The sequence below is a fragment of the Haliotis asinina genome, chromosome 16 (genome assembly GCF_037392515.1).
Source record: "Haliotis asinina isolate JCU_RB_2024 chromosome 16, JCU_Hal_asi_v2, whole genome shotgun sequence".
NCBI classification, from domain to species: Eukaryota; Metazoa; Mollusca; class Gastropoda; order Lepetellida; family Haliotidae; genus Haliotis; species Haliotis asinina.
In genome coordinates, this window is record NC_090295.1 from 39,078,449 (window position 1) to 39,366,806 (window position 288,358).

The 288,358-nt window shown below is 39.5% G+C and overlaps 1 protein-coding gene across 3 annotated transcripts; it reads right to left on the reverse strand.

The window, feature by feature from the left end:
- Positions 1-19,379: 19,379 nt before the first annotated feature.
- Positions 19,380-235,027, reverse strand: LOC137268463 (basement membrane-specific heparan sulfate proteoglycan core protein-like). 3 transcript variants are annotated; one of them, XM_067803028.1, is made up of 112 exons: positions 234,617-235,027; positions 196,689-196,845; positions 169,277-169,442; positions 156,407-156,558; positions 154,426-154,941; positions 151,049-151,171; positions 142,048-142,170; positions 139,079-139,186; positions 137,261-137,377; positions 133,134-133,256; positions 132,230-132,355; positions 131,171-131,284; positions 129,048-129,062; positions 125,765-126,043; positions 124,292-124,408; positions 113,528-113,635; positions 112,742-112,855; positions 112,322-112,429; positions 111,553-111,666; positions 109,486-109,602; positions 108,140-108,265; positions 105,844-105,960; positions 104,385-104,510; positions 102,151-102,267; positions 100,657-100,782; positions 99,659-99,775; positions 98,183-98,308; positions 97,206-97,322; positions 95,730-95,855; positions 94,732-94,848; positions 93,238-93,363; positions 92,224-92,340; positions 90,777-90,902; positions 89,388-89,507; positions 88,623-88,730; positions 87,875-87,991; positions 87,277-87,393; positions 86,004-86,117; positions 85,412-85,528; positions 85,095-85,202; positions 84,583-84,699; positions 82,556-82,672; positions 80,141-80,271; positions 79,532-79,673; positions 78,966-79,109; positions 78,589-78,708; positions 76,331-76,462; positions 74,992-75,279; positions 74,395-74,519; positions 73,961-74,134; positions 73,255-73,350; positions 73,002-73,085; positions 72,202-72,347; positions 71,746-71,857; positions 70,720-70,833; positions 69,667-69,794; positions 69,061-69,206; positions 68,808-68,881; positions 68,152-68,292; positions 66,987-67,169; positions 66,636-66,734; positions 66,112-66,198; positions 65,513-65,631; positions 65,205-65,316; positions 64,095-64,208; positions 62,983-63,110; positions 53,360-53,446; positions 52,872-52,930; positions 52,557-52,636; positions 51,099-51,239; positions 50,677-50,868; positions 50,299-50,394; positions 49,502-49,585; positions 49,009-49,239; positions 48,337-48,453; positions 47,814-47,941; positions 47,236-47,325; positions 46,810-46,868; positions 46,179-46,451; positions 45,701-45,807; positions 45,067-45,241; positions 44,164-44,448; positions 43,754-43,891; positions 43,504-43,644; positions 43,168-43,313; positions 42,373-42,496; positions 42,053-42,176; positions 40,717-40,874; positions 39,969-40,244; positions 39,300-39,407; positions 38,702-38,887; positions 38,177-38,437; positions 37,260-37,425; positions 36,773-36,870; positions 35,839-35,934; positions 35,403-35,582; positions 34,969-35,101; positions 34,402-34,529; positions 33,462-33,758; positions 32,917-33,066; positions 32,374-32,592; positions 31,543-31,641; positions 31,031-31,252; positions 30,498-30,614; positions 28,386-28,457; positions 25,475-25,608; positions 24,656-24,827; positions 23,882-24,016; positions 22,801-23,026; positions 22,435-22,518; positions 22,014-22,117; positions 19,380-21,046 (listed from the first exon to the last, which is right to left on the reverse strand). In XM_067803028.1, exons 1-112 carry the CDS (start codon positions 234,704-234,706, stop codon positions 20,886-20,888), a joined length of 15,504 nt encoding a protein of 5,167 aa, XP_067659129.1. In that variant the 5' UTR covers positions 234,707-235,027; the 3' UTR covers positions 19,380-20,885. The 3 variants fall into 3 exon arrangements, with proteins under 3 accessions (XP_067659129.1, XP_067659130.1, XP_067659131.1); XM_067803029.1 differs by lacking the exon at positions 137,261-137,377; XM_067803030.1 differs by lacking the exons at positions 125,765-126,043; positions 129,048-129,062; positions 137,261-137,377.
- Between the last annotated feature and the right edge of the window lie 53,331 nt (positions 235,028-288,358).

The window sequence follows — 288,358 nt, forward strand, 5'->3', positions numbered from 1 at the left end:
GCGTTGGACTGGGGACGGCGAACGGCCCGTTTCCGCCTGGAGTCAGGACAGTCAATGAACACGCATATTCCAGGGAGCATTGCATTATTTGTTATCAAAACGAAAATGTATGAACCTTTCACTGAATGTTTCAGATGTATGTAGTCCAGCTATGGCTATGAAACACAGGTACATATTTCAAATACAACAGTGCGGCGAATTGTGTTTGTCTTCGCTCATCCTTTTGTCCGAATGCAACGCAATTAACTTTCAGTTAGAGTACGCAATTTATTGTATCACACACGTGACGCTGGAGTGAAGACTGGACCGAACGCAAATGTTTCCTTGAATAGGCAATTACAGTATTTTTCCAGATGTAATAAATTCAAATGCACATTTACCACAATGTGACAGAATATATACGGAAGCCTATTAGGGCCACGCTCCGCTAATTTTAGGCATCTTGTATCTTGAAAATTCAACATCCTATCTTGAAAATTCAACTTCGTATCTTGAAAGTTCAACATCCCATCTTGAAAATTCAACTTAACTTTGTTGAATATTCAAGGAAATATCTTGAATCTTCAACTCGGTATCTTGAAGATTCAACATAGTATCTTGAAAATTCAACACCCCATCTTGAAAATTCACCTTAGTATCTTGAAAATTCAACCTACCTTTATTGAATAATGAAGTACGAATATTGAACATTCAACTTAGTACCTTGAAAATTCAACAAATTATCTTGAAAGTTCAAGATAATTAGTATTTAAGTGAAATGTTCTACATTCATTGTATGCATTTCAATCTTTCCTTTACATGAACTGTGCCGAACTTACCGATGACGATGGACCAAAGCAGAGATAGTATCATCTTCATGCATTTTTCCTTGGGATTTTCTAACGCCGAGATTCTATGCTTTCTTGCACAGTATCGTGGTATGATTATAACGGAGGCCAATCAAACAAACCAGCCAGTCTTTTCCCCCAAATGAAATTGATTTATTGAGTAACATTATTTCTATGAAGCTTGGAGGAACTTCACACGGTTTCCGAAGAAAAGTCTTCTACTACTAAGACAACAAAGGAAAAGGTACGTCTCCAAATTGTCGATTCTCTTAAGGCAAAAATACAAGCATGGACTGAAATATAGAACAAATGGGAAAAGACAAATAAATTCATAAAACAAAGTAAACTCTTTAGAAACAATAAAAACCAATTCTACAGGCAACTGAAAGCAAGCGGTGAAGGTGATCATGATAAACGGCTTCCCATGGATGATAATGAAAGGTTCTGGAAACAGTTGTGGTCTGTACCCGGCGACTGTAACTTGGATTCACTGTGAGTCAGTGATTATGGCCATGCAATGCATGAGAAAGTAACTAGGTCGTTTGTTACATCTCACCAGATTGCCTGAAACGTGTCATTAAAAAGGCCAAATCTAATACAGCTCCAGTGCCTGATGGCATTCGAAACCGGTATTCGAAACTGTTCCCTTGTGTTCAAACACCATTTCGTCACTGTTTTAACTCTCTTGTGGACACAGGTGATGTTCCTCCATGGTTCTGCAAAGGTCGCGCAATACTCCTTCCCAAAAATGAGACTTGACTGATCCCAAAACCTTCCGCTCTGTCACATGTTTGAATACTCAATACAAATTATTCACTGAGTGTTTATAAAAAACCTCGTGTCATCTTACTGCTCTTGCAATGACATAATTTACAGAGAGCAGAGGTGGGCGAGAAGGGGACGTTGGGAGTGCAGGGATCAACGTCTTGTACAGAAAATGATCACCGCAACCTCTCCATGTGATGGACTGACCACAAAAGAGCATACGACTCTGTCCCTTACTAATGGATTCTGAAGTATCTTTGGTGTATTGACCTCCCTGAGCGACTACTTGATTTACTCAAGTCTTTAATGAGTTGCTGGTCGACTCAAAATGAGATGTACTTGCAAGGGCAGTTGCAGACTTCGGAATTTATTCCAATCAGAAAGGGAATATTTCAGTGGGACTCCTTCAGTCCTTTGCTTTGTTGCCTGTCTTTGAATCCTTTGGGTTTTCTGCTCAATAGGGCTACCATCCCGGACCTCCTCAGCACAGATCCCCAACACCTCTTACTCATCTCGTCTACATGGATGACATCGAGCTCCTTGCGAAAGGAGATGCCAAGAACAGATTCTCCTTGTCGATTCCTTTTCTAATGATATTGGCATGTCATTTGGACTCGACAAATCTAATACTGTTCATTTGAAACGTGGTAAGGTAAGTAATGATGGATCGTCAGGTGACAAGGGGGAGCAGTTATTGAGCATCTTTTGGAACATCAGGCCTACACCTATCTTGGAATGCAAGCTCCAGAATGCCTAGATTCAAGATAAACTTCGGACCGAGTATAAATCTCGTTTAAAGAAAATCTGGAGCTCAGAGCTAAATGCTCGAAACATGGTCAAAGCCACCAATACTTTCGCCGTGTGAGTCATCTCCTATTCCTTTGGAGTAGTTGATTGGACAAAACAAGACATCCAGAGTCTTGAGCGCCTGACCAGGAGGATCATGTCTGATAACAGAGCACACCAACCTCGTTCTTCTCTTAATCATTTATATATACACCAATTCATGTCAAGAATCCCACTGAAAGCAACGAATTCCACAGCTACTTTAAGCGTGCCAGGTTTGTTGGACACAATCTGAAATTTGAGGTAGGTTTTGTTGATGGTGATGTACTGCTGGACGGCACGGCGATGGGAGTAAACCAGGTGAAGTCCTTTACCAAGTCTGCCCACAGTCGGTCATTTGTGGAGAAGCTGTCTCAGAAGCAATTGCATCGTGTGTACATGCAGTGTGTGGAATGAAGTCGGCTGGTCTCAAATGTGAAACTGAGGGCTTCCTGTTTGCTGCTCAGGATCAGTCACTTCCCACTCTCAATCGCCAGAATGTGATTCTTAATCAAAATGTTAACATGAAATGTCGATTACGCAATGAATTCACAGAGACTGTCCAACACCTTGTCAGTGGATGCCCTTCTGTGGCATCATGATGGCATGGCTTGCTGCTTTTATTATCGTCTTCGCCATGCCTATGGCTTTGACCCCGAGGTCTATCAATGGTACGACCCTGAACATGCCCAGGGCGTCCTGGAAAATGATGATTTCAAACTATACACAGACTGAGTCGAATTCCAGCCAACAAACCTGATCTTGCCCTTTTTGATATAGCCAATGAAATTATTTATATCATTGAATTTTTTGTCCCTTTTGACAGCAATGTGATTTGCAAGATTCAGGAAAAGCATGATAAATATCCGGACCTAGCCTTTGAAATGTCTCGCTTGCATCCCAAGAACACTGTCATCAGGCTCCCAATTGTTCTCGGAGCCCTTGGTTTGGTACCTCCTGATCTCCTTGCGCAGATCAGGAGAGTGCCCGGGTTCTCCACCGGGAGCACAGCCAATCTGGGTAATGCAGAAGGCTGCAGTGTTGGGGAACCTCCATATTCTCCGAAAATTACATGGTGGGTTCGTTTAGGAAGTGTTTCCTGGGAGACGTCCCATTCACTGTCTGGTCTGCGTGTAGAGGGGGCTAGGGCTCTGAACTGATGATGAGCATTACCGACCTGACTTTGCTAGGATCACCTGAACCCTCTCTGCTGCATATCAATCAAAGTCGGAACTGTGCCGAACTTGCCGATGACAATGGACATATCCGTCCACGTGCCAAGTGCATTTTGGCCAGCTGAAATAAAACGGCGGCGCGCAAGGCGGCGTTTCTTGCGATTCCTTACCCCTTCTAGGTCAGTTAGGTTCATAAGTATCAAAATGGTTTCCTTTGAAAATATGAGTCCGTTCTCCTGACATTTACGATGCATCCACCTGGAACCATTATACAATTTCCGAATGTATCACACTGTTGCAAAATGAACAAAGCCACTTCCATGATATCAGAATGGCCTTTTCTAGTGTGAAGTTTGCATTTGGACAAAATCCTTTTCAATATCCTTATATTTATCGACATGCCATGATACTGTGCAAGAAAGCATAAAATCTCGGCGTTAGATGATCCCAAAGAAAATTACATGATACTGTCGCTGCTTTGGTCCATTGTCATCGGCAAGTTCGGCACAGTTCATGTAAAGGAAAGATTGAAATGCGTACGATGAACATAGAACATTTCACTTAAATACTAATTATCTTGAACTTTCAAGATACTATGTTGACTTTTCAAGGTACTAAGTTGAATGTTCAATATTCTTACTTAAATATTCAACTAAGGTAGGTTGAATTTTCAAGATAGTAAGTTGAATCTTCAACAAACCGAGTTGAATTTTCAAGATATTTCCTTGAATATTCAACAAAGTAAAGTTGAATTTTGAAGTAGGGATGTTAAAGTTTCAAGATGCTAAGTGGAAATTTCAAGATAGGATGTTGAATTTTCAAGATACAAGATGCCGAAAAGTAGCGGAGCCCTAATAGGCTTCAGTAAATATAAGTATTCAGTTTAGCTTTCAACGTATTGCACTTATTCCCCATAAACCAATTCTGTCTTGTGATAGTACAGAATCCGTAATTTGAAATTTGAACGTTACGAAAAATCAAACTGTGTAACTATATCATATATATAAGTTTGTCTCACACAAAGCACATGTTATCGATGATCTGTTATTAACATAGTAAATCAAATATATCTACCAGAGATCAATAGTGTCCAGACACTTTAGGATGCGTATCTACGATATATGATGACATATAAAATAGATCAATAGACAACAGATGAAATCTCTCTGTGAAACGATTTTTTTAGGATTAAAAATAAAGATTACATACGAAAATATATTGTTTTGAAACACGTGGCTCTATTTATCAACTCTTGTTAATATTAAACTGAAATATACCTGGGATGTCAAATAGATAGACCTAGAACATACTTAAGAGGGATATATGAGAGTCATTATATATTAAACAATTCCACGTGTGTATTTACATTGCTAAAATGGATCTCAGTTAACGATTTGAAACCGCGCAATACAAGTTTGTTATATACTTTGTAATGTGAAGATGACAGTCTATATTTTTCACGATTATTAAACGACTGCATGTTGATTTATCAGATTCAGGAAAACAGGATAACATTCAGCCAAGCATTTCAGTCCTTACTCGAATTCTGAATGGTTGGTCGTATTCTCGCACAAGACATTGCTAGGGAGACGGATCTTCCTGTTTTTCGAATCCACAGTTGTCTTCAACGTTTCATGCATCATAGAGTGGACATTCCTGATATTGATCTGTATACGCATCGAACTAATGTCGCTGACATTTATCGCTATTGCCCCAGGGTTACCCTGTCTTCACAATTTCTGTTACTCCCGGCCGCACGTTTAGCGCCGGTCCGTGGATCCGCACATACGTGCGTATGAATATCTTAAGAACCATTCTCTAGATTCTTTTCATATTTGGTACCTATGTTCATCATAGAAAGAGACTGGTCTCAGTCAAGTTTGGTGACCTTTATCTGCATTTCAATGTCACACTGGCACTTGAACATTTTACCCTTGTCAGCCAGATATCTCAAGAACAATTCACAGGTTTATATTCATATTCAACACCATGCTTATTCTTGGGAAGGTGCAAGAGAATTATGTCACCTCAGTGACAATGCCATTTAGACCCGAGATGGTCCGGGGTAGAATAGGCCTTCAGCAACCCAAGCTTGCCATGAAAGGCGACTATGCTTGTCGTAAGAAGCGACTAACGGGATCGGGTGGTCAGGCTCGCTGACTTTGTTGACACATGTCGTCGGTTCCCAGTTGCGCAGATCGATGCTCATGTTATTGATCACTGGATTGTCTGGTCCGGACTCGATTATTTACAGACCGCGGCCATATAGCTGGAATATTGTTGAGTGCGGCGTAAAACTAAACTCACTCACTCACTGTCGTCCATTTAATGTGTAGCTATTCAGAACATCTAACTGAACCACTAATATTCATTTTAATTCATAGTGATAAGTCTGACATAAATGCCTGTGTTTCTCAATATGTAAATAGGAAACGCGCAGGTCAGTTAGCCAATTCGGAGCTGTGAAATGGAGGTGCTTCCTGTCCCCAGCAGTAGTTGTTATCGTAATTCATCATCCCATACTCTAACATCACTTTTCTTTGCTTCAATCAACAATATGGCAGTGGTTTGTAAATACTCGAATCTGGAACAATGTGTGAGCTTTGGGATATAGGTACGTCGAGCCAGACCCCAGATTCAGTTAGCCGCCTCTTCCAACACGCATGGGTGGCTGAAGACCAACTCTAATTCAGTATTATATGAAACTTGGTATATTTGTTCACTGTAGTGGTTTTACCGTTGAGACATAACTCTAAAAAACTGATTTCATTAGACGTTTGGATTATGTTTTCTCTTGTTCATTCCGAACCCCGATAACTGCTCGACCCACCTAGCAGGAATTTATTATGCTTACCGTTTCTAATAAACATTGTACAGAGACTTCAAGTCTAACTCAACATATGGCAATAATCCAGCTATTTAACGGCTATCGTATAAGACAATATAGACCAGACAATCCAGTGACTGACTTCATGAGCATCTTTCATGTAACGCATGCACTAACCGCGTCAGCATCGAGTGTGACCACCCCAGTCTGTAAGTAGCCTTCTACGATAACAACGGGTTCTTGAAGACCAAACCGAAACCGGATTTTCAGACTTAAGAAACATTCTACTTTTATGATCTTTTCACGTGCAGTTTCCAAATCTCTTCTCAAGAACCTTAAGGCTCAATAAGAAGAGTGAAATGTTTCTCGGGCATCGGTGCGTCACTTTTATTTGTGCGCGTAGCAATTTTTATTGCCATTTAAGACTTAACGGCGTCCCGATCACGCGGCCAAGATTTATCCAACATAAGAATGAGTGTCTGTAAGGACGAGTGTGACTGGATCTACAACTCATTAATACTTGCTAAACTTCCAAGATTTATTTCTTAGAGAAAATAAAAATGAAAATGCGTTCCTCCCTTGTCACTTTTTTCTATAAAATTGTTCTTAAAGTCCTACCACCCTCGTCATTTTTTAAAAAGAATGTGCCCGAGAAAAACATTCATTTTTTTATATGCAGCCTAATGCTAAATATAGGTTAAATAAAAATTCGACAGAAAGTTCAAAAGTACATTTTAGATCTGTTTTGCAGTGTTCTGTTTATTGTGTGTTCAAGTGACAGCATTCAAATATGTTAGAGAAACAATTTCTGCCACTTTCATTAAGAATCATATATAAAGAATAAAGAAAATATGACACCCAACAAGAGCAGCCAAATTCACAGCTGGAACCAATGAAAATATCATCTGTGCTGTGTAAATGCATAAAAGGCTGGCTTATGATCTACATAACGACTTGCCTGATAAGTACCCACACGGTTCAACATGAAGCTGTTCCTCCTAATAGTTCTAGGTAAGTTAGCCTACCGTGTTCCACCACTCTGACTTTGCATTAGTCTGTAGACCACTTTAACTTATTATGACCATTGTAGGATGTTTATACAACGCATATATCCATGCAACTAGTACACACTAGTGCAGTGTGTTGTCAGTATTTAAAGACCTTGCAAGTGTTTGACTGTCGGTATGAACCTAAAGTTTAATCTAAAGGGCCCTGATTTTCGGAAAGTGATAGGTGAAATTTACCATCGGCAGTATTTCAGACATATCGTGACTAGAAAGGTTCTACATACATAATATGTACATGCAGTTAATGTAGGATCAGACCCGTGAAGGTCCGGGGAAGAACATGCAACCGATGCTTGTCGTAAGAGGCGACTTACAGGATCGGGTGGTCAGGCTCGCTGACTGGGTTGACACATGTCGTTGGTTCCCAGTTGCGCAGATCGATGCTCATGTTATTGGTCACTGGATTGTCTGGTGTAGAATCATCTAAGTAACTAACTAATCTATCACATACATTTAAAATCCCATGATCTACACCGGGTGCAAGGACTTTCTGAACAAAACCTTCTTTATCTGAAACCCGCGATACAGCGGCTAGACTAAACCTGCAACCTGCAAGTTGATATGAGTGGAATGGGTTTTTTTTGTTTGTTTTTTTTGTTGTTTTTTTTGTTTTAAAAAAAAAGACAAAACATATTAGTTTATTCCGTTATTATATCATTGTTTACAAACACAAGTGTCATATCACCAGGTAAATGTGAATCCCTTATGTTGTAAGGCAACACCCTTGTGTAGATAAAACAAATAATTAAATAAAAAATAAATATAGAAAAAACTGAAAAAACAAACAAACAAGAAAAGTATGACATGTTTACTCTCTTCTATGTTTCAGTTATTTCAGTGGCTTCAGTGGTTACAGTAGCTCAGATGTGTAGAACTCGTGGATTTTCAGCCAGTGAGTGGACAGTACTCTACGTGTCTCGGTTAACAAAAACATTATCTGAGAGATATGGAACAATAATATGTCATTCACTAAGCGGCGTAACTGCTGATCACTCAGCATATAGTTCGAACAACATGGCATTTTAGAAAAGCCTCTTGTACATCCAAACTGGATATTATTTAGTGCACAGTTTGATGACGAGGACAGGTGTATCAGTATGCGTGCTGATGCAGGTTTGTTTGTTTTTCAGAGTCCGGCAATTTTCATTTGTTCCACAGCAATCGACCAACAAAAGGTATGTTAAGAAAAGACACACGAAATCACTAAATTTATGAGTGACAGTTTGGTTGTAAGCCGCTGTCACGACTTGGCACATCAGTGTGGGGAATCGAACGCGGATCTTCGGCGTGACGAGCAAACGCTTTAACTACTAGGCTACGAATCATTATCATATTGCGATACATTACGTACAAAATTCATTGTGTTATTATTTTTTTATGTGTTTTAGGGGTTGACAGGTGGGATATTGTGTTAAGTATTTAACAACGTAAGTATTCTCGTCACAATATGGCTGAAATATTGCCGATGCAATGTTACATTTTGACTATTAAATGTCTTCAGCTGAAACCGTAGATCCTCGAGTTGCACACTTTCCAGGCGCAACAGTGGATGTGACTTAACACATGTAGTTGGTCTCCTTCTCAGATACCGTTGCTCAAGATATCTTTTAACATTTTTACAATCAGCCAGGATATCACTAATGGATATAATACACCCCCTGAGTCAGGTTTCATTGTACGCTGATTCAGCAATTGTATGGGAACATTTGCTCGGACAGTTCCTAAATATCCATTTGGAGGAAATATATAATGTAATACATACAAGTGTCTTGAACAAGCTCGATGACACCAGGAAATCATGATTCTACCTTTTAAAAAAATTTCCTTGGTTTTCCTGTTCTAATAACCAGCTGAATCCATTTGGTCCGTTTGGTTTTATCAGTCAGTGATAGTTTAACTGCCAACATTCCTTTTTCAAAGTTTCCAAATATGCACGTTATCATATTACCTTGTTAACTTCTACAACCTTTTGGTGTGGTGGAGTAGCCTGGTGGTTCAAACGGTCGCTCGTAGCATCAAGGTTCAAATTCAGGATTTTAGTGATGACCAATTCTCTCTCTCTCTCTCTCTCTCTCTCTCTCTCTCTCACACACACACACACACACACACACACACACACACACACACACACACACACACACACACACACACACACACACACACACACACACACACACACACACACACACACACACACACACACACACACACACACACACACACACACACTGCTTAAACCGGTGTAAACCCAAATTCATGCATGCTTCATTCAATCACTCACACTTCTGCGCAGGTGACGGAGGCTTACCTGGGCCCGCTTGCACAGAGCAATCTTAGTTACAATCAATCTTAGGCCCCTACAATCAGCTTTACAATCACCATACAATTGCTATAATCCACTTGCACAAACACGATCTTAAGACAGCATGAATTTAAGATCACAATCTTAACTAGGATCGAACTCTTCAACGTTGGAGGTACAAATTTCTTAAACTCGACTCCTGTCTACAGTTGTCTTCAAGTGCGCATAGCATGCAGCGCAAATAAAACGTGGAACTGGTTACTGCACGCAAATGACACCCCTTCCTTACTCGCACCTTGCAGATTTTTCATGAAAACAAAACAAAACCCCCCTAAAACCCCAACCCACAAATCTTTGAAGGAAATGATAACGTTGAAGAAAGAAGCGATAACGTGGAAGGTAACATGTATAATCACTCGTACCTCAGGGGTTATTCTCTAACTTTTCTACATTCTAATTTTTTATGAACTAGACGTGATACTGCAACCACAGAAATATCATGTTTTATGCAAGTAATGAAATGCAAACAAATACGTTAACACATTGGGTCTTGAGTTATTGACATAATAATCATGAAATTAAAAGATAGCACATAAATAAAATTTACTTATGACATAACGCCTAAATGTACCATGATTTGTCAGTGGCTGTCAAACTATGTTCGGCATCTTGTAGGTGTTATTTGGAGTAAAATCCCAAATATATCCCACAAGCATTACATTTGTAAAGATATGAAAGTGTGACGTGACTGTTGGAGTGTTGTGAAAAATTCATAAAAGGGAAACATGATAACGTAACTTATTTCGTGTGTGTTGTATGTGTTGTTTAATGCTCATCCACAGTATATTAATTACTTTATGATATTTTGTTGGTAATTATTTTTTCGTTTTGTTAAAAAAACGTTTTATGCAAATTTCACATACCCCAGCATGTGTATTTTTCCCGTTTGAAAAATACTTATTTAAAATGCATAGTTTACAACTCTTGTCTCTCGTCAGATTCAATTTTCACAACTAGACAAAACATAATTCTGCACGTTATCCAACTGTAGATTATTTCAATGATAAACTAAGACAAAATCATTAACCGAAAAGAAACACGTGGAGATCTGTTCTGTCACAACAAAACATGCATTGTATCTAGGCATTGAGGATTTTACGGCAACGGCATAATATACAAAGGGAAACCACTCCCATCTTGCGTAAAAACTAAGATTAGCTGCCCTTGAGTTATTGAAAAGGTCATGGCCACTGCTAATCGCATGCAGACACCTTTCGTTACTATCCTTTCCTTGTTTATCAAAAGGGCGTGGTGTTCATACTTTTTCCAACACTGAATCGGGTGAGAATTGTACTCTATGATATCGACTCGATATTTCTGTTGTTCACTACCGCTAATAACGATATTTCTGACGTTAAATCGATGTTGCATTCTCCGTGTCGCTGAAGTGTCGAGGCGAATCATACAGTTTTATGTAATGTGAAAGCAGTCCCCAAACGTAAAGCTAATTATTTGCGTGAAATTGACACCAACGTGGACGCCATTTTGCTATTGACTACAATGATCTTAGCTCCTTACAATTGCTTCCGACCAATTGTAAGTTTTGATTGTAACTTACAATGATCTTAGCCTACAATTGCTTTGTGCAAGTGGATGGCGATTGTAGCCGAAGCCTAAGATCGCGATCTTAAGGATTTACAACAATTGTAGCTCTAAGATCGTTTTGTGCAAGTGGGCCCTGGCTTTTTTGGGGGGAACGACGTCAGGGAAATGACGGCGTAGACGAGATTCCCGAAGATGCTGACAATAAGAGATTGAAATAAAATTCTTGCTCCATTAACAAAATGTCGTTCCATGAATTCTTTTCCCGATGATACGCCTACATGGTGTAGAATAGCACTATTCAGTGAGTGAGTGAATTACAGTTTAACGACACACTGGCTAAACCATATCACCAGAAAGACATTTTAATAGATGATTTGAAATATATGTGTTAGACACGCTCTTCCCAAAGAGGTTACTTCTGTCATATCGTAACCTCTGTTCTAATACGACTCTTTATTGTGCAGGTGTTGATTCGTGATTGGCTGCAATTAGATTTAGTTGTGCAATCAGTGACGTTGTTTCAAAAAAGATCACCAGCAAAGCCTCGGTAATTTCTGTATGCTTCGGGATAACTAGAACCTCTACCCAGCACGATGCGCAAACCTTTCTTCTAGAAAGAACCCAGTCATGTAATGGAGGCCCATTAATGTCTTTCTTGTCACATCAACAAAAACTCTGCACTCTCAATTGCACTAGTGTCTGCTTTTCAGTTAAACACGAAATACCGGATCTATCCTTCGACCGATGATAGCTAACACCATGGCGGTCGTCATACTGGATCCAACACATGGTAGGATTGGCTCAAAAGAAGGGAGATAATTCGTGTTGCGATTTTTTTGCCAATAGGGGATGTTGCGAGAACTGGGAAATATGGCTGTATTAGAACGGAGGCTACGTAGGAAGATATGAGAGATATAACCTCTGTGGTAGTGAGTGAGTTTAGTTTTATGCCGCGCTCAGCAATATTCTAGCTATATGGCGGCAGTCTGTAAATAATCGAGTCTGGGCTAGACAATCCAATGATCTACAGCATGAGCATCGATCTGCGCAGTGGGGAAACAATGACATGTGGCAACCAAGTCAGCGAGCCTGACCACCCAACCCAGTCACTCGCCTTTTATAACAAGCATAGTCGCCTTTTTTGGCAAGCATGGATCACTGAAGACCTACCCTACCTCGATTCTTCACGGGTCACCAGTTTGAGAAGAGAATGGTGTTAGATGGTGATTCCCAAGTTGAAACTGAGGCTTTTTATTACTTGGTTTACGGATCCACCGACACAAAATGTGAAGAAGTGGAAAAAAGGTGGTTTTTTTATACATTTTTTTGCCATCATATGCCGCCGACCTGATATAAAACAGAGAAAGTGAAAAAGTAGCAGATTATACCTTTCAGATATTTTATTCGCTGAGCTTCAGAGAGCTATCATTAGTAGAAACTGTTTTGCTCTAAGAGATTCGTGGTGAAGTTTGTTGTGTGTTGATTGTGTTACACTGTATTTTGTGTGCAGAGCTGCTCGTTTTTATGGAATGTGTTATTATTATGTTCTGAAATCAAGCTGAACTTAATATTGATCTATGGTCAATATCACACCGTTGATGAAAATGGTATTATATGAAAATGTGTTTCCCACTTTTGAAAGTTTTTACTGTTATGTGTACTCTTCAAAAGTACAGGTCAAAATAGCCACACGACAAAATGGCCACACTGACCCCTAGTCAAAATGGTCACACAAAAAAGTCAAAATGGTCACAACCCCTAGTCAAAATGGCCATACCAAAAAGTCAAAATGGCCATACATTGTTTTATTAGTTTTTAATGCTCAAGACACTTGTATTACTTGATACAAAACAAGAAACTTGACAATTTGAATTTCAGGGAATTATTTGAGACAAAACCAGTCAATGCTGGATTCCAAATACATGTATGGGGGAATGGTTTGCCGACGATTTTATGCCGCTGAATTGTACCAGAATCATGCATCAAATTGCTGAAAAGTATGTGCAAATGTATGCGTTAGGGTGTAAATTCTTGTTAAGAAGTTGCAAAATTTCACTAATTTTCATCGTGAACTGAATTCGTGACAACGAATGGGTTTTACAGTACATCAGCTACCTTTAAACAGTATAACATATTTTGCACGATTCAATTTTGAAGAGCTGTCTGAAGTAAAAGGCTATATTTACACACGTGAGTCTAAACGTTTGATGAGAAATACATAACACCTGAACTGACATGTATACTTAAAAAGACACATTATTTTTCACATGAAAATGGACTGAAAAGGTAACATTTTTGCAAGCTATCAGTTAAGCGCCACCCAGTATATTTTGCACAACACACACACACACACACACACACACACACACACACACACACACACACACACACACACACACACACACACACACACACACACACACACACACACACTGCTTAAACCGGTGTAAACCCAAATTCATGCATGCTTCATTCAATCACTCACACTTCTGCGCAGGTGACGGAGGCTTACCTGGGCCCGCTTGCACAGAGCAATCTTAGTTACAATCAATCTTAGGCCCCTACAATCAGCTTTACAATCACCATACAATTGCTATAATCCACTTGCACAAACACGATCTTAAGACAGCATGAATTTAAGATCACAATCTTAACTAGGATCGAACTCTTCAACGTTGGAGGTACAAATTTCTTAAACTCGACTCCTGTCTACAGTTGTCTTCAAGTGCGCATAGCATGCAGCGCAAATAAAACGTGGAACTGGTTACTGCACGCAAATGACACCCCTTCCTTACTCGCACCTTGCAGATTTTTCATGAAAACAAAACAAAACCCCCCTAAAACCCCAACCCACAAATCTTTGAAGGAAATGATAACGTTGAAGAAAGAAGCGATAACGTGGAAGGTAACATGTATAATCACTCGTACCTCAGGGGTTATTCTCTAACTTTTCTACATTCTAATTTTTTATGAACTAGACGTGATACTGCAACCACAGAAATATCATGTTTTATGCAAGTAATGAAATGCAAACAAATACGTTAACACATTGGGTCTTGAGTTATTGACATAATAATCATGAAATTAAAAGATAGCACATAAATAAAATTTACTTATGACATAACGCCTAAATGTACCATGATTTGTCAGTGGCTGTCAAACTATGTTCGGCATCTTGTAGGTGTTATTTGGAGTAAAATCCCAAATATATCCCACAAGCATTACATTTGTAAAGATATGAAAGTGTGACGTGACTGTTGGAGTGTTGTGAAAAATTCATAAAAGGGAAACATGATAACGTAACTTATTTCGTGTGTGTTGTATGTGTTGTTTAATGCTCATCCACAGTATATTAATTACTTTATGATATTTTGTTGGTAATTATTTTTTCGTTTTGTTAAAAAAACGTTTTATGCAAATTTCACATACCCCAGCATGTGTATTTTTCCCGTTTGAAAAATACTTATTTAAAATGCATAGTTTACAACTCTTGTCTCTCGTCAGATTCAATTTTCACAACTAGACAAAACATAATTCTGCACGTTATCCAACTGTAGATTATTTCAATGATAAACTAAGACAAAATCATTAACCGAAAAGAAACACGTGGAGATCTGTTCTGTCACAACAAAACATGCATTGTATCTAGGCATTGAGGATTTTACGGCAACGGCATAATATACAAAGGGAAACCACTCCCATCTTGCGTAAAAACTAAGATTAGCTGCCCTTGAGTTATTGAAAAGGTCATGGCCACTGCTAATCGCATGCAGACACCTTTCGTTACTATCCTTTCCTTGTTTATCAAAAGGGCGTGGTGTTCATACTTTTTCCAACACTGAATCGGGTGAGAATTGTACTCTATGATATCGACTCGATATTTCTGTTGTTCACTACCGCTAATAACGATATTTCTGACGTTAAATCGATGTTGCATTCTCCGTGTCGCTGAAGTGTCGAGGCGAATCATACAGTTTTATGTAATGTGAAAGCAGTCCCCAAACGTAAAGCTAATTATTTGCGTGAAATTGACACCAACGTGGACGCCATTTTGCTATTGACTACAATGATCTTAGCTCCTTACAATTGCTTCCGACCAATTGTAAGTTTTGATTGTAACTTACAATGATCTTAGCCTACAATTGCTTTGTGCAAGTGGATGGCGATTGTAGCCGAAGCCTAAGATCGCGATCTTAAGGATTTACAACAATTGTAGCTCTAAGATCGTTTTGTGCAAGTGGGCCCTGGCTTTTTTGGGGGGAACGACGTCAGGGAAATGACGGCGTAGACGAGATTCCCGAAGATGCTGACAATAAGAGATTGAAATAAAATTCTTGCTCCATTAACAAAATGTCGTTCCATGAATTCTTTTCCCGATGATACGCCTACATGGTGTAGAATAGCACTATTCAGTGAGTGAGTGAATTACAGTTTAACGACACACTGGCTAAACCATATCACCAGAAAGACATTTTAATAGATGATTTGAAATATATGTGTTAGACACGCTCTTCCCAAAGAGGTTACTTCTGTCATATCGTAACCTCTGTTCTAATACGACTCTTTATTGTGCAGGTGTTGATTCGTGATTGGCTGCAATTAGATTTAGTTGTGCAATCAGTGACGTTGTTTCAAAAAAGATCACCAGCAAAGCCTCGGTAATTTCTGTATGCTTCGGGATAACTAGAACCTCTACCCAGCACGATGCGCAAACCTTTCTTCTAGAAAGAACCCAGTCATGTAATGGAGGCCCATTAATGTCTTTCTTGTCACATCAACAAAAACTCTGCACTCTCAATTGCACTAGTGTCTGCTTTTCAGTTAAACACGAAATACCGGATCTATCCTTCGACCGATGATAGCTAACACCATGGCGGTCGTCATACTGGATCCAACACATGGTAGGATTGGCTCAAAAGAAGGGAGATAATTCGTGTTGCGATTTTTTTGCCAATAGGGGATGTTGCGAGAACTGGGAAATATGGCTGTATTAGAACGGAGGCTACGTAGGAAGATATGAGAGATATAACCTCTGTGGTAGTGAGTGAGTTTAGTTTTATGCCGCGCTCAGCAATATTCTAGCTATATGGCGGCAGTCTGTAAATAATCGAGTCTGGGCTAGACAATCCAATGATCTACAGCATGAGCATCGATCTGCGCAGTGGGGAAACAATGACATGTGGCAACCAAGTCAGCGAGCCTGACCACCCAACCCAGTCACTCGCCTTTTATAACAAGCATAGTCGCCTTTTTTGGCAAGCATGGATCACTGAAGACCTACCCTACCTCGATTCTTCACGGGTCACCAGTTTGAGAAGAGAATGGTGTTAGATGGTGATTCCCAAGTTGAAACTGAGGCTTTTTATTACTTGGTTTACGGATCCACCGACACAAAATGTGAAGAAGTGGAAAAAAGGTGTTTTTTTTATACATTTTTTTGCCATCATATGCCGCCGACCTGATATAAAACAGAGAAAGTGAAAAAGTAGCAGATTATACCTTTCAGATATTTTATTCGCTGAGCTTCAGAGAGCTATCATTAGTAGAAACTGTTTTGCTCTAAGAGATTCGTGGTGAAGTTTGTTGTGTGTTGATTGTGTTACACTGTATTTTGTGTGCAGAGCTGCTCGTTTTTATGGAATGTGTTATTATTATGTTCTGAAATCAAGCTGAACTTAATATTGATCTATGGTCAATATCACACCGTTGATGAAAATGGTATTATATGAAAATGTGTTTCCCACTTTTGAAAGTTTTTACTGTTATGTGTACTCTTCAAAAGTACAGGTCAAAATAGCCACACGACAAAATGGCCACACTGACCCCTAGTCAAAATGGTCACACAAAAAAGTCAAAATGGTCACAACCCCTAGTCAAAATGGCCATACCAAAAAGTCAAAATGGCCATACATTGTTTTATTAGTTTTTAATGCTCAAGACACTTGTATTACTTGATACAAAACAAGAAACTTGACAATTTGAATTTCAGGGAATTATTTGAGACAAAACCAGTCAATGCTGGATTCCAAATACATGTATGGGGGAATGGTTTGCCGACGATTTTATGCCGCTGAATTGTACCAGAATCATGCATCAAATTGCTGAAAAGTATGTGCAAATGTATGCGTTAGGGTGTAAATTCTTGTTAAGAAGTTGCAAAATTTCACTAATTTTCATCGTGAACTGAATTCGTGACAACGAATGGGTTTTACAGTACATCAGCTACCTTTAAACAGTATAACATATTTTGCACGATTCAATTTTGAAGAGCTGTCTGAAGTAAAAGGCTATATTTACACACGTGAGTCTAAACGTTTGATGAGAAATACATAACACCTGAACTGACATGTATACTTAAAAAGACACATTATTTTTCACATGAAAATGGACTGAAAAGGTAACATTTTTGCAAGCTATCAGTTAAGCGCCACCCAGTATATTTTGCACAAATATAGGTTGGCACATCTGAAATCTTTCAGAAAAAAACCCAGCAATCACAAATCCATAATGGAAATTATCTTTTACTTTCAACAGGATACATACTCTTTTGGAAAACATGCATTTTGTTTTCCTCAAATCAGAGTGAGAAGTGAGAATCAGAAATGACTGTTACATGGTCACATGATTGTCACTTTTAACAAGTGAAACCTAAATGTAATTGTCTTGTATAAGCACAACAGGAAGAGTTATTTTGATTTAAAACTCAGTGCCTTCATATATTTAACAATATTTCCTTTAATTGTCAATACAAGTGATTATGACATGCCTAAAACAGTTACCAGGGCTGAATTGCACAAAGCGATCTTAGCGCTACAATGATTGTAACTCCCATTCTTCAACATAGGCGTAAGACAGTCATAGCGCTTGCTTTGTGCAAGTGGGCCCTGATGATAAGTCTCTAATTATGGATTGCTCTTCCCAATTAGTTCAGCCTATCATTTCCACAGCTTCACATCTTAGTTTTGAAATAGGCTGGCACTTAACTTTTTGTTCTCGGTATATCTATAATGTTAAGAGTATTTTTAAGCAACTGAGGCGTATAAGAAACATTAATGACCTTTTTGAATTCAAGATCTATTTGATTTACTAACGTAGAACCTAACCTAACTTTCAAAGATGTTTAATTCACAAACTGAACATGGGTGGATAGGGTTTTTTGAGAAAGGGGTGTGCACACTGTTGAGGAAAGAGGGGGGAGGGGGGATGGGGGAAGGGGGGTGCACATTTCATTTATACCAGAGTTTCAATGGTCATTTAACAAAATGTCAGGACAAAAGAGGGGGTACACACCCCTGCACCCCCTCTGGTTCAGCCTGAGACTGAATATACTCAAGGGGGATCTGTGAAGAGTGAAGAGCAGCCTCCATAAGGTGAGTGCTAGGTAACACTAGTGGCCATTTTTTTATGATGCATCTGAACTGGTGTTTTTTTCTTCCAAACCTGTGTCACATCTACAGGTAAGCTGAAAATTGACCTGGTGCGGTTTAAGCATCATGTTGAAGATCCATGTTCCATTCCCCACATATGTGAAGTCTATTTCTGATGTCCCACTGTGATATTGGTTGGTTGGTTGGTGGGTTCCAGTACATTATCAGCACTGTTGTATGTGGAGCGTATTGTAGTTGGTTGCAGCACATTGTCATGACTATTGTATATGGAGCATATTGCAATTGGTTCAAGTTGCATTCAAGGTTGTTGCATATACACACCAGTGTGCATGTATGTATGTGTGTGTGTTCTGGTGTGTGCTATGCTGTTTATACAGAGCTAGCACACTGAGATAATATGCAACTGTTTAGCCTGGATATCAACATTTAGACACCCAGCTGACCAATCCTTTGTCTAGTCCCTTAATGTGAAGCCCCAGGCAGGTAAACAACAAGCACTACCTCTCAACATGAAAGCGACTAAAACTATGATCTCTGAGCCAATTCACCCAAAACACATTTTGTTCAAAAAAGGAGAGAGAAAAAACATAAAATCATATTTTGTTATAAAAGTTTATTCGAATCAGATCACAGTGTTGACTTTCCTCTGTGTTTCAAACATTATGCTTCAACATAACCATAAGGACAAGTGCTTTTCTCACAAAACACTTAAAAAGCAGACAGGGGCCTACCCCAGGATTTGGCATTGTATATCCCTAACATAACAAAGACAACTACAGATGATGCCATCAAGAGGATAAGACTCTACAATCCAGACAACCATAGTTTTAATAATAAACGCCTTAGTTTTGAATGTTCCCCATTACGGATATATAGTGTATTATCACATACTCCCCATCAGGGATATATAGTGTGTTATCACATACTCTCCATCAGAGATATATAGTGTGTCATCACATACTCTCCATTAGGGATATATAGAGTGTTATCACATATTCCTTATCAGAGATATAGTGTCATCACATATTCCTCCTCACAGAGATATTGTGTACTATCACAAACAATACCATGAGAAAAATCTAATTGATATTTCCAAAACTCTGTACCTCGAATTCCAGACTGAATGATAACTGCGATGATCTGGCGTTTATTACCAAAACATGGTTAAGTCAAAAAGGGAATTATGCTATAAATATACAAAGAGTTGAAATCTGAGGACCACCAGGGTATTCCAGCAGTCATTTAGCACCATGAGAAAAGAGTATTATTACATGATTAAAATATCTAGACTTGTTGAGGATTTCATTACAAGTGGTTGCTATACTAACTCCTATGCAAGCCTTGTCATCGGGTAACTTTAGAAGCAAAATAACAATGTTAAAACCACATATGTTCAAACAATAGCTCCTTCACTCAACAATGCACTACAATAACCATTTATTGTCTACTTGACGAGTAGATATTTTGCTTAGGACATTCCAGCAGGTGTGCCTTAACAATATTTTGCTTTTAAAGCCAACCACATTTGATTACATTTTGCCAACTTGTGACAATATAATTTGAACAGATGACAGGTACGTTTGTATGAGTTTATACATTTCAGTGCTTAAATCTACACCGCTGAAATATGTACAGTCAGTTTCTATGCATATCTATAAACATTGTTTCAATATACTGAAGGGTCATAAATAGCTATATCAGGATCTAACAATATATGTTTTCAATGTTTCCATAGCATAATCCTTTAAATTGTTACAAATTCTTCCAAAAATCTTTTAGTCTTGTCAATAACAAGCATTACTTCTTAACCATTAAGATCGAGTAAAAGCTATTTTGAATTATTTAAATTCAATAATCAAAAGAACACTAACCAAGTTAAAACTATAAAATGCTGATTGGATTTATAAACGAAAATACAAAACGTATAAAATTGAGGTCCATATTAACACAAATGTCATAAAATGCCACCAATATTATGATAAAACATTTCGTCTCGCGTTCTTCAACTGAATAACATTCGACTGAGCAACAGAGCGTGTTCTCTCTCCTGTTCTACAATTTGAAAATACCTAAAATATGTCCTTCATAGACTTAGTTCTCCACATCATTTCTTACCATCTAGACATGGCCTAACATTGTAACCACCCACGGCATTAGACTTCACATCTAAGGGGCCTTTGTTTTGTATCCTAAGATCCAGAATGCAGCCGTTAAAATTGTGTTCCACTGCCCCGTCTGTCATGCCTTCCAGCTCGGGCAAACCACCTGAAACATCGAGGATGGAATTGTTAAAAGCTTGGATGATGAAGAGGAGCCCTTTTTCTGGATTGGCGACATTATTGCAACAGATGGGACATTTCAGTGTAGATCCAAACACTCTTACCATTTGCTTGATAACTGTTAGAATCTACACCAAAATGTATAGTATAGTTGATCTGGAATCATGTATTCTAATTAGGTTAACCTTTTAAACACATAATCAATGAATTCTGTGTCACATTTTCAAAAGTATTTCATTTCCTAATGCTTTCCACTTTACAGTCCTAGGGGCTAGAAACAGGTGGTGGAACAGCGCCAGCACGCACTTCAAGTGCCTCTCAGCACAGCCCCTCTACTAGTCAGGCTACGGCTGGTGCTGTTCCATCAGCATTTGTCATCCCTCCATGTGAAGAGTGAAAATAGAACAATATTACATGATAGTTTCTTAAACAACTATTTTCATGATTGATCATAAAAGAAGGTTGGAGCCTCCACAGAATTTGAGCTATTTGCAATGTCTCCAGGTGTGGTCACTATTGCTGAAAGCAGCGTAAAACCATACACACTGATTTTGGAGGAGTGAGTTTAGCTTATCCCATTTCATGCCACTTTAAGCAATATTCCAACAATATCCTGGTGGGGGAAGCCAGAAATGGATTTAACACATTGTATTCATGTGGGGAATTGAACACAGGTCTTTGGTGTGACTTAACTACTAGGCTTCCCCACCACCACTTATTTTGGTGGAGCTTACATACCCTTTTATGGTGAAAACAAAGAAACATAGCAAATCTTTTATTTCAAACCCAAGGTCAGCAGATCCTGGTACCACCAAGGGGGACAAGCTCTATGTCACTGATTCAACTGAAGATCAGTTACTGGGACCCCATTCAACCCAGAATCACCTGATGGGACAAAGATAGGTTGACAGGGTTCTAATTTCACCCGGAACTGGTTCAAACATGTGACGTACCCAAGTAAATATTGCCCTTGACGTTAAGAACCTGGAGGGGTCCGACAGATGCACCAATCACTGATGGGCCAGCATCTACTGTCAGATTTCCTGTTCGGCCAAGTCTGAAAACAAAGAATAGTCCATATTAGCGAAAGAAAATAATGGATACATTATTGCAGAGTTTAAATATCAGTGAAACCTTGTCCAAAACTCAGGAATAGTTGCATGGGTTCATCCAGCCCATACCTGTAAGAAGTTCTCTCACTACTAACTGGCATTGCACAGTTAAAGCATGTTCACGAGATCTTGTGTTTGCACATTTTAGAACCACAAATTCAATAACCATTAGCAGTCTTCCCACTGAAGGTTCATATATTTATGGACATTCTTCCCTGAATTCTTTGTCACACAAAGCCATTGATATTCTGAACTGACTTACCTCTGAGCTATGATTTTGTGTGAAAATCCATCATCAATTTGTGAAGTAGATCTTATAACAGCTTCTCCGCTACCTAACTCATACCTGAAACAGACACACACAAAAAATGTTGGACAGGATCATCCCAAAGGATTGAAAAGACAAATGACAAACTTAGATTGCATCTTATGAGCAGCATCTGAAGTCAGTTTCACCAACTGTCAACCAATTCAACTTGCTATCTGACCCTCTTCCTACCCACATAGGTACCTGGGGCTATTTGTAACACACCAACAATCAACCAATCCTGCTAACTGTCTGATTCTCGTAAATTACTGGATCCACTTCATAAAAAACATCTCCAATGGTTGTAAAAACTTCCATTACCTAAATTCTACAAAGCCATCTTGAAGCACAAGGGCCACGTAGTCCCCTCCACGGAGTGACGTGGTTGGCTCCTGGCCTTGCCAGAACAGCAGGCCATTGGGCTCCACCGTCTTGACCGTCATCTCAAAGGACTCCCCGGTCTGTCGGCCCTTGTGGAGTAACAGGTTCTTCGGGAACTCTACATACCCGTCACCAGTCACCTCAAAGGAGGTGCGCACCTCGATTTCTGGAAGAGATGGGGAATGCAGATAATGCCAAATGTAAACTGCAAATAACTGCACAAATAATACACCATGCTTAAAAAGTAAGTGAGTGAGTTCAGTCTTATGTTGCACTCAGCAATATTCCACCCACGTGGCAGTGGTCTGTAAATAATCAAGAATAACTATGGGAAGAAGAACAATAAACATAATTGATGTCCTGCCAATACTTAAGGATTCAACATTATGTAAAATTAGGCTAAAGGAATCTTCATTAAGTGACAGTTGCTGTTGATCACTGGATTGTCTGGTCCAGAATTGATTATATGCCACATAACTGCCGTATAGCTGGAATATTGTCAAGTGTGGTATTAAACAACAAAGAATCAATCAATGCAGCTGATTCAAGTAAACAAACTTGTCATATGGTAATGAGGTGGCTTGTGATGGTAATCTGTGCTTGCGATCTTAATCACTTCAATACTGACCAGTTGTCAGCAAACACAAGTTTTGGTTCATAACATAGTAAGACGTGGTCAACATTCATCAGTATTTGGCATCCAAATTATTTAGTGAAATTGTAAAAGTAATGTACAAAATAATGATCCATACCTTTACTGTTTGATGATACATGAAGCTATGTCATACCATCCAGTGATGGAAATAATGAGCACTCATTTATGCCTCCTGGCACAGAACCCTTTTGCAAGCCAAATAACCAGGGCTTCCTTAGTCACTTAGTAAATGACTAAGGTAACCTCAGTGCAATGTTAAAGAATGGGAGTTAAGGTTAACCTTAGCAAAAGCTGCTTCATGAAAGGAGCCCCAGAACTGAGGCAGCATATGCTCTGAGAACCTATTCCACTTTTTACCAAACCTACCTGTATTACAGGTGGTACCGAAGTATCCGAGGGGACAGTCACACCTGTAGCCACCATTGTACACACTGCAGCGGCCACCATTCTGACAGGGTGAAGACGTAATGCAGATGTTGATTTCAGTCTCACAGCTCTTGCCTGGACAAAAACGTCAGAGACAGATGTGACAGTGTATTCACACTGCATCCATTATGTTACAGAAAATATACTGGCATCAAGAGGATGTTGCCATATTGGTATTTAGACCCAGGTCAAGCTCTACAACAATAGCTGTATAATAAGAAAGGGTATTACCACTATGACGGTGTATAACTGTATAAAGTAGCATTTATAATTGGTTTCAGGTGTCTTATACAACGTATCCATGAATAATCACATGGTCCAAGTATGATATGAAGTATAATGTTTACCTATATAGCACATGAACAAGGGTATGTGGGATACGCTTTTGGGTATTGGAATCTATTCCATGTTGATTTTCCTTCATGGAATGTAGTACTGAACAAAACTCCATTGGGATCATATGCAGGAGACCTATATGGCTCTGGGCCTCCTACTGTGGAATGGGATGTTTTGATACAGATTTTCAAATGGGAATGATACATAAGAGGAGGAGATGCATATATACAGAATCATTCCTGCCTGACAACGGTACAAGAATCTGTATAGAAATGTCCTACTCATGAAATAAATAAGTTGTTATCCATAAAGTTTGCTCAGCATTGTACATCCCAGCTTATAACATGCCCCTCAATCAAGTTCCTCTAAAGAACTTACCTGTGTAATCAGGTGGGCAAATACAGCGATAGTCGGTGAGTGAGATCTCACTGCAGTCACCGCCATTCTGGCATGGCTTTCTGTCACAGATGCCCCGGTCCCCGCAGTCGTACACGTTGGCACTCTCAATAGCATCTTTCAACAGGTCGATGTTGTTGGTGTTGATCCTCAGCTGATTCAAAAAGAAAAGGGTTTAGAATGAAGTATCCATATGTAAAACTGACATATAATAATATGGACAGACTTTGTGACACAGCCATATTCTGAAGAAGCATGTCAACTCTTCTGAAGGAAGACCAACATGAGTGACCTGATTTTTACTCCTGTATTTCAGCTAAACTATGCCTTGATGTTTCAGTATGTGAGACGGTTTTATGACGTTTTCGCATATTTCCAGCAATATCACACCGGGGACACCAGAAATGGGCTTCACACTTTGTACCTATGTTGGGAACTGAACCCGAGTCACAGGTAAACGCTTTAACCACTAGGCTACCCCACCTCCTAGATGTTGGAATAAAGCCTGACATGACATTTGTCAGTGACATTGAAACATTAAACCCTGGCATCCATAGAAAAACCTATGTGATAATCAAACAAATTTCCAAAATCAGAGAATCAGGGTTCTCCCACAACTTGGCCCCCTGTTTTCAAATAATCCTTATGATAAAAGTGAACTTAGGACATATTTAAATGTAGGTTCCCACAGGCTACACATTGAAAACACCATTCCTATGTTCCATTAATTCCAGCTGTTCACAAGTGATTTTCACCTACAGTTACCTCCCTTCATATTTTCTGGCATACGATAAAACAAACCTCGCCGATACAGCCAACGAATCCAGGAACTTCTCCAACAAAAGCAGATGCAGGCAGTACTTCTTGTGGATCAACTCCACCAAGATATAGAGGACGCTTCAGGTTAAGTCCAACTGTACGGCCAGTTGCGGTGCCTGGAAGAAACATCATCCATTATCTTCTAAAAAGACCTTTCTAAACAACTATTCCAATTCCCACACAAGACTTGCAATATTATTTTCCTCAAATCTGAAAAAAAGTTTCAGTTTAATTTCCAGTTTTCATATTCATCATTTCTTATGACCTCAAACAACGTCAGATTTTAGATTTCCAATAATACATCTCTACAAAATCTTATTATATTAACTGCTATATGTATATATAATATCCCTTTACCTTTCATAACAAGATAATTCAAAACATTCATATAAAGGAATACAATGAACTCTCTCCTTCAAGCCAGTATTCATTTATTTCTTTTTCAGCTTAAGAAATCCTTACATTTTCTGAGGATATAATATGTAATAATTCACAAAATGTAATATTCAGAAAAAATCATAAAATTCATAAAACTTTCAAAACAGCTTTTCTGATGAAATCATTCAACTGGAAACACATGGGAGTGTCTTTAATGTAATCCTTCATAAATGTATAACGTCTCTTCAGGACTCAAATTGCTCAGATGGGATAAAACATCTTTCTGTTTCAGTTTTATGATGGTAAAGTTCAGTGTATTCTTCATAATAATCCAGCACCAGGTAATGGTGAAGATAGAGGAGATATTCATGGTGTAACAGTGTAGATACCTGATCACCAGAACAGGCTAAATATAGCAAGCGAAGCAGCAGCAGCAGCAGCAGTAGCAGTGGTTTATGCACAGATATCACGCCAGAACAATAAACACCATAACAGCAACATCAAGTACAATATTGACAAAATTTAACAAATTCATAAAAAAATACCCAAAAATCGCACGCAACAGTTTCACACCAAACTGCACAAATAAACTGTAAAAAAAAAAACGATGGCCAAAATAAATTTAAAAATTTCCTTGCCTGTGTAAAAAGTAGTGACAATTTGAACAGCTAAGGTAAAATATAATTGAAGCTTTGGATTAAATAAATTGAAAATTAAATGCGGTCAAATAAGTCTGAAATATATAATAGCTTGAATTAAATTCGTTTGAAACTAAAATATTTTTTATGAAAAAGTTGAAACTACATTTTATATCTGAGTGAGGTGACTGTGTAGACTATGAAAATAAGCAGTAGATGTTTCAAAGAAGAGGCAAGTGTAACTAGTATTACTTGATGGGTAAAGTCTTCATCTAAATGTCTATTAGCACCTAGCAACAGGTTTCAACAACATACAGGAGTTTCAGCGATGCCTGGCCGATTCCACATCTTTTAAACATCTAAACATGATTGATCAACTGGAGTTTTTGCCATTCATGCCTGGACTCTATTACAGGTCTTCAACATGTCTCAATGTGATAACAACAGTCAGCAATATCTCATTTACAGCATGGCATTCACAATGCAGTTCAGATTGGACCAGTTATATTATGTTGCAATAGAAAAGGCCCATCAGTCACTAGTGAGTGGCAACTGGCCAATGAACATTCCATTCCACTGGTATGTGGGTCCTTTGCCTGGATGTGAACATTGGCTTGAATTCATTGTAAAGTAATTTAGCCTCCTGTATGATGTTATGAGAGATGTAGCAACGTGTAGAGAGTAATCACCAATAGGAAGCAAGTAATGCACATATAACATACACATGCCAAGCAGTTTTCATGCTGGTTAATAACACCTGTATTGCACATAAAACCCATACCTGTACAGCATGCCCCAAAACATTCCTTAAGGTTATACATATTGCATGCGTTGGTTGGAATCCCAGGTAGTAGAATAATGAATGATGGGATTGTTCCAATGTCTGTTTTCGTCATATTGTATTGCTTAACTTAATTATGTATTATGGTATCATTTCATGCAATCATTAATTAGGATTTTGTAAGCATCATCATTAACCCCTTTTCCAAGTATACATTCTTATTTAGGCCAAGAAGAAAGGTATCATGTGTTAATTTCATAAGGCAGAGAATAATGTTCCAAAATGTTCAGAGTTCTATAGTGGCTGAACAGGACTCTTTATCGTAAGTTTTAAGAAAACTTTATCACAATTTTTTTTTCAAATTTCTTTTTTAAAGTTCAGGAAAAATATTGTAATTGTGTCTCTTGTGATTGGTCACAATAATAAATGTTACCACAATTTTACAAAGAACATTTTGACTAAACTGTTTGAAGTGGTAAAAGCCCCCATACCTTCTAAAGCAGTTTCATGCAATACATATAATTCTGTCTTGTATTGACAGATTTGACATCACTGACAAGTTAATCTATTAGACTTTGACACTTTACTATTCATGAAAGTATGAGACGATGATAGGTGTAAAGTATGCAGACTAATGTGAATGAAGTGGTGCCGATGTCCCTATTTGAGCATCATAATGATGCACCAGAAGAAAGGTTCATCGACAGATTGATGATCAATAAGCGACACATAAGCCTTAGTAAACAAAGATGTTGAGGTTGTCTAGCAGCCTGTCTATATTCTGCATGACACAAAGTGCTTGAGCTGTTTCCGATCTCACTCATTTCAGATACAACAATGATGTTCCCTGATTGTGCTGAATGTCAACGACACAAGGACGCAACAAGGGACATAATCTGGAATGAGTAAGACACTACCTTGATTTGCCCATCATTGCATAACACAGAACATAGGTATATTAGAAGTGAAGCAGAACAAAAAATCTGAGATGACGGAACATAAGTGACAGTGACGTGGACAGAAAAGAAAAATAAATGAAGCAGCAAAACCAAAAAATATTGCCTCGAATTTTGCCAGTGAAATTTGAAAATGATACCTCTGTTATAAATATCACCACGATCCCGTCTAGAATAGTAGGCGTAATAGTCGTAGCTATTCCTAAGGCGTTCTGCAGCGGTAGAAAATAAAATCATGGAAAGGATAGTTTTCATGAAGATGTAGCTGATCCATGAAATAGATGATGTACACTTGTAGCAGGAAGGGTGAATGGGGTTTTAAACCCTTGTCAGCAAGATCACAGTCATGTTGTTGATGGTGCAAGCATCATACAATGCTGTTGGGCACATACTGAGATGTTCACAAGGCGAACCCTCCAGGGTTCTGACACACAGCAGCCATGTTGACTATTTGATGCCCATTAGTCGTCTATTCTGACAAGCATAGAATATACCGGTTTACTTGGCATCAAATCTATAGCATTACAACTGAGGGATACTGAAATCGTTCCCAGGTGTACTCCCATCCAAGACCGTGAAACACAGCCATGTTGACCACATGATACCCAATTGTCATCTATTCTGACAAGCAGAGACCAAACATCCGAATCCCTACAGGATCTGCTGAAAGGAGTGAGTTGTACAACACAACATAAAATCTATGTTCCAATCTTTGAAACGACATCTGTATCTACACTGTACAAAGCAGATAAAAATATTCTTATCTGGAGACCCTAAATGCATTTATGCAACAACCATGCATCAAAGAAGGATGGAAATCTCAATATGAATACAGAAATCTTAAAATTATAAGAGAATTCTCAGTATTACAGAAACTAACTTCTAACATACATATTAATGAAATGATGAAAAAAAATGGAATTATTAAAAAGGAATTTCACATCAGGCCATAACAGATTAATTATTTGTTCTTTGTTGTTTCAAGGTCTAAAAGATTTGTGGGGTCTTAAGATCCTCAATGTATAAGTTATTTTCAAAATCTTGATAATGATGCTGCCTTGCAGATCATATACACTATTTAACCAAAGGGAGTTCCAGCTCGTTAATTGCATTTGTTTCAGAATAAAGGGATCAGCAGGGCTCTGTTTCCCAAAGCGATCTTAGGGCTATGACTGTCGTAACTCTATATTAAAACATAGGAGATACAACAGTTGTAGGCCTACGACTGTCGTAACTCTATATTAAATTATAGGAGATACGATAGTCATAGCGCCACAACTGTCATAACTCTATATTAAATATAGGAGATATGATAGTCATAGTGCTACGACTGTCGTAAGTCTATATTAAATATAGTAGATACGATAGTCGTAGCACTTTGACAGTCGTAAGTCTAAATTAAAATATAGGAAATATGACAGTCATAGCACTACGACTGTTGTAAGTCTATATTAAATATAGGAGATACGACAGTCGTAGCACTATGACTGTCATACAATAGTCATAATGCTATGATCGCTTTATGAAACGTGACCCTGTCCTAAAGAACAAGTAATTAATTAGCTGTCGCGAAACATTAGTAACAAAACAGTATTTGACAAAGAGATTTCCAGCCAGCGGCTTTTCCATGGAGCTTAGCAATGTATTATTGCGACTTCCAGCAGAAAGATGTCCTGTTTTGTTAAAGAATCACCTACTGAAATCTCAAGCTTTCTGCCTAGCCAAAGGCACATGATTCGAAAATTTCAACACAACAGCGACATCGTGAATACCCAACTTGAAAGATTCCAACTCCATTACAGAGCAGTCATGCAAAGCATAGACTATTAGTCAATAAACTTGTCATGAAGACATCTATTCCTGTTTCTAGAGGACTTAAGGCTATATATGGAGTCTTGTCTACATAGACTCAGGGTAGGACGGAGTGGGAAAGGCTCAACTCGGAACAGGGAATAGTAGAGGCTGCCCTAAGCTAGGGAAAGCTCCCACACTGCTGACTACAAAACACAATCCTGAAAATAAGGTTTCATGTCATATGTTTCGAGGTCAAACAGTTACCAAATATCTGTCCACTTTTTACACAGAAATACTTAACCTAACATATGTTCATGTTAATCAAATTATGATATTAATTTCAAAGACAATGACTACAGATACAACCGTGTCACGCCAAGACTGGAGAATACGAAGAATTAGTTCGTACGCCATTTGACCTCATTGTAACATCCATAGTAGCACAGATCAAAACTTACCATTTACAGGGTCTTCATTGTTCACGATCAGCATGCCCTCATTGCCCTTCCTCTCAGCTACAACCATCGTCCAGTCATCAAGGCGCAGAGGGTTGCGGCTCCTCAAGACAGCTGGGCCTAAAATCAGAATCATGTTGAAGGGTAAGTGTTTGAGGGCTTGTTGTTGGAAACAGATCAAAACTGATTTTATAATTTTGTGTGTTTGTTGTTTATGCCTCAGGAAGCATATTTTGCAATGAAACTTCTATGATTTTGTATAGGACAAAATATTATGGATGACAACTTCCCTATTTACACAACATTTCTGGGCTTTTCCTTGCTCCTTTGTCAGATAAAAGGCTGATGAATGTACAAGAAAAAGTCAAGAAATCTATATATGCCCCTTAGGAATCTTAGGAACATCTATATGCCCCTTAGGAATCTTCTATGACTTTGGTTTCAGAAGGCAACACCCAGAACAAATGTTCTTAAGCTGTGAACAATTCAGTCTCCATAATATCTAGAATATTGAGTGCCAGTAAATAGATTCTAACCTGATCCAGTGTCAAAGCGGAACTCAAGGTAGCCATCCTTGATCATTATGGCCATGAAGTCGCCACGTCCATCCTGCTGTTGTGCGTTGTAAAGGATGAGGCCGTCGTCCAGGGAGCGAGGTTTAAACATGAGGCTGAGCTGCACCTGCAGCAGACCGTCCTGGATGGTTGGGTAGGAGATGAAGGATGTCTTGTTGAATGATGGGTCGATGATGTCCACGTCTGTAGGAAACATTTGGGATGTGTGAGGTAGTGAGGATGGTATTTAATACAAACTAGGTTGCTGTCAAATATTACAGCATATGATACTAGCAGAATTATAATGGCACTTATACCATTACTGTATCATTACGTATCTCCATGCATTTACCTCCAAACAAAACAAAATGAAGAAACGGCAATGCTAAACAACTGTATTTCAAATTCTAGAGAATGATGTGTAAAAGAAGCAGTTTACAGAAAATAAAAACAATAAATCAGTCAAAATCTTTATAAATACAACATTTTCTTACACCGCTCGCAAGATGTTCCTACACGTCCAATTGGGCAGATGCAATTGAAGCCAGAAGGTCCAGGGAGGTCATAGCAGCGACCCTCAGATCCACAGCGGCCTGCAGATTGGAGTGAGAGCATGAGTATCTCGGGATATGGACAGCTACTAAATTAACGTAAAAGTTTGTACACTTGGCACCATGGGCCCATTTGACAATAGATGACAGATGTGACTTGTAGACTTTCCAGGTTTCTTCACTGTAAGAGTCTGTATACAAAATCCTCAACTGAGCAGACTTACTAGTCCAAGGAAATAATAAGGAATTTTTTATCAGAAATCTCTCCAGGACAACAAGGAGAGAGTACAGAGACCTAGACTGTCCTATTCACTTTGATAATCTCCAAAAGGAAATAAGAATGGGTACTTGAAGATAAATATGGGTTTTGAGAGGCAAGTATGGAGAAATCTCTCCAGGACAACAAGGAGAGAGTACAGAGACCTAGACTGTCCTATTCACTTTGATAATCTCTAAAAGGAAATAAGAATGGGTACTTGAAGATAAATATGGGTTTTGAGAGGCAAGTATGGTTACTGGGATATTCCATATAAATTCTGGTACTGGGGGATAGATATGGGTTCTTGAAGATAGGTATGGGTACTGGGACACAAATACCGGTATTGGGGATAAATATGGGTACTTGAACATAAGTATGAGTACTGGGAGATAAGCATGGGTACTGGGATATAAAATACTGGTACTGGGTGATAGATATGATTTTGAAATTGACATTGGTCCTTGGATCTTCTCACTGAAATCTCCATAGCAATATCAAAACCTGATAATGATTACCTGGGTAGCAACGTTCTCCAAGTAGCTGGCACCTTTCACCAGCCCATCCTTTAGGACACAAACACTTGTAGCCATATGGGTTGTTGGCTGGTTGGCAGGAGCCTCCGTTGAAGCAGGACAAAGTCTGGCAAGCCTGGTACTGCTGAATTCCATACACATCAATCGCATCACCGCCAATGTTCAGTGGGACACCCTCCAGTTTGACCTCGCTCACAGTACCTAGAGCAATTACAGTTTACACAGTCAAGTTCTATGGATGATACTGTGGTCGCCACAAAGGAAGTCACACATGTGGGTTCCCATGATCATCTAACTAAAGGCCAATTGCAACATAATGGCAATACCCACTCTTACATGGCCAACTGAATTAAAACAGTAAACATTTATCTTACGTCACCAAATGAATTAAAATGGCCAACATCACCTTACAATGCCAAATGAATTAAAATGTCCAACACCTACCTTACATGACCAGCTGAAGTAAAACAACGATTATCTCCGTTACATGACCAGCTGAATTGCAATGGTGGACCACTTCCTTACCCACAAATCCCTTGGAGAATCCAGCTGCCCTTGGAATGCTCTGGAAATTTGGTACACCACCGATGTACATGTTCTCCAAGAGATCAAGGCCCTCAAACCGCCCTGGTGCTTCACCATAGTAGGCCGGCTCGTCGTTTACAATCAGAGTACCTGGAGGTGAGTATGCAATTGTCAGTATTAGTACATCAGTATTTTACATATACATCTATCAGAGCCGGATACAGCTGTTTTGAGAAAGGGGGTGCACACTCTCGAGAAATAGGGAGTGAACACTTCATTTTCACTTATTTCAGTGGTCATTCAATAAACTTACTGGGCAAAATGGGGGTCCACCCCTGCCCCCAAACCCCTCTGGATCTGCCTATGGAATATAAAGAAGAAAAAAAATCCCCCCTTTCTTTGGTAATATCAAACTTCTGTATAAGAATACACATTAATCAGTTCTTGGTGAAGATCTGAAGATCTGTATCCTATGAACACCTTAAATATACAACTTAATCAGCTGTCGGTGAACAACATATCTACAGATTGTATCCCATGAGTACCATTCTTCCTGTCTCTCTTGAACTGTACAGTGTTCCATGTGTTCATCTGAACAGGGTTGTTGCCACGGATGATAGCAGGGCCCGAGCCCACGTCGAAGCGGAACTCTGGGTAGGCGCCGTTTAGTCCAAAGCACATGAAGTCCCCAATGCCTGTGTTATACTGGCCGTTATACAACAACATGCCATCTGTTGCCTCAGGACGGAAGGACATGACTATGTCAAAGTTGAGGTACACATCCTGGAGTGGTGGATAGCTCATGTAGGAGACAGGATTCTGGGGGAAGTATGGCACCAGCGCTGAAACATCCACAGAACATGATCATACACTATTTAATATCATGGAAATAAACTGACACATTAAAAAGACCAATAAATCACAAATTCTTACAAGTTTCCATATAATAAGGCAGTAAACACTTATACATAACATGAAATGTATGTTATTCCTGACACTGGCACATACATAGCCAGGTGCCTTCCACTGACCTTTGAAAGTATAATTCCTATTCTTAGCTCAAAGTGGATTGTACAAGAAACATAGATTTCTCTCTATTTTTTTCATGCTCTTTTGAAACATACAATATGCCACTGACATTGTAGGTTATCCAATCACATGAAGTTGTGAGCAAAGGTGTGAACGACCAAACACCTACACCCCACATCCCCAATCAATTTAATTCAGGTGAACTTAGAGACATGGTTGTTATGACTCGTAACATGCCACATACATAGGTTATAATGGTTCTCATAATATAGAATTGTTTCTGATGACTGATCAGATGTGTTGAACCAGTGAGTAAGTGAATACGGTTTTATGTCGCTTTCAGGAATATTCCAGCAATATCGCAGCAGGGTACACCAGAAATGGGCTTCACACATTGCACCCATTAGGGAGATTGAACCAGTGATGGTGGATCTGAGTCAGTTAGACAACACCTACCGCCAACAATGAGGACGACAGGTATCTGAGCAGTTCCGTATCGGTTTGCAGCCTGGCACATGTAGGTTCCTCCATCTTCTTCCCGAACTCGGGGGATTGACAGTTCACCATCTGTGATCGAGTGTTCTCTGTTCACAAAGCAAATGTACAAATTCAGAAAATATCCACCACTGGAGTGCTGACATGAGGAAGTTTCAATCTGCTTGGGAAATAACTTGGAAATGATGGTAAAGATTAATTTATCCATGGTTATATCTACAAAGTCTGATTTTTTTAACCCAAATCTGTAGCAAATGTAAGTATAAATTCCTACTTGGATTGAAATATTTGTCAAACAATTGTTATTGACATCGAATGTGATGGCTGTGTGGAGAGGATTCATATTTCAACTAATACCAGGACCAACAAAGTGGAACACAGTTACTGTTTAAGTTAATTTATTCCACTGAAAACTATCTAGAGATAAATTTTTTTAAATAAGTAAAAAAAAGAGTATTTCCCAGCTTGTCTGCAAATGTTATTTAGCTTAGAATCCGAATTAGCACATGTGCTGGGCCTTTCACCCACCTTGGCAAATCTCCGTCCTGCTTTGTCCAGGTAATGGCAGGGTTGGGGTAACCCTGGGCATCACATGACAGAGTGGCCGGACCTCCCAGAGCTGCTGTGTTGATATCTTGTGGGACAGATATCACTGGGCGAGCTGGAGGAGAACATAATATAATATACAATACAATACCCATGGAATAAATGCATATGTCATCCTGTGAACACTCAGATGATCAACAAAATATTGTAATAAACCTCAAGATGACATAGAGAACTCATAAGGCACATAGTTATGCATCTAAGTGTTACTGGGTGTACTATGAAACTCCAAAGGGAAATATCTGTCGTATCAATATGAAAAAGGTGAACACAACACATAATGCACTAATAGAAATAACCTGTGATATTAACTGGCTGTAAAGATGATATAAACTTGTATTGACCATCTCACTCACCTCTGACAAACAACTGTACTTTACTCTGTACGGTGCCAGCTTGATTGGTTGCAGTACACACGTATGTGCCGGCATCTTCAGGGCGGACTTCAGGGACAATGAGGATGCCCTCACCAATAACGGCACTGGCTGGGAGGGCGCCCTCCACCTTGGACCATTTCACCAGTGGCTTGGGTGTGCCTGAGCAAAGTAACAGTATAAATAAGATTAGGAATGATCCACTTGGTTCAACAGAAAGACAGAATGAAATGACAAGTGCTGGAACTGATTTTGTCACAAAGAAGGGCATATTTTGTGATTTAGCTATTCAATGAAATTGTATTACAAAATAAGTAAGCCATAGCGTCACCACCTTTAGAGTATACTTTCCAAGTGTATAAGTATGAAGCATGTACCTCCAGTCAGGATCAGTGTTTCATGGGACACATAAACTCACCTGACACAAGGCACTCAAAGTCCACTCTGTCGCCGACATTGACGGTCTGCACACTGCTCTGTCCTCCTCCTCCACCGGGAATGATGTCAGGACTACCTGTTGACAGAGTCAGGAGTGAGCGTTAGAGACAGTTATGTTATATATCAGCAGTATTGCATCAACACTGTGACTTGAAGAAAATCACATTGCACTATTTATGGAAACATATCACCAAAGGAAAGTATTATCACTAACAATATATCACAGATCTACTTAAAACAACTTCTGATACATTAACAGACTATAAAAATACCATCATGCAAGAATATCATACAGATTCCTGTATCACTGCCAAGCAAATATGTCACACAAGTTTGATAATGATACAAGTCGGCACCAAAATGTCACATCATCTAAGTATAGAAGTTGTTCATCCTGTGTGTCTGCACCACAGTTTACTATTTTATTTTACACTGCTCTCAGTAGTATCAAGACAGAAATTCCACCAGAAATGGTCATCAAACAATTTACCCATGTACAGAATCAAACACGGGTATTTGGCATGAATGCTTTGACCACTAGGCTACCCCATCACCCAAAACACTGAAACTGGTCACACACAAATTTGCCATCCTCCCTATCAATACAATGCACATTCCAACATTCCTTGTATTCTCCCTGAATGTCAGAGATGGGTGGAGTGAATGAGTATTTAAGTCATGGCATGGCAAGGCATCTTGATGAGGGGAGCAACCCTTGCAGAGAAGCAGGTCCTGTTTGTTTACTAATTTGTTGAAACCCACAAACACTGGAATGGTACTAACAAACCTAGAATGCTAGAGTTAAACCCATTTCTGTCATGCCAGAGGAATACAAAATGCATCACATAACAAGGCTTGGATGCATCCTAAACCTTGCAGCCATACCAGACAGGAAAGCTGACAGATATACTGACCCTGGACACGAAGGTAGGTGTAGTCCCTGTTGCTGCCAGCTTCGTTGGAGGCAGTACAGATGTACCGACCAGAATCTTCCTCTGCGACATTATAGATCCTGCAATAGGAAGCAACGGCTTTATAGTCTGTATATACCTTATATACTTTATACTTTATACTTTATACTTTATACTATATATGACAAATATTGGCATAGGAAAGCAATTTCTGCAGTCAGTGAAAGAAGTCGAGGGCAAAACAAAACACACTGTATCATTCAATATGGGAGTCAACTGATTATTTTCATCAAATATGTCCTTTCTTTTATGTCTGCAGCATCAGTAACGATACAGTTGAATCACAAAGAGCAAGAGCATATGGATAAGGAGACGCTTTAACCATGAGGTGACCACACTGCCCCAGATGTGTATGAAACACATGGAGGTATTGCCTCAGTCTTGGATTTGGTCAACTGATGACTTAACTTAATGGGTTGACTATACGTACGTGAGCACTCCGTTCCTGATCTGGTGCTGGGCTGGAAGTTGCCCTCCCATGTCCTTCTCCCAGCGGATCTGAGGAGGCGGGGAACCTGTCACGTCACATCGAAGCTCCACGGTGCGACCAGCAGTTATCTGCTCATTCTTGGGAGACACCACCACCGTAGGGGGAACTGGAATGGAACAGTGTGTCAATAACATACGTTGTACATGGACCTATCAACTTCACATAAAGGCAGGACCAAGATTATTACAATGAGGAAATACGTTGTGATTTAAGTTACATAAGGGAAATCTTGTAAACTAAAATGCAAAATCTTAACAGAAATCTTTCCCGCTTTCAGGTCATACACTTTTTTCCCTGTTTTAACTGTGCTTTACTATACTTGGCATAATCTACTAATGAGGATATAGAGAATTTCACCCAAGTGTCTACTGAGATATTTAGCAACACGTCTTGATATTTGATATCAGGCGACACGATGGTGAGATTCCATTTATCACTAAAAATTATCTGTCTTTAGCTTTCAATAAAATATGTAGATCTCTCAACATTGTACTACCAGTAGATTTGCAGTGCAGCGATATCATAGCATTGTGACATCATCAATCTCATGATGTCACAATGTTGTTCAAAATCTACTCCTAGGAGATATGTGATCTCACACAAGCGATATCTCCTGTTTTCGATGATAAATAACTTTTTGCCCTCAAATATTTGTACAAAATTTTACTAGTGCATGTATCAATTTTTAGTACATGGATTAAAGGCTGAAAGTGGGATAAACTGTCTGGATCAACTCATTGGTGCCTTTGAATCTGTACATCCTGAACATCGTGTGAGTTCACATTGAATGAATATGGAGTTCCGAGAACAATTACAAGGCCATAAACAAATATCCCAAGTCTGACTAATTGATTTACCTGATATCTCTATGACAGCGTAGCCCTCCGAGCTGCCAGCATTGTTGGTGGCGATACATCTGTACTGACCAGCATCGGCGGCTGTTATGCTGCGGATCTCTAGGACTCCATCACGCTCAATGGCAGTTGGAGACAGAACCCCATTGACCTTGGTCCACTCAATCTGGAAAGGTCCGCTACCACCAGGCTGGCAGTTAAGTCGCACAGTTTGTCCGGGTCTTGTGGCCACCTGGGCAGGTGTGATAGTCAGTTGTGGGGTCACTGGAAACAGTAAGGTGATTCATCTCTGAGAATGATTGCTGGTATAAAAATATCGAAACAATATCCTGGTATGAAAATACTATAACACTACGCTGGTTATCAGACTACTGTGTTCCTATACAGTTGGTAGTAAAACAAGTTTGGACTACTTCCAGCGTATATCACTCAGTGCATCTATCGCTGACTCAAGATACCAGCAAAAAGACTGATGCCGGTATATGCCTAGTGTCTGCCTTCATCAACAACAGAAGGAGAAAGGCCTACCTGACACAATAAGGATAACAGATGCTGAGAACTGGGATCCTCTGCCGCCTGTGACGATGCACACATATTCTCCCTCATACTCAGGGGTAATCTGAGGGATGTACAGCACACCCTGACGGATAGAGTGGTTGGGTGGGAGAGGCTGGTTGCCAGGGCGACGCCATCTAATCACGGGAGACTGGAGGCCTAGAAGAATTAAACAACAACAAATTAAGAAACTTGCCACAATGCATGACTCGAATACTTGATATATACTGAGAAACAAAAAAGGAACACAGGAAAATTCAAGCATTCCTTCAATATTTTCCAGTTTTCATCATCAGCCTTGACAAGCACTTTTGGAGGGAATCTGACAGCAAATACAGGAACACTGCCATAATGTGGTGTTCTCTTGTTTATTTCCCTCGGTATATATCATTTAGTTAGGAGTTTTCAGAATTTGAGTTTCTCAAAAAGTGTTACAAAAACACTCCTTTCACTATGAAGTCGTTAAAAAAATACAACACAAAAAATAGTAAAGAAAATGAATTGCAACATGTTTGCACACAACGTCTCAATGAAGGCCAGTCCCACCAGTGGTAGCCATGTTGGATCATACCTTGTGCAGAGCATGTGAGTTCCACAGACTGTCCAGCAACAAGGGACATCTGGTCTGGTCCTTGGATGTCCACTATAACATCAGGTCGTGGTCCACCATCAGTGATAACTAAAAAGTAATATGGGAATGTTGTATTAAAATTGTTCCAATTTGCACAACATCCATGGAAACTTTGAACAATGAATGAGTACTATTAACTTCTTAAACACTAGAGGTAATCAAAGAACATTCAAAGATTAATTCAATGGTTATTATTCCTTATGTGGCAATCACATTTTTCTTACTCCAGTGCTGTAATAAGTGAACAGTAACTCATCAAGTGAGTTTTATTTATACACCGCTTTTAGCAATATTCCAGCAATATCACAATGGGGAGGGGGTGGGGGGGGGTGGAGGGCACAAGGAGTGGGCTTCACACATTGTGCTCATGCAGGGAATCGAACCCAGACCTTCAGCATGATTAGCAATTGCTTTGACCACTAGGCTACCCTACCGCCCCAGTAACCCAATGAATGCCACAGATGATTAATGAATGAAGCTTTCTGAAGGATTTCTCGGCCCCTGCACTTTTACATTTGCTCACAACATTCACGTTACTAAGATTGCTTTTTGCACATGGCTCCAGCTCTGCTTGTGGATGCCAACAAGTCTAACTCATCCAATGTGTACCTTCTAGATCTACAGATGCCTCATCCCGGCCTCGTTCATTGGTGGCAATGCAGACATATCGGCCAGCATCAGACTTGGCCACAGAATCAAAGATAAGTCGAGCAGATCCTTCATCTTCATATGAAGCTTCTGGGAGGACATCACTCCTCCTGCGTGCATCACTGCGCCAGAACACATTGGGTGTCGGCTCGCCTTCTCCTGTACATTCCAGGGTGACCCGTTCGCCCTCCAGAGATGTCACTTTGCGGCTGGGCAAGATGGAAATTTTGGGAGGACCTGTAACAATGTAAGGCATGCCAACATTAGTATGTTACCATACCTTCGACATGCTAGCACTTTAAGGTGGCAATAAGCAATGCTCAAGCTCTACAAAAGATGCCTATCAACAGTCAGTTCTTGACCAGACAATCTGATGACTGGTATTGACAGCAGTGATCCACACCACTGGGTGATGATGACATGCAAACATCCAAGTCACCACACTGACTGCTACATACATTTTGTCATCTTTTAAGACAAACATAAACTGCTCGGAAGCACTTCTAACCCACCACCAAATCATGGTACACCCAGCACAAACTTCCAGGAACCAGTTCTAACCCACCAGCATATCTATTTGCTTGTTTTATCTGACCAGCATAAACTGCTAAGTACCAGTTCTAACTGGAACACCATTTGACAATACGCTAGCAGGGAAGCAACAGTCAACCCTTTACCCCAATATCACTCCAGAGTCTTCATTACTGACCTTCAATCTTGAGGGTGGCCGTAACAGTGACTGTTCCCATGGCATTGGTAGCAGTACATACATAGGATCCTTGTTCGTCGCCAGTCACTCCCTTGAACATAATGACTCCATTCTCATCCATCACATCTGTTGTCGAGGTGAAAGGCTCATCTCCAACTCTGGCAAGACAAATGATACAACACTATAAGTCATTATCCATATTTTGTTACATGTGGGCAAGGCTAGTCTGTTTACAACCAGAAAACAATTTCAGTAACACATTTCACAAAATCTAAATATTTTAGATATTTTAATACTTACCTTACCATAGGTCTATAGCATATTACCTCAAGCTTCGCTTAGTAGGAGATCTGACAGAGTTGAATTGCTATTCAATCTTGAATGGCTACATTGAATTCGACGACTGTAACGATACGGAAGTATCTGGATCTCCCTACTGCGCATGCGCACAGACTCCAGGAGAGCTTCACTTTTACTTCAAGCGTCGTCTTGTCTAGACGTGTTTGAGTTGATACCTCTTTTTTCCCAACTAATAAAGTTTGATTTACTACGCTATTTACACTGATTCCTTTTATAATTTCCTACTAAGTGAAGCTTGAGGTAATATGCTATAGACCTATGGTAAGGTAAGTAAAAAATATGTTGCTACTGACACCTCCATCTTGAATGATACATATTTTTGCATATTTATCATGTCAAACCACACTATCAAGTATGTAAGTAAGACATAAAGCACTGAATTTGATGGCAAGGATAAACAGGTAGATATTTATGGAAAAAATATTGAATAACAATTGTTGAACCTCTGGCTCACTTATCACGAGCAATGAATATCTGTATAATGTTATTTCTTAGAACAGTATAATGCTATTTCTTAGAACAGTATAATGCTATTTCTTAGAACAGTATAATGGTATTTCTTAGAACAGTATAATGCTATTTCTTAGAACAGTATAATGCTGTTTCTTAGAACAGTATAATGCTATTTCTTAGAACAGTATAACGGTATTTCTTAGAACAGTATAATGCTGTTTCTTAGAACAGGTTATGGACCCTAGTGATAGCAGTATATTAAGGGTTCACTGTCTTACTTTTAATTTGTATACAATGTAAACTGAAAGAAAAAATAGGGAGAACAGGAAAATTGAAGAATTCCTTTAATATTTTCCAGTTTTCATCACCTGTTTAGAACAGCACTGTGGGAGGAAACCTAAGAAGAAATGAAGAAACACTGCCATGAAATGGTGTTCCCTTATTTATTTCCCTTAGTATACCTAGAACACCACTTGACTATTGAGGCAGGTGTGTTAGATTAGACAGGTGTGCCACTGTATACCTGGTCCATGTGACTGTCGGAGATGGTGTCCCCCCTGTGACACGGCACTGGAACAGGGCACTGGCTCCATTCCTGATAGTTACTGAGTTAGCAGGATACAGCTCCACCACTGGCATCTCACGACCTAACACAAACAGGTGCTTGCTTAGTACATATATTAAGGATGAAATCAGTATTTCACAATAATCAGTACCATAATATACAGGATAAATTTAACACTGTGTTTAAACATTCCATACTGCAAATTACCGCTATTCTAGAGAATATAATATCATGAATGATCATTATACATGCACCATCAAGCACTGATATATACGTACGTTCAACATCAATCATAGCGGAGGCCATTGCTCTGCCAGCAACACTCTCGGCCAGACAGATGTAAACTCCACGATCGGCCATTGAAGCCTGGGTGATTCTAAGGATTTCTCCATTTTGACTGACCTGAAGACAACAACGTGAGTCTGTGGGTACAAAATTCTGTTCACTGAATGTCACTGTTCAAATAAGACAAGAAATATTGCATGTTACTTGTACTTAAGACATATTAAGACATTTTTCTGTCAGTTTACAAGTATACCTTTGCTTATACAAGTTTCTTAGTCTTCAGTAACCCATGCTATTTGCAAGAGGTAACTAATGGGATCAGGTGGTCAGATTCACTGACTTGGTTGAGATGTCATCATATCCCATTTGCATAGAATGACGCTCATGATTTTGATCAGTCTACTGGCAGGATTATTTACAGGTTGCCGTCATCTAGCTGGAATACTGTTCAGTGCTGTGTTGAACAACCTACTAACCAACCAACCAGCCAGTTGTGGTTGCAGTAGACTAACATGCAGTAAAACTGGACAAAGTACTGTGACTATGTGTCCCAGTCTTCCCAACTGTGAATGAGGAACTGCTAATGATGGAAAAGCCACGAACCTTGGTCAGCCTACATCGTTGCAATAGTTGTATGCTCCTAAGGGAGTTGAGGTTGAAAATTATGATGTGCATCCAGTGATCATTGGCAAGACATAGTGCATTTGCGCAGCTCAGCTGAGCTGGATCTTGGCATTCTACAAGTATCATATACTACTACTACTAATAATAATGCTACAGGTACATACCACATGGTTGCTGGAGAGCTCTCCTCGGGCCCTCTTCCAAGTGATGGTTGGTTTGGGTATTCCAGTGACAACACAGCGGATTGTTCCTGTTGTTCCAGAAGGAATCACCTGCATCTTCTCATCAATGGTCACAGTTGGAGCCTCTCCTAGAGAACAGCACATGAGTTTTAACTCATCCGATCAATAGTACTTGGCCTCCTAATTGTTTAACTTGGTTTGAAACCAACAATGATGTTTAACTCGTTTTAACAACACAAGTCTGTCCTATTCCATCAATTTGCTTTGAATCACTGACAAAATGGCTCCATACCACAACCAAGCAATAGATAAACTCACTTTCCACGCCAGGTTCAATTGTGAGGGTTGTGCGTCCAACACCTGTCTTGCCAGTGGGGGTGGTACCAGTGCACAAGTATGATCCGGCATATGATGGTTGGACATTGGGTAGAGTCAGGATACCATTGTCCTGGCTGGAACCTGCAATGAAAGTACAATACATACAGGGTTCACAAAGTCACCCTGTGAATGAATTGGGTTTAAAACTGCTCCAAGCTACAGTTCATTTTTATCAAGAGACAATACCTACCTGATGGGAGACCCTGGCGTTCCCGAGACCACACAAGGATCACATCACCACCATTCTGAGAGTAACATTCCAAGGTGACTGTTGTGCCCACGATGGCAGTCACTTGAGTTCTCCTGATCACAATTGTGACTTCTGGCTCTGAAAAATTATTTAAACAAGTGGATGAGAATCATTTTTATGGAAAGAAAACTCCTATGAGAACTCCTATGTTCCCTATCAATAGCATCTCAAAAGTCCTTGCTACGACATCCAGGGTTTACTTATTGACAAGTGGATCTGTGCTGTATGACTTTGAACACTGATCACTTCGACTTGCATTATGCGTGGAGAAATGGATTATTATTTTTATTATCTGAAATATTATTCAAGCTGCCATGCTAGAGTATATTATATGGAGCATGGACTCTCACCTGGAGCTGTTCCAGTGACGTACAAGATGGTTCTGACGGTCGACATGCCAGCGGGGTTGGTGGCCTTGCAGTAGTATTCGGCTTCATCACTCTTCCGTACAGAGGGGATGCGGAACACACCGTTCTCCACTGTGGCATAGTCAGGTAGGGGTCCGCTCTCTCCACGAGTCCACACAATTGTCGATGGTGGACTTGACTCAGCGATACAGCGGAACTCGATGGAATCGCCAACATTGACTTGCAGATAGCGGGGCTCAATTCTGGCTACTGGAGGTTCCTCTCGACCTGGAATCAGCACAATGCTCACATACAGTCTCCACGCATACAGTGAAATCCTTGCTACATATACAGCGAAATCCTTGCTTCATGTTCAGTGAAATCCTCACTACACATACAATGAAATCCATACTACACAGTGAAACCCTTGGTACACATACATTGTAACCCTTATTATAGTGAAACCCTTGTGACAGATACAGGGAAACCCTTGTTACTCATACATTGTAACCCTTATTATAGTGAAACCCTTTTGACAGATACAGGGAAACTCTTGTTACACATACATTGTAAAACTTATTATAGTGAAACCCCTGTGACAGATACAGGGAAGCCCTTGTTACTCATACATTGTAACCCTTATTATAGTGAAACCCTTGTGACAGATACAGTGAAACCCTTGTTACTCATACAGCAAAGAAATTATTACAGTGAAACACATGTTACAGTGAAACCCTTGTTACAGATACCATGAAACCCTTGTTACAGTGAAACCCATCTTATAGATACAATGAAACCTTTGTTACACTCTTGTATACAAATGCATCAAGCATTGAATTGTCTGAACCAGCTCTCCTTGTCAAAACGACTATGCAAAAACAATCTTTCCAAATGTAACCTCCTTACCAGCAATGCTGACAACCGCTGTGACTCGGTCAACTCCATAGGCATCAGAGCCAGTACATGTGTATGTACCCTCATCTTCAGGCTGGATGTTGGGGATGACAAGGACGCCATTCTGGTCAACAGCCTTCTCTGGCAGACCAGCGCCATTCTTGGTCCATGACAGAATATAGTTGGCCTACAGTGGAAAAACAAGTAGCGATCAACATAATCAATGACAGCAGTCTATCAACAACAGGGGGCAAAATTACATCAGAGAAAGTTACAGTGATTGACATGATATTTACTTTGTAAGTCTTTTGTATATATCCACTCTAAGACAAAATCAAAACTTTCACACATAAGTTTGTTCCAGTAAAAACATGCTTTATTCATATAAGGCATAATTGCTCCTATTACCTGTACAACTAATCAGTAGAAATAAAGCTTCTGATAAAAATATGACTTTTAAAGCATGATAATGACAGACTAAAACACAGGACACATAGTACTGGTGGTTTCCTATTCTTGTACATAATTTATACTCCAAAATGGTCCCATTGAAAACCTAAAGCCACAGCACATATTGAAAGACTATCAGAGATCTTCAACAATCAAATCCCCATAATTCAGAATGAGCAAAACCTGTTAGATGTACCTCAGTATTGTAGGAGATGGCGACACAGATGAACCTGACGCTGGCTCCGATCCTAGTCTCCACTTCTCGGGGCTCCTCGATGCGGACTCGGATGGGATTAGTGGGTGCTGAAGTGGTAATATGCAACAGACATTCACTTCTCCTGCTGCATTTTGTGTCAGTCATACAATGGGTTCATACATTTATTCTGTTTTCATTTATTATTTTCTCATGCCTACTCTTGGTCACATGTGAGGTTTAAGCATGTGATGTGTTTCACTTGTAAAAGAGAGTTACCTCCCCTAAGTCTTTAACACAGAAATGCCATAGTCAGTTTGAGTTCATTGGCTATGCAGGAAAAAGAGAGAATCTACTATATATGTAATGCCAATTGTAGAAAATAATCTTAACTATCTGCAGTAACAGATTCACCGACTAAATCCCTGGACCATAGGGGATGGTTTAACATAGCTGTCAGAGAACCCTTGTCTACGCTTACCACTGATCGTCAACTCCACAAACTCTCTGACACTTCCGTAGTTGTTGGTAGCAGTACAGACATATCGACCACCGTCGGAAGATTCAAGGTCAGGGATGGTCAGTTGATATCTGGCACTAGTGCGGACTTTCCCAGGCATTGGGCGTCCATCCAGTCGACTCCAGACAACGTTGAAGGGTCCTCGTCCTGACACCTGGCACTGGAAGGTTGCTGTTGATCCAAGAGGCTCGCTAAGACGGATAGGAGTCACAACAACCTGAGGACGGTTGTTCACTGAAACAAGTATATTACAGCAATTAGGTGATATGAAGTTTCCCTCCTATGAACATATGTATGTGCCGTGGACTGCTAATGCTACTGCAGGAAGAACAAAAGAGGATTTCAACAGAAAATCTGAAATACTGCAGAATGACTTCAGCCACAAATACAAGATTTATGGTAATGATGTAATAAATCCTGATTCTTGATAAATTTATTGAAAATACTTTCCTAAATCAAAGAAGACAACTCAAAATGTGTCTCCACAAAAATACAACCATTATTGCTTTCTTTGCAGAATGTAAGATTGCCACACGGCTTCATTTGCCAGTAACCAGATATGAAGGCAGGTTCAGCATCAAGTATCACTCACCATCTCTGTCACATGAGCCGCCAGGTTCCCTTGGGTTGCCAACATAGCCTTCAGCACAGCTGCAGAGAGAAGTGATATACAGGGGAATAAATAGTCATATCAACCTTCTCACACTTACACAGCCTTCATCACGGCTGCAAAGAGAGGTAACACACAGGGGAAGAAATAGTCATGTCAATCTCCTTTCACACAGCACAACAAATATTCAGCACCGGTGCAGAGGGAGGTCACATGCGGCTGATTGTACAGCCATCCTGAGCTTTATATAGCCACTTTGTTCATTATTTGGAGCGACCATCACAGCTTGACTACTGCTAAAGGTGGGATTACAAGAAAAAACATACAACATGCCTCTATTGAATAATTATCCACTTAGCAGAACAAACACAAGATATTCCTAAATTTTGTGTAGTTGTTTTCACTCACGTGCCACAGTCACGTCCGGTATATCCTGGTGGACAGCGGTCACATGTTACACGGTTGTCCGAGGGGTCCAGGAAACATGTGCGAGAGAATCTGGGAATCAAAAGACACAATCAGAGAACAAACATGGCTGACTGGAACACTCGAGTTGCTTTCATGCAAGAATATTGTATGAGCGAGTCATATAATAAGTACAGTCAAGTCTCGTTAATCCGATCTCTGTTTGTGTAACAAGACGCTTTATCAGACATATTTCTTGGGAAAAAATTGAATAAACATAACTTAGTCTTATTAATTTAGTCTGACATCCTTGTTAATCCAACAATTTGCTGTTAAATGGATGATGTCAGATTAACAAGACATGACTGTAGTTAACACGATATTTCACCAAAGGAAGAAAGGTAAATAAAAATTGTTCTTATGTATTTAAATATTATGGCATACACTTATTTAATGGCTAGGAGATATATCTTTGTATTAATAAATATATACCACCACTCCTTAATACCTCATGTTAACAACCACTAATATATAGCATGGGTATTTTTCATTGCATTGTCACCTGATATGTTTCTACTCACTGATTGGATGGGATGGTAAGAGGACATGGGCATGGTCTACAGTCGCTGCGAGTGCCGACTGTTGGATCACCGTAGTAACCAGAGGCACACCTCTCACACCTGTCTCCCTCAGTGTTGTCATTGCAGTTCTGTAAGTTAAGGTCAAGGTAAGGTCAAGGTAAGGTCATGGTAACATCAAAGTAATCATCGTAATGCCAAGGTAACATCCTGACCTAGCAGACATGAGGATGACTTTCTTAAAACAACCATTCCTGTTCGGATACACCATAACACAGCTGGATGAGCATTACTGACACAAGCCAATGATTATTTATTCCATCTTTTCATGGAGGACAGTGTTGGGTGTATTTCCTTAATTTACACTAAAGGAAGAGCTAGCTTACACTGAAAACTGCTTAGCGCATAGTATCTGTATGAGATTCTTGTTAATGAAGAAGCAGATATCACATTACTTACTGATATCTATTACAGGAGTACGCATATAAGAATGTAATGATCTACTTTCAGCTTGAACGGCACCTACCAGACAACGTCCTGTATTGGGGTCACATGACGTGGCGTGTCCATTACAGTTGCAGCGCACACATCGTCCACGAGGAGTTCCAGGTTCTTCTACACGCAGGAAGCCGGCAGCACATTCCTGGAAGAAGACGTAGGGTATCACTTACACTACTCATTAGGTATAAACACAGATTATTACATGGCATGACATACATGACTATACTACATAAGTGTTCAGGAGAATTCATAAATGATCATATGATTGACAAATACAAGTTTAATATGGTAAAATGTTGTAAAACTTGGAATTTAAACACAACTATGGCAATTTGTTTCAAAGATCTGGGTGCTGTTGTGCAATGCAATCTTTGCACAAAGGTGAATTTGAATCCAATACCTTATCATAGACTTACAGTAGTCTTAGTGCTATGGTGACTGTAACTCACATACCTTTACACAGGCATACAGAAGTCTTAGCACTAAGGTGGCCGTAACTCCCTTTTTATTACATAGACTTACAGCAGCCTTAGAGCTAAGGTGACTGTATCTTCCATATCTTTACATAGACTTGAGGTAGTCTCAGCATTAAGGTGATAGTAATTTATGTCCCTTGACATAGACCAAAAGTAGTAGGTTGTCTTGTACAACAGCATCCAGACTGTCAACAATTTTCAATGACACCAGTAAACCTCACCTCACATGACAGACCAGTGTATCCCTCGGGACACTGACAACTCTCCACCTCGTTTGCAAGACGTTGTCCAGTTGAGCGGGGCACAGCGATGTCCATGCTGATGTCACGCAGGGTAGCGGAGCCCATGATGGTGTGGTGAGTGGCACGGATGAGGATTCCGTCAATCATAGACAGAATGGTCAGGAAGGAGTCCCTTGTTGGGGAAGACCCATCGAAGGAGCGGAACGATGACTAAGAGGAAGAAAAAGACGCGAGATGAAACTCAGATAGGACGGAATGCTGTTTTCCTCATAACTATTCATTTTATTAATGGAAATGTTGCATTTGCAGAAAAAAAAACAACAAAAAAAACAATGTAAGTGGTACACAAAGACAACATAAACAGAAGCTCTTGGGTATTAAATGGAGGATTTCTGTGTCCTCTAATGGTTCAATTATTAATGGACATATTATATAATGGACATTTTTACTCTGTACTGAATCACTGTCTCACCTCACGAAGGAGAATCTCATAGGTCTGTGGTTCAACTGGTTTGGCAGATGGGTTGAAGATCATGTACAGTCGTTTGTCACCACTCTGAATAATACAAATATTGGGTTGAAGATCATTTACAGTTGCTTGTCTCAGCAGTTCATAACACAAATACTGGCTTGAGGATGACATATAATCACCATTCTGAATTGTGTGTTCACACCAAAAATAATGTTCCTGAAATTCGGAAAAAGAGAAAGGTCAAAGGGCACCTGGAGGTCTGTGCAAGAAGTGGTCTTCTTGTACTTCTTGCACTGAAAGGATCGAGATGTCAGACCTTACTTGGTTAATAATGAGTTTAGTTTTACACCACACTCTGCAATATTCCAGCTATATAGCAGCGGTCTGTAAATAATCCAGTCTGGATGAAATAATCTAGTATTCAACAACATGAGCCTTGATCTGTGCAATTGGGAACCAATGCTGTGTCAGCCAAGTGAGCGAGCCTGACCATCTGTTCCCATTAGTCCCCTCTCACAACAAGCATAGTCACCTTTTATGGCAAGCATGGGTTCCTGAAGGCTATTCTACCCCAGGTGAGTTGACTAATGCTCAAGATATCAATCACTGGATCATCTGGTACAGATTTGATAATTTATAGAACACAACTATATAGCTGGAATATTTCTGGAGAGCAGCATAAAACAGCCAAAGACATCAATGTTGCAGTGAACAGATCATTTGTTGTTTCAGCACTATATGAAGGTTTTAGAACAAGGAATGTTAAGTTTTTATACTGGATAGGTATAGAAACTTACAATGATTTCGATGTCAACGTCCATGTATGTTTGTCCAGAGTCATAGGCAACAGTGTACTCCAAGGTGAAGCGGAGCATACCACCATAGGATGAGACCTGCAAGTACAACATTGTACATCATTGTACACATCAACATGAGATCAGATCGAGGTTAGCATTGTGTATAAGAATGTCCAAATGCATATTGTAGACAATGATCATATGTTTTCTGCAGTGACTAGAATTGTTTTTCAGAAATGAAATCCAATTGTTCGAATCAACCTTTGTAATGTCCTCATTATTAGACTGTCAAAATAAGATGAAAATAGAGGTTATTAAACAAATAAAATCTGAAAATTATCTAAAGTTACACATTTCAAAAAATCTTTTGATACGGACCTTGTTGCCACGGAAACGTGGAGGCAGCTGGAAGAACAAGCTCTCTCGTTCTCTCTGGATTCCATCAAAGCCCTTGAAGGTGATCTGATCCTGACTGGCATCTACCTCAAAGCCATCCTTGATCATACGACTCAGGCGGCGGTTCGTCAGACCGAAGTTGTGGGTACCATCAGCGTTAAACTGTGGTCGGATCTGGAAATCATATAATCAGATTGTAGCTTGACTGCTGTTACACAAAAAAATCAAACATCAGAAGAACAAGGTTTAATTCAGCAACATGACAGACTCACCACATCCTGGTACATGTCGAATAATGCTTTTCATGGTCATTTAGAAGATGGACAAACATGAATACGTGACACATGTTATGGAGCTAATTCTTGTTCCTTCCTCAGGTGAGTGATGACGCTAATGACACTCACCACATCCCGGTAGTAGCCAGAACTGGTACACTGGTTGGTGACTCCCATACAGAAGCAGGACAGACATCCTTGGGGATTTGACTCATCCAAGTAGAAATATCCAGCAACACAGGTGTTACATTTCTGGCCCTGAACGTAAGCCTGGAACATTAAGAGTAGATGTAAGGACAGGCTGCTCTGTCAATACGGTGGCACCCTTGATCCCAGACCTTTGGCAGGTTTATAAATATATTCAGTCTTGTGACATCTACTTTCTGGGTCAATGCTTCAAAATTCACGATATCAGTTTTATCCAAAATGCATTTCAGAGGGGATCAGCAATAAATAAAGGGCATTGAAGAGTAGAAAATACTATCGTCATTTCCATGAGACATAGCTCTGAATAGTGAGAGGCCAGGGAGTTAGTTGGTTTGTTGTATAACGCCCTCTCAGCAATATTATAGCTGTATGGTGATGGTCTATAGATAGTCAAGTCTGGACCAGACAATCCAGTGATCAACACCATGAGCAATCAATCCATGCAAATGGGATACAAAGGCAAGTGTCTACCATCCCATTAGTTGCCTTTTCTGACAAGCCTAGGTTGCTTAAGACCAATTCTGATCTCCATGGGTGACAGGCCAGGTGACAGTGTCACCCTTGTCCCAGGTTTAACTCAGTTCAACAATTACCTGACAAAACATGCACACATAAATAAACTGCTTCTCACTATATATCAGGTCATCTCTTGTTTTTCCAGAATAACCGCACTTGAGGTTTTTGTTCTGGAGGGACAGGTTTTACTTTTCGTTAGTAAGACTGCTTCCCAGGTTTTACTTTTTGTTAGTAAGACCGCTTCACTTTTCTGAACTTTATATGAACATCAACATTCAAATGATCTTAGAGTGTTTGAAATCAACTGAAAAATATCGTTCAAGATTAAAGTCCCGAAATGGGATTGGAACCGCAATTCTCTTATCCATAGGCAGACGCTCTACCGCATGCCACCAGGCTGATGAAGGTGGACTGGTTAAATCATCTACTTATAGTTACTGTCACTAAATTGATTTTTCGCGCACTTCAGTTATTGTTATGTAGCTTCATTAAATGATCATCTACATTGTAATTACCCATCATTGACGGTATATATGTTAGAGAAAACACTTCTCCTCGGTTTTGGTAGGCAATGTAAAACCATCGGGTCGGGGTCCCTCCGAATCTGGTTTTACATTGTCTACCAAAACCGAGGAGAAGTGTTTTCTCCTATACAGCAATGCCAAGATAACATTGATTTTCTTGCTTCAGTAAAAGAGGAAGTCAAGTTGAGTTTAACAGCATTTTCTGCAAAATATTAATTTTCATTTATTCGTTTCAATTCATCATTTCAGCAAGCTGGGTTAGGACATATTTTCATCTGCAACCAATGGACAAGGCACAGTCATCAAATATCCCCCCACCTCATCTTTGAAATCCTCTTACCTTGCACTGACACTGGTCAGTTGTGGGGTCACACTGGGTATTGGGGATAGTTCCTCTCTGGTCACACTCGCAGTCCACACCTGCAATCACAGACAGGTATCAAGAAGGTAAGGAACCACTTTTATCAATCAGGGACAGGTATCAAAGAAAAGTAACCTCTTTTGTCAGATACAGGTATTAAACAGGTAAGGAACCACTTTTATCAATCAGAAACAGGTATGACAGAACCTATCTTGCATTTCTCTACAGGGAGCCATATTTACCATAAAAAAGTGTTCATGAAGTGATAAATAGTTTTAGGTAAATGGTACTTACCTCTGAGTTGACAGTAGTCTCCAGGCTGCAATGGGTTACCTGTGTATCCTGGGAGACATCTAGAACAAGGTAAAGGTCATTAGGGTCACAGTCAAGGTCATTATGATAACAGTCAACAACAGAGTGAACTTACACCAATAAATGCGGAAAATTTATGAAGTGCAGGTTCACACAACATAACCCTTGAACAAACATCCTAGTTACCTATCAGGTGACTACAATTAACTAGTCCAGTTTATAGAAAACAGCAATAACCTGCTTGTGGTAATTCAGGTCAAGTGTAACAAGCAACAGACCTCCTAAATTATAACACAGGAAGTGCGATTGCTACGAGAAAGGTTACAAGATCTTAAGTTTATGAGAGCTCTGTGTAACAGGGCCTTGATGATGTCCATCCTGAAAAACACATCATCACTTGTGTAAGGATCACTGTAGATCATTCACTGTTTCTGAATTGCAGAAATTTGACCATATCAGTCTTGACTTACGTTTCGCATCTTCGGCCAGTGTGTCCAGCAGGGCATGCGTTGCAGGTCACCTGACCATCGGTATCCAGAATACAAGTTGGACTGAATCTGAAATAAGGAGTAAACCACAATGAGTGATGAGGCCACCTTAACAAAACGTCAGTATATACATATAGTCACATTTATTTTCTCAGAAAGGCAACAAGTGACACATTATATTCTGTAAAAACCCACAAGCAAATGTGCAGAGCTGTAAAACTAAGATGGAGATTCAGGGATCTGGAATTTAAGCTCAGAACAAGTGAGTGAAGGTTGCTACAGCTCTGAATAGTGAGACATTACACCACAGGCCACAGAGTTGGTTGATTAAAGCTGCTGTCACCAATATTACAGATATATGGCAATGGTATATCCATTGCAACTGGGATACAGAGACATGTGTCTACAACGTCAGCAACCCTTTTCTGACAGGCATGGATTACTTAAGACGAATTCTGAGCTTCACAAGTGACAGGCCATATGACACTGTCACCCTTGCCCCAGGTTTAACTGAGTTCAACAATTACTTGACAAAACATGCCCACATAAATAAATTCATCAGCAAAGCCAAGATAACAGAGGTGTTTCAAAACATATAAACTTTGCATGGATACACTGATTAAATATTTGCAATGTGTTTTCATGGCTAAAGTTATGTGTCCATGTTTATAATCAGTGATGCTGTTTGGAGGCATGAACTCAGTAAGGGTCTCTGAGTTGGGCACCATCATTCTCATAAAGCCCAGGATTAAGAGCACTGATCACACAAACATAGATATATAATGCAGGTGAATCTTGGATTCAAACCTACAGTCACAGGTTTCTCTTCACTTGCAAACTGTGACGCTAACTGCCTTGAACATCAGACACCCCAGAACTAGGAAGGACACCTGCTGTATAAAGCTTAGAACTTTTCTAATGTGCCTACCATGTCAACATAATGAAAAAGTATTTTATGCTGAACATCTAAGCTGTGCATACAACATATCATCTGGTTATCAACAAACCATATTCACCATGATACACACATTAACAGGGAAATGCCATTGAAACCACTGACCCACTTCATAGCAACCTGCAATGCATTTTATCACAGGATTACCTTTACGACAAAAATATTTTTATCAGGCTGTTAGATACAACTTATATTCATCCTTGAAGCATCTCACAGTTTTTTCCCGAATTAGATACAGAACAAGAGCACATATTATGGCATAAAAGAATGTCACAGAAGAAGGTGCACTAATTTCTCCAGTGGAGTAGGTAATGGTCCAAGAGTACATCATTTACCTACCTGGGGAGGAACAATCTCACTGTCTGGTCCTGTTCCAGCCACTATATAGTGTTGGATGACAACTAAACACGTTAATCAGGTGCCTGCCTTGCCCCATATAGAACTGGACATATTTCTGACAATTGTCTGAAGCAACAAAGACCCTTGCACACAGGTACTTGCTTGAGGAATCTGTGAATTTGGCAGGACCCTAAAGGAGTACAAACATGGAAGACCCTACATGCAGGTAGGTACTTGGAGGAATCTGTGAAACAAGACCTCAAAGAATTGCTTTCACTCAAGGCCCCTTGCACAAAGGGAATCTGTGAAACAGGACCTCAAAGAATTGCATTCACTCAAGGCCCCTTGCACAGAGGGAATCTGTGAAACAGGACCTTAGAAGACTTGATAATGACTACTTTACTTCATGAATACATGACACGTTTTATAGATCACAGCTTCATCAGCTGAATAAAGGAACTAGAATTTTCTCTGAATCATCGTGTACAGAAATGAGACGTTGTTATCCATAAAACATACCATGTTTTCATGATCGTTCAACATCTAAATGCCTTTCAAAAACTGCTTTACTTTACTCTATTTCCTAATTTAAATACCACACCAATACATTCATATATTTGTTGAAAGACTGGCAAAAATACCATACATAAACTTACATTTATACTAATCTTTATCAATATTGAACACTTGAATTAAATCCCAAACATTTTCATGTCTCCACCAAGCCTAGTTTGGAGTCTGAGATATCTTCTCCTGACGAGAGATATTGATTAAGACTGACATGGGCTACACAGCCCTGATGGTAAACACAGTTAGATGACCAATTAATCTCTGACATGCTGACTCCATGCTTCAGTAACCATAGGCCTACAACATAATGGCTGAAATCCATGTTGGGAATCTGAGCTCAGATTTGTATTAAATGTTTTCAATACCAACATGAGACGATTTTATTCAAAATAGCTGGAAACTTTACAAATCAGATCAAGTTTAAAATATCTTGGATATGCAATTCAGGGATAGCACAGGAATTACACTTAAGAAATACATGCAAATGCAGGACATTTTACGATTCTATGAATAATAAATGTGTAATGTATAGGATTGGACATTGAGACTCAGGACAGAATTGATGCTTATTTAACTTGTGATAATCATTCATTTTAATCAAAAAGATTTTACGATCAGATTTGTTCATCTGATCATTAAATATGTTACATTTTGAAATACTTAATAGTTGACATTATGCCCAAATCATTTTTTCTGTAAGTGATAAATTAATTCAACAATTACAACATAATATAATTAACATTACCAGATTGCCCTTAACAAATAACAGAAACATTTCTGAAAAATTTTTAGTAGCAAAAGATTAAAATATTCCTGGAATTCTTATTTTCTGTTGTAAAATATTATTGCAAATCACAAGAGAAATGATATATCTAAATCAATTTTTTCTTAAGCACCTCAGTTACAATACAGGCATTTTCATCAAAAACAGGTTCTCCATCACAAAGAACTAGTAAAACAGCATTTCTGAAGATGAAGAAAGTCTTCAGACACTTTGACTTCGTGTTACGGACAAAACAAGGCTTGTGGTTTGACATACAGTTTACAGAATAACATTCATTATTTCCAGATTAAGATCCATATCAGTTTTGCATGACTGAGCAGCACCGAGCCATCACAGGTCTGAATACAATCTATTATCACTGAATTCCTCATCTCACTCTACACCATGTCTGATAGGATAGCATAGTCCTTGAAAATCAAAGAACGACAATAATATGTTTTCCAAAACAAACCCAGTTCATGTCCTTGTGTATGATCGCAGTACATGACATGATACTTGCAAACACAGAGATAGAAATTTAGGTGCCACAAATGAGACTTCAGTTAATTCTCAAGTCGTCCATCTGAAAAACAGTTCTTTTTGTCACACATCCTTCAACTGCTAGCTTATATCATGAAAGAACTTCAATACAATACATGAATGAAAGGTGAATTAACAGCATCCAGTCGATACAGACATGTCTCCATAAATACCTCAGTTCTACATTTGCACAGTTTCTGATCTTGAGACAAAAAGATCAGAACATCCTGGACTCATCCTAATGGTAAACCCACTGCTCTACTTCATTCTAATGATGTCAACATGGTACCAGTAAGTCACAGCTGGTCACCAGTTAGCTGACAATAATTCAACTTTTAGAATTAGATTACGAGAAACTGAGAACTTTATACAAAAACCACACACATCAAGCATGAACACAAAGGACAAACGTTTCTTGATAATTGTAATCTTTTATCTTTTGAATATTGCTAGGACATGTACCAGAAATCCTGACTTCTTCTAGATGCTGGATATATGAACATATATTGAAACTTACACGATTATTTCATCTGATGTCTTGGAATTATCCACAGAGCGTTGTTGTGACAGAGAAGATAGAAAAAGGAATATTTTTGACACATGACGAAATCGAATTCCTTCAATCATCGTTGAATATAATTAACACATACATTCCAACTCTCAGCTTAGTCCCTGTGTTCCAATCCAGTAGCCATCAGTGTAAACATAACAAGTGTACACAACCCTGCGAAGAGATCTCTCAGTCAGGGGAAATAAGCCTGTAATGTGAACTTGATTAATTGAAGAAGTTTATACGGAGGCAGCTCTACTACATCTTGGCTGTAGGTGTTCACGCAAGGTCGCTCTCGAGCTGAGCAATGTGAACTGACATTTAGAATGATCCTGTACAAGCTTGTGGGAGGCCTCTGAGGGTATGAGTTCAGGCCATGTAGATGAAGTATTGACAAGTGGAGAATCTTTAGACAAACCACAAATGTCTCTGAAACTGTTTCCCTGGCCAAAGCCACAAGTATGTACCAGTCAAGCTATGCAAATACGAATTCACCATGACTCATAACAGTTCCTCTGCAAAGTATACACACAGACACATCAAAAGAATTCTATAAATTCCTCTTAGCTGTAGAACTCACTGAAAAAAATATCATGGAATACATGTACTCCAAAACTAATTAGAAAAAGAACTCCACACACCATCATGACTCATTAGGCGGAATTCCTGTACTGTATATGCATAACTAGCTTAAATCATAGATCACTGTCACCATTTTGAATAATGGAATATTTTAACATACTTAAAAATAACATACAAAATTCATCAAATTTCTCACAAAACAAATACTAAAGGTTAATTTGAGATAGAGTTTGTTCCAGTTAATCATTTCATATTTCCAAAGCTAACAAAATGACAATTGTAACCATTAACCTCTGACTATCTTCAGAGAGATCGTTAACAAGTAAGTCACCACATTGCTGTCATCCAGTCAGGGGACACCCCCACAACTGACGCATTCCTCCTTTAGCTAGAACAAGTGGTTAATCATTAAGAAATGTAACCTACATGGAAGGAGGTCAGTGAAGAGGGCGACCTCATAGGGAGTATCATTCATCCTATACTATACAATGCACGCCAAGAGATAAGGAAGGTCATTAAGTGCAGAACACACTACACTAATATTTACAATGCCCGGAATCTGCTTGACTCTTGAAGAACAATACCACTTTAAGTCCTACAAGTTTCAAGGATTCTATCCATTTCATAACCTTATTTTAACCAATCAGTTCACTCTACATTCTTTTGTTAATTTCACAGGCTTGTTAACAACAAGGTCCAGAATCTGCTAAGATCTGGTAAATAAAAACATGTGATAAGATTTTATCAACTGCAGACTTATGGATGAAAATATTAACGATTTTTGACATAACATTTTCTATTCATTCTTACATTCATCCAATTAATCAGAGCAATATGGATGGGTTTAAAAGATACTTGCAACATTTCAGGGAACATTATCATATACGGGACCATTCCCTTTAATCCCCCTGTTGTAGTCAGACACAGGTATTGTCATTCTACAAACACATTAAATGTTGCTAATTCTTCTTTCTGTAAGAGCCACACATATTCTGAACATTACTAGTTGATTATTATTGAAGTCTGTATATTAATATCCTGTTGCAAATTTATTTTACTCAGTGATATCAAAACCTAAACATGTTTGATAGATCACAATAAAAAGTAATGACTGAGTATGTGAATAGTTTGAATAAAATCACACATTTTATATAACGAAATAATGTTTTTTTCCCTACTGTAACAGACATCTGTTATCACATATTTTTTAAAAATAATACAGACCTTTAATCAGCTATTAATTGCAACAAGAAAGTAGTGCTGGAGCTGAAGCTACAGTCCAAGAGATATTGAGAGTAGCATGGGTCACTACGACCTTGGCACTGAAGGAACGTCTCTCATCTTGGCATCTATTAACAGGGCCATACATTCTTACATCCCCCTGTGAATATACATTCTTATATCCCTCTTTGCAAGTAATGATGGTTTTAGGGGGAATATCTGTGAGGAAAGGCCAAACCCCATTTACAGTATCTCCCACTGATCTGGAGTTTACAACTTTCCCTGGTCTGTTTATCATCAAAATGATGCTCCCAGCTTGTCCTGACCTATAACCTCTATTGATCTGGCAACTTGCCATCTATTTAGAATCCAAAACAACTCTGTCAGTTTAAATGTGATTGCATCTTGTGGTGTAGACATCACAGACAAGTTTGTCTTGTGAACTGAGTTGGTTGACATAAGAATCAATATCAGAAAGAAACCTCACATCGGTGAGCCATGCTTCATCAGAGAGGCAGAAATAACAGAAATATAAATCGGCGAATGAAATCTCAGAAAGTGAGATGGTTCAAGAAGAGTGGTGCCATGGTCAACAACGTCTCCATATCATGGTGACCTTCAAAGACTTGCTAGGAGATAACTGTCACTGCATAAGTTGGAATTCTGTAACTGTGCACACAGTGAGTGAGTGAGTTGGGTTTTAGGCCACATTTAGCAATAATCTAACAATATCATGTTAGGGGACACCAGAAATGGGCTTCACACATTGTACTCATGTGAGGAATCAAACCCAGACCTTTGGCATTATGAGTGAACACTTTACCCAATAGGCTACGCCACAGCTATAATGAGCCTAGGGTTTAATTTTTTAGTTAATACCACACTGAGCAATATTTCAGATATATGATTGAAAACCAGCTATTGATACCATGGCAACGTCCCGTGCTGTCACAAAGACCAAGTAACAATGTCTGATTGATAAAGTCAACACTTCAAACTAATATAAAACCAGAATCCCCTCTTGAAGAATCCTGTTTGGAATGATAAATACAAGTGTTAGCTTAATGCTCATTCTAAACAAACAAGTGCTGCAGAAACCAGTGATTGATGCTATGGTCCCATAACAATATGCCAAGCCACCAAGATTGATAGACTTGCATCAGTCTCTACGATAAAAATTAACAGCTAAATGATCATTTCTAAAACATTATGAATAACAGGTTGGGATGCAACATATGTCATATTTGGGATTTCACTTTCTCAGTAAAGTACAAATTCCAGTACTTTTTTGGTTGAGTCCCATCCGAGATTCGAACCCGCATCCTCAGAGTCAGGCACCCAATCGCCAGCACACAAAGTCAGCCGCCAAGCCCAATCAGCCACCCAAATATGACATATATTGCATAAGACCACTTTCTAAATGGCATTGTGTAATCATAACAGGCTGGGATCCTTTTCACCTTACCTAGACTTGTCTCTTTGAAGGATACAATAACCATACACCCACAGGCTCAGCACTCTCCACAGCCTTGGAGCAAGGTTGCCTGCCTGACTACCTAATCCAATAAATCACCACTTCGAACTAACATAAACTCAGAATCCCTACTTGAAAAAGCCTGTTTGGCATGCTGATAATTTCCCATCCCGAACTCTGCATAATCTGGAGCCCAGGAGTATTCTCCTGCCATATTACTTGCATAATCCCAAAAGCACTGTATATCTCCTGACACCTGTTTCAGTGTATTTACCAGTAATAACCACCCTTACCCACGTGAAAGACAGGTTTGCTTATTATAACAAGACAGTTCCTATTGTTAGAGAATGTGTGTTAGAGAGCAAACTTAGTTAAAATGTTGCAAATTTCAGTCTGCTTACAGTATGACCACCATATTCCATAAGACACCTCTCACAACAAGCATGGGATACTGAAGACCATTTCTGACCCGGATCTTCATGGGTCAAATTGGACATGAAGATACAGTCATTCAACCATGTTGCACAAGGCTGATAACTGTCATGACTTATGTACCGATATCACATAATAATGTGTTTCCTTGTAAGACATGAAATCCACATATAAGCCGTGTTGAATGTGCAACCTCATTACCCAAGTCGCTTCCTACTCTCACATAGTACCTATGTGGGCAATCAAACCTAGGTCATATGGTCTTAAGTGTTCACTCATCACTCTCAGTGAAAACCTGATTCACTGCTTGGTGAACTGAGGCAGATTTCCAACAAAATCATTTGCTCAAGGTGACAATAAATGTGTTTTAGTGTGGGGCAAAAGTCATGCATATTGGACACAGTCTCCAAAGTACCTACTCTCCTTCACTGAGGTTGGTGGGGTGGTCTGTGTGTGTTTGGGGTGTGGAATGGGGGTGGGGGCTCCACATGTACATGATCTACATGACCTCACAATACATGGCATTGGTGAGACTGAATGAGCGAATGTCATCACATGGTGCAGTCTGCAGCAATATTCAAACCACATTATGGCACCTGCTGAACAATAGAGGCTAGAGAGGACAAACCAGTGATCTTGGATTGTGGATGTTAGGGTATGACTGCTTACACTGCTCCCAACCAATCAGCATAATCCTGTTTTTTGTAACATGAGTGAGTGAGTGAGTGAGTGTAGTTTAGTTTAGTTTAGTTTTATGCCTCAATGATATTTTGCTGATGAGTCATATTTTCTACATGGAAAGAAGTGACCGATATATCACAACATCCAAATTTCAACACAGATTATTGTTGTAGCGCTATTAATGATTTATGAATGGCTCATTAGTATCAGATTGGATTATGAATACACAATGCCACTTAGAACATGGTCAAATGTAACATGACACAATTACGATTACACTTTCTCATTAAAATACAGATTCTAGTACTTTTGTAAGGTCGAGTTCCATCAAGGATCTGTACCCACGTTCTCAACGTCTGGAACCTAATTCTCCACAAAACAAGGAAACTAACTAAAGCACTATGTCTTCCAGAAAGGAGGGTGGGGGCTCATTATCAGTGTATGTCGAGACACTGTCAGCTTTGTCATACACTGAGACTTTCCTTTCCCTACAACAAGCACCTGCTGAGCACCCATTCTGCTTTAAATAGCATCAGTACACAGTTTAGATTAAAAGCACAATCAAAGAACAGATTACATCAACCTTCAAAGAACAAAGAACTCATTATGCTAACACAGCACATTTAACAACATCTGAGAGGCATCATTACACATTCTTGCATAGAATGTGTGTGTGCATGCATGCATGCATGTTTGCGTGGCCTGACAATAAGAAACAATCAAACTGCCCCCTTCTGATTGAACACATTACAAAAATCAATACAATCTGCTGAGTCAGCTTCACTTCAGCAATGTTGGAAAAGAATTGTTTAATTATCTGATCATTTAAAAAACTAATGCCAACCATTTCGTTCATCATCTTTGCAATTTGCTTAGAGAGTTGGGAATTAAGTTGCTGTAAACAGCCTGTGTACACTTCACAGAGACAAACAACCCAGCGTGAAACAGTTTGTAAACATCGCCTTATTCATCACAACAATCAGCTTATCTTCCCCTGAACGTGATGCAGGTGTACCACTTTGGTAAAAACAGGAATAAGATGACAATAAAATATCTCATTAACACATACAGTTGAAATAAGGAACCCAAAACGTATACCTATGTTTCTGTTTTGATGACGACCCTCAATCTGCTGCCTGCGTTTAATTGTTTGATTTCTTGTTTAATGCCACCTTCAGCAATATTCCACCTATATGGTGGTGATCAAGATCCAGTGATCAATGGCATGAACATTGATCTACCCAACTGGGATACAACAACATGTGTGATCGAGTCTGACCACACACTTTCCAGCTTAACCACAACCCTTACGTTGTCTTTATGTAGTCATGACTGCTTTTTGTTGTGCTTCACTGCAGCTATGCTTAAGAGATAGATGCATTCCTACCCCATAGAAACATACCAAGTTGAAATACAAAACATCAACACTCCATAGCTGGGTGTCTCTGTGAACGTGTATTGATTGAGAGGCCTCAACATCAAATATCAAAGTACTTACTGGTTGGGCCTCTCTGTCAGTGGGCATGGGCATTTCTGACAGTCGTTGACAGAACCACGTGTGGCATCACCATAGTAACCAGCAACACATCTCTGGCAGTTTTCTCCCTCAGTATTGTGTTGGCAGTTCTGAAGAGAAAACACATTGATTGATTGATCAATTGATTGATTGATTGTATTGTGTTGGCACACTCATTCATTCAGTGAGTGAGTGAGTGAGTGAGTGAGTGAGTGAGTGAGTGAGTGAGTGAGTGAGTGTAGGTAAACTACTGAACTGCAGTTTCTACATGACTAACAAAGAACCTCAGGCCACCAACCATGACAATTTACCAAGCTTTTACATGGTGCTTTTGAAATTTTCTGCATTCAAACCCATCCAAGAAACAGAGTAAAACCACTGAATTCTGATATTCGCTCATTCAACGATAAAGTGGCAAGATACACTGCAAGCTATACTTTATCAACTCTCATGTGCAAGAGGAATTCTGTGCAAAGTTAGTTGTAAGAAAGAGTAAGTGAAATTAGTTTTATGCTGCTTTTAGCAATATTCCAGCAACATCACAGAGGGGAGTACCAAAAATGTACCCACACACTGTACCAATATGGAAATCAAAAACCAATCTTTGGTGTAACAAGCAAACACTTTAACCACTTGGCTACCCCACTGCCCAATGATAAGGAAGATAATAAACAGGATACTTTATAATGTACTTTCAATGACAATGTCCTGCTCCTACATACAGTATTAACTCCATTCTGATCTATCCTTGACATGGATAGAGTCTTGGTCCTATACAACCACACACCAATCACCATAATTCTTAATCCATATACAAAGTAAAGGCGATAGCACCCAGACAAGGCAGTTCAACATTATCTTATTTGTATAGCATATTTATATTATTCCACTGCTCTATCTCTGTATTTTTCTTATACTACCTTCTTGACCACTATCTGTCATCTTAAGTTGCGGGAATCTAAACTTCCTACGTCCGTACCAAGGAGAGGGAGAACCTGTTCCTAATTACTTTCTGTGTGATTAAAATATGCTTAAACAAACAAAAATTATCTTGTACAAACTGTGTGTAATTAACATGAATTACAGACACTCACCCTGCAGACGCCAGACTCTGGGTCGCACTGTCCCGAGTGTCCGTTACATTGACAGGGTACACAGAGACCAAGGTAGAGGCCGCCTCCAGACCTGGTGTAACCAGTGTCACAGTCCTGAAACAAACACAGTGACATGTCAACAGAGCAGCTCTGTACAATACCGATGGATGGATAAGTAACTTCCAACATGCACTTAGAAGTTGGAGCAGCAAGGAAGGATAAAAATATGCGTCCAACTTTTTTAACTGCCGTGACAGCGATGTTTTGGTGTAGGTTTTGACTCTGTTATCTAGCATGCATTATATTGCCATTCTTCCTTAGGATGGATGAGACTGTGAATGTTGTTTAATACAAAATTCAACACAAATAAATTCAAAATTTTACATCAGGACCTTCACCCAGGGCTCGATTTAGTGCTTTGTTACTTTGTGCAGTCTAGTCATTAGACTAACTTGCTTATGGTGCAAGTCAGTTTTTGCGTAGCTAAACTTCTGAATGAAAATATCTCAATAATTTCGCATGTGTCTTTCATGGCAATAAAAGCAGTTCATCTGGAATTTGGCCATGCAAATACGTTGTTATTTTAGGAGGATGCATTTAGTGCAAGTAGGTTTACATCTGTTAAATTGAGCCCTGTTAACCCTATGCTGAAAATATAATACAGTCGCAGCAATGTGTCCCACTCTGACAACTCAATGTCAAAGTTTTTGTTTTGCCATCTTTCATAGTGATATGTGATAATATGCCATATTTGAATGTCTTGAAGTTTGGATAACAGAGTTTTTATTCATGGTCCTATTAATATCGAGACAACAGTGTTTGACTGTATCTATTGGCATCATGGGTAATGACTCAGTATATAAGTTGACGACAGAAACCACTGAAGTCAGTGCTTATATAAATATACTGACCAAGGAAAGTTAAGGAATATGGAACTTTTGGGGGATATTTCTGTTGTGAAGTCTGACAACACCATTTCAAATACATACAGTAAATCTGCACATCAGCAGAAGACAGACACCTATCACTAATAGTTTCATTAAAATATAAATTTCCCATAATGCTCTGTGGCATGCAGTAACTGCGAGTGAACCCTGTAGATGACCTTACCTCACAGGACAAGCCCTTGTATCCCCGTGGACAGCTACACTGCTCAACAGCATAGGCGCGGTCCTGTCGTGTCTGACGGTTCTCGGCAATGTCCAGAGAGATGTCGCTTATTCTGAAAGGAACACAGAGCTAGGGCCAGTTACATTCTGCTCAAGATAGAAATAAATATTCTCCTATTCTACTCATCTTAGGCATCCTAACAAAAAAAAACTTTTGGACAGAAGGATTGCATCAAATAATTCAAGAAAACGCAATTCTCAACCTTTATGGTGTAAAATATAAGAAAGAACTAATCTTCTGGTACTTACGCAGCTTCATCTGTGGATTCTGTGTATGTTGCTCGGATGAGGATGTAGTCAAGGTCAGCAAGGGCCATCAACAAGAATTCCCTCATGGCAGGGTCACCATCCAGACGATACCATTGTTGCTGAAACAGAAGCAATCAGTCTCCAACATGTCACAACAGTGAACAAGATACACGCTTAACATAAAGGATCAAAACCAACTTTGACATGACAGCCCATGACAAAGGGAAATTGGGAAGGGACGACTTCTGAACCGACCAAAGACATACTTTAAATATGATTTCAGTATTTGGTATTTACTGCTAAAATCAACTCGGATGCAACAGGCAGCCAACATCTTGTCTTATATGTATTCTGCAAGCTCTACATATGTCCTGTTCATGCACTGCCCACACTATTCCACCTTGTGAGGAACACACAGTACATACCGACAAACAATCTTCTTCCTCTCAGCAATCCTTCTTAGCATGTTGGATAAAACTGATGATGACAGTAGATATAGGCTTTACTCTGAGGACTGTACATAACAATAGTGTATATACTGCCTACATGGGAGAGTTAATTACTGCAAGAATAAAAAACTACTGTGTCAGAGTACATACCTCAAACATGGGAATTTGGAAAGACTGTCTGGAGTTGGCCTGGAACTGTTCCCCGGAAGGTCGATATACCAGTGTGATGTCATTACCCTGCATAAAAGGAGAGAATGTCCGGCAATGAGAGAGTCAGCTTGGATTCACTGAATAGAACTGTGGCACTGCTGGTTGCTTGCTTCCTCTGACCAATCACATGTTGCGAAATATTTCTTGCCAAACGAGGTCAAGATTTTATCATATCACAGGACACCATTGAGAATGGTGGAGTGCACGCTATTGAGTAAAGAGAGGTGCACACTTGCTTTTCAGCCGAGATTCAATGGTCATTTAACAAAATTTCTGGACAAAAGGGAGTTCACATAGCTGCGCCCCCTCTGGATCTGCCTATGTATCACATCTATAGGGGATAAAAAGAGCAGAGTAAAATGACATACACTCAAGCATGTCATATGATTAGAACATGTGATCCAATTGAAGACAATCAAGTTGTTTGACCTTAGTCATCTCTCACAACATTAAAGTAGACTTACCGAGAGCTCGACAATGGGCTCCTCCATGGAAATTGGGGTGCTATCCTGACCGGGGCGATATCTCAGTGTGAAGCGCAAGTATCCTCCATAAGCTGTCACCTGAATATGAGAAACACGCTCATGAAACACAACACTGTTTTTCCAAATTGCACATAAACTTTGAAAATATTGGGCAATTCTCTCATTCTCAAAAAGGAACTAACCATTTGTGCTTTTATTTTGTGGTATAAATTGTTGGCAGAACCTGTTATGATAAAAGATTTTAACCAGGAAAAATAGAGGTAAAGATTGAACACAGCAAGATATCTGACACTGACATGACCAGCCTAACACAGCAGTTCTCTCCCCTACCTTGTCACCAAGGAAACGCTGAGGAAGGCTCCAGTAGTAGATGTTCTCCCGGAGGTTGCCAAATCCACGGTATGTCAGCTCACGGGAGTTGCGGTTGACGGTGAAACCCTGTTCAATCTTCTCCTTTCTCATCATGTCCGTCAAGCTGACGCCCATACGGTCCTGAGTGAAGGACACCCCGATCTGGCAACACACAAACAACATGACATTGAAGGAACTGCATAAATGGGCACTGGAATACCACTATATCACACCATTCTCTTACACTCCACTAAGAGTATATATGTTAAAGTATCAGGATTCTCAAGGATTCACTCTAATGCAACATGACTAGATGTCCTGTACTTGAGTGAGTGAAAACAGCAGTTACAGCATAGTTACAGCTATCCACATGATCTGTTGAATACAAAACTTATAACTACCTGAGCTCTGACTAGACTTGGTGTAGAGGTTATAGGTCAGGACTCACTTGAGCTCTGACTTATACTATACTGAGTGTATATTTCAGTTATTGCTCAGTACCAACCTGAGCTCTGACTTAAAATAGACTGTGTGAATATAGCAGTTATAGCCTGGTACGAATTGCAACCTAAGTGTAAGCAGTGGTATTAACATGTTTCAGCAGTTATAACTCACTCAGTTCAGCGCTATACTGAGACCAGATATCAAATTAGGATATTACCACCTGAGCTCTGTCTTGCGGTTTAGTGAGACCAGAGGTCATGTTAGGCTATACCCACATGAGCTGTCATGTGCAATATTGAGACCACGAATCATATTTGGCAATACCCACCTGAGCTCTGTTTTATGCCACATTGAGACAACGAATCATATTAAGCAATACCCATCTGAGCTCTGTTTTATGCCATATTGAGACCAGGAATCATATTACGTTATATCCACCTGTGCTCTGTCTTATGCCATATTGAGAGTGGGACCATACTAGAATATATCCACCTGAGCTGTCATGTGCAATATTGAGACTGGGATCATACCAGGGTATATCCTCCTGAGCTGTCATGCGCAGTATCAAGACAGGGGTCATACCAGGGTATACCCACCTGAGCTGTCGTGTGCAATATCAAGACAGGGGTCATACCAGGGTATACCCACCTGAGCTGTCGTGTGCAATATCAAGACAGGGGTCATACTAGGGTATACCCACCTGAGCTCTGTTCCAGGAGGTGCTGGTACACATCTGAGTGACGCCCATACAGAAGCAGGCAATACAGCCAAAGGGGTAGTTCTGGGACAGGTAGAACGTCTCCGGCTTACACTGGTTGCAAGTGTTACCAATCACATTGGGCTGCAAAAACACAAACCACACTCAGCTGCTCCTCAATTAACATAGGGATAACAAGGTAAAAAGCTGCTTTTGTCTTAAAGCTTGTCACCAACTAAAAACATATAATCAGGTCCAACTTGAGATATATTTCATCTTGTACCTTTTTCCCAGAGCACCAGCCCATTGAGGGAAAACAAAACTATAGGCATAGATTATTTTTAATCTTCAAATACTTAAACCTTGCCATGTGTTCATTAACACATCTTGTATCATTATAACCACATGTACCATGTAATTTGGTGCATTAACAAACATTTTCCCCTGCTTAATTTCTTATTGATTCCATCCAATTAGGAAGAAAGAACATATACTGTACAAACAACTTTGTGGATTATTAATATTTTGGGAGATATTTCTGTTAATATGTAAATGCTAATAATCCTAAAAATATTTATGCTAAAATAACGTTGTTCCTGTTCAGCATGTAAACCCCAAACCTCCAGCAATGGTTTTCCACAGACAGTATTGGCACTTACCCTACAACTACAACGGCCGGTGTCAATGTTGGGAGAGGTGGAGAGACTACCCCTGGGGTCACACCCTGTCTCAACTGCAACATAATAATATACGTATACAGTATGCCAAAACAACTCCTAAAACAGGCTCAATATACTATTTTCTCACAGAGATAAAGTGATGTCCATTTCCCTTTAGTATCTAGTGTTCAGTTTAAGTTATCATATATACTATACAGTGTGTATAAAGAGCTATTGGTGAGTGGAAACCTACTAGAGTCTGGCTTGCAGGAGCTTCCAGGGATGCTGGGGTTACCACGGTAACCTTGGGCACAGGTCTCACATTGTCGACCGGTGTAGCCCTCAGGGCAGGCAGTACAGCGAATACCCAAGTTGTCTCTCACACATGTGCGGCTGAACCTGGACAACGGAGGAATAGAAACTGTATCATAACATAGAAATGTGCTACTTTAATGACATGACTATAGAACATGACACAACCTAGCTAGTCATGATGCAACACAACATGTCCATTTCAGTTTTTGTAGCCAAGGGAAGTAACTGGATAGGTGATGAGACGCTCATGTCTCTGTCTATGCAAGTCACATGGGGAGTCTCTACTATTTGAGATGGACATACTGAGGGCAAGTAGCAGCTCTACCTTGCACACTTCTCATACATGAGTGAGTGAGTGAGAGAGTGGAATGTAATACAATACATCAGCAGAGCTTAATACATACAGTTGTGTGGTTGAGTATACTCATAGCTAGAGTATTGTTGAGTATGAGGAAAAAAACCCAACCAAAACAGATACCAATCATTGTGATATTTTAATTATTCAGAATTGTTCTGTCAAGTCATAAAACATGTATCTACTTACTGATTGGACGGGATGGTAAGAGGACATGGGCAGGGTTCACAGTCATTTGGAGTTCCTCGTCTAGCATCACCAACTGTTCCTTCAATACACAGATTACACAGGGGGCCCTCTGTGTTGTGTTGGCAATTCTGGAAATTGAGTGATTGAGTGAGTATTGTTTTACCCACTTTTAGCAATAATCCAGCAATATCACAGCAGGGGACACCAAAAATGGGCTTTAAACATTGTGTCCGTGTGGGGAACTGAACTTGTGCCTTTGGCGTGACAAGCGAATACTTTAATCACTATGCTACCCCACAGCCATAGAAAATGAGAAGGAAGTACTATTACAAATATACTCTTGTCAAGACTGTCAAGATACTCATATACAGCTGATCACAGAACATGCCTGTGATGCACAAACATATCCTATCAGTTAAAGGGACGGAAACACAACTGGTTGTTTTTAGTCATGCTTTAACAAACATAAATGACTATTCAACTGACTACAAAACACTTATGTCTGCTACATCCTGTATAAATTGGATATATCCCAATATCCTGCTTTAATCATAACTCTTAACGATAGCAAATGTGTACATGTATTATACAAGCAGTACTCAGGACTAAATGCACAGGTGGATCCAGGAATTTTCAAAGAGGGGGTGCCCCTGACACTCCCACTTTTGGATCTGCCAATAAAATGTTCATCAGTAAATGTGGAATAGCTACAGACGTGTATGTGTGTGCCTCCTTGTACTGGACTGGACTGTGCTTAACAGTGTTAAATGACTGAGGTACCACGTAGTCTAACAAAGGTGTGCCTCCTTTCACTCGTCTATCATAGATGTGCCTACTTTCAGCATACTGACTCCCCCCCATCAAACCAGTCCTGAACTTATCATCCCCTAATGGTTGTATCATGATGCCAGTGGTTGAACCAATGACCTTCCCCTTTCTGGGAAGATGCTCTGTATCAACAATGTCATGGAGGACGTAAACGTCAGTTCTGAGAACATTGTCTCCAATGAGTTGACACAGCAGAAAGCTAAACAATCACATGCTTTTACTCACCCTACATTCTCCAGTGATAGGGTCACAGTCGTTGGAGTGGCCATTGCACTGGCAGGGCAGACACTCACCAAGGTAGCGACCCCGACTCACACGGTAGAACCCGGCAGCACACACCTGGAAATTAATTAATTTTTTTAATTCATTCAGTAAACGATGATTTCATATCACAGACCTTTAGTCTTTTTCATTACCTTCTTTGACCATCAAATCCCATCCCTAAAATACCAAGGACTTCCCTCTCTCCAGTTTCATCTTTGTCTCATTTTCCCCCATCATGCATCCCTATAAAGCCAACCCTTCCCACCCCTATAAAACCAATGATTACCCTCCTACCAGTTTCTTCTTTGTCTCAAACTTAACTTACCCTTTTAATACCATGGGTTGACCTCCCTCCACTTTCCTGTTTGTCTCAACCCTTCCCCACCACTATAATACCATGGACTACGGTCCCTCTAGGTTCTTCTCTGTCTCAACCCTACCCTACACCTATGATACGATGGACTACGGACCCTCTAGGTTCTTCTCTGCCGCAACCCTACCCCCGCCACTATAATACCATGGACTACAGACCGTCTAGGTTCTTCTTTGTCTCAACCCTACCCCACACCTATGATACGATGGACTACGGACCCTCTAGGTTCTTCTCTGCCGCAACCCTACCCCCGCCACTATAATACCATGGACTACAGACCGTCTAGGTTCTTCTTTGTCTCAACCCTACCCCACACCTATAATACCACGTACTACAGACCCTCTAGGTTCTTCTTTGTCTCAACCCTATCCCACGCCTATAATACCACGTACTACAGACCCTCTAGGTTCTTCTTTGTCTCAACCCTACCCCACACCTATGATACCATGGACTACGGACCCTCCAGGTTCTTCTCTGTCTCAACCCTACCCCTACCTTTGTCTCCCCATTCCACATCTCCACTCTACCACACAAAGGACTACACACCCCTGAGTTTCTTCTTCGTCTCATCCCAAAGCCCCAGCCTATCACACCCAGGACTATGCAGACCTCACCTGACAAGACAGACCAGTGTACCCTGTGGGGCAGGTACAGTCTTCCACCAACTCAGCTCGGCCAAGTCCAGTTTCCTGCGAGACAGCAGTGCTCAACAGAACGTTGCTGATTCTACAGGACAAAATGAAAAACAAACATGTTTATATCTAACACAGACAGAAGCACAGGCATTTTGTGAAATTGTTCATATATGTAGGTAGCAGATATTTCAAATTCATGGATCTGGATGGTTGTGTGATTAAGCTCTCGACAATGGCAGTGGCAGCTGTATAGAGAACAGCATCAGTTAGGCAGCAAGAGTATGATGTTTAATTAAAACAACCCTAATGGGACGGGAAGTGAAAAAAAAAAATTGTCATCAGTCCCATGCAGATCTGGCACAGTAAGAACAATCAATCTTTGGAAGTCTCTAGATCCTGACGGTTAATACTATCTCACTCTCACAAGTCTCTAACCTGATAGCAGACTGACGGTCATCATATGTGGCTCGGATGAGGATACGAGTAACATTCTCCAGAACCATCATGAGATCTTCGCGGTTTGCATACTCTGAGATTGGAGTGTCTCCACGACGAGGTCCATCGCTCTTGTCCCAAGCAGACTATCAACAGTACAGACACAGCTGAACATATAGGGTTTATGAGTAGTGTTATGTTGGTGGCACCATACCCAGCATATACCATTATCCCATTCATACAACGATTTGGTGTATACTGATATAACTTCATGGAGAGTCAAACCCAGAACTATGGCAGGATGATCCAGTGCTTTAACCACTAGCTTACCAAACAAATGAGTTATTGGCTGTAGGACCCTACCAGACCCTTATCTGCTGTGGAACAAAGTAGCTCATTAATTGGGATAGAATGTGGGCAATATCAACTTGTAAGTTCACATTCCAATAATGTTCCTTTTCATTCAATTGTTATTATACATTTTCAGATTGCATATTTTTTGTTATACCACCCAGGTGTATTATGTCCACTGTTTCATTGATACATCCACAATTTACAGAGATTAGTGGTTCATGGTTTTGTATTCTTGAGTATGGTGTACTGTGAACACATGCTATAAGTTAGTAAAAGTCCCTTTCTGCAGGTGATATGGACATCAACACTCCCAGTTATTGCCTCGGGTGCTGAAATACCACCACAACCGAGGGACACCCCTACTCGGGGCCACCTGTGTATCAGCATTAACACTGCTTCATATTGTATAATCCAAAATCAACACAGTGACATCTGGTGGCACTTACCTCAACCAATGGAATGTCGACTCTGAAGGGGTCTCCAGCATTAGCAGTATCAGCTGTACGGTGGTACAGAGTAATTCCGTTACCCTGGCAACAGAAACAGGAAGATTTATGTAAAACCTCCCCTGAAAGGCTCAAATATTGAAGATGTGCAAATATCTCTTGTGATCCTCAATAAAGTTAAGCAATTTTTTACCTAAGGTGAAGACATCAAATATTCCAGTACAGTTCAATGTCCACTAAGGTTAGCACTGACCGTGATGATGACATCCTGGTCCTGGGTTGGACGAGGGAAGTTGCTGCGGATGTCGTATGAGATGGTGTAACTCAGTTTGCCTCCGTAACTTGTCAACTGTAACAGACCAGATGTAGTTGACATAGCTTAAATATAGAAATTATACTGAAGAGTATGTATGATATCCATTATGTATTTTAAACAGTATGTGATATATACATGGGTAAGTAAGTGAGAGTGAGTTTTATGTTGCTTTTAGCACTATTTCAGCCATATCATGGTGGGGAACACTAGAAATGGGCTTTACACGTAGTGCCCACATGGGGAAGTAAACCCAGACCTTCAGCATGATGAGCAAACACCTTAACCACTAGGCTACCCCACCACCCATATACATACAAGGCTTTTGGATGACATGATACACATATACTGTAGACATGATATTGTACAGTGTGATACACAGTTTCAAATTAAAATACGATATTCATGACATGGAAAAATACATGGGTTATAATCCCTTATGATAAAATGTCATTCTTAAAATAATCTAAGATTAAGCCATTGCTATTTACTTAACTTCCAAAAACACGAAGCAATACAAAGCCTGCGTGAACTGCTCCATTAATATCCAGCAAGTATGTTGGTTTACAAACATACTCATGTCACTTCATCCCCCTGACTGCTCATCTTGTGTCCCATGACTACTTAAAATGCAGCAGAAACCTACCCTGTTTCCAAGGTACTGAGATGGAAGGCTCCAGTAGTAGCTGCCCTGCTGCAATACACGGTCAAAGTCGGACACGGAGAACTGACGTGATGTGGGCAGGAACTGGATGAATCCTTCCTCCACAGGCAGGAGATCAGCACGACGGACCATCTTGATCTGGTTGCCAAGGGTTATCTGAAGACCCAACAGTGACAGTAAGCACAAAATGGAAGAAAGATGAATATTGACTCCTATTCTTCAGACAGCTGAGATTCAAAAACTTAATACCAAACTATCTGATATAGGGGAGATAATTCTGTTATGGGAAATACTGCCTCCATTTCATATAATTTCAAACAATATAAAATCTTTCAGAACCTGTAGTTTGTTAAAACAGGAGGAAATACAAGTGTTCTCTAACAGCACAATCAGCAATATCAAGACAGACTTTCTACCTGTGATTTCTGCAGATTTGAACTGTAACAGGTTCTGGTCTGTCCAAAGCAGAAGCACTTGACACATTCACCGATCTGTCTGGCACCAACATTAAAGTCTGGGGGCTGACACACTCCAGCTTGACCTAAAGAACAACCAGTCAGATGAGAGGCATGCATTGAGTGTGAGTTTAGTTTCCCCTACTTTCAGAAGAAATATTCTCAAAAACATAGTAGGGAACACCAGAAGTGGGCTTCACACATTGTACCTATGAGGGGTATGGAAACCTAGTCTTCAGTGTGATGAGTGAACGCTTTAACCACTTGGCTTCCCTGTTACCCCTAGAGAGGCATGTAAATTAATGAGACGAGGATGACATTTGCTAACTTCCTGAAGACAGCAAAACAGTCTATTCTTGTCTGTCTCAAAAAAACATTAATCTTACATGAGTCAAATAATCATCTAAATTCTAAATTCGTAATAATGTCTAGTAATAAAATGTTTTTGTCCCATGGTAAAATTTAAGTGAAACTATAAAAATCCCTCAAATAAAACTCAGTCTGGAGAATTCTATAATTTCTAAAGAACAATAACTTTCATAGTGATTGTCAACTTACGTCTGACAATGATTATAGCATCAGGAACTGCAAAGATGGAGCCCTTGTTGTTGAGAGCCTCGCAGGTGTAGGCACCAGAGTCTTCTGGGATCGCTTGGTTCACAGTGAGGCTACCGCGGCCATCAACAGACGTCACAACCACACGCTCGCCTGTTGGGATGTTGCCCCAGTTGAGACGCCAAACGATGAGTGGAGTAGGGACACCGACAGCCTCGCACACAATGGTGAAAGAGCCACCTACTTCGACCTCGACCTTGGGAACAGGCGGCTTCACAATGGTAGGTGCAGCTGTGGAAGAAAGTCACATTTGAACAGTGTTCCACAGATGAACTTAGAGCATGTTAAGCTTGACCTCAGCAACTCTACATATGCATGACCCAGAGGTCGAGTTAACTGCATTAAATAGGGAGCAGTGAATATTGTTAACGTTACGTTTGTGAAAAGCATGTTTTGATTGAATTGTTTATACAGTCATATGCTATCTATTCTGGTTTTCTAACAACAGACATCAGTTACTTTCACAATCAGATTCACTCTCACTATCACTCTCTACACCTACTGGAAACACAAGTTGCTGCTGCTGCTTGCTGATTCAGAAAGTTTACAACATCTGTAGCTTATTGTTTAAAGAATGTTTCCAAACACTGAGATGTCAAACAGTGACCTTGCCTCGGATGTTCAGACATGCTGACAATCAAGTGACAAAGGCATATCCCTTCACAAATTCAAAGCCTGAATCAGAAAGTTTACACCATCTGTAGCTTATTGTTTAAAGAATGTTTCCAAACACTGAGATGTCAAACAGTGACCTTGCCTCGGATGTTCAGACATGCTGACAATCAAGTGACAAAGGCATATCCCTTCACAAATTCAAAGCCTGAATCAGAAAGTTTACAACATCTGTAGCTTACTGTTTAAAGAATGTTTCCAAACACTGAGATGTCAAACAGTGACCTTGCCTCGGATGTTCAGACATGCTGACAATCAAGTGACAAAGGCATATCCCTTCACAAATTCAAAGCCTGAATCAGAAAGTTTACACCATCTGTAGCTTATTGTTTAAAGAATGTTTCCAAACACTGAGATGTCAAACAGTGACCTTGCCTCGGATGTTCAGACATGCTGACAATCAAGTGACAAAGGCACATCCCTTTACAATAATAGACCCAACCTGTTGTCAAGCTGAACAAGCTGTAGGATGAGATGGAGCTACTGTAAATAGGGTCATATGGGAGTATGGTTTGTGAATTTTATGATTCTTTCCAAAATATGTTCATGAGGTAGGTCGGTGTTCCACAGGTGCACCTTAAGACAAAAGGTTCACTTGGATTTCACTCACCACATCCAATCTCATCTGAACGATCCTGGCAGTCGATCTCTCCATCACATTGGTAACTGGATGGGATGCACTGGTCCCCAGTCAAACACTTGTACTCATCAGCACGGCATGCTGCTCCAGGCTCGCGGGTAGCTGAAAAGACAACCGATATTTGTATTTATATTTGTGTGTTCATCTGTATGTCATTGAAAGCTACACTACTGGATTGTCTGGTACAGACACGATTACTAAAGACTGCTGCCACATTGTTGGAATATTGCATAGTGCAGCATTACACAATAAACCAACTAACCACAGCTACTCCAGCTTATATGACAAAAGCCTGTAAATGATGGGCCAGATAATCCAGAGATTGGAGGAGAGTGACCAGTTAGTTGCCTTTTGAGATGAGAATAGGCTGCTGAAGACCAAAAGTGTTCCTTTGCGAGTCTGTCAGAAATGATTACTAAGATTACTAAAAGGGAACCAATGTATGCGACAAGTGTACAAGCAAAGTCCTCTAGCCAGGCCACGCTGACCACTTGTGATCTCAGAAAATAAAATTAAAGGCAGAAATCACAACACATGTCAGTTTGAGGACTTTCAAACCACTCTAAGTTCATATGGAATTTCCTTTAAAGCAGGAAGTTTTTTTTATTCACTGAAGCAGAGAAGCCACTGGATGTCGGCTGATACATCTGCTTACATATACCATAGGCAGCAATATCCAAGCTATATGGACGTAGACAATGGACATCAAGGTATGATACGACCAGGTGATACACTAGTTTACCCATACCCTTGGTAAGCATAAACCTGGGGAGTGATGCATCACATAACTTCAAATACTGCTGTTTCATGGGTAAACATCAAGTCAGGTAATGTATCACTGCCTTACAAAACCACACAACATTGCACTTTAACTGTTGAAAGATAACGACTCATGACATCATGATAATACGTACACAACACAATTCCAAGAAGAAGAGTGTACTGATAGATACATCCACATACCTCCATGGTCACATGCAGGAAGTCTGCGCTTATAGAGGTCAACATAGTATAACAATGTGTACAGGTCACGCACACATGAAGCATCGCCTTCAAACCGTGGAATATCTGCTTATAGGCTACAGACTTACCGTAATATGCCAATATGCTGACCCAGCAAGATTCCAGCTTTATGAACATTGATAACTGAACGTTTGGACCAAACAAACCAGTGACTGCTAAAATAGCCAAGTTGAACGTCTTTAAGAAAGTATGTGAAATAAGAAAAGGCATGTTCTATTCCCAGCTTATCCCTAAACTGTTTTTATCCCCAAACTGTTCATCTCAACTAAAATGGTGTATGACTAATGACTCAAAATCATTCTCTAAATGATGTCACTACCTTACACTGTAGAGAACAGTAGAGAACAGGTCAACTGAAACATCACAATTTCACAGAATTATTTTTTTTAACTCAAAATCAGCAATTCCTGAAGCAGAACCTTTTCCAACCCCCAAGAATGACAATGGCAATACTGAATAGAAAGAAAGCATGACTTGACTGCATGTTATATATCTTCAAGACAATGGCAATACTGTTAGAAAGAAAGCATGACTTGACTGCATGTTATATATCTCCAAGACAATGGCAATACTGTTAGAAAGAAAGCATGACTTGACTGCATGTTATATATATCCAAGACAATGGCAATACTGAATAGAAAGAAAGCATGACTTGACTGCATGTTACATATCTCCAAGACAATGGCAATACTGTTAGAAAGAAAGCATGACTTGACTGCATGTTATATATCTCCAAGACAATGGCAATACTGTTAGAAAGAAAGCATGACTTGACTGCATGTGATATATCTCCAAGACAATGGCAATACTGTTAGAAAGAAAGCATGACTTGACTGCATGTTATATATCTCCAAGACAATGGCAATACTGTTAGAAAGAAAGCATGACTTGACTGCATGTTATGTATCTCCAAGACAATGAACAGCTCAGTAGTTAGGTTCTGGAAACAAAATATGACGGACAGGCAAGACCTGTTCCTAAACCCAACAAAACAATTGGTCGATAGGAAGAAAATTATTATGCAATGCAGGAGTCTGTTATATTCCAGCAGCATGGTAGCAACTCTGACTTGACCAGATACAGCCACAACGATCGTGATCACATGCAACCATTGAAGTCACTGAGAATAACCATCAGATCATTCCAACACTATGTCTGAGACCAGTTCTGCTATAAAACCTCCATGTGCCGGATCGAATACTTACGACAGTTTGTCTCATCAGAGTCATCTCCACAGTCATTGTCACCATCACACCTCCAGATCTTCATTGCACAGCGTCCATTGGCACAGCGGAACTCATTAGGCTCACAAGGCAGAGCAAAATCTACACAAAAACATACATTTTTTAATACCATTTATGTTTCATCTCTTTCAAACATCTGATCACACCACTGTAAGCATAACACTGACAGATCTAATGGAAACCATCAGTTGGTCATTTTAAGAAACAAACAATCATTGCTGTTGTCTATTTCATCTTTGGATGTGAACAGAATATTAAGTGAAAAAAAAACCCAAATATTTGAAGGAATGTTATACAACAAATTTGAATGATTGTTCCTTGAAAAGCGATAAACTTACTGCAGTTGTTTTCGTCTGAATTATCAGTGCAGTCATTTTCTCCATCACAAAGGTAGTCGCGTGGAATACACTCTCCACTGGAACAGGTGGCCTCATCAACACCGCAGGGACCAGAGATTGGGGGACGCTGAGTAGGGGGGCCAACTAACAACAATACCAAATTGAGTGAGTGAGTTGGGTTTTACACCGCTTTTAGCAATACTTGTACGTGATGTTAGAAATAGGGTTCATACTTTGTACCCATGTTGGGAATCGAATCTGGGCCTCGGCATTACGAGCAAATGCTGTAACCGCCAGGATACACCACCATCCCTCAAACTGAATGATACTTCTTAAAAATCACACATCTGTGAGTGAAGATTTTCAATAAACAACGTAGTCAAAATGTTCATTTATCTGTTGAGTCGACGATTACCAAATAAATACATTTATGACAGAGAGACTTCTTTATGGAAGGGGAAAATTAGAAATATCAGAATAAACCAGATAGATCAGAAAAAGTTATCTGTTTAGATGTCTGCACAGCAAATGTTTCCATTCAGATACTGGGATGAAAGTATACTCACTGAAGTCCACTTGTAGTCTGGCTGTTGAAGTGTAGCTACCGGTAGTACCTGCGGCAGTACACACGTAGTCTCCAGCATCTTCCTGTGTAACTCCACGGAATGACAAGCGGCCATTCAACTGGGTTGCACTGGCAGGCAGAGGCTGAAATGAAGTTGATGCAACAGATGACTTGTAAAAATATGTAGACACATGGTGGATGGTTGACTAAATGGACGAAAAACTCCTGTGTCATCTTCGCTACTGCAAAGTGTGACAACAGAGGTGGCACTGATCATGGACGAGTGATACCAGGTAATCAAACCTACAGGTACCTACATGCAGCATTAACCTTTTCCTCTGTGTCAGACAACACTGGAAAATTGCATGGGTATGATGGCCAAACCCATAAACAGTTGGCAAACCCAGATTCAAACCCTCCATCATAGGTTCCTGGTGTTACAAAGGAAAGTAATTCTATCGGGGGACACCAAAATAGGCATTAATGAAATAATGTGAGGCCTTCAGCATGATGAGTGATTACTTTTACAAATGGGCAACCCAACCTCCCACTAAGAATTAAGATAAGACAAAAATCAAAAATATTAAAAAAAAACCCCAAGGTGGCTCACCCTGTTGCCTGCTCGACTCCAGCGCACAACACCGGATGTGGATCCTGTCACCTGGCATTCAAACACGGCCTCTCTGCCTGCTCGGACTCTCATTGTGGCAGGAACAACCGAGATGTCGATTCTCTCCACCGCTGTGGGAAATCAGCACAAATCATTACAGACACTCTCTCATCTCTCAGAAACTCATAGGATAATTTTCAGCTGGATAATTTCAGAAAAATTTCTTTTTGTCTTTGTCATGACATTGTTCAAACTTGCAAAAGTATTTCTTCCCAAGAAATTCTATGACACGATCATTAACTGGAGCAATGATATTTGCCTTCAGTAGACAAAAGAAAAACATTCACCACCCTCAGTTCCAAACTATCTTAAAATCATCTTTACACAGATTGAAGGCAAAATCCTTCAACACGGATGCATAGTTATTGACAAGCAACCAGAAACACAGCAGCCACTTGATGACCTAGAAATGCAAAAAGGCTTCTTTTGGTCAGGCGGACCAAAATGCGCTTGCAAAGGTGCCGCTGCTGTTGACGCAATATGGCGACTTTGTCGTTGAGCTGCTGCGTTCTTATAACCACTGCTGTGCGACAGCATATGTGTGTTGAACAAAGCTATGCAACTATAAGCATCGCACCTGGTTACAGGAAGTGATCTCTACACTGACTACAATGTTTCTGGGGATGGGTTTTAAGGCATGGTATTTTTTAAAGCAACATGCAATGTTTTATAACAAAATATGCAGGTATGAAGGGTTTAAGAATGTTTCTGTGACAATGTGAACACATTAGTCTTGTAGCAATCAGTTGAAACATCAGTTATTTAGCATGAAATGTCAGTATGGTTGAAGTACTAGCAACTGGCATTCTAAAAAGCTGAACTGCATGACATTAAATAAGCACATGATGACAAAAACTGCACCAAGGTACTGTTGCTCACCTGTAAATTCATGCTTTCTGCACATCCCCAACATATCACTGATTTTCACATAATATCTTGCTTTTTACAGTACAGATAATTTGGGCAGATAACTGAGACTGTCAATAAGACTTTTCAATAAAGCTCCCAGTAACTGTGTACAATGTCAGTAACAAAGTAAATGCATTCTATGGTAGTTTTGTTTGTATCAAGCTGGGATTGACATATTCTCCGTTTTTAGAATGTAACCTCTGATTGGACTATACCCACTAGGTTGACATGGTGTTCCTGTTAGACTGCCATATCAATAAGGCTGCAACAATTTACCCACACCTCAATTTGATTCCATTTTCAAGACCGGATCCTCGATTCAATCATTATCAATTTGATTCTTCATATAAGTGAAAATGTCAGATTTCATTTAACTCTCCAAGTCATCATTTTTCCAGTGAAATCCATCGTAAACTTGGCAATGTTTACTAACAACAATTCTCATTGGGTAATTAGCCCAATCAACCAATAATGTTTAACCTTATTCTAGCACCTCCAAATTGCTTGAGTTGAAGTCAAAATTAAATGCGTAAGTCTGCATGGAAATAATTTAAATATGTATTCAGGTATTCAAATCAAAATTGTGACAAAGGCGTCAGATTCGTTGCACCCCTACATATCAAGATGTTGAGTTATATGCTCTGTAAGAACAAAGATAGTGTTGGGGGGGGTGGGGGGGTAACCTACTGGTTAAAGCTTCAGTGCTTCAAGGAATCTGTCATAAACATGTTGTAGTTACAAGTATTCGAATAAAGACTTTCCCTTTTCGCTACTACATTACCTTAAATTGGAACATTTTTTTTTATTTTGATGCTCCTCTTTTAAAAAATTAAAGTTTCCACAGTCTGCTTAACAGTGCAATGAAATGGTGTGAGATTTAGCAGGTGGTTCTGGCAAGGTATTTCATACCGTCCTCAGCTTTAAATCATAAACAGTTTAGTTTGATAGTATGAATACAAATTCATCCCTGGGTATTTATTGTAAGAGCTTGACAATGATAATACGATGAATAAAAACAATACCCTAAACCCACAAGGACCTTGGGTCCTGGCGAGTTGAAGTTACTCCTGAGGATGGTCATTTTTGCATGTCAAACAGTTTCACCGATGTTATGATCTAGTCACTTTTTAATTTTTTTTTAAACATGAAACATTTGTTGTATACATAATTACTAGTTCCTGAAATGATTCATAGTCGTATTAAGCATATCTATACTTCAAAATGAAACTAGAATGCTGTTTGACATGAAACTTCATTTGTCTTAGAAAGTGCTGAGGTGTCACATATTTTACAATATCTTTTAAATCAAGCATTAAATGCTTGGTCCCGTCTGAAAATATATAAAATCCATAAATTACCATGGAACAAGGGTGAAGTGGTTCATGAATATGAGACATCCCACACACTTTCTAATTTACTGTCACCAGCTAGTGCGCAGGAACTTACGACAATCAAATTCGTCAGTGCCATCAGAGCAGTCGTATCTGCGATTACAACGATTTGCTTGGCTGATGCATTGCCCATTCCGGCAACGGAATTGGTCTGTACGGCAGCCAGGTGGCGCTGTCAATCAGAGAGTTATCTACCTCATGCAACAGTAGAAAGTCAAACGATCCCATAGCAACAAGACATGTTTCTGACTAGTCAGTTGAGTGCAAAATAAGTTTTGGGGTACTTTTGGGAGACTGAGAGAGAAAGAAGGGAAAGCAATCACGTGCCAAACAAATAGTCAAGTTTACATAGTCAAAATATCATCAAAGGATCACAAAACCAGTTTGAGCAAAGGTATTTATCAAGGCAATTCCAGATACCAGCATTCAAACCCAGGAAAGAGAATGTCATCACAATTTGGAATATAACATTTCCACCTAAAAATGTTCATTATTCTTTACTCCAAACTCCATGTTACCTCTATTCAGCAGTATCAATCCCTACTTAACATTTCAATTTACAGGTTATGGCCTGTCTGTTTTCACTTATGCAAATTACCTGTTTTTAGTTTATAATAAGAGATGAGTCACGCTAGAACTGAACACAGTGTACAAAAACAAATGAAACTTGTTTATAAATTAAAAATGTTACATAAACAGTCATCTCAAATGGAAACATCTTGTCTCAATATAATCCACAAAGTAGCACCAGTATGTCACGTGACTCATTTCTTTGACCAATGGGTGTTGAGGACTAGATCTTGGGTGTGATATTACAGTTATAGCACAAGATTAAAGCATGGGGAGGTTCCTATGAGCATGCAGAATACAAAACAGGTAATCTGCATAGAAAATATGCATAAATTCATAAACCACATAAAATATTTGACAAGACCTATTTGTACCCAGGTTATTGTTAGATACATAAAGTATCTCTTCAGAGTTTTCTGTGATATATTCAACTGTAGTTGAAGTAGTTACAGCAGATTCACAATAATGACTGCTCTTTTCTCTGTACAATCAGATAAATTCCTTTCATTCATGTATAGGTGCACACCCAAATTTCCCAAAGCTCAAATAAATCTTATTCCCCAGTCTCAGTGAGATGCACTTGGCATAATGTTAATGAATCATGGACTGATGTGGATAATTCAACCCTTAATACAATATCATGAAATTAAGTCTGTCTCTAATTGTGTGTCTCTCAAAAACTAGACACTAGACACCAAGGTACAGACCTGTACCAAAAGTTGTCATCACCTGACATTATTACATAGACTTACATGTATTTCAGTGTGGCATACATGATTTTTATGGAGTGAGTTTTGGATGGATTTTTATTAAATTTTACAAGAAAACTTGTAATCATCTCTGCTCTGTGTACACAGTTTCAGTTCAATTCTTCAAACATTCAACTAATGACATCACATGTAACAACTATTGCACAATCCCATTGGCTGCCATGTTAAAGGAGTTCATAGCACTGTACACACGTTGATTAAATTGATGCCATTCGATAAATAAGCAATAGAAAATTAGACAGAAATTATGTAGTATGAATAGGATGATTCCTGACAAATGTGCTAAATTTGACTTGGATCTTACAAAAATCAAAACACAAGAAAGTTATTTATGCTGCACTGAATTTACTTATAAGCCTATGGCAATGATGTCAAGTGATTAATACTTTTGGGACAGATCTGGATATCTATGCAGTGGTGATCATGGCATGTGGCAAAAATGAACATCCTGGAACCATAAGAAGGGACCGTGCTTGTTGACACTGGTTCAGTTTCTGAATAGGGTGGGGGTACGTCACACATAAATATCTAAACTGAGTGTTCGAAAAAAAACATCTAGCAGTTTCTCATCACAAAACAAAGTGTTGCAGGTGTCTACCTGTAGTTAGTGACTCAGGACAGAAACCAAGACGAACTTCGAATGCTCCTTAAATGCATTAGATGTTTGTTCCTGCAGATTCATTCATATCCAAGCCTAGATACTCATCCCAACATTCTTAGCAACAGGAAACATGCAACTTACGGCATTCCTGTTCATCGCTGCCATCTGAGCAATCATATCTACGGTTGCAGCGATCAGCTTTGCTGATACACTGACCATTCTTGCATTGGTATTGATCATCACGGCAAGGTACAGGTGCTGAAAAGTTCAAGGTCACTGATACAATTTCCAATTCCTGACAACACCTGATGGGTGACAGAAGTTATTTTCTCACTTATTTTCATATTTTCCCTAGAATCAGATAATTATTGATGCGCTATATTCTATATTTAAGTCAGTGAATAAGTGAGTTTAGTTTTGCTCTGCATTCAGGAATATTCTAGCAAATATTCAAGGCTGAATCAGACAATCCAGTGATCGACATCATCTGCATCAATCTACATAACTGGGATACAATGACATGTGTCAACCAAGTAGGCGAGTCTGACCATTCAATCATGGGTTACTAAAACCAATCATAACATGGATCTTAAAAGTCCATGAACATATAAACAAAGACTTCTTCTAGAATTGAAAATATTTGAAACACTTACGACAGTCTCCCTCGTCACTACGGTCACGACAGTCCGGACGTCCATCACAGAATCCTGACTTAGGAATACACTGGCCGCTAGCACAGGTAAACTGGTCCTCTCTACAGGCTGTTTACAAGACAAATACATATGAAAATCTTAATCCTTGCACATAATAGAAAGCCTAGCAAACTGAAAATGTAAATAATCTCTACTGTTAATTTACTTGCAAATTGGGTCTTCACTGACAAAACTGTTACATGTGCATTAACACAAAGAGATACCACGACACTTTTATACATGTACATGTACATCAATACAATCCTGTAGATACTCACTGCACTCTCGTTCGTCGCTTCCATCTGTACAGTCATATTTTCTATCACAACGTTCCTCGGAGCTGATGCACTGGCCGTTGTTGCAGGTGAATTGATTCTCAGAACAGGTAGGTGGAGCTGCAACAATATAAGGAAAGGGATGTACACATGAGTGAACAGGGAATCAGGGCCCCATTTCACAAAGCTCTCATAAGATCGTGTACCTGGTCCAGGAGTATTCATACCTCTATGTTGCAGTACAAGAGGAACAAATTCTGCGAGAAAAGCTACAAGTTCCAAGGCTCATGATTGCTTTAAGAAATGGGTCCCTGACCCATAAACACAGGTTTCCCTAGCGTATCAAAGCAAAACTTTGTAGCAGATGGAGACACATTTGACAACTAGGCTATGCTTGTCCTCAATATTCAAGTCCTTGGAACATTAGAGACATTAGAACATTGACCTTTTAACCCATGCAGGAACTAAAACTCTGATCTTTAATAAAATGAGGGGATTCCTTCACAACCAGGTTACTCACTCACTCACTACAAAGTAAGACAGAACATGCTAGGTTCAAATATACATGGATCAAGTGCCTTCTATAGTTACTCACTGCAGTCTATTTCATCGCTTCCATCTGTACAGTCATATTTTCTATCACAACGTTCGTCAGAGCTGATGCACTGGCCGTTGTTGCAGGTGAACTGGTTCTCTGTACAAGCTGGCGCTGCAAGAAACAAGTTGTTGTATCTCAACACCATGACTCACAGACTGACCGAGTTTCATTTGACACCATTTTGAGAAATATTCCAGCAGGATTGTGGAGGAGGACAACAGAAAAGGGCTTCACACATTGTACCCATGTAGGGATTTGAATGAAAGCTTTAACCAGTAGGTTACCCCATCACCCCTCAACACTTTAAGGAGGTCTTCAGCTGACGAGTTATTGACCCTAACATAACCCATTAATACTGCTATGGAACCCATATTTCATCATACCATCCCCTTTATTCTCTTTTCACAGACTGACCGAGTTTCATTTGACACCATTTTGAGAAATATTCCAGCAGGATTGTTAGGAGGACAACAGAAAAGGGCTTCACACATTGTACCCATGTAGGGATTTGAATGAAAGCTTTAACCAGTAGGTTACCCCATCACCCCTCAACACTTTAAGGAGGTCTTCAGCTGACGAGTTATTGACCCTAACATAACCCATTAATACTGCTATGGAACCCATATTTCATCATACCATCCCCTTTATTCTCTTTTCAGGCACTTGTTAAAGCTTCCAGATTGGTAAGGAAACACTCATAACATTCTCTCCCAGAGGAACCCTGACTGAGGAAGGAATACAAAACACCCATTGCAAAACTGTCCCCAAGAATCCTGATTGGAAGGGTAAAATGAACTACGCATCGGTTTGGGGTTGTTCTGCTGCTTTCTTTATCTGGGTTTAGCCAGATGAGCAAGTAGTGTCAATCCTAGCAGTTTTCTTTCCAAGTCTACTGATGTGATGACCAATAGATCCCACATAAGGAATGTCTACACCAGTGGGGGATGGTTCACGTTTCGTAGTAGGTTGGTCTGAATGTCTTCCTGATGGTGGTTTCTACTTGGTGTCTCGATTAGCCATTGAGGGTGAAGGTAGATTTGACGTGGGCTAATTCTTGTTGAAAGCTGGAAGGGCTGCAGATGTTTTGGCTAGTCTAGCAAGCATTGTACATACTTATAGTTTGCTCATAATCATATTCTGTTATTCACCTGATGAATGGGCAAGAAGTAGCCCTGTGTTGTAAATATTAAAGAAGTTTAAGTCCATTTGTTGTCATGCTACCTTCAAAACTTCAAAATGCCAATGATGTATCAGGGTATGATTCACTTACGACAGTCCTGTTCGTCACTGCCATCAGCACAGTCAAACTGTCTGTTACAGCGACCAGCGCTACTGATACACTGGCCATTACTGCAACGGTACTGGTCAGCGCGACAACCAGGGGGTGCTGCAATAGATAGGTGTAAATTAGTTTGTCAAAGATTCTCAAGATAGACATAAATTCACCCTTAATTGTGAAATTGAGATTGACCTGCCTCTTTCAGCTATAGGGTAACATTCAATAAAAATGCTTGCATCTTAGTTTAGTCAGGTGTTGGGGTGCCATGATAACTTTAAACAAAACAAGGAAAAGAAGCATTTACTCTTAATATTGATAAAGAAATATAACTTCTTCTCTGGCTTTACCTGCAAATAAAGTGCCTTGCTGGACTCTCTAATACAAAAAAAATGTTGTATATACCCAATATATCAGGGAAACAAAAATCGGAAACATCACTTCATGGCAGTGTTCCTTTATTTATTTCCTTCAGTATATAAAATGTCGGGTCAAGGCACTAAGGTCTGGGTATGAGGTCAAACCAGACAATCTACGTCAGCTGCAAGCTCTACGTCACCATTGTATGTGTGATAATTAAATGCTGACTTACGGCAATCAAATTCATCAGTCCCATCTCTGCAGTCGTATCTTCGGTTGCATCTGTCTGCCAAACTGATACATTCTCCATTGGTGCAGGTGAACTGGTCACTGCCACACGTTTTCACAGCTGTAACATAAACATACACTCAAAAATAATGAAATATAATTTGTAAAATGAAAAACGGCACATTACAATCTGCAAACACTCATCATCTTTAAATGCAGATATGATGCATGTTTGGACAGGGCCCCGCTCCTCAAAGAGATCACAGCGCTAAGATGATCATAACTCCCATACTTTAACATAGATTGCTTTGAGGAATGGGACAGAGGGTCTGGGTTTTTTAAGCTCTCTTAGCACTAAGACAGTTGTGAGTGCCATAGGTTAACATTATCTTATGACTATCTTAGCGCTAAAAGAATTTCGAAAATCAGGGCCCTGGCCATTACTACATGAAAAACACTTGGGCTTGCCTATGTCTGAACAACTGACTTGAATTTGCATGCGTTGGGTCCCATTGGTGGGGCTTGATTTGTTCACCTTGTATTATTGCTATTCACTACTGGCTCATAAACACAATCTCAAGACATAGACCGAGTCATACAATCAATTCTTTCACAACAGAATTGTCATGAACATGGAAGTCTTTTTCGTTGTATTATGCTCACATCACGGTAGATAATGACAATTATTGTTTTGTTAACAAAAAGAAATATGAAATGTCGAAACTGTTGACTGTCACATATAAAACACTTACGACAGTCTCCCTCGTCACTACGGTCACGACAGTCTGGACGTCCATCACAGAATGCAGACTGAGGAATACACTGGCCATTAGCACAGGCAAACTGGTCCTCTCGACAGGCTGAAAATACAGAAACCTTGATTAAATACATTCCAGAATTCACTGACTCTGAAGCTACCACCATCTCTGGCCTCATTCTGAGTTTTAGTGTAAGATGGTGCTGAAACCAATGTCAAGGTCATGGACAGTCAATCTAGAAAGCAGATGACCTCCAACCTTCTGACCTTCACCTTTGTAGTAAAAGGATCGGTCGTAAGTAAGGCAAAACTGACTGGGGGAAATTCTTCAACAGAATTTAGAAGAATTCCTCAGCCAGGGGAGGCAACAATGTTAATAGAGGAAAGGCAGACCACAACGATGTTTACAGACCGACGAACACAAAAGACATGGACATCATTTAAAAGAAATTTAAGCAAGATTATTATTTGTGCTTCATTACCGTTACTAGAAATGACAATCATGAAAAGAATTAATCTGCTTGACATGATTTGTGCACATTTTGTTACGCGTGAATTAACTTAGTAAGTGAAAGTGTCAAAGGGATTGGGAAAGCTGTATTTATCTAGACTACGATGCTGCGACCATTCAAGCATTGTACACTGGCATGGGACAAACACACCTGGACAAACTGTAACTGTCCTGACCTTGACAAAAGGGGAATATCTCAATGTTGCAGCACCATCTGGAGGGTTGAGAGCCCATGCTACCACTACTTACTACAATTTTGTTCATCTGAACCATCAGGGCAATCTGGCCTTGCATCACAAACCCTTCTATTGTCAAGGCAGTGACCAGTGCCACACAGAAACTGACCGTCTCTGCATGTCCTTCTAGGTGCTGAAATTAATTACTTGTTAATTAGCCATGATCCTTGGACAGTGTCTCAGTAGATATTTTCAGCTTCTTTTCTGCTCATAGAATGCAAATAATAAAATTAATCAAATTTTCAAATTTCAAGGTAATGTAATTAGGCCACATATCTACATACAAATATTTCAAGGATGAACAAATATAACATTCAAAAATAATACAGACTCAAAATATACATCAAAGAATAAACATCACAAGTTAGAAAGCTGAAACTACCTGTGCAAAAAGATTACATTAATTTCATGAAGAGCCCTGAAAAAAGCAGCAAGACAAGGAATGTTTGTGTAACATATGACACTAAAAAATATGTTCAATACAAAGAGAGATTAGTTGAACAATGAACACTAATTCAAGATCTCACTCAGTGCTGTGGAGTGTTGGATGTTAATGTCTAACACACATTGTTTTAGTAAATTTCAGTGAACAAATCTGACACAAAATCTAAAATATATCTGCAGCTTGGATTTTAGGACTTGATTAATTTCTGATGACATGCACATCAGGCAAATATTGAGGGCAACATGGTCAATAACAGGTGAATATTCACATAGGGACAGAAAACTATGGAAACAGCCAGTGTGATGAGGATATTGTAGAACATTGATAATATACTACAGATGTTGGACAGTGGGGCTAGATCTAGTGAGAGGAAGTGAAAGCCCTAAATTATCGCAAACACCTTCCAAGAATTGTTCAACGTCACATGTGGTAGTAGGTCATGTGTCTGTGAGTGAAGGAGTTTGATGGGAAAACATTTTAATCCTCATATCACAGCATACGGGTGAACATGTTCAGATATTTAACGCTAAGTATGATTATAAACTGCTTTCATTGTCATTCCAGCAAAAACCACAACAGGGGATATCAGATAGGCCTTCAGTATTACAGACAGTGACTGGGTCAGTCTTTAAAATATACTCTAGTTCCCTGACCAAAGGCTACAAAATTGAACTGAGGACATGGCAGATCTAATATTGGAAGTTATACTATTGCTCAGAATTAATCTTTAAAAAGACAAATCGTTTGTTCGGTGAAGAAGAGAGTACCGGTTCTAAGCTAATATTCTATGGCCATCATAAACTTGATGAACATCTACTGCTAGGGCTCTTTTATTGAGGCAGGAGGACCTGAGAACTGTTCCTACACCACCTTCTTCCACATGTGCAACTAATATCTCAATTTCTGGAAGTCAAAGCCACTCAGAAACTACCATTCTCTTGACACAAGGCTACTTACGACAACGACTTTCGTCAGACCTATCTGTACAATCAACTCGTCCATTGCACCTTAAACCAGCATCAATACACTGGCCATTTTCACATTGAAACTGGCCCGGAAGGCATGAAGGTGATGGGGTAGTTGCTGAAATTAACATCAACTCATGCTTTCAATTTCTGCACACAATCATCTTGCCAGTAAGGCTTGCATCTGTTATTTACAGTGCACTGAATGCTCCCTTCCTCTCCCTTCCTTTACACATACCCTTCTCAAAAGATTCAGGAACAAAAAGTGTGTTTTTTCAGAAGAAGTATGCTTTCCTCTGAATATTACTTTTGCTTTCTTCATGATTTTGCTATTTGAACTTCCGGTTTGAACTGAGACTTACTTAAAAGAAACCAAATTCTGTTGGGATTTATCCCAACCAAATTTGAGCTTTAGAGCCAAGAGCATTCAATACAGTGAATTAAGCTATGCAAAGAAGCCGAAACTGGTAGTTTGTTTTCAGTAAGTTGTTAAAGATATTAAAGTCAACTTAAATTGAAGTAGGTTTCTGTTAGAGTAGATGTTAAGAAACAAGGATTCATTAATGCATGCACAAATAAAAAAAATGCAAAGGCAAGGTGACAATGAAAATAATATAATTCTACAAGAAAAAATGGGTCTTTTGTATACATTCATACAATGTCTTTCATTTGAAATCATTGTCCAAAACGAGACTAAAAGAAAAAAAACACACCCAAAAGTAGGCCTTTTTCAGGTACATTTTTCTGTTCAAATGACCAAAATATGCTTCAGTAAATTAATACTTTGGACTTTCAGATAATGAGTGATATGAAAATGATGCACATGGCCATATTCTGAATGCTGCCTTGAAGAAATGGCTCACTACATGCTAAAGGATCCTGAAGCATCAAGGGCACCGGGTTCTCATGACATGATTGGAATTCAAAAACATCTGCAGAACCACACCCCAATGCTTTACACAGGCTGTTGAAAGTAATCCTACTGGCCGTGCAAAGTTAGTCATGACATAAGGAACCACTGGTACTTTTCTAATTCATCTCAATCAATTATATTTTCTTGAAATGAAAATTTAAATCAGAGACAAAAATCTATGTGCCCAGCTTCTTGAGTATGACTGCAATGGGAAAACAAAGTTGGAAAGATTCTTTAGAATCTTGCAGGAAAATTTAAACAACACCAGCCTCTCTTGCATTGTTGTTACTTATACAAATACAAACTCCAGCAATTTCACAAACTTTGCATTAGCAGAGTTGAATTACTTCCAACCTGAATCAATGAATTCATACATGTTCAATGGAGGGCTGTAAGAGGGATGTAATATGTAATACATGTATGAAGACATTCATAGGCTGTAGTACATGCTCACCAACGCTTCAAGGCAGTCACTAGAATAAGGCCGTGTCGATGTGATCCATTCTGATCACAATGCGTTACTTACGACAGTCAGATTCATCTGACCGATCTCTACAGTCGCGGCGTCCATCGCACCTGCGCCTACGATTGATGCATTCACCGCTGCGACATTGGAATTGGTTAGAGCGACAACCAACCTGACCTGACCAGACAGATAGACAGTCGTATGCATGCAATTCTTGTAAATCTACATCATTGGAGGAACGGGTGAATTACTTGTGGTTCAAGGGGTAAAAAAAAATGTGTTAATGAATTAAATATTACAGTGCCATCAATATGCTATATTACTGGGGCTGGGTTTATGATAATCTACTGTTAAACACAAAATCAGATAACTATAAAATCAGGTGTTAATTATTGGTCATCATATCTTATTTAATAACGGCTGCTGATACATGACCAGTGTCAGATTTCATAATAGATTCACATACAAGTGACCTTCAATCAAAGGTTTGTAGACACACTTGAAACAACAGAATGTTTTTCATAAATACTAACAATCTCCTAAGAATTCAACAAACTCAAACAAATATAGACACATACAATCTGACAGTGATAATACGCAACAATAACAGATATACACATTAGTACATGTTCTCAAATGTGGGTTTGATGAATGAAAGAATTTATACCACTTCTACAAAGATGGACATCCTTGGGAACAGACATGCATGTTCAAGGTGATGAAGTTTTCCACCAAGATCTGTAAATAATTCTCTCCTCCAGATCACAACACAAGTCACCTACTAAGGCTGGCAAATACATGATACACAATGCCATGGTAAACTGACTCATGTATCAATGATGCAAAGATACACTGTGTGAGCAGTTCTCAACTGTTGGCTCCTAACTAATATACTATGAACACCACAAACAAGATGCAATGAATGAGCATCTACTACTAGGGCTGTTTTTTTGAGGCAGGAGGACCTGAGAACTGTTCCTACACCACCTTCTTCCACATGTGCAACTAATATCTCAATTTATGGAAGTCAAAGCCACTCAGAAACTACAATTTTCTTCAAACAAGGCTACTTACGACAACGACTTTCGTCAGACCTATCTGTACAATCAACTCGTCCATTGCACCTTAAGCCAGCATCAATACATTGGCCATTTTTGCATTGAAATTGACCCGGAAGGCATGCAGATGATAGGGTAGTTGCTGAAATTAACATTAACTCATACTTTTCACTTCTGCACTCAATCGTCTTGTCAATCTGTCATACTTCTGTTTCATTTTCAGTGTATTGAATGCCCTTCACCTTCACATACCCTTGAAAAATACCTTATCTCCAAAAGCTTCATGAACAAAAGAATGTTTTTTGCGCTCCACATATTCGAAAAAGAAGAATGCATTCAACAGAACACAACTTTTCCTTTTTTCATTATTTTGCTATTTAAGATTCAGGTTTGAACTGAGACTTACAATAACTGAAATGAAATTCTGTTGGGATTTATCTCAACCAAATTTGAGCTTTAGAGCCAAGAGCATTCAATACAGTGAATTAAGCTATGTAAACAAGTTGAAACTGGTAGTTTGTTTTCAGTATGTTTGATAAAGATATTAAATCACGTTAATATGAAGTAGGTTTCTGTTGGAGAAGATGTTAAGAAACCGGGATTCATCAATGCATGCACAAATAAAACCAAAACAAAGGGAATGTAACAGTGCAAAATAACATAATTTTACAAGAAAAAATGGGATTTGTATACATTCATACAATGTCTTTTGTTCAAAACTTCTCCACAAGCAGGATTCAAAGGAGAACAGACCCAAATGTGGGCCATTAGAGAATTTATGTGTCTATATGACAAACAAATGCTTCAATCAATTAATACTTCTGACTTTAAGAAAATGAGTGATGTGAAAATGATGCACATGGCCATATTCTGAATGCTGCCTTGAAAAAATGGCTCACTACATGCTAAAGGATCCTGAAGCATCAAGGGCACCGGGTTCTCCTGACATGATTGAAATTCAAAAACACCTGCAGAACCACACCCCAATGCTTTACACAGGCTGTTGAAAGTAATCCTACTGGCCGTGCAAAGTTAGTCATGACATAAGGAACCACTGGTTCTTTTCTACTTTATCTCAATCAATTTTATTTTTTGGAGGGTGGGGTGGGGGGAGGGATGAAAATGTAAATCAAGGACAAAAATCTATGTGCCCATGAAAAACATAATGACTTGATCCACAGTCAAAAAGCACAGGTTCAAAAGGAGAATAAAAGGATTTTGAGCTTCTTGTGTAGAACTGCAATGGGAAAAAGAAGTTGGACAGATTCTTTAGAATCTTGCAGGACAATTTCAACAATACCTTTGCATTAGCAAAGTGGAATTACTTCCAACCTGAATCAATGAATTCATACATGTTCAATGGAGGGCTGCAAGAGGGATGTAATATGTAATACATGTATGAAGACATTCATAGGCTGTAGTACATGCTCACCAACGCTTCAAGGCAGTCACTAGAATATGGCCGTGTTGATGTGATCCATGTCTTTTCTGATCACACTGCATTACTTACGACAGTCAGATTCATCTGACCGATCTCTACAGTCGCGGCGTCCATCGCACCTGCGCCTACGATTGATGCATTCACCGCTGCGACATTGGAATTGGTTAGAGCGACAACCAACCTGACCTGACCAGACAGATAGACAGTCGTATGCATGCAATTCTTGTCAAACTACATCATTGGAGTGACAGGTTATTTACTTGTGGTTCAAGGGGTAAAAAAAAATGTGTTAATGAATTAAATATTACAGTGCCATCAATATGCTATATTACTTGGGATGGGTTTATGATAATCTATTGTTAAACACAAAATCAGGTGTTAATTATTGGTCATCATATCTTATTTAATAACGGCTGCTGATACATGACCAGTGTCAGATTTCATAATAGATTCACATACAAGTGACCTTCAATCAAAGGTTTGTAGACACACTTGAAACAACAGAATGTTTTTCATAAATACTAACAATCTCCTAAGAATTCAACAAACTCAAACAAATATAGACACATACAATCTGACAGTGATAATACGCAACAATAACAGATATACACATTAGTACATGTTCTCAAATGTGGGTTTGATGAATGAAAGAATTTATACCACTTCTACAAAGATGGACATCCTTGGGAACAGACATGCATGTTCAAGGTGATGAAGTTTTCCACCAAGATCTGTAAATAATTCTCTCCTCCAGATCACAACACAAGTCACCTACTAAGGCTGGCAAATACATGATACACAATGCCATGGTAAACTGACTCATGTATCAATGATGCAAAGATACACTGTGTGAGCAGTTCTCAACTGTTGGCTCCTAACTAATATACTATGAACACCACAAACAAGATGCAATGAATGAGCATCTACTACTAGGGCTGTTTTTTTGAGGCAGGAGGACCTGAGAACTGTTCCTTCACCACCTTCTTCCACATGTGCAACTAATATCTCAATTTATGAAAGTCAAAGCCACTCAGAAACTACAATTTTCTTCAAACAAGGCTACTTACGACAACGACTTTCGTCAGACCTATCTGTACAATCAACTCGTCCATTGCACCTTAAGCCAGCATCAATACATTGGCCATTTTTGCATTGAAATTGACCCGGAAGGCATGCAGATGATAGGGTAGTTGCTGAAATTAACATTAACTCATACTTTTCACTTCTGCACTCAATCATCTTGTCAATCTGTCATACTTCTGTTTCATTTTCAGTGTATTGAATGCCCTTCACCTTCACATACCCTTGAAAAATACCTTATCTCCAAAAGCTTCACGAACAAATGAATGTTTTTTCGCTCCACATATTCGAAAAAAAGGAGAATGCTTTCAACAGAACACAACTTTTCCTTTTTTCATTATTTTGCTATTTAAGATTCGGGTTTGAACTGAGACTTACAATAACTGAAACGAAATTCTGTTGGGATTTATCTCAACCATATTTGAGCTTTAGAGCCAAGAGCATTCAATACAGTGAATTAAGCTATGCAAACAAGTTGAAACTGGTAGTTTGTTTTCAGTATGTTTGATAAAGATATTAAATCACGTTAATATGAAGTAGGTTTCTGTTGGAGAAGATGTTAAGAAACCGGGATTCATCAATGCATGCACAAATAAAACCAAAACAAAGGGAATGTAACAGTGAAAATAACATAATTTTACAAGAAAAAATGGGATTTGTATACATTCATACAATATCTTTTGTTCAAAACTTCTCCACAAGCAGGATTCAAAGGAAAACAGACCCAAATGTGAGCCATTAGAGAATTTATGTGTCTATATGACAAAAAAATGCTTCAATCAATTAATACTTCTGACTTTAAGATAATAAGTGATATGAAAATGATGCACATGGCCATATTCTGAATGCTGCCTTGAAGAAATGGCTCACTACATGCTAAAGGATCCTGAAGCATCAAGGGCACCGGGTTCTCCTGACATGATTGGAATTCAAAAACACCTGCAGAACCACACCCCAATGCTTTACACAGACTGTTCAAAGTAATCCTACTGGCCGTGCAAAGCTAGTCATGACATAAGGAACCACTGGTTCTTTTCTAATTCATCTCAATCAATGTTATTTTCTTGAAATGAAAATGTAAATCAAGGACAAAAATCTATGTGCCCATGAAAAACATAATGACTTGATCCACAGTCAAAAAGCACAGGTTCAAAAGGAGAAAAAAAGGATTTTGAGCTTCTTGTGTACAATTGCAATGGGAAAAAGAAGTTGGACAGATTCTTTAGAATCTTGCAGGACAATTTCAACAATACCTTTGCATTAGCAAAGTGGAATTACTTCCAACTTGAATCAATGAATTCATACATGTTCAATGGAGGGCTGTAAGAGGGATGTAATATGTAATACATGTATGAAGACATTCATAGGCTGTAGTACATGCTCACCAACGCTTCAAGGCAGTCACTAGAATATGGCCGTGTTGGTGTGATCCATGTCTTTTCTGATCACACTGCATTACTTACGACAGTCAGATTCATCTGACCGATCTCTACAGTCGCGGCGTCCATCGCACCTGCGCCTACGATTGATGCATTCACCGCTGCGACATTGGAATTGGTTAGAGCGACAACCAACCTGACCTGACCAGACAGATAGACAGTCGTATGCATGCAATTCTTGTCAAACTACATCATTGGAGTGACAGGTTATTTACTTGTGGTTCAAGGGGTAAAAAAAAAAGTGTTAATGAATTAAATATTACAGTGCCATCAATATGCTATATTACTTGGGATGGGTTTATGATAATCTATTGTTAAACACAAAATCAGGTGTTAATTATTGGTCATCATATCTTATTTAATAACGGCTGCTGATACATGACCAGTGTCAGATTTCATAATAGATTCACATACAAGTGACCTTCAGTCAAAGGTTTGTAGACACACTTGAAACAACAGCATGTTTTTCATAAATACTAACAATCTCCTAAGAATTCAACAAACTCAAACAAATATAGACACATACAATCTGACAGTGATAATACGCAACAATGACAGATATACACATTAGTACACGTTCTCAAATGTGGGTTTGATGAATGAAAGAATTTATACCACTTCTACAAAGATGGACATCCTTGGGAACAGACATGCATGTTCAAGGTGATGAAGTTTTCCACCAAGATCTGTAAATAATTCTCTCCTCCAAATCACAACACAATTCACCTACTAAGGCTGGCAAATACATGATACACAATGCCATGGTAAACTGACTCATGTATCAATGATGCAAAGATACACTGTGTGAGCAGTTCTCAACTGTTGGCTCCTAACTAATATACTATGAACACCACAAACAAGATGCAATGAATGAGCATCTACTACTAGGGCTGTTTTTTTGAGGCCTTCTTCACCTTCTTCCACATGTGCAACTAATATCTCAATTTATGAAAGTCAAAGCCAGTGAGAAACTACAATTTTCTTCAAACAAGGCTACTTACGACAACGACTTTCGTCAGACCTATCTGTACAATCAACTCGTCCATTGCACCTTAAGCCAGCATCAATACATTGGCCATTTTTGCATTGAAATTGACCCGGAAGGCATGCAGATGATAGGGTAGTTGCTGAAATTAACATTAACTCATACTTTTCACTTCTGCACTCAATCGTCTTGTCAATCTGTCATACTTCTGTTTCATTTTCAGTGTATTGAATGCCCTTCACCTTCACATACCCTTGAAAAATACCTTATCTCCAAAAGCTTCACGAACAAATGAATGTTTTTTCGCTCCACATATTCGAAAAAAAGGAGAATGCTTTCAACAGAACACAACTTTTGCTTTTTTCATTATTTTGCTATTTAAGATAGGGTTTGAACTGAGACTTACAATAACTGAAACGAAATTCTGTTGGGATTTATCTCAACCAAATTTGAGCTTTAGAGCCAAGAGCATTCAATACAGTGAATTAAGCTATGCAAACAAGTTGAAACTGGTAGTTTGTTTTCAGTATGTTTGATAAATATAGTAAATCACGTTAATATGAAGTAGGTTTCTGTTGGAGAAGATGTTAAGAAACCGGGATTCATCAATGCATGCACAAATAAAACCAAAACAAAGGGAATGTAACAGTGAAAATAACATAACTTTACAAGAAAAAATGGGATTTGTATACATTCATACAATATCTTTTGTTCAAAACTTCTCCACAAGCAGGATTCAAAGGAGAACAGACCCAAATGTGGGCCATTAGAGAATTTATGTGTCTATATGACAAAAACATGCTTCAATCAATTAATATTTCTGACTTTCAGATAATGAGTGATATGAAAATGATGCACATGGCCATATTCTGAATGCTGCCTTGAAGAAATGGCTCACTACATGCTAAAGGATCCTGAAGCATCAAGGGCACCGGGTTCTCCTGACATGATTGAAATTCAAAAACACCTGCAGAACCACACCCCAATGCTTTACACAGGCTGTTGAAAGTAATCCTACTGGCCGTGCAAAGCTAGTCATGACATAAGGAACCACTGGTTCTTTTCTAATTCATCTCAATCAATTTTATTTTCTTGAAATGAAAATGTAAATCAAGGACAAAAATCTATGTGCCCATGAAAAACATAATGACTTGATCCACAGTCAAAAAGCACAGGTTCAAAAGGAGAAAAAAAAGGATTTTGAGCTTCTTGTGTACAATTGCAATGGGAAAAAGAAGTTGGACAGATTCTTTAGAATCTTGCAGGACAATTTCAACAATACCTTTGCATTAGCAAAGTGTAATTACTTCCAACCTGAATCAATGAATTCATACATGTTCAATGGAGGGCTGTAAGAGGGATGTAATATGTAATACATGTATGAAGACATTCATAGGCTGTAGTACATGCTCACCAACGCTTCAAGGCAGTCACTAGAATATGGCCGTGTTGGTGTGATCCATGTCTTTTCTGATCACACTGCATTACTTACGACAGTCAGATTCATCTGACCGATCTCTACAGTCGCGGCGTCCATCGCACCTGCGCCTACGATTGATGCATTCACCGCTGCGACATTGGAATTGGTTAGAGCGACAACCAACCTGACCTGACCAGACAGATAGACAGTCGTATGCATGCAATTCTTGTAAAACTACATCATTGGAGTGACAGGTTATTTACTTGTGGTTCAAGGGGTAAAAAAAAATGTGTTAATGAATTAAATATTACAGTGCCATCAATATGCTATATTACTTGGGATGGGTTTATGATAATCTATTGTTAAACACAAAATCAGGTGTTAATTATTGGTCATCATATCTTATTTAATAACGGCTGCTGATACATGACCAGTGTCAGATTTCATAATAGATTCACATACAAGTGACCTTCAATCAAAGGTTTGTAGACACACTTGAAACAACAGAATGTTTTTCATAAATACTAACAATCTCCTAAGAATTCAACAAACTCAAACAAATATAGACACATACAATCTGACAGTGATAATACGCAACAATAACAGATATACACATTAGTACATGTTCTCAAATGTGGGTTTGATGAATGAAAGAATTTATACCACTTCTACAATGATGGACATCCTTGGGAACAGACATGCATGTTCAAGGTGATGGAGTTTTCCACCAAGATCTGTAAATAATTCTCTCCTCCAGATCACAACACAATTCACCTACTAAGGCTGGCAAATACATGATACACAATGCCATGGTAAACTGACTCATGTATCAATGATGCAAAGATACACTGTGTGAGCAGTTCTCAACTGTTGGCTCCTAACTAATATACTATGAACAACACAAACAAGATGCAATGAATGAGCATCTACTACTAGGGCTGTTTTTTTGAGGCAGGAGGACCTGAGAACTGTTCCTTCACCACCTTCTTCCACATGTGCAACTAATATCTCAATTTATGAAAGTCAAAGCCAGTGAGAAACTACAATTTTCTTCAAACAAGGCTACTTACGACAACGACTTTCGTCAGACCTATCTGTACAATCAACTCGTCCATTGCACCTTAAGCCAGCATCAATACATTGGCCATTTTTGCATTGAAATTGACCCGGAAGGCATGCAGATGATAGGGTAGTTGCTGAAATTAACATTAACTCATACTTTTCACTTCTGCACTCAATCGTCTTGTCAATCTGTCATACTTCTGTTTCATTTTCAGTGTATTGAATGCCCTTCACCTTCACATACCCTTGAAAAATACCTTATCTCCAAAAGCTTCACGAACAAATGAATGTTTTTTCGCTCCACATATTCGAAAAAAAGGAGAATGCTTTCAACAGAACACAACTTTTCCTTTTTTCATTATTTTGCTATTTAAGATTCGGGTTTGAACTGAGACTTACAATAACTGAAATGAAATTCTGTTGGGATTTATCTCAACCATATTTGAGCTTTAGAGCCAAGAGCATTCAATACAGTGAATTAAGCTATGCAAACAAGTTGAAACTGGTAGTTTGTTTTCAGTATGTTTGATAAAGATATTAAATCACGTTAATATGAAGTAGGTTTCTGTTGGAGAAGATGTTAAGAAACCGGGATTCATCAATGCATGCACAAATAAAACCAAAACAAAGGGAATGTAACAGTGAAAATAACATAATTTTACAAGAAAAAATGGGATTTGTATACATTCATACAATATCTTTTGTTCAAAACTTCTCCACAAGCAGGATTCAAAGGAGAACAGACCCAAATGTGAGCCATTAGAGAATTTATGTGTCTATATGACAAACAAATGCTTCAATCAATTAATACTTCTGACTTTAAGATAATAAGTGATATGAAAATGATGCACATGGCCATATTCTGAATGCTGCCTTGAAGAAATGGCTCACTACATGCTAAAGGATCCTGAAGCATCAAGGGCACCGGGTTCTCCTGACATGATTGAAATTCAAAAACACCTGCAGAACCACACCCCAATGCTTTACACAGGCTGTTGAAAGTAATCCTACTGGCCGTGCAAAGCTAGTCATGACATAAGGAACCACTGGTTCTTTTCTACTTTATCTCAATCAATTTTATTTTTTGGAGGGTGGGGTGGGGGGAGGGATGAAAATGTAAATCAGGGACAAAAATCTATGTGCCCATGAAAAACATAATGACTTGATCCACAGTCAAAAAGCACAGGTTCAAAAGGAGAATAAAAGGATTTTGAGCTTCTTGTGTAGAACTGCAATGGGAAAAAGAAGTTGGACAGATTCTTTAGAATCTTGCAGGACAATTTCAACAATACCTTTGCATTAGCAGAGTTGAATTACTTCCAACCTGAATCAATGAATTCATACATGTTCAATGGAGGGCTGCAAGAGGGATGTAATATGTAATACATGTATGAAGACATTCATAGGCTGTAGTACATGCTCACCAACGCTTCAAGGCAGTCACTAGAATATGGCCGTGTTGGTGTGATCCATGTCTTTTCTGATCACACTGCATTACTTACGACAGTCAGATTCATCTGACCGATCTCTACAGTCGCGGCGTCCATCGCACCTGCGCCTACGATTGATGCATTCACCGCTGCGACATTGGAATTGGTTAGAGCGACAACCAACCTGACCTGACCAGACAGATAGACAGTCGTATGCATGCAATTCTTGTCAAACTACATCAGTGGACGAACAGGTGAATTACTTGTGGTTCAAGGGGTGAAAACGGTGTGTTAAGGAACAGTGCCATCAATAAACCTTCATATTTGGGCTTGGTTCAGACTGTGTGATTATCATAATCTAATGTTAAACATGAAATCAAATTACAATAAAATAAGGTGTTAATTCTTGTTCATCATATCTGAATTAAAAACAGCTGGTGATACATGACCAGTGTCAGATTTCATAATAGATTCACATAAAAGTGACCTTCAATCAAAGGTTTGTAGTCACACTTAAACAAACAGAATGTTTTGATAAACACAAACTAGTTCGAATGAATTCAACAAACTCAAACAAATGTAGACATAAACAATTTGACACTGACTATACAGAACAATAACGGACATACACATGAGTAAACAAAAATATACATGATGGACATCTGTATGAACAGACATGCTTGTTCAAGGTGAGGACTTTTCCACCATAATTCTGCTCTACAGTCCACAACACAATTCACCTATACAGACTAGCAATTCCTAACCCATGTATCAGAGTGCATAACAATACACAATGTGGGCGCATATATCAGACTGCACACCAATATGTTATATAAGTGTATTTTGGCTCATGAGTCAGGATACAGACACAAGGTAGGTGTTTTGTCAATTTCATATGAACATAGCTACAAAGATACACAATTTTGTGTATCTTTGCTCACATATTGAAAACCTGAATATGTAGAAATGCAATGACAGGCAAGGTAAGCGGTTTGTGACATCTCTAACTACAAGAGTGATTCTAAAGCTGAGTACACAGAGGAATGAGGAAGGACTAACTACCAGATACACACTGCATACACTTCAAATACAGGATTTCCACTGCTGTTGGTCGTCACTCATATACTGATTCTGAGGGGGACACTGATTTATTAGTATCATTTCTCATCTTAGGCTACTAACTCTTACAACCTGAAAAACTGTAGTTGATTGGATTTTCAGCCACTCTTGTCAAATTATAATTTACATCTACATATTTGAAGGCTGACAAATGTATATTGAAATCAATTATTCACAATGTCATATTCATAAGATTTTGACCTGTCTTCATGCAAAACTGTTTCCTTTTCAAAAGCTTGTCTGGTTACATTGTTGCAACAGAAACTCTGTTGAATGCATGGTTGTACATCTGATTTAACTGTTCTAACAGTACGTGTCTACTGCGTTGAACTTTTCATGCATACTGAACACACTGTTGCACTTCTAGTTTTACTGTTGCAATAGAAACAGACTAGCATGAAACCTCCATTCCTGCAGCAGAACAGACTAAGTATAGGAACAGAAAAACTAAGTGAACTGCCAGTATGATGAGAATATTGTAATACATCAACAATATACTACAGATGTTGGACAGTGGGGCTAGATCTAGTGAGAGGAAGTGAAAGCCCTAAATTATCGCAATCACCTTCCAAGAATTGTTCAACGTCACATGTGGTAGTAGGTCATGTGTCTGTGAGTGAAGGAGTTTGATGGGGAAACATTTTACTCCTCATGACATATCACAGCATACAGGTTAACACGTTCATATGCTTAGCACTGAGCATGGGTTTAAGCTTGATTTTACTGTTATTCCAGCAAAGCTCACAATAAGAGATACCAGATGCAGATTTAGCACTTTCTACACATTTGTTGAATCACGTATAGGCCTTCAGTTGACACATATAGGGTATGTATTACAAAAAGTGACTGGGTCAGTCTACAAAATTTACTCCACTTCCCTGACCAAAGACTGCTAAATTCAACTGAGGACATGTCAAATGTAATATTGGAAGTTATACTATTGATCTGAATTAATCTTTGAAAGGACAGATCTTTCATTCAATGAAAAAGAGAGCAATGGTTCTTAGCTAATATACTATGACCATCATATACTTGATGAACATCTACTGCTAGGGCTCTTTTACTGAGGCAGGAGGACCTGAGAACTGTTCCTACACCACCTTCTTCCACATGTGCAACCAATATCTCAATTTCTGGAAGTCAAAGCCACTCAGAAACTACCATTCTCTTGAAACAAGGCTACTTACGACAACGACTTTCGTCAGACCTATCTGTACAATCAACTTGTCCATTGCACCTTAAACCAGCATCAATACACTGGCCATTTTCACACTGAAACTGGCCCGGAAGGCATGAAGGTGATGGGGTAGTTGCTGAAATTAACATTAACTCATGCTTTCAATTTCTGCACACAATCATCTAGCCAATAAGGTTGCATCTGTTTAATTGTCAGTCTACTGAATGCCCTTCACCTTTAAATACCCTTGCCATATACCCTTTTCCAAATGCTTTATGTACAAAGTATGTTTTTTCACTCCAAATATTAGCAAAAGAAGTATGTATTCAACAGAACACAACTTTTGCTTTTTTATATTATTTTGCTATTTGAAATTTGGGTTTGAACTGAGACTTACAATAACTGAAACGAAATTCTGTTGGGATTTATCTCAACCAAATTTGAGCTTTAGAGCCAAGAGCATTCAATACAGTGAATTAAGCTATGCAAACATGTTGAAACTGGTAGTTTGTTTTCAGTATGTTTGATAAATATAGTAAATCAAGTTAAAATGAAGTAAGTTTCTGTTAGAGAAGATGTTAAGAAACAAGGATTCATCAATGCATGCACAAACAAAACCAATGCAAAGGCAAGGTGACAATGAAAATAAAATAAATCTACAAGAAAGAATGGGATTCTTTTCTACATTAACACAATGTCTTTCATTTGAAACTAATTTTCACAAACAGAATTCTAAAGAAGAAAAAAACATGTACCCAAATGTGGATCTTTTTCAGGTATTCTATATGTCCACATGACCCAAAAATGCTTCAATAAATTAATACTTCTGACTTTAAGATAATGAGTGATATGAAAATGATGCACATGGCCATATTCTGAATGCTGCCTTGAAGAAATGGCTCACTACATGCTAAAGGATCCTGAAGCATCAAGGGCACCTGGTTTTCATGATATGATTGAAATTCAAAAATATCTACAGAACCACGTTCCTTGGCCAGGCTGTTGAAAGTAATCCTACCAACAGTGCAAAGTTAGTCATGACATAAGGAACCACTGGTTCTGTTGTAATTTATCTCAACATATTACATATTTGTCAGAAATGAAAAAACAAAACAGGGACATAATCTATTTGCCCATGAACAAAATAATGACACTGGAAATGAAATTGGAAAGATTCTTTAGAATCTTGCAGGAAAATTTAAACAATACCAGCCTCTCTTGCTCCGTAGTTACTATAAAAGTACAAACTCCAGCAATTTCACAAACTTTGCATTGGATCAGTGGAATTACTTCCAACTTGAATCAATGAATTCATACATGTACAATGGAGGGCTGCAAGAGGGATGTAATATGTAATACATGTATGAAGACATTCATAGGCTGTAGTACATGCTCACCAACGCTTCAAGGCAGTCACTAGAATAAGGCCGTGTCGATGTGATCCATTCTGATCACAATGCGTTACTTACGACAGTCAGATTCATCTGACCGATCTCTACAGTCGCGGCGTCCATCGCACCTGCGCCTACGATTGATGCATTCACCGCTGCGACATTGGAATTGGTTAGAGCGACAACCAACCTGACCTGACCAGACAGATAGACAGTCATATGCATGCAATTCTTGTAAATCTACACTGGAGAAACAGGTGAATTACTCTTGGTTCATGGGGTGAAAACGGTGTGTTAATGAATTAAATATTACAGTGCCATCAATACAGTTTAGTACTTGGGCTGGGTTCGGACTTGAGTGATTATCATAATCTATGGTTAAACACAAAATCAGACAATGATAAAATAAGTTGTTCATTCTTGATCATCATATCTCAATTAATGACAATCTCCAAGCAAGGTTTGTAGACGCACATACAAGAATAGAACTGTTTTGATAAACACAAACTAGTTCGAATGAATTCAACGAACTCAAACAAATGTAGACATAAACAATTTGACACTGACTATACACAACAATAACGGACATACACATGAGTAAACAAAAATATACATGATGGACATCTGTATGAACAGACATGCTTGTTCAAGGTGAGGACTTTTCCACCATAATTCTGCTCTACAGTCCACAACACAATTCACCTATACAGACTAGCAATTCCTAACCCATGTATCAGAGTGCATAACGATACACAATGTGGGCGCATATATCAGACTGCACACCAATATGTTATATAAGTGTATTTTGGCTCATGAGTCAGGATACAGACACAAGGTAGGTGTTTTGTCAATTTCATATCAACATAGCTACAAAGATACACAATTTTGTGTATCTTTGCTCACATATTAAAAACTTGAGTATGTAGAAATGCGATGACAGGCAAGGTAAGCATTTTGTGACATCTCTAACTAGAGTGATTCTAAAGCTGAGTACACAGAGGAATGAGGAAGGACTAACTACCAGATACACACTGCATACACTTCAAATACAGGATTTCCACTGCTGTTGGTCGTCACTCATATACTGATTCTGAGGGGGACACTGATTTATTAGTATCATTTCTCATCTTGGGCTACTAATCCTTACAACCTGAAAAACTGTAGTTGATTGGATTTTCTGCCACTCATGTCACATTATAATTCACATCTTCATATTTGATGGCTGACAAATGAATATTGAAATCTATTATTCATTATGTCATAATCACAATATCTTCACCTGTTTTCCAAAACTTGGGCTAATGGTACCCTATTTTCCTATGTGCTTCTAAAATTAAACACTTTGAATCAGCTCAAAACATTGTAGCACTTCCACCAAACCTTTGTAATTTAAATAGACTTTCATGGAAAACTGTTTCCTTTTCAAAAGCTTGTCTGATTACATTGTTGCAACAGAAACTCTGTTGAATACATGGTTGTACATCTGATTTAACTGTTCTAACAGTAAGTGTCTACTGTGTTGAACTTTTCATGCATACTGAACACACTGTTGCAGTTATACTGTTGAAATAGAAAGAGCCTAATATGAAACCTCCTTTCCAGCAGCAGAACAGACTAAGCATAGGAACAGAAAAACTAAGTGAACATCCAGTGTGATGAGGATATTGTAATACATTGATAATATACTACAGATGTTGGACAGTGGGGCTAGATCTAGTGACAGGAAGTGAAAGCCCTAAATTATCGCAATCACCTTCCAAGAATTGTTCAACGTCACATGTGGTAGTAGGTCATGTGTCTGTGAGTGAAGGAGTTTGATGGGGAAACATTTTACTCCTCATGACATATCACAGCATACAGGTGAACACGTTCAGATGTTTAATGATAAGTGTTGTTTTAACTGCTGTCAGTCATTCCAGCAAAATCACAGTAGGGGATACCAGATTTGGAACTTTCTACACATTTGTTGAATCAGGTATAGGCCTTCAGTGGACTCTGAAGTGGGACATGTATTACAGACAGTGACTGGGTCTGATTTAAAAATTCACTCTAGTTCCCTGACCAAAGACTGCTAAATTCAACTGAGGACCTGTCAAACTTAATGTTCGAAGTTATGATATTGCTACGAACAAACTCGAAAAAGGCAAATCTGAGATTCATCAAAGCTGAGGGTGTTGGTTGTTTACTAATACACCATAACCATTACAAATGAGAAGGCAATGAATGACCATCTAATGTTAGGGCTGTTTTTTGAGGCAGGAGGACCTGAGAACTGTTCCTACACCACCTTCTTCCACATGTGCAACTAATATCTCAATTTCTGGAAGTCAAAGCCACTCAGAAACTACCATTCTCTTGAAACAAGGCTACTTACGACAACGACTTTCGTCAGACCTATCTGTACAATCAACTCGTCCATTGCACCTTAAACCAGCATCAATACACTGGCCATTTTCACACTGAAACTGGCCCGGAAGGCATGAAGGTGATGGGGTAGTTGCTGAAATTAACATTAACTCATGCCTTAAATTTCTGCACACAATTATCTAGCCTACCTGTTATGCTTTTGTTTAATTTTGAGTGTATTGAATGCTGCCTTTCTCCAAATATCAGCAAAAGGAGTATGCATTTAACAGATCACAACTTTTGCCTTATTAGTATTTTGCTATTTAAATTTTTAGCTCGAGATGTGACTTAAATGTTAAAACTAAATTCTGTTGGGATCTATTCGAACAAAATATGATTTGTAGAGTCAAGGGCATTCAATACGGTGAATTCTGCAGCTCATAGTGGTTGGAACTGGTAGCTTGTTTTTAGTACATTAATCAAATTAAACTAATTTACATATACGTTAGAGGGACACATGTTAAGGAACAGGGATTCATGAATGTATGCACATTTAAAAACAACACAAAGGAAATGTGAGAGTGAAAATAATGCAATTCTACAAGAGAGAATGGGTCTTTTGTATACATTCATACAATGTCTTTCATTCAAAACGTCTCCATAAAGAGGATTCAAAGAAATAATACTTCCGACTTTCAGATAAGTGATATGAAAATGATGCACATGGCCATATTCTGAATGCTGCCTTGAAAAAATGGCTCACTACATGCTAAAGGATCCTGAAGCATCAAGGGCACCGGGTTCTCCTGACATGATTGAAATTCAAAAACACCTGCAGAACCACACCCCAATGCTTTACACAGGCTGTTGAAAGTAATCCTACTGGCCGTGCAAAGTTAGTCATGACATAAGGAACCACTGGTTCTTTTCTACTTTATCTCAATCAATTTTATTTTTTGGAGGGTGGGGTGGGGGGAGGGATGAAAATGTAAATCAGGGACAAAAATCTATGTGCCCATGAAAAACATAATGACTTGATCCACAGTCAAAAAGCACAGGTTCAAAAGGAGAATAAAAGGATTTTGAGCTTCTTGTGTAGAACTGCAATGGGAAAAAGAAGTTGGACAGATTCTTTAGAATCTTGCAGGACAATTTCAACAATACCTTTGCATTAGCAGAGTTGAATTACTTCCAACCTGAATCAATGAATTCATACATGTTCAATGGAGGGCTGCAGGAGGGATGTAATATGTAATACATGTATGAAGACATTCATAGGCTGTAGTACATGCTCACCAACGCTTCAAGGCAGTCACTAGAATAAGGCCGTGTTGGTGTGATCCATGTCTTTTCTGATCACACTGCATTACTTACGACAGTCAGATTCATCTGACCGATCTCTACAGTCACTGCGTCCATCGCACCTGCGCCTACGATTGATGCATTCACCGCTGCGACATTGGAATTGGTTAGAGCGACAACCAACCTGACCTGACCAGACAGATAGACAGTCGTATGCATGCAATTCTTGTCAAACTACATCATTGGAGGAACAGGTGAATTGCAGGTGGTTCATGGGGTGAAAACAGTGTGTTAATAAATTAAATATTACAGTGCCATCAGTATATTTTAGTAGTTGGGATGGGTTCAAACTTGAGTGATTATCATAACTGGTTAAGCATTAAATCATACAATGATAAAATAAGTTGTTCATTCTTGATAGTCATATCTGAATTAATAACCATCTTCAGTCAAGGTTTGTAGACACACAGAATGTTTTTGATAGCTCCAATGAATTCAATAAACTCAAATAAATGTAGACACATACAGTCTGGCATTGATAGTACACATTAAATGTGGGTTTGATGATTGAAGAACTACTTCTACATGATGGACATGCATGTTCAAGGTGATCTGTAAATAATTCTCTCCTCCAGGTCACAACACAATTCACCTATACAGGCTAGCAATTTCTAACCCATGTATCAGAGTGCATAGCGATACACAATGTGAGCTGATATGAACTCATGTATCAGGCTAAGTCAGGATACATACAGACACAAGGTAGGTGTTTTGTCACTTGTATATCAACATAGGCTACAAAGATACACAATTTTGTGTATCTTTGCTCTCACATTGAAAACTTGAGTATGTAGAAATGCGATGACAGGCAAGGTAAGCGGTTTGTGACATCTCTAACTACAAGAGTGATTCTAAAGCTGAGTACACAGAGGAATGAGGAAGGACGAACTACCAGATACACACTGCATACACTTCAAATACAGGATTTCCACTGCTGTTGGTCGTCACTCATATACTGATTCTGAGGGGGACACTGATTTATTAGTATCATTTCTCATCTTAGGCTACTAACTCTTACAACCTGAAAAACACTAGTTGATTGGATTTTCTGCCACTCATGTCAAATCATAACTTACATCTACATATTTGAAGGCTGACAAATGTATATTGAAATTAATTATTCACTATGTCATAATTATAATTTTCAAAACTTGGGTTTTTGGTATCCTATTTTATAAGTACTTCTAAAATTAAACACTTTAAATCAGCTCAAAACATTGTAGCACTTTGTAATTTAAATAGTCTTTCATAGCAAAACTGTTTCCTTTTCAAAAGCTCGTCTCGTTACATTGTTGCAACAGAAACTCTGTGTACATATGATTTAACTGTTGTAACAGTATTGATCTACTGTGTAGGACATATTATATGATAAAAACACACTGTTGTACTTTTCATGAAATGTTTCAAACAAACACTAACAAATGTGAAACTTTGTTTCCAGCAGTACAACAGAGTACAACAAGTAAGCTTGTTTCTGGTGGAGTGACCACTGGGTGCTAGTGAGCATGGGTGGGCATCATCAAGATGACTATGCCAGGACACTAGGAGAATATAGAAGACAAAAAGTGTCATAACAGAAGAACCTACGACAATTCTCTTCGTCACTTCCATCGTTGCAATCGCGGTTCTGATCACACCTCCGCCGCCGATCAATACACTGCCCATTCTGGCAGCTAAACTCACTTGACCTACATGCTACAAAGGATAACAAGACTAATAGTGATCACCGTAGGTTTATCTTCACACCATGCAACCTTATACTTCAAGAGTGGTGCTAAGTACTATCAGTACTGTCAGAGTATAGACCACATTCCTGTCAATGTTCAGGACTATAATAGCTACACTACGTTTTATCAGTGAATGTCAACTCCAAATATATATATACACACAAATTCTATACTTAAGTATAATCAGAGAAAACCATAACCATGATTCAAACCCTTAATTATGGGAAAACCTTAGGTGATTGGGCCACCTACCATGCCTATCCATGCCTAGGCAGTCGAAGAATAGGGAATCATGGGACCAGTATCACAGTAAAATCTATACTAACTCCAAAAGTTAATGAAATTAACCCACCACAAGAGAATTCATCGGAGCCATCTGCACAGTCAGGCGTGCGATCACATTTACGTGCAGCATCAATACATGAACCATCCAGACAGGTGAACTGATTGGCTGAACATGTGACCACTAGCATAAGAGAAGTACACTGGTTAGTTCCATGGAGAAGACGAGGATAAGTCTTGTGACAATTAGAATACAACCAGTCATCCTGAGAAAAGTATCAGCTATATGAGCCCTGGAAAGAGTAATTTACTAAGGACAGACACTCCATCATTCTAAAACTTGGAAATGAGTGAATTTTCTGATCTCAAATTGAGAATTAGAAACTAAACCTCTTGTGGCATCATAAACAATGAAGGACCTCATCTTCAAATATTGATACAATGTGTTCATATGAAAAGAGTCACACATAACAAACACAATAGAACAATGGGAATGAACACACAATCAGCATGACATCACAATTATATGGCTCAGAACTACTGAAAATACATTCAGTTTACATTTGTGTCTCTATCGGTAATACATATTCATAACCTGTGACAAAACTTGGACAATAATGAAAGTCATGTAATTATAACTTTCATGTTCAATAATAATGAGATATTAATAACAACATTAACAATGCATCAGTATGTGTTATATATCTCTGACATGTTAGTTTGGTTAAAGTCCTGATCACTGGTCTGTAATGAACATGGATTAATGGAGATGAGAGACACTTGTGGTATATGTCTGCAATGATGGAACACTTGATTAAAATGCAGAGTCAGCAACCTACCACAGTTGCTCTCATCACTGCGATCTCGGCAGTCTGGAACCCTGTTGCATCGTCGGTTGTTTGGAATGCATTGTCCATCATTGCAACGGAACTCGTTTACACTGCATTCTAATAAAACAGTGATAAATTGAAGATTAGCACCATAGAGTTAGTGAGGGATGGAGTGAGTGAGTATGTTAAAGAGATACAATTCACATTCCAAACTTATAACAATGAAGGTTTCCTATGTGGACCTTCACACACATCTTTGTATAGGAGAATCAAAAGCATGCAACTTGTTCCTTAAATAAGTCAATGTTTGAAAATGCTAATTTATAAATAAAAACTATTTTTGTTAATAAACAAATCTTGTAACAGTCAGCTGAAAGTGAACACAAAAAGATCAGTGTGAAACAATGATGAAAGCTTGACAACACCTACCACATTGGAGTTCATCACTGCCATCAGCACAGTCAGCTCGGCGATCACAACGTCGCGAAGATGGGATACATCGGCCATCTCCACAGGTAAACTCATCAGCACCGCACGCTACAGCTTAGAAATGAGCTGACATTAGTGAGTTAGCAAAAGCCACTATGAACACTACTTGTAATAATAATGGCTATTTATAAAGCACCTGTGCTCAAGGATAAGTCTGGATAACCCAAGCTGTCCGTCAGGCGCTAGAAGGTTAATAGTCATATGACTTATCCCACAGGATACCCATTCACAGCTCGGAGAACACAGGCAATTGTGGAACAAACGCACTTGCCTCAGGTGGGTGAGAGTAGTGTCACATGTAAGTTGCTGTGGGTACTGTGAGTCCAAGAACCGTGACTGCCCATCCTGACCTGGGCTTTATGCACAAAACCACACACCACCAATTTTATCACAAATTATAATATAATAATAATCATAACTTGTAAAATTTGCTTATGATGACTTTCACTGATAATTTCTCTTCCACTTCTGTGAAATGTCTGAATGCAACCGCCTATAGAAAAATTATGAGAGCTTGAGGAGAACAATGCTGAGATCACAGCCAGGGGAAACAACTCTGTAACTCTCTAGGCATATCACTAGGGGTAACTATGAACTTTTTTCTCTTTCATTTTTGCATGTCTCTGTGAAATTGGCAACCATAACCCAGAGGGAATGTTTACAACATACTTTCATAAAATTTTTGAAAGTTGGCCCCTAAATATTAACTTTTATAAATAAACTTACGACAGTTCTGTTCATCACTGCCATCAGCACATTCGTAGTTCCTGTTACAACGCCCCTCAGCAGAGATGCACTGGCCATTTCTACATTCAAACTGGTCCTCACGGCAGGCTGCAAGGAAGAGCATTGGGGCTCAAGGGTATACTTCATGGAAAGGGGGCATTGGGAGTCAAGACAATACTTCACGGGAGGTGTTATGAGAATACTTCGCAGTAAGGGGCATTGAGAGTCATGAGAATATTTCAAGGGAAGGGGCATTGAGAGTCATGAGAATATTCCAGGGAAGGGGCATTGAGAGTCATGGGAATACTTCAAGGGAAGGGGCATTGAGAGTCAAGACAATATTTCAAGGGAAGGGGCATTGAGAGTCATGAGAATATTTCAAGGGAAGGGGCATTGAGAGTCAAGACAATACTTCATGGGAAGGGGCACTGGGAGTCAAGAGAATACTACAAGGGAAGGGACATTGGGAGGCAAGACAATACTTCATGGGAAGGGGCATTGGGAGTCAAGACAATACTACAAGGGAAGGGGCATTGGGAGTCAAGACAATACTTCATGGGAAGGGACATTGGGAGTCAAGACAATACTTCATGGGAAGGGGCATTGAGAGTCAAGAGAATACTACAAGGGAAGGGACATTGGGAGTCAAGACAATACTTCATGGGAAGGGGCATTGGGAGTCAAGACAATACTTCATGGGAAGGGGCATTGGGAGTCAAGACAATACTTCATGGGAAGGGGCATTGGGAGTCAAGACAATACTTCATGGGAAGGGGCATTGGGAGTCAAGACAATACTTCATGGGAAGGGGCACTGAGAGTCATGGGAATACTTCAAGGGAAGGGGCATTGAGAGTCAAGAGAATACTACAAGGGAAGGGACATTGGGATTCAAGACAATACTTCATGGGAAGGGACATTGGGATTCAAGACAATACTTCATGGGAAGGGACATTGGGAGTCAAGAGAATACTACAAGGGAAGGGACATTGGGATTCAAGACAATACTTCATGGGAAGGGGCATTGGGAGTCAAGACAATACTTCATGGGAAGGGACATTGGGATTCAAGACAATACTTCATGGGAAGGGACATTGGGAGTCAAGAGAATACTACAAGGGAAGGGACATTGGGATTCAAGACAATACTTCATGGGAAGGGGCATTGGGAGTCAAGACAATACTTCATGGGAAGGGGCATTGGGAGTCAAGAGAATACTACAAGGGAAGGGACATTGGGATTCAAGACAATACTTCATGGGAAGGGGCATTGGGAGTCAAGACAATACTTCATGGGAAGGGGCATTGGGAGTCAAGACAATACTTCATGGGAAGGGGCATTGGGAGTCAAGACAATACTTCATGGGAAGGGGCATTGGGAGTCAAGACAATACTTCATGGGAAGGGGCATTGGGAGTCAAGACAATACTTCATGGGAAGGGGCACTGAGAGTCATGGGAATACTTCAAGGGAAGGGGCATTGAGAGTCAAGAGAATACTACAAGGGAAGGGACATTGGGATTCAAGACAATACTTCATGGGAAGGGACATTGGGAGTCAAGAGAATACTACAAGGGAAGGGACATTGGGATTCAAGACAATACTTCATGGGAAGGGGCATTGGGAGTCAAGACAATACTTCATGGGAAGGGGCATTGGGAGTCAAGACAATACTACAAGGGAAGGGGCATTGGGAGTCAAGACAATACTTCATGGGAAGGGGCATTGGGAGTCAAGACAATACTTCATGGGAAGGGGCACTGAGAGTCAAGACAATACTTCATGGGAAGGGGCATTGGGAGTCAAGACAATACTTCATGGGAAGGGGCATTGGGAGTCAAGACAATACTTCATGGGAAGGGGCATTGAGAGTCAAGACAATACTTCATGGGAAGGGGCATTGAGAGTCAAGAGAATACTACAAGGGAAGGGACATTGGGAGTCAAGACAATACTTCAAGGGAAGGGGCACTGAGAGTCATGGGAATACTTCAAGGGAAGGGGCATTGAGAGTCAAGACAATACTTCATGGGAAGGGACATTGAGAGTCAAGACAATACTTCATGGGAAGGGGCACTGAGAGTCAAGACAATACTTCATGGGAAGGGGCATTGGGAGTCAAGACAATACTTCATGGGAAGGGGCATTGGGATTCAAGACAATACTTCATGGGAAGGGGCATTGGGAGTCAAGACAATACTTCATGGGAAGGGGCATTGGGAGTCAAGACAATACTACAAGGGAAGGGGCATTGGGAGTCAAGACAATACTTCATGGGAAGGGGCATTGGGAGTCAAGACAATACTTCATGGGAAGGGGCACTGAGAGTCAAGACAATACTTCATGGGAAGGGGCATTGGGAGTCAAGACAATACTTCATGGGAAGGGGCATTGGGAGTCAAGACAATACTTCATGGGAAGGGGCATTGAGAGTCAAGACAATACTTCATGGGAAGGGGCATTGAGAGTCAAGAGAATACTACAAGGGAAGGGACATTGGGAGTCAAGACAATACTTCAAGGGAAGGGGCACTGAGAGTCATGGGAATACTTCAAGGGAAGGGGCATTGAGAGTCAAGACAATACTTCATGGGAAGGGACATTGAGAGTCAAGACAATACTTCATGGGAAGGGGCACTGAGAGTCAAGACAATACTTCATGGGAAGGGGCATTGGGAGTCAAGACAATACTTCATGGGAAGGGGCATTGAGAGTCAAGACAATACTTCATGGGAAGGGGCATTGGGAGTCAAGACAATACTTCATGGGAAGGGGCATTGGGAGTCAAGACAATACTTCATGGGAAGGGGCATTGAGAGTCAAGACAATACTTCATGGGAAGGGGCATTGAGAGTCAAGAGAATACTACAAGGGAAGGGACATTGGGAGTCAAGACAATACTTCATGGGAAGGGACATTGGGATTCAAGACAATACTTCATGGGAAGGGGCATTGGGAGTCAAGACAATACTTCATGGGAAGGGACATTGGGAGTCAAGACAATACTTCATGGGAAGGGACATTGGGAGTCAAGACAATACTTCATGGGAAGGGGCACTGAGAGTCATGGGAATACTTCAAGGGAAGGGGCATTGAGAGTCAAGAGAATACTTCATGGGAAGGGACATTGGGATTCAAGACAATACTTCATGGGAAGGGGCATTGGGAGTCAAGACAATACTTCATGGGAAGGGACATTGGGAGTCAAGACAATACTTCATGGGAAGGGACATTGGGAGTCAAGACAATACTTCATGGGAAGGGACATTGGGAGTCAAGACAATACTTCATGGGAAGGGACATTGGGAGTCAAGACAATACTTCATGGGAAGGGACATTGGGAGTCAAGACAATACTTCATGGGAAGGGGCATTGGGAGTCAAGACAATACTTCATGGGAAGGGGCATTGAGAGTCAAGACAATACTTCATGGGAAGGGGCATTGAGAGTCAAGAGAATACTACAAGGGAAGGGACATTGGGAGTCAAGACAATACTTCATGGGAAGGGACATTGGGATTCAAGACAATACTTCATGGGAAGGGGCATTGGGAGTCAAGACAATACTTCATGGGAAGGGACATTGGGAGTCAAGACAATACTTCATGGGAAGGGACATTGGGAGTCAAGACAATACTTCATGGGAAGGGGCACTGAGAGTCATGGGAATACTTCAAGGGAAGGGGCACTGAGAGTCAAGACAATACTTCATGGGAAGGGACATTGGGATTCAAGACAATACTTCATGGGAAGGGGCATTGGGAGTCAAGACAATACTTCATGGGAAGGGACATTGGGAGTCAAGACAATACTTCATGGGAAGGGACATTGGGAGTCAAGACAATACTTCATGGGAAGGGACATTGGGAGTCAAGACAATACTTCATGGGAAGGGACATTGGGAGTCAAGACAATACTTCATGGGAAGGGACATTGGGAGTCAAGACAATACTTCATGGGAAGGGACATTGGGAGTCAAGACAATACTTCATGGGAAGGGGCATTGGGAGTCAAGACAATACTTCATGGGAAGGGCATTGGGAGTCAAGACAATACTTCATGGGAAGGGGCATTGGGAGTCAAGAGAATACTACAAGGGAAGGGACATTGGGAGTCAAGACAATACTTCATGGGAAGGGACATTGGGAGTCAAGACAATACTTCATGGGAAGGGGCATTGGGAGTCAAGACAATACTTCATGGGAAGGGGCATTGGGAGTCAAGACAATACTTCATGGGAAGGGGCATTGGGAGTCAAGACAATACTTCATGGGAAGGGGCACTGAGAGTCATGGGAATACTTCAAGGGAAGGGGCATTGAGAGTCAAGAGAATACTACAAGGGAAGGGGCATTGGGAGTCAAGACAATACTTCATGGGAAGGGACATTGGGAGTCAAGAGAATACTACAAGGGAAGGGACATTGGGATTCAAGACAATACTTCATGGGAAGGGACATTGGGAGTCAAGAGAATACTACAAGGGAAGGGACATTGGGAGGCAAGACAATACTTCATGGGAAGGGGCATTGGGAGTCAAGACAATACTTCATGGGAAGGGGCATTGGGAGTCAAGAGAATACTACAAGGGAAGGGACATTGGGATTCAAGACAATACTTCATGGGAAGGGACATTGGGAGTCAAGAGAATACTTCATGGGAAGGGGCATTGGGAGTCAAGAGAATACTACAAGGGAAGGGACATTGGGATTCAAGACAATACTTCATGGGAAGGGGCATTGGGAGTCAAGAGAATACTACAAGGGAAGGGACATTGGGATTCAAGACAATACTTCATGGGAAGGGGCATTGGGAGTCAAGACAATACTTCATGGGAAGGGGCATTGGGAGTCAAGACAATACTTCATGGGAAGGGGCATTGGGAGTCAAGACAATACTTCATGGGAAGGGGCATTGGGAGTCAAGACAATACTACAAGGGAAGGGGCATTGGGAGTCAAGACAATACTTCATGGGAAGGGACATTGGGAGTCAAGACAATACTTCATGGGAAGGGGCATTGGGAGTCAAGACAATACTTCATGGGAAGGGACATTGGGATTCAAGACAATACTTCATGGGAAGGGGCATTGGGAGTCAAGACAATACTTCATGGGAAGGGGCATTGGGAGTCAAGACAATACTTCATGGGAAGGGACATTGGGATTCAAGACAATACTTCATGGGAAGGGGCATTGGGAGTCAAGACAATACTTCATGGGAAGGGGCACTGAGAGTCAAGACAATACTTCATGGGAAGGGGCATTGGGAGTCAAGACAATACTTCATGGGAAGGGACATTGGGAGTCAAGACAATACTTCATGGGAAGGGGCATTGAGAGTCAAGACAATACTTCATGGGAAGGGGCATTGGGAGTCAAGACAATACTTCATGGGAAGGGACATTGGGAGGCAAGACAATACTTCATGGGAAGGGGCATTGGGAGTCAAGACAATACTTCATGGGAAGGGGCACTGAGAGTCAAGACAATACTACAAGGGAAGGGGCATTGGGAGTCAAGACAATACTTCATGGGAAGGGGCATTGGGAGTCAAGACAATACTTCATGGGAAGGGGCATTGAGAGTCAAGACAATACTTCATGGGAAGGGGCATTGAGAGTCAAGAGAATACTACAAGGGAAGGGACATTGGGAGTCAAGACAATACTTCAAGGGAAGGGGCACTGAGAGTCATGGGAATACTTCAAGGGAAGGGGCATTGAGAGTCAAGACAATACTTCATGGGAAGGGACATTGAGAGTCAAGACAATACTTCATGGGAAGGGGCACTGAGAGTCAAGACAATACTTCATGGGAAGGGGCATTGGGAGTCAAGACAATACTTCATGGGAAGGGGCATTGAGAGTCAAGACAATACTTCATGGGAAGGGGCATTGGGATTCAAGACAATACTTCATGGGAAGGGGCATTGGGAGTCAAGACAATACTTCATGGGAAGGGGCATTGGGAGTCAAGACAATACTACAAGGGAAGGGGCATTGGGAGTCAAGACAATACTTCATGGGAAGGGGCATTGGGAGTCAAGACAATACTTCATGGGAAGGGGCACTGAGAGTCAAGACAATACTTCATGGGAAGGGGCATTGGGAGTCAAGACAATACTTCATGGGAAGGGGCATTGGGAGTCAAGACAATACTTCATGGGAAGGGGCATTGAGAGTCAAGACAATACTTCATGGGAAGGGGCATTGAGAGTCAAGAGAATACTACAAGGGAAGGGACATTGGGAGTCAAGACAATACTTCAAGGGAAGGGGCACTGAGAGTCATGGGAATACTTCAAGGGAAGGGGCATTGAGAGTCAAGACAATACTTCATGGGAAGGGACATTGAGAGTCAAGACAATACTTCATGGGAAGGGGCACTGAGAGTCAAGACAATACTTCATGGGAAGGGGCATTGGGAGTCAAGACAATACTTCATGGGAAGGGGCATTGAGAGTCAAGACAATACTTCATGGGAAGGGGCATTGGGAGTCAAGACAATACTTCATGGGAAGGGGCATTGGGAGTCAAGACAATACTTCATGGGAAGGGGCATTGAGAGTCAAGACAATACTTCATGGGAAGGGGCATTGAGAGTCAAGAGAATACTACAAGGGAAGGGACATTGGGAGTCAAGACAATACTTCATGGGAAGGGACATTGGGATTCAAGACAATACTTCATGGGAAGGGGCATTGGGAGTCAAGACAATACTTCATGGGAAGGGACATTGGGAGTCAAGACAATACTTCATGGGAAGGGACATTGGGAGTCAAGACAATACTTCATGGGAAGGGGCACTGAGAGTCATGGGAATACTTCAAGGGAAGGGGCATTGAGAGTCAAGAGAATACTTCATGGGAAGGGACATTGGGATTCAAGACAATACTTCATGGGAAGGGGCATTGGGAGTCAAGACAATACTTCATGGGAAGGGACATTGGGAGTCAAGACAATACTTCATGGGAAGGGACATTGGGAGTCAAGACAATACTTCATGGGAAGGGACATTGGGAGTCAAGACAATACTTCATGGGAAGGGACATTGGGAGTCAAGACAATACTTCATGGGAAGGGACATTGGGAGTCAAGACAATACTTCATGGGAAGGGGCATTGGGAGTCAAGACAATACTTCATGGGAAGGGGCATTGAGAGTCAAGACAATACTTCATGGGAAGGGGCATTGAGAGTCAAGAGAATACTACAAGGGAAGGGACATTGGGAGTCAAGACAATACTTCATGGGAAGGGACATTGGGATTCAAGACAATACTTCATGGGAAGGGGCATTGGGAGTCAAGACAATACTTCATGGGAAGGGACATTGGGAGTCAAGACAATACTTCATGGGAAGGGACATTGGGAGTCAAGACAATACTTCATGGGAAGGGGCACTGAGAGTCATGGGAATACTTCAAGGGAAGGGGCACTGAGAGTCAAGACAATACTTCATGGGAAGGGACATTGGGATTCAAGACAATACTTCATGGGAAGGGGCATTGGGAGTCAAGACAATACTTCATGGGAAGGGACATTGGGAGTCAAGACAATACTTCATGGGAAGGGACATTGGGAGTCAAGACAATACTTCATGGGAAGGGACATTGGGAGTCAAGACAATACTTCATGGGAAGGGACATTGGGAGTCAAGACAATACTTCATGGGAAGGGACATTGGGAGTCAAGACAATACTTCATGGGAAGGGACATTGGGAGTCAAGACAATACTTCATGGGAAGGGGCATTGGGAGTCAAGACAATACTTCATGGGAAGGGCATTGGGAGTCAAGACAATACTTCATGGGAAGGGGCATTGGGAGTCAAGAGAATACTACAAGGGAAGGGACATTGGGAGTCAAGACAATACTTCATGGGAAGGGACATTGGGAGTCAAGACAATACTTCATGGGAAGGGGCATTGGGAGTCAAGACAATACTTCATGGGAAGGGGCATTGGGAGTCAAGACAATACTTCATGGGAAGGGGCATTGGGAGTCAAGACAATACTTCATGGGAAGGGGCACTGAGAGTCATGGGAATACTTCAAGGGAAGGGGCATTGAGAGTCAAGAGAATACTACAAGGGAAGGGGCATTGGGAGTCAAGACAATACTTCATGGGAAGGGACATTGGGAGTCAAGAGAATACTACAAGGGAAGGGACATTGGGATTCAAGACAATACTTCATGGGAAGGGACATTGGGAGTCAAGAGAATACTACAAGGGAAGGGACATTGGGAGGCAAGACAATACTTCATGGGAAGGGGCATTGGGAGTCAAGACAATACTTCATGGGAAGGGGCATTGGGAGTCAAGAGAATACTACAAGGGAAGGGACATTGGGATTCAAGACAATACTTCATGGGAAGGGACATTGGGAGTCAAGAGAATACTTCATGGGAAGGGGCATTGGGAGTCAAGAGAATACTACAAGGGAAGGGACATTGGGATTCAAGACAATACTTCATGGGAAGGGGCATTGGGAGTCAAGAGAATACTACAAGGGAAGGGACATTGGGATTCAAGACAATACTTCATGGGAAGGGGCATTGGGAGTCAAGACAATACTTCATGGGAAGGGGCATTGGGAGTCAAGACAATACTTCATGGGAAGGGGCATTGGGAGTCAAGACAATACTTCATGGGAAGGGGCATTGGGAGTCAAGACAATACTACAAGGGAAGGGGCATTGGGAGTCAAGACAATACTTCATGGGAAGGGACATTGGGAGTCAAGACAATACTTCATGGGAAGGGGCATTGGGAGTCAAGACAATACTTCATGGGAAGGGACATTGGGATTCAAGACAATACTTCATGGGAAGGGGCATTGGGAGTCAAGACAATACTTCATGGGAAGGGGCATTGGGAGTCAAGACAATACTTCATGGGAAGGGACATTGGGATTCAAGACAATACTTCATGGGAAGGGGCATTGGGAGTCAAGACAATACTTCATGGGAAGGGGCACTGAGAGTCAAGACAATACTTCATGGGAAGGGGCATTGGGAGTCAAGACAATACTTCATGGGAAGGGACATTGGGAGTCAAGACAATACTTCATGGGAAGGGGCATTGAGAGTCAAGACAATACTTCATGGGAAGGGGCATTGGGAGTCAAGACAATACTTCATGGGAAGGGACATTGGGAGGCAAGACAATACTTCATGGGAAGGGGCATTGGGAGTCAAGACAATACTTCATGGGAAGGGGCACTGAGAGTCAAGACAATACTTCATGGGAAGGGGCATTGGGAGTCAAGACAATACTTCATGGGAAGGGGCATTGGGAGTCAAGACAATACTTCATGGGAAGGGGCATTGGGAGTCAAGACAATACTTCATGGGAAGGGGCACTGAGAGTCATGGGAATACTTCAAGGGAAGGGGCATTGAGAGTCAAGACAATACTTCATGGGAAGGGGCATTGGGATTCAAGACAATACTTCATGGGAAGGGGCATTGGGAGTCAAGACAATACTTCATGGGAAGGGGCATTGGGAGTCAAGACAATACTTCATGGGAAGGGACATTGGGATTCAAGACAATACTTCATGGGAAGGGGCATTGGGAGTCAAGACAATACTTCATGGGAAGGGGCACTGAGAGTCAAGACAATACTTCATGGGAAGGGACATTGGGAGTCAAGACAATACTTCATGGGAAGGGGCATTGGGAGTCAAGACAATACTTCATGGGAAGGGGCACTGAGAGTCAAGACAATACTTCATGGGAAGGGGCATTGGGAGTCAAGACAATACTTCATGGGAAGGGGCATTGGGAGTCAAGACAATACTTCATGGGAAGGGGCATTGGGAGTCAAGACAATACTTCATGGGAAGGGGCACTGAGAGTCATGGGAATACTTCAAGGGAAGGGGCATTGAGAGTCAAGACAATACTTCATGGGAAGGGGCATTGGGATTCAAGACAATACTTCACGGGAAGGGGCATTAAGAGTCATGAGAATACTTCATGGGAAGGCACTGGTTTACTTCTGCACACTTACTACTGGTGCAGACCAATGGGTAAACCCTGAAACAGTTTCATGGTTAGGCTTACACATAGTAACTTTGATTCTAACAAATAAACCTATTTAAACTGACAAGGAGTCCCATGAAGAGCAGATACTTGACCTTAGAGAACTAGACAGATTGATGGCTTTCAGATGGGTAGCATATTTGAACATTTATCCACTTATGACTCTGTGTCAGAGGACATGACACAACTGATACTGAGATATACACAAGTACGGTTCTAACAAAACAAGAACCAAACTGGCTTTAACACATCCTGCTATCAGTGGATTTAAGAAAGGCTTCGAGAAACAAACTTGCACACAGAACTGCAGACCGAGTAACTAAACTGCCATGACTCCAGCAAAGAAATAACGGGACACAGAAATGAAATCCGAAGTATTTCTCTGAATACATGACACAAATAAATCAGTTATTTACTTAAATTGCTGCATCATATGCTCAGACATGAACCCATGGCTACTACAGTAGGTTAGCCTAGTAGTTAAAGTGTTTGCTCATACAGCCAAAGACCTGGGTTTCATTCACCACATGGGTACAATGTCTGCATCCCATTTCTGGTGTCCCCCACCATAATATTGCTGGAATACTGCTTGAAGCAGTGTAAACTTACACTCACTCACTCCTACAGGGAGTTGGAGTGAGAGCTAATTAAGCAAACAATCTAAAGCTCTAATATCTGTCATATCAACTATATCATGTTCAAGATGAGGGATTAGAACATTGTAACTTACGGCAGTTCTCTTCATCAGAGCCATCAATGCATTCTGGGACACCATTGCAGCGAGCAGCAGCGTCCAAACACTGGCCTTTGCTACAGCGGAACTCTGATGCAGTGCATTCACGTTCAGCTAGTGACAAAGAGAGTTATTAATCTGGTGCAAAAGCTGTGTGATAACAGGGTAAATATAACACCTATCTGGGTACATACACATAGAATATCAGCTTCATAAAGCAGCATGTTAGACATAGGATAACCCATCACTGCACCTATTAGCACAAATTCTCATATTATCTCAACAAATATTTGCTACCCTGCTTTCCCCTACATCAATTTTATGTGACATTTCCAGACATGTTAAAATTCTGTTTAACAACAGAATTTGTCCTTTTACATATATAGTCAAAAAGAATTGTAACATGTCAGTAAGTGTAACATCAAAACCATAGAAAATATAATTTTCATTTTAAAAAAAAAAAACAATCTGTAGAGTCATAAAACTGTAATACTATAGTAATGACACCATTATAATACTATACTTATAGTGCTATAGTACTGACTCATCATGTTAATTACATAATTTCAAATAGTTTTATTTCACTACCAACATCATCTTTTAATGTTAAAGTTCAAAATTTGACCATATCAAATCTCAGTCTAAGTAAACTTAGTCTCAGTGTATTTCATTACACTCCACCACTGAGTCTAACAAAACCTAGTTAAAGGTCGCATCAGGTAACCTTTGAGTGACCAATCAAATGTGAGACGCTTAAACAGATTTAACCAATCAGACAACGTCTACTATTTAGGGATCGGAGGGACTTTCAAAATATTCAGGTCACCGACACAGATCCCATATAACACAGTTATTTGACCCGCAGTATACACGCTTTGGGGTTTCTGTTGACATGGTTACCATTAGCTAATATATCTGCAAGAAAACATCCTTGAATATTGCCAAAAACACTATTTTCAGCGATTGTTTACTCACCATTGTCATGGCTATACATACGCCGAGTGCATGACCCGGAAGCGAGCGTACGCTAAATAGCATTCGGAATCATTCAGGTACGAACCTTTTCGGGATAAAAAAATTCAAAAGGTATGTGCGAATGTGGACTTTCACAATTTGGTAAGCTGTGTTCTGATTGGTCAATCTCAAAGGTTACCTGACACGACCTCCCATAAGGTTTTGTTAGACTCAGTAGTGGAGAGTAATGAAAAGTACTGAGGATAAGTTTACTTAGACTGGATCAAATCTATTCCTTGTTTCACAGATTTTTCCCAAGTCCAATAAACAAAAAAGGAATAAAAAAAATGTTAATCCAGATTTCTCACTGGATATTATTACACTCAGGTCCAACTTACATACAACCTTGATGTTCAGGTACAGCTTTTGTCCAAAACTAAGGACAAAATTTCTGTCACAATTTCATGTTTTTGGCCGATGTGAAGTGGCGTCCATATTGCGAGGTCATACACCTACCTTCAATCCTTACGTCAATACTCTCCTGATTTCGCTGACTACGACAAGTGTAACGTCCACCATCTTCGACACGTGTTCTACGCACATATAGTTCACTAACATAGTATCTGTCTCTCCCATAATTCCTCAAAATCACATTCCTGCGATCCTCCACCAGTTTCCGGCCATTCTTATACCACTCCAGTGCAGTGACGGGATCCCGCCGACTGCTGGAAGCGTTACACGTAAGTTTGATCTGTTCGTTGGGCTTTACACTTTTAGTCCCACTGATAACAATGGCTGAAATTAAGTCATGCATGCATGAATATACTTTCATCTGGGAACATAAAAGAAATCGGGAAACAGTGATACACCTACCATGATACATTTAATGAAGTACTATGAAAGAAATTGATGACTAAACTTATTGAAACTCTGATCCTCCAAGCTTTCTTCTCATTAATAACAGTCAGGAATATTCAGATTATTTAGGTAAAGATACTGCCAGACCAGTGCAAGAAAATTTCAGATCAGTATGCAAGCAAGTTGGACCTAAAGACTCCAGTCATTGTAGGTGTAGGAGTCAGTGATATGTTTTTTTAGAACCCTTCAAGCAATATTCTAGTAATATCAGATTGTTGTACCCAATTGGGGAACTGAATCTGGGTGTTCATTGTGCTAAGCAAACGTTGTAAGCACTTAGCTAAGCTTAGACACCTTGACAGAATGAACTGGAACAATGTGTCTTGTTTCTGGCAGTATAAAACATGTATGGCAGAAATAATAGAACTTTGAACTTATTGTTAAGCCCCTGGATGTTTTTGTACCTTCATATTTTGTGCCCATAAAGTGTATAGTGTGAGAATACAATGTACAATATGATGTGTCAAAATGAGACTATGTCATGCAATTTACAGTATGAAAGACTGTGAAGTAGTGTGTACAATATGTGTTTCCCCAATTAAGGAGGATTCCCAAAGCACAATAAGTTCCAATGAAACAGTATAGCATAATATAAAATTTGACACATCCCAAAGAAACAATGTAGCATAATGTACAATGTGATACATCCCAAAGAAACAATGTAGCATAATGTACAATGTGATACATCCCAAAGAAACAATGTAGCATAATGTACAATGTGATACATCCCAATGAAACAATGTAGCATAATGTACAATGTGATACATCCCAAAGAAACAATGTAGCATAATGTACAATGTGATACATCCCAATGAAACAATGTAGCATAATGTACAATGTGATACATCCCAAAGAAACAATGTAGCATAATGTACAATGTGATACATCCCAATGAAACTATGTAACATAATGTACAATATGATACATCCCAATGAAACAATGTAGATTAATGTACAATATGATACGTCCCAATGAAAATATGAAACATAATGTTCAATATACCTCCTCATGAAACTATGTAGAATAATGTACAATATGATATGTCCCATTGAAACCATTTTGCATAATGTTCTTTATGATACCTCCCAGTGAGAAGTTTCACAATGTACATAGATACGTCCAAATAAAATAATGTAGCATAACACTATGTCAAAATTGAAATTCTTGTCAGTATCAGGACTTAAGTCTGAAACAAAACTTTCACACAATTCAAAATGTAAGTATGAAAACTGAACACATGCTTACATAGCTTCAAATAATGTTAATTAATTTGCTGGAAATGTTTTCAAGCTGTTAAGGTAAAAAATAAACCCAGACTGGATGATCTTTCTCTTGCATCCACATGAAGGTATGTTTGTTTCAGATGCAACTTGATGTGATGGAGGTTTCAATATTTACCGACACTGGGTTACCTGTTGCATAGAAATATCACTGTTGTTGTCCTTTTATGAAATTACTTTATCTCTTGCAACAAGAAAATGATTTTGATGACGACATTCCAAAGTGTCATACATGACACTATCCTGTTTGGGAAATAGGATCTTTTGCAGGAAAAATGGATTCTTAAAGATTTTTTTAAATTTAGAAGTATTTTAGCACTATAACATCAAACAATACGTTTAAACATATTCTTTCATTTTATTACTAATCATAATTGATAGCATGAGGTGCTTTTATACTTTTCATATTTGTATCTTAACAATTCATTTGAAGCAATAAGATATGAGTAAGCATCTTCCGTTATATTGTGATCTTGATAAAATGAATTGTAAGTCAAAATATGACTATTAAAACAAACAGGAAAATTCTCAATTCCCATTTAGGAACTTATTTTACTTCCCAAGTGGGAATTTCCAAGAAAGATCTCTGCTTTAAAATTAGCAGGTTACCCCAGCACCCCAGTGCAAGGTGCCTGCTGTTGAACTGTGGTATAATGCATCAGGTGATATTGACAATTGCCCACTCTCTTGACATGAGCTATACTTAAATAGTCACAACATTTTACAACAGAGTATCACAAAATGAAAACTAGATCACTAACTATCTACCAATTTTGAAATTAGAAGTTTAAGCTAAACTAAAGTTCAGTGAAAAGAGAGGTTTGAAAAAAAAGAACTGATCACCAAATTCTGACTGACACAGTAGAAAAGTGTCAAGAATATAAGCATTGAAAGCAAAAGTATAGACCATGAAATATAAGCAAAGAAAATATAGCTTAAACATGTACAAAATGTGAACACATCTTGACATACTTAAATAGGGTGTTATTGTATAACAAATGAGGCAGTGTTATATTTTAGGTATAACATATTCCTTAAGCATTGATATAAAATTATAGTACTATGTGATATATCCAACATCATAAGAGAAAGAGATACACAGACGCGCATAGAGATTATGATTACATTGGATTATCATCTTCCAGTGATATTTACAATCAAAACCAGTGTGGCACCACAAAGTGGATATGAATTATGATGAATACACTGCAAGAATGAATGTCTTATATGTTAGCAACAACCATTACAAAGTGATTGCTTGTATTCATATACTTATCAAAGAAAAGAGAATATACAATCTTCATTTTCTGTTTCTATAGACAGTTTTGATTCATTTCCAAATCTACACTGACAAATCTTCATATAACATTTGAAATTTTATTTTCATCAAATGGATCAAAGAAAATCACCTGTTTGATAAATTGATTTTGTTTCCAAATTTACATTTTCAAAATGTGCTCCAAGTCGCACAGTGAATAAACATGCAGATACAACAGAGCTCAAGCAACCACTTGACCAATGTGAGTTGAACGCTAAGAGCATGATACATATATATGCAAACAGCTTGAACAAGAAAGTCAACTGAAGGTTGTACACTTTACCTGATCGAGAAGTCTCTGTGAATATAGAAGGATGGTGCTGAATATTGACAGACAAGGAGTTGTACATATAACCAACCAAAAATACAGGACCATGATCTGAGAAATTCTCCAAGCAGTTTCCTATGCATACATAGACCCTACATTCCATATAATTTATGATAAAATGGTGAGAGTTTCAAATAACCACATTGACCATATTGACTCAACTTCTTAAGTATTAACAAAAGAATTAAGTGGAATAAATTCAAGGGCAATTCCAACATTAATTAACCAGAAGAACATGCATCCCAAACCCTTCCGTTGAAAACGGTTAGCCCCAATGAGATAGGATTTTATCAATACTCTGCTTCAGAAATTCTCAAATTAACAATCCATTTGTCATGGGTAAACTTGTACAATGTTGAACACCTGTACCAAAGATGCATGAAGCAGGCAATCACTGCAGTAAGCAATAAGCAGAGCATTTTGACAGTTTTGGATCAAAGCAGAGTGACAAATAAAACTTACATGTTCAACTAAAACAAAGGTACAATTACTTGAAGTAATGCAACAAAGAAAGTGGTACTGATTACCTCTTGAGTACACAGTATCATACAATTATCACTGACAGACTGGACAATTGTAAACAAATGTGGCACAAAACTTACACAAGTGTTGTACAAATCATGAACAGTGTCGTACAAATACATTCAAGTGTGTATACTTACAATACTGAGGAGGCATACAAATGAAATACCACAAGCAGTATGACATAACATTCAATACACATATTTCATCCCTACACCTGGTATAAGGCATGAACTGCAATACACAAAATGTCCAAAGATTATTCAGATCAATTCATCAGCCTTAATAATGATTTGTTATTAGATTTGTCATAAAATTCGACATTTTTCAAGCATACGAAAATTTGGCTATGATGCAGTGATGGATATGGTTTATGTTAACACAAAGATACACATGACTAGGGGCTACATTCACCATATTCAGCCCATGAAGGTCGGGGTTAGAATACTGGACATCAGTAATCAATGCTTGTCGTAAGAGACGACTAACTGGACTGGGTGGTCACACTGACTGACTAGGTTGCCACGTCATCGGTTCCCAATTGCACAGATCAATGCTCGTGCTGTTAACACTGGTTTGTCTGGTCCAGACTTGATCATTTACAGACTGCCACCATGCAGCTGGAACATTGCTGAGTGTAGCGTAAAACTAAACTTACTCACACACAGTATTTCATGTCTAGCACAACATTTTGTCCTGATCTGCAAGGAAGAGCAAACCATGGTAACCATGATTAATAAGGGATCTGAACCCAGAACTCAACACAGTGAACTGCAGCACTTCAAGCCACTAAGCCACCCATGCTCTTTGTACATTATACAAGTCTTCAGGATGATCATGAATTATATACTTGATAAATAGAACATTTACATTTGTGGATGACATGATTGATTTCAGCGTCAACAGTTCATGGGTCAGCACGGACTGAAAAGAGGATGTCCTGATGGACACGGAATTTGTGTGTCTGTTTAGCATTTGATGGGATTCAGTGGTCTAGTATAGTACACGACACAATCGTTAATTTTCAAAACATGTTCGGAGTTAATTAACCGAAAATCACATCCTTTACATGTTAGTATAATTTGGCAAAACATTGCATCTCAAAAATGTTTAAAGTTGTTTGCCGTCAGTACGAGACAGGTTTGTATACACTACTTTTCTCCATCATTCCTGAATACTGTGGTTTTCTGCTGTAGTTGGCCACAGCTTGGTTCAACCAAAGGCTACTTAGACTGCATCAGTAATCGTTCTTGTAATATTCCAGTTTTACTCAAATATGGCAACAATAGGTTCTCACAAAGGTCATGCATGAAGCAGAGCTTGATCTCTGTGAGAGCTAAACACATGTATGCTCATCGACATACATCACAATCAGAAAACAAATGGATTTTCTGTATTTACACATGATGTAAAAACATAATGTATACGAACCCGTAATGTACTGACATTGACCGGTGTTATGATACGAGGATTGGCTGACCCATGAATGGTTGGTGACTGACTTGCTGCGACATGTCACAAAAAGCAGTATCTTGACTGCGCAACAGGATACTTACGACAGCCAGCCTCGTCAGAGCTGTCTGAGCAGTCTGGCACACCATCACAACGGAACCTCTCATCAATACAGGAGGTGTCTGCACACTGGAACTCCCCTGGTGAACAGCGGGCACCTGCAACAGGAACATTGGCATTCACATCATTGCTTTACTTCTGCAACGACGACACTGTGACATCACTGTGACATCACTTTACACAAGAGTCCTGATTCACAAAAAAATCCACAATGTTAGACTTCTTGTATCTCGGTGGTTTATCATAGGCTTACAATTGTTGAGTGCAATGACCATTTTGTGGATCAGGTCACTTTGGGGGGCATGATTTTACTCCATTGGGACATATCACCTTTTACCTGTTACAGGAACATTGTTGTACCTGATACTAACACAGAGTATATTGTTTTACAACTATAACGGGGAAATGGAGAGACTCCTTTACACCTGCAGCAGGAACATACAGGCACCTGTAACGGGTGTTTTCATGGAAACCAACACATGCTGTACTAGGTGTTGAACAGATGATCAGAACATTCTTGTTGAATTAAAAAATTATTGTGCTTTATGTGTTTGAGTGAGCAAATTTATATTAAAGAATTTCAATGAGGTAAATATTAGTAAAAGACAAATAATATGGATGGCAATTTTTTGTTTATTGTATATTACTTTTCAGAGGTATTCCTTGCTACCTTTGTCAGGTGAATTGATACAAACAAGATACATCACTGTGAATATGTACTAATTTGTACAAGAAACCAGTGTTGCATGTATATAGAATAAATGAATAAGAGGCATGTGATGAAAGGGCAAGATGTACAGACAGTTGGTATATTGTTTACACAAGGAGGCAAGATGTACAGACAGTCGGTATATTGTTTACACAAGGGGGGCAAGATGTACAGAGAGTCGGTATATTGTTTACACAAGGAGGCAAGATGTACAGACAGTTGGTATATTGTTTACACAAGGCAAGAGGTAAATATGATCAAAATGAAAGTCTGAAATACTCCCGTTTAACATATACTGAAATAAGAGAATGGAAAAGCAAGGGAGACAACTTACTACAGTTGAATTCATCAGATCCATCGCGGCAGTCCTGGGCTCCATTGCACTCATACCTGTAGTCAATGCACTGACCATCACCACAGCGGAACTGGCCCTCTGGACACAACTCGGGTAGGATGGGAACTGTCAGAGGAACAGTATTCGATTGATAATGAAGGATATTATATTTTTTATCACTGTTGCTCCTAAACTTTACTATCATTAACAATATATTTCATTTGTTAAATATGACTTATCTTACCTAACACGTCAATGTTTTCTGACTGGCTGTGCGTTCTTCTCTTATTTTCAATGTACCACACTTACAACAGAGTAACATTTTCTATGAATCCTGCCGGGAATGCCAAATTCTTTTGGTACTGTGTGTTGGTAATGATTTATGTCTAATAACATTGAATCACATATAATGTATGGAAATTACCAATGTTTTGCGAATGCAAATCAATAAAATCAATAAAATCAATAATAATACCTCTATATCTTTTTATCTTGTCATCTACAAAAGCTAGTGACTGCTACAAAATGTTTCAAAATTAGCACTGAGGATTTTGGCAAGACAAATACATTGTTCCCACTGGGCTCAGGCAACATAAAGAAACATCAAGAGTACATCAACACCCCTCAAGACCAGTGAACAAATTACAATATATCTCCCTACACATCATTTTATTTCACTAGCTCTGCCAAATATAATGCATCTACTGGCATCTTCATCTGAACTGCCACAGGAATGGTACAAGATTAATTATGATCCAGGGAGGAAGTTTACATTATTTTGGCTTATAAACTTTACCATGATTAACAATCAAACATTTCAACATACTGATATGCATCATAATATTACATTCTGACATTTATCTCCCTACTAATCATGTAATCTCATTGGTTGTGCTAAACATACCGCATCTATTGGCATCTTCATCTGAACTGTCATCGCAGTCAGGGTAGCCATTGCAGACCTGGGATCTATCAATGCATGTTCCATCATTACAGCGGAACTCAGCTGAGGTGCAATTCCTGGTCGCTGCAAGGAGACAGCTAATGCTTTCTATCATATTCAACAAACTCCGAAAATACATTCAAACCCTTCAGATGAATTATTAATTATGACTGAAGTCATCAAATTAATATCCATTTCACCGTTCACATTCCCATGTTTATTTCAACATTATGATAATGATGAAATAATTATTTCCAGGGCATTAACTGATAATAACCATATGATTATTGTTATACTGATTTGCTCAAACTTTACAGATCAAGCATTTATTGATTAATTTTATCAGATCAAATTTCTAACTGCTAGAAAAGAATATCTCTTTCTCTTCTGTGAATGAAAAATCATTTCAGAGTGATTAAAATTACATGTTTGTATGCTATAAATGAAGTGGACGAGTTCTGTGTGAGCAATACTGAGAATCACTTATACCACATGTTGATTCAAACATGGGTCTGCAGCATGACAGGGTAACACCTCAACCACATGGTTACAATATTACTCTTTACATCACAGATGTTTCTAAGACTGGTAACTGATTCCCTCTTTTTGTGCATAATAACATTGACAAAATCTCTTATTTTGAGGTCATATTCGCTGAAAAGAAATCACATAGGTCAAAAACATAGTTTTAATAAAATACAACTTTCCACCTAAATTTGATATAACGTTGTAACATGAGGTGGGACACTAGACAAACAAACACAAACACATGTAGCCCTACCTGTCAACAGGGATGTAACAGAAATTGCCGCCTCAAATGAACTTATCTCCTACATAAAGGACAAGAACAGAACAATCTCTGTCCAAATAAATCTATTTAAAATATGCCGAAGATGATTTAAGGAGTAAATTAACATATATAGTATAGCATGATATAGTTGTATTGCTTAACAAGAATAACAAAAGTCCCTAGATGTGTTAAATATTGATAATTGTCAAGGCAAGACAATGACACATCAGTATCATACTGCAACATTGTTAACAACATACATATATCATGTTTCCATTCATGACTGTGTTAGTACAATTGTTAATAGCTGGCTTATAACTGAGACATGAGGTGGCAATTTCTGTGACAAATATACATTAAGTAACATGTGAGGCTTGAACCACAAACAAACACAGAGATTGACATCAATATAAAGACTTGTAAGAACTGGGACTGACACTACTGGAAGATCCAACAAACAGCACACTGACACAAGTAACAAAGAATGGACATTAAACAGAAAATAAACAATAATTTTGACCCACAAAATCTGAAATACCTGGCATTTTAGCAAACAGAATTTCTAAATGCTTGTTTTAAACATTTTGTTTCATTTAGGTTTTTGCAAGTTCAGGGTCGTATTATACAATATGTCCTTAGCGCTAAGGCTACCTTCAGCTTATGTTAAAAAATGGGATTTATGGTCACCTCTGCGCTTTATACAACTTTATACAACTTGCAAAATTTTAAATCCTGCTGCCATGGCAAAATATCATGATCACATGGACTAATTCCCTGAGTAACTTCAAAACACAACAGTTATCTCAGGTTTGATAATACTGCAATTTGACGACTAATTAAGGAGAACAAAGGTACCAATCTTTAACTTCAAGACAAGTGTCTGACACATCAACATTCCACAGAAAGGCAGGATTAGAAATATCCCATATACCAGTGTGCCATGGCATGGTGAATGTTGAAATGGCATGATAAATCTTCTCAGTGCTCTTATGGCATGTCAAGTTTTTTAAAATAACTCACTTAATACCCAAAACAATTATTTTTTGTCCAGTTTGAATAACAACACTCATACCTAATTGCCCCAAAACCCATTTCTCTAATGAACAATAAATTTCAAATGATCATCATCATTGTTTTTTTTTGTTCTAAAAACTACAGAAAAAGTATTTCTATCCATGAAAGGCATTTGACTGTAGATAGTCACTCTAAAACATTCCACTTCCTGATGTTGCTGGACATGGGAGAAGGGGAATTTGGATTGCATTAATACATTACAGAGAAAACACAATTCAGAACACATATCTACCTAGGTGACCATCACACATACAGTAACATAAAATAGTATTGTGCCCATTACAGAGACAACACAATTCAGAACCTGGCAAACCAGTGGCTGATTGCTTGAGCAATGTTCCACACAGCTGGGTATACTGATAATACACATATCAACCTAGGTGACCATCATACATACAATAACATACAATAGCATCATACCCAGTTACTATTCCAAACTGGCTGGTTCTAGCAAATAACACGACAGGGAATTCTAAAGTTGAAGTTAACACAAAACACTTATCGGACACACAAAAACAAAGAGACACATAGATGATGAGTAAAATTCATGCTGTTGTCTTGGTAACAATTACTATAAGTGACTTTCATATCAGTTTATTAGTACATATTTCAGGTGTCAGTTTGTGAATTTGAACAAGGAAACATGCAGCCTCAATACCAATATTTAGAAAGTGGTCAAATATAACTCATGTTATATTAGGGATTACACTTTTTCAGAAAAATACGGAATCTAGTACTTTTGTTGGGTTGAGTACCATCCTGGAATTGAACCAACTTTAGGAGTTGGGCACCATATCACCAGCACACAAAGTCTGCCATCTAACCCACTCAGCCACTGCAGTTTCCTTCAACAAGGATTTGATTCAACTCAACAAAAGTATCAGAATCTGTACTTAACTTAGAGAGTGGAAACCCAAATATGACATGAGTCACTGCCTCATTACTGTTTTGCTACCAAATGGTCTATAAAACAATTAATTAAATCCCATGACAACATTCCACTAAGACTCTGTTGTCATGGATACAAGAAAATACAGACATGAGACAGATACTACTGGATCCCTGACATCAAGGCATAACATGCTGACATGACACTATCCTATAACTGAGGACGAAGGAACACTATCTCCAAAGCAACACACTGCTGGAGAGGACACAAACCTTTGGTCTAAGCACTAGACCACAAAACTGGTTCTTGGCAACTACCAAGAACTTGAGTACAACACCTGTCCAACAAGACTGCAACACAAGGTCTTGAGACTGACCACCTCAACAGAAGACCATACCAGTCTCAACTCAACAAGACTCAACGGTTTAAACCACAGACAACACGCTAGTCTCTGGCAGCAAGCCATTAGACTAGAACCACAAACAAAACCATAGCAACCATTTCTTAAGGACAATATCATTTTGATTCCCACCTGTTCTGTAGATATTTAAATGCATATACTGAGCAGATAGAATAGGATAGGACCTAATCTCTTGACAAGAATTGTTACATTTAATGGTTAAATAGTTTTAATGGAAACAGTCTTGGGTGCTTCCTTGATGCAATAAAAGTTACAAGCCCTTTCATACTGAGACATGATATGAATTATAAAATAAAATAACAATTTATTTGCAACAATACAATTATGATTTGTATCGTAAGCAAAGAAATGAAGAGAACTAGAATTTCAAATAATTATTGCAAGCAAAAACATAGAATGTACTTGAAGAAAGGAGGGTTTATGATGCATTTAAAGCTTTTTCAGCACAACATAAAAAGGTACTCACAAATCTGTTTTGCTGAAAGCATTCTTTTAAAGCCTTGGTGAAACATTAAAAGGGAAAGGTCTGGCAAGCAAACTTCACCATAAAATAACTCTCTTGGAAAAAATTCTATACATAAGTGGGAGAGTAAAAAGCAAGCACCCAAGAGAATCCAAAAGGAAATCCAAGAATGCAAAGCTTGTTTTTTATCATTTGCAAAGGGGAATACATGTCTGGCCGAAGAAATGACAGAAACAAAATTTGTTCTTTTCTGAAAATCATTGGTTTTGTTTTGCAAATAGGAATCTCTGATAGCATTCAAAACCATATTAACCATAATTATATGTAATATACATGTAAGTACTGACTGCCAATAACTGTTCATTTCTACGGCCTTTTTTAAGCAAATGCAGAAAACTTGTGAGAGAATATTTCGCAGACTGTTCTGCCTCCACATCGCTGGTGAACTTACGACAGTCGATTTCGTCTGTTCTGTCAGGACAATCAGCTCTGCCATCACAACGAAGACGATCATCTATACACCTCCCCCCTTCGCATCTAAACTGTCCCCGTGGGCAGGGGACGGAGGCTTTGGTAAGGGACAAGCAGACAGTGTTATCACTAGGTTAAGTGAACAGTAATCTACACCAAAACTTCAGCTTTGGCTAGTTTGGGCAGGTGCTAATGCCCGTGTTATAAGATTAATACACATGATCACATTGGCATGCTTTCCAGAATAAAAAGATGAGGAGACCTTGAAAAACCAAAGTCCATGAATGTTAAGTAAAATAGCATTAATCCCTGTGATTGTTTTCTATATCTAGTCATGCTTGAATGTCATTAGTAACAATCCCTCTCCAGAATAATACCTCTCCTCATAAGTCGACATTATAATACAACCTTTCAAGAAATCTATATGCATATTGAAAAATTGAAAAGAAAACAAATATATCCCAGGTATTCAGCAATAAAATGGTAATGGTGCTGTAAGCTTGATGACACACAGTTATGTTATCCAACAATCATCCAAATACTGAAAAACTTTATGGATAACAACTTCCTTTATTTCATGAGAGCAAAATTGTTATCCATAAGGCTTGTCAATATTGTACTTCCAAACTTCTAAGATGCAACTCAATTATCCAGATATTATTTTTCTGACATCTGTCAATATGCATCCTTAAAGATGTGAAGAAGAGCATATATATAGCCATGCTCCTTTGGATTCAAGCACCTGCCATAACCCATATAGATGTCCACCACAACCATGCAACTAATAAAGAAGGACCCTAATACCACAAAACATAGCGATCCATAGCCATCATGTCTGTGGTAGAAACACTCAGGGCTGACTGCATGAAGATTTCATGATTATGGTAAAGCCCTAGCACCACTGAAAGAAGGGAATCCAATCCTTTTCAGAGAGCCAATAGCACCTCAAGGAAACATGCATTCTTCTTGGCATTCAAATCCTCCACCAACTACCTCCTATAGAATCATATTCCAGAATATCACAATGTGACAACACAAAGACAATTATTTCTACAAAATTGAGTGAAGGCTGTTCAAGTTTGATGTACTGGTTTACATTTTTCCATCTTTCAAATCAGTTATGAACAAATATTAGCACCATAAATTAAGTATTTCATGAATATTGTAATTTAGAAAAAATACACTTTTGACACTAGTGACAGATAGTTTATCTGTGAACTAAATAGAATGAATTAATGGAAAGACGTAAAACCACACCAAACAACACAAGAAATCAAAATTATATATTCCGATGAGTAATCCATATAAACTTAATACATGAATCATACCACATAAAAAGTTATTACTTTTCTGTAGAAGTTATTAGTTGTTAAACAGATCCATATTTTGTCAGGAACTCAGTGAAAGTTTTGTGCAGTAGCAAAAAAGTTATTAACTAAAAAGCAAATGAAATTTCAAGCAAACTTGTTACTTAAATTGATTTTAATCACAGTTAGAAAATAAAGATTCAAATGAGGAAGACTGATTGTTTTGTCATTTATTTGAAGGATTTAAAAGTTTATGACTGAATGAATCAAAACAGTCTTATCTACAAGAAAAGATATATAATAATCAGGATTTACCATTCTAAAATTAATGAAAAACAGAGTATACTTTTAATTCATTTTTCAAAAGTTTCAAACATTTCATTACTTTACATATTAGATTTATGATATAATTCTTCAGAAAAATGACAAAATTCTGCAGGAATGTTGGACATGGTGTTAATATATAACCAATGGCAATAACAGATACTTACGACAGCCAAACTCATCATCGCCATCGGGGCAGTCTCCACGACTGTCACATCTCTGCAGGATGCTTATACAAGAGCCATCAATACAGCGGAACTCCTCAGGGGAACATCCTAGTTGCAACAAGCAGAGTCAAAGCATGGTGAGCAATAAGCAACACTCAAACAAGCTTAAAGCTGCAAAAACATAATTAGTTGGCAGACTTTGAAGCTGCATTCATTACGAATATAGCAAGGCTGTGCCCACATTGAGTAGACGCAAAGATAAGTATGGTTTGTCTGATTTAATTGAAAACAGGAAGATTTTGGTACAAAAGAAAGAAAAAAGTACAAATAGTACAAAATAGTGTTGAATACAACGTAAGGCACCAGTCAGCTATTTGGCAACCTACACTACATTCTACTTGTATTCAGGTGAGGTATGTGAAGTTAGGCCATGTGTTTTTTCAAGGGCTTCCAAAGTCCTGGATTGACTCTAACACTATCTTAAAACTGTTTGGTTTCATAGCTAAAGTGAAAAAGTCATAAATGTTCTTTCTGTTTAAATTACAATTTGTACGCATATACCTCAAGCAAATCATTTTAGAAAATATTATTAAAGAATTTTGTTACTTTTTGCACAATTGTTAAAATTTTACTACATTTTTTTGGAAAACTACAAGGAGCTATGTTTTTGTATGTCAATCAATGTTTGGATTTATATTTTTTTTTGTCTCCCTAAAACCTTCGACAGCAAAATTATGCCTATTGCTGTCATCAACTATGTCTAACCATATATTACTGTTTATCAGTTACTGAAGTGTGAATGTACTGTGGCTATTCATCATGATTGCACTGAAAACTTATTATCGACAAACTTTACAGTATTCATACATTTAGAGTGTGAACATGATTTTACACTGCTTTTAGCAATATTCCAACTATTTCACCTCAGAGGACAAAAGAAATGGCCTCACACATTGTACCAATGTGGAGAGAATCAAACCCAAGTCTTTCAGAGTGACAAGCGGACGCCTTAACCACTTGGCATCCCCAATACCCCTTTCAATTATTGAAAATTTGTTGACATGGCTCACAATAAGAATGAAGTGAAGAGTTTGCTATCAGAGACTTAAAGCCTGACATGAGTATGACATGAGAACATTGATAGGGAAAATAATTAAAGTCTATTGCACGCCTACAGCCTACGCAGACAATGATGAATCAACTGGTGTGTAACAAGAGTTCAACTTATAATTTCATGGCCTAAATTAAGTACATGTTGTAGAATTGTTTCCACTGACTCATACGCCAAAGAATAGTACGAGATTAAGTGATTTATTCAAGAACCATTATGAATGAATTTGTTCCCAATTACTATGTTGCATATGACTGCAGCTCTACCCTGACTCACATACTATTGAAATGTGTGTCAGTCAACCAATGTCAGCAGGTATTTGAATATCACTCACATTCGTAACCTATCATTTTTTTCGCACCGCACAATCTCAAGGACAATTCTCAAGGACATTATACATGGTGAATGATCTTAACAGAATGTTTAACAAGCAAGGGTCATTATTTAAACAAAATTGAAAAAGTTCAAGCTCAGAGAATAATAATTTATGTCTAGCTGTTTGAAAATGCAAGACAAATATTATTTATACTGAATCACCAGGACCCCGACTTGCTCTCATCTCCTCTTACAGGAAAAACAAATTTTGTCCTGACTCACACTAATTATCTCCCACACAAATGAAATACTGACGTTCTTCAGCATGATTAAACTTTCCAAACATTTTATCACCCACAGCAGTAAAGATTCTGATAATTTCTGAGTTTTCATCGATTTTTTTCAATTTTCAGCACAATGATTGTGGAAAGTTCACTTGAAAAAAATTCTGTTAATAACATCTACTGGAAAAAATCAAATGACGCAAATATGTCGACAGAGATACATGCCATATTCAATGTAGAAGGATTTTATGTTAAAACAGAAAAACTAAGTTCTTCTGTGAAACTAAGTAAATTTTGGTATAGTAATTTAATCATTTAATCAAACATTAATGTCAACTTTACATTATTACTGTTATTTATGAAAGTCTCAGTACTTATCATAAGCAGGGTTTTTTTATTTTCTAAACTTCAGATAACAAAATCCAGTTTTATTCAGAAAAGAACTTATATTTATCACGTATGTGACTTGAAACCATAACCTTATCAATGTGGAAAGTAGAATCCTTTAAACGTTAATAGAGGTATCCTTTTCTCTCTTTCTGGCAATAGGTGTTAGCATTAAGATTAAACTGTTTGACTATAGTTTGAAACTCAAACACAAGTATATTTAATCCCGTATCAGGTGTGGTGTGAGAGGGAATATCATCTTGCAGTGACATGACATGCTGTAGGCACTCTTGCATGACAATGTCAATATTAATGAACGAGTGTCATATTTTCTTGCTGCATTGCCATACAAACTCTCAGAATTTAATCATATTGCAAAGAGCATAATATCGACCAAGATTCAACTTGTCACTGAATGTACAGGCATGTTGATCTACATTATTTATGTATCATGTGTACTTTTTACAGTGTCTGTGATGCACATATTATATGAGGGAACCAGTCAGTAAGGCGATATAAAGCTTACAGCATAGCAAAGGGTTGAATAATGTTTCTTAATTCAATATCATGTGTACTAGTTACAGTGTCTGTGAACCTGTCAACAAGTAGATATGAAGCTTTTAGCATAGTAAAAGGTTGAATAATGTTTTCTAATTCAACATATAATTTCAAAACAAAATGTATATTGATGATCATAAATCCTACTTCTGGAGTAAACCTCTGTGTGTGGACTCAGGATTTGCAAGAGCGTAAGCAGATATGTTAGTCAGGTTAGAAGTCAACTGTATGAAAAGTACCTAGGTTATCAATACCGACAAACTTACACGCAAAAACAACCTGAAAAGTGAATGACATTAATGTATAACACATACCTCCTGAAATACCACATTCCTCGTCACTGCCATCCGGACAGTCGATCTGACCATCACAATATTGGTAGATAAGTATGCATTCTCCGGATTTGCACTTGAACTGGTCGTCAGCACATTCTGTGGCTGAGGAGAGAGAGAAGAGGGTGAGGAGACACACCACCAGCACTTCCATGTCTGCAGTACCCTACACCCTGTAGACAGCACACAGTCTCTACCACCCACTCAATCGCTCAGGCTGATCAGCCTCTGCTTAATACAGGCCTGCTCCACTGGATAGTGTTCACTGGGAATATCTGATGTGTATCTCTTCCGTATTCCCCAGCATTGTTTAATTACCCAGAGGATCTGTGTCTTCTGGCTCTGTCCAAGCAGTTTATGAAGACAAATGGCTTAAGGATCCAATATTTGACAAATTTTCATTCAAACATATTGATTTCTAACTGACACATCTGGTGCCATCTCTAATTAAGTTGCTTGGCATTGACAAACTAATGATTCTTCACTGTGATCCTGCCAGAGGTCACAGGCTAACGTGAACTGCACAAAACAAATTCTCACTAGGAGCAAAACGCTACATCCAGATTTTGCAAAGTTCTACAAAAGTTTTAAAACTGTTAATTCAGCAAAACACTGTTCAACAACAAAGCCAAAGGCTCTTCAGATTGAAACCTGTCCTCTTTTTGCAAGGTTATTTGATAAATTAGTTGTTGTCCTTTGTGAAAACACAAGTAAATATTCACAGTTCTTGTCTATCAACACACATCAGCACCTAACTCCAGAACATCCAATAGCAATCCTCCAAATCCTACAAGGGTGGAAGTGTTCTGTCATCGCCAGCCCAGGTTTAAACTTCACCTAACTCATCAACCATGGAAATTATCCTTCACAATGAGATTCCACTTTTGTAAATTGAATTTATGACATTTCTACATTTACGTACAGCTCCATGTCGCTGGCCGGAAATTGAGAGTGTAACACCAAGATGAGGTAATCGGTGTGTGTACTGTCAGCTTAACATCTGAGCACTGCATCCTACTGTCCACACAATATGTCATACCCCTACTCTGCCCTATAATCACACGTGAAAATCATCCCCTATCAAGTCATTTACGTTAAATCTACGGCATGCAGAACTAATGTTGCCAAGGCAACCACTGTTCACGAAAGAGACCAAAGTACTTCACGCTTAATCAGAATACTGATTTCACAAGTTTTTCCAATTTCTTGAGGCACCAAATGAAGGAAGCACCTCCATCTTGCTGTCTTTCCAAGTCTGTCTCTCTTCAATCTGGAGATTCAGCCAATATCAGCCGGAAGGGTTAACAAACATCTACCCCAACGCAACAAGATCACAACGATGAAGGGTGAATCACAAGAATTCCACTGTGTTTCTGTAACCTTCTCTGATGTTTTTCGTATAATTGTAGTGACTTCTGTCACAACATTGCAGCTGATTTCAAAGCCAAATTTGAAAACTCAACACACACAGAGACAGCGCACCTGTCGTTCAAAACTCAAGACCGCGCCATTTTGTCTTGCAAAAAAAACTTTCACAAACTTGTCCGTATTGTGATGAATAAACGCTCTTTCAAAACACTCCACAAATATCCCCTATCTTTCTGCTGAGTCTCACTATGACTGAGCCGAGTCCTTAAACACATCTTTCAAAACGGCAAAGATCACAGTGCTGAAGTCCAGCTCTCCTGTAACATCTACTTGATGGGTTGTCATGATAGGCCATACACCTACACAAACTAATATCTGTTTGAAACGTGCACTGGACAAACAAGGAACGTGTCTAGCATCATTAATTCATCAAATTTAGTCCCTTCAGTGTTATAACTGCATGGTGTTTATTCAGAACCAGAGACTGCAAGTTAAAAGTTGTCTCTGGGCCCATGTATGGCAAGGGGTTAAACTGTCTAGGAAACTCCTTGTGAGGTATAATAACATGTTCGCTATAACTCTGAGTACATCCCAGCTGTAAAACTCCTGAATTTCAATACACAAATACTGTGTGAGACAGAATACTGTGAACCTATGAGTACATACCTACAGTAAAACTGAATTGTAATATACATAAATAATGTGCTTATCTGTACCTCTGAGTACATCCCTGCTATAAAACTCCTGAATATTAATACACACAAATAATGTTGAGATATAACATGTTTCTATACATCCCTGCTGTAAAACTTTATTGTAATAAACACAAGTAATGTGTGTGACATAATAATGTTTCTGTATACCTTCTGAATTGTAATAGTGTGTGAATAGTGTGTGAGGCATAATAATGTGTTTCTCTACACACTGGGTACATCCTTGCTGTAAAACTCCTTAATTGTAATACACACATATAATGTGACATAATAATGTATTTCTTTGTACCTCTGAGTACACCCTTGCTTTAAAACTCCTGGATATTGGAATAAACACAATAAAGTGTGAGATATAATAATACATCCCTGCTGTAAAACACCAGAGTTGAACGCACACAAATAATGTGTGATGTGTAATACTATGTTTCTGTTGAATCTCATCCACACAAATAATGTCAAAGGATAACAGACAATCACATCTTTGAGTACTATAAACAAAATTCTATCATGACTTCAGTAAATACTGGATTGTGATTGGTTAATTAAAGTCACTCAGTGGTATATAATCATGCTATATACCGCTGCCTTTCCATCACAGTATGTATATTTTGTAATCTTAATAATGTGGTTATGGTAGAATGGAGATAAAGAGATAAACATACGGTGTTGGAAAAGTATATGTGTATGACAAAATTACAGCAGCTCTAAATTTTTTATTTGAATAAATTAATCACATTTGGTTTTAAATCAAGTAATTTTGTTATATACCTCTGATTTTCCAACAGAGTATGTTTATCTCATAACTGCATGACCATACAGAACATGAAGGCTAAATCCACAGGAAGGACATCTACTGTGGACTGGAAGCCCTCATTAAGGCCTCATTAAGGCCTTGACTTGTCCTTTGGCCTTGATGTGTAACAGCTGAATTTTTAGGAGTTTTACATGAAGGTAATTTCCTATCAAGATGCAAATGAAGGATCATGACCTGCTTTCACATAAGCATGACCTTGAAAGGTGTATGTCCGGGCCTCCCTGCCGCTTGTCCACATTTTGGTGTGGACACTGGCACAGAAGGGTACCTCATCACAACTGAATGGCAACCCCACTACTTGGTGATTTCAGCATCACAATGCAGCTAGTCATGCATACACATGGCTAAATAGCTTCTCAAATATCTGATTGAATTTGTTTCCGGGGGAATGGCAGTTTTCAAGGGGAATTAGACACAAGAAGAACTTTGTAAACATGTTGACAATCATGAAAGTAAATATAAGATTTTTACGCTTTTTGGTTCTCATTTCCATATAGGAGGATTATGATGACTGTGGTTAATATTACAATGCACAGGTGATATTACTGACAGGTGCCCCTTGAATATGACCAGTCAAAGAAATACCTACCTTTCTGTTCCAGAAGAAAGCTTTGGCCACTCAATCTGGCATGCTTTCAGGCACTCATTCACATCAAACCTCTGGCCCTGCTACACTATCAAATGTAGTGTGATTTGTTGCCTGTCTTTTGTATATCATAATTCATGTACACAGAAAAAGTGTACACAAAAGGTCCACTTGTGTATAGATACATGTACTGGTTACTAATGGATAGCGTGTTCCCAAGAATAGGCTTCAAAGTGTTCCAGATAACTGCACTCATTGGGCAGGATCTGCTTGTATAATTGCGAACACTCTGTATCATCACTTATTGAAATGATTAATGAACACATACCTATGGCACAGTCCAAATCAAATGATGGATGTTGCTATAAAGAAAGTTTTCTTTTGGTAAGAATGTGTCATTTGAGATCAAATATCACTTGGCATAAAGATTTAACTTTTCAATCATACTTTCCCATTCTCTTAAGGTATCTTGTATATTTTTTTCCAGAGATGAAGAATACTTAGAGTATTTTGGTGAAATGTCACATTTTCTCCCAAAGTACTCTTGCTTCTCTTAAAAAAATGGTATCCTGAAATACATAATCCATTTTTACAGTAAAAAATGTGTTCGTTGTGTTTTTAGTGTTATTTTAGTTGCTCCTTTTGTGATATATATTTCCAAAAATATTCACATAAAATTCACAGTTTAATGCTTTTGCTGCATATTTTTCATAATTAAAAATGTTCTTAATTTTACTCTTATCTGCTCTATATCCCAAGCATGTAAAATTTTCTAAGATAGGCTGTTTAAACATTTTGGCTATATAATCTACCTTTCAAAAAAAATTGGAGTCTGGCATCTCGCACTGGGCAATCTCATTAATCAGTACATCAAGTGCACTCTTTACGTCACACAAAGTCACATAGTGGCTTGATAGCTGAGTATTGAAGTGCAGCGATTGCTGTCTTTAGGTATTCAGTATTTCTTCAGGCGTAGTTATAATCATAGTAGCACTATTAATATATGTCTTAGGGCCCCATTCCACACGATAATATTAGTGCAAGGACTATCACAGTCCAATGTTAAAGTATGGGAGTTATGATCACCTTAGCACTACAGTCACTTAGTACAATGGGGCCCTGGGAAAACAGGGTAAACAGGACTTCCACATTTCTAAATTACAAGTAAGTATTATCTAATGTATTCACAATGAAATAAAACATGTCACTTAAGTGGGTGGGTGAGTGAGTGAGTGAGTGAGTGAGTGAGTGAGTGAGTGAGTGAGTGAGTGAGGTTTTACACCATTTTTAGCAATGTTCCAGCAATATCATGGAGGGGAAGGGGGAACATGAGAAATGTATGCATATGCGGAATCAAACTCGGTGTATCAGGCCCACGAAGAATCTGGACCTTCCTCTGGGTAGTTCTGTCCTAGGATATTCTTACCCCGGGGAAAGTTTCAGCAGAGCCCAAACTTTCAGGTGTTCCCCTATTCATTTCCATGAGCATATATTGACCACATATGGTATGCCTAGAATAAAACTATTTATCATTGTGTTTATATTGAAATGAAAACTACAGGTTGTTGTATGGCAATATGTGTATCATATCCTACATCAACTTCAGAGCCATTGGCCGAAGGCCTGGTATGGGAGCTGTGGGTAGAAAAGGGATATACCATGGACACTGCCACTTAACCTTGTTACCATCTAACATATGATCAACTGGAAAATATTTAAATTAATACAATACTCATACTTTACATCTATGTTCTGTCTGAGGTAATAGAGTTTTTTAACAGCTTCTTGTCTATACTGGCTAAAAAGCAACAAGGCTTTTATTTTGTTCACAAAACCACTCAGTCCATTTCGCTGTTTAATCTGTTGTAAGTTTTCTCTATGATGGCATCTTGCTCCAAAGATTCTGTTTGCAAGTGAATACAACATATTTGACTTTAGTGCAAACTGACTAGGCAGTGCCACTAAGGGAGGTAACTCTGAATTCTTATCACTTAGGTTGATACTGACCTCCAGTTTGTAACGTAGAAACAAGCTATATCAACCAGGGTGATATGAGTGCAGTGTATCTTAGCTCTATCACACCTGTATATCTTTGATAGGTATGTGATAAATATGTTTATGACATAGCGGACGGTGTCATCGATACAGTACTTTCCAATAAACCTGGTTTCTTCAAGATCACTGTCCATGTGCACAATAATCTATTGACTTGAAATCCCAATAGGTAGACAGGGTTTTCGGGAGTGTGGATGATTCTGAGGGCAACTTTTGACTGGAAGACATTTGGCACTATACGGTAAATTAGACATTCACTCTATACATTCATGCATGGTTTCTGAAAAAAATCTAATGACAGCAATTACTACTTTATCATCCTGTGTGTTTCCGTAGTGTAAATATCAAATTACAAATATCAAATATGTATTATATTCATCAAAGGTTAGCAAAAGACAATTTACCTTTAAAACATATGGTATTTATGACATAAAGCACTTAGCTAATAACTGTTATTAATTTTCTGCCAGTTGTTAACGCCACGTTGATCCCCTGAAAGTATCATACTTCGACAGTTCTCATGGCACTGGATATAATTCTATATATACTTGATGTATGGTATGCAATTTCTGATACGGATGTATATGATTCATGGGAATGAAATCCTGTGCCATGTATATATTAATATATATCTGATATATCTTATCCTTCTCATGCAGGATAAAATGCTGTCTTTGAAAATCTGATGGTTATTCTTTGACTGTATGATTTTGTAACTAGATATCACAGTTTCTACAGTTAACCAGTCATACTCTGTGATAATGTTATAGTAATCTAGGAATGATATGGTCCTTATCATCTACTGAGTAGTATATGTAGGAAACCGACATAAAATATGACACTTGGCGTAGCCCTGTGAATTCCAGATCATCATTGTGAGATAAGAGTGAAGTGTTTACAACTTTCTCTCCCACATATCCTGCCAATGACGAAGATCAGGACAAGCTGAACCTGGGACAAAAGTGACGACAAAGACTTGGGCGCTAAAGAAATTACTCAAATGACAGATCAATTATCGCATACAGTTTATCTGATCTTTTTTCCCTAAAAACAATTACTCAGATGACAGATCGAATTAGAAATTTTAGATTCGCTGAATTAAAAAAACCCAACACTACTTCTACAGCCTTCAAAAGCAACCATCATCAAGTTCATTGGCTCATTGTTGAATGTTGTACTCAGCAATATTTCAGTAATTCAATGGTAGTCTGTGCATAGAAACATCAGGTAAATGGCTGACATCACCAGTATCCATCTAAAAAATTGGTATAAATTCCCTTTCATTGAATGAGTGAGCAAACAAGATCAGTTCCTGTCAGTCACCTCAACAAAATACCAGTGACAACCCAGACTATCCATGAAGATCCAGGTTAGAACTGATCTTCTGTTGCCCATGCTTGTTGTAAGACAACTAACGGGATCGGGTGATCAGACTTGCTGACTTTATTGACACATGTCATTGTATCCCGATTGCGCAGATTCATGCTCATGCTATTGACCACTGGAGTGTCTGGTTTGGAGTCAATAATGTAAAGACCACCAAATGAGTATGGCATAAACTAAACTCATCCTCACTCCCTCACACCCTCACCCATTCCAGACCTTCATTGTGAGACAAGGATGTCAAAAAATGACTTGTTTCAAATGAGAAGAAACTTTACCTTTAGTGTGACAAGCAAATGTTTTAACCATTTGGCTACTGGCTCACTCTAAAGATGAACAGCTAATACTTACATGGTTAAAATGATCAAGGCGCTTATATAAAATATAATCTCTGATGTCTGACTAGAAACAACAAATGCAGACATGTTTTTCAATTACTCTAATGAACATGAGTGTAACATAATTCCCTGTGGCTGATTATCCAAATATGATAACGATTTGAATTTGCAGACAGGTCATATGTTAAAAGCTTTAACATGGTCAGGAAGTGCTAATTCAGCAGATTTTTTCTCTATGGGTTTGATCAAACGATGACAATGCCCAGGTTTCTTATGGCATGCTTGCTGACTTATTTACATATTTTTTTTTAAGTTGTATCATATGTATGCAAAGATATGACTTTATATAGAACACTGATGCACAGAAATATCATATCAAACTTTCACAATTCACATCAAGATCAAAGTTCAAGTTTTCACATCTAAACACAATGTATGCTTTATGAAGTTATTTTCACAGTCACAAAATTTCTGTGGCATCAACGCAGAGGAATTTCCCTATGCACAGGGTTTAAAACTGAAAAAGAGATTTGACATATACATTTGAATGCTGTTACTGTGTAGAAAGTCACTGCTTCATTATGAATCAGATTTAAAAAACTGCTTTTTCTCTCAAATATTTCAAATCAATGTTATATCATATAGTGAACCAACAAATTACCTGACTGTTCTACTTCAATTGTCACATAAACATGAATGTGTATGCGTTATTATATATTTATACACATATATTACATGTGTATAATCCTCATAGTACAACATTCATCCTGTAGTTCAATTGTCATCCACATTATTGTTTCCAAATGTTGGTGTATAATGCTTGTATCACATCAGCAATATTTCATCCTTCTGATAAATTGTCATCCACATCAATGTTTTCAAATGTTGGTGCTTAATGCTTGTATCACATCAGCAACATTTCATCCTCTCTCAACAACTATAATGTCAATAGACAGTGACATTATGTTAATATCTAATAATGCCCTGATCACTTACAATCAACGTCCACTGTGACAGAATTCATCACAACTTACAAGTATTTGCAAAAAGAATTGACAAGTACTTGTGCCTCCTGTTTTCTGATGCAGGGCTATATGTAACATTGACACTTTCTGTAATTAGAGCAACCAAATTGCTGAATTCATAAGCACCACACACTGAATGAGTAGTTTTACGCCGCACTCAGCAATAGTCCAGCCATATGGCGGCGGTCTGCAAATAATCGAGCCTGGACAAGATAATCCAGTGATCAACAGCATGAGCATCGATCTGCACAATTGGGAACCAATGACATGTGTCAACCAAGTCAGGGAGCCTGACCACCTCATCCCGTTAGTCGCCTCTTACGACAAACTGAGTCAGCTTTTATGGCAAGCATGGGTTGCTGAAGGCCTATTCTACCCCGGGACCTTCACGGGTCCCTCACACTGAATGTATGAGTGAGTGAGTATAAATTTAACATGTTGGCAATACTTCAGCAACATCATGACAAGAAACTGACCTTAAATACTTAACATAATTAGACAAAGTAAGAACCTGGCATTGAAACATATAGAATTTTTCAGGAAAAATATCGAACTTGCCCAAGCAGTCATGTATATAATATCCAAAGAGCAGGTTTATAAGGCTTTGTATCTTAAGGTCTCCATGTTCTAGTCTCCTTCACACATTACGATCATGTTTAAGAAAGTCACAGTGAGGAAGAAATCAGCAAAGTAATACTTACGACAGTTGATTTCATCTGATCCATCAGGGCAGTCAATCTGACCATCACACCTGTACGAGCCGATGACACACTCTCCATCGTTACAGGTAAACTGATCTGCAGCGCAGGTTCCAAGGGCTGTGTCTGGTGATGGTAAACAGTGCAACATAGTTTCATAGTTCAGCAAAGCCATACATCATACGGATAATGTTGATAATGATAATGAATTTATATAGCGCCTGTTTCAAAAATGTATTTGCTCAATGGAACTGAAGGAGAAAGTCTGAAAGTTGTGTTGAGTTCTTTCTCGTATCAGCAAGTCTGAGTATATAAACATTTTACATACAAAGTCTGAAGGACTATGAGAGAGATATTGTGAACAGATGGGTTTTTCGGGCTGTTTTGAAAGAGTCTGCACATGCATTCATATTTGTTGTAAGTGTAGGTGAGAACATGGGAGTTCCAGTTGTCTTAGCACTATGATTTCTTTGGAGAACAAGGGCCTGCCTCTTTCATTGTGGACAGGAATTAAGCAATGGGACAATAATTGAAAATACAATGATCACCTTATTAGACATCAAAGGGAGTGTGGTTAGTTTTGAACTGTTTCATTAATATGACAGTATGGGAGATTTGACACTACAAACTAAAAGCAAGATTCTAATAGCTCAAGGTAGAATCAGAAATGGTCTACATTTGGGGAGGTCACCTCTGACATCTCATCATCTCGGGTGATGACACAAGATCCAGTTTCAAGATTTACCACAGATTGTGACATATAGCAACACAGGAACTCAAGCGATAAGCTAGTGAACTAATCCTTGGTCTACTGTCAGAGTCCATTAGTGCCTCTATTCACATGGCATTCCTAAGGTTCAAGATTGACTGAAGCAGGAGTAAAATGTTCCCTTTGTCTCTTTGAGCAGAAAAAAACACTGACTAATGTTCAAAATATTGAAGGCTTGATGGTACCAAAAAGGGCTTTTCAGCTATATATTACATACATAAATATTCTGTTCAGTTTAAAGAATGTTATGCCAAAATTTGAGTTCAAAAGCAACTTGTGTCATGACTTAACCATCTTGGTCTGACATTGACTACAGGAATCTGGATATATTTTTATTTCACACAGAACATGCCAAGGTCGGTAAAGTTTGCAGGAACACATTCCCTTCCTATATTCCTCTATTCATCACAGTATAGTTTACAAACAAGACAAAGTAAGACCTTCGGAGTCGCCAACATGACTTTTTACGCTGTTTTGCTCCTTGCAACTATATCTCTTCTATCTTACCTATACAGAGAAAAACAATACGATCAAAATATGTGCATCAGTTGTTTTCTATTTCCCTTGCAATATTATTTCTTGGAAATATAACATGTGCAGACCACATGTGGGAATCAAACTTAGGGTTGCAGTGTCATGGACAAATACCGTAACCATTCAGCTACCAACACGCCTCTTTTAACACAACCGCAGTCAGATGTATTTCAGTGACTAAGTGTTGAAGTCCTACTTCAGCTGTTTAACCTCTGTAGACATCTGATCATGTATACACATCATACAGCTGTATTCTTTAGGATGAGAGTTGATAAATACCTGTACAACTCATTATTGAGACTACAGCTCTTGTAATGGTAGACATACATTCTAATGCAAATACTCATGCTTCAAGTCATCTTAGATCTTCTATTTTCTTTCTACAACAAACAAATTGAATTACAATTTGCAAATTCTTCTTTTGACAAACAATGGATATCATTTTTCTGCGTAGACAGTCACACCAGAATGGTGTTAAATAATTACATTGTTTATCCTATGTGCCTAATTAAGTATATACATTGTATTGTCCACAGCCACATTGAATAAATACATTGTAATCTCTACGTGAGACTGCATCGTTAATTATACACATTCCCCTTTGGCCTTAAAGTCAAGAGAGGTGACCAAAGAGAGTGACATACAAAATGCTGTGTCATGATTGGATCCTAAATTGACCAATCAGTGTCATATATCCTTGGCTTTGTATAATGAAGCCAGAAACAAAAACTGCCGGCTCCATGAGAAGGGTGGCAGTTTAATGCCTCCAAACAGACAAAGCCTTAACTAGCCAGTGAAGTAGCCTAGGGGTTCAAGTGTTTGCTCAATGACTGAGGTTCAAATCCCCACAGGGGTACTATGTGTTATATGTATTATTGTTATTCCTCTTCTGTGATATACTGTTAAAAGGCAGTGTCATATCATACAATTGTTACTTCCTTTTTGGAAGGGCAGATGTCCTAATGTTTTAGTTTCATGTAAACTCTTAAAAAAATATTGTTTTTTAATTGGAAAAGAGAGAGACTGACACAGAGAGAGAGAGGGAGTGGCAGAAAGAAAAGGGAGAGTATTAGAGAGAGATTGCAAGGGAGGGAGGAGGGAAGAGAGAGAGAGAGACAGAGATTGAGAGGGAAGAAAGGGGCGAGGGAGAGAATTAGAGACAGACAAACAGACAGACAGAGAGAGGGACAGAAAAGGGACAGCCTGTAAACCATTGCATGTGTCTATTTACATATTAATACCAGCTACCAAGAGGTACAGTTAGAGTCCCAAGGTACAATGTATTGCTTTATAACATTTGCATTAGTTTGCTTTGAATGATGTTCACCTAATGTAGGCACAGTTCCCAAGCAGCACATCTGACCAGCACACTAAAATGAGACAAACACTTATGCCTCTGGAAACATCCTTTCCCCATACATACAAAAAGTATTTCATTGAAAAAGATCCCCAGTAAAAAGGGAAACCAGTAGCAAAGGTAACCTATAGAAAGGTCCTTTTGCATGACAGATGGGCTTAGGCAGAGTGGAAAATAATAAGGATCGGGGACTGCGAGACAGTGAGTGAGTTTTGGCTTTATGCCACTTTTGGCAATATTCCTGCAATATCATGGAGGGGGACAGCAGAAATGGGCTTCATTCATTGTAACCATGTGAGGAATCGAACACCCTGGTATTCAGTGTGACAAGCTGATGTTGCAACTACTAGGATACCCCCCTGTCCACAAATGGTGTGAAGGTACTCCTTGTGGTTCTGCCATTGCATATCTTTCAGAATCATCTGAATCATACATCATTTTCAGAGAAAGGAAGGATTCCATTTTAAAAGAACCCCTTATGAGGGGGGAGATTTGGACCCTGCCGCACCAAGACGTCGAGACGTCAATCATAGACATACTCATATATATGTTATTTAGGTTTTTCACAAGAGGCAAGGGGCAGGGTGGCAGGGACATTCAATACAGTTCAGGAACTGTAAGAAAGACTAAGTATGTTGTTGATGTCATTAGAAACCAACAGGATCCTGCATGTCCAATGGAGGCAACTTAACAGTTACTGGCAAGTAGAGGAACACATACCTGTTGGGGACACGCCAGCATAATCCATAATGGCACGGATGGCAAAGGTGGCATCAGTCTTGGAGTACTGAACAGTCTCGATATTGAAAGGTATTCCTTCCTGAATCATGTCGTTGTACAGCTCCACGTAATAATCTTGGAACATCTCATTCAGAGATACATTCTCATCCTCCAGTGTGGCACTAGCTATCACGTTATTTGGTGTTCCTCGGGGGTAGAAAATGCCGATAAAATCTCCACGTTGTACATTGATTGGGGTTTGAAGCTGCACAATTCTAATTCCAGTTGGACCTGGAGGAAGTTCCGTCTTCCCCACCAGAGTAAATTCCGTATCTGTGACTTGTTTCCATACACCAACATACGCAACGCCAGTTGGGATGAGACGGTAATATTCCCACCCGACAACGTTTCCATTGCAGGGGAAGATGTTGTTGACAAGGAGGTTGGCCCAGTTGGTACCGTTCCTGGGGAGCGATTCTGGTTCACGTCCAACAAAGCTAGGACAGGATACTGGCTCTGCGAACAGATATTTTCAACAGTAAGTCCATACAGAAATTCTGAGTCAAATAAACCAGGGGTCCGTCCACCAAATGATCCACTATAATGATTGTTACCCTTTTGAGCTTCTGCTGGATTATATACTTTAACATAGGATTATGAGTGGGGCCATGATGAGTTTATGTGAAGCCAATTTCTGGAGTTTATCATCACGATATTGCTTTAATACTGCTTGGAATGGTCTAAAGGATAACTTAGGCATTCATAAGCCAACACTTCTGACAAGGGTACAGTGGTGTGAGCTGTTAAGCTCTGGAATATATGTGATTCAGAAAATGTCAATAATAATGTATGTCTAACTTAATCATTTTCAGACAAACATGATCGGGTGGTCAGGCTCCATGCCTGGGCTGACACATATCATCTGTTCCCAGTGGTGCAGATAGATGCTCATGCTGTTGATCTCAGAATTGTCTGGTCCAGACTCAATTACTTACAGATTGCTGATATATAGTTGGAATAATGTTGAGTGCAGTGTAAAACTTAACTAAAACTGACGGACCTTCACAGGTTTTGCTCTGTTCAGAATGAAAGATGAAGTGGAACTACAGCTGCACATTCCCACTTAATAAAATGTAAAATAAACTTCTGTACTCTCACATAGTTATAAAAAATCATCAAGCAATGAAAAGCAAAAACATTTGATAAAGTTAAGTTCACTATCTGGTTAGTGATGATACAATGGTTGGCTCCTAGACCTAGGACCTGGCAGATGTAACTGGCAGATGTCTGATGCGGGGGTCGGCTTATGCATGAAACATACCATTTTGACACTGATTTTGTGGGTCAAGTTAGGGGGTCGGCCTATACACAGTAATATACGGTACTTATCCCCTGAAGGGCAACATAAACCTGAGCATTGTTTTGTACTGTGAAAACTTCTGGGACTCTGCCATGTACCAACACAAGTATATCAAGTTGCCCTAGCTTAGTCTGCCATAAAACACTGACTCAGAATAGAACAACTTGGAAAGCACACAGGAATTCTCTACCCTGGCAGCAAGGCTGATATTGAATAAGGATCTGACAGTGAACACTCCATCACTGTGTACACCCTTGTTTACCATGACAAACTTTACGTTCCAGGATATAAAAGAGATATACTCTGTCAATGTGCACTGACATTAGTTCATTTGACATATGATCCAGGATATAACACAGTTATACTCCATAAGTGTGCACTGATGTAAATTGATGTGACATATGATCAAGGATATAACACAGTTACACTCGATCAGTGTGCACTGATTTTTGACCATTTGACACATGTTCCAGGATTTAACCCAGTTATACTCCGTCCGGGTGTACTGATGTCAGATGATGTGACATATGATCCAGGATATAACAGAGTCATACTCCATCAACCTACAAGAGCTCTACAATGTTACTGGATATGTATGTATATAAACAAGATGGGACTCACCTTCAAATTGTCTGAAATCAAACCCTTCTGGGCTGACCCTGTATGGTCCAATATAGCCACTTTTGATGGCATCTTCAATAATTTGCCTCAAGGCATCTGGATTATCAAATCCCTGAGATCCGAGATCAAATGAAACCATTAGAGATCCTTTGCTGAAACATACAAAGAAGCAAAGGGTCAGATGGCTGTGACAAACTAAAGGAATACCGTGCTTTACTAGGCACTCAAACTCATCAGTCAGGAAAATCTCTCAGTTTGATTTCACATGGTTGTCATCAAGTACAAATTTACCGCTGCCTCATCTCACATATAACCTTAAATAACAATATATTTCAAGCATATTTTATGATTTTCACTGAATTGTTGTGTGGGTGATTTTATTCCCACTTCATTGAACTACTCTTTCCAAAGAGCCAGAACATCAGTGTGATGCTGAAGGACAAGACAGGTCAAGACATAGAGAAAGTGAGTTTAGTTTTAAGCAACTTTTAGCAAATATTCCAATAATATCACAATGGGAGATGCCAGAAATTGGCTTCAAAAATGTTTTGAATCAAATCTGTTCCTTAGGTGTGATAAACAAAGATGTAACTACTAGGCTACCCAACCACCCAGAGTTCATCGTATCATCTTTCATCTTGTGTACATCAAGCAAACTGGCAATGACTAAATCATATAGCATGAAAATGTTTCTGAAAAGCCTCTCATAAGTTCATCACTGCGCAGTCTTACAGATTAAATACAGTCGAACATCGTTGTCTCAATATGAACTGAACCAGGAAAGGATACTGACTTATACATGAAATCATACCGAGATATCAAAAATATAGACACATCTATCTCAAGTTAAAAAGGTGCAAATAATGATATGTAATGAACTAGTTTGCTGGGGCTAAGAAATTATGTAGAGACAACCGAGATATTGTCTGATCAGAGTTCAACACAATGATGTTCGACTGTATGTTTTCCTCCAATCTGTCCGAAGTGCTATTCCTCTAAGCAACTGTATGTTTTCCTCCAATCTGTCCGAAGTGCTATTCCTCTAAGCAACTGTATGTTTTCCTCCAATCTGTCCGAAGTGCTATTCCTCTAAGCAACCGTATGTTTTCCTCCAATCTGTCCGAAGTGCTATTCCTCTAAGCAACCGTATGTTTTCCTCCAATCTGTCCGAAGTGCTATTCCTCTAAGCAACCGTATGTTTTCCTCCAATCTGTCCGAAGTGCTATTCCTCTAAGCAACCGTATGTTTTCCTCCAATCTGTCCGAAGTGCTATTCCTCTAAGCAACCGTATGTTTTCCTCCAATCTGTCCGAAGTGCTATTCCTCTAAGCAACCGTATGTTTTCCTCCAATCTGTCCGAAGTGCTATTCCTCTAAGCAACCGTATGTTTTCCTCCAATCTGTCCGAAGTGCTATTCCTCAACTGTATGTCTATGACAATCATAACTCTTCAAACCAGGCATACAACAGTTATGGCACTGAGACAGTTTGGTGAAATCAGGCCTCTCCATGAACAGTCTCAAAAATTTTCCCAAGTTTACTGTTTACGTCACTAAAGCCATACAGTACTGGAAGAGCACTCAGGCATTATCAGTACTGTTTAAGTCCCTAAAGACACACAGTACTGGAAGAGCACTCAGGCATTATCAGTACTGTTTAAGTCCCTAAAGCCATACAGTACTGGAAGAGCACTCAGGCATTATCAGTACTGTTTAAGTCCCTAAAGACACACAGTACTGGAAGAGCACTCAGGCATTATCAGTACTGTTTAAGTCCCTAAAGACACACAGTACTGGAAGAGCACTTAGGCATTATCAGTACTGTTTAAGTCCCTAAAGACACACAGTACTGGAAGAGCACTCAGGCATTATCAGTACTGTTTAAGTCCCTAAAGACACACAGTACTGGAAGAGCACTCAGGCATTATCAGTACTGTTTAAGTCCCTAAAGACATACAGTACTGGAAGAGCACTCAGGCATTATAGACACACAGTACTGGAAGAGCATTCAGGCATTATAGACACACAGTACTGGAAGAGCACTCAGGCATTATCAGTACTGTTTAAGTCCCTAAAGACATACAGTACTGGAAGAGCACTCAGGCATTATCAGTACTGTTTAAGTCCCTAAAGACACACAGTACTGGAAGAGCACTCAGGCATTATCAGTACTGTTTAAGTCCCTAAAGCCATACAGTACTGGAAGAGCACTCAGGCATTATCAGTACTGTTTAAGTCCCTAAAGACACACAGTACTGGAAGAGCACTCAGGCATTATCAGTACTGTTTAAGTCCCTAAAGACACACAGTACTGGAAGAGCACTTAGGCATTATCAGTACTGTTTAAGTCCCTAAAGACACACAGTACTGGAAGAGCACTCAGGCATTATCAGTACTGTTTAAGTCCCTAAAGACACACAGTACTGGAAGAGCACTCAGGCATTATCAGTACTGTTTAAGTCCCTAAAGACATACAGTACTGGAAGAGCACTCAGGCATTATAGACACACAGTACTGGAAGAGCATTCAGGCATTATAGACACACAGTACTGGAAGAGCACTCAGGCATTATCAGTACTGTTTAAGTCCCTAAAGACATACAGTACTGGAAGAGCACTCAGGCATTATAGACACACCGTACTGGAAGAGCACTCAGGCATTATCAGTACTGTCTAAGTCCCTAAAGACACACAGTACTGGAAGAGCATTCAGGCATTATCAGTACTGTTTAAGTCCCTAAAGACATACAGTACTGGAAGAGCACTCAGGCATTATAGACACACCGTACTGGAAGAGCACTCAGGCATTATCAGTACTGTCTAAGTCCCTAAAGACACACAGTACTGGAAGAGCACTCAGGCATTATAGACACACAGTACTGGAAGAGCATTCAGGCATTATCAGTACTGTCTAAGTCCCTAAAGACACACAGTACTGGAAGAGCACTCAGGCATTATAGACACACAGTACTGGAAGAGCACTCAGGCATTATCAGTACTGTTTAAGTCCCTAAAGCCATACAGTACTGGAAGAGCACTCAGGCATTATGGTGATGTGCACCAGTGCCAACAGTTTCACAGAAAATACGAAAAATGTAAGCATTTCATCGTTAGGGAACGTTTATTATTTGACCTCGTAAGTTGTTTGGATCAATTCTTATTGTTTTAGCAGTTAAAAGGAAAAGGGAGTGAATTCAGATTTACTGATACACATGCAGTTGTTGGTGCATGAAAACATGATGAATTGGTTGGTACATTATTAAATTTAACAGAGGTCAAGTGTCATTGAGATTTTCGTGTGACATATGTGCAGTGGTAGGCATGGGATAACTACTCACTTGTCAGCAAATGTTGGAAAAATTACACACATTACCACTTGTCTAAAGGCCAGTACTATTGAAATTCCAACTCAAATGCAATAATTGATTAATGATGTACATTTTTCTAATGATACATTTGTGAAAATATTTGGCTGAATACATTACAATGCACAATTTCCAAATATAGATGAAGAGACAATAAACCACAAAACACAAAAAAAGTAACAAACCACAAAAATTTGTAGTCTTTTTGAGATAATGCCAATGTGTATGAACATACTCTCTGTATAGATAAACACTAAACACTGGATCAAATGCATTGTGTGTAGTCCATTGGCAGATCCAGAGTGGGGGCTCTGCGGGGTTCAAACTCCCCACTTTTGAAAATGACTTTTAATCACACTGAAGGGTTATTTGTTGCGCTGGCAGAGCCAGTGGGGGTTCCGCGGGTTCAAACCGTCTGAAACCCCTCCATTCAAAATTCTTGGTTCTGTCCATGTAGTCTCTGGTCCCAGAGTGAGTGAGTGAGTGAGTGAGTGCACTGCCTCTTATGTACAGCATGAGTGTCACATAGTAACCTATTACAGCCAAATGATCCCATGGATCAACCAGAACAGGTTGCTAGGGATACCATGGATCAACCAGAACAGGTTGCCAGGGATCCCATGATTCCCAGTTTAGTCACATCTCATCAATAGCATAGGTTGCTAGGTAATTGGCACAAGTTGCTATGAAACCAGAACAGGTTGCTATGAATTGCATGGTTTACCAGTTTAGTCACATCTTACAACTAGCATCATATAGGTTGCTGTGAATTCCAAGGATTTCCACTTTTGACCCCTATATATATGCATGTATGTATACCTAAGGAAGTAGGTACAGTAAGATATCACAGGCTCAGCACACCCCACAATGTTGTCTAACTCTCAGTCACAGTTCCAACACCATGGTAAACATGTGGACGGTATGGTGCACAGGAAGCCACTAATATCTCATAGTAACCTTAAACATGGTGTTAGGACTGTGTCTTGCAGAAAATGGTCAGTGACACATCATCTAACAAAATTGTTGTAAACATTTACATAACTCCAAATCCCATAACGTTTAACAATCTTGATCATTCCAACAATTTCCAAAGGCTGAATATAAAAAACATATTAGAAGTGATACTGGGTGTGGACTTTAGGTGAAGTGTTCGAAATGGAGATATGAAGGGAGAACATGCATGCAGCAAAACATAAGGATGTAGAATACAAACATCTGAACAAACTTAAAATATTTCAGCTTCAAAGAAAGGTCTGGTTGATCGTTTACTGGTCTCATGGGATGGGAGGATTTTCACTTCTTCAATAAATGCTTGAAAGAATTTTAAAAAAACATATAAAATGTCCAACAATTCCCACACAGCATACTTTTGAGGTTTTAATTTTGTCTGGATGACTGCAGCATGTGCCAACTGCACTGACTGGCCAACCATACACAGTAAAGAAACAGTTGTTTTCCACAAATATTTTGATACCCTACAACATTACGTTTCAAAGTGAACACACAATGAGGCTCTTTACTTTTGAATATAGAATGAACTCAAACACAAGCATTATATTTTACCTCATATGATTTATTGTTTTAAAAAAATAACATAATGAGAGCAGTGAAAGATAATCCAATTAACGACCTGGGAAATTACTAAACAACTGATGTTAAACATCCAGACTTCACATCCGGAAGGGACAGTGAGGTAGCCTTGTGGAAAAAGCATTCCCTTGTCATGCTTAAAACTTGGGTGTAATTCCCCACATGGGTACAATGAGTGAAGCTCATTTCTAATGTCCTCTGCTGAGATATTGTTGGAATATTGCAAAAAGTGGAATAAAACCCAACTCTGTCACTCACTCACATTTAGAATAATCTTGTGCTCAGCAAAGGTCAACAAGTCCTCCACAAGATTCATACCTGTGCATAACACTATTTTATAGCATCAAGATGTGTCAAGTGCTGAGTTATATGGTAATCAGGTTATAATCTTTTTGTTATTATTGAAAACCTGTGAGAGGACACTTAAATTTAGAAAAAAAAAACATAAGTCTTCAGTTTCGTCTCAGTGCATAATGTTGTGTATCATTTGCTTGATAATGGTATCAGGATCTACACAGAAAGACTGCACATATTGTAATGAAGAAGTTGTCTATCAATAATAAGTGTTCCTCTTTATCACACCAGCTTTTAAAATGATGCCTGTAGATTCTTCTTTTAACTTTGAATAAGGATTGTTGAATGCAATATCATGAACTGTTTACATCAAATTTATTAACATATTTCTATCAATAAACATTCAATAACTTTTAAAATGTTATTTTTATGACAATAAAAAATACCCCAATATGTTCTTTTTTATACTTTAAGGCACTTGTGAATAAAAAAACGCAAACAATTCTAAATATTCAGGTATCTGCAAGGGATCATATGAAAAGAAAATATTTCTATTTAAGACTAGTATACATATTAAGTTTCATGATTTATTTTATGATGTTGACATAACACTAGGATTCACTGATATCCATAACAAAACAGAAACAAGAATATCTCAACCCATATCTATACAAGCTAATGATACAGACAAGTAGATATATATATTTTCACATGCCTCCCAGGGAGATAACACTTCTTATACACCACCAAAGCTAAACTGGATCAGAAGTTGAAAGATAAATAACACTATACCTCTCCTTTCACAATATGGGAACTCTAGATCACTTAGTGACTCACTCAAATACAGAGCAGTTTTCATTTCTGAATATCGTCAAATAGAAGTTGCTTGGCAGGGAGCAAACATCCATGCAATGTACAATCAAGATGTCCTTCTGGTTGATGAGTTTAATAGTGGTGCTTTAAACAACTCCCCCAGCTGGTGAACACCATTCATATTTCTGGAGTCTAGTGGTCTGTATTTGGATAAACCCAGAAACTGAATCTTTTCAAAAGACATCTTTCAAACATTCATTTATCAGCTTTGTAAAAGTAAAAGATTTCAACAACAGAAAGTTAAATATTTTCCATGTACTCTCCTTTGTCCAGTACATACAATATGTCTGGATTTAACTGCATGTGTCTCTCAGTTTCATTCAAATCGCTAACTCAACATGGAGTCTATCAAAGCATTTTTGGGAGTGGGATCATAGGGGGATGGTTGCAGTTTGAAAGAAAATGATTAAACAAAGACATTTTCAGATAATGACCAATTTATTAGCATTTCAAAGCCTAAACTCACTCCCATGAGGGTAGCCTTTGTGGTCATTCCTTGGTTTCAACACATTGTTCTGTGATCTGGGGCCACATTACCAGGTGGACATGATATTCTAGAAACCTTGAATCACTACTTGCAGCTACATTTTACTTTACTTTAATCCCGTCACTATGTTGCATGGTTACTTAAACGACAAAATATTTCCAATCTTATGCTGTAATTAACATATATCCCCTGAATCCCCTGTTACTATGTTGCATAGCTACTTTAACAATGTAGATAACAAATTATTTCTAATCCCATGCTATATATTACATATATCCCCTGAATCTCGTATCACAATGTTGTACAGTTGACATATCTCACCTAGCACTATGTATTATAGCTAGCTTTTCCAGAGTAGATAATTAAGTATTTCTAATCCTTGTACTATAATCAACCTACTGACCTCATTTCACGCCCACCTGTGTATTATCATTACACTCCCTAGGGGTGTGGTTTTGGTGGGGGACCAGTCTGTCCTCCATTAAAGCAGCCTGAATGTCTAAAACAATACACAAGGTCTACAGACTGTGTAGACACAGAACATGTGGTGTCGTGATTGAGTGGGTGCCAATACCGGAACCAGTGCTGATTCAGTCTTCATTACAGATGTGTGGTGTGCTTACCTAAATAAATGACAGCCATGGATACATTCCCAACCTCTTAGAGTCCTTACGAAACCCTCACAGTGCCTGGTGGTCATGAAAACACTCCCAGAATCCTAACCCCAGTCTGTCGTACAGACCCTGAAGCAAATATTTCCCAGGTAGCCCATGCAAGTCTAGAAAATGTGGCAAGTCCAGATTTCCACAGCAAAATGAAGTTAGTCTCAGGGTTCCATTTCATGGTATCATTTTTTTTTTTTAACTGTGAACTTTTTTCCGTAAAATATGTTCATTTCAGAGACTAGCTGTTAGTCTATCCTAACCCCTACCATAGCTCTTGTAACCTTTTGCAAGCTCTTATAGACTTCACAACACACTACTTTGGGACTCACAAACATAAATATTTTCAGCTTACTTTCATCCTGAATCAAGGTAAGAATGTTCAAAGTCTCAATGCTGTGACTATGTGACAACTGATGACCATACAATACACCTGAGAAGATCTGAACTGATCTTTAGCAACCCATGTTTGTCTTCAGTGAGACTAAGTGGATCAGGTGGTCAGACTCGCTGAATTGGTTGACACATGTCAATCATATCCCAGTTGCATAGATTGATGTTCATGCTGTTGATCACTGGATTGTCTGGTCCAGACTTGATTACTAACAGACTGCTGCCATACAGTTTGGACTACAATAAACAGACCACCCATAGGATAAACAACTACCTATACACTGTGTAACGTTCTTTTGAACAATTATACTGCACAGCCAGCTGCCAGAGGAAGAACATATAACTGACATTTCTACTACGATGATCACAAGTGAAGAGATGATAAATCAATCACAGGCACAGTCTGAGGCTGAAGTCAAAAACCAGGTCACTCTGGCATCTAAGGGAGACAACTCCATACAAACAGTTGCAGCACCCATAAATCTACCCCTGGCCTCTAAAAGATCACATATACTCTAGGGATAAATCACTCATTGACATCGTTATAAATGTAACCCCCGTCATTACAAATGCTCATTTCAATCTTTAATTACCTTCAATCGACCTTTTTGACAACAGTGCACAATTCTCAGCCGCAAACAAAATTTCAACCAATCAGAGTGGCGTGTCTCCGTGACGTAGTAGTGAGTATAGATGTAAGGGTCTATGCAGAATTCATCTACATTTCAGGGGTTAAACTATTTGGTTTACAGGTTTGTACAAACCTGAAATCGCTAAAGCTGTTGAGAAAAATGAAATTTAAATGTTCTAACAATCTACTATCATTTAGTTTTGTCTCCTGCTTTGTGTAGTTTCTGAGTTACAACCCTTGTTTTCATGGACAATTCTGTCAAAATCACTTGGTGTCGCTACGTTGTAATCCGTGTTAGGTGGTATAAACCTACACATTATTTGTCATCATTCACTTGATGCTCAGTTAATGGAGTCATAACAGGTATAATTAGTAGTAATTCCACTTAGATTACCTGACAAAGGTCCCCATTTGACATTTTTTGTGTCTAGATCGATAAAGGATTAACCGATAACACGATGATTGATTAATTACTTTTATGCAGATTTCAATGGGGATTTGTCAAAAGGTAGTGTTTATCTATGTACATTTACCAATCTATACTGAATACACTTTGTCGTGTCTGTGTCTATGTAAAAACAACACCCTTCTTTCAAAGGATTAACCTCCCATACATTGATTGATTGCTCATTATTGGCTAAAATACTGTTTTAAAAGAATGACACACATTATGCAATTAGTTGCCAGGTGTGCTATCTTGGGTGACCAATGAGACTATACAGCAATGTGAAAAACCTGAAACGAAACATCACTTTTTCATATATTAGACTGCAAAAAGACACATCACATGGGAAATCTGCAGATGAATTATATATCACTCGTACTCACAAGGTAATTGACATTGCTCCTATAACTTTAATTTGTTTTAATTTTAATATTTGCATTTTGTCCTAGCTTTCAACAGAATCATTAGCGTAATGGTACAGACGACATACACTAGGGCGTGCAGGCGAATTATGATTCATATAGGCAAACTATAAAATGCCTAGACATTACATTCCTGCTATACATTTGCAGATCGTTTCTGTTTATTAACTTTCAAAATGCATACAAGTATGATTATAAAGTAATTAGGATTATGAGACCAAATATAAAGACGTATATTGACAAGTGTCAACATACTGGCGAGTGAACGTTTACAAACCACGTAAATTTTCCAAGTGAAGAAATTTATCATGCAGTATTTTCACTTCGACCCCCACCTCGCTTATGTCATGTTACAGGTTGTGTCATGCAAACTCCTTTTGGTAATGATTCAAATACGTATTTAACTACTAATTGAAAGTAGTTTTGATTTTCTAACTTGAAGAAAACAAACCATAATCTCATTAATTCAAATGGACTTTAGTCCGTGACTTCATGATTTTCAAAAATGGCAGCGCCCTGTCTGAGGATAAATGCTATTTAAGTTTGTTTTCACTGACTTACAAAATCAAAATTACTTTTCACCGGTAGTAAAATATGTTTTTTATTGATGAGCACAAGGATTTTACATGACATTGCTTATAACATAACAGTTTCCTTCTTGGAAGCGAGGCGGGGGTCGATATAATATTACTTAAGATAATAATGCCACTTTGACCACAACCTCGTTTCGGAGGAAGAAAGCGTTATATCCATGCAAAATCCTTTTGGTCAGCAATGTGTAGTAAGCAGTCATGATTTTATAAACTCAATGAAACTTGAACTCCATTTTCTATCCTGGAAGCGTGGTAGGGGGCAAACCATCCGATTTAGTATATACCACAGGCTTCCACAAAGCTCACTTCGCACACACTAACAGCCAATTTAAGCACAAACTACCGGGTCAGGTGGAAATCTGTGCATAGTGACACCATCATCCGACCCCATGGAGCAATTGACGGCAACACAACATTTCAGCATGTCTTTGGTAACATCTAGAAATCAGCAAAATGACGAGCTTCCTAATCATTTTCTATACAACTATCTGAAAATCGTTCCTTCTATGATGTCACTGCAGGGCTCTGGCAACAGAGTTACGTAACCTGTCTGTGGTTTCGTTTGCAGGTGAGAGAGACACAGACGGCTTTTTAGCAATTTTTAAGCGCTTGGTATTAATTAACCACAAGTTTTTCTTAAAAAGAATGGGGTTCCGTTTATGACTGACAAGAAGTCTTTCATATGCAGTGATAAAAAGAGTACCAAAAAATTGACTTTATTCATTCTTTAAAACCTGAAACATCCAATGCCACATGATGATTAGATGATCGGATAACGCATACTTCTCCTGCAGCAGGCACCTGACAGACAGACCTTGTCTATCTTGTACATTCACAGACTCAAAAGAGCACTATCTTCTAACATTATTCCCTTGACTCCACTGCCAGTCCCACCAACATTTTCCTTCAATGTTCTATGGGAGAGCCACCCCCTCTTCCCTGCCTTATTCTGATATCAGGTTAGATATCACACCTGACTCAACGACATCAACAGGTGTTTTACATAAAAAGCTGCACTTGTCAGACATGTTTTAACAAATTTATGAAGCAAGCACCAGCTCCAAAGGGAGCACTGACTGCAGTGTGGCAATCATTAATTTTTGCCCTCACAGATTCCAGATTAAAACATAACTTAATTTTGCAGAGCCTGTCAAAAAACCATCTCCAGATGCTTAACGCATTATTTTTGTAATCAAACATTTAAAAAGTTGACATAAACACTGGAGAGTTTGACATGGCTATAAACAAACATCAAGAGCATCATAACCTCCACATTCCAGACCTGATGCAAACGAAGGGAAATCATGCACCTGGCGAGTACTGTAGCACTGTATTACTATGCTAGGCATGAACTGAATTGTTCCTTTGCACCTGTATTCCCTACTAACTGGTCTATGTAGTGATGACTGTTTCACACACATTAACCTAATGGTATCTTCATTGTGACATCACAGTGATCATAAAGACTGCTGTATAAATGTTGTAACAACCATGTGAGCATGAGTTTAAGTATATGCTGTGGAAAATGACAGACTTGCTTAAAGTCATCAATTTTGGAATTAATTAAAATGTAAATTGAGCTTCTGAACTGAGGATTTAAACCACATTGAAACAGTATCCAAATACTTCATGAACAATGTCATACTTTACCTTCCAGACAAAATGTTAAAAATTATGAGTAAATCCTGGTGCCAAATCTGATGCTATCAGCTCCAGAAATCTGACCCCCATGTCTATTAGACCTATCCTTCTCTTTGAATGCATGATCATTTATTTCAATATATTCTATATATGTGTTTACAAAGATTTTATTTGATCATGATCATATTATATTAGTTTGTAGAAACTCTGCAGTGGGGAATTCCTCCTCCTTGCAGCTCATACATGTCCCAAGTTGCCTATGATCTTCACACCAGTCTACAGCATCATTACCTCCTCCAGCTATGTAGAAAACATCAAGTTCTCCACACATTCCTTCCTTAAACTATGGCAATTTTCCAAATAGTTCCAGAAAACAGCAGTGCAGCTCAATATATCTGCCAGCTCAGTTCCTCCTGGGCAGTATGGTTATCTCGGGTCATCAAGTAGAATATTCAAGTCATAACAATTGCAGGCAGCATGTGCACTGCAAAACAGGAGGAATTCCCAGGAAACTGATATCTGTGATATCCCAATTTCTTGAAATATCACACATCTCAGTTTTCCATCAAAGATGGCAGCAAGGATGGTAAATAAACAAGGGAGGTAATCTGTAATTTGACAATCTGTGTGCTGTCGTTTCTCTGTGGCCATTCAGTGTGAGAAACATGTGATTAATTGGAGGGACTGTATTGTTGGGTTGGGTCATACAAGACAAGTGTGGGCAGTTTGCTGAGTCGTCAGTTTGTACTATTTTCTAAATACCATGAGTAATTCTCGACACACACCCTCACATATCTCCTAACACAATTTGAGGAGGACCATGATGATCTGGACCAGCCACTTATGGGCTGGGGAAGAAATATTTCTATGTATGAATTAACATTTTCCTGTGGGAAGTGACTTTCCCTTCCCAGATGCCTTTATAAATGCAAAGTATGCATGAGTGTTCAACCAGCTGTCAAAGCCATCTGTCTCATGTTTCTGGTCATCACTAGATCCTGAACGCAGTCAATCCCAGACACCACCAGCTCTACTGAGAAAGTGTGATTCCAAACATAACATATGGTACTGTTATCTCTAGTTCCATGACTTCCTTATACCTAGGCCTTCAAGCCATTTATCCCCCGTTCTTGGACTCCTCACGCATACTTCTGTTCTTGAGGTCAGTTATATCTAGTTCTTTTAATCCAGTTATCTCCTGTTCTTGAAGCCTATCATCTTCAGTTTTTGAAGAAGCTAGTTATCTATTACCTGTTCTTGAAGCTAGTTATCTCCAGTTATCTGATGTCAGTTATTCTCTCATTATGTCTCCAAGTGCATCTGTCCTGCTCATCTCCAAATTACTTATTTCCAGGTCATTCTTGTACTTTCATGTAACTATTAACCTCATTTCCTAGAAAAGATCCTTTTGACTGTATTGTCATTTTTGGACTCCAGCATTTTGTAGATACACAGAATATGATTCATTTTCAACTTACCTAAATGCCAGGACAGTAACAAGTTGCTGGCCTGGTGTGTTGCGGAACAGAGCTTCGATGGCCTCCGCAATTTGCTGAGCTCTTGACTGGAACTCAGGACTGTATCGGTTCTTAAGTTCATCGCTGAACGAAAGATCCGAGAAGTTCAAACTCACTCGGAAATACACTGAAAAAAAAACAACAGAGAAGTCAGTTATTTACAATCTTTAGTTGCCTTGAGCTACTGTGAGACCACACTGTTAATCCAGATGCCATGAGTCTGTTTGAGCAGTCTCTCTTCATTGATCTATACTAAACACTGGATGAAATGCACTGTATGTAGTCTCTGGTCCTAACAAAGTGAGTGAGTGAGTGAGTGAGTGAGTGAGTGAGTGAGTGAGTGAGTGAGTGAGTGAGTGAGTGAGTGAGTGAGTGAGTGAGTGAGTGAGTGAGTGAGTGTGTTTTCTCCTTTTTTTGTCACCTTTTGCAATTTCCAAAAATATTACACCAGAGGGCATCATAAATGTGTTACGCATGTACACATGTAAAGAATGGAACCCAGATCTTGGGTGTGACAGTTGAATGCTTCCACCACTAGGCTACTCTACTGCCACATAAAAAAGGCTTCTCAGTAGCACATGTACATCCACGTCTTGATGGAGAAGGGATCCATCTCCTGCTCTTTAAACATGCATGCAATATGTCAATATTACAATATTTATGCTACTGAACCAACAAAAAACCATCATGTCATTTAACATACAATGATAATGAGCTACACAAACAGTCTTTACTTCAATCTACCAAGCTTATCTATCTGAAAAAAGTAAAAGGTACAAACAGTAAACCATAAACATGTCTAGACCTCAATGCTACTGAATGCATTCATGTGTAGATTTGTGACTTTTGTCCATTCCTTCACGATGACAGTTTAACAAAATATTGACATTAATCTTAAATATAAACGTTCTATGAATAATTAATTTTAAACATGTTCATCAAGTGAGTTTGTGAAGATATTTACAGTATAAACAGTAATTGGGAGTATAGATCTTTACAGTATAAACAGTAATTGGGAGTATACGATTAGATCTTTACAGGAAGCGTAAACAGTAATTGGGAGTACAGATCTTTACAGTATAAACAGTAATTGGGAGTACAGATCTTTACAGTATAAACAGTAATTGGGAGTACAGATCTTTACAGTATAAACAGAAATTGGGAGTATAGATCTTTACAGTATAAACAGTAATTGGGAGTATAGATCTGTACAGTATAAACAGTAATTGGGAGTATAGATCTTTACAGTATAAACAGTAATTGGGAGTATAGATCTGTACAGTATAAACAGTAATTGGGAGTGTAGATCTTTACAGTATAAACAGTAATTGGGAGTATAGATCTGTACAGTATAAACAGTAATTGGGAGTGTAGATCTTTACAGTATAAACAGTAATTGGGAGTGTAGATCTTTACAGTATAAACAGTAATTGGGAGTATAGATCTGTACAGTATAAACAGTAATTGGGAGTGTAGATCTTTACAGTATAAACAGTAATTGGGAGTATAGATCTGTACAGTATAAACAGTAATTGGGAGTGTAGATCTTTACAGTATAAACAGTAATTGGGAGTGTAGATCTTTACAGTATAAACAGTAATTGGGAGTGTAGATCTTTACAGTATAAACAGTAATTGGGAGTATAGATCTTTACAGTATAAACAGTAATTGGGAGTATAGATCTTTACAGTATAAACAGTAATTGGGAGTATAGATCTTTACAGGAAGCCTAAACAGTAATTGGGAGTATAGATCTTTACAGTATAAACAGTAATTGGGAGTATAGATCTTTACAGTATAAACAGTAATTGGGAGTATAGATCTTTACAGTATCTTTGATGCTCCACTCACTCATCTTTCTCACAAAAAAATAACAGATGTTTCAGTTTTGTACAAGTTTTGTGGTTATTAGTTTCATAATCCATAAAATACAGATACCATGGGATTTGAATACATTTTTGTTCTTGTCATTTTCATTTTCTGGTTGAGGCAGTGGGCTTTATCAGGATTTGAATTTGTGAATGAAAAAAATAAAACATGTTGCTCTGAAACATTTAGTAGATATCCTGGATATTCCCTGAGTTGAATAACAGCCACCTCCATGTCTCCAGCCCAGATACTTAAAAAAATACCAGGGAACATAATCTGAAAGTTTCAACCTTGTTGTAATTGTGCAACAAGTACAACAAACTGTTTGACATTAGAACCAGTGTGTCAATACCAGCTATAACACACCCCTGTAAAGGGAGAGAATAACCAGCACATTCAGCACAATTCCTTAATTCAGCCTCCAGATCTACACCCTCATAAAATAAATTATAAATTGGCTTTATCCCCCCAGAGTCTTACAGATTGTGTAAGAAGTCTTGTCCTTTTCAGCTAATGTGGCATATGTTCTCCTAAAGTCCTCGAACTTTTAAATGCCAGACTTTCTCACAGATCCATTCCTGTCTGACATTTTCCCTGAGGAAATGAATGAAAATAAGCTATTACATTGGAGTAAGTAGTTCGAGTATGTAGTTTTCCTTGAAGGCATGTGTACCTGCACATTGTATACAAGACTGTCTAGGAATATAACATGGCCAGACTGCTATCTACCAGAAGGGATGATATCATACATATTGCCTAACACTAAAGGGTGGAGTACATAGAAGTGATTACATGACAAATTACTGTGTAACATAAGGATGGATCTAGCAGTATTGAAGGGGCTGGGTGTCAAAATACAGTGGTGATTTGTATATATGTATCATGGGTGTTCACATGTCACGTTTATAAACATTTGTTTGACAAGCCTATATAATTTTTAATGTTGGGTTGTAGTTATGTTGCATGTTCAGCCATGCTGGAAATTCGTTGTTTTTGCAGTAACAGAAAACTGCCTGAGTGTATGATGTAAGAGGGATCCAGGAAAACCTCTTCAGAAAACAGATTTGTCAGTATCACTAAAGTTCAACAGGAAATAATACTTCAATCGTGACACATGAAGATTCGGGGTAGAATAGGTTTTCAGAAACCCATGCTTGCAACTAACAGGATTGGGTGGTCAGGCTCACTAAATTGGTTGACATTTCCAATTTCAAAGATCGATGTGGTCATGCTGTTGATCACTGGATTATCTGGTCCAGACTCGATTATTTACAGATCGTCCCCATATAGCTGGAATATTGTCGCAGCATAAAACTAAACTCACTCACTCACATCAAACACACATAAACACTGGCAGGCCAAATATTTCCATCACAAGCAAAGAACATTAAGGAATAACAGACTGTCCGATCCACAGAAGGAGGGAATATATTTCAGTCAGCAGTGACCAGAGAATATACACACATAGAAACCAGGGCTGATATTCAAGACAGTAGCACCAAGAAGGTACTGGTATATAATTGGGATTGATATTCTAAACAGCAGCACCGAGATGGTGTATCACTGGGGCAGTCATACCTGACATAAGCACCTAGATGGTATTTAGCAGGGGTTGATGGACATACACTATAGACAGTGTTTTAGAAGGGCTGGCATCAAGAGGGTATTCAACTAAGGCTGATATTCTTGATCAGAACCAAGATGGCCTACGTCTACATTTTTATTTCCACTGGCAGCATACACTGGTGTATAACTAAAGCTGATGTTCTACACATCAGTACCAAGATGGCCCCTCTGAAACTGAACCGCTCATAAAGCCTGTCCACACCTACTCCTTCAGCCAGGTTCCAGGTGAGAAAACAATCAAAGCCACTGCTATCGAGGTGGAAGGTGGTGATCTACATTAACATGTCTCTATCCACAGAGATAACACCACATGTTCCAGCACTAGAACCAGGGGGCCAGGAACAGATACAAGTCAGCCAGTATATGTGGGTCATGCTGCTAGAGGGCATCCCTACAGATGAGACTTGGACCAGACTCTTAAAGGGGCTTTTTACTGGTGATATTTGGGCCAGACTCACAATGGGTCTTTGAACTAGATTTGGGCCAGTCTGTTAAAGGGGCATTTTTCTAGTGAGAATTGGGCCAGACTGTTAAAGGGGCTTTCTACTGGTGAGATTTGTGCCAGACTCTTAAAGGGTCTATAAACTGGTGAGATTGGGGCCAGGCTCCTAAAGGGTCTGTTTTACTGGTGAGATTATGGACAGACTCTTAAAGGGGCTTTCTGCTGGTGAGATGGCTCTTAGAGGCCTCTCTCTACAGGTGAGATTTGGGTCTGATTTTTAATGTGGCGCTCCAAAGGTGAAATTTGGGTCAGGCTCTAAAAGGGATTCTCTGCAGGTGAGATATGGGTCAGAACTTTAAAGAACCCTTTTCATAATCATTACCTGACACAGAACCACTTGAAAGCAAGCTACAGCTGCACTGGGTACAATATATGGAGGTGGGGGAGCAGATTGTTTGAGTACACTTCACCTCATAGTGGGAAACCATGTCAGTTAACCACTTTAACAAGATAAGCACATACCTAACCAAACAAGAAAATATGGGTCAGGATGTTATAGGGTATTTACCATATGGATTACAAATCTATGCCATGTAAACCAGCCAAACAAACACATGCTGAGCTGTCTATTTGTTATTTACATAATGAACAGTAAAAACAGTCCATTTGCTATTTAATGGATTAGACCTTTTTTATCACAGCTGTCAAAGACAGTCTTGTGAAGATTTCCCTGAAACCATAGTGTCCAAAAAGTACTTTTTTTATTACAATGACATTTGACTTTATTGTTTTATACCACACTCCAGTAAAATGACAGCAGTGATTGATAAAATGAGCAACCTATCATAATCATCATCAATAACATAATCAATGAACTAGGCTTCACAAACACAAAGTTTGTGGGAACGTCCAAGGGAGGCAACTCCGTTGACTGGTTCCTCAATGAAATGGAAGTGGCAAGTTCTATTAAACTGTTCTTCAAGCTGGTTCTCAAATCTATCAAAAGAACATAACATCTAAATCACACATATAAACTTGACAACGAAACTGTCAAAAGGGCCATCACTTATATGGGACAGTCCTAAACCAGTTTGTCATTTTCTGGGGTAAATAATCCCAATGTACCTGCTGCTAGTGATGTAGACCTGACTGAGCTGATCTGCATTCAGCCCCTTCCTGCATCCCTCCTCCAGTCAGCAAATTATCAACAAACCAATATATGTGTCTCCTAAACGATAACTGACAAGTTTTTTGATAACCCAGGATAAACTCATCTCTTAAGAACCAGTTCTGCCAGAACTCAGAGGCAGTACTAGCTTGCTTGTCAAGAGGGAAACAGCTGATCTCACACTGAAAACAGCTGCCTGGACTAACATCACCAAATCATGAAACATAATGATAGGGTAGCCCAGTGGTAAATGTGTTCAACTGTCAAGTTGGCAAAGGCCTGTGTTTAGTTCCCCACAAATACATACATTACTGGGGAATGGGCTGACCAATCCACAACTGGCACGGTCTGAATTCCAAACCCTCATTGCTGCATTGCCAAAATTTGACATATATTGGAGGAAACAAATAAGTGATCTCATGAAAGGACGAGTATATATTAATCCTTTATTTTTTTCCAAAGTTGTGCAACAGTAAAGAAACCAAGAATAATTGGTGAAGAAAATAAAGGAACACTTGTGATCCCTCACTCTTTTCCTTCAGTATATTATAGAACTATAAGTTGTAACATTGTGATGAGGGGTATACAGGGTTTTATGCATCCCAGGTTAGGTTTTATCCACCAAGCTGAATATACTCTGAATCACAAATGCTACAACAAATTCATTTCACATACTGTCTAAATCTCATAAAATGTAAATATACCTTTAAAATTGAGTGAGTGAGTTTAGTTTTACGCAGCACTCAGCAATATTCCGGCTATATGGTGAGGTATGTAAATAATATAACTATAAAACAAACTTAAATGCATTCTTTTCCTTTACAAAATAAGTTAGGGATATTGGTATTTTTATGACAGATATTTTATCAGCATGTCAATGGAAAAATATATCAATATTCATAATTTCAAAATTTACAAATATCTCTAACCATTTTTGTCCGGTGTATATTGTGGTTTGTGTTATCATGGTGCTGACTTGTCTGTCTGAACCATGGTTAAATGACTGCTGTGGATGCATGCTTTTTCCATGGGGCATGGTATAAATGATGTATTCCTCCTCCCAAAGATTTATACCCCAGCTGTGTGCCAATCTGAGATTTAGGTAGGATAACATGTTTTCATCACCACTGCACTGGATACTGACTTTCTGCCAACCTGTATCACTATGTCAATTCTCATTGCTGTGATTAATTATTAAGATAGATTAATACTACGTTTTTAGAGGTTTCACTGAAGAATGCAATGTTGTGTTGGGAATCATGCCTACGGTCCCATGTCCAGGGCAACCTATTGGATGTTCATCTGTCCATTATTGTATATTTGTAACATTTACAATCTGTCAGTCTGGTATTCTGACTACATGAGTCCAGACGACAGCCAGCAGGAAGTGCTGCCTACAGGGAACGCTTTGACTGTGAGTTGGATCTCTGCTTGCTTCAATTATATCTGATCTCTAGGCATGTATTCCATTTTATTCTGTGCTGTGGTTTGTTGTTTATACATCTGGTACTACACATCCTAGACAGTGATGCCAATGTTTTTTATTTACCCAATGAGACATTCCCATGCATGGACACAATAGCTGATATGGTATTGCTGGAAAATCACTAGAAGGATTGAGGACTTTTTGGTGAATTTATATCATCAGTATCAAGCACTTGCACGAAGAAGGTGGTAGATTTTTTACCAGAAGATTGCACCTTTTTTAAGAAAGACGTTCATAGATACATCTTTCAAATTTCCTAATACCCCTTGGCGGTGAGGTAGGCTAATGGTTAAAGCACTTGCTCATCACACCAAAACTGAGGGTCGATTCCCCACATGGGTACAATAAGTGAAGCCTGTTTCTGATGTTCCCCACTGTGATATTGCTGGAATATTGCTAAATGGCGTAAAACCCAACTCACTCACTAACCAATGCCTTTCTAAGAAGAAATACCCTTCATTCACAAACTCCATTAATGAATCACACACTAACATGAACTAATGTCAAGGAAACCTGAGAATCTTGACGACTGAATCACTGAAGACTAAAGTGACTTTTGCTGACTGATAAGTTAATATGCTTAATGTCAACCAGGGCAGCTCCTGTGGACATGGTACTTCAACAGGTGTGACTGGAATCACAATGACACCAGTTGCACTAATTACCCTTTCGGGTAACACCACTGGTAGGAGTCAGAGCATCTCATTATCCAGGATAATAGCCTCGGTGTCTACAGTCTGGGGTCCTCCTGGCTCCAGTATGGAAGGTTATTGTTTTTGGAGGTATCAGTGATAGTATATACCAGTGAGTGAGTCAGTGAGGGAGTCAGTGAGCGAGCGAGTGACTGTTGGAATTATCATATACTCTATCAAAGAAATTATTCTGACAATTACTATTCACTAAAGAAATTATTCTGACAATTACTATTTGCTTCTAAAGTAAACATTTGTCATGATGATTGATGGTTAACACATATTTAAAATGTTCAACTTTCGAACTGTTCTTTAAATAGTGGGCAACTTAATTTTTAAAGAAATGCATCTTTGGGAGCAGCAATGCATAATTTTTAAGCTAATCAATGGCAACTACTTATTCAGTCTTCTTCAAGCATGTATCACTTCTTCAAGACATTATTCAAAATCAACAGACTTGATGACTATAGCAGATGCAAGTCTGTTAGAGCCACCACTGAGTAATTCCACAGAGATTATCTCCCCCTGAAGTGAATTTAATGAGTGTTTAATGTCCATGTGACCACATAAATCAGCGCCTCCTATCTGGCTGTGTTCTAGTTTCTCGATGGTTTGACCAGACACTGTGCCAACACAGGCTGACAGCCTACTGAATGCCTCCTCAAAAATGTCCAGTTGGCATATTTAGAACAGGTCTGTCTATCCGGGTGATATACGCTTATATATCCAACCTCCTTTAGGCCTGGTGTTTACATTGCTGTCTTGTAAGCTGTGACATCCTTTATATAAAACATTATATTTGTAGGTTTAATGTGTGGTATTTGCTTTCTGGGACATCAGCTGACAGTTGGAATGACTAAAAGATGTTTCAGAATGAACAACCTCACCCACTTTCTATAAACATGGTGTGAAGATAGTATATTTAAACTAAAAGGTTGTCACTGTAACTTTGTAAATAATCATATGATGGAGTGACACACAAGTATATATATTTGTTGTCTAACATGCACTAACAGATCTGATGGTCAGATTTTACAACTTAACCATCCATGCTTAGAAAGTACAGATCCAGGTGAGGATTAGCCTGACGCAATCGATGCTTGTAATAAAAGATTACTGACAGGATCAAGAGATCAGACTCTGCAGCTTGGTTGATGTATGTCATCACATCCCAACTGACAGATCACAGGATTATCTGGCCCAGATTTGACTATTGACAGACTTGTGGCATATAAAGTGCTGTGGCTTTAACCAACAAACAAAAGATGAAATCTCACTGCAAACTGAAATGCAGTCCTCCTGTAGGCTGACTTATGTCAGATTTTAAGTGCTCTTCAAAAGCGGAGTTCCTGTTCAAACCTACATTCCAATGATGAAGCACACACATTTACACTATGGTCCAGTATCAAATGCTGACCTCCATACAAAATTAAAATTTCGCGTATATACTGACATGTCATCAATTCCATATCCTGACTGAATTCTGAACTGACAACAGCTGCAGACATGTCGGAAGAAACTTTTGTTTACACTTTCATCTGCCAGGGAGGAAATTGCCAATTGAAGACCTTAGAACTATTTCCTGTATTAAATCCTGAAATGTTTTGGCTATAGAAGAAAACTGCCTTATTTCTGTATTGGCCAATGAACTTTAAATGAGAACTACTTTATCTTAAGGTACAGGCTGTTCCCATGGTAACTACAGGTTGTGAGAAAATGTTCTTAAAACCACAAACTTTCTTCATAATATACTTCCTATCAAAAGCATAGACTCACTGTTTTAAGCTAAATTTTGCCAAATATTCTACACTTTCTATTTATGGTACTCATTACACATGAACTGATGTATTCTAAAACAAATTCGTAACATTGAGAAGATTATTGTCATGAGTTCAATAAATGATAACAATAAGTGAATATTGTTGAATTTATAACAAAACTACACACCAAAACACAGCTGTTCACGTGCACAATACTTTATATACATAATACAAAATGTCCATAGAATAGTATGAATCCAAAGGTTTGGTGTAAATCTTTTCACCCCACAAACAAGACTTATCCTTCATGTATTTTTCTGCATTTCCCCTTGATATGTGATGCAGTTGCCTACATTGTTGGTAACCTACTGTAGAGATACAGATATTTTTCATGCAGTCTTGCCATCCTATAAAGGAAGTTCATGATAAGAAGCACATATGCAATTGTACCACATTTAACAAAACAAACACTCAAAAACATAAATGACAAGATTTCATCGCAGTCCTTCGTGAGGGTTAAAACAGCATAAAAACTGTGTATAGTATACAATCCCTCTCCTCATTATTATCACACATACATGCAAGTGCGCATGCATGCACACACAAACGAACACACGCACGCACGCATAAAACAGACCTTCAGCTACCAATGATAGCCATAGAAAGTTACTATGCTTATACCAAGAGATCCTTCTCATAACAGGATCAGGTGGTCAGGCTCGCTGACTTTGTTGACACGTCATCGGTTCCCAATTGCGCTGACCAATGCTCATGCTGTTGCCCAGTCTCGATTACTTAGAATATTGCGGAGTGTAGTGTAACACTGAACTCTCTCTCTCACAGACAGGCAGACAGACACACACAGACACACAGACACAGACACAGACACAGACAGACAGACACACACACACACACACACACACACACACACACACACACACACACACATATTCTCTGTGACACCCTCAACACACAGCCAAATAAATGTATAGAAACAATATTAGGTCTAACTGCATGGAGTCAAAGACACTAGGACTCCATGCACCTGGAATGTGAATATTTCTTTGTCTTAACCTGAAAGTGTTGACTAAGCATTTCTCTCATTTGTTTCTGACGTTCTAAACTTTTCTGCGGTTGTTGTTGTAACTGAATGAGTGTTGAAAGCACCTACACCCCCTGTCCCTTGTTTTTCTACTTAGTAAGATGGCCTCTCAAACATACTGTTAAGTCAACAACTAACTGTGATGAAAGGAGAATCCTCACTGGCTTCTGTTGGCCTCTATTACACTGAATAATTCCCTACGAAGGCAAGACTGACATTTATACATTGTTCCACAATGTTGCACTGGTTGAAACTATGTGTCCATGACTGCAAATAATTACATGGCTATAAGGTGTAGACAGAACCAAAGATAACACATAAAAGTGTGATATGATTATTAAATACCTAGCTACATCAGTAATATAGAAATGTTATAATTATGTCATACAAACAAATATACAAATTTACTGTGTCCAAAGAGAATTTTAGCATATTTGTTGATACCCATTTACATATCTTGTACTACTTTCTTAACAACTGAATATAATTTAATATATTCATTTTTAATGGCTATTTTGTTTTGTTTACAATTTCACTAAAATTTCATTCCCTTGAGTGCTGTCTGTAAGGATAAGAGAAAAATTGAATGAGTTCTTAGAATTCTAAGATGCTGTGACATCAGAATTCTGTTCATTTGCAGGTCGATGTGCATCATTACTGTGTTGTGCAGTGAATCTGCAAGGAAATGCATGTAGGTCATTGAGAAACAATGACAAACTAGTGGGAATATGAAATTCGTTGTGTATATGTATAATGTATAACCCCAGTTCTGTATAACCTTGTATAAGGTTGATTTAGATTATTATATAATGCTACCAATTTAATGCCTAGGTGCTCAAGTACTTTCAACTGTGTTCATTCATATTATTACCTACATGTTATTACATACTCATTAGCAACAAGCTGTTTCTTACATTTATTCACCAATCTGTTGGTCATAACTTGCAAATTATACCTTATTAAATTTCCTGTTATTGCCTACAGACTTGTACAAAGTTGCAATGTAAGAACCAACACATTATAAGCATTCTGGACCTGTTTTATTGGTCTCCAATTAAAAGGATCAGTTTAATTACAGGAACACTTCTTAACTTAAAATGTCAAAAGATTTGTTCACATTCTAAACCAATATTTTACAATGTTACTAAACACTTAATTTCACTGAAAAAACATGTTCTGATCTGTTCAGAAAACACCTGTAATTTGACAGTCAAATACATTTTGATACAGAAACAACACTGACAATTTTCTCAAGATCTTCTCATTCTTCTGACAAAGCTTAACAAAACACAGTTCTGTGTCTTCACCGTTAAGGGCTTAGCCTATTTCACAGTGCTGAAACACTTGTAGGTATTTCTTTATTGGATACAATGTCTCACATTGACAGACTTGGGTCAATGGAGGGTCACATGGTCACTTGCAACATTCCAGGGTACAAGGACTGACAGGACAGTTGTGAGGACAACAGGTGAACATGACGCATTAGCTCACCTCTGTAAATCTGCGAGAGGTGGAGCTGTGATCCTTTGACTGGGTTGTCGGTGGATACCAAACTGTGTTTTCTGGGCCTGACTTGACCAAACTGATGTTTACTGAGAATATTTCTTCCCAAACAAACAGCATTGAGATTTTAATAGCTTGATTTTCAACATTGCTTATGAGCTTACGCTTATGATGAATACCTGGTATCATCTAACTGGGAACCATTCCAAACATTTTCACCTGTCTTACTTGGAATCTGTTATATATTATCATAAAGATGGAACTGACCTCAACAATTAAAACATATCCACATTAGGAGGGGAAACGGTATATTGCGGTATTAGTAGAGCTGTGTTATTTGCCTTTGGTTCAGTATACCATAGTGCAAACTGAAAAATCTATATTTACAGTTTTCGTCCCATAATTTCATTAACCTTTTTAAGTTGACTTCTTCTAAAATTTCTAGAAATAAATTTGGTGGGGGTGTAAAAATCTGTTGATGTTTTTCCAGTAGTAAGTTCTTACATATCAAAATGAAATGGACAGAACTGAAGGCCCGGTACCCAGGGTAAGAGCCTAATAGTTTACCCTAATCCATGTTCAGTTTCATTTTCAAGTATGTCACCTCAGGCTCAACAATTTTAGTTCCAGAAAGGTCTGACCTTTTGTCTGTACAGACCAGGGATTTCACTCAACCACAGAGAACCAAACTTGATTAGGAACCACCATTAACCTTACAACAGAAGGGAAGTAATACCCTTTATGTATAACTTACAAGCCACTAATGGTTTTTGCTGAAACAATTCTGTCACAATAACTGTCTTATTCAACTCCTTGTCCATTTATCTTTTGTCCAAGCAAGATATGTCATACTTTAGGTCTGACTTCAGTAACTGAGTACACCAACGTCACATACTGAACCAGTTAGACGGACACTAATTACACAGGCAAACTCTGAGGGAGACCGATTTGTTTTTGTGAAGACATAAGTACCTGCTTATGTCCTGGTAAATCCTTTGGTCTCTGTGAATAATGGCTTCAGGTGATGCAAACTATCAGGAGAAGTATGTCAGAAATCTTGGGTCAAGGACATGAGTGCTTACACTCTGGCAGATACACAAAGCAGACCAAGCAATCATTCAGTCCAGGTCAGCTTCAGTTTACCATTTCCAAAGAAGTGTGTGTGTATAATAAAAACTGTCTAAAAACATTTAAAACATATTATAATCAATAATAATAAGTTGCTTTTTGATAAACTGTTTTCAAAGATACCAAAGAATGACACCAAGAAAATCTAATGATTTTAGACTGCGTGAAAATCTAGATTTCCTTAAAGACAGAAGAAATATTGTATTTAAAGAATTTGCTTATATAGTTGTCTGTAAATATAAAACAGAGGGGAGCCTAGGAAATCTCTTACAGGTTACTGAAGAAATCCAGACTTGACAAATTATGGCTGACAAATAATGAAAAACCAGCAACATGCCTAAATATACACGCACATTTTCTGTATTTGCAAGTAAAGTGATACAACTGCCAAAAAAACATAACCTTCAAATCATTACAAAAGCTTTCAAAACATTCCAGGAAAACATGTCAAAGACAATTCTAACTTGAAGCTTTCTCATTCAGTTACCTACTTTCACTCATTTCAGTGTTTGTGTTTACCTTGCCCTTGTAAATGTTTGTAACTGGTGCCTCAGGAGAGAGAGAGAGAGAGAGAGAAAGAAAGAAAGAGAGAGAGAGAGTGTGTCTGTGGAATCATAGTCTAGAAAGAGGGAATGTGACAGTTTATCTATATTGGCATAATCTTACTCCAACACAGTGTAATTACATGTAAAAGGCAAAAGAAACAAAGATAGTTGTCAGATTAGCAGTATCTTGAGTCAGCAGGCAAAGATCTGCCACTGTCTGTATGGTAACCATAGTGATATTGTATTGCACACACACAAACAAACACATACTGTGAACTTCCATCAAGAGCTGTCCATTTCCAACTCTAAAAATGTACCAGTAAACACAAATTTTTATAAATAAACAAGACGCCATACATTCAGAGTTGTGTCAAGATGGTTCTGTACAAGTCTGCAGTACGTTTGATGTGTTCTCTGGTAAGTATCACTCACCAATACACCAGCTGTTTACAAGTGAAGTACTCCAGCTGAATCATTAATGTTGGCTAATATTTCATGTGTAGGTGTAAAAAATATTTTTAAAAATTCAAACAAACTTCTAACAAATATAGGTTGGGTGGTGCATTTCTTGAGGGGACTTGTTAACAAGTGGCTCGATCTTCAGAAGGTTAGATTTGAAGCTGTCAGATGGATTGATGCCCTCTGACTATTTGATACCCTCAGACAGTTTGACTCTCTCAGATGGTTTGATACTTTCAGATGGTTTGATACCCCAAAATCGTTCATAAACCCAAGTGGCCCATACCCCGATGGTTGATAAACCCAAATGGATATCTCCAGTAGGTTTGATACCCTCAAACAGTTGATACCTCTAAATATTTTGATACCCCAAGATCGTCTGATACCCTAAGATGGTTTCATACCCTGAGATGGTTTGACCCATTCAGTTGGCCTGATACCCCAAGCTGATTTGATACTCTCAGATGGTCTGACACTCTCAGATGGTCTAACACCCTACCACAAGATGTTCTGATATCTCAGGATGGTTGACACTTTCAGACAGTTGAAACGCTTAGATGGTTTGACAACCTCATATGGTTTGATACTCTCAGGAGATTGTGCCAGTTTCGTCTAACTGTTTCTATTATCATTAGAACAGATGGAAAGGTATGCTATACACCACAGCAAAATCCGCCCATCTTTCAGGCTCCATGCTCCCATGCCCTGGATAGTAGATTGTCATCCATCCATCGTCAGCCAACATGTCATCCATCTCACTGCTACCTTCCTGAACTAGTTCCTTCAACCATCGTCTGAGGGTCTTAACCGAGGTGTTAACTCCAGAATACAGAAATGCTTGATACCTAGCTAACATATCCATAAACCATAAAACCATCTTCCTACGACACTAAATACATTTTTTTCTCATCTAAATAAAACTATCAGTGATATATAATGAAAATGTTAACAGCGTACAAGTTCCCTTCATTTCGAGCCTCAAACAAGAACTACATAGGTTTTCTGGATATAATTATCCCAATATCCCAGTGTGAAACTCTGCCAACAAAAACAATGACATTGTTGTTACAGAAACTGGAATAATGGACATGGTGAGACAAACACAACTACTTCCAGACACACAGACATCACATCAAAGCCACTGAGGCGTCCAAACAAAGCGTTCACATACAGTGCTAAAGACTGTCATACAGCCTTCTGTGGTTTCCTTCCTGTAAGAGCTCTTGATCTTTCCCAGTGTAACCCTAGACAAGATATTCATCTGTAACAAAGCCATTTCTAGAAATCCTACTATCTACTACTCTGATTTACACAACGATATAAACCATATCCATTTTCTTCTTTGTTTATCAAAAATAAACATGCTATAAAAAATCCTACACATGTTTTTGTAATGAAAATGATGTCCTGAATTCAGATTCCAGTACAGGGGGGATAAATAAATTTCTTTAAATTTGAGACATTCCTCAATCCATACAAACAACCTTAAACCCTTAAAGATATGGGTTAGAATTCTTCAGCAAAAACTTGCCTGTCATAAGAAATACCTAACCGATTCCAAAGAAGCGAATCACGAGAATGTCTGGTCCATGTGCATGCATGCATGCACAGACGACATATAGCTGGAATAGTGCAACATGAAACAAAAAACAGGTTACAGAAATATATGGACACTGGGAAAGACATCCATTCGTCCAGCGAATCCTACTCCACAATGACATCTACTATCATTGGAAAAGGTTAGGTTGCATGTAAATTCTGACCATTACACTTTGAAGTTGTTTTCATCAGTTGCTAAATGTTTGGACCTACATGTATGAGTTTTGGCTGAACATTTTTATGCCAATGTTGATAGTGTGGAACAGTGTTGCACACAATGTGTAGACTAAGCCTGAGTCTCTGAATATACATCATTTTGATAGAAACAAACATGGCTATTAAAAACTGAAAAGGAGCTCCAGGGAGACCAGAAATTCTTGAACCTGAAGAAATCTAGGCTTGCTTTATGCATTGCTTTAGCATTACAGAAAGGGCTTGGCAGAAGGGAAAATAATGTGGTTCAGAGACTGCGAGACAGACTAAGTTAAGTGGGATGAACTCAGTTGAACTTGAAACAAACATCACATACACTTAATAGGTTTATACTCAGATCCAACATATATTAATGTTATTAATTTACAATTAATTCTCACCCATTAGGTGCATTTCTAACCAGAGGTAATTTGTATTCCACTGACCACAGTATTGCACCCAGTCATTATATCAGCATTTCCGGTACAGACAAAACTATCCCCTTTCTTCCAGTCTGCACCCTGCAGCATTCAAGCTGAATTCTGCACTGAATATGCATGTGGATGCACTAAGCTGGCCGATTATCCTGCCTGGAGTGTTCTGCTACAAATCGGATGACAGATCTCCCCGATATGGTTATCATGCACTTGATAACGGGGGCCATAAAAGATGTGCGCACCATGCACGTCACCAAATATGTCAAAGACCCCTCCAAACCAGGAATCATCTGGTAGAGCCTTCACCTTAAGTATACAAATGAGGACCTGGTCCTAGGAAGAGGTAATAAAAGAAAAATATTTGAAATGCTGTTCTCAAAGACATCTATGTTGTAGGGATAGATTCTGACACTGAAACATCAGCCACGGGGCGGTGAGTAAACAGTTTTGTGTCTCATGTGATGAGAAGCTGAACAAGGTATCTTTGAAAATATTCCTGAAACTGACATACTTGTGTTAATTATGTTATTTATAATAACAAGTGAGTGCTTTTACACTAGTTTTCTTTCTTCATGTTCTTAATGACTCCAATGACTCCAATGATGATACCACGCTTGATGAAAGTATTCCATATGCTCTATGCTGTGTGAGTAAGACAGTAATGCATAAAAACCCAAGACAGACCAATCTTGACTGGGGTTCGGCATTAAGGTGTTGCATTTTCTATAGTCAGTGGTCACTGAATGCGTATAGTTTCAACCAGTATTCTATGCCATTCATCTTAGAGATTGTGTCAATGTCCACAGAGTGCAGATGGGCCACCAATGTCTACTGACTGTGCAACAGTCCCTGAACAACATCATTGTTCGATTCGGCAAACCCTGTACTGAAGAGAGCCTTGATTTTCCTCAATACTAGGGATCCTTTTCAACTTAAAAAGGTTATTTCTTTCCATACTGTACAGATAGGTTAGGGATATTGGTATTTTTATGACAGACATTTGATCAGCATGTCAATGATTAAAAACAACATTATTCATAACTTCAAAATTTCAAATATCCTTAACTATTTTGGTCCAGTATATAAAACAGAGTAAGCCTACATCAATGTACTACATCCACACTGTGGGGAGATGTCAATGTAAGTACATCCAGTGCTTCAGCATCTCCCAAACCTATTCCAAATGACAACATCTGATACAAAATGGAAGAAGGTACTTCAAATGTTATTACACATCTGTATGATATGAAATGGTAATACTTCAAATGTAGCTACATGTCTGTAGGATATGAAATGGTAATACTTCAAATGTTGTTACATTTGTGTGATATGAAATGGTAGATGGTACTTCAAATATTATTACATGTCTGTATGATATGAAATGTTAGGTGGTACTTCAAATGTTATTACATGTCTGTATGATATGAAATGGTAGATGGTACTTCAAATGTTATTACATGTCTGTATGATATGAAATGGTAGATGGTACTTCAAATATTATTACATGTCTGTATGATATGAAATGTTAGGTGGTACTTCAAATGTTATTACATGTCTGTATGATATGAAATGGTAGATGGTACTTCAAATGTTATTACATGTCTGTATGATATGAAATGGTAGATGGTATTTAAAACACTATTACATGTCTGTGTGATACAAAATGTTAGATGGTATTTCATACATTATTACATGTCTACGTGATATGAAATGGTAGATGGTATTTCATATATTATTACATGTCTGTGTGAGAATCTGTGATGATTATCCCATGAAACAAGGAAAGATGTCAATACTTGACACTTGCCACTTAACCTTGTCCATGATATCAATGAATTCCTTGAATCTCAGGGTTAATTTATTGACCCAACCGCACAGGTTTCACTTAAAAGGCACCAAACAAATGTACAGGGATATGTAATGGATTTGAGAATGACAAAGGGGCGGGTCTTAGGTGTTGGCCATGTGCATACCCTTTGTATAAAAGTTGTATTTACACACAAAAATGTCATCAAGCATGTCCTAGATCACATCTCCAGTTCATCTAAATGTCGATAATTTTATTTGACAAACAGCCAAACCACAAAAACAGCTGCACCAGGCCTCATTGTTTGTTTACATAGGATTCAAACTGAGACAGCTGTAAAGGAACTCCTCCAAGTGACCCACAATTGCTGCCAACTGTTTTGAAACATGCATTCAACTGTTTACACAACAGAAAAAAAACGTGGCATTCCAAACTTTGGTATCATTTCCGTGACTTCATGAAAACTCAGCAAATCGTCAACAATCTCATGGGCTGGCATATCTTGCCGTCTGTGCCCTCATCAAACCCTCGGCTTCACATCAGCATGAAACTTTATGCAGATATAACACCATTATGCACATGAAACCAGATCGCTATCACTTCAGGGCTCCAGAAAACACGTTTGGTATACATATTTCGTGATGGTCTCAGCTTGAAAAGGGACCATTGCTGGATAACGCAGCCAAGGGTTAGTTTATGTATATTTAATAATAAACTTAAAGAAACTTATCTGTTGGAGGTAAGCTAGAATGTTCCTGGCATTCTAAAAGAAATAAAAAAATCACCCACATCAAATCTGTAATGAATTTGATTGTCTGGTCCAGACTTTACAGGACCACTGACATTTCGATGGAACATTACTGTGATAATAACTGAGAACTACTGAGTGTTTTGTCACTGAGGGTGTGTCCAAATGTTGATGCGCTTTATAAGCAGTTATTCACCCTGTGTGACATTTCAATTTAACCATTTTTCATCCTGAAAATCCTGCACGTGTTTCCATTATAAAGCATTACATATGTACATTATGAGCATATGAAAATTAAAGATATTGTCCTATGTAGGGTGTAACCCCCTACTTTTTTTTATTGTATTGAATAATCACCTATGCTAATTTAGAAAAATCAGTTAAATCAGCCTAATAACTGCCTTAAAGAATATTTCAACTAATACAAAATCACTGTACACAGCATTACACCCAGGCTGCATGGTGTTGATTAACTCCACAAACAATGGGTGACGTGTGGTCTTGGTACATATTAAAATAAGTCAGTAATGTGAAAACAGTGGCCATATTTCATTTCCTAAAAGCAAAATGTCCTGACATTGACATATATTATCATAATCAGAACATTAAAATCTTATCCAATCAAGAGAGTTGGTATTTATATTATATATATTGGTATTTATATAACTATAAATACATACTTCTTTTCATCTTTCACCCACTACAGTCTGTTTCAGTTTGATATTTATCTGGATGTTTCATGCATATTCAACAGTCAGGATACACGTCATTATAATGTTCAAGAAGGCAGGTATAGTATGTGTCCGTAACATTTGAATCTCATATCCTGAACATAAATCGTAACATAATTACATTACATCGCCTTGTAATGATATGAATGACATTGTCACAAATACTATTTCATACGAATGTATAGCCCTAATACACTTGCCAATATTCCCACCATATGATGGCAGAAAGTAAGTACTTAAGTCTGGTGGAAACAATCAATTGGTTGATATAATGAACTACAATCCATGTCCTTGGGTTATGTTGACCAGAAATCAACCAACATAACCAATTCTACCATGACCTTAGTAAATACTAGATTGTGATTGGCTAATCAAAGTCATTCAGAGGTATATAATCCCATTATACACCTCTGATTTTCCAACACTGTCTGCTATCTCCTAGTGGCTGAAGTCACAGACTTGTCTTTGTAATTCCACCAAGCATAGTGAAATTCAACGTATGCATAGGCAATATTTATCTTATACAAACAACAAATCTCAGGAATCTCTAGGAAGCACCCTTACAAACAGGCACCAATACCCTTTTATATGTGTTCATGATATCCAAATATGGTAATATGGTTAGCTTAAGTTCTCTCTCCCAACTAAACCCAGCCTGTTGTCATGAAGACGCTGGATGTTGCTGAGCCAGGTGCCCACATGTAGGCACTTTGACAGACACCACTGGCTGCACTCTCTTTGACATAGACTAAACACTAACATAACACAATCTGGTGCAAACCCCTCTATGGTAAGTATGACACAAGCACTGCCTGCAAGTGAATGTGTTCACGTTATCCCATGAAACATTGTAATGTGGTTAGCTTTCCTAATATAAGTAACTTTTCTTTCCTTAATAAACCAGCCTCCTGTAAGCCTGCCTGCCCAAATGCAAAGTGTGTTCATGGTGGCTAAAAATAGTATTTTGAGATGTAAAAGTGTATAGTGTATACAGTCTCATAAGAAATATAATCTGGCTCCTCCAAGCATGTCTCCTGAATGTGCAATATTAATGTCTGCATGGCAGTGTGTTCAATACACACACTTGGTACCTTTAGCTGACCTGTTTTATCCATGGATGGAAATGTGTTTGTCAATAAACTTTTGTTTGAAGAATATTTTATTGGATTTTGTAATCCAGTGTGTCAACAATGGTTTGGTCAGCTATGTTGTTGCCATTCATAAGCAATCAGAATATATCAGTAGGCCTCAGGTATGCCTGTTGATGGCATAGATAAACAATATTTTGAAAACAGACAAGGACGTTCTCAATGATGTAACACTAAAAGGTGAACTACAGCATGGAATGAAACTATTTCTGATGAATATAACTCGATTGGCGTACAATCTGCTATGTGGGAGTATAATTGTCTTTAATTATATAAAATCATACAAAATACTCCAAAATATCCCAGGGAGGCAAGCCTAGAACCATTCAGTCAGTCATGAAGATGTTGGATGTTGTTGAGCTGAACCACACAATCTATGACGGTGCCTTGTACATCAAGCCTAACTTGCTGGGGACCTGTTCTAACCCAGAATCCGTACAGAGACAAACATTGGTTGCCAAGTACCAATAATACAATTACCTTGAATCCTTAAAGAAGGACAAGCATAGCTATATAGGTGCCAAAAGAACCAAATCTCACCTGATATCCCTAAGGGCAGACAAGCATGGATTTCTGGGGATCAGACCTAGCAAGAAATCCCTACAAGGTAAGGTTGCTAGGGACCACTTTTGAACAGGAATCTCCTCAACGTGAAAAGCATATGAAGATATATAACCATCAAGTTGGAAGTTCCAAAATGAGCCAACTAATGAAGTTTTGCAACATTCCTGGTGCTAATCTACCAGCATGTTATGCAAGAACAAATCAACATACTCTTTGTCGTAACTTACAGAAATAACCTAATGATGTTTGTCAGAAACTAGCAATACAATTTAGTTGCTTGCCATGCTTGCCGAGGCAGGTCAAAAAGTAACATTACAACCCAATCGGTCACCATGACTTGCTCCTACCGATAGTTCCTTCATCTTCTTTATGAGCTCTGAACCAGACATTCTGGGAATAGCTTTGCAAGTGAGAACATGGCCATAATTTTTGAACATATTTTTGTAATCAGTTCAAGATGTAGTCAAGTTGCTACCACTAGCTGAACACCACTAGCAACAACACTGAAACATATGTCTGAGTAGTGAGACTTCCAGCCCAGTATCAGGAGACGTCAGAGTTGATCTTGTAGCATTATACTATAAGTAATTGATTCTTATCAAATTAGTTAATTTTAGTACCTTTCATCAAATTATCTAAATTCGTTATTTTTTCATTTTTTAACTTTCTTTTCTGAGAAGGTTGTTAGCATTTTCAAAGATAAATTTCTGAGCAAAAAGTGTAGCCTGGCATTTGCTTTATGACACGTATTCAGATGAACTCAAGTGACGAGTCGCAGCTCAAGAATACTGCAATTCAAATAATCACCAGAGCTACTTAAACTGGACGAAAATGTCCAATGCAAAAATATTTTCAAAGTAAAGCAAATGGTGATAGTTTTTATGTTGTCTTATACCACATCACTGGCCAATAAACGTTCTGAGAAAGATTCAAAGGGGGATAACTCCGAAAATGTAACCAACTCACATATCACTAACAAAATCCTGAACTCGTGTACTGCTTTCCCCAGGTGAAAATAGAGCTAAAAATACATACTAGATGAAATGATTATGCAATAATTACAGTAGACTTCACTCATGCCTCTCATCACTGATATTGTACACAGCGTGCAACACTAAAACAGTCTAAGGCATACTGGCTACTTCTTGCAGTGAACAAAGAACTTAAACATTTTGCAGTGTAGGACACATATTGGTCACTTCTTCAACATAAGAGTGAATTGTGCTAAATAGCATATAGAGGTTGCAATGAACTGAATTGGGAACAATATCACCTAGTTACCATGGTAATTACTGCTTCTTAACTGAAGAATCTCGGAACACTGGTTTCATTGGTTATACTGCTGCTTCAAGGGAGACAGTTATAGTGAGTGAGTGAGTTCAGTTTTACGCCGCACTCAGCAATATTCCAGCTATATGGCGGCAGTCTGTAAATAATCGAGTCTGGACCAGACAATCCAGTGTTCAACAACATGAGCATCGATCAGCGCAACTGGGAACCAATGACATGTTTGGTCAACCAAGTCAGTGAGCCTGACCACCCCATCCCGTTAGTCACCTCTTATGACAAACATAGTCGCCTTTTATGGCAAGCATGGGTTGCTGAAGGCCTCTTCTTCCCCGGGACCTTCACCCCCACCAAAACCAGCGTCAGACACACTTACAATGTTAAATGATTTTGTGTCCATACTCGTTAGAGAACTAGAAGTAATCATCATCACCTTGTGTATACTGCCCATAAAGTCTATAAATGTAAACAGGGTAATAATTTCATTAGATGATCATCATCAAACTTCAATAGGCAGATGAGCTGAGTGTAGCATCATTGACCTCAGTCCAGTACACTCAGGTCTGCCAAAAGACTCCACCCAAACGTCTCCATAAATTTAACCCTCAAGCAAGCAGTGCGCTCCATCATATATACATGGTGTCTGGTCTAGTGGCAAGCAGGTTCTGTGAGTCTATCCACTTTCTGCATTGCCAGCTAATCAGCTGGCTCAACAGGCTCAATGATGAAGTTAATCAACAGAAGACATCCCTCAATTGCTAAGAGATGGAGGCTGAACTTGTCAGAAGTACATAAAGATCAGAAGCCTGTGGGAGTCTACTTCATGTCTGACCCAGTGAATGAACACTCCCAAATACCTCTGTGAACCAGACCAGCTTGCACAGTCCACAACGCCCTGAACAGATGGCGGCAATGGCCATGAAACATGTTCTCTTCAAACCTACCATTTAAGCCAGTTGTGTAGCACATCCAACATTGTTCCGTAAGAATAGCCATGCTGACTGAGGGAAGACTCTCATGATGGTTCAATTTTAGCACTGGTCAATCAGCCACCATCTGATCCTATCAACATATACTGAGTGGAATATTGAGAAGTTGGTGAATAAGATAAGGAGAAACTAAATGGATAAAGAACTTCTATTTGCAGGTGATGCGATGTTTCAGTACAGATTCCTGTATTGTTGTCAAGCAAATATACACCAATACTGTCTCCCATTGGGACTCGTTGTTACAATAGCACCCCAGCAACTTGATCACAAGAGGCATCTAATTAGGAGGAGGTCTGGTTCAATATGCGTTTGACAATGGTACAAGAATCTGTATCAAAGTATTGTACCACATGAGTAAAGATATTTTTCCTCACATGCAAGAGTGAGTGAGTGAGTTTAGTTTGGTGATGGCCATAATAAGATCATACCTACATCTGTATCAATGTCAGAAGATACTTAACACTGAGTCAACAGACTCAGAACAAGGCACTAGTAATTTGACAGCATAAACATTGCCTTATCTACCACAAACAGAGCATTAGAACCATGTATCAGTAAGCTTGAACCACATCCCTGTCAACACAACTGTACAGAAGACATAATGATGTTTGAAAAACAAATTACTCCTGAGTTGTCACAACCTACATGTACTCACACAACTGACACACAAACAAGGGCTTCCACTGTAATGTGTTTACCTGCTTTCCTTTCAGTCATGCTCACAGTTAATTATCTTGGCATGTGTTCTTTGTCCAGTGACAATAAGGTCTGTATGATCAAGATCACGTGTTTTCTGTACCTGGCACTTGCTATTTTGTTGATGTCATACAGTTCAATAGATTTCAACCAAACTTAACGCCAACTCCCAGTCTGTTTGGATGACTTCACTGACTTTATTTGCTGCTGAGTATGCTTGTCTTATGGCAAATTAAATGTTTGACTTTATACAATAAAGATGCGATTTTCTGACATATAAGACCTTCCTCGTGTTCTTTATATACCACTTACATACACCGGGCTTCCCAGTTCAAATAGCACTAAACAACCTCTATTTGTCTCCCCTTGGGAGTCACGGTTAGTATAGCACCACCACCAACAGTCACTTGTCTCCCATTGGGAGTCTGGGTTAGAATAGCACCAAGCAACCAACACTTGTCTCCCTTTGGATCACAAGAGGCATGTAATTAAATGGAGGAGGTCTGGCTCTATGGCTTGGTTCATGGTGCACTGTTGGCACCTTGATGGTATGGATCATTGCTCCAAAGTCCTGTTTCTCCGATCAGACATATTAACTTTTATACGTGGTAGGTTCACCATTAAGATTCTCACTGGAAACTAACTTCTCTGGACTATTGTTGTCAAACTGTCTCTTAACATATAACACACATTACTCTAAAGTCAGTTTGATGAAAATTAAGAAATCTAGATGTGATGAAATAATGCCGACAGACTTAAAGTTTCAGGACACGAATGTGAGAAACGAATGTTTGCTTTCAAACTCAGTTAACACTGATTAACACGGGTCATAAGAGGCTCAGTGGTCAAGGTTCCCTGTGATGATACTTGGTTCTATGTTTGAATCCTGGCTTGCCATTTCTATGTTAGATATGAACCATATAAATCACTAAATCAGTAAATTCTGAGACATACAGTATGTGAGGCTTTCCTCCTAAATTTAGCTGACACAGTTAATATATGTTCAAAGAGGTATGTTCTACTTTGTACCATACTAGTTCAAAACTTTGTTTTGAAACAGAAAGCATTAGATGCATTTCCTGAAACTGTTGAATCACTCTTGTGAGCTTTCCCAAATCCCTCGCCAATACTGTGGTGTGCAAATATCAGATGTTGCACCATAGGAACGCAATTAGCCTGGCGGACAGATGGTAACTCTCTTCCAGTTCTCATATCTGACTGCCAGCGAAGCCTACCTGACTCAAAAACTTCCAGGAATATGAAAAGACTCTTGGGTGTCATGGCAACCGAAGACAAAAACATGGAGGAAATGTTTCTAATAACGCAGTACAGTAGATGAATGTACCAGAAAGCAATTAAACCAGCATCAGCATCCTGAGCAAACTGAACTGCTGTGGCTTTCTGTGAAAAAGAATACACAATTTTGCCTCAATTTCTCTTGTCCCATTACGAAACGTTAGAAACAAGTATCATTTTCATCTGGAAACTGATCTTAACAAATTCCTGCGCATTGAGTGTAAACAAAGTATGTTGTTTTCACCTCACATTCAATTACCCTACACTGAAGCATTTGTGATAAAACAGTCTAAAAGGTACTTTGGCATTTACTCTTTCAATTATGTATAGAAAACTGGGTATACTCCAATGCTGTGTGTCATGCAGTAAAAAGCCATCCAACTGAAGGGGTCAATTAAATTTGTGCATGTCTGCTCAGTTAAGTTTTACAATCTTGTTCAATTTAGCATGAAATAATTACCTAATTACAAAAACATAAAACAAAGTCTACAACTAGTGAGTGAAAGTAGTTTCTATTCCAGCTTTTAATATCACTTGGCAAATAATGTGGACGACACCACTTGCTAAGGCATAGTATTTCGCTGATCCTACAGAATGTTTCTGACATGAAAATGGACCCGAAATGGCCTTGTAATGTAGCATGTCCATTAGCAACTATGCCACACAGATCCTGAACCACTATATTTTCCCTACTGCCAAAGCCTCAAATAAACAAGTTTAGATTTATTCAGTTGCAGAATCACTGGTCTCTCTGGGGCTCCTTTTCAATTAATATGGGTTAGTTTGTTACTATCAGAATTATTCAGAGATGACGCATCAGTCTAGAAGGAGGGCCTGCATGTGGGACTCTCGGAAAGAAAGGATAGGACCCCGAAATACCTAATAGTGAAAGCAAACCTAATGGATACTGTCTTAGCTGTTGTAATTTATTGCACTCAAGTTCTAACAAATTACCCCACAACCCCTCAAGAGGCTGACTTGTGCGCATACTGAAACACACATACATGTTCAAAGAACTGATCTACAAGATCTGATCCACATGTGATACATGCATTACTGCCAGGTTATATCACCTCAGTTTCACTTCACACGATCAGGTCATCAAATGTTTGCTTGGGAGTTAAACATCTATTGAGTCAAATATACTCAGGCTGTAAAAACAAGTATAACTACCACTCATTGCAGCTCCATGGTATACCTGCCTTATCAACTACCTGTACCTTACTTCCACTTATGCTCTAAAGCAACAACTGAAAGTGTAATAATAGCTCCTAGCTTCACTGAACAAACCAACACCATCACATAGGGTATACGTGACTTATCACCTACAAAAGCATTATGTCCCTTTCAGCTCAATCGAGCACATTATCTAAATGGTTTTCACAGTTATTGGCTTCATCAGACAAACCAACACTAGTAACTGCTTTATCACCTGCATAAACATAATTTCTCCTTATGTTGTAATGAAACATAATTCCTGAAGAGGCACTGCACTTCCATGTAGCATAAGTGCTTATCACCTACTCTATTTCTCCTCATGCTGTAATGTAACACAAGATGCCAAAAGGTGATTGTCGTATACTTACACCCTGTTTGTACATGCAGTGATCGAGCACCAGTTTATTACCCTAGTAATAGAAATTATCAAGTTCCAATAACATGTCAGGAAGTGAGTGAGTTTTACGCTGTTTTTAGCAACATTCCAGCAATATCTCAGCTGGGGACACCAGAAATAGGCTTCACACATTGTCTTTATGTGTGGAATCGAATCAGGATCTTCGGTGTGAAGAGCAAAGAACCACAAGCCTACCTCAGTTCCCCTGTCAGGAAATGCTGGGTGTCAATATATCATGTGTCGTGTAGATTTTTATCGTTGTGAAGACAGGGTTTTTTCTAAATTATGTATAGCATAGATTGTACTATTTCATGCATGTGTTAGAGCTGTATTCCTCTCAAGAATCCCCAAGGGGAGATAATCCTGGGGGATAAGTGTTCTTTTATGTAACAGGATGCACTACTTGATGACAATCACGATGTGGTCAGAATGATGTGGTGGTATTATCCATAGATTGTGCCTGTATGAACTAGATTTTACTTACCAGGATATATTCCGATTGGGGGTGATGGTGTGGTTGTGCCACTTCCCTCCTCCTGGCCTGACCCAGGGTCGTCATGGAGGAAGTCCTCGTCATCCTGTAAGGTAGCTTCTCGTACAGTCCGCTTCACAGTCTCATCAACAAACTCAAAGTCACGCTCCTGAAACAAAGCAAAACTGGTGTAATGATACCACACTGATGGCAATATTTTTCAAAGATTTTAAAAAGGTTAAATGGGCAGAAAGAATGTCATTTCCAAACCTGGAGAAACACAGGCTTGAATAAGTACATTGATTCAGCAAGACACCAATAACAAATTGTCCTGATGACCATTACTGAGTGTCCTGAGAAAGAGCCTATCTAAAATGAAGTATTGTAGGCTCCTTGGGTTTTATCAGTTAGAAGAAACTGACAAGATCGTACTGATATTACCACTGACTTTGTGATGTTGTACAGATTTACAAATGCAGTGGTCATGTTTTGTAACAAGTTCAGTGTTTGTGTATTTGCAGCATCCTACTTATGTAAAAAAATCTTGACTTGGTATAGTATCATGTTACAAGAGGGTCCAAATCATGCCTTTCAAGAAAAAAACAAGTTTGATTTAAGAGTTATCCTCTTATGGTGTGCACACTAGATTAACTTCAATAGACAACGGCAGATTAGATGTCAATACCCCACAGACAAAATGTAATAACATACAAGTCTATGTTAATTTTGTGTTGTGTGTAAACATCCCTGCTTATCAGGGACCACAAGTGACGAAGTAAACCCACACAACAACTGATCCAAGGGCTTAATGTCTATCAAAACTCAGTCCAACTAGTCACAGGGTTCTCTTTTCTACACAGCCTCCAGGTCAAACAACTTCATAAAGCAGCCAGACACCATCAAAGTAGTGGTTTATTATATCAAGTAATCCTTCAGTTTAATCACTAGAAGATTTCATCACAAAGCACTCTAATCCTCAGTACCAGCTCTAATCCTATCCTGACTCATTTTCTTGCAAATGATGCTTCAGTGAACACTGTGAATAAGAGGGTACTATGCAAGCTGTGGGAGTACCTGAAGAAGGTATAAGAACACCCTACACAGACACCAGATATCAAGTGGAAGGAACAAATTATCCACTCAAGGGTCTAGCAAAGACCTTTTTAAGTGGCAGTACCCAGCATCGCTACACAATTGATCTTCATATTTCGCAAAGGCATTCACGTCTAATCCCTAAAAAGTCCTCCTACACACATAAATATGATTGCCAGTATCTGTTTCTCAAGAGTTCTGAACCCTAGGTGTCTGGCAGCCTGACCTTCAGTGTGACCTTGGGCACGACCTTTCAAATGGTGACCCCATCATGACTTCCTGTGGTAAGGGTCCTAATGGAATGAAACTTAATATTTGTCAAGAATTATAATCCTTTGATGAGGAATTTGGTTGAAGTGCAGTGACATGACCTTGTGAACAGATCACTTGTATTCCTACAGGAAAAAACTGCTACACAGAAGATGTGTAATATACCACATCAACATGTAAAGAACACCCAGAAGTGGAACAATGCGCTGATATAACCACCAGTCATGACAGATTAAAAATAATCATACAACAGATTTTTCAACATCTTTTGCATGTTTCACATTTTACTTAGATTCACCCACAACTGGATTACAGTATTGCAATATCCATCAAAACAGATTAACAATCGTCATCCAATAAAATGAAGTGCTCTTAAAGTTTCATTGCATCTTAAACCCCAATTAAAGATTCATATCATAAAAGGATGACTATATTTTAAGCTCAAAAGAACAAATTTTGCTTGAAACAAGAGTGAACAATTCAATGAAAATATCTCTGTACTCTTCGTAATATTCATGATCCTGCTCAGTACACATTGTTACTTTCATTCACAGGTATTACCATGTATTCATTCTTTCATGACTGTGTTGTTATACAGACAACATAAGTTTTACTTTTCACTTTCTTAATTTAATATTTCTAATTTAACTGTATCAAACTGCAGTGAGATTTAGCATGTCAACCAAAAGGTCAAACCAGATCTGACCTTTGACCAAGTCATCTGACCAACCCATGTCAGACCCGGGCTAGATACTGGCATTTAGTACCTGTTGACAAACGCCCTCTCAATACTGGAGAACAATTGAAACTATTCTTGAGGCATTCAATCAGCAGTTTCAAGCTGTGGGTTTTAAATAAATCACTTTAAATACTGATGACATATAATTTTCTTCATAGCTGTAGATTAATTAACTATCATCAACAACAATGGAGTTAATGCACTTGGTTCTATGTTGAGATTCAGTGGGAATCAAAAGGTATAATTACATTACATTTGCCCTGTTGGAAGGTAAAAGTGTCAGACTTGCCCTAAGACTAAATAAATACCTCTATGGTCAGACAGGGAAAAACCTGACACAGGAGGGGCTCTAGTATCTTAGGGACCCTTGCCAATTAAATGATTCTTGATTAGTACCTTGGAACTACACTGCAATTAGCAAACAACAAATTATTATCAGTTGCAGATTGTGTGACATACAGGATAAGACTGACTATAAGTCAGAAATCTGATACCTTAAAACGTAACTAAGAAATCAGATCCGACTTGAGTCATTAATTGAGTTTATTAAGCCAACCCAAAAATTCCAAAGGTCCGATTTTTACAACCTTCAGGGGCTTCATGGTTAATGCGTTTGCTCATCACACCAATGACCTTGGCTCAATTCCCAACATAATATTTGAAACTCATTTCTGGTGTCCCTCACTGTGATATTGCTGGAATATTGCTAAATTTGGCATAAAACACTCACACTCAGTCTACTGACTTGACAGTATTCACCTATCCTGTTCTGCAGTCAGCTTCATAGTGTATAGTAATTCACCTCAGGAATTCACCTCAAAGTAAAAAAAAGCTTTTGGGGGGGGACCAAAACACCAAGAAATGAGTAAGATTCGTGCTCCTTTCAGCAATATTCCAGCAACATCACGGCAGAGGACACAAGGTATGGTCTTCACATACTGTACCCTTTTGGGGAATTGGACATGGGGTTTCAATGACAGATCTAGAGTAGCAGATAGATCAACAACGAGGTGTGCACTAACACTTTTTCCAGAAATCTTACATATGAACTTATTTCAATCCCATTTATGTTATACTTAACCTTAGTGGCTTGAATCTGTACACATACATATGCACTCACACATACACAGAGGTAGGCATGCACACATTCGTAACAACACATTTTATCACCATCAGGTCATTTCACAATGAAATATGCTCCTCAACATGTTTTAGCTAACCGATCTCATGTCTCACTATAACCTGTGTAGAATGTGATCTGTTATCTACAGGAGATCCAATGTACACATGTTCAAGTATGTCTGTCATCTGTGACCTGCAGACATGCTTTACAATCTGTTGATGTGATATACGGCATGTATACACCGGGTGATAACTGACACCACAGGGGAGTAATTTCAATGCAAATACTTGCAAGATGAGAGCTGGTTAGATAGCAAATGTTGAAGAGTCTGACCTCTTGACCACATCCCAGCACCAACATGCCATGTGTACTAGTCAGGGTAGACAAACATGGAGAACATTTCACCAACCAACCATTGAGTAAACACTGTTAGCATCTTGTGTCAGCTTTGATAATCTAAACCCACTAAATATTCATAGCTGCCATGTATCTCTGATTCCAGATGCTGCCCAAAACACCTGTCATCCATGTTACTGATGGACTCTTATCATAATGACTGCACCATGTCTCACACTGAGAATGATGAAGTCAGTATTTCAGGATAAGTGAGTTGCATTCAATACAAGACAGATGTGATGTGTGTGTGTTTGTCAGCTTCACAGTGTTAGCCAATTGAGATATCAGGCTGCTGTTCAATGTATACACCACTACTGACTGTGCCAATTAATATTTGTTGTATATCCCTGATGCCATGTGTGTACTTGTCAGTTTTATTGTATTTAACCTGGATACCCTTCTACTGACTATGCTGACTTCTCTCTTACTGCTCAGCAGCAGCAGGCAGGATAACATCAAGTACCAACTTTTAATGTTTCATTCTGTGGCCTCAACCACTGACCTGCTCCCCAAACAGACTTTCTGTCTATCCACAATAATAATGAGGTGGTCGAGAGATTTTGAGGAAGTTCAGAAGTTTTTAGGTGCCCCTTATGAAGCTGTGCTCCATGAATCTGTTGTCTTTGTTATGGATGCTATAAACAGATTCAACAACACTTTGTCAACCTGCAATTAGAGTAATTTCTATATAGGGAGAAAACAACATAGGGAAATGTTGAACATAACAATTTGAGCATAATTTCCTTAAAAAAAAAAATCTCCCAGAGCATATTCCTAATTAGGGGGCATCAGAACTCATCAGAAATGAGTGAGTAAGTGGGTATTCCAGTATTAACAGTTTTCCAGCTGTTGTGGATTGTAGGGATCAGTAGGAAAAGCTCCATGAACAGGTGAGTGGAGTATGAGAAGCATGTCAAGATTTATGGAACTGTGAAAGCAGTTGCAGATTTGTGATAGTAACCAAAAACAGGTGTGAGTGAGGCCAGGAAGAGTGGAACTTGTGGAGGAGAGGGAATGGATAGTCAATTCAGGAATCTGCAGACAGATACAATCAATCAGTATGGTGGCACTGCAGAAACTACTCTGGACTAGTAAGGAGAGGTCATTTAGGATGTTCTAGATTGTTTGAAGTTGTATATATGGTTTTGTGAAACCTGTTTTGCATAATAACGTCTATGTCAGATCAACAATTATAAACAGAGTGAAATCAAAACAATAATATAATTATAATTATAATCCAAAACAATAACTTATGCTGCAATTTGTGGATATTAACAGACAGCTCAGCAAATCTTGCTGCAGTGACAGCAATTCAAGGCAGACCTGGAACCAGAAACATGGAATCAATGTTGGTGCTGTGGTGACACGAGCAGTATTAACCCAGAAAACATCACAGCAATATCAAGCCCACTACATCCTATCCCCCCATTCAACACTTAAAGTCTTGGTATAAAGAGATGCTTTAAGTCAGAGAGAATAGTGGCTGGCCAGGAATCCTCTTTGCCAGTGGTATATTTGCTCGTATATACAAGAACTGACCAGGTGCAGGGCTATGTTGTTGTTATAGTGTATATCACTCTTTCATCACCTACACTCCCTGAGCATCAACACAGGTACTTGAAGGTTCTGCACTGCAAGAACTCTGCTGTGTAAACATCAAGGAATACCACACAACTGGACACAGTCTAACGGAGCGTCAGAACGGTACCTCATGGTCATCCACAAACATGGCCTACTCAACACTGGTATGCACCAACCACCAGAATGGTGTCCATGCACATTCCCCGTATCAGCTTCTGGGGTGAAATAATAATGTATTGCCTGACATTTTGCCAGTCAGGTGTGGTGGGTGAACCAAACAGTAAATAACAAAACCTTGAGTTTGATTCCCTCCATGGGTTCAGGGCCTGAATCCCTTTTGAGTTCTTGTGCTGTGAAATTTTTATCACATTGACAAAAGAGATGTAAACCTAATCTTATTAAATTAAACTCTACTACACATGTACTGTTTAAATCAAACCAGGTTAATTAGAAACAATTTACCCCAAAGTGTCAAAACAACTGTATTCTGTGTCTGCGCTTAATATGAAACTGCCCCATAGATTACTAAAAGGAATTGAGAGACAACACGGCTACTTTGATGCCTGTGATGAGTATAGCACATCTTTGAACAGTATTTCAGTTATATCACACCATGGCGTGGAATAAGTGGACCAGCTCAAAGTAAAGTCAGCGTTTACAATGGCGTGGTGCTGGCAGGGTCAGCTTCTAAAGGGAGATGTAAAAACTGCTTCCGTACATTTGTCAGTCACTTCATCCATGTGAGTTGCTTCTCATGATCATTAACTTTAAGGACAGATAGTGGCATGACTGTTCGCCATACAATGTATTACTGTTCTAAGCTATGTGCTAGGACTGTACATTGTTCATTAAGGACATTCAGTCCAATACAGCTTCTTTGTCTCTTAGATTTATTACCGCCATGCAAGAACATAGTTTTCTTGTATGTAATGACATAAGTAAGAACTTGCTTGTTGTAAGATGTCATCCACAAACTGTGTAGTGAGTATCAGCTACTAAGTTATTAGATATCATTATGTCCCTTTTTTTCAGATGATGGCAATCTCTGGAAGGACAGATCCACGCATAATTACTCTCAGAGTGTCACCATAGAGGTGGAACATTGCTGAGCCTTGCCTTTAACAACAAACAAACACACCCTGGAACACCCTGGAAGGACAGATTGTTGAAATATCCACCAGCTTGTATGTCCGCTGCTTGATAATCCAATATCCACAGCAGCAACAAATGTGTATGTAAAGTCATCATGTATACTTACAGCCCACAAGGGCAAAATCTCAACTGAGACACTTTCAGCAATTTAAACATGAAGTAAAATTCTTGATGGCAACTGTCAAATACCTTTCAGCCCACAAGATTCAATCTCAATTCCCATCCACATCCACACTCCCCCTTATCCCCATCTGGACATAATATGAATACACTAGCACATAGTACCACATATAATGTCTATCTTATTTATTGACCCTTACTCGTAACATTATTTTTCTGATCATATGTTTGAGTAGGTTATTGTAGGGTTTGAAATGTCTGGGGCCATGTCCAACAGGGTTCCATCCCCATCCTCACAAACCACAGCATGCCCCCTTTAGATCTCCATTATCCCCATCTGGCACTATTACCCTCAGAGAGATGCCCCCCTGATCACTCTGGTCAGTCAAGAGCAAACAGGTCCTGGTGATGAGCACCAGCTGTGCTGTGGTCAACTGAGGTGGCTGAGCATTCTCAGGTATTTGAGTAGACACCTTGGTTAAACCACAGCTGGTTCCCTTTGTGCAGGGAATGTTAATGGTGTTCGAGGAATGTGTGGTGCTCTTCGCTCCTCTACACCACAGCTAATGTAGAAATTAGGGAGATCACTGTTAGATGAGACAGGATCTTGGTCAGTGCAACAGAACACAAATTTCTTCTTTGAAAAGATAAGCTTAGAAATTTAACACAATATCCAAACAACTCTCAGCATAGCAACCTCAATCCCAACTCCTGTCTCCAGGATATCCAATAGTCATTCTCGGGCTGGACAGAGTCCAGGTCTGATCAAAGATTACAGATACAACAAGAACAGAGAATGTCTAGGACATGTGTTTCTGTTATTGGTTTGTCACTTACTGCAGAGGTTGATGGATAGTGTGAAGCTTGCTTGTCTGTTGTTGATCACTAACCAGATGGCTTCTCTACAGTTTCATTACACCACTGTAGCAGGGCAATGAATTGAGAGCTTCATTACACCACTGTAGCAGGGCAATGAATAGAGGGTTTCTCTACAGCTTCATTACAACACTGTAGCAGGGCACTGAATAGAGGGCTTCATTACATCACTATAGCAGGGCACTGAATAGAAGGCTTCTCTACAGCTTCATTACATCACTATAGCAGGGCAATGAATAGAGGGCTTCATTACATCACTATAGCAGGGCACTGAATAGAAGGCTTCTCTACAGCTTCATTACATCACTAGCAGGGCACTGAATAGAGGGCTTCATTACATCACTATAGCAGGGCACTGAATAGAGGGCTTCTCTACAGCTTCATTACATCACTATAGCAGGGCAATGAATAGAGGGCTTCATTACATCACTATAGCAGGGCACTGAATAGAGGGCTTCTCTACAGCTTCATTACAACACTAGCAGGGCACTGAATAGAAGGCCTCTCTACAGCTTCATTACACCACTGTAGCAGGGCACTGAATAGAGGGCTTCTCTACAGCTTCATTACAACACTGTAGCAGGGCAATGAATAGAGGGCTTCATTACATCACTATAGCAGGGCACTGAATAGAAGGCTTCTCTACAGCTTCATTACATCACTATAGCAGGGCACTGAATAGAAGGCCTCTCTACAGCTTCATTACATCACTATAGCAGGGCACTGAATAGAAGGCCTCTCTACAGCTTCATTACATCACTATAGCAGGGCACTGAATAGAAGGCCTCTCTACAGCTTCATTACAAAGTTATAACAGATAAGTGAGATTGCTTCTAAACAGCTCAAATACAACACTGTAGCAGAACACTGATGTAGATTCACGACAAATCATGCAAGTCGACTCTCAGAAAATTTGCTACTAACTGTGCTAATTGTGACCGAGTGAGTGAGTGAGTGCTGAAAGCATTATTATAACCATATCACAGCAGTTGATGCAAGGAATTTGCTGCACATATATTCCCGAGGTGGGAATCAAACCACATACAGTAACTACTCATCTACCGAATCATCCAGCTATGGAGGAATGCTGTATCTAACTCTCTCTGTCTTGGTAGGTTGTTTAAACAGAAAGTTTCCCAGGGAAGGCTGGTCTAGACAGGGTGCATTGTTTATTTACTTGTAACTGTGCCTGCATCTGCCACAAGCAATGACTACATATACATAGTACAAGTTCATAACATATTATTCATTTCTGAATATTTGAATACATATTACAACACTATTGCAAGTGTACAGTACAAGGTTATAAATCAAATGAAAATCAATCCCTGATGCCCCTATAATTAAAACAGCAGCTTGAAGAGACCATGGGGGATATCATTTTTATACACACTGTCCAGATGGCAATAAACATATCTTTAAAAAAACAAGTAAAGAATGACAAGAGAGAATTTGTTTTGCACAAATGCTGTATAGGAAGAAGGAAACAACATGGGATATAAGACTATGTAGAGAATATAAAAACACTGGTATCCCCTATAAGCTGAAGTCTTAACGGCAACACATTATCAGATAGGTTGGGATGCGTCATGCACGACATGCCATGTTGGCTTATCCATATCACATCGCCTTCTACCCATATCACATAGTCCTCCACCCATATCACCTTCTGTCTGTGTGTCACCATCGGTCACCTCAAGCACTTATCACCACGTATATCCCTTTCTTATTGCAAGTTAGGTTTTCTAGTTGGCTGAGTTGACGACATGCTATCAGCTTATCTAGAAACACTGCTGGTGATTAAACTGCTTAGTGTTTAGTCACAGTTATCACGTCTGAATCACACAATGGATTCTTGTGCAGGTTTTGAATGATTGGGCTTTTTGGCATTATTTGTTTCTCTTGAAAACTAAAATCCTGTAAAACCTGTTATCCCCTTTTTATTTAAAGAAGTCCTGTCTCCGCAATAATCTGACTAATATTAAACTCATGAGACCCATTCCCCAACCAACACTCAATCTCTGGATGATCCAATACAGCTTCTTAGTCTCTGAGATTTAATTTCCGCCATGCAGGAACATAGTTTTCCCCCCTTTTCCATGTGTATGGACATAAGCAAGAACTTGTTTGTCGTAAGATGTCATCCACAAATTGTGTGATCAGCATCAGTGACTAAAGTTATTAGATATCATTATGTCCCTGTTTTTCAGATGATGGCAATCTCTGAATGGACAAATCCACAGATAATTACTCTCAGCATGTCACCAGAGAGCTGGAACACTGCTGAGCCTAGTTTTTTATAAACTAACATCCATACCCTGCTAGGACTGATTGCTGATCCTACAAACCCAATCAGGTAAATCATGACAACATCCTCATCAAATTAATCGGCATGTTCACCCTACACCCTCTGCATACCCCAGTTTATCTCAAACAGCTACACTGTCATCCTCCCTTGGTTGACACAAGTCATCAGTTCACAAATGCGCAGATCTATGCTCATGCTATTGATCACTGGATTGTCTGGTCCAGACTCGATTATTTACAGACCGCCGCCTAATAGCTGGAATACTGCAAAGTGTGGAGTAAAACTAAACTCACTCACTCACTCCACACACAAATCACCCTCACAATAATTCTTGAAAATTCCCTACCCTACCGTCTTCTGCAGACCCCACACACAGAGATCCTTCACTACACCCTCTCTTCCCTCTACACATAATGCCATCCACTTCTTTACACCCCAAGTATAAACACAAACCTCACACATAAATCCTGATAACTCCTCTTCCTTCCCCTACCCCCTACACAAGTCCACCCGTTACCTGCCAGCCAAACACAACCCTCACACGTAAATCCTCAGTACCCCCTCCACATAAGCACCACCCGCCATTTTTCTTTTTCTCTCTTCCTCCCCCCTTCCTAAATACAATCCTGACATATAAACCCTGATTAAAACCTAACCATTTAACCATACACATGAAATTTTACAAACTGTCACCTCATATCTTCACACACTACAAATAATATCCCCTCACATCCCTTCAGGGTCTACATCCCCTAGCACCCTCCCCTTTCTCTTTGATTCTGAGACAACTCCACCACAACTTTGCCCACCCCAATCCTCTAACAGTCTGTTCTTTGTGGTCCAAATCCCCTGAAACCTGACCCAACTACAATATCAACTTCTTCTTGACATAGAAGAACTTCAGTCTTAATCCAGTGGTGCACAATATTACAAATCTTGGGCTTGCCAGTTGGAAACCTGTCTGGTCTCCTAGCTACAGGGAATACAGTGTAAGATGAAAGTAACTGTGACCCGACAAGCTGACCTTCCTAATCAGTCTTAATCTTAGTTTCTTTAGTACAATCGTATTTAAGGAAGAGGAATGTTTGTGTCTACATGCATACCATCAACGTCTTCATAAGGTTCTTTGGCATTTGTGAATAAGTGAGTGAGTGAAAACCATATGTACTGTGAGTACTAAGGGTCTCTCAACCCTGGAGATCTCGAGCCACATCTACCCTTTCCTCTGTGCGTTGAATGAGTGAGTGGACTTGGTTCAACACTACCTTGAGCAGTATTACAGGTCATCTACATGTCCAATTATGTGGGAAGAAGCAGCACAAAGAATGTACAAAGATTCAGATAAAGGACAGCCATGCCACACAATCAGATAACGTTACAACGTAGCATATGGGACCATAAATAAACATCATTCTGGTACGGATTTCAAAATAATGGCTATTCATGGGCATAATTGTTTCTCATTCATCACAACAATATTTCAGCATCATCCATGGAAAAAGACCTTCCTCAATGTTTTTTTTTCAAAGTCTTGTAATAAAAATATATAAAAGAATGTCTAGGAACCCGTGAAGGTCCCGGGGTAAAATAGGCCTTCAGCAACCCATGCTTGCCACAAAAGGCAACTATGCTTGTCATAAGAGGCAGCTAATGGGATCGGGTGGTCAGGTTTACTGACTTGGTTGACACATGTCATCGGTTCCCAATTGCACAGATCGATGAGTTTAGTTTTACGACGCACTCAGCAATATTCCAGCTATATGGCAGCGGTCTGTAAATAATCAAGTCTGGACCAGACAATCCAGTGATCAACAACATGAGCATCGATCTGCGCAATTGGGAACCGTTTAGTTGCCTCTTACGACAAGCATAGTCGCCTTTTATGGCAAGCATGGGTTGCTGAAGACCTATTCTACCCTGGGACCTTCACGGGTATTCTACCCCGGGACCTTCACGGGTCACTAGGAGCCCTGAACTATAGTGAGGTATAAGAATACAACTGAGAGTGATGTGAATTAATTAAGATCTTCACAGCAAAGGCAGTGGGGTAGCCTAGTGGTTAAAGCATTCACTCGTCACGCCGACGACCCAGGTTTGATTCTGCACATGGGTGCAATGTGTGAAGCCCATTTTCTGGTGTCCCCCGCCGTGATATTGCTGGAATATTGCTAAAAGCAGTGTAAAACCAAACTCATTCACTCTTCACAGCAAGGATTCTAATCACTATACCGCTGAATCAGCTATTTCAAGAACTCACAAGATCTCAGCATGATCCTACTGCTGGAGGCCATGACTTGAAATTCCTGGTCTAATCTATAGGACTTTTTATCCCAAATATATTCTTTTTCATGCATGTCAAGTTAGACATCTATAAACCCAGCTCGCTCATTTAAGATAAACAGCCTCTTGGGATTACATATATCTGTGATTGATAGAGATTGTCCCTCCTGAAAGTCTCCCGTATCTCAGTCTATTTGGTCCAGGATGGGCTCCAGCAAGAACTGATTAGAAACATCTGCAAATATTTGAACTATATGCTTGTAGTAATTTCGAAAAGGCTCTGAAATACAAGACTTCAACAAAATTGACATTAAGATTAATATAAATATTGTGAAAACATTCTGTCAAAAAACCTCAAGTCCCATATGGTACAGGCATAATATAATTCATGTTTCCTTTGATATTTTGTGGAATATGACCTTAATGAGAATTTGAGATTTTGGAACCACATCAGATATAAATCTATCTGTATTTGTAACTTCCTTAAACTTGGATAACTCTGGCTAACCACATGTCTCCATTCATCAGTCTCCTAATTACTTAATCTCACCTTCAGATTGATTCACCTTATCAAACCTCACCATTTCCCTTCCCGAGATTGTTACACCTTACCAAACCTGACCTATCCCCTTCCTCAGATTGTTGCACCTCACCAAATCTCACCATTCTCATCCTCAGATTGTTACACCTTACCAAACCTCACCATTATCCTCAGATTGTTACACCTTACCAAACCTCACCATTCCCCTTCCTCAGATTGTTGTGCCTTACCAAACCTCACCATTCCCCTTCTTCAGGTTGTTGTGCCTTACCAAACCCCACCACTCCCCTTCCTCAGATTGTTGTGCCTTACCAAACCTCACCATTCCCTTTCCTCAGGTTGTTGTGCCTTACCAAACCTCACCATTCCCCTTCATCAGATTGTTGTGCCTTACCAAACCTCACCATTCCCTTTCCTCAGATTGTTGGGCCTTACCAAACCTCACCATTCCCCTTCCTCAGGTTGCAGTGCCTTACCAAACCTCACCATTCCCCTTCCTCAGATTGTTGCACCTTCCAAATCCCTCCATTCCACCTTCTCAGATTCAACATCTAAAATCACATTTTCGATTTGTAAGTAGAATTCTTAAAGGACTTAATTTAGACAGACTTTAAGTTTATCAAACTGTCAGTCCACACAAATGTTAACATCAATATATAAAAACAAAAGACAACTCTATACCCCCAATTCATGAAAGACAACACCAAACTGAAGTGCAAAGATTAAATGTATTGTAGTACAATCACAATGTTAAACCCCATTCTACATGTCATTGTTCACTGCATATCAATAAAATCTCCGAGCACGTTGGTATGCATCATTCGGGACATGAGACATAATGGGGTCACGACAGGTCATCACTGGTCAGGTGACCATAACCCCTAAATACGGCCACATCTCACAGATGGCCGCCATTGACTGTATAATGTTCAAAGGCCTGGCAGATTTCTGCATCAGCAAGTCATAAACTTGAGCAGGAGTGTGAAGGAGAGTAAAGTGTTTATAATAGGCTGTGTTGTGCAGTGAAGGGGTGGTGGGGTTCTGATATTTTCACTTATATCATTGTTTCCTCCTATTCTTCCTAACATGTGAAACTTCCCACTGTAGCTATACCTTTCTGATATTTTCAGTTATATCATTGTTTCCTCCCATTCTTCTAGATTTGTTATAACCGCTATACTCAAACATGAACTGATTTAATTGGCTTAATTAAATATGAACATCATCTTTCTTACTAATCCTACACATGGGCTTTTTAAACTATCATATACATGAATTCCATGTTTAAATAACGGCCATTAATATATATGAAAACCAAAAGGTACTGCTTTATCAAATAGCCAACATCAATGGGATATACACGCATTATAGCTCCCATACATTAGCAGAGACTTGCATGCACTCACAATGGTAAATTTCAATATGAACATTTTTACAGCCATCTGAGATGATTAATATTTTCTTTTTACACAGGTTAAACAGACTGAATTTCAAGGATCAAACAATAGAAATATTTCAGCTGATTGAAAACTCTTAAGTCTGGAGCACACAAACTATTGAATGATGCATGAGGAACGTCTTGTGCTACTGAATGCAGTCACAGAGTGTGAACATTTGGTTGAATAGTACAACAAAGATGGGAGCTACAAAAGCAAACAGGACAAAGAGATGTTAGCACTACTTCTACTGTAGCACAGTGTCAAAGTATAGGACTGCCTCTTGGAACAAGGCCAAAAATCGGAAGACATCATGGTTACCAGAGTGAGTGAGTGGGTGGGTGAGTGAGTGAGTGGGTGTGTGAGTTTAGTTTTACTCCACACTCAGCAATATTCCAGCTATATGGCAGCAGTCTGTAAATAATCAAGTCTGGAACAGACAATCCTGTGTTCGACAGCATGAGCATCTAGCTGTGCATTTGCGAACTGATGACATATGTCAACGAAGTCAGTGAGCCAGACCATCTGATCCCATTAGTCGCCTCTCACGACAAGCATCAGACACTACAGGCCAATATTCTAACCCAGACCTTCATGGGTAATCAAATGGGAAGGTTTGTATTTTTTCTGGTACATCAATGAAAAGACTGGTTATAGGCATACAGTCTCTACTCCTGGAGGCGAAGGGTCAACGACAAGCATATTTACACAAGTCTACCTAAATCAAATAGACCAGCGTATCATGGTCTAAGTGGCGAGACAATTTATCCCAATACCAGTTTAATGAGGAGAGACAATATATCTTGAAGGTAGTGGAAAGGATCCTGCGAGACAGTCATGATCACAATAGTGGGGTAACATCATGTACCCCAGTAATTTACAGTTTCTAACAACAGAACAGATATGACAGATAAAATGGCTGGAAGTTTACTTGTTTTTCATCAGAAGCTGTTTCACATTCACATTCACTTTACCAGATGTCGATCTTATAAACTTTCAACATTTTATGCTTAAGAAAATACAGTCACACATATTCATTATACTTTGATCTAGTATACTGAAATTTGAAAGTGAAGTTTCCTTTGGGAAGTTGTGTTCCTACACCAATGCTTTCACAAATAACTAACGTAATTTATATCAGAATTCCGAATTAACAAAAGCTAATACATCGATCATACTTGTTAATAGTGTCACTTGTCAAACATCTAAAACATATTTCAGTATTTGAAGACAAGTATTTTACAGTTCACAGTTTGAAAAGTCTTCACGCTCCTTCACTTGTACACCGACTCCTTTGTTCTTGTAAAACAGATAACAGACACAAACAAATTCCTTTATGGTTCAATTTGCTTTTAAAATTAAGAAAGGATTTCAGAGAGACTCCTTTCCTTACAACTTAATGTTGTATTTGAGTTGTATTGGGCTACAGAGTCTCTTGAGGCAATAATACATAGACATATCATGGACAATGATATAAATATCCTGATATATGGCATAAATGTGTTTTGTATGGATGCACCCATAATACATAGTTGACGACACAAACATAGATACTATTGATGGATCATTACACCATTAAAATGCAGCATAGGAGTGACTGCAAAATTCAAATCTACAGACACTGTTGGAATTTGATGTTGTTGTTGTTGTTGTTGTTGTTACACATAAAATCAGACCCTGTTGGATTGTATTTTGCTTTCCTTAACATCTAAAGCTAACCTAGTTTTCACTGCTCGAATATCTGTACATAATATGTCCAATGGCATGAACGCCTACGATATCCTTACTCAGCATAGCACCAAGAGATTGATGAGGATTCATGCTTTTTTATGTATCGCCTCAAAAAAAAATTAAAAACTTTTTGTGCCAGGTTGAGTCAACCCCAATCTCCGCCAGAATAGTTTCCCACTCCGACACCAATGCATGTGGTCACATGACTTCATGTTTCCATTTCTGATTCATCCGTATGACATCCAGATGGAGGCAAAATTCAATTGTTCCACCCTCCCTCTATTCCGGATACAAATATGGAGCTGACAAAATCTTGGATGGAAAGGTATGGTTGTCATAAGATTGGTACAAGCTGTTGAGATGTGAAATTTGAAATGTATTATTCTTGCTAGCAAAATAATTTGGAGACAAAAGCAAGAGCACTACCTTAAATCAATTTTCTCACAGTAAATGTGGGCACTCTGATTTTAAGGCAGAGCCACGGGAGGACATGGCCTTCCTTCTGCTTTCAACTTCCTGCACTCTTATTGCAGAGAGCAAAATTTTGACATGAATTCTTACAATATTATCACTGTATCTATACAATTAATAAAAGTAAGGGAGTATGGTTTCATGCCATTTTTGTCAATATTCCAGAAAAATATCAGCCATTGGACACCAGAAACGGGCTTCACACAGTGCGGGGAATCGACTCTCAGGTTTTCAGCTTGAAGAGCAAATGCTACCACTAGGCTACCCCAACATCCCCCCCAAACAATACGCTGTTCCCAAAACATTTTGCTATTCATTATTGTTATTTATGTTTTGTTATTTACTCACAACCTTTTAGAATGCTGATCAATTAGTAAGTACCTTTATGTGCAAAAATTCAAATACGATCATTGTAGCGCTTTAAGACTGCTTTATGGAGTGGAGCCCTCATACAAAGACTTTAACTGAGTAATTATTATAAAATATTGTATATATTTGTAGACCCAGTTGGAATTAAACAGACTGAATGAATGAGTCCATAACACCACTACCCCACCTGCTACGGTATCACTTCCAAATGAAAGTTTTGTTTTAGTGAACGGAATGTTCCATCGAATCAACTATGACTTCTAAAGTGCTTCTATTCCTGACTTGATGCTGAGGCACCTGAATTTATCAGCTGCAAGAGGCACCTGCTTCTTCAATGGTGTCATGTTGTGACTGACACATTGGAACAGAAGGCCATGGCAGCCATCTTGATATTATCTTATCACCGAAATTTCTTCATGTTGGAAGCTATTTCCAGGGTTTTGATGTCCTTGGCACTGCAGATATCTGAATCAGGCAAAATTATCTTCATTTCCACTTTCCTCCAGTGTTGAGAACTTTGATATAATATATCTAGCCCTACTCCTCAAATGCAGATACTACAAAATGGTAGTAGTTGAAATTTTAATTGATAGGCAAGGGGTTTCTTTAAACAACTCGGATGAGATCCGCTGGGTAAATCGATTTGAATACACAGAATCAGTTTTGTCTGACACTGAAAATGGTAATATTCAGTTCATACACATCCATATATGCCTGAATTATGTAATAATCAGTAGAGTCAGTGAGTGTGATTTGAACAGAACTTCAGACACATCACTTCAGACTTCAGACACATGACTTCAGACACAACTTCAGACATATCACTTCAGACATCACTTCAGCTTGACGAATTGATATCACTTTGGTACATCCAAAAAGAGATGTTGACAAACTTCAGACTTTATCAAAGAAATCCACGGTTCAAACCCTTTTACATCAGAATGTCACTGTATTGCAGATGGCTAGGCCTTTCATACCATCAGGGTTAAAAAATTAAGACAGACAATATCTCACCATAAGCTCAGATTCACTAAAGAGTGTTTCATTCATTTCAGAAGGTAGAAAAACTCTAAGGCAGCTGCTATGTCAAACCCCACAGCTTAGACTTAACCGTTGCCACAGTGGGTGTGTGGGCCAGTTTGACACACACCTTTACTAGAAAAACAATTTACACTGTGTGCGTATTTTTATCTTTAGGCCTGAAAATTTATATTTCTTGTTTTATGGAGTTTTGTCCTCTAAAAACCCAAAGGCAGGAGGGGAAAAAAATCACCAGTCAAAGTATTATTCCACTTAAGTACACAAAGTATTTTACTTTTGGCAATTTATGAAGTGTATATATGGCAAAAAACAATCTAAAAAAAGATTTTCTTTCTAGTTTACATTTTTGGCCAATGAAACAATAGGATTTTATTTTTGATCACGGAAAATTCACTTTTATTTTTTTCTTATTCTTGAAAAAATACAGCAGGCGGATGCATAAGACAAGAAATAAAATTGATCTGGCCTTATCACTTTTTACTAAACAGTCACTGATTACAGGTTTCTAAACGGTGATCCACTGATCCTACCAGAATATATTCTTAAGTATTTACAAGTCAATAAAACTTTCAAATACTTGTTGCTCAGATTTCACTGCCCTTGAACACTTTAAACTCTCCAAGAAGTTGATTTCGAAAAGCGATTAGAATTTCAGAGTACAGGTGTTTCCATTTGAGCTCAGTTTGTTTTCCCTTTCAGTTTCAGAACAGTATAGGAGATAAAGAAGGGAAATATTGGTTCATGTTTCACTGGCTCTGAATAAGGTCCAAAACAATTTATTGCTGTGTTGTTTTTTGCAGCAAAAAATATATTCTTAAATACATAACAATGCTTTGCAGTCAATCTGAATAAATTCTTTGATGGAGTGAGTGAGTACAGTTTTAAACTGCTTTTAGCAATATCTATGGGACACCAGAAATGGGCTTCACACATTGTACTGACATGGGGAATCAAATCCAGAACTGTGGGTGACGAACAAACACTTTAACCACTAGGCTACCCCATCGCTCCAGACATTGATGGAAGAAGGTAACCTTGTTTCAACTGGTTCGGTGACATAAATGCCACCTTGTAAAGCATACAGAGTACTATAGCTTTGCTTCACCTGAAAGGTGGATGGCATAAACACATGGGGCAGAATCATGTTTTTCTCTGCTTGTTTCTCTGCTTACTTCTGCACAGAGAAATATTTAGACTGTGTGCAATACTGTATCCTATTTTGGTCAACAGCCTTGTATGTGAGGATCCAAGTAACTTCTGGATAAAATCACAGCTTAATTTGACGTGGCTTTCACACAATGGATCCCTTCATTATCAGGATCAGTGTGGGAAATGCTTGGCTGTCACATAACAAAATGACTGCAGTGAAAATCAACACAACAACAAACGTTCATGCTATGAAAATGAACACTGGAGATAAAAAATAATAAACACTGTACGTAGCTATACAAACAATAATGGTAAAAGTACCTCTGCAGCAATAAATAATCTGAGTCATATACTTGACTAAAAAATATTTAAAAAATATAAACATCAGAAACTGAACACTATGACAACAAACAATGACTACCAAACCGAATAAAAGCTGATGATTGGGTAACAGGGGAGGAGAATGGAAGAGCCATTATACAGAATTGTTATAAAGAGGCCCAGGGCTAATAATTTTGTAAAAACAAAGAATATAGCCCCTTGCATGGTTGGAACTTTACCTAAACTGATGGTACTTTTAAATAACTGTCTGAACCTAAAGTGAATTTTGTTCATTCAATTAATTGCATGAACTTTAGATATGACAGAAAATATATTGCATTTCATACCATCTGTTGCATTTGCATTAAAGTTGTTGATATATGCATCATAGTGTTCAGTATGGAATAAGATACAAGTAGAAATGCCTGAAGGTTTAGTGTGTGCATTGTTGTCCTCATTATTGTAATAGGTGCTACCTTGAAACACTCATATCTCAACATTGTTGATCTTCTGAGTACAAAATGCCCAACTTGTTGGAATACAATAACAAAAAGGTAGGCTGTTTTTGTGAAACTTATATGGGCGTAGCTTATGCCTAAGGCAGCAATTTCTCAATTTAATGAGTACTTCCCCTTAGTTATTTGAGGAACTTTTAAAGCATTCCTGTGTCTTGTACATCTGTTAAAAGGCCCTTGAAGCACTTCTTGCATGCACTGGTCAAACAGGCTACTGTTTCTTGATATCCAACTTTTGAATTGAAAACTAACATTTCCTTTCTGCCTGGTCTAGGTTACATGAGGTGTGGTGGTATAGTTCAGTGGTAAAAAATGTTCCATTGTTCCATATGCAGAATGCCTGGATGAGCCCATTCGTAGAATTTCCCCTCTCCTCCCTTCCAAACACCTCCCTCCTGATATGTGGTGTCCAACTCCACTCATATATGCTGGGCAACTGGACTTGGACTTGACTCATTTACAGATGAATCTGGGTTTCCCCATAACCCTATACCATAACTCCATGACTAGAGAATTGAACCCTGACCATGACAAACACTTGAACCACTAGACTACCATGTTTCCTGCAGTGTAAGGAAGGACTGTCATTGGAGCAGGTATAGGGAACTGAACCCTGACCATGACTAACCAACACTTGACCCACTAGGCTACTATGTCTCCTGCCATGTCAAACTGAGCAGATGTGGAGAACTGAACCCTGACCATGATCAGCCAACACCTGACCCACTAGACTACCATCTCTCCTGCTGAGTGAGGTTGGTCTGACATTGGACCAGAGAGGGCAGGCAAGGGCAATGACATCAAAAGTAGGTGAGGATCTGTTTGAGAATCTGGTTGTCAGAAAGGAAGTAACTGTCATGATGACATCTCACAGATCCCAGACAGACACCAGGCATCGCATTAGGTGTATCAAAGATCACATGATTAACATGTCTCGTTAAGTATTTTTCTGGAATTCTTTGAAACAGACCTAAAGGTCAGTTTTTCTGATATACTAGTGATGGGAATATTTACAGTAATTCCTTTGAAGATAATATCTACCGACTGTTGACTTGTAAGTGTACATTGCACAAATGACCTTTAACAATATAAGAATGATCCGTACCATGTGTTCTGCAACTTCCTAAATTCCTTATGTTGGTATTATATGCTATTCCAGAGGTCAAATATCATTCGGAAAATCTTTTAAAATATTAGCTGATGGTATAATGTCATGTTATGAGTATGTCAGATTTGTCTGACAGCTAGGGAAAGTGGGCATGAGTTTCAACAGTCGATACTCTAATTGTGACAAAAGGGTTTGATGATGAGAAGCCTCCATACATGACAGTGGCAACAAAGTATTTTACAACACCTCTTATGTGAACAGTATAGATGCGATCAATCAAACACCTTTACCCTAAGAAATGTTATGACCATTTCAAAGAGGTGAAAAAAAACATGTTTATAGTCAATAAACATCTGAAAACATGATAAATCAGTGACCCTGGGATTATAGAAACGATAAACTGTCACTTACATTCTCACATTGTCTGAATGATGTCTTATCGATGATACTATACACACGGGCACACAGAAACTGTCTGTCATCACAGGATTTCATAGTATTTTCAAAACCAGCTGAACAACATTATCTGGTCATATAACTGCCCTTATCAGGATTGTTAGCTTTGCTCCAAGACTACTGAATGCCAAGCCCATGGATATATAGTGATACAGTCTAAGGTCCCCAGTTTTTTTTAGAGAGACCATGTGTTCTTTTGAATGTTTTTTCTGAAAATATCATTGAAACTATTATCTATTACCATTGTGTAGGTCTTGCCAACTACAATATGACCATAAATTATTGAGAATTTTAAGAATATGGTTAACAGGATTTCTATTATAAACAACCTTGACCAGCTTTCAAGTGCTTGGTTTCATTAAAGAGAGACAACTCTGTTAATCGTTTTTCAATAGTTTTTGAAGAGTTATCCCCCTTTGTTGACTTGCTAGCAGACAACATTTACAGTGATTCTCTGTATGGATGATTTAGAGAAGACGGGGGTTGATTTTAGAGGATTATAACAAAGACATCAGATCAGTTAATGTGATTTCAAGTAGAACAGGCATTTCTTTGTCCACTGTTTATCATATTTTGAAAAATATTGCAAATGGACTTGGCATTGAGGACCAGGGAGACGCAGGTAGGCCCAGAAAAATGACTGTCAGTGACAGAAGGCAGCTTGGTATTTTTGTTTCTAAAAACAAACGAAGACGTTTAGAAAACTTAAGGCTGGATATGATTGATAGAGGAACTGTGGCTGTCTGTAAGGAGGCAATTACAACTGAGCTGCAGGCAATGGGTTGCAAGAAAAGTCAAGGAATTCCATCACCGATCATGAAATGTGATTTTCTCAGATGAAAGTTCTGTGTGGCTGTTTTCTAATACATTGAAATTCTGGACCAAACAAACTGAGAAACCTCTGTACCACTACCAGCACCCAAAGTACTGTCCGAAATGGGGTGGGGTGGCATATCTGTGCCAGGGGCAACATCCATCTGTGTAAGATTTGAAGGGAATATGAACAGTAAGCAGAACACAGATATTCTCATGGGACATTTACTTCCATCTGCTCACATGCTCTATGGAAATTTTGATTTTCCAGCAGGACAACGACCCAAAACATCATTCAAAGCATTCAAAGGCCTGGTTTCGGTCCCAAAATATGACATTACATTGGCCATGCCATAGCCCTGACCTAAATCTTATTGTTTCTGCATTGCATCAATAAGACAAATCTGACAAATATTGCTGAAATGAAAAAGATCAATGTTGTCCGATATTGGGACAGCATGGACCCTGACCTTCTGACTTCTCTGATCAGTAGTATGGCCTGTCAAATTGAAGCCTGCATTGCTGCCCATGGTGACTTGACAAAATACTAACTGTTCACCTGTCTTTGAAACTGGAGTTATGTTCTGCTAATATTCACATTTAATATTTTAGTAAGGAGTGAAAAAAAAACAACAAAAAATTACCATCTTATTTTCTTAATAACTTAATAACTTCTGGCCATATTTTAACATAATATAAATTTCTTGCACATATGGAGTGACTGAGAAATCAATTGTTTATCATAAAAGTGTTCATAAAAGAAATATTTCATTGTTATCATGGTTCCTAAAATCAGTATCAACATGGGAAAATAAATCATATTTTTTCCTGACTGTTCATAATAGTGTCAACATTATTTTTTGATTATTAACAAACATCATTAACAAAAGAACAGTAAATGATTAATGAAAAAACATGCACGACAAAAGTCATGACATGACCCACTTTTCTGATGAAGGTTCAAGCAGAACAATCCACCATGTTTCTATTGTATATAAACTACAGTGAGATCGCTGCCATATGCAACAGAAGATAAATTTAAACAAAAGTGCAGGTACTTGGGAGAAACTTACACAGTTACCGATGAATTTTGTTTTGACTTATTTTACAAATTTCAACAGGACCTAGGCCAAAGAACCTAGAAAAGCAGAAGTGGTTGCAGTTATTCTTACACTGTAATCTGGAATCATAACCAGAATACAATCACAGGGCATTAGGGCCTATTCTAACTCAGAAATTCCCACAGGGGGGACTAGGATGGACTACACTGGACCAATCCATGAAGGTCCAGGTTAGAATGTTGATCTTCAGTAACCTGTGCTTCTCATAGGAAGCAACTAATGGAATTGGGTAGTCAGGCTCACTAACTACCTGTCGTTGGTTTCCAATTGCACATATCAATGCTCGTGCTGTTGATCACTTGGTGTCTGGTCCAGACTCAATTATCTATAGGCCACCCCAATATAGATGGAATATTGCTGAAGACAATATTTTACATCAAAATTCAAACAGAATAGTATACACTGCAGGAACCTGCACAGGAAGATAAGGATGTGCTGCTGAGGACCTTTTCTAAACCAGAATCCCAAGAGGAAGACAAGAGCATATTCCTGGAGACCTATTCTGCCCAGAGCATTTACAGGGGGTGAGATATAGTCAGGGTATGAAAACATCTGAGGGGTCACTGACCCCATTGTCACATCTGCACTCAGACAGGCAACATTGCACCCTGCTTGCCTACTTCTGGACAGATTCTCACAGACGAGTGCTTATCCCAAGTGGATGGTACCTTTACAAGGCACCAGTCTGATTACAAGTGTACTCTGTGACCCTCAGAAGTGGTGGAAGTCAACTGGTTATAACTACAATATCACCCAGACATGGGATAAATGGTAGAGCTCCTCAGGCAAAGTAGGTCTGGTTGCCAGGGTAATGAGATGATGTATGACAGTTTTCATTGGTAAAAACATTTCATCATCATTATCTCAGTATGGTAAACCTTTACAATCATGAATATTCTGATGTCTCAAGAATTGTTGATTTTGTCAAGAGATACTAGAATATGACAATTGAATTCTACCCTTGCTCATTAAAGGAAAGGAGTCTGAAAGGTAACTCCGTTGCTCTTAATATTTACAGAGTTTTTTAAATAATTTTCGTGCAAAACTGATTTCAACTTTTCTTCAGACTGAAGAAAATTAGACCTGCAGTTTGTTGGTTGTTTCTGGTCTTGAACAAAGGTGTGTTGCATAAGGTATTTCATGGTAATTCTTAAAGGTCACCTATAGTTGACACCTTTAGAAAACATGGTTGGGAAATGTTTGATATTTCAAACTTCATAATTTACATGTAAACCTCCTAAAAGACATTCTGTGTAACTCTTAATACAAGCCCTACTCGCAAATATATGCAAACGAGTTCTTCAAAATGGCCCATGACTAATGACAGGTCCATTTGAACGCACACCTGAGTGAACAGGGAGTTCAGGTGTGCATAGGTAGATGACAATGGCCAAAGATTTGACCACTGTCCTTACCATGTCTTTCTGTCAGTGTGCGGGCATAGATGGATGGGAGGTCACATGAAGCTGACCGCTGGCCCATCATTCATCACTGTCATTATCTGTTGCATTGAATAACACATCATGAAGTCTCTTTCACCTTGTGGCTCAGTTAAAGAATGTAATTCAATAGTCAGTGTTGCTTGATTAAATTCCTTGTGCTTCATTAAATGGCAGGTTCAACATGGTAACTTTGTGTGTACACAAGGGTCTGTCCTTTCATGGCCCTATTTGGACATTTCAGCTTCAGAAAGCAATTTAATTGGAAATTTAACAGGAACATACTATGCTATGTTTAGTTCCAGGGATCAGGTTTATTTTGTAAGTGATATATTTTGTTGTTAACCCACCATGAAAATGTTTGTTTACTGACAGAGAAAGGCCAATGTAAGCTGCAACTTTGAACTACACACAGAATGAATTATACTGTATCGCTTTGTGAGAACCAGTCTGTATTATCCTTCAGATTTGCGTACCTGCCTAACTGATCATAAAAATGTTCATCTTAAGGCAAGCTTAAGGAAAACTGAGGCATACCATGCTTGTAGGCCAGAGTTGGTCCCCATCAACCACCCTTGGGTTGAGTGGGCAGGTGACCTGGTTGGGTATTATTCACATTATCAACCACTGATATGTCTTGGTCCAGCATTAAATATTTACAGAGAACAATGCACTGTTAAACAACAACTAGCTGGGATTTACCAGGGTCAGTCTTTTTGCGACAAAGTGTATCATCCTGAAACAAATACTGTATCTCAGTTATATCACAATATTATTTTACATTTTGAAAAGGCTTTTAATAACTATTCACACTGCTGTACTATTCCAGTGTAAACGAGTAACACATTACAAGGGTCTGTCCTTTCACGGCTGTATTTGGACATTTCAGCTTCAGAAAGCAACTTCATTAGAAATTTAACAGGAACATACTGGTATTGCTCCAAAAGACATCCCTCATATCTACAGAGTAGCAACTATGTTGACAACACTTGTCAACAATGTTTGTCACTACACCATAACATATTTACTGATAAGGCTGTGCCAAGCAGTGGATGCAAATGTTATCCTCACAGACATTTGGAAATTATGCACCTAGCAACTTTGTCAGCACAAAGTGTACAAATTACAAAACAGTGTTGTACACAATTGAAAACATTAGCTTGCAAATAACACTGTTTCTTTCAAAGAAATTACGACCTAAAGATACAATCCAGATTCCACATGGAGTCTGGTTTCAACTTTCACATGTTATCCCTGGAAGTTTGTTGTGGCAGACTGACCTGCCTTAAACTACAAAAAAAAAACAAACGTCAGCATCCACCAGCAAATGTCACAGCAAGGAAACTGCTGGTTCCTCGGAGAATCACATTTTCCCATACACCAGCCAATGGCAAGATGACAAAGAAAGTAGTTTAACATCACTGTCAGTTATATTCAACACACAATACCAAGCTAAGTGATTTGCACACTTCACAGAGTCAGCAGCATGAAAATTATAACACTGTCTGGTTGAGATTTGATTATTTACAGACCACCTCATTACAGCTGGTACATTGCGGTAGGCGTAAAATCAAATTCACTCAGTCACTCATGGCCTCTAAGAACAACATACCACAGATGTCATAGTGTGTCAACTTGATATAGAAGACAGAAAGTGAAGAATGTCTAAGATGCTTACTACTTTGACATAGTTCTAGGAATTAATGTTTTATATGATGCAGGTCACTGACCTTTATCACTACAATGAAACTTTGGCAACAGGTGTGTCATTGACAGACCATGGATCAAGATCCCAACAAATCTGGGATTCTCCATACAACAATAACCAAATGTTCACAACCCAAGCAATAACACAGTGAGGGACACCACAAATGGGCTTAACACATTGTGCACTGTGTCAAATCAGTCTTTGGAACGAGGAAAGAACGATCCTTCCTACATCATCACAAACAGTACAATGAGATCTTGGAGTATACCATACATGAAGCCCAACCTTCCATACTGCCAGGCAAGGTGTGAAATAGTCAGCCATGCTCATGTCCTGGACATTGGCTTATACCATCAGAATCATGGGCAGGATATTTTCTGTCCCCTATCATAAAACATACCCTGATACCAAATGGTGAGACAATATCAGCTGAGAGTATGTCGTATACAATACAGCACTGGTATATACCTCATATATCACCTCTCAAGCAGAACTACTTTACCACCTCTGTAGCAGCGATACGGAACAATTGCAATATCGCAACCACTGACTGAATCATACTTAACCCAAAGCAGTGAAAATACTTATAACACTTGTCAAAGGGACAGATTAAAATGAGGATCAAACGGTCACACGGTGTGGTCAGGATGACTGAACACTACCTCCATGTGATGTTTCCAGGCTTCATGCTATTATTCACTAGTTTGTCAAGCAGTTAATGACGTAAGTTACTTATTGCTTCTGCAGAGTTACTGCCCTTTGGCACACTTGAAATCTATGAAAGAAGGTTAACATTAAAATCTATCTTTGTTAACTTTGTCACCTCAATAGAGTGATCATGGTTTTCACATTAGTGCTACCCATTTATCATTTCTGGATTTCCTCCCTCGTCAAGCAGACATGTTTTGATCCACAGGAATCACAGTTCATAGCAGACAAAAGCCAAAATCCCTCATGTTCTGTCAAGTACGTAGTGCTAGACTGTCCTATTTCTGTATCACAGCTTTAACTATTACAAAAGTCATGTATATCTGTGATAATTACCTCTTGTAAACATGATGTACAATTGTTATAAAATGTGCCCAAGAGTGCATCTGACCTTATCAGGTTTGCTTACTCGGCAAATTAGGGATGAATCACTGCTGCAACCGGAAACTCAGAGATGAAAGATCGTCAGCCAAAGAAGCAAAACTATTTCCATATCCTGGGAAATCCATAATATCCTGTGCATATCACCTAAAACTTAGAATAGGCTCTCCTATAACAGCCTTTTATCACTCTTTTTTAACTTAATTAGATATGTTCAAACACTGTTAAGTTCAGTTAAAATTCATTTATTACTTTCACAATGGCTGCTGGTTGATGAGACAGTAAAGGATGCTATCTGCTGCTGTCATGTAATGAATGTTGGGCTTTATGGGTAAAAACAAACCAATCAGATGAAGCCAACTGATACGTATACTTATAACCTGCTGTGGGATAAGCAGACAGATCATCTTGCATTATAGGTAAACAAAAACAAACGGGCGAGATGATCATCCACCCCTCAGTGCAGGTCTTACATGAAAGTCACATGACTAACGCCAAATTCATCCCCAAACAAACCATAATCATATCAGCAGACAGGTAATTCATACTCGCGCCCAAATGTCTTCTCCCAATTAACTGTAAACATACATTGTTGCTTTCTTGTCAGGATGAGTTAGCTCCAAGCAGATCAAGTAATCACCAAGCAGACATTTCAACATTGTATTCTCTCTATCCTTGTGTTCTCACAACAGCGCTGCAAGCGACTCAACCAAACGTATCAACTGGAGCTCACACATATTCCTGCATGTATGGCCTGATTTGCAATGGCTCTAAATTTGTATATGAAAGTGCAGTTGTTTGAGCATGTCAGGCCAAATTAAACATGCTGTATAAGGATGTTCCTGGGACGAAAGTTCAATCTGACAATTCCTTTGATCTGGTTCTCTGCACTGAGTAAATATTCTGCAGTGCTCAAGGTTTCTATGTACAAGTAGAAACAGTGAAACCTGAACTGGTGCTTGCCATCCTGTGTGTAACTATTTCACCAGCATACATCAGTACATGTATTATTTCTTATCCCAACTGACAGTTTGATGTATAATGCTCTATCCAACCAACACTTCACATGCATGTACAATCCTTAGCCCAACCAACACATAACATAAAGGTAAAACCCTTAGCCAACCAACAGATAACATAAAGGTAAAATGCTTAGCCCAACCAACACATAACATAAAGGTAAAATCCTTAGCCCAACCAACACATAACATACAGGTACAATCCTTAGCCCATCCAACACATAACATACAAGTATAATCCTTAGCCAAACCAACACATAACATACAAGTATTATCAATAGCCCAACCAACACATAACATACAGGTACAATCCTTAGCCCATCCAACACATAACATACAAGTATAATCCTTAGCCAAACCAACACATAACATATGAGTATTATCAATAGCCCAACCAAAACATAACATACAGGTACAACCCTTAGCCAAACCAACACATAACATACAAGTATTATCAATAGCCCAACCAACACATAACATACAGGTACAATCCTTAGCCCATCCAACACATAACATACAAGTATAATCCTTAGCCAAACCAACACATAACATACGAGTATTATCAATAGCCCAACCAACACATAACATACAGGTACAACCCTTAGCCCAACCAACACATAACATACAGGTACAATCCTTAGCCCAACCAACACATAACATACGAGTATTATCAATAGCCCAACCAAAACATAACATACAGGTACAACCCTTAGCCCAACCAACACATAACATACAGGTACAACCCTTAGCCAAACCAACACATAACATACAAGTATTATCAATAGCCCAACCAACACATAACATACAGGTACAATCCTTAGCCCATCCAACACATAACATAAAGGTAAAATCCTTAGCCAAACCAACACATAACATACGAGTATTATCAATAGCCCAACCAACACATAACATACAGGTACAATCCTTAACCCATCCAACACATAACATACAAGTATAATCCTTAGCCAAACCAACACATAACATACAAGTATTATCAATAGCCCAACCAACACATAACATACAGGTACAATCCTTAGCCCATCCAACACATAACATACAAGCATTATCTGTAGCCCAACCAATACATAACATACAGGTACAATCCTTAACCCAACCAACACATAACATACAGGTACAATCCTTAGCCCATCCAACACATAACATACAAGTATAATCCTTAGCCAAACCAACACATAACATACAAGTATTATCAATAGCCCAACCAACACATAACATACAGGAACAACCTTTAGCCCAACCAACACATAACATACAGGTAAATCCTTAGCCCAACCAACACATAACATACACGTATAATAGACCAACCAATACCAACAACACCTGTACTACCTTAAGTCAAACCTACACCTACAACAGATGTGCATAAGCCTGGCCACCCCTACAACATGGGAGCAGACATTTGCCAGATATCAAATACCAGGGAGGGCCCACAGGAGGTGCTAGAGAGAGAACCATGTGATACAAACTTTCATAACACTGTCTAACATTGCATATATCTAAGTACCACCTGCTGATATATAGGATACATGCATAAACATCATGGTCTCTGTCGTGTACAGAACATAATTCTATTCTTATCCTCCTAAAATGCAGTTAATACATCCAGTAATCTGAAGTATTGCTTTAAACAGTTATTTTATCTCTTAAGTTTTGATAAAGGTACATGACAACACGTCCATCAACAACTGACAAATAGGTCATAAACCTTATCAGGCTAATGCCTCACACAAATAATACAAATCTGTTTGACACAAATATCAAGTTGATTATACGAAAAAATAAATTAAAATCATAATTACAGTCTTGTGTAGATTTATTCTATCAAATATGGGATTTACTTGATAAATATTCATTAAGACTTCATTAAACATACACAATACAAAATAAATACAAAAATCAAATGGAGCAAATCTTTAATTTAACAATTACAAAGACAACAATAGTTGGACACAGGATTGGGTCTCATGGGGTCTCTCTGCTGATTGACACCTGGAAGGTTCATCACCATGTTAACCCCTTAGCCTAACAAAACTACAACCATATCACAGCTATTTTGTGCCTATTCAGCACAATCCTCCCCATCTGACAGCTATCCTCTATTGAAATTTGACTTCAAGCCAAATGGAGGATCAAGGAATCCTTGCAGAGGATTACAATGTAATTGGCTTCCAAAATAGGTACAGGCAGCTAATCAAAAGACGCTAAATGCCTAAAGACTACCCCGAATATGTAAGGGACGGTTTGATTTGAATGAAATTATTCAGAAGATTATCAAAATCAACACAGCGTCTTCAGATTCACAATGAATGCTTGAAGGAAGGGGCATATGGAATAAAAATGTATACACCTCGTGTTGATTCCTTAACCAATTCCATGATTCAGCATGGTTTAGAGGTGAGTGATCCTGATCCTTGCGATTTCCCATCATGACATAAAAAAAAATGCTGTATGTATTCATCCCATGTAGAATTTAACACTATGCATGCAATATCTCATCACAATCTGAGGCATACCTGTGGTGAATTTCATTAAAATTTTAACTATATAAACGACTGTAAGTTCAACAGGAATTTTAAAAATTCAAATGTCCAAAACATTTCTGCTTGTACTGGTTCCATTACTGATGAATATGGTTCATATTTCCCTCCTGCAGTGTAGGACATTGAGTCTGACTATAGTGTAAGTAATTGGCTTCCTTTGCAGGAACTATGACTAAGAACAGGTTTCTCCTCCCAATTGTTGTAACCAGAAATATTTTTCCCCTTCATGGGATGACTCACTTCCAATAAGCATATGCCAGTTTAAATGTAGTGTTGGAACAGAAACTTATATCCACTCAGTTTCAGAGGAAATACTATTCTGGTTTTACACAATGTTAATGTAGATAGGTAGGCAGTCCATTACTTACAATACACTCATGCCAAAGATAAACAAAGTATACAAAGTAACAACATATACAGTATCACACTACACTTTACATGAGAGTTGATACAACATAAAAGGGTGTAATACGACGTGCATCACCATACAAACAGATTATGAACTTCACAAAATGTAAACACAGTTCCATAGTTCGACTGTGTGAATCACATTATATCATGGTTGCTTCAACATACTTGAGTGTAATACGATGCATGTTTCCATAAAAGACTAGCAATAAAACACTTATACCATGGTTAATTATTCTGTTCAAATATGGATGGATGTATCAGTGCATGACCAGCCTGCTCTTCACAATGTGATGTGAGATGCGGTGTGTTGGGCCACCCATGTGGAGCCTGGCAGGGAATGTGCTGCCATCATTCCACCCTCTCCACCTCTCAGTCTATGACTAACATCTCTATACTTCACACAACAACGCAACACCACGATTTATAGACGCCATGGAAACAGGTTTCCCAGACCAGGCTGATCCACTTCCTCAAACCATTCTCAGAAATCAGGATGCCTGTATTCTCAGGAACGTTGGATTCAAGTCAGATATCTTTGCTACTTGTAAAACGTATACATATACATGACCTATAGTGAGTGCTCCAAGTGAGTCTAAACTTTTGGTTGGTAGGATATTAGTCTGCGGTATAGATCCTGAGGCAAATATATCCAAGAAAGCCCATGCAAATCAAGAAAATGAGGCAAGTCTAGATTGGCTTACCTTCTGAAAATGAAGAAAATCTCAGGGTTCCATTTCATTATAATGTTTTTTTTACTATGAACTGTTTTGCAGTAGAATATGTTCATTTCAGAGAGTAGTTGTTAGTCTGGTAGGATGTCAGTCATTACAGATATTGGAGACGATTTCACCCAAACTTTTACTGTAACATTTCACTATAAATCTTAAGAAATCAAGAAGCTGACTTAAATGCATCATTCCCATGATAGAACATAAATTATATTGCACTTTACATTACATTTATGAGCAAGTCAAAAGGATCACCATATGTTTAATACACAATTCAGTTCACTTATTGTAAATATACTTGACAAAAATAGTTAGGGATATATACAAAATTTTAAATTATGAATAATGATTTATTTATTCACTGACACACTGATGAAATATCAATCATAAAAATACCAAAATCCCTAAAATATATTGTACTATGTAATGGAAGAAATCTAAATATGGCGATACGTATCGTATCACACTTCCATTGAATTGTGACCGATATTTCGAGTTTTGTCCTTTTGATAAGAAACAATGGAATGGTGGTCCCAAGTGAAAAAGGCTTAAATACTTTCTTTCACTTTTATTAACATGCACAAACTCTCTTGCTGATGGTAAAACTTCAGAATGTGCACACACCCCTCCTCTTGTCACTGCCCTATCTTTCTTGTACTTCACATATCTTTAACACTGTTACATCCTTCATTCTTGTGTAACAGGGAGGAAGGCTTGAACACTAATAATCTATATGTTACAACAAAACATACTTGTTACCATGTGTTACACAGCTACTGCACTTCCTTGATTGTCAACATAATTATATACCTTGAGTACAAAGAATACCAACAGCAAGTGCACCTTCTAGCCTCTGTCTAATGTACACCATATAATACTTGACATGTAATATATGTATATATTATCAGCCTAGTGAGTACATGAATTACCAACAACGTAATACATGGAAAACATTCTTCACTGTAAACCATCCCTAAAAGTAATTTAGTTCAAATCAGTTTTTCAAATTTACAAAGTCTTGCATCAAAGGTTTGTGTTTATACAAAGAAGGCAAGCAATTGGTTAAACTCAGCTGCCCGGGATAAAGTGGATTATACAATGATGAGCCTGGCTGAGTATGGACCAGTACATGAGTATAACTGCCTGTATCACACTGTATGTGATAAGGCACTAATGGTTACGATGAACCGCCTGGCGCCTTGACTCAACACAGTAGTTGTTCAATGAACGGAACTAGATGAACCACCTGGTGCCTTAACTCAACACAGTAGTTGTTCAATAACAGAACTAGCAAGATTATCATGTCAGATCATGCATCTTTATCAGTATCTGTTCGAAACATTTCTGCATACTTTCAAAAACAGGAAGTTTAAACTTGCCTAAAAAATATTGTTATCTTGGCAAAGTTATCAGTGGATGAGTGGGTTATCTCCTAATGTGATCGAACTATTTATAATGTAAAAGCATTTACAAATACAACAGTATTACAAACATTACATATTAAGATAATGGTTCATAGTCAGGTTCAAAACCGTTAACAGTTTAAACATACAAGGAAAGAGTTTTTCATTAGATCACAAGCCCATGCAGTGTTGCAGGGTGTACCACATGTGCAAGCTAAGCGTATTTCCGACATTTCCCCAAGTTGAAGCTAGGGCAATATACATCTCCAGGCTGTCCCACTAAGTATCCTGTAATGACGATGCCATACTCCCCCTGCCACAATGCAGAATAATAAATATTTTCCTTACAATTTATGAGCAGCTGAAATTCCACATACAAAAAGCATCCTTCCAGATCCCTGCTACAGGCTATAAAAAACACTGGTATAGAGGACACACTTGCTATTCCATCCTTGCTTCAGACAAGAGAGTACTGTGGTATAAAACAGTTTATGGCATGATCACCATCAACATTCAATATCATCACCATGGCATCACTGACATTACAATAAATCTACAGAGTTTGTGAGCCAGTCACTGATCCGAAGCCTGTTTTGACGAGTGTCCAGTAAGTGTACCATGAATAAGCCAAGATGGACATAAAATTTACAGGAAATATTATCATAGACAAAGTTCGGCAAAACAGAATGAGACGAAGTGTGGTTCCAGATTACAGCACTAATTTAGGGATGTGCATGCATAAGCATGTGTGTGGCTGCTCTAGTTTGGGTGAATGCCAATTCTATAATGCTATCTCAGTGAGAAACAGAACACTGACTGCAAGCAAAACCAGTCGCTGTTCTATCCTCTCAATGTCAAGAGACAGGCAGGGTAACATCAAGTAGGGATCCCTCTACCAGGGATCAAACCAATGACCACAGACTCTCAGGGCAAACACTGAATCTACTTACCTGGTGTACACAGCAGAGGAAAAAGACTTCTATATACAACACAGTAACTGCATACACAGACTGAAAAGCAGCATTTAACTCTTGTACATTGCAACTAAGCAACCGCTATGACCTGCCACAAGAAGTTTAATTTTTCTGTAAAGCATCCAGACACACATACTTGACCTCAAAATGCAAAACACCAGAGAGAACATCTGTCGTCCACATAAACCTGGCCAAGTCTCAAGACCTCTGGACAAGTAGATATCGACAGGCCACTTGCTTAGGACAAGTGAACATTTTGAATATGCCCCCTCCCACAGCTATAAAAGAGGTATTGAAAGTCAAGGCTGACAATGATGTATCAGTGCATGGTTCAATACCATGTTATACACTAAGCATGAAAGTGAAGAGGTTCTCCTCATAAGCCCAAGGCTACACAATTTAGGATCTACAGATTCTAATACTCAAAATTTCCATATAACATCACAACAACCTTAGAGGAAGAAATGAATACTAAGGATAGCAGTATGTCAATATGTGAGTGAGTTTAAAACTGTTTTAGCATGGGCAATATTCAACCATTATCACAGCCTTGAACACAGAAAATTGCCTCACATATTTTATGTATTGAGAGAGTGTTAGTTTTACTGCGTTTTTAGCAATATCCCAGCAATATCATGAAACATGAACACCAGAAATGGGCTCCTATTGGTTAATCAAACCGGCTCATAGTGGATATGATTACCTTGACAATGTGACCATATCCCGTATTGCCACATCACTACAGCTCAATGATGGATGACACCAACATGAAAACCACTAAAGATTGTACTTTTCAGACTCCAGTACCTTTTTGTTGAGGCAGCCCAGTGCTCAAAGCATTCACTTTTCGCATCAGGTTCAATTCTGCACTTGGCTACAATGCATGAAGCCCACTTCTGGTGTCGACCACAATGATGTTGATTGAATAATATTATTAGGAGTGTCAAACTCACTCACTCACTAACTCACTCACTCACTCTAATATTTACAGCATAGCATCATATGGATGGAATCTGGCTGAGGGAGGCATCATATTACAATCACAACACGCTACTGTATCTTATCACCTATTTTCCAACTAGTTATGATAATCTACGTGTATTAAAGATAAGTAAGTTCGAGAAAGGAATAACATGCCTTCACAACTAAATCAGTGGCATATCTGTCCATCATGATATGTCTTTGTGATTATGTAAATTGTTATTACCTATGTATTGAATACAGCATGATTAAACAACACTGTCAGACTATTTGTGGTTACCAGACAGTGAAAAAATACCAACTCATAACCAGGCTATGGTTGCAGCCCACAACTGACACGTGATGTAATGCGTCTTTAATTTCCACATATCATCGTCACACCTGTTGCCCACACCCCTCTTCAAGGTCCTAATTCTGCAAAACATTTTCATCCAAATCATGCAGGTAAAGAAGCCTCATTTATTAACGGTTATTCACCCTTTTCAAGATGGGCAAGTTATATCACCTTTATCTATTTGTGATTCATGGTGTATTGAAACTGTTAAAAAATTATGCGTTGACATCATGAGTTGTGTCGTTATGGCTATACGGAATGTAAACACGATAACCCATAGTACAGAAATAGCACTGTGGTTGACGACATATTTAAACATATCAAAGGGGTGTAACAAATAGTTTTGCACGAGTGTCTCGGTTGCAAGTAGGTTACAGTGAGTAAATTAATGCTCTAAGCATGAAATCAACTTGACAGTAACAGGATGAGAACTATACATCTTTGGGTCTCTCATCCACCTGAGGACACCTTCTTTCCCCTCATTAAGAAAGTCACTAACATAATTATTTATGTTTGGTCTTGTAATGTCTTGTAAAGTCTTGTAATCAGTGCCAATGTTGTGTCATCATACAAAAGAGGACCCCTTCTTTCCACGGCCTTGCTAAGAAAGTCACCAACATAATTGGTAGTCTGGGTCATATTCAGTGCTGATGCTGTGTCAGCTGTGTCATTGGTTGCTGCTCATGATTTCTGCCACTTGTTTGTTTCTCATAGACGACAGCTTTCCCACAGACATCATGCGTGGGAAAACTACTGAATATGGAATACGTAACTAATATCATATTGTGTTATGGACCAAATTTATCTGAATAAGCATTTTTCTTTCCTGAATGCCATACATGTCTAATAAACAAGATACATAAAATTATGACTAAAGAGGATTTTTAAAAATACTGTTCATAAGTTTACTACTGTCAAGATAAGTATACAATATATATAAAGAAACAACCTACATGAGCCAGACAGTGATTTACATGAATTAGACATGCACCAGTGGTTTATTTCACTCTGCAGACACCATTCAGAGTATATCTGTATTATCTCACGTTTGAAGGTGTAAAAATGCCATTTAATACAGCTACTTACTGTGGCTGAAAAAAAGTAAGTTTGCAGACTAAACAAGCCTTACTGCAGCCAAGCACCTGTTTGCTATTAAGTAACCCTTATCAGCAGTTGTCCATAATGAATTGGTTACATTTAATTTGTTCACACAAAACTGTATGTTAAACAGAATGCATCGACCAGTGCATTGTGGAATATTGTCTATTCATCTTGACAGAACACCTACATCGGGACCTTAGCATGCTTAAGGTACTCAGCCATATCAATGTCTATTTAATATGAGACAGGGTAAAACTGCAAGCTTGTCGTTTCTTCTTTAAGCAAGGCTCTGTACATTCAGTACATGGGACACAGGAAAGCTAGCGTAATGGATTCAGTGTGGGCAACTTTCAAATATGGAGAAATGCTATATCTGGGCCAACCACAGGCTGAACATGTGCTGTACACTCTCTACAGGTACAAGTTCTGGTAGGTCCTTTTGGACTGAATTTCTGCTTCTGATATTTTCTGGTAGTTTTGAATAGAAATAGCATGCATGTATGGAAAAATTATTTTTCGATTATGAAATGAGTTCAAAAACATTGCATAGAATTACTGGGTCTATTGCTTACTGTTGATTGCTTGAATGTACTATATAGTCTAATTATCATCTTGTTTATTGCAGACTGGACCAATACACCAACTTCAATTAACATAAGAGAGATAATGACAGTGCTTTTCTATAGCGTGTTATTCAACATGGGATAACAGTGTGATGCCATTGTTATCACGACAATGGTGTAATCCTGCAACAAAGTTCCTTCCATGCAGCATTGTATCCAAACACACTGTTATACAATGCTGGCCGATAAGAATATGCGATAACACTTTTACTGGGTCCATTTTAGTAGAAAATGTAACAGCATTATTTTTCACATGGAAACCAGAATCTTTGATTAATGAAACGTAAACATTTCATAAAAATTTCACAATTCTTTTCGTTCTCAACGTATTTTTTCATCACACACATAAAAAGCAGTAAATGACGCGAAAAATGCAGTTCAATTGTGAACTTTCGTACTCTTTATATATACTGCAGAGGCCCGTCTCAAGTTTCTAAGAGTTTCGTCTGCTTTATCTGACAATACTATTCAAGAAATATTATGTAAAAGTCAATCCCGCTGCGTCACTTGGATTTCACAAGCAGAAAAAATATATTGATCAAATATAATAGCGTACTTACACCTTGTTCAGCGATTGCCCATCCAGCAAAAAACACTGTCACTATAAATAAAGTCCTCACACCGCAGAGCCCCTGTATAAGGTTCGCCATAGGGACTTCTCTCGCCACTGCCCGTGGACTTCTGCACGATATCCTAAACAAAACCAATCTCCCTCCTGATGCAAAGGTAACACACTCTTTAGAAAGAATATGTCATCCGCATCGCATGCAGGCTTTTAGCTACCTCCACAAATCTCACTGTCTAACTCTTCCAGTCAAACAGCGAAAAAGAGTATAGCCTCTTCTCTTAGCCCGTCAGTGGGGGATAATCCAGTGAGTTCACTGGCTTGAGGTGGGAGTGAATGAATCGCCGTGCCGCCCTCGTACTGAGGGGGGTATTTCCTTAGGATCTAATCGTCCTATGAGACAAAACGACTTAGTCATGCATACATTACAGTGCAGAGCTGAAGGGAAACAGTTTCCTTCAGTGTGCGACACTATGGACATTGTTTATTCTCGAATGGCGTAGTTTGACAAGTATTTACCCCTTGTGCGGAAGGGGTGTGGGCAATTCCTTGAACAGCCAGGGGGGGAGATGGTATTTTGTGGCTCGTCTGCAGCCGCTATTCTGGATTTCGCACCTTCTCTCCGGTTACCAAAGCACCGCGAGCTCTCAAGAAAATCATATACATTCCCGTGCAAAGTCTTTCGTCTCACTCTACGGCCCAACTAAGATTTGGTGTGAAAGTTTCTTAACACTTTTCTTCGCAAAGTATAGCAGTTTTAGGTTTTCGAACATTAACAACTATCTTTGAGTGAATGTAACAACAGGTCCCGGTTAGCAACTGCTGTTGTCTGAAATGAACCCCATAACTGAGAAAGAGTTACTGAATTACAAAGCTATATGTAATCAAAGGGTCGTTTCAGTATTAATCTAGCCTTGCCAAATATTAGACTTAGAGTTCCAAGGTCTCCATGGGAGACAAAGCATTTTTGAAATATGTATTTGCTGCCGTTTGTGGAAATAACAACGCTGTCAATGTTTATCATTGTGTTTGTAATATTCTGCACTCATTTATACGCATGAGTGGTAATGCCTCACGGCCCCTCTATTAATATCTAAAGTTATCAATGGAAAGTCTGAACACAAGCAAAAACATATTTTATTGAAAGTTATTCAGTTTTCTCGGAGGTAGCGTTCATTGTGTCAGTACAAACGCGCGTCCGTTATCATGTGGAAGAAGGGGACACAACACTTTGTGGAAATAATCTGGCTGGATGGGTGGTGGTGGTGGTGGGGAGGGGGGAGGGGGGGGGCATAAGAACTTATGTAATCTTATGCATGACTTGATTGTCTGTGTAATAAGACGCATGGCTTGACACTGAACGAAACGGGATCGGTTCTGCAGTCCGCAGTCAACAGGGTGGTATTGTATCATAATTATGTTCTGTACGTGACATCTACATGGACAATACACGGGTGTATACGACCTGGTGTGCAGTTACATGTATATGGACAATATACGTATGTGTACAACAAGTTATGCTCTGTACACTGCAGCGATACGGACAACATGCGGGTGTATACCACGAGGTATGCTCTGTACAGTGCAGCGATATGGACGTTATACAAGCTTAATCCACGAGTCATGCTCTGTACGCAATGGGTTCATGGACTATATATTACGGTATATACCACGGGTTATACTCTGTATGCAGTAGTTGTATGGACTATACATTAGGGTATATACCACGGGTTATACTCTGCACGCAATAGCTAACTGGACAGTACACGGGTTTATACAAAGGGCTATGCTCTGTACTCAATAGCTACATGGACAGTATATACGCATTGATACAAGTTATGCTCTGTACACGACAGCTGCATGGACAATTTAATTAAGGGTATATACCACGAGCTCTAAAAGTTAACACATGGACACAAGTAATCTGCTAACAACACGAGATACATAACATGGGCAGATATGAGATTCGAACCCACTATTTCAGCTCTCAGTCATGCCAAAGGTACACAACTCAAGGCAACAAATTACTATCTGAGACATTTGTATAACGCCGATATCCAGTTCGCCAGTTCAACTGCTCAAGGACGCTTTGTTTCCCCCCACCCGATCATTGGATGTCCATCACAACGGCACATCGTATTTCCATCTGAACTCCCTGAAGATCATGCAACTCTTGAAGCCTACTAGGCGCACAAAGTTAATGTGGCTTTCCCATCCTTACGAAGTACCCATTCACAGCTGTTTAATGTTTACTACATGTTGCTGTACCCGAAACTAGGTGTTTCCACGTGTTCATGTGGCCACTATCTGCTCATCTACCAACGGATTCGTGGGTTCTTTTGGGTGCACAGGGTTGTGTACTGCACACTAGGGGTTGTGACAACAACACTGAAAGAGTCTGCACACAAGGTTGACTTCAAGGATTTTTACACCCAGGTCAAAGGTGGGTTCGATCTCGGCACCTCCAAGCTAACTGGATTACTAGCTGGATTAGAGCTCACCAATGGGGGCGCGCCCACGGCGCCCCCCACTGGCGCATATGACGACCAGCAAATATCAGTCGCTTCCGAGAGACGGGAATTATTCCTCTTTGGTTGAAAAATACTTCATTCGTGAATACTGAAGTGGGTTGGGTGAAAGTAAAATCAATTAACATTCAAAACATGACATACCCGTCCTATATTTCCTGAGTGATGTCATGCCTCACTCACTGAGATGAAACATCATTTATCCGGTAGATATATCGGTGTATTGTGGCGTAATAATAGCCCAGCATCTTTACTTAAGGCAGGCCATGCTGGTGGTTACGTACATAAGGCGCATATTATGCGAGGTGTTGTAACTCGACTGCAGCGGAAATGGATGCATGTGAAAGTTACATACTGTAGGCGGATCCAGTGAGATGCGAGGCAGGCCGGAGTGACCTGCTTCGGGCCTGTGTTGTTTTACGCCGCGCTCTGGGACTGATCCAGGCTATCTCTGGACCAACTTTCGGTTTGAGGGGGCTGTACCCGGATTGTCCACGTGGACGTGCATGGTAAACAACCTTAACTCAACAAATATCAGCTGTAAATTGTTTGTCTGGATATGCCACTAACTGCAATGTCTGGATATGCCACTAACAACAATGTCTGAATATGCCGCTTACAACAACGTCTGTACATGCCGCTTACAGCAATGTCTGGATATGCCATGTTTATTCAATATGACGACGGTCTTAAATAATTAAGTCGGCATCAGACAGACCTGTGGCCACAGGTACACGTACTCCACACGAGCACCTGCATGGATGATCATCCAAACATGCCGCATATATAGATTCAATATTCGATCTCTCCCTGAGGAACAGTTTTGTTTGTGTGAGCCCAGACGGTGACATGATGCCAAACCTGACAATCCGATCTCTTTATTCCGGTCTAACGATATTTGTATAATTGGGATCTTCTATGCCCAGTCGGGTCTGTCTCGAGGGAGAGCGGATCAATGAAGATACGGGATAGCAAAGGTCTTCAGCAACCCATGCTTGCCATAAAAGGCGACTATGCTTGTCTTAAGAGGCGACTAACGGGGTCGGGGAACAGGCTTGCTGACTTGGTTAACTCATGTCATCGGTTCTCAACTGCGCAGATCGATGCTCATGCTGTTGATCACTGAATTGTCTGGTCCATTCTCAGTTATTTCCAGACCGCCGCCATATAGCTGAAATATAACTGATTGCCGCTTAAAAGTAAACTCACTCACTCGAAGAAGTGCTGTCTATCCGCCGTGTCACCTCAACCGTCTGTTTGATCAGTGTCTATCACCCTCTCACCACATTGACCTTACATTAACACTGTTCAGTGGCTGTAAAATACTTTAAGTCCTTATGTCATGGCAAGAAGGGTTGATTGGTAGAATCCGGCGCCTGTGTGCCATGGAAGACGTCTGGGGTCTCAAACTGTCACGTAGCATCGGATTATACCTGTGACGAACCAATCACCCGTGATGTGCGAGCAAATATTATAACGCTTACAGGTCTAACGACCAGTTACCTGTGTCAGGTGCGAGACAGCTTTAGAAAGTGTTCGGGGCCAAATGCACTCTAGTTCGGGTCCGGACAGGGAGCGCACTCTGTTAGATACAGGGAATCAACTCACAGAAATACTTGACAACAACACGTGAATATCATCGACATTATTCTAACCGGAAGTATGCCTAAGTTTCGACTGACAAACAAGCACTTTGATTCATTTTTAACTTTATAAGATTGAAATGAACACGTTTGTAAATATATAGCAAACCTTCGGGGTATCAACTGTTTGTACAGAAAAGGTCTGACTTTTCTGATTTAGAAATAAATAAAAACCGTTACTGGTTCAGATAGTTCAAATTTAGAAGTTCTCTAAAACACATATGTACGTCTCCATCTCTCAGAGAAAATGGTTACAGCGTAGTGACGGAAACTGTTTCCCCCACAACATATCTACATTGTTTATGAAATCCATTAAGGTATTTTGGATATTCCTAAACCTTTTGCTTGAACATGTTACAACCGCGCAGCACGAGACTTCCCAAGGTAAAAAATGTGCTGGTCGACGTTCACTTTCAGGGCTAGACATGTGCCTCTGTTAGCCCAGGGTATAACAACAACACCCTTTAAATACCCCTTATTGATACAGACGCTAACCCTATTGCTGTACCCTCCCATAACCGGCCGCGACAGCACGCCCTGCATGACCCCGTATTTCCTAGCATCCACTCGGGCGTCGCGGTCAACTGCTAAGCCTCGAGGTCTGAGAAATGTTTGTTATGAAAGTAAGAGCGACCAAACGGGGTCTTGCCAGGAGAAAAGCCCACTGAATGAGATGTACACCTCCTTATGTCTCGTTTGTGTGACAAACGAGTCAATAAAGAGTACATTGTGGACATACGTGCGATAAATTCGTAATATGGCGTTGAGGTTTGCCATCTTTTGCGTGGAGATGCTCTCCCTTGGTTCAAGGTTTTAAATCGGATTGTTGTACAACAATGAAGTTTGAATTAGTCGTGGTTGTCTGAAAGAGTGGGTAATAATAATGTTATTGTCCTCATATTTTTCATGTTTAACCTTTTCTGTCTTTCGATTAGAATTCAATTTAACTGTTTACTGTTTATTTCTTCCCAATCCACATAAAAAAATAATTGTTTTCCTATTTTCAATATTCTAAAATTACATGCATAATTTGGTTACAGAGGAAGAGCTGGAAAGCTATGCGCAAAGGCATGGCTGTACTTGAACCGCTCCTATGCCGCTTATATAGGCTGGATATATTTTAAAAACTATTTCCATAAACGAAGTCACAGTCACCCTCCTCCCTCCTTCCCTGAGTCCGTGAGATATGCGTGGGTGCCCACTTCGCTGACATTTACTCCAAAAACTGGTTCACCTCGGGAGCCCTGACCATTAAGTCGCATAAACCAGTTGGTCGACGGGTGTGTTTAGGCGATTGTTTCATTCAGCACATGAACCACTACTGACGGGTGATAGAGTGACGTAAAGTCGGCGGCGTAAGGTTCACGGAACTTTCAGAGCTACATGTATTCGTGTGTGTGTGTTCGTATGTATGTGTGCGTTTGTGTGTGCCGGTGTGGCTTCCCCTACTAGTGCTACCTCGTAAGACATACCCGCTGCTCTTACGTATGCATGAATGTTCCAGTGTAATGGTCCCCAAACCGTTCATTCCTGGTTTCACCCCCTTGTTTATTCCTATCTCTCAACATCTTATGGAATGACGGTATCGCGGATCGAACCACCCACCAGCACCTCTCTGGGCAGAAGTTCTACCAACCCAACTATGGAATCGGTTAGACTATCAACTAGTCTCTGAAATAAACTTATTTTACTGAAAAAAGTTCATAGTAGAAAAAAAATAATATAATGATATGGAGCCCTGAGAATGTTCTCATTTTCAGAATTGAAGCTATAAAAATCTAGACCTGTCACATTTTCTAAACTGGGCTTTCTTGGATGTAATTGCTTCAGGTTCTGTACGACAGACTAGGAATCGGTCTATGCGATCCTATGTTAATCATGACATATCGTATACAGGCACCTTGAACGTAAAACAGGAACGGTGAACATGGTACAAAACAATCGTACCTTGTGATATAACAACCACGACAATGGAGGTGATGGATGAGAGATGGAATCGTGAAGATCCTGGTTAGAATTGATCTTCAGCAACCTACACTTGTAAGAGGCGTCTAACGAGAGGTCAGGATCGTTGACTTGGTTGACACATGCCGATTGAGTAGATCAATTGCAACATGGAATAGTTGCTTTCATATTGCACTTATAACGGGCGTCAGTAATGAAATACATGTCCCACTACAAACAGCTGTCTCGGGGCATGTTTCGTACATGATGTAGTACTCAAAAGAAATCAAGGTTCTGTACTGTAGTTATCAAGGCATGTGAGATCAGCTCTAATATGACATAATCGGGTCCCCTATGACTACTGTATAGAATCATGGTACCCTAATTGTATGGATGGATGCTCATGATGTTGATCACTGGATTGTCTGGTCCAGTCTGGATTATTTACAGACCGCCACCATTTAGCTGGAATAGTTTAACGCGGCATAAAACTAAACTCACTCACTCACTGAAAGAGAGGTGGAAGGTGAAGTCCAAGTACTAAACATTTTACATTAGTCTCCAACTATTATCGCTTAGGAGTGCGTGTAAATCTAGCAGAAGATGAGGTGGCTATTCTTTTCGAAGATCCGGGTTTAATTCCCCAAACAAAAATGCCATTAATGATCATTCCAAGCTTATCCAAATGTATATTAGCTATTTTATTTGTTACCCTAGAGAATAACATTAAAAAATCGACAAGATGTATCAATAAAATACAGTCAACAAGAAATACCTATATAAAACACTTTTAATAATTACAAAACGATTCTGTGATTCATGTAAACTGCGCCAAAACGCAACATTCCAGTCTTATTACCTGTGGAGGCAGTCGGACTTCTCGCTGTTCCCCTTGCATATCCTGGGGCCAGTCTCTCCGTAGATAACAGTACAAGTAGAGTTTTTTGAATGAGTAGAGTGCCATCGCTCGCCCTTTGGCGGCCAAGAATATTTCCAAAATCCCAGGAAGAAAAACGAGCCATTGTAAACGCAGTCGAAAATCCACAACTGCAGTTGAACCTCTACGTTCGACTCGAAACGCGGTATTCAAAATCTTTAACTTGGATAAGCCAACATGTTAGATTTCATTCTTAACTGGGATGTTTGCGGACAGGATCATCGTATTAGGCATGGATTTGTCCACGCTCGCTGCCTCAGTTCTCACTGTTTGTACAACTGTAAAAGGCAACAGAAAAGAGTACTAGATCTGTTTGAGAATTTTTGACAGACCTTGTTTCTTTTAAAATGCATTTTAAGTCAAATGTTTGTGCAAAGTAACAGCTCCGTTGATGGTTAACCTTTGACTTTTAAACTACAGGATCTGCTGTAGCTGTCTAATGGCCATATAAGGGACATAACTCTACTTCTCTAATACGTTTTGTAGTTCTGGACGAAAAGCTGTACCATACCTCGACGCCGTTTCACTCAAATGATCATCACATATAGGCTTCAAAGGCGACTGTGTGCCATGATGCTGATTGTACACGGTGTTCGAGTCGGAGAGTTCATTTGTTTCCAAGCACAAGCTAGGATACTAAATTAGAAATGTCAATATGTGAGGAAGTTGAGTTTTGCGCCACTTTTAACAATAATCCAGCGATGCCACAGCGGAACACGCGGGCTTCACACAGTGTAACCATAGCAGGAGTGAAAACGGGACAAACGAATGCTTTATTATTATTCAATAATTCAATGGCTCCAGTTAGAAGGGGTATTGTAGATAAATATATGTTATAGTGACTCTCATGTGTTCCTCTTTTAACGCAAGCTGAAGAAAATATAAACTCTTCAAAATGCTTTTTAAAGGATGCTAGTAAATGAGTGTATTAGTCTTAATGTGCAAATGGCCAGCTATGTTTGCGGTGTTATCAAGAGGTACTGTGTGTGAGTGGGCTGGACTTTAGGCAAATAAAGGCTGGACCAATACGGCCAGTGGTTGATACTACGAGCACACGGTCGGCGTTCTTCCCATCGTACAGGTTTTCACAGGACACCGGGTGCTCATCGTGATCCCGACCTTGATCACGTCTTCAAAGGAAGCCATTGGTCGATCCCAGGCGGATGGAAGTCCTAATGTAACACGTGATCTAAATACGTCACAGAGGGATTCTGATTTTTATTACACTAGTGCAATGTGTGTTAAAACTGACATTTCACTTTCTAAGATTTTCATGTTCAGTCCGAGGCACAGACTTGGTATCAGACTGGCTATCGGTGTGATATCTACCCCAATATCGAGGATGTATCCCATAGCAGGGGCGTAGAGGCAAGAAACACCCACAACCCTACACCTGTATAACAGAAACCAAATTGAGCACTAAACAGCGGGTGGAACGTGAGCTCGCTGGCCACTCTGCCTTGTCGGCCCCCCCTAAACGCTGCTGTCGTCTATGGTTGACACAATGAGCTTTTCTTGCGACTGATATCCCAAAGTTTCACATGAGAAGTAGACAACAATGCTCATTGTATGCTGATGGAGTTGCAAGGGCCCCATGTATTATGTAAACTGTGTGACACCAGTCAAGTGCGCAGAATTAACATTCGCACGGTCCTCCGTATCACACACTGTTTGAAGGATGATTCAAAAGGAACAATGCTTCATTGTCTCTTTCATCATTTATGAACTGTTTTGCAATAATCTGGAACGAAAGCCTGTTTTCTCCTTATTAATATATGCATATCGCCTTGCCGCGTGTACAGCATTTTCGCTACGATCAGAACGGTAACGAGTCTGCATAATAAAAACCAACAGCAATGGTCGATAGCGGAACCAGGGGGCAACTGTTTACACCCATTCCTTTTCTTGCCTCCTTCAGCATATGTCTAAAGATCAGTAGATGTACTTCTTGAGAAGTGTTGGATGAGCCAGCGCAGTGAACGCGTTTGTGAGAAGCAGGCGGGGCAAGTAATCTGGACAAATACACTTGGTTGCTACAGGCAGATTGGCGATTAACACGTGCAATACATGCTGACCCTGGCGTGAAATCAATACCGCTACTGTTTACCACGTGTCTCATAGAGCGATTTATTTCAGCAAAACACCACCACGACATGATTCGCACGAGGAAATTGAACTTTCAAATATTTAGACGACAACCTGTTTCCCTCTTGTGTCAAATGGAATGTTCAGCAAGGGCATCGACCTACGCAGCTGGGATACGATAACATGTGCCAACCAAGTCAGAGTGAGTGAGTGAGTGAGTTTAGTTTTACGTCGCACTTAGCAATATTCCAGCTATATGGCGACGGTCTGTAAATAATCGAGTCTGGACCAGACAATCCAGTGATCAACAACATGAGCATCGATCTGTGCAATGGGGAACCGATGACATGTGTCAATCCAACCAAGTCAGAAAGACTGGCCACCCGATCCCGTTAACTGAAACTTACGACAAACCTGGGGTGCTGAAGACCATTTCTCACCCTGGGCATAGATTTTCGAAGCTCTCTTACAGCTAAGATATGGCATTAATTAATGTTAATATATGGCACTTACGACTATCTTAGCGCTAAGAGAGCTTCGAAAATCTAGGCCAAATGTGAGTAATATAATGTCTCGTAATGTCTAGACATTACCAACAAGACGGTTCCATTGACGGGGTTTCCGTGGTTCGGGAGAATGAGGATATACCCACACTCACATTCTTTCAAAGTGTATTTCCACTGAAAACGTCTATAACGTCTGTATTGGCATCGCTCATCAATCAAACACCTTCCTTCCGACAGGAAACAATATCGTACCGGAAGTTCTAAACACAACTAATTACGTTTTTACGATTATATTTACCTGACGACTGATAAATTATGATGCCAAAAGTTAATAATATTCACATTATCGATATAACAAAAAACATGTGATGCTGATGGCAAGCGGTACATTATTGAATCGTCTTTATCGCTGAGATGGCAATCTGTTGGGGCGTTCTGTTGAAGTCGTTACGGAGGGCACAAGGGTTTACCTGGATCTGCACTGAAGATGAGCGATAAACCAAACGCTTCCCCTCAGCCGCCATTAACAGACACTTAACGGGCATAGAAGTAACCTATGGCCGATAGAAAACTAAATTAGTTTCATCACAAACAAAGTTGCTGATGGCGTATCTTGACTGATAAGATTCCTACCAGTAGTCGAAGATTCTATTGCACCAAAGTCAGTATTTCAGATATAGTACGGTCGTACTTTATTTTGATCGTATTTATCGCCGTCCCTTGAGTTTGGGGAAATTGATAAGAAAGAATCCCACACTGGTTCATCATTTGCACGTTGAGATGGCGTTAACGATTAGAAGAAGGAAGTGGGTAGGGAGTTCGGTGTTTCTGTCGAAGAAGGGACCTAGAAAACCAACACTTTAAGGAAGGGAAAGGACGTCCAAGTCGTTACATGCTTGTCGTTGTTCGAATTGCTCATCATGTCAGATTTGTCAGTACCATACCGGTATTCGGTGGTTTTAATGTTTAACTGTAACGCTGTCCAAAGCGGCGCTGCGCCAAACATGATACGGAGAAAACGGACACTAGCCAAAACTAACCCCTCAAAAAATGGAGAAAACGGCCACTGGCGCTGGCGAGAAGGGCGTCCAAACTTGCAGACAGTCTCTGTGCCTGGTGAAAAGACCAACATAGTTGCCCCGGAGATCATGTCAAAGGAGATTATATATGAATATATATATATGTGTGTGTCTGTCTGTCTGTCTGTCTGTCTATATATCCCAAATCACTAAATCATAGAGACTTACTTCATTGCCGATGTGATTTTAAAAAGCTCTATGTAACTAACAGCATAGCTTCCAACCCAACGTAAAACAAAAGCTTGGGAAGTCGGGGTACACGGGCCAAAGGCCACGGCCCGGTCCAGGCCGATCTCTGTCTGGGGTACAGGGACGGGGCGGAGAAGTATATGTTTCCTCACTACAAAATTCAATGTTTTTAAGTGGAAATAAGACTAGGTTTTCTGCACTAGATAGCTTGCGCTCATACTATAGACTTGCATAGCGCAAGTCAGTGACCCAGTCTATTACCAGTGCCCCAGTCTACATGATTTATTAAAGAACATTTTTGTAAAATAATTTTCGTCGATAATGCGTGGGATTACTAATCCCGGTCGTGAGAACGTGACATTACTTAGAAAATCGTGAGTCTCAAGCCATTTGTCCGTCCTGTGGAGACTTGGCAACACTCCATGCACAGATAAATAGGGTGAGGAGTCATGCATAATGGAACATTGTGTTGCCAATACATTCATCGAACAGACCTTAACTTCATTGTTGCTGTGGAATTAGCTGAGGTGTTAAAAAAGTATACACTTTTCAACTGTAACACATATTTATTTAGGGATTACACTTTCTTAGAAAAGTACAGATTCTTGTAATTTTGTGGGGTTGAGTCCCATCCGGGATTCGAGCCTACACCCTCGAAGGCACACAACGTCAGTAACCTAAGTTACCTAACCCGCTCAGAAACCACATTTTAATCCAAGATAGAGCGTAGAATGTTACGTTTGACCGTTTTCCATTTTGCATGTATAATAACATAACTGGATTCAACAAACGTTGTCAGTGAAGTTACATGGATGAGAGACAGTCAGCATAACTCTGCAAAACTTTGTGTGTAAAGCACAACGGTGTGATACCCGTACCATATCATAGACCACAGGGAGTTGGCTTCATTATTACCCACTGTCCAACAATGATGTGCATTTCCTATTCCACTTCATTTCAGCTGCAAATAAATGATAGAAATCACTCAATAAATAATCATTTTAGCTTTCTTTAACAGTTCGTGAGTGAGTTCGGTTTTACACCACTTCTAATAACATTCCACCAATATTACGTCGCGGACACCAGAAATGGACTTCAGACATTGTACCCATGTGGGGAATCGAACCTGGGTCTTCTGCGTGACGAACCAATGCTTTAACCAGTCAGCTACCCCATCGCCCTTCTTTAACATTGAAACCGGCGGAGACACTAGGTAGATGTTTCTAGCCAGTGTCCGTCCAGAGAAGACCTGTGAAGGTCCTGGGGTAGAATAGGCCTTCTTCAGCAACCCATGCTTGCCATAAAAGGCGACTACGCTTGTCGTAAGAGGCGACTAACGGGATCGGGTGGTCAGGCTCGCTAACTTGGTTGACACATGTCATCGGTTCCCAATTGCACAGATCGATGCTCATGTTGTTGATCACTGGATTGTCTGGTCCACACTCGATTATTTACAGACCACCGCTATTTAGCTGGAATATTGCTGAGTGTGGCGTAAAACTAAATTCACTCTCTCCCGCCCATAGAAGACCTGTCTCATGAACTGTCGTCATGGGCTGTTCATGAAAACTTAACTTTAGAGACAAAGTGTCCTATACTGGGTGCAAACATACGCTCAAGGTTAGTTTCTCCTAATATTTAGACGCTGGTTAACCGGCATACGAGACTCCATTACGAAAGACCTTGGTGGCACGCACGGGGTCACTGTTGGTCGTTTAAAGCCGCATCTGTTTAGTCCTCAAGGCAACTGAACAAAAACAAATCCAATAGCAGCAAATTGGCGGCACAAAACAAATTAGCACTTGGCGTAATAGGACGCAAGCGTCACGGAAGATTAAAAGGTATGACGCAATTAAGGAACTGACCAACCAATCCTGGCGTTTGACCAGGACAGTCGCCCCAGCGCCGCAGAATAACAAACCGGAACGTCCCTCTGTAGGGGCTCTCCCTGTTACGTAACATGGTGATCTGTTGCGTGGAGACCTTGATCTCGTGTTTGAACAGTGATCGTGACTGGGTTAACATCGCGTTAAAATAACTCAAGGAGCTGGGTGAAAGCAGGTTGGCCGTCGGTTAGATTTGTGCCAGGTGAACGACCGGTTTTCCTGCTCTGTTCGTGACCTGGATTTTCAAGACAGGGTTTGATTGCGTGATACATCGAAACGAGATTATTTGTTATATATGATGTGTAGACGGAGCACAGTTCGCGTGGCCGACTGTTGCTAAGTTGTCTCGGAATGGCGACTATTGACCTCGCTGAATTAATCAGCAATATGACGTTAAAGAATACCGGTTATGTTGAATTGTAGTAATTCATGGGATCATTAATCTTCCGATACCTGAGTGAGTGAGTGAGTGAGTTTGCCTTTACGCCGCCTTTAGCAAAGATCCAGCAACATCAGAAATGAACTTCACTAATTGTACCCATGTTGGGAATCGAACCTGGGTTTTCGGTGTGACGAGCGAACGCTTTAGCCACCAGGCTACCCCACTGTCCTGGTGAGAGAGTGAGTGAGATGGGATTATTGTCTCTGACAGGACCCAGATTTTCGAAGTTCTCTCAGCGAAGATACGAAGATAGTCGCAAGTCAATGTTAATGTACGGCGCTTACGATTGTCTTAGCGCTAAGAGAGCTTCGAAAATCTGGGCCCAGTTGTATGAAGAGGAATGGTGAAACCAGCGATAATCTACACCCGTTAGAGCCCCCCTGGTGAAACCAGCGATAATCTACACCCGTTAGAGTCTCCCTGGTGAAACATGCTGGATCTGTAGCCACCAGCTGAGGCATCTACGAGCAATTCGAACACAAAACGAGTGGATCAGATGATTTCTTAATTATGAAATTGTTAGGCCACAGAAACACAGTGGGACTAAACAGGTATGTCGGGGACTAAAGCGTATTTTGTCCTTGGATTTGAAACTTATGGGTGGGACGTGTGTAATTGTTTCTCATGTGATTGTTTCAGTCCGGCACGTGTAAAATGTGGAGTGTCGTTCAATAGTCATATCTCACTAATGTAGGTAATATTCTTCCCTGATATACCACGACGCCGTTAACACGTAGGGCGAATTTAAAACTCAGCTGTAATGGCGAATAGATCCTTGACATTATACTATAACAGAATGTGGACATAATTCACTTGATAATAAAGGCTGATGGAGGTTTAATAGACAGTCAGGAAAAAAAGAAAATATACACTTGCAAATTGTATTTGGTCCCATGTTAACTGGTCCAAACAAATGTTATGCAAACAAGTTCCAAAACGTACCCAAACCATCAAATAACTACTCTAATCAGATACTTATCACTGAAGAACCATTCTTGTTGGTTTCATTTCCAGAATGTGGTTTTCATATCAAGGAAACGTGTCGAGGGTTTCCTCTGACCGTATTGTGTCGATTTATACTTCGGAGCTGAATCCAGTCTGGTGTTTGATCGCTTGTGTCTGGTTGTCTAGTTACTGCAGGTGCTTGCAGCCAGAGGGGTATTTCCGTTTCATACGTAAAGGTATGAATGGTTGGAGATACACTGAGGTCATTGACTCCAGAATACACCAAACGTCAATACCAGACCTCCCTGCATATGATTTATACAAGTACACTTGTGTTTACGACATTTTCTAAGGCAACAATTAGTGTTAAAATATTTGTTATTTATAGTCTATGTGGTAGACCTTAGGGGCGCACCGCACGTTGATTTAAACATTATCTTCACAGAAAACATTCTGGCCATTACTTAGGAAGGTGAACTTCAGTGCATCTGTGGCAGGTGTTCGCGCCCGACTTACTGCACTTGACGTCATGCATGTCCGGCGTAATGGTGCACTTCCGTTTACCACAAGATGAATTCAATATTAGAGACGAATAATATGGTGCAGCACAGCCGGAAGTAAGTATCAGATTTGGGAAATAGTAACACTTTCCTCCATAAACGTTTGTGGGAGTCCGATTGCTAACCTGATTGTTTGGTATATAATGAGACAAATTCCCTGGTCGTTTTCTCAAGACAGGGTTTGAATCAATCCACGGGTACTAGCAATAGAGGATCCAGGATTCCCGCCGATAAGTCTTGATTTAACTGAATTCTTGATACACTGTCTGTCTTTTGTTTCTTATTGAACATCTCAGTCTGAAATTGTCCAACGATATGGTGGTGGTCATTAAATAATCCTGTCTGGACCAGACAATCCAGTGATGAGCATCGACCTACGCAATCGATACACCACGTGTCAACCAAGTCAGCGAGCCTGACCACCCAGTCAATTTAGCCTACACTTACGAGACACATGAGGTGCTGAATGCTATATACAGGCATTGTGAGGATGTAAAATGGGTATATGATATACCCTGCCAACAATGGAATGATTTCTCTGACGCTGAAATCGTGGGTTACGAGGAGCTGCAATATATTTCACCATTATTAACGCAGATGGCATTGCAACGTGTTTCGATTCCCAAGACTGCTGGTGTGTGGTCCTGTGGTTAGGGCTCAGACCACAAATCATTTGAAGTTAAGAAACGTTCAATAGGTGACCGTTTTAGGCAGCTTGACACCTAGGACTTTCTAGGACTTCTGTCCTGCCCCTCCCTCAACGAGGCACAGGTGAATGCATGTGGTCTCATTCGTTCAAAATTGCCTCTGTTCGTCCAGCAGAAAGTGGGTACCCGATGGGATAAGTCATCCGCATGTCCAACACCTACTTCACTCACTCATGTATATAAAGCATGGACAACCCAAGGTGGTCTTACGGAAGAAGCTATAATTCGATTTGATGAAAAAGACAACGCGACGAGTGAGTCTGACTCACAGTCCCTCAGCCGTGCTGTTGTACCCGGTTTCCCATTCTGTCAAGGAAAAAGCCTCAAACGAAGCAAGACTAGATTTTCATTAGATGCTCAATGTCCCAACTCAGCAGGGCTCATTTTCAGTTTACAACGAGTTAGGTGTTACCATCAGTTTCATGGATATCAGGGACTTAGCGTTAGTATACAGAAACGCAAGAACCTGTCAGCTGTCAAGGACCCTCCAGTGAAGTGGTTTTCACTGTAGACTGATCCCAGTCAGGCCGCTCTGCGGTGGATTAGGACTAATGTACCCTTGGCTACCCATAGGCAGACACATCAGCCGGCATGTGCTCAGTTTCATAATAACCCACATTCGTTTTGGCCAGCAGATTAGCCAGTTTATTACAAGTTTACTCCCTCGCGTTTCTAGGTCGAAACCTGGAGTGTAATGTATACAGAACCTGGGTTACCGCACGAACAACACGCTGTGCGGAGTTTACGCAAGACCCCCGTGAACCCCTTTCCGGTTGTGATAGCTTCGTTATGGTATCACCGGCACAACGTGTGTTACGACCCCAGTGTAATGATGGTATATGAAATCCGAGATTACATGATGAGGGTACGGCGAACTGGATACACAGATATGTCGGTTTGTTATAACGCTAATATGGACATGTACTCTACCGCTAATATTATTACGTTAGGAGGCGAGGCGGGTCCTACTGGTTCAAGTGTTCGCTCGCGTTCGAGTCTCTACTGAAAAGTCCAGTTATAATATTGACGTAATACTATCTAAGCAGAGACACGCCTAGTCGGTGTTGACAATGATATACAATCAAGTCACAATGCCCGACTATCCGATGCTTCAGGTCGTCTCTAACGACGTTATTCTATCTCCAAGTGGAGCGGTGAGGTAGCCTAGTGGTTAAAGTGCTGGCTTGTGACGTCGAAGAACCGGGTTCGATTTCCCACATGGGTAAATGTGTGAAGCCCATTTTTAGTGTTCTCCGCCGTGATGTTGCTGGAATATTGCTGAAAGCGGCGTGAAACCACACTCACTCACTGTCTCCCAGTCACAGTCTGCAGTGCTTAAGTCCCGAAGGAAACCTTAGATTTCACCAGGGTTAGATGTTCTCTTCGTTCTTTGTCTGTCTCATAGTCCCTGAAACGCATTATTTGCCTGCTGCCAAACCTTCTCTGCATGCAGTGCTAAATCCTTAAATGAAGTCTAGATTTCCTCAGGTTATGAACCTCTGGTCTCTCTGGAGCTCCTTTTCAATTAATATGGGTTGGTTGGTTGGTTTCTGTCACAATTATATACACTAAGCCTTAGTCTGCCTCATTCTTTTCCCACAGAGTTAATTGTCATATCTTCCTACGAACCTCTGCTCTAATACGACCCTTTCATGCTGCGAGTGTTAAGGAATATGTTGCTATCAGATTTAGTTGTCCAATCAGCGACGTTGTTTCAAAAGTGATCATGTGATCTCGGCGATTCCCATATCCTTCGGGAAAACTAGAACCTCTTCCCCAGCGCGATGCGCTAATGTTTCATCTAGACAGAATGCAGTCATGTAATGGTCGGATCATTGGCGTCTCCATTTGCCCTCGTTGACAACGGACAAGCTAACAAGCAGATTCTTGTGTCACATGAACACAATCATGTCCCCTACAGATGAGGAATGTTTGTGTCTAGACATTTGCTTGTATTAGTCAAGTCGATGTAAGACGTGTTCTGGTTGGATAAAAAGGAGGAAGATGATTCGTGTTGCGATTTTTGGCCACTTAGGGTTTTTATGAGAACCGGGAAAAATGGCCGTATTAGAACAGAGGTTCACAGGAAGATATGACGTGCGTTCTCCCATGCCCTTTTCAGTTTGAAAGGAATTACTAGTTTCTATCAAAACTATTTGTATTTATAGACTTAACACCAGTCTATCGACAAGCATCTGACCGGGAGGGGCGGAGGCAGCGCTTGATTATATAAATTATGTCTCTTATAAAGTAAACATGCTTTCTTGGAATTTCATAGTGCTTTACAGAAGCATTGAGCTTTGGACCTTCGCCGGGTGTTGACTCAAGTAATATGCATGGAACCATGAACGTGGATGCCAGTTTTGGTCTCTCGTCATCTCGCCCCAATCAAAACCGCAATAAAATATTTATTAGAATATATAGTCTTGCATTCTGTTCAAAATCCAGGTTTGATTTACTTTGCCTCTATTGCCTACCCTTGTGGGATTTGGATGACTAGAAAGTGGGTGGTGAGGGTTCGGGTGAAGGGGTGGCAACCTCACAAGTTTCAAACGATTCAAACAACATTTATCTTGTCTAGCAACAAATCTGATTAGATCCAAACCAACTCAAAAAGAAACTATTGCCTTAATTATTCCAGCCCAGTGTGTCAGTTTGAAACAGGACCCCAATTTCTTCAGTTGAGACAGCAAAACAGAGACACGCCCCTCTACAACTTTCACCTACGTAAACCGAGCATAAAAACGAAACAGCTTAAAACCTATTCCGTATGTGACTCGTACTAGCTTATTTGACGGTTCTCGGCTTCTCGCGTATCTACAGGTGTTTCATCACACGAGTCGAGAACATGTTCACGGATTATTTGGATGGGAGATCTGGATAAGATGAGAAGGCGTCTGAACTACTTGAGCGATATACGCCCAACGAGCATTGCACGTGTGTGATAACGTTATGCTATAACGCTCTTTATAACCCAGTGTTGTGATGTAGAAGTAACAAGAAGGTTTTCAGACATCACAAAACCGCCAAAACATGTCTCACAGTTTTCAGAAATCTCAGACACCTTCACGATGACCTCCTTTCACAAATCACTAAGGTGATCGTAAGTCACCATGGTAACCTTAGTGCAATGTTAAAAGAATGGGAGTAAAGGTTAACCTTAGTTGTAACAATCCCCTGGCTGACCCGTGTGTTGTAAATGGCGACTACGACCACTTAAGGCTAGTCTGTCGTACAGACCCTGAAGTATATATATCCAAGAAAGCCCACGCAAGTCTAGAAAATGTGACAAGTCTAGATTTCCTTAGCTTCTGAAAATGAAGAAAGTCTCAGGGCTCCATTTCATTATATTATTTTTTTTCACTATGAACGTTTTTTCAGTAATATGTTCATTTCAGAGACTAGCTGTTAGTCTAACTTAAGGCTAACTCAGCAGTATTCCAGCTATATGGCGGCGGTCTGTAAATAATCGGCTCTGGACCAGACAATGCAGTGATCAACAGCATAAGCAGCTATCTACACAGTTGGGATACGATGCCTGTATACAGTAGCGACAAGGAATCCGATTAAGTCATATTGCAGCTGATCTCACATGTCTTCGTACCGTGCTGTTACAGAACCTTGACTTCTTTTGAGTAGTATACCATGTAAAAATCATGCCCCGACGCAGCTGTTTGAGATGGGGCATATATTTCATTATTGACGCCCGTTATAAGTGCAGGATGAAAGCAGTTAATCCATGTAGCAATTTGTATTTGAAAGTTGTGTTCATGCCAAAATAATTAGTTATGGCTCAGTAATCTGTTTACACGAAGTCTTCCCACTGACAACCCATACAGAACTGCATAAATATGACAAAATGTTGACGTTTAACATATCGCTTCCGGAAAGCTTGTACGTGTTTCTGTCCTTGACAATTCGTCCAAACGCACGAACTATGTCAGACTGTTCAGGTTATCTCTCTCTCTCTCTCTCTCTCTCTCTCTCTCTCTCTCTCTCTCTCTCTCTCTCTCTCTCTCTCTCTCTCTCTTTCTCTCTCTCTCTCTCTCTCTCTCTCTCTCTCTCTCAACCCATCCACTCACTCACACACTCATCTTTTGATGATCCCTCTCTGTGGGATGTGACGCCAGTTATGCGTGGTCTTGTAAATCGTGGATCTGCCATGTCAGCGTGGCCCGAGCTGAGGAAACTTATAATAGCTTCCTGACACCTACATAGAATTCCAACCCGCAATAAAACAGCTGCAAATGAGAGCGAAGAATGGCTCTGATTGAGAAAGCAAATGCTGATGTGTCTACATTCACATATTTTCCACCTCAAACAGTTTAGAAATAGCTCCGATCTGTTGTGAAGTTGGAAAGCTGACATTTCGAGACATGGCGTTGGCATCGGTTACATAACATCAACTGTCGGACAAAGGGGACAGAACGTCTGAGTTCATACTGACAGAGAAGATTCCATAGGTGTTTCGGACGGCTATTGAACCTATGTTCCAATTGTATAAAGAGGAACTATTGTCTGAAACGTTGGTTAGACATGCGGTATAGTATTGCCCCAACCAAGTTACCATTTCTTGACCATGGACTCGCGTCTGAAGATCGCACCAATCAGATCCTTTCCTAACCGTAGCCGTGTCAGGATCTCTTTCTAAACTCCTATTTATTTCATTGTTTATCAGTTGTTGGGTTTCGGTATGGTGGACAGTGCCCATGCTTCACTTACAGGCTATTAAAGCAGACACGTATAAAATGATCACATATTTTAAAGACATACTAGGTGATGATTATGGTCAAACACTGATGACAATATATATCATGTGCAAATATAAATCTGTTTTCGCTCACGGACAATATTTCATGCCCCATCAAGAGAAAAACAGATGAAGTCAACTTGTGAGGAAAATGACAGAGATATATGAATATCCTGTGTTCCTGTGAAGACGCGCTCCTTCCTCTGGTGGAGGGTATTTACACTAACGTTTAGTCTTTTAATATATATAATTTTGATAGTATCAAACTAACCCTCATTAACTGAAAGGGATCTCCAGAGAGATCAGAAATTCAGAACCCGAGGATATCTAGACTTGCTTCATTTAAGGCTTTAGCATTGCAGGTAGGGCTTGGGAGTAGGAGCAATAATGGTTGAGTGACTTTGAGACAGATTAGGGCCACCTATGTTCGCATCGTTCCGCATCTACAGGAGCACACTCCAGCTTATCTCCCGATCTGCACCAGAGCTCACCGATACTACCTTCGCGGGGAGGTACGTGCCTCTTCCAAGACGTTGGTGCCCATCTCACCACGCCAACACAGCTGTAACTTGGTTCTGTCTACGTTTGCATGTATGCAAATCGCGTCAAGTAGACGCGTGGCAAAACCCGTTACCTGTTGAGTAGATAAAACGGTTTTAAAGGTTTCATGTGGAAAATAGTGGGTATATTCTCGAGCGGTGCAACCTCATGAGTTGAAGATGCCAGTCGCCACGCGTTCAGTGAACTGGGTTTCGTCTATATCTGTCACAAATAAATTGGGTCAGCTGCGGCGCTTGTTGCATAAGAAACAAGAACGTCTGTTGTCTTATATATATATATAAGACAAGGGTCTGGAGAGGAACGTCAGACCTCTGGAGATAATCGTTATATTTATACAGAAAAATTGTGATTCTTGTTTCCTCTCGATATGAAAACGTCTGACGCACTATTTGACTTCATCGGCCATGCTCTCAGACAGGTCACTTCCACACCTGTAGAACGTGAGTGAGTGAGTGAGTTTAGTTTTACACCGCACTCAGCAATATTACAGCTATATGGCGGCGGTCTGTAAATAATCGAGTCTGGACCAGACAATCCAGTGATCAACAACATGAGCATCGATCTGCGCAATTGGGAACCGATGACATGTGTCAACCAAGTCAGCGAGCCTGACCACCCGATCCCATTAGTCACCTCTTACGACAAGCTGAGTCGGCTTTTATGGCAAGCATGGGTTGCTGAAGGCCTATTCTACCCCGGGACCTTCACGGGTCCCTGTAGAACGTGGCTAACAGACGATGTAATACATACATAGCCCATTACATAGATAACACATACAGGCACTAGACAAAACGTATGATACAACATAACAGAAAGTGTACAAACGATGAGTGTTCATTTAGACCAGCCCTACTTGTTCTGAGTGTTCCATTACATGTGCATACCCCTGGTTGACAGACCATAAACCGTTCAATAAAATGAATCAAGATGAATGTAGATTTGCACAGGTTCAGGCTAAATCTTTGGTCTCCTTGGGCTCCTTATATAAATATATCGAATCGCGAGTATATCCACTCCAGGGCAAGGGGTTTAGAGTTTATAAGAAAAAAAAGTGTTTTTAGTTATATCGTTGCATGTCAGCAAGGTGCTAGTTTCAGATGTTTAATGAACTTCCAAAACATGCGACCCGTGAACATCCGGGTTAGAACTGGTCTCATGCTTGTTATACAAGGTGAGTGAGTGAGTGAGTGAGTGAGTGAGCTGAGTTATATGCCACTCTCAGCAATATTCCGGCGGCGGTCTGTAAATAATCAAGTCTGGACCAGACAATCCAGTGATCAACAACATCAGCATCGGTCTGCGCAATTGGGAACCGATGACGTGTCAACCATGTCAGCAAGCCTGACCACCCGATTCTGTTAGTCGCCTCTTACGACAAGCTGAGTCGCCTTTTATGACAAGCATGGGTTGCTGAAGAATGCCTATTCTACCCCAGGACCTTCACGGCATCGATCTGTACAATTGGGAACCGATGACATGTCATGCAAGGCGACTAATGGGATCTGGTAGTCAGGTTCGCTGATTATGTCATCATGTCTCAATTGCGTAAATGATCGTACTGTTGATCACTGGATTGTCTGATACAGATTCGATTATTTACAGACCTCCACCATATAGCTGACAAGCATGCATACTCTTGGTTTCCAGGAAACGTGATCTGAGATTCGAAGTCACGATTTCAGACTCCTAACTCCCCCAAGGGAAATAACTCTGTAAAACCTCAGGAATGTCAGCTGGATTAACGAAACAGAAACACATCTATAGTATTTCTACAAGTTCAGAATTCTGACACACTTCAGGGACAAATCTCAACGCCAGGTTTGCCATCAGCAATAAGGAGTCCAATCTGATTCTTACCACACATAGAAATATGCGAGATATGCCACCAGTGTCTGATGTATATTTGGTTTATACGTCTGATTACTACATTACCCTCCTCCCAGAGACCGATGTCCTGATAAACCAAAGAACAACAACACTTGTTTCCGGCCTTGCCAACAGATACAACACATCATCTAAAGGTCCTGGCTCTCGCAGTGAAGATCTAAGATACGTCGGCCTACAATGGCCGCTACTGTTGTGATGATGCCGCCGATAATATCTCGTTGATTGTGTTTACCTAAAGAACTTCTTCTGAATTGGGCACCAAGAACAAAAACACAGCAATAACAATGTTCCCGGTTTCATATCTTATCACACAAACACATCTTGCACATATCAAGTGTTCCTGATTGGATAGTTGATTCTATTACCATTTCATTGGTTGCCTACGTTGATAGTTGCCGTTGTGGTTCAAGATCTGTGTTTAACGTATTAATAAGTGAATTTCCTGAAGTTTCGAAAACACCCATTTGGCGTGTTTTTTTCATATGGATGATATATACTAAGAGCAATAAGGAACATGCATTACGGAAATGTGTAACTATTTTGCAATATGGCGTATCATACTAGTTATTATAACATTCAGATATATATCATTGTCAATAACATTCTGATATATATCATTGTCAGTATCATTCAAATATATATCATTGTCAGTAACATTCAGATATATATCATTGTCAATAACACTCAGAGATATATATCATTGACGATAACATTCAGATATATATCATTGTCAATAACACTCAGATATATATCATTGTCAATAACACTCAGATATATATATATCATTGTCAATAACATTCAGATATATATCATTGTCAATAACACTCAGATATATATCATTGTGAACCCTGAAATAAAACATGGTGTTTGGATTTCGTGATCGTATCGAGATGTCATCACCGCATTTATTTGTTCTTTTCGTTTATGTTGTTTATGCGAAAATTGTTTTGTGTGTACACTCGCTATATTTCGAGCAGATTCAAATTACGTAATGCTAAGAGGACGACCAATCATATTACAACAACGAGCGAGAGACGTTCTGTGGTGAGTCGGTAATGAGGAAGGCAGAGATTGTCGTTATTTCCGATGTAAACCTCTTCCACTGCAGTTAGGTTCAGGGTATATGTAATAATGAAATGGAGATAGTTGGGAACGCTGTTAAAGATCTTCATGTTACCCTTATAGTCAAGACGAATCTCACTGGCGTCAGATCTTGGTTTTCGCTGATTCTGAACAGTCTCGGGGCATACCATTAAAGGTCAAGTCAGGAAGATACTCCGCGAATCTGGACAGACCAATGAAGTGACTAGCAAGACATTTGCATGAATGGATGAGATGAAGAACAGTTAAACAGCAGCTAAAAATACCAGTATTATTTCAACCAGGATCAGGGCCTCGCTCAAGAAAGCTTTCGACCTGCACACTTTTAGCATCAAAATTAATAGTTTCACACTTAAGTTTTTAACACCTCTGTCAATGGGTCACTTTTTGTGGATGATAGTTCTTGGCGTCTTAAGACGAATGATCATTGACGGATCAAGAGGGGTGTTGGGGTGGAGGAGGAGGGCAGGGTTGGACGCACCCCATCTTTCGTCCTGAAAGTTTGATGACCATTGAAACTCTCGTGAAAATCAAGTGTGCCCATTTTCTTTCTCAAGACAGTTATTTTTTAAGGTACTTCCATAAATAAGAAACCGAATTCCTAATTCCAAACCCTCATTTATCATCTTACGTTCTCACCACACATCAAATATCTAAAGCCAAAGTGCTTGAGGGCTCTTGACTCTTCAGTAGGGGGAGGATCACACGACCCTCCGTCGCTTGTACAGGAACATTCATACGCTCGTAACTATATTACATTTTCATTGTTTTTGGCAAGTCTCCGAGATCAAGAAAGTAAATTACACCACGGCCCTCGGCTCAGTGTTTGAGGTTTTAGCACCAATCCAGTCAGTAAACTATGATTTCAGTACCCTTGCGACCTCTCTTCCCTTCACCAGAGGTAGAACTCAGTTGTACATCGGAACAGCATCTATTGGCATATCAACCAATTACAAACAATTACAAGTGAGTTTGTTGCAGTATGGTCGACTATAGCCAATGCGACGTTGCGACGTTGCGACGTTGCGACGTTGCGACGTCACACACTTACTCTTCACCTAACAAGATGTCAACACGAACAAACCAGAACGCTGTTTTCTGGAACTGCACTGAAAGTCTGTATCTGAAACCTGAGCGAAGGAACAATGCTTGAATGTCTGATATATCGCCCAGGTGGTCTCTCAAGATATCCGAGAGTCTTATCCCATTAAATAGAGAAATGAACAATTATCTATCGTACTGTTATAGTTGTTACGAATACCTCGTATTTACCTTTCCGATCTGTAAAGTGATCTTCTGATTGGTCGTTTGAAAAGTCATGATTACCTAATAGGATCTACTCAGATTTTTGTTAAACAATTCCCGATTCTAATGAGACTGAGTTAAGATTTATATCGTTTACATACTTCGTTTCTGTAGGGTGCTCCGAAGAATACTGCCCACCTTTATTTTCTGTTTATTGTTCCTTAACAAGGAATGGCATAGCACTTTATACAAGGCCTTGGTCTTGGCGTGCGTTGTTGGGTTTAAGCATAGTTATCAAAGCATCCTTGAGTCACCAATTAGCGGAGACGGACGACAACAGCTGTTAGATGGGAGGGGCAGTAAGCACCAACATTCTACGTTGCAAACATCACAAATATAGTTAGAAATAAATAAAGGAACACGCAGCGGGAAGCAGTTGTTTATACTGACGTACCGTGTGAACCTCAAGATATGTGAGTGAGTGAGTGAGTGAGTGAGTGAGTGAGTGAACGCCACCGTAAGCAGTATCTTAGGTTATATTGTAGTCTTGGACAACCGATTTATATCAGATCATAGACATGTTTTACTTAAGTATGATAGGCTTATCGTATTTTGTTTATTTGCAAACTCCGCTAATACAACATTTCAATTAAAACGCCGGGTTCATTTCATATGATGCCACATTGACACTGGTCGTAGTTTCACATTGGAAAATTCACTTTGACCGTTCACGGCAATGGTTGGCTCGAAGGTACGTGTGTGAGTGCCTGCGTTTGTGCCTACCTCTGTGTGTATCAATGTGTCTGTGATGGCTATCGCAGCAGTTAGTGATTAACACACTGGTGAATGCTCTCAGTTACACATGACTTCATAAATAAATGCAATAAAATGATAATGGCTCAAGTCCTAATTAATATACCTACAGAGAGGACCTACATTTTCGACGCTCTCTTAGCGTAATGATAGTCGTAAGTGCCGTACATTTACGTAACATACGACTACTAGTATCTTACCGCAAGTTCGAAAATCTAGGCCCTGATCACCAGCGCGTTCTAATGTGTCCAATTCTTTTCCCCCGTCATGCATGTATTTAACACTTCTTAAAACTAAAGTGTTAGAGTAATCTCCCCTGTCTGAAGTTTTCCCCAAGACAATATGAAGGAACGTTCAAACGTAAACGTAGCAATGTCTGAAATACAATCTTATGGCCACGGTAATCGCCAACAGCACACACTTGGCTCTACACGCGTAGATGTTCTATATATAGATACTTTGTAACAGTTCGAACACTCCTCGGGTTTCGACTTTTATATGGCATCACCTCTGACACATCTCTATGAAAAATACACAGAAATCACCATTGGTAATAGAGCAAGGCCTTTGCTGCTCTGTCTTGAATTTCCCTAAGCAAACCGAGGCAAGCCGAGTCGAGCCGCCAGGTGCTTTAGTTTATTGTTTCTGAGCAGCTGGAAACCAGACTTGGGTCTAGGATAAAACAGAGGCCTACATAAACGAGTGGAAACAGCCCACCATACAATGAAAGGGAAGGTGAAGGGAGGACCTAAACTTGGCTTCCGTCTATACATATTACTCAGCGCAAAAATTACCTCGCGTACAAACGGGGAACTGGTTATTTGCGATGCGTTGAAATGGCGAACCGCTCATCAGTGAAGGTTATGTCATGAGGGCAGCGAAATGTGTTTCCACTGGTACTTCTTATAAAATGCGCTTCCACCTTGTCATGTTCAATATGGGTGTCAGAAGATAGTTGCCCTGTAATGCGTGATAACGTCAGCGGTAACCTCTAACTGATGGTCACAATCGCCTTATTAAGTAGGGAAATATTGCCTTGTCAAGTAGGATAATATCGGCCTATCATGTATTGTCATATTGCCTGATCAAGTGAGTTAATATCGCCTTATCATGTAACATAATGTAATGTACCTTGCCAAGAAGGGAAATATCGTCTTATCATGTAAGGTAATACCGCCTTGTCAAGTTGTCAGAACAAACATCACCTTATCAAGCAGAGTAATATCAACTTGTCAAGTTGGGCAAAAGAGCGACTGGTCTTGTCTTTCAGTGCTTAATGCATCTGTACGGACTCACATGTAACTTTTGTCAAAACAGTTTAACGACAAACTCCATTACAGAACATAATACCAACAGTATAGCCAGTTTTTATCTTCATAGAAAAAACAGAGACGCAGATATATCTTTTCTTTGTAAATGTTTTTTTTTTTCAGTGTGAGGTACTATATCAAAACTGAAGAGGATATCGAGTTCCGGTTATCCCGGGCTGAAGTATCAAAATCGTAACTACTCGTTTCTTTCCGTGACCTACAAGAAGACGCCATAAGACTTGCCGGAATGACACGAGTTGTTTCGAATGATCAAAATCAGTACGGACGATTCAGCACAGGAACACCGGAAGCGGGTGTGGATGTTTTATCATTTATGTCAAATGTGGATATTTCAAGGCGGAAACTGATATAAAGCGATGTTGTTAGAGGGTAATGTTTGTGATGTTAGGAGGAGGGCCTAAAGCAATAATATAAAGCCTGCACATGCGTTAGGGATTTGGGTTTAAGGACCGGTCATTCGTGCATGGTATATATTGATATAACATTGTTACATATAACACCGGCAGATATGGTTTCAAGATTCGGTCAATGCATTCCTTAAGTCGCATGTTTTGTGTTTTAAAAAGACCAGAACAAATTGATACATACTACCCACGAAAAGCTTAGACTCACTAAAAACACTAACTGTATATTATGTACATATACACTAGTATATATATTTTCATCAATAGTGAATTTTTACACTGACTTGGGGGAACCAGCTGCAGATGAACTGCGCAAGGATCATGCATCAAAATGCTGAAAAGTATGTGCAAATATCGTGCATGTGAACAGCTGCGTGATCGTGTAAAGTTTTAATGGATTTCACCAGATAGAGTTCCCATTTAATCTCTTCAACGTTTCCAAGTTGTTTTACAATACATGGGTCATATGTAAACGGTATTTTTAAACAGTATGGGATATTTTCGAAAATCTAGTTTAGAAAAGTTGACTGAATTAAGTGGCTACATTCACCTAGTGAGTCTACACTTTTGATGGGTAGTATACACTCCTACTTACCGGGTGTATCTACATACATCATATCATTATCCAGTAGGGGTCGGGTGGTCTATGATCTGTGAGAACCAAAGGGTGGGGTTAGGGGAGGGGTGGTCCGTGAGAACGAAAGGGTGGCGTTAGGGGTGGACTTGGATAGTCATTTACATTTTCTTAATTTCAAGGGTAGGGGAATATTTTTCCTGAAAAAGGAGAGCCGAGATATTTTTCATCACTTTTCAAATTCATCCTATGAATAGATTTCTAAAACCTTTTTATCCTAAAATAAATGCTCGGGTGTTTGTGATTTTAAGATAAGAAATGAAAACAGCAGTATCAAGAACACCCTTACGTGAGAAATCCATATTAATTTCCTTATGGCCAAATCTTTATGTATAATTTTCTTCACTTAACAAAAATACTTGTCAAACTGGCAGCTACTGTTCAGTTTCTTAGAATGGCGATGACGTACTTTATTATCATAACCTTTGAAGTAAACTGGCATTCAAAAGAAAGGTTACTTAACTGCATTCGTAAGTTATTAATTGCACATGTTGGGTCCGAACCCTGAACACCGTGTCAAAATGGTCACATCAGTCGCCTCTACACAAGGATACAGTTAGTATTTACAAGGAAAGGCAAATGATGTTGATGGTCCCTTAACGTGAAAGAGTACCCATGGCTCATGGCTCATGGCTCATGGCCCATAAAGAGGTTAGCATCGTTCGCGAAAAACTCTGTATGAAGTATTTGTATTAAGGATGGTCAGATTGTGGTCAATATTTTATTTATTTTTATTTAAGGCTTGGTGTTTACTCTTCAGAGTTAGAGGCTGAGTGTCTTTAGTTTGCACGCATAACTATGATTTGTACATTTTTCTCAAATAATGTCTTCCCCCATCCCCTGTCCCCCAGCCCCTTTCCAATCTCTCTATAAATCAAATGGTCCTCCTAAAGTTAAGGTCAAGAGCTAATCTGGGCATCTGACCAAGTCTGTTGACCACATGGCGCTCACATTTCGCGCATTCCATTTAGGTATGTATGTTTATAGTTTGTACATCCATCAATCTGTGTGTACCTCGCCTTTCATTGTCCACACATCACACGGAACACACAAAAGGGAGTATCCGGGCCAAGTAGGCTATGTTAGGAGACCCGGGAATTATTCGCTGAAGGCGGTTGAGTACAGGACGTCATGAGAAATATCGTCGATTGTGGTTATTTGTAATAACCGAAGAAAAGGACTTACATAATAAATACATCTCTCTCACATACATATATAACTCTCACTCACTCACTCACTCACTCACACACTCACTCACTCACTCACTCATGCATCACTCACTCATAATTTGTCTCGTATCATTCGAATATCTTATGTTACAGTATAGGACATGCGAATGCTATTAAAAAATGCGAGATCTCAGACTTATGAGAGCTTTGTGAAACGGGGCCCAGGTGGCCAGAATACGCGATCGATGTCTTGGATAGCTACCCATAATTCAACCATTGATTGTCTTCGTCCAAACTCGAACATTGGTAAGTGCGGCGAAAAACAACAATCCTCCCCTTACACGAGGACGTTTAAACTCGCCTAGTGAAGCGGTTCCGTCTAAAGGCAGGCGAGTCTAAAACGTCTCCAGGTGTGTCAGTACATGACAGGGGAGCCATATATCATCACCGTCTTACCACGCTCCAACAAATGTGTGGTTTTCACCACGTCGGAATGACTAGGGTTTTCAAATGGGATATGTTAACCGCTTTCCTTTATCAGATTGTTCATGGTTGTAGGGAGTAGTCCAGTGTGAACTGTGGGAGGAAGTATTTTCGAGAGTCGCAGGAACTGCACTCAAAAACTCTATATTGTCAGAGGAAGTAGAACTGCATTCCTCTTATCGGAGGAAATACGCGCGAAAATTTGTCTCTACGGAAGACATACTTCAAAGACACCGTCTGTATCCGTATAACAGTCGAACACACATCCCCCACCCCTCCCACCCCCACCCCACACACTCTTCTCTCTCTGTCGATCGTACTCTCTCTCTCTCTCTCTCTCTCACACACACACACACACACACACACACATCGCCAGTAATGCAGACAGTGCAAAGCTAGCGTTATACATCTAAACATCCATTTCTAGTGCCGCGATGCACTGTTGTCCTTCACACAGAACTAGGTACATGTAACCACATAGGTCAAAAAGGAAAACGGTCAAAAAGAATCCAGACGTACAAAGCAATCTGATACTACAACTGGTTCAGGTCACCATGATCCAATAAGTCGCCTCCTACAGTTACCTGGATCCTATTTTAGCCATGAGTCCCTTCACGTACAAGTACTTCACACAAGCACTGCTTACAACTAGAAACGTTACAAGTGGATCAGCAGTAACCCAGTGTTATAGCCTGTACATAACAGAGACACGACTGCAGCTATGGGTAACGGTTCGACATGGCGATACGTGTCAGTTATCATTCTCTTTGATGTTTGTTGCATGGTGGTGGTCCTTAATGGCCTTGACCACCAAGACCCGGATAACCCAGGAATAAAACCATGGTACTTACTGCTCGGAATCCTATAGATGTAAAAACACATGCTACTTGTACTTTGTATTTTGAACCCATAGTGATACAAACACGTGGAATTCGGTACTTGGTACCCGGAACCTCATGGTGATGCAAGCACGTGGTATTGGGTTCTTGGTACTCGGAAACTCATAGTAATGCAAGCACGTGGTATTGGGTATTTGACAAGCGGAACCCATAGAGATACAAATGCGTCGTACTGGGTACTTCGCACTGAGTATTTGGCACTCGGAACATCCATGGTGATACAAACATGTGATACTGTGTACTGGGTACTTTGAGTTCTTAGTGATATAAGAACGTAACGAGGACCTGTACAGATTGGATTCAGCTAGTAAAATGAGCGTCAGTACCAGCCTACATAAAATACATATTTATATCATTTACCCTCACTTGTGTTGTCTAGTGCCTGCATGCCACAGTGGTTGTGGTGCCTGTGGCAAGCAGCAGTCTGGTTTCCAAGATTGACTGCGCTTGCGCAATGTAGCGACTCGTGGAACCAGGCCGGTAAACACGAGGCAGCTTGTAAAATATGACGGAGCGATTATACAGCAATCTACAATCTGTGGAAATGCCATTCACTATCCAGGCTCTTATGACATTACGACACGGTTGCTGATCCTTACCGACATTTTATATGACTGTCGCATGTAGCTCTCGACATTTTATCGCTCTGACATTTCGGTTGGTGTTAGATACCGATTATCTCCCTTCCCTGAAGGTCGTTATAATACAAATAAGCGACAGGCGATATTTTTATCTTAACCAAGTGTCACATATTTGTGTTGACTCGGCAAAACACACACCCGCCCCCTCTCTCTCTTTCTCTCCCTTTCTCTCTCCCACTCTCTCCCTCTCTCTCTCTTTCTCTCTCTCTCCCCCTCTCTCTCTCTTTCTCTCTCTCTCTCCCTCTCTCTCTCAGCATTTGTTCACTCTTTACTCATGAAATCATTCCATCATCCAGTCATTCATATGCACAGTGGCCACTTGAGACCTGTTTGGACTCTATCCAGTTTATCACACACGTTACACAAACGACGAGTAAATGCGTCCTTGAGGTCACATAATGAATATTTGATAAACCAGTGTGGAGAATAATGTCTTTTACGCCCGCCCGATAACCCACGGCTCCGACACAGACAGCTTTACAGGTCAGAATTCATTCATACAACGTTCAGGGTTCAACACATTGCGTCAATAACAACCACTCTAAGCACTGTATCACAGCGCATGGCTTAGTGGGCCACTAACACGGGTTGTGACACCTTCAAATCTAAGCACGGGTGGCTGTCCAGTTGCTTATATGCATTGCTGTTTATAGAAAATCTGGCTTGGATAAAGTTTGATTTGTGATATGCCACGAAGTCGCGATCTGTTAAACATGGGCGAGAATAAGTAGGAACAAGGAAGCAGCACAGCTGTGGACGTCTGTCTGCTGGGGTTACCGTGGTTACAGGTACACGTGTTGTTCCGTTAGGTACCTTTGGTTAAAGGTCGATGTGTAGTTCCTTAAGGTTACCTGGTTACCTTGGTTACAAGTATTAATATGGTCTGTATAGGTAACCTTCTGTATATGCATTTTACCTATAGGTTTCCTGCTCAAGGATTGGCTATGTGATTTGAGTACCTTGGTTCCAGGTATAACTGTGATATGAGTCTATTAGGTTACCTGTGTTCCAGGTGTAACTGCCAGCCGAGTAGGTCACCTGGGTTCCAGGTGTACCTGTGATCTGAGTAGGTTACCTCGGTTCCAGGTATAACTGTGACATGAGTAGGTTAAATGGGTTCCAAGTATACCTGTGATCTGAGTAGGTCACCTGGGTTCCAGGTGTACCTGTGATCTGAGTAGGTTACCTCGGTTCCAGGTATAACTGTGATCTGAGTAGGTTAAATGGGTTCCAAGTTTACCTGTGATCTGAGTAGGTCACATGGATTCCAGAGGTAACTGTGATCTGAGTAGGTTACCGGTGTTCCAGGTATGCGTGTGATCTAACTTTCCCAGGTAGATATACATTCTCAACAGGCTTCATTGGTTATTGGTGGTCAGATAAGGTACGACAATAAGATAAATGAACAAGTCCGAACATTAAGTACGCAGTGAGTGACCTGTATGTCAGGTAAGATACCAGATGGGTATCGTTAGGTCACCACGTTAAAGGTTTATGGCCACATATTCATTAATCACCCCAATCTACGACTGTTTGTTGACGCGTGTTTGATTCAGCATTTTATCGCGTGAAACACCTGGATTAGTGACGCACTTCTTACCTGTGCCAAGATTACCCGTCTCCTAGACTCGTTCATGATCAGTATCCACTGGATGTTGTCATATCTAGGATTGTCGAATAACATGATTGTGGTCCATAGTGGCCCTTGTGTCTCTGTGATCCAGTTCCTAGTGGTCATCCTTGGTCACAGGAGGTTGTGGAACAAGTAGATATTGGACCGGCTTGTTCCATTCTCTGTATTCATTAGCACCTCTACTCCAAGGAACTCCCTCGGTGACTTGAACCCTGTGGACAACTGTCTCTGGAGCCTCTGGTCCAGTTCCTTGCAGACGTTTTTGATCAGAGGAGGCAGGGCAAGCTTGTTCTGCAGTTGCCAGAATGGCCTTCTATGCCAAGGAGCTCCATCGGTGACTCTAACACTTTGGACAACTAGTCCTTTGGTCCCTGCATTCCATGATCCAATTCCTTGTGGACCTACTCGTACTTTGGAGGTAGGGCACTTAGTGTGTGTTTTGCTAGGTTGTTCCTTTCGCTCGATTCTCTGGTAGACTGCATATGTTTCTATCAAGGAGCTCCATTGGACACTTGAACCCTGTGGACAACTAGTTCTTAGGTCCCTGGATTCTTTGGTTCAGCTCCTCGCGGAACTACTCACACCTTGGGGAGCACCTGCAACATACCGGGCTGGGGTGTTCGATTTTTATCTCTACAGATACTGGATGATCAGTAGTTGGTAACTTGGGTGAGCTATCTGGATACCATACTATCTGGAGATTATGATGGATGTGGCTTTGTTAGTGTTGGAACTCCACAGGGTTATATATATATAACTTGTGAAGGTCCTGAGGTAGAATAGGCCTTCTACAACCCATGCTTGCCTTAAAAGGCGACTGTGCTTGTCGTAAGAGGCGACTAACGGGATCGGGTGGTCAGACTCGCTGCTTGACACAGCATCGGTTCCCAGTTGTGAAGATCGATGCTGATGTTCTTGATCACTGGATTGTCTGGTCCAGACTCGATTATTTAGAGACCGCCGCTATATAGCTGGAATAATGCTGTGTGTGGCGTAAAACTAATGTCACTCACCCACTCATATATAACATGACACTTGAGCCACCTCGACTTCCACTTGAAGTTGTATGGATGTACAAGGAGTACATATGCCCCCTTTCTAAATAGCATTATTCACTGTACATACGTGTGCAAACGAAATATACATTCGTAGATAGAAATTACTATTCCTAATATTGATAGCTTGATATTACAAGATGTGACTCTGTCCACCTACTCTATCAACTGTACACGGCCACATGGAACTCTGGGTAGTCTGACACCGGGATATAACGTACATATTCCCCATGTGGAAGCAGTCAGCCTCATACAACACAGAGGACAGTCAACCTTATATAACACAGGCCGTTCACGGTCAGACACAGAGTGAAAGGTTACGTGCATCGATGTCGGCTAAACAGTGTTTATGATGCAAACAGGCGGTTAACCGTATATTCTTCACATTCTTTACGATCTTTATTAATGTAGTTGTTTGAAGTGACGAGGTACTAAGCAACACTGATGTACTTTTATACTGTTAAACTTATCAACCGAGGTAAACATCACCACGAGATTAATGACATAGGCCGGAGTTAAGTCCTGTCTAAACATCCCGTTATTATCTCAGCAAGTTTGTTTGTTCGTCCCCGGGATATATACATCACATTTGAACACATGTAATTTTCTCCAAAACACACAGACCTTTCGTTTGTAGCAGTGCTAACCGCTGTCATGCGGGTGTCGATGAAATACGCCAGTAAAGGGCGCGTAATTAGGACAAGAGCGGATGTGACAATTCGGTGAGTTTCCACAGACGTTTTTGCTTATGCTATTTTGAGCGGAGTGCCATACGTATTGCTGACGTGTGATTACTGTTGTTTCGCTGACATTTTTCTTCTACAAATACAGTGGAACATTTTTTTGAAAGTAAGATGAACGATTGATTGCGTTTCTTTTGCTGTTCAGTACATATGTCCCTACCCATTGATGCGCATAGTTGAACGGACCAGTGAAGGTCCCGGGGTAGAATAGGCCTTCAGCAACCCATGCTTGCCATAAAAGGCGACTATGCTTGTCGTAAGAGGCGACTAACGGGATGGGGTGGTCAGGCTCGCTGACTTGGTTGACTCATGTCATCGGTTCCCAATTACGCAGATCGATGCTCATGTTGTTGATCACTGGATTGTCTGGTCCAGACTCGATTACTTACAGACCGCCGCTATATAGCTGGAATATTGCTGAGTGTGGCGTAAAACTAAACTCACTCACTCACTCATAGCTGAACGCCTCGTCTCTGAATGAATGATTTTGTTAACTCGCGAGTTTGGGGAATCAGCTCGCTTGGCATCTAGGAGGTGTAACTATACCAACCCACACACAACACGAGAACCTGAGTAAATAAACAAGGAGTTTATTGCGCCACAGTCACAGGATGATTTTACATAACTAATCACAATAATATAGGGTACAAATAATTATTAAAACATATAGACAATCAGTAATCAGTTGTCAAAATACATTATCATTATATGCTGATATACAAAGTACACAATCATCATACATCGATTTACACGACACATACTACATAAATCAAGATACATTTCTAACACATAACATCAACACAATTTCGTTAATACATCTTATAATACTAGCATATCCAAAACAACATTACGCAGTACATAATGAAATACACAGTGTCGAACATACTCTATACATTATACAAGTATCATTCAACACGGAAAGATATTCACTCGTAATACATTAATTGAAACAATACATGACAAGCTCTACGACAGCCACTATTATCAAACAGACAAAACATGAACAGCAATACAGGGAGCGATTTGGGTTTTACAGCGCTTTTAACAATATTTCAGCAATAGCTTAGGACACCAGAAATGGGCTTAACACATTGTGAATCGAACCTGGGCTTTCAGCTTGACGAACAAACGCTCTAACCACTAGGGTACCTAGCCGCTCCTGAACAGAGCAATAGAGTGTAAAACAGTCTAAAATATATTAACGACCACGTTCCACCTAAACATAACGACCTTGCCAAGGATCTTAACATGTGGTCACGATAGCAAAAATGTATTGCAGAAAACATTGAACAGTAATGGTAACGATTTGCCAAGGTAGAAGAAAGTAAAGGGTCTTACCTGAGTAAATAAACAAGGAGTTTATTGCGCCACAGTCACAGGATGATTTGTGACTGTGGTCGTCCCTGTTTTATACCCTTTCCCAGTTGTCATAGCTAATCGGGTTTACTGATAATATTGCTGATAAGTTGTTGTATCTCAATCCTATTGCCTAATTCGAGTACCGATAACGTACCTACTGCGAAGTTAAGTTACTCTATCTGTCAGAATTACATAAAGATTTTCATAACGTATTTGACCACAACGGCGTTGACAAGCGAAAGACATGATGCATCTGCTGACACATACAAGATATTGGTCTTGGACATTCGATATCAGTGTGACCACGAGTGAAGTACACGATAAATTGGATTAGCCTACCTCTATCTGTTGACACTTACAAGATACTGGTCTTGGACCTTCGTTATCAGTGTGACCCTTGGCAGACTGAAGATGTGGAACGTGTAGCATTTCGATATTTCAATAAAATATTCTGTCATAGAATCTTTATAAAATATTGTGCATTTCCACCATGTTAATAATTTTCAATAAAATATTCTGTCATAGAATCTTCATAAAATATTGCGCATTTCCACCATGTTAATAATTTGAAGAGGAGACGCTGTGAGATGGAAAGTTAGATCCTGAAAAATTCTAGCTTGGCTGTATTTGGCGCTTTTGCTTCAATGGTGATTTTTATGGTACAAAATACACGGGGGGAACTGATAAAAATGCCACTTACTAAGGTGAGTGAGCTGTGCTGTATGCTGCAATGCACAGTAGTTTCTCTATATTTACGTGAGCTGATGGGAAATGAAATGTTGAAGTGATTCAAAATCGCGTTGACCAATTCGGATTCGAACCCAATAAGGGTACGCCTAGTACACACCGACATGGGGCAGCTGCTCCATCTGAGCATTCCCTTGTGTAGAACCGAGAACAGATAAGAGGGAGGTAGGGCAATAATTTTGTTTGATAATGGAACGTAATTAAGACTAATATACGCTATAGCCTCCTCAAGGACTCTTGTCGAGATACTTCGCCCTCTCGCATTCCTGGAATCGTATATACTCTCGAATTTGTAAAATCTATCGGATTCTCGCATTTTTAAATTGCATATCTTCTCACATTCTCATAATTTCTGATGTAACTCTCCTCAGGGAGAATGGAGAATATAACGCTCGCAGTACACTCTCCTTTCATGGGACATTTCTAGTGAACATGGAAGGCTATTATCGTCTGTTCATAGTAATATTTCATTATATGCGTTGACCCACTGTTGTCAGAGCCGTCTTTTCTTCCCGTGCACGATGTCGTCGGTAAGAAGCCAGGTGAATTGAGAGCGTACCTTCAAACGACGTCGGCGGGCGGAACTTGACATTTGTACAGGTGTTGACGACTGTAATCAGGTTTGGGGCTGATGCAGGTAACAATGTAGAACATTATGTAAGGACAGTTACGTGTTGTCCTGCCACATTCAGCCACAGCGCGTTACGTGATGCTTGGCTGCATCCTGTGTGTGGAAAATATGTTCGCTGAATTTCACTTTTAGGTTTACTGGACCTGAATGAATACGGATGTTTGGAGTGAATTGATTTGGTTTTACACAACTTTTGTTGGGAATCGAACCCAGGTTTTTGGTGTAACAAGTGAACATTTCAACCGCTAGGCTACCCCTTTATTCGGAAACCTTATATGCAAACAGAATGAAAATACAAAAAAGTCACACATTACTTAGTGACTAACGCAGGTGACAGTAATATTCTAGGAATATGAAAAATTTTTTTTTTCAATTCTAAATCCAGCTAGTGTTTGATATCATGACCATCGGTACACCGCCATGGAATTATCCATGGAAGTCACAAATAGCCTGTCAGCCTGATTCATATAGGACAGCTTGGCGGACATGTCATCGTTTCCCAATTTGTAGATCGATTTGCACAATGATAGTGAACACTGGACTGTTTGGTCCAGACTCGATTGTTTACCGACCGCCGTCATATTGTGTTAGAATAGAAAATCTTTCATTTTTCAATATGGCCATTTTGGACGCCATCTTGGATTTTTCGGAAAATGGGTCCAAAAAATCGGGCACACAATAACGATATGTTTTATCATGATATCCCCGGCACTTTGCAAGGTTTTATCAGAGACCATATATTATATGGTCTCTGGTTTCATGCTTTAGTGCGGCAAGTAATGACCGACTTCAAATTGGACCAAAGCCACTACGCTAATAGCTAGAACACTGTTGTGTGCGCTGTTAAACAAGGTGAACCACCCACCCAACAAATTATACAGGAAAGGTACAGGTTCCTGTACACATTTAGGACACAGGACCTCTATGGGGTAATTATCATTTTAAACAAGCCACCCACAACCTGTGACATTCTCTGACACTGGTCCTCGCCTCCCATTACACGGACAGCCAGTGTGCCTACTCATGTCACTTGGAATAGGTATCCCAGTTTACACAGCTTGACCCTATGACACATCTGGTCTGGCGGCCGACGTTCGCCCATCTCTCAGGCGGACGCCGATTTCTACTGCGACGGTATGTACCGAAACCAGTTTAACGACATATCGGAAATCCTCGAGGAAGTAACAGGTAATTACTCAACGACGCTACTGTGAAATAATGTCACTCAAGTGAAGTGCATCCTCTCTATTCAAGTGGACTTGACATTCCTATGGTAATGTTGCATTCAATAACCACTGCGCGTAATAAGCTGCAAAAACGCCTTCTTTGTCATTTCTGTGGAAGTTCTGTGAAGTAAGAGCAGACATGTCGATGGACACGACGGAGGTTCTGTTAAAAAAATTGTGATTTTCCAAGGTTCGACTCCACGTTTCAGAACTGAAAATGTCTTTTGACAGGATCGGAAGTATAACCTGCTTCGGACCGGTCAATTGTTTTGGGAAATGTGCAGTAATGGGCTTCCGCCTTTTTAGTCAGTAATATCATTGCTTTGGACACCAGAATCCATTTTCATGAAGATCAATGTGGGAAACCGAACCCGTGTTTAGGCGTGACAAGCAAACGCTTCAACCACTAGTCTAACTGAGCGAACACGTCATGGCCACGTGTCAGGTGTTTTCCTGCCTTTCAGATCATTCTCCCGATATGACTTAAAACCCACAAAACACTGCAAACTCAGAACGACCTGACCAGAACGACCTGACCGGAACGACCTGTGAGCAGGAATCAGAAAGCTACATAAGGCAATCCCGAATACTGGTTTCTGACCTGGATATACGCGGTATATAAGTCAGCATTGTGTGTGTTACACGAGCCACGAACCGGTCCATGTGTCATGGTGTTTGAAGATGCCGTTGTGGACATGTGGTGATATCGGTAACGTCATGATATCATCACCATGTGGCTTTCTGGCAGCATAGCGATATCGATACCACATGGCGTACGTGGTCAGCACCAACATAAATATTGACAATGGTGTAGTAAGCTATGACGCGCCCTGTGGTGTACGGCTGTACAGATAGTTACCTGGTGTGAAGGGTTCTTCTCTAACACGTAGTATAGCGGGTTACCGAACAAAACTTGTGTGACTGTTTCTTTTTGAAGACATAGTGTATAGTCGGTTACCGAACACAACTTGTGAGAAGGGTTCTTCTATAAGACGTAGTATAGTGGGTTACCGAACACAACTTGTGTGACTGTTTCTTCCTGAAGGCATAGTGTACAGTGGGTTACCGACCACAACTTGTGTGAGGGCTTCTTCTTGAAGACATTGTGTAGTGGGTTACCGACCACAACTTGTGTGACTGTTTCTTCTTGAAGACATAGTGTATAGCGGGTTACTGAACTCAACATGTGTGAGGGTTTCTTCCTGAAGACATTGTGTAGTGGGTTACCGAACACATCTTGTGTGACTGTTTCTTCTTGAAGACATAGTGTAGTGGGTTACCGAACACAACTTGTGTGACTGTTTCTTCTTGAAGACATAGTGTATAGCGGGTTACCGAACACAACTTGTGTGACTGTTTCTTCTTGAAGACATAGTGTATAGCGGGTTACTGAACTCAACATGTGTGAGGGTGTCTTCCTGAAGACATTGTGTAGTGGGTTACCGAACACATCTTGTGTGACTGTTTCTTCTTGAAGACATAGTGTAGTGGGTTACCGAACACAACTTGTGTGACTGTTTCTTCTTGAAGACATAGTGTATAGCGGGTTACCGAACACAACTTGTGTGGCTGTTTCTTCTTGAAGACATAGTGTATAGCGGGTTACCGGACACAACTTGTGTGAGGGCTTCTTCTTGAAGACATAGTGTATAGCGGGTTAACGAACACAACTTGTGTGACTGTTTCTTCTTGAAGACATAGTGTATAGCGGGTTAACGAACACAAACACGAACTAGTTAGATGGTTTCTTGTTTCTTGGTAGGTTATAACTTTGAGCTTTGTGGATGAATTGTTCACAGACTGCCCTGGCGACCAACTCACACGCTCACATACAGCGCACGCCCTTTGCACTGAATAACCTTGAACGTTTCATATCATCAAAGTAAATACAAAAGTTTCAGTTTAAAGACGTTTTCAAAAGGAGGGAATAATTCAATTTTTGTCATTATTTTTCAGCAAATGTCGAAGAGTGTATGAAACTGAAAGAAAATGAATGGCGTAGTTGAATAAATAAAACCGCACATGGGTACTTGTTTATAGCTTTGAATGAATGTACATGAATCGGACCTCACACTGATCTATAATGTCAGTGTCGGCCCTCATATTTGAGTAAATACAATTACTCAGTTTATTCTTATATCTTTAAATATTACTTTTTTTCAAAATTGTTTTTGCGCCAGAGGGGATCTGGCCAATATCTATAGAGGAGTCAATTTGACATAATTAGATATTTGTATCTCGCAGTTTTATGTGTGTGTAATTATGATCTCGGTGTATATAGTAATTAGATTTGTACGAGACCTTTATCCTAGTATAATTACGACCTTTGCTTCGACTGCGAGATATAGCTCTAATTTACTAATTATATATACTGAGGGAAACAAATAAAGGAACACAAGGAAATTCAAGCGTTCCTTTAATATTTTCTCGTTTTCATCACCACAGTGCTGTTCAAAGCTGGTGATGAAAACTGGAAGATATTAAAGGAACGCTTGAATATCCTGTGTTCCTTTATTTGTTCCTGTCAGTACATATTGCAGAAAAAAACTGACAGTACCCTAGTTCCGTTTTTATGGCAAAGACATTTTTTATTCAACAAGATCAGCAAATAAAGTAAATAATTGTCATCAAAGTGACCCCACTTAGATTTACACGTCACTGCAACATTCAAGTCTGGGTGGAACAAGGACAATGACCAACAATCATGGTGTTTCGAAACACGACCAGCGATTTTAGTGTTAACGGTAAATACTGACAGTATCGACATGTAGTAAATACTTAATCCTTGGTCAGGGACGTGCTGTATTTTTGCTCAAGAAATTGAAAATGAATTTATGTCGGACATTTAAGGTATAATTGTGCACCTGTCTTTTTCAAATTTCTTTCTCCCAAGCCTTCCGTAACTTTGAATTGGACATTTCCAGTATGTTAAAGATGCCCATGTCATACCTTGGTCTTTCATTGTCACAGGTCGTAAGTAACATGTTACCTGAACCGTGCGAACGCCACATAATTGGTGATACGGATGTATCTATATCCTCACAATAAACGCGGTGAGGGGCGGTGGGACCACACAGGCATGATGGAGGTTCATCTGGTAACCCGATTTGCTCACATGGGGAGTCAGGTGCACAGCGTGGGGGTGGAGGGGTGGCGTTCAACTTGCATGTACAAAAATATTTTCAAAGAAGAGTGCCCCTTTAAGTAACTACCAAACAACTCCAAACCACAAGACCGCATGTCCCCCCGACTAATAACAGAGCAAACAGGTTCCCGTCTGTGTCAATACTACAATCTAGCTCACAGACAGGCAGTTATTGCAGATATCAAACACAGGATTATAACCTGGTCACGTGGTACTTTCAGCATGCGCAGTGTGTTTGAGATGTGGAACAGGGTATCATGAGACAACGAGTGCAGCTGTTCTCATCTGAGTGAGTGAGTGAGTGAGTGAGTGAGTGAGTGAGTGAATGAGTAGTTTTGACCAGTTATAATAGGGCACTAATACAGCCAGAATGATGAAGGTCCCGGATATTTGCCTCTCTGGTATAAACACTAATATTATGAGGCTGGCCACCCCTGAAAGCAGTGCAAGACGTGATCCGAACCCAGCCATAGAGTTCTGGAATGCATAACACAATGAATAGTTTCTTGCGTACCTTTTACCCAGTCGTTGTAATAAACCACTCACTCGCTCACTCACTCAAACCTACACATATGCTATCACGTACTCTTAAACATCCCACTGTCAAGAAAACACAGAGGCTGTAAGGGCCGTTTATAATGTATGACTAGGAGGAGGGGGAAGGGGGTGATGATGATTTGCACAATGTGAATGACACCCCACCCTCACCCCAAATTAATGTACAAAGTAAGTGACAAACCCCCCTCAAGAACATGTCTACAAAATTGAAGAGCCCCACCCCCACCCACCCACCCATCCCACCCAAACCATCTCCACCACCACCACCCCCAGCCACCACCACCACCACCACCATCTCCACCCACCCCCACCATCACCCCCCACCCCACACACACCCAACAAATCCACAGAATAATATCAGTTAAACCCCCCGCCCCCATCATTACCACCTCTAGCAATAAATTATCGTCATTGCGTGTATATATGGCGGGGCCATACAGCCCCATGAGTTTGGTCCACATTGAGTACACGCACCCAGCCATAGAGACATGTCAGAACAACCTCCAAGCAACCGGAACGATAAAACAAGCAATACAGACAGACTACGAGAACCAAGCACTGCGATCCCGGGCCTACAATGACAGTATACTTATCACTTAATGGCGTCTTTCCAAGCACTGTAAGGCTGAGTGTGCAGCAGTGATCGTTTAGTGAAACATGGAGCTTTGGTCGCGTCATTCCCTCACAATGACAAAAATGCCCGTATACGCCTAATACAGTGCAGTCGACTAGAATTTCCTACACGTGGGCGGTTTAAATATGTCGCCTATCGTCCTTAATTTGAAAAAATGTTATGGGTGGCCCTGACATCGTTCTCATCAGAGGGTGTTCACCTTATTAAAGGGACCATGCCGGGTGAATTGAAGGGTGTAGGGTTTGTAAACACGTGAAAGTCAGTCGTTGAGACGGAGGGGGTGGACGGGGGATGGGAGATTACACAATATTGCAACAAATAATGAATTGTATTTTGATTTCGATTGCAGGGAATAAAACCTGGGGTTCTACCTGACGGATGGCCACTATAACTACTGTGCTACTCATAGTTTCATACTTGTAATATTCAGTCACTACGAATAATGAAACTGGACAAGTTTGTGGTCTGGGTCAAAACGTTGTCAAGCTTGTCTGAAACTGAAACAGTGCCTCTGAGTAGTGAGGGTAGCATCACTAAATTATGTTATTATGGCATTGTGTTAGCACAATGGTCCCTTTCTTGGGTCTGGCTAAACATCATTATTCATGTGTGGACGCCGTAGAATGTTTTGCTTTGGAAGAAAACTGGGAAAAATATATTTCTCACGTGTTACATTCGGTACTCATCAATAGCAGTATAAAATGAATACACTTAACTGACGATTTTACGTCATGGTTGATATATACTACTCAACGTTTGCTAAGGACATACCATTACGCTTTTCTTGATTCTCCTCCAACTGGATGTCATAGTTCGAGTGAGTGAGTTGGTTTTTACGCCGCTTTTAGCAATATTTCAGCCAGGGACAAGAATGGACTTCTCACAGTGTAGCCATATGGGGAATCGAACCCGGTCCTTCGGTGTGACGAGCGAACGCTTTATGACCACAAGGCTACCCCACTGCCCCGTTACTTAGAAGTGGGTCCTTATCCTCCTTAAAAGTTCTGGGCCTAGATTTTCGCAACTCACGCTAAGACGGTTGCAAAACTTTGGCTTTGTAGTATCTACTATGTGTCAGCACTGCCCCTGACTTACAATAGTCTCGAACACATCTGGGTATGGCGTGATCCCTGAACAAGACGAGTACGTGAGTTTTACTGTGAGTAAACCGGTGTCTGTAACATGAAGAAAACAGTGTCTGTAACATGAAGAAAACAGTGTCTGTAACATGAGGAAAACTGTGTCTGTAACATGAAGAAAACAGTATAACATTAGGAAAACAGAGTATGTAACATAAGGAAAACAGTGTCTGTAACGTGAGGAAAACTGTGCAACATTAGGAAAACAGTGTCTGTAACATAAGAAAAACAGTTTCTGTAACATGAGGAAAACAGTGTAACATGAGGAAAACAGTGTCTGTAACATGAGGAAAACAGTGTAACATTAGGAAAACAGTGTCTGTAACATGAGGAAAACAGTGTCTGTAACATGAGGAAAAACAGTATCTGGAACATAAGGAAGACAGTGTAATATTAGGAAAACAGTGTCTGTAACATTAGCAAAACGGTGTCTGTAACATGAAGAAAACAGTGTCTGTAACATAAGGAAAACAGTTTCTGTAACATGAGGAAAACAATGTAACATTAGGAAAACTGTGTCTGTAACATGAGGAAAACAGTATAACATTAGGAAAACAGTGTCTGGAACATGAGGAAAACAGTGCAACATTAGGAAAACAGTGTCTGTAACATGAGGAAAACAGTGTAATATTAGGAAAACAGTGTCTGTAACATTAGCAAAACGGTGTCAGTAACATGAGGAAAACAGTGTAACATTAGCACAAACAGTGTCTGTAACATGAGGAAAACAGTCTCTCTAACATGAGTAAAACACTGTGTCTGTAACATGAGGAAAACAGTGTCTGTAACATCAGTGTCTGTAAGTTGGATGTAGTAGGTGGGCGTGTCGTCATCACGATCAGTGGATACTTCAAATCCCCAAACAAAATGATGTGGTTTCCGGCTGGAATTCCCAGACTACGAAGTCATTTCCCACGTCTAACGCCGTCAGCATCCCCTCCTAGACAGGTTCCCCTCACTGACAGCCGGTCCCTGTCTCATATCATTCCATGAGGAATGGGTGAGTGAGTTTAGTTTAGTTTTACGTCACACTCAACAATATCCCAGCTATATGGCTGTGAATAATCTAGACTGGACCAGACAATCCAGTGATCAACAACATGAGCATCCATCTGCGCAATTGGGAACCAATAACATGTGTCAACCAAGTCAGCGAGCCTGAAAACCCGATCCCGTTAGTCGCCTTTTATGGCAAGTATGGATTGCTGAAGGCCTATTCTACCTCCTACCCCGGCCTACTTTAGTCGGGTAGACTAGAAATGGTACTCAGTACAACATTCTCTGAAGAAACAGTGGCAGTATTCTATAAACTACAAACATAAACACATTAGGTACAAAGATAGAGAAATACAGATACATTAATGGGTACATCACAACAACTTTACAAATCATTTGTAGTATATTGACATGGAAACAATATGAGGAGAGTATGGTGATACACAGACTTCGTTTAAAATTGCAAATATCATGGCATATTTTGGAAATAGTTTCAGGACTTGTTTGAGAAAATTGTTAATTGTTCTTTTTTAGAGTGTAGCAAATTCTTTGTCATGATAAAGAAATATTTGGAGAAGTGATTTCCTTTGCTATACATGGTACAAGATACTACAGGAAGTTAATCTTCTAAGACATTGCACATTTCACAGCGACATTGTTCTGGTGGGGTTGCAGGTTTTGTATATTTTCCAGTTTCAGTTTGAGTTTATGATTACTAAACCGTAGTTTTGAAATATGTGATCTGCAAGCTTTGTTTTACAATGATATCGATAATTCCAAAGGTTTATAGACGAATTGACCAATCTGTATGTTGTTGATTTGTCATTTGACGTAGGAGAATAGCTTTTTGTTGGTACTCGACACTGGATGGTCAGACGGGATTATAGCATATTATCACTGGGTGGCACCTGGTGTCTTTTGACGACCAGTTACCATCGACATGAGTGTCCATAATGCATGTCTTCAGTCGTACGATTAAGCCATGAACACCAGTCTTTAGGACTGCCTTGGAAGACGGAAGGCATATATGGACAGGTGCTACAATGACACCCCCCAAATTATTCATGTAAGGAATAGTGGTGTCATCGCTGCGTCCTGGGCTACGTTTTAGTCCGTGGAGCAGTGAACTCTACGGGATGGGGTGGTCAGGCTCCCTGACTTGGTTGACTCATGTCATTGGTTCCCAATTACGCAGATCGATGCTCATGCTGTTGATCGCTGGATTATTTACAGACCGCCGCGATATAGCTGGAATATTGCTGAGTACGGCGTAAAACTCACTCACTCACTCACTCTATGCGACAGTATAGGAGGTACGATCGCTACGAGAAAAGGTACGAGATATTAGGAGAGCGTTGTGAAACGGGGCGCAGGACCTAGATTTTTTAAGCTAGTTGAGGACAATCGCAAGTACAATGCATTAACATTAACTTACGGCTATCTTAGCGCTAAGGGAGCTTCGAAATTCTAGGCCTTGGGCTTCACGTTTGCAGTTTCGACGAGCGTTTTCAGCCTAGTAACGATGTGATGATACTTGTATGTTGTGTATCATTTTCATGCGTTTAACATGGCAGCATGTCGAGTTTGAGCAGTGGAACGACTGTTTTTAATGACTGCCGGACTGCACTTCCCCGCAAGTGACAAATGCGGAATATAATTTGAGTGAGTTCAGTTTTACGCCGCACTCAGCACTGTTCCAGCTATACGGTTGCATTTCGTATATAATCGAGTCTGGACCAGATAATCCAGTGATCAACATCATGAACACTTCCACTAGTGAACGGGCTTCAAAGCATGGGCATCGACCTGCACAATTGGGAACCGATGATATGTGTCAACCAAGTCAGCGGGCCTGACCACCCGATCCCGTTAGTCGCCTCTTACGATAAGAATGGGTTACTGAAGACCAATTCTAACCCGGATCTTCACGTGTTGATATATAATTAGACTATGCAGAACACTGTAACAGTCTCCATTAAATGTACTTCCTAAACTGCTTAAACGTCGATCAAAACAAAAAGCGACATTGCGATGTATATCATTTTGTGGAATGGAGAGTAAGTCAGAAGTGATGGTGGTCTGAGACGTTACCTCGAACTATCACCGTTTCCTGTGATCACCAAGGGCCGTAACCGTGCTCAACGATTAGGGCGACGAAAGACGACATGGTTGAGCCTGACTCCAACCCATTCTAAAACAAACCTGTTTGTCTAGACATCACACCACTGTACAACTATGGGGAGTAAGAGTCGATTCAATACATTCATTAAAGCTACAGCGTTTCTTATGAAAACAAGAAGGGATTTCAGGACAAGTGATTTCATTCCACTGAGCATCTGTATTGTGGATATTAGGCTCTTTACAAATGTATTATTACTAGCCGTAAGTGCAGAAGTGCACTGGAGGAGTCCACTTTTAAATAATTATAAATCGGGCAGCAGACAAACCCGATTCACAGCTTGTAGAGTACAGCGATTCAGAGAAAATTCTGAAACGGAAACCCAAGACAACAGATCTAATCAACTGCCCTCAAAACATGAAACAGAATATTTTCAGAGTACAGTTTGTTAATTCATACAAAGAACACTGTCTATATTCACCGATGTAAGAAATGTGTTTCATAAAAAACCAAAATACACACAGACCAGATCGAGTGTCAAGTGACTAGCTGTTGTCTGGTATTTATCAAGGAGCTGACGGGACAGTAGCTTGTTGTTCCAGGTAAATCTTTCTAAAGCCTCAGCATAGCCTGAACATGAGATCCAATGTTGCAAGTGAGATTTACCTGTAACACGCCACGCATTGACACTTCTTTCGGGGACACTTACACCTTTCTGTCATAATGAGTTAACGTACAATTATTCATAGCTCAAAATAGTCAGTGATCAGATGGGACATATTTGATATACAAACTATAAGCTCCCTTGTTTTTTTAGTGCGGGACTGGTCAAGGCCAAGGTCGTCAATGGCAAACGGGCACGACACAATCCTATTTGCGATGAATAAATGTACGTAAACTCATTATAGCAGTAAGATGTAAGTGTCTCCGAAAGAATGGCGATTAGCGCGATGACAGGTGTCATCAATTCATCATGTTTTGTTACTGGTCGTTTGTGAATACTGTGGAAAAAAACAAGAAAATAGGTGAGTTACCGCTACAAATTCTGAGCAGGGATTTTGGCTCAGGTCGAGAAATCATGATTTTTCAAGCATCAGAAGATGCCCAAAGTACTGCTCCGATTTTTGTGCGATATGTCTCATTTTGTACGTGAATCTACTGGCTTGAAATGTGTGCATATCCATAATGGGATAGATACGGTGATCACTGTAGAGTTCACTCTGAAACAAACTTGGTGTTCACCTCGTTACTTCTCTTTGCATTTATATAATATACATTGTAATATTAAGACCCCTTCGTAACAGTACACATCTTAGTGTCAGTTTTAGCGTTACAAGTCCTTGGCTCCTGGTGACATGGACGTCGTTGGGGGTTTCGGGATGTCAAGAGCACTGAGGGTTCATCTTGTTGCCGAGCACCTCGAGCAGTCCGCTGTTGTACAAAGCAACCTTAGCGCTAAGACTACCTTATGTCTGTGTTAAGGTAGGGGAGTTACGGTCACTTTAGCGCTAAGACTACCTTATGTTTGTGTTAAGGTAGGGAAGTTACGGTCACTTTAGCACTAAGACTACCTTATGTCTATGTTAAGGTATGGACGTTACAGTCACTTTAGCACTAAGACTACCTTATGTCTGTGTTAAGGTATGGGAGTTACGGTCACTTTAGCGCTAAGACTACCTTATGTCTATGTTAAGGTATGGACGTTACGGTCACTTTAGCACTAAGACTACCTTATGTCTGTGTTAAGGTATGGGAGTTACGGTCACTTTAGCTCTAAGACTACCTTATGTCTGTGTTAAGGTATGGACGTTACAGTCACTTTAGCACTAAGACTACCTTATGTCTATGTTAAGGTATGGACGTTACAGTCACTTTAGCACTAAGACTACCTTATGTCTGTGTTAAGGTATGGGAGTTACGGTCACTTTAGCGCTAAGACTACCTTAAGTCTGTGTTAAGGTATGGGAGTTACGGTCACTTTAGCGCTAAGACTACCTTATGTCTATGTTAAGGTATGGAAATTACGGTCAATTAGCACTAAGACTACCTTATGTCTATGTTAAGGTATGGGAGTTACGGTCAATTTAGCACTAAGACTACCTTATGTCTATGTTAAGGTATGGGAGTTACGGTCACTTTAGCACCAAGACTACCTTATGTGTGTGTTAAGGTATGGACGTTACAGTCACTTTAGCACTAAGACTACCTTAAGTCTATGTTAAGGTATCGGAGTTACGGTCACTTTAGCACTAAGACTACCTTATGTCTATGTAAAGGTATGGGAGTTACGGTCAATTTAGCACAAAGACTACATCATGTCTATGTTAAGGTATGGGAGTTACGGTCACTTTAGCACTAAGACTACATCATGTCCATGTTAAGGTTTGGGAGTTACGGTCACTTTAGCACTAAGACTACCTTATGTCTGTGTTAAGGTATGGGAGTTACGGTCACTTTAGCACTAAGACTACCTTATGTCTGTGTTAAGGTATGGACGTTACAGTCACTTTAGCACTAAGACTACCTTATGTCTATGTTAAGGTATGGACGTTACGGTCACTTTAGCACTAAGACTACCTTATGTCTGTGTTAAGGTATGGGAGTTACGGTCACTTTAGCGCTAAGACTACCTTAAGTCTGTGTTAAGGTATGGGAGTTACGGTCACTTTAGCGCTAAGACTACCTTATGTCTATGTTAAGGTATGGAAATTACGGTCAATTAGCACTAAGACTACCTTATGTCTATGTTAAGGTATGGGAGTTACGGTCAATTTAGCACTAAGACTACATCATGTCCATGTTAAGGTATGGGAGTTACGGTCACTTTAGCACCAAGACTACCTTATGTGTGTGTTAAGGTATGGACGTTACAGTCACTTTAGCACTAAGACTACCTTAAGTCTATGTTAAGGTATCGGAGTTACGGTCACTTTAGCGCTAAGACTACCTTATGTCTATGTTAAGGTATGGGAGTTACGGTCAATTTAGCACAAAGACTACATCATGTCTATGTTAAGGTATGGGAGTTACAGTCACTTTAGCACTAAGACTACATCATGTCCATGTTAAGGTATGGGAGTTACGGTCACTTTAGCACTAAGACTACCTTATGTCTATGTTAAGGTATGGGAGTTACGGTCAATTTAGCACTAAGACTACCTTATGTCTATGTTAAGGTATGGGAGTTACGGTCAATTTAGCACTAAAACTACATCATGTCTATGTTAAGGTATGGGAGTTACGGTCACTTTAGCACTAAGACTACCTTATGTCTATGTTAAGGTATGGAAGTTACGGTCAATTTAGCACTAAGACTACATCATGTCTATGTTAAGGTATGGAAGTTACGGTCACTTTAGCACTAAGACTACCTTATGTCTATGTTAAGGTATGGGAGTTACGGTCACTTTAGCACTAAGACTACCTTATGTCTATGTTAAGGTATGGGAGTTACGGTCAATTTAGCACTAAAACTACATCATGTCCATGTTAAGGTATGGGAGTTACGGTCACTTTAGCACTAAGACTACCTTATGTCTATGTTAAGGTATGGAAGTTACGGTCAATTTAGCACTAAGACTACATCATGTCTATGTTAAGGTATGGAAGTTACGGTCACTTTAGCACTAAGACTACCTTATGTCTATGTTAAGGTATGGGAGTTACGGTCACTTTAGCACTAAGACTACCTTATGTCTATGTTAAGGTATGGGAGTTACGGTCAATTTAGCACTAAGACTACATCATGTCTATGTTAAGGTATGGGAGGTACAGTCACTTTAGCACTAAGACTACCTTAAGTCTGTGTTAAGGTATGGAAGTTACAGTCACTTTAGCACTAAGACTACCTTATGTCTGTGTTAAGGTATGGGAGGTACAGTCACTTTAGCGCTAAGACTACCTTATGTCTATGTTAAGGTTTGGGAGTTACGGTCACTTTAGCACTAAGACTACCTTATGTCTATGTTAAGGTATGGGAGTTACAGTCATTTTAGCGCTAAGACTACCTTATGTCTATGTTAAGGTATGGGAGTTACGGTCACTTTAGCACTAAGACTACCTTATGTCTATGTTAAGGTATGGGAGTTACGGTCACTTTAGCACCAAGACTACCTTATGTCTGTGTTAAGGTATGGGAGTTACGGTCACTTTAGCACTAAGACTACCTTATGTGTGTGTTAAGGTATGGACGTTACAGTCACTTTAGCACTAAGACTACCTTAAGTCTGTGTTAAGGTATGGACGTTACAGTCACTTTAGCACTAAGACTACCTTAAGTCTGTGTTAAGGTATGGGAGTTACAGTCACCTTAGCGCTAAGGTCGCTTTGTGCAACTGCACACAGGAGAACATACCATCATTACAATGGACAGCGAACAGTCTAGGGCCCCGTTTCACAAAGCTCCCCTCTACGAAAGATCTCATGACGTTCCTCGTGGCATTTGTACCTCCTATATATAGGTGTAGCACAGGAGGTATAGGAGGTACAAATGCTACGACCAAAGTTACGAGGTGTTAGGCCTACCAGAGCTTTGTGAAACGGGGCACTGACTTGTTCCCTATAGTACATGTCTGAAATATTTGGTGTACATCACAGTTGGAGCCACCGGCCGCTCTCAACTAACTTGACGCTGCCCTCCGGGAAGAGTAAAGTGTCATGAATCAGGCTCTGGACGTTTGATGAGGAACATCAGGGATTGTTTTGAGAATATTGACGGATTCACGCTATACTACTTTGGACTTTTCACTGAAAATGACCTGATATTCATTTAAGAAAATCTGCGATCATGTGACAAATTTAAATTTCAATCAGATTTCCCTATTATACTGTTAAACTATTCATCTCATGAACGTTTTAAGTGAACACGCATTATATTTTAGCTTATACTTCATTTTTTTCCCAGCTAGTCGGTTGTTGAATTTATAAGTGATTACGTGAGTGATAAGGTGTATGGTGTTGACAAAGGAAACTTTAATACAAATCTGAGATTCGAAATCACAAGTAGCGGATCCTGAGATATATGGAAGGGACGTAACTCTATATACAATAGTGTCACATATCACGACAGGGACACCCGTGCCTCCTTCTCTAACAACAAACCACTGAATGAATAAGTAGACGAGTGAGTGACTTTAACTTTAGGCCGCTTTTAGCAATGTTCCAGTAATATCACGACGGGAGACACCAGAAAAAGGATTCGTTGGGAATCGAACCCGGGTCTTTGGCGTGGCGAACCAACCTTTAAACATCTGGCTATCCGACCGCCCCGAATAAGTAAACTAAAAGTGATTTAACTGAACAGAATGCATCATGGCGACAGCGATGTCAACCCATGTAGGTCGATGTGTAGGTAGACGTGATGTACCTCAGGACGCTACTGAGATATGAACGCGCTGACATGTAGTTTCTAATGTAGATATGTTGAGTTTACCTTTCATACTACTTGATAGGCTGAGAGCTGTACACAAATCAGAATATACCCTCTCCTTTTATAACCATGATAGTGTTTACATATTGGGCGGTTTTAGCTGCCTTCAGACGGGATCGAGATGGTACTGCCACGGCTTACTATACCGACAAGCAGGGGGTGTGCACCTTATAAGATAACTGCTGGTGAAAAGAGTATACATTTGAGCGTTGGATTTGACCAACGAGCGTTACTACGATGGAAATGCGCGTAGTCGCAAGACACCTCACACTTCAGGTCAAAACACACCGTAGATACTTGCCTCAAATGTATCGTCATGGAAACATATATTCTTGTTCGTTTCATTTTTAACCAATAACAAGCACTGATGCAGAAGTTGTTCAGTGGAGAGTATGAGTATAAGAAATGAATGTATGTACCCGTGTAAGGATGGTGTATATATGTGTTGTGTCAAAATTGTATTTTGAGGGGAAATAACATTACTTTATGCAGCGTGTGATTTTACGTTTTAGACAGAGGATCGGAAATATGCAGAGAGTAACCATTGCTGATCCTTTGAAGAAGGCTTCTGAATACAAATCTCGAGTGTAGTCAGAGATGGGAACAGAGTTGCTGTTCGAACCCGTTTCATATATGTGACAGTTAAGGTGGAGGGCATAAAGAGTCCGGCTTCAGCAGACAGTCGACTCACAGAGGAATCACTTGCAGAGATCCTGTTTAAGACAGAAGCAGAGATCAGGGTTTAGACAAGACTTGCAGAGCATCCATTTCTGTGAAATTACACACATTTAGATGATCCTAAACGGTAGGGTGGAAAGTGTCTTGAACACTAACAGGACTCTCTTCGTGTGAGGGTTCTTGGAATGTGCTTGATTTTCAAGTTGATTATCAGTCGTATTTATCGTGGTGTTTGTCGGATGAGCGTTGCAGACGCATCCAAATGGACTTTTGCTGA

What these genes read in the sequence shown, in the direction of transcription:
- LOC137268463 (XM_067803028.1), bottom strand. Translation starts at nt 234,706, where the DNA reads ATGGCGAACCTTATACAGGGGCTCTGCGGTGTGAGGACTTTATTTATA. An exon ending in TGATTTCAGACAATTTGAAG is followed by an intron (nt 154,942 to 156,406) that starts GTGAGTCCCATC and finishes ATCTGTTCGCAG; the next exon opens with AGCCAGTATCCTGTCCTAGC. An exon ending in GTCAGATGAATCTGACTGTC is followed by an intron (nt 104,511 to 105,843) that starts GTAAGTAACGCA and finishes TGTTAATTTCAG; the next exon opens with CAACTACCCCATCACCTTCA.